The sequence below is a fragment of the Rhamphochromis longiceps genome, linkage group LG10, assembly GCF_057381845.1.
Source record: "Rhamphochromis longiceps isolate RC_006_pf linkage group LG10, R_longiceps_female_GT1.1, whole genome shotgun sequence".
In the NCBI taxonomy this organism is placed as follows: Eukaryota; Metazoa; Chordata; class Actinopteri; order Cichliformes; family Cichlidae; genus Rhamphochromis; species Rhamphochromis longiceps.
The window spans coordinates 14,644,121-14,914,811 of record NC_140566.1 but is presented as its reverse complement, the minus strand read 5'-3'; the positions used below and the strand labels follow the sequence as shown (position 1 = coordinate 14,914,811).

Sequence of the window (270,691 nt, the reverse complement as noted above, 5' to 3'; positions counted from 1 at the left end):
CTAGGTGTGGCTTTGTTTCCTGTAGACAAAATTATTTGATATAGTTCTGGTACTGAGCCATGAGCATGTTAAAGTGATTTCACCAGTATAATTATGGCAAAAGCACAATTGCTATCTGGTCTTTTGTGACCTTTTGCTTCTATGAAATATGAAAACTGACCGTCACTTTTATCACACAGCCTCCCCCCACATAACTGCTTTGAATAAATGTTAATGTTGGAGTGAAAGCAGACTGTACTCTGCTCTTCCAGCAGATCTTAAACCTCGCTGCTACACATGTCACGCCATTCACCTCCAAGGCTAATTCTTATTTCTCAGAGTTTTTGGTCCATGTTGACATATCATCACACAGCTGCTGCAGATTTGTCAGCTGAACATACATGTTGTAAATCTCCTATTCCTCCACATCCCAAAGGCTCTCTTGGATTTACATCTGGTGGGTGTGGAAGCCTTGTGAGTACAGTTTGAGATGACTTGAGCTTCATGACGTGGTGTTTTATCCTGCTGCAAGCAGCCGATAGAAGACTAGTACACATAAAGGGATGGACATGGTCAGCAACAATACTCAAATAGGTTGTGGTGTTTAGATGATGCTCAGTTTGCAGTTGACACAATCATGTTTCATGTTGTTTAGGCCAAGTTCTGACCCTATCATCTAAATGAAAACAGAAATCAAGACTCATACGACATTGACAAGTTTGTGCAAATTGTTAACCTCAGTTTCCTGTTCTTAGAAAAAAAACCTGTGTGATTTTCTGCTGCTGCAGCCAATCTGCTTCAAGATTTGACACTCGGAGATGCTCTTCTGCATAGCTAGTTTGCAGTGAGTGGTTAATTGAGTTGCTGTTGCTATCCTGTCAGTCTGGCTAGTCACCTCTGACCACTCACCAGGATCTACAAGGCATTTTTGCCTAGAGAACTGCCACTCATTGAATATTTTCTCCTTTTTGGACCACTCCCAGTAAACCTAGTTGCCTGCCACATTCAGCATCACCTAAATCACTTTTCTTGCCCATTCTGATGTTCAGATTGAACTTCTGCTGGCTGTCTTGACCATTTCTAAATGCCTTAATGCATTGAGTTGCTGCCATGTGACTAGCTGTTTAGATATTTGAATGAAGGTGTACCTAATAAAGTGCCTGATGAGTGTATAAAGAACACTGAACTACATTTTGTGCACTGGAAGCTTTGTAAGTAATTTAAAACATTACTAACATGATTTGCAGCTTGGAATAATAAAACCCCTTGCAATGGCACGGGGCCAGCAGTAGGGGGCAATGTGTTTCACCTTACTCCACCATCTGCCTACAAGTCCTGACAGAGGGCACACATTACCCGGCAGCCACTTTCCCAGTGTATCGAAGCAAGATGGCAGCTGTTGTTGAGAATGTTGTCAAACTGTAAGTGTTGGACTTTTCTACTTACCTTACATGTGTGCAGGTGACACACACAGCCATCACATTGTAACGCCTGTACTATCGTACACCCGCTGTCGTTAGTTAGCTTAGCAGCATTCCAGCTGACTTAGTAAGGTTAGCCAGAGGCGTCGGAGCGTCGTGTCTGTTCACATCCTGGAATGGAAGTGTAAGTTAGCAGACACGCAGCTGACGTTTCTGAAACATGGATCACGAGTCAATGTAGACGAACTTGTGTTCATTTAATCCTTCGTGTATTTTTAGCGGTGTGGCGGCCACTTGTGTTTTTGTGACCAAACGGACGCTGTGGTGCTAACGTCAGTTGAGTATGGCAGCTAGGTGTCACGCTAACAAGCTAAAGAGAGTGTAATTGTGCCTAACGTCGTTAGCGAAGGCTGGAGCGGCTGGAGCGACTAGTTTAAAATGAATGAAAATCCCTCGCTGAAGATTTGAACTCGAGAGCCCGGAGCCATAGCCGGTGTTTCCGATTCACATAAAAGAACTGCTTATAAAGTTTAACGTTTCAAAAACCAGAACACTGTATTGTGCTCTAACGTGCTTCCATTTCCGTCGTCTTACATCGTGTAGCCGTACAGCCCGATTCGGGGTTAAAGTCACACGCCAGCGTACACACGCGTACGTCGTACCTCTACCTGCGATAACTGTGGCAGCACAAACATATAAAACTTACCCGACACACATCAAAATATTTTAATTTGCTTCCAAACTTAATTTCCTTGTGAAATAATACTGACAAAGAATGAAAGCTGATGTAATCTTGAAACCAAGTCTGTGCTGTCAAAAACATATAAATGAACTGTTGTTTACATGCTAGATGTGCTGGTTTGAATGAGCTGGTATCCTTTATGTATGCACTATGCTATAGTTACATTGACAGAAATATATTCACCTGATTTCTTTTTTTTTTATTTCTGTCCCCTCATCCAACCCAAAGAGCCTCCTCCATCAGAAGTTTATTCCTGGTGAAGGGAGATTTAGTTCCCTTTCCATTGGCTTTCTCTTCATAATATATGAAGCTCTTTACCGTATCATGTGAAGAGCCTTTGAGATAACACTGGTGAAATGGGGCTATATGAATATATATTTTTTTGCAACTCAATCACTGTTTAATTTTTTCCCTTTGCAAGAATAATGCACATCAATCAGCATCACTCTACACATAATAAAACCAGAGCCACTCTGCCGCTCTGAGTATTGCTTCATTTCTGTGGTGTGTCTTTCATAAATCCATTTTCTTCTGCTTATTCTTATCATGGTCACAATTAGGGCTGGACCCTATCCCAGCTACCATAGGGGGAGATGCAGGGCCAACACAGAAAGACAGAAAACCGCACTCACATTCGTACCCATGTAAAATTTTGACTCTCCAATTAACCCAAACCCCCTCGGTACGTGTCTCTGGGCTGTGGGATGAAGCGTTTTTACATAAATAATCAGACAACATATACGCCACTACAAGAATATGTCAGTACTAGCCAACCCATGTGTGTATCTGGTGTGCTCTCACGCATTTGTGACGGCTTCTTTCTAGTTAATTCACCCTGCCTGAAATGATTTCTCTGGAAAGAAAAGCAAGTGTTCATTTTTGGCTGGACCCCACAGAGCACAGACAGCTTTTTGCAATGTTATTATGGCCTTACAGCAAGTTAAATAATGAAGTCTTTAACTGGAGATTGAAATCTATGAAAAGCTTCTTTAAGGTTTAACACAATTACATGGTTTATTATCTCATCAGGACTGAACTGCTGCCCTCTGGGGGTTCCTGACAGCCTCGAGAGGTGCAGTTGTTGCATCACGAGGTTCTTTGTGCCACCCCCCCCCCCCCCCCCTTTTTTTTTTTTCTTTGACACTTGATAGCTTGAGGGAATTGTAAGATGTCTTCCTGTCTCAGTTTGAGTAGCTTCAGCCCTCAGCTTCTTTAAAAGGGATTAAGCAAGCAGCACTCTAACAGTATATTTATGCTATAAATACTGAACACTTGGCTTTGCCTGTGCTTCTACCAAAGCTCGTTGTTGTTGTTGTTGATGCACCAACAAAAGAGCACCTGCTGTTGCACTAAACATTTAGTCTGAAGCACAAAGACACTGCTTAGTAGGAGGCAGCAGAGCAAAAAAACACAAGCAGTTTTAAAATAAACTGAGACCGCACTTGTTTTGGAGCGGCAACAGCTGCTGATTTCTGTCTTGGAACCATAATAGACCTAATGACCAGCATCTGCCTCTGGTTTTGTTTCATCAGGCTGGGAGAGCAGTACTACAGAGATGCCATGGAGCAGTGTCACAACTACAATGCCAGGCTGTGCGCCGAGAGGAGCGTTCGGATGCCGTTCCTCGACTCGCAGACCGGCGTGGCTCAGAGCAACTGTTATATCTGGATGGAGAAAAGACACAGGGGACCAGGTGAGACACCATACGTGAGCGTCGAACTGCTCACCTGCGCTAAAGGCGTTTAAAGTTGTAAGAGCTGGACAAAATGAGCAGCAGAGAAGTGATCCAGAGGAAGCTGCACAGATGCTGTGAAGCATTCGTTATTAAGATGAGTGATTAAGTGATTAAGATGAATCATCATTTCCGCTGTTTATCAGAATTTCTCGAAGGAGCTACAAATAACCTCAATGCCTTCAAAACAAAGGACTAAATACACCATGCATGCATGTTTAAAATCACAAACAGAGCTTGTGTACTTAATGCAACTCCCTGGCAGCCAGGTGGTGCCTGCTCGTGTTTAAATGCGAAAATAACCGATTCTGAAAAGGACAGTCTAAGAAAATTCAAACGGAGCCTGTGGATTTTTTTTTCCCCTGCCAGTGTGTCAGAACTGTTTGATAACTGTGAACGCCTTCCTGTTCTGCCTTCCCTCAGGCATGGCTCCAGGACAGCTGTACACTTACCCAGCCAGGAGGTGGAGAAAGAAACGAAGATCTCATCCTTCAGAAGACCCCCGGCTTATCTTCCCTCCGGTTAAATCAGGTAGCACAGTAGCTCTGAGCAGCTTAGCTTATTCTCCTATTTTAGTGTGTCAGCATTTAAGGTGGATATCAAAGACTTTGCGGGGATGAACATGTGGTGCTATCTTGTAACAGATATCCATCAATAATTAAATCCAACTTGAATTGTACCTGTGCTTACAGTTGTATGTATCAGTGTTGGTGTTGTTCCTGCTGACTAAGCAGGAGAAAACATGATATGTCGACTAGTTTAAAAGTCAGAAAAGACTCAAAATTGATGCTAATCACGGGGCAAACAAGTATTTGAATGTCGTTGACATGTGTGGCTCTTTGTGCCACGCATAACATAGCTTACACCTTATATCTGATTGGTTTGCTGAGTGCGGCTGACATTAGCAGTGCTAGCACCAGCAGTTTTCTGTCCTTGTGGTTTAACATCCTCATGCTTGTGCAGAATGTGGTCACACGCTGTTCAGAGGGCTGGTTTTGAGGCAGTTTACTCTGACATTGCGTACACACAACGGCTCATTTTCTAGATCAGTGCAGAAACTTGTTTCATGCTGATAGCTCACCGTATCATCTTGTTTGCCACTACACAGAGCTGCAAAATAGGCTGGTTTTACCTCACTAGAATATCCCTAATTATTTTAACCAACTAAAATGTCTGGCACCAACATTTTCAGGTATATTATATTGTGTTTTGCCTTTCCTGATTTCATAGAGCTAGATTTAGGACTGAAGAAGGATGCTCTGTTGTCATCGGATGGCAGCAGCCTGGAGGCCCTGCTGAAGGGGGACTCCTTGGACAAAAGGACATCCGCAGACCTCCGAGGATCTGAGGAGGATTCCAACATGAGTGATTACACCGGAGGCCTGAACCCTGCCGCCCGGATCAGAAAGGTTCTTGTTTTGAGATTTGAAGTAAAGCTGCTATAGATGGAAAAGTGAAATATAATACACCCCATTGTCATGCCTTCCTCATCCCTGTCAACACAGAGAATCATCGAGCCTGACGACTTCCTGGACGACCTTGACGATGAAGACTATGAAGAAGACACGCCTAAAAGAAGAGGCAAAGGGAAAGGGAAGGTAAATAACGGCTGTCGATCGATGCGGTTTCTCGATCCCAAGCATGCGTTTAAGGGCCCGTCTGAGTCTAATAATGTGCGCAGGGCCGAGGAGTGGGCAGCAGCAGGAAGAAGCTGGACACGGCAGCACTGGAGGACCGAGACAAGCCGTACGCCTGTGACAGTGAGTCCTGTTGGCTGAGAGTAGAGCATGTGAATACAGCTCCGAGTAGAAGGTCACCGCAGGTGTTCATAGCTGTAATGTTTATATTAGCTCGAGTCCTCATTAACTATCACATTTTAATTCACCCTCTTCTTTTTCTTTTCATGTGTTCCATCTTTTCTCTGTTCTTCGTTAGACTTCTTATATCTGATATTTACAAAGCTAGTCGATCTGTATTTTTGCCACTATGATGTCATACTTTAATTTACAGGTATTTCCATGTGCAGGGAGAGAAAAAAAGTCTTCCTCTTCTTTGGTGTTGTCAGACTGCTTGATGTGTTTTGTTTTTTCCTCTTTTGTGAAGCCTTTTCACTTTGAGCTGCAGTGCTCAGTAGGTCATTGCCGACTGACTTGACTGATCCTCTGTCGGTCTGAGTCTCTGTCTGTGCTTTCTCTTCTCCTTCTCTTCTCTTCTCTCTTTCAGACACTCTCAAACAAAAGCATATTTCAAAACCTTCTGAAAGAGGTATACTTCTCTTCATTCCTTTTCACTCCAGTCTGCCGTGTCTTTTGTCTTTGCTGCCTGTTTTTATTTTCTGTCTGTTACCAAGTAGATTTGCTCTTTGTGTAGTTCAGTTCATAAATTAAATGTTCTGTTACGCACATCGTCCTGAATTGTAATTAACTACATTTGGAGAGCGTAAATGCCCTGTTATTATATGCTTTACCTAAAGTGTAGTTTGTAATCATGTAATCAGCCACATATACGAGTCATCTCAGCTTACAGAAGATTAGCAGTGGCCTTTAAAAGTTACTTTTTCCACCCAATCTGGCCTTGAACCTCCTACAGATTTTGATAAGCTGGAAGCTAGATCCTGCTGCTGATGTTTTCTTCCCCTTTTGTGAGTGCGTGTGCTGTTTTTTCCCCCTGTGTTATGTTAATTTTGACTGCATTTCTCCTCTTCACCACCTCTGCACCCTGTAAAATCTCATTCCATGTTCCATGTGTTCGCTTGATTTTTGAGTCACTTTAATGTCTGCTTGACTTTATGGGGAGTATTTTGTTTTCTCCCTCCCCCACCAACCCCACCCACACAAAAAATAGTTTCTGTTTGGTTGTTAGCCTCTTGGTTAGATGCTTCCCGAAAGTCGAAGACCTAGGATTGCTGGACTTTTGAGGAAATGAAAATTAGAGAAAGTGTGGAAGTGAAAGAAGAAGTACTGTGTTTGACTGCTATGACAAACATCACACCCTCCCTGTGACAACGGCTTCACACAGTGGCATCTTTGTTCTCCTTTAAGTCAGTAAATCCTCCTTGCACAATCCCACTGGCTTTCTCAACTGTTAAAAGAATACCAGTTCAAATCAGAAACATGATGTTTTGCAAAATGGTGACATGCGTTTCTTAGTTTTGTTTCAGTGCAGTGAGGTCTCGAGTCAAAACACTGTCAATGCTTCTAAGACCCTTAAACTGAAGAAGCTAAAGCCAAGATCAGAGCAGTTCCAGCATATTAGCTGCAGCAGGAGTGGTCGAGATGCTGTCTTATTATTGTGCTTTACCGTAGATTTTGAGCAAAGAGGAAGCTTGTCTCAAGTAAACAAATAAATACATAAATAAAGCATGTTGTTCATCTTTCCTATTATTTCACCGCCAGTTTATCATGTCATTGTGCCAATTTTGATACTCAACAGAAAGCAGGAGACATCAGGAACCTGGTGGGTTCTTAACTGATTTCTCTTCTCCCTCCCCCATCATCACTTTACCACATGAGAAGTTGTTGACATGTATTGAGAGAAACCACCATACGAGAGTCGTAGCTTTCTGTCTCGCTGTGTCACTAGTCTATGTTGTGTCTAATTTTTTCCTTTATTCACATAGTCAAAGGCATTGTGTCAGTTAAAAAAAATAGAAATACTAATAGTTGTATCAATAATTGCAAAGTAACTGTTTTTCAGTTACAGCAGTTAAATATGTGCATGATATGAGGCTACATTGTAAGTAGGACACTGCTGCAAGAGTCCTTTGATCATCTTAAGATACTTTTAAAGATGCTAATTATGATAATGTGAACAGTAGGAAGGGTTTCACCATCCTCATCAGCTTTAAGATGTCCCATGATAGCACTGTAAAGAATAGTCCTTTTCTCCATGAGTCACCTTCACCTTCCTCCACTGACGTGGTAGAAACACCTGATTTGACTGGTCTGTTCTTTGTTTTCATATCATACATGTCGTATTTTGTGGTTTTGGTGGCAGTCTGTGGGAAGCGCTACAAGAACCGTCCTGGCCTGAGCTACCACTACACCCACTCCCACCTGGCCGAGGAGGAGGGTGAGGAGAAAGACGACATGGAAATGAACGAGCCCGCCCTGTCGCTGCCCGAGGAGCCAAAAAGTAAGCGACAGCGGCGCAATGTCGATTCGGAGGAGTCGTCAGTTGATTATCTGAGGTCAGCGTCGGTGTAACTGATCACTGATATTGGCCTGCATGTTTTCATCTTCCCACGCAGCTCCAAAGAAAGGTCCAGATGGGCTCGCGTTGCCTAATAATTACTGTGATTTCTGTCTGGGAGACTCCAAAACTAATCACAAGACCGGCCAATCAGAGGAGCTGGTGTCCTGCTCTGACTGTGGACGTTCAGGTAAATAAGAGTAGCGATATGAGAAAAGCCACGCAGCAAGTATTCTTGGAAAGATGTAACGTGTTTAAACCCTTTTCTCGACGCAGGCCACCCCTCCTGCCTGCAGTTCACTCCTGTAATGATGGCCGCCGTCAAGACGTACCGCTGGCAGTGCATAGAGTGCAAATGCTGCAACATGTGCGGCACATCGGAGAATGATGTGAGTCGTCTTTAGAGATTGTTTGCTTGTCTCTGGGTTAAAGTGAGATCTAGGTTGTTCGTGCAGAGAACTGGAGTGTTTTTGTTTTCCAGGATCAGCTTCTGTTCTGCGATGACTGTGATAGAGGCTATCACATGTACTGTCTCAACCCCCCCATGTCTGAACCTCCAGAGGGTAAGTCCACCCCTTTTTTTTTTTTTTTTTTTTTACTACTTCCTAGAAAAGAATGAATCTGAAGCCCTTTTCACAGATGACCTGCAGCTGCATTTTCTAGACGTCACGCAAAGGTGGTGAATGTGAGATTACAAATGTCTGAGGCATTTATTCTGGACAGGAGCTCGTCTTTAACCTGTCAGCGGCGTTGTGCAAAATGACTCCGTGATGTCGGATTGTGTGAATAGAAGAGTGCATTTACCACACAGGGTATTTCCAGTAATGCGAACGTGGATTATTTCCTGCTGTGTGCTAAATGTAGACGGGACTGCTGTGGAAAATGTCACATCCTGATTCTCTCATTATCACACATGTCCAAAGTTCATGTGTGAATCTTACTGAAATGTAGAAGCCCAATTCAATAATAGTTGACTGCTTCAGTTTCAGTTTCAGTTAAGTATACAGTTCATGTGATTTGAAAATCATTGCTTTCTATTTTTATTTACAATTTAGAACGTGTGTGTGTGTGTGTGTGTGTGTGTGTGTGTGTGTGTGTGTGTGTGTACAAGAACGAGCAGCACTCAGAGCATAAACCTCTGCCAAGGCAGCTCACTCTCTGGGCATTGTTTACTTTAGGGTAGCATGACAGATGTTTACTTTGATTACACAAACATTATGTAGGAGTAGGTAATGGATAATTGGTATTGATTTTTAAATAACTGAACATGGCAAAAATCCAACAAAGTTGATTTTTTTTTTTTAAGGTTGAGCAAAAGGACATAAAATATCTGCAATCGCAGTCACGCACATAGAGAGCCAAGTTTACACAACCTGGACAAAAGCCTTCGGACAAAGCTGTAATAAATCTGCTTTTATATCAAGTTTTTGTCTCAGCAGCTTCTGAAAAGCTAGCTGTTGTGTCTCTGTGAGCTTTTCTTCATTGTTATTAAACAAAGAAAACAGCAAGTCTTTTGTAATTAAGGTACTATTTAATTTAAAAACAATACATTTTATTATTTTATTCAGTGCCAAAACATTTTAGAGAATCAGCGGTGCATGCTCTCTCATTAATCATGTAGAACAGCGGTCCCCAACCCCCGGGCCGGTCCACAGGTCGTTTGGTACCGGGCTGCGAGAGTTGAGGCTCGGGTTTGATATTTATGATTTTCAGGGTTTTTAAGGTTTTTTTTTTTTAAAAATTTATCATTTTTATCATTAAGTTTCCCTGGGTCTTTTCACGTGTTATCAATAAATCTTCTTCTTTTTTTTCTTTTTTTTGGTATCGGTACTGGTTTTATTTTGTTGCATTTATCTGCGACACCTTAAAGGTCAGTGCGTGAAAATATTGTCTGACATAAACCGGTCCGTGGCACAAAAAAGGTTGGGGACCACTGATCTAGGGGCCTCTACTGTTCTCCTGTTTAAATGCAGTTTAACATCAGATTTTACTGCCTCTCTCTGTTATTTGGGTACTCAGGAAGCTGGAGCTGTCATCTATGTCTGGACCTTTTGAAAGACAAGGCATCTATATACCAAAACCAGAACGCCCCATCGTCGTGATGGCCGCTCTGGCCCGCACTCATCACCCAGCCGTCCTGCAGCAGCGTCGTTTACCCTTCAAGATAAGATGACAGACTTCCCCGACAAGCTGACCTCAGAGAGAGGGTGTGTTCTGGACATGGATAAAGGGAAGGATTGGGAGGTATACCTTTACCAGACTGGCTTCAGTTACCATCAGATACGACTGTTACACAGTTCCAACCTCAGATTCAGTCCCACAGATTTTTATTTTCACCACCTTGCCACATAAGCAATTTCAGCACCAATCATGTTCGCAGATAGAAGCATAAATAGCCAAATAATCCCTTCATGTTCAGCTTTTTTTTTTTTTTTTTAATTTTGTTGTTTTGTTTTTTTTACACATGCAAAGTTGCTAAAACCTTGTCAGTGTACTGATTTTATGATTAGAGCATAAATAGAGCTCATTGATATCAAATAGCATGCCAATGCTCACTCATAGTGTAAAAAAAAGACATTTTATAATATTTATATATTTCTATAGTATAAATATATATATATATATATATATATTAGTGTTGAGTGTGCACAAATTGGAGCCAGAATGGTTATGATATGTTTTAGAGCCCATTTCATCCAGCACCAGGTGTTGCTTTATTGAACTGTATTTGGCTGGTCATTCGATAGAGTCAAAGGGATTTGCTGAGACTGTAAATAATTTTTCCATGTCATCCGCTGCCTGCGGCCACATAAAGGTACGCAGAGAAACTGCTCGTCGAAGGTGGCTCCAAAGGCTGAAGGACTTTAGTTAGTTAGACTGAAGTCCAATGATGGACTCGTGTTTGTGCTGCACTCAGAGCTGCTGAAAGACCTACTAATGTGCTAGTTTCATTTGGCATTGGGGCCTTTTTGACACAACTTGTCGGCTCTTCTCCAAAGCAAACTTGATATTGAATCTCTCACCGGGCCACACATCTGGCCTGTGTTAGACAGATGTGATAAAGTCGAGTCGAATACAAATCCCGCTAGCATTATCAGCCCCATTAAAGGGATAATCGCTGTGTTCTAGCAGTTTGCTGATGATGCACCATATCCATCGTTCTGTTGTTGTGACACCACTAGATTTCTTTTTTTTTTTCCTTTTTCTTCTTTAACCTAAGGACAATGTGACCTCGATTATGGTCACTTGCTGACAATGTAAAAGCAATAGAAGAGCCCTTTTAAGGAGGCAGGGATGACAGGGACTCATGGCTGAGTCTGTTTAGGCTCTGTTGCGAGATAATGTGCGATACTGTAAATGTTCTTTATCAGAAAATGCTATTACAGATAGTGGACTGTGGCAAGAATTATGGATGGCTCCATACTGTAGAAAAGAGAATATAATATGTATATGTATAATGTGGGGAGATGGCTCTTTCTGTCACTGCTTTCATAGTTTGATTATGCAATGGTTTCCTTCTGTGTCAAGGTGAGAGGAAGTCTGGCTGAACTGCTAAAAGCAGTAACTTTACCTCACACAGAAACAGTATTTAAAGGGTTTAAACATGCTGTAGATAGATGGCACAAAGACTGAGGGATAAATAGTCATGACAGCTGCAGCATCTGCTTCAATAACTGCATAGTTAAACAAGTGCATGTTCAGTAATTGTCAGCACTCGTCTTCTCCGTAGTTGTCTCAGTTAGGCCGGCAAAGGTGTTGGGAAGTGGTGTAATATAAATTAACCATGCTGTCATGTTTCAATAGCCAACTAACAATTACTAAAGCATTACACAAGTATAACTTGGTTTATTTTCTCATCATGTTTTAAACTTACTGTTTTATCTAGAGAGATGGTGGCTACTAGGATATTTTGCTGGTCGTTTTTTTTTTTTTTTTGTTGTTGTTTTTTTGTTTTCTTTTTGTGTTTGTTTTTGTATTCATCAGTGATGTTTGCATATCTGATGCGTGGGACATTTCGGGACTCAAGCGGAAGTTGCTTTCTAGTTAATCCTGTGATCCAGGTCTGAACTGAGCTGCTCTCCTCCAAAGCTGCACAACAAGAAGCAAAGTCCATAATGTGATTAAGAGGATAATGGCGTTCAGCGGTTAAGCAGCCAACATCCAAACTAAACTGACATAAACAAGAAGCACGTGCTCGGCTTTTGTTGTCACAGTCGGCTCTTGTGTCATTTTAGTATCAGACTCGGGTTTTCTTGCTTCCAGCTTTGGGTGAGACGCGTTCAACTATAGTAATAACATATTTAACCCTTTCATGTATGCTGCCAGCGCTGGCTTTGTACCCATCTTTATTCCTGTGTTGCATGGTGTCCACATGTGTGGGCAGTGAGATTTTATTTTTTAAAAAAAGAGGAAAATATTTTAGCACAATTCCCATAATTTGTGCATGAAAGGGTTAAATCGAGGTCATAGGTTTACATAGTTGGGGAATTCTCATGGGGTGGATTTTGATTTGGATTGTGATGGAATGTTTTATTGTATGAAAATTTATCTTCAGGAAAATAAAAATACTAAGCACTATAGTCTGCTGTTATTTCTTCTCCTCTTACATCGTGACATTCACTGTGACGGATGGGGAAAAAGTAATAGAAGCTGGGAGAGTTGAAAAGGACATTAGTGTTTATTTCAGCTTAAACATTTCTCCAGAATTCACCTTCAGTTTAGTTCTCAGTTAAATAAGTGGCCAAAAAGTTTGGCCGTTGCCCAGTTTCTGGTTTCCTCCATTAGACGCTGGTCACCACACTAAACCTTTTCCCTTCTAGACGTCCAGTGGGACTGACCACGTAAAGTGGCACCTTCATCATTTTGCAAATCACTGCTTCTTAAAAGAAATGTTAAGAAAATCAGTTGTTATTGCACTTTTTTTTTTTATTGCACTCAAGATACAAGAACAGTCTTCTATGATCCAATACAATCTCTATAGCAGTAAATTTGTAGCCTAAAATATCTTCTATTTCCAACATCACAGCAGAATAACCAGAACATTGTTTTTAATTTTTTTTTTTTTTTGCTTTTTTGTGGTGAAACCACAACAAGTACTGCAGCAAGTCGAGCTGTTCTGACGCTGCTTATTATGAGGTGTGTATCAGGAGCTTACAGCGGAGTGAAAAAAGACTCTGGTGTCACACACTGCTTTAAGTAAACTGCTGGCAAAACAACAAATTTTGATGGATGAAGGATGGAGATGATAGGAAAAAGTTGAATGCAATCATTACCTGATATTCTGTGCTCATATTGGCAATCAAACTTTAAGTATAGTGATACTCAGACTGTGGGGTTGGCCACTTTATGAGGCAAATTTTCACCCAACATTTTATCTCTGTTTGCCTGTAGTGGCTCTAAGATGAAGGCTTACCTATACCTTTTTCTATCTTAATAATAATAATAATAATAATGGATTAAGATATTGAGTTTGGAAAACATTACAAACAACAAATCATTGCCCTTATAAATATCACCTGTTTCTGAGTTTTAGTTACATATTTGTCCCTCCTGTGTGAAAAGAACAAAGATCTTCATCATGGCTCTTCACACACTAACTTTAAAAGTTTGAACTGCACAAAAATTCTAACGTTAATGTCGGCCAGTGACGTATTATTTACTGATATGCCAACAAAAGTGAACAACGCCAGTGTTGGCCAATGAATATGCAATAGCAGCTTAATATGTCAGCAATTATTATGATGATTCATTTCTATTTTTAAAAAAACAACACAAAGTTTCAGCATTGAGTAAACGTTTCCCTTTCATTGTGAGTGCTGCACAAAAACAGACCTCTGAACCTCGACTGCACTCCACCATCTTTGGAACCTGCTCATTAATTTGACAAAATATCAAAGCAAATCGATCTAAAACCGGACTTTGATAACATGCAAGACTGTTGCTGTGATCTGAAATATACAGTTAAGCCCATAAACATTTGGATAATTGACACTTTTTGTAATTTCACCTCTGATGTAAAATCCACTGTGGTGCTGTGAAAACGGTCTAGATGTGATTAAAACGCAGATTTTAGGCTTTGATTCAACAGGGTTTTCAACAGTTGTGTTTATAAATATTAAAAGGATTTGGACAGCAACATTTTAAATAGAAAGTTTGTTTTTAATACTTGGATGAAAACCCTTTGCAATCAATGGCTGGCTGAAGTCTACAGACGTGGTCGCGTACAGAGGCATAATTACAAAAACAATGTCATCATCCAAAATCATGCACACCTAACTAGTTAAAAGTCAAAGTAAAAAGTCTAATAGTCAATTAAAGTTAATTAAAAATAAGCTTCATTTGCCTCCACTGCAGACAACCAACTAAACAACTTGGCAGAGATAAAAGAAATTCACTGTTTTCTGCTCACAAATTTCAAAATTCTCACTGAATTTAAACCTGTAAATAGGAGCGTCGTCTTCTTTGCTCTCTTACGTGAAGTCCAGCCGTGTCAGTGAATCAGCCACGAAACAAAAGATTACCACCTTAGAAAGGTCACTGAACGCACCGGCAGAGCGCGCATTCGTTTCCATTACAATAACTCATAATTAACTTTACATCATGTATTTAAAAAATATATTTAAAAACACCACAAAACTAGTCTCTGTAGGACATTCATTATTGTAAAACTATGTAAATTATTTAACATTTAAAAACAGTAAAAAGTATTGTCCAATAGACAAAGATAATAATTGTACAGCCATTTGAAGGAAGAAAAAAAATCACCTGGATCCCTTTGCTGGAACATTTAAGATTTGAATTCACACAACAAGCTGAAAGAGGACAGTTTGTCCATCAGAAACCAACATTTACACTGTGTATCTGAGTATATATTGTTTAACACAAAGCGATTTTTGACACAATAAATACACAGCAGACGCGTCTCTGCGTGTGCGCGCTGTTTTGTGTCTATCCTGATCGGCTGCTTTGCTGCACAATGTTCCACCAAAGTGACACGATCGCATAAAACGTACAAGAAATACAAACATCGATAGTCGTACCTAAACGTGACGTTTCACTAGTAACCGGCACATAAAGTCATTAAAATCTGTGACACTGATATTTTTATATATATTAGATTTCATAGTAATAAGACCTCAAAACGAAAAAAAAAACCCCAAAACAAAACGTAGTACTACTGCTACTCTTTTTACTTACAGTAAGCTGCAGCAACACGTGCTTAGAATCAGGCAAAATTTTCAAAATATTGTGAAACTGTGCATTTCATTTCGACTGTACTAAAAACAGTCTGACGCATGTATGGTTTCCTGTGGTGCAGGACTAAAAAGTACCCACTTTCTCGTCTGACGTGCTCTGCTGTAACTCAGTGCCAGCTGCTACATTTGAATGCATGTAAATATTTTCACACAAACGTCAGCTACATTCAGAAAATACGAGGCTATTCGAAAATCTCTATTCGTAATCTCTTCGCAGCACGGACAAAATGACTTGAAATGACCAGCTTAAATTGTGCCAATATGATGCGAAACTCCTGTGATGTGATTGAAAAGTTATTTCTTGTTGGTAAGATTCAAAACTGCAGTGGTTTCCCTCTTTTTTATTTGCCTGCTTATGTTTGGACGCCTTCTCTACTTTTAACATTAGGCCTAAAAATTGCCTTTTTTGATAAAGCATATAGGATCACATGACCCTGAAGCCTCCCTTAGTTATGATTCAATACACCTAGACTGCTGGGGGGGCTTCCCATGATGCACCGAGTCTTTAATCCCGACTCACCTTTTTTCATTCTCTATGTGCTTACACACCACTCGGCATTTAATCAGTAGTTATTAATCTCTGCATCTCTTCCAGGGTGACTTTATTGTTCTGTGTCCCTCCCCCTTACCCCCTCACTGGTCAGATGGCCGCCCCTCCCTGAACCAGGTTCTGCTGGAAGTTCCTCCCTAATAAAAGGGAGTTTTTCCTTCCCACTATCGCCATGGCCTTGCTCATATGAGGGGGGTCACCTGATTATTGAGGTTTTCTCCCTATTATTGTGGGGAAAGAAACATATCTTATTCCGTATGATAAAGACATTTTTCTGTACTGTATGCAGAGTAGGATTTTTACTGTTGATGCATTATTTTTGCCCTCCATCCAAGCTGTGTAAACCTTTCTCAGCCGCTTTGATTTTTGTAGTCAGAAATAAAATAAAAATACTGAATTCCTGCGTGAAAATATGTGGATTCAGTATCAGACACAGGTCAGTAAAACGAACCCTCCCAGAAACCATTTGTCCTTGTTGCAATGGTGAAGTCAGCTAGGTAGTGATGTTGTCATGCATTAGCTTGGCTGAATTACCACTGAAAATCTAAATAAATGAAAAGGGTAGAACATGTAAATTTGCTGTATTACTATTGCTCTAAAATGAATGGAGAACAGTGCGATCTGAAATCTATCCAGTAGAAATGGGAAAGATTTGCAGATTTTTCTGCTCTTAGGGTTGCTAACATGTATCGCCAAATAAATCTTGGTTGGTGCTGGACTGGATCAGCTGGGGGGAGGTGATTGGTTGTTGGCCCTTTCAATGTGCCTGCAGGAGTCTCATTAAGAGTAGAGTTTTTGAAGAGATGCCCTCAGAGTGCGCCAACCAAAACTCCAGATCAATGGCAGTTTGTCAGCATTTCCACATTGACAAGTTGCACTTATACACCTCTATATTTCAGAGAAAAGTATTTACATGTTTTCTGCGTTTTCTTGACCGATTTAGTTCTGAGTTTATTTTCAGACTAAATACAGACATAAAAAACTGTACTAAGAGCTTAAGAGATTAATACTTTGCTATAAGTTATATTGGAGTTTATGGTTGTTTTTTTTAAAATTTTATTTCAAATTAGAGATGAACGGATATTTCATGACTCCGAGTCCTGGACTATAATCCAGGATTAAGAGCTTGAGTTTTTAGTTTTACAACGATAACTATCTTTGTAAAAGATAGTTACAAAGTTACACTTTGTAAAGAAGTTACACTTCTTAGCAGGAGTAACTTGTACAAATCTAAACCTTTTCATTGTTCTATAATTATTAATATAGCTATAGCTAACTTTTGTACTTAGTCCTTATGTAAAATTAGCAAGTCAGCAAAGCCTACTAACTGGACTGAATTATTTTCATACACTGCTTGAGAAAATAAAATGAGTGAACACTTAATCGCCCCAGTATGACACAGAGTCATAAACATAAACCACCGTGAATCTGCATTGGTGCAAATGAAAGTGACAAGTGCAGTGGAGATGAATGGCTACCCCCCATGACGGCTTTTTTAGATTTGCTTTTTCTAGTTTTTTCTAGTTTCGCTTTTCTGCTAGACTCCTTGTTAGTAGTGTTAGCATGTGATGGTACCTGAAGCCCATTCAGGCTATACATGGGGCTGGTCTGTGAGAACAGGTCCCACTAAAGGAGACCAGGGCCACCTGTTTCAGACAGCTTGGTCAGAAACATGCAAGAGTAACCCATTGGAGGTCATTTGCAGCGCTCTAGAAGTACTCTTCTTCCTCATTGTATACAGGAGAAGACAGCAGTCTTGCAGCAGGATTGATGAGTTTTGTAGTGCTCTCTCTCTCATGTAACAGCCTACTTCCTTCCTTACAAAAGCATCAAACGATGTGTCATCCTGCTGAAGCTGGACAACCCGTAAACCTTGAATGCAACTGCAACTACTGTGACAAGGAAGTTGGCAAAAGGCGAATCCAGATAAAAAATCAGTCAGGAGAGAGTCAGGAGAGAGAGCTGCTCTTTGGGGGTCATCATCTTGTTGTCACTTTCATTTGCACCAAAGCAGGTGAAATGTATTCGCAGTGATTCCTAACTGGACAGAGCAACAGACCAGAAGTTTAAATGACTTTGTGTTACACTGAGATGAGCCAGTGTTGTTCTCAGACATGTAACAATGACTAGTTTGCAACTGAAGGACTTAAACTGTCTTAAACCCCAGAGGAACTTTCTTTTAGGCAACCAGCACCTTAAAGTAACGCAGAGTAATAGTAGACTCTTTCTACCTTCATGATCGAGCAGTGATTGAGTATCTTGCATTTAGCTATAAATGGCTTACACTCATGTAGCATTTTATGTTTTAATGAGCAAGGTTGTCTTTCTGTCACACGTACACTTCTTTAAATCTGACCTTATCTGATTTGATTGTTTTTTTTCTTTTAATATTCTTTTAATATTACAGTTTTGTAAATCATGTGGCAACAGTGTCAATACTCTTGTCCATGTTTACGACTGGTCATCTGCAAACACAGTCCCTCTCACATGAACTCAGTCATTGCTAATTTAAAAAAAAGACAAACCCTGGGTTGACTTTTCTGAGTTAACCTTGTCAGATTTATTGGGTTTTCTGATGTTAGGATAACTGAAGCCAGATAAGAAAACATCCCTTTTAAGGTGGACTTGCTTCAGAACCCAGGCCTTTGGTGCACCTCATCTCCAAACCAATTTAAAATGTTTTTTAAAGCAATTTAGCAAATTAGTCCACAGCTGACAAATTTAGCTGCCACGTGACCTAATCATGAGCTTCATCCATCACCTGAAAGCAGAACAGCCAATCATCAGTCTAGCACCGACCATAAAGCTTTTATAATTGCACGTTAGCAGGAAAGGAAAGCAGAGTGGCTGCTGTAATACTTACACAGAAAAACAAAAATTCAGCTCAGTTCTCTGTACAATTATCATCAAAATATTGGCCATTAAATAACCACACCACTGTGCAACAACAGCACTTCAACATCTTTTAAGTTACATAACTTGTTTGTGTTTTTTTAAATATCACTAAAGGCCCAACAGATCTGCTGCCTCCATCTGCCACATTCCTACATTTTCTGCTAGATCACCCAATTTAATACCGAAAGACTGCTTTTAAACACTCCACTGTACAAGAAGGACAAAAAAAAAAAGCTAAAACGTTTTGTGTAGTTGCATGTGTATCACCCTAACAAGTCCCACTGAGTTGCAGAGGAATTAATAAGAGGAATACATCAATGCCGTCACTTTTTTTCACTTTTTTTGGCTTCAGGAAGGAGGACGTGTGGTAGAAAGGTAGATACTCAGCATGGCGTCTGAGTTGGGTTGGCCTTTGACCTGTAAGCCTCACATCTGCCCAAAGAGGATAGAGCAGAGCAGGAAGATGGCATAGAGAAACATGAGACCCAGACCCAGCCGACGGTCCAGTCTCCAGTGGTTCAGATGAACACTCAGCACCTGCAAGCAGATGCGGAGCATGCAGACATGCTGATCAGGGACAGAATTGCCAAGGGTCCATTTATTTTAAATAAAATTGTCTTTAATGTATCTACCTTTTTAGTTTAGTTTTCGTTTAGTAAAAAATACATAACTGGACAGCTTTCTATTTATATACGTTTCAACCCCAAGGGGGCAGTGCAACATGTTGCAAGCTTTGCTCTCCACCACATCCCGAGGGAAACATCTGGTTCATTAGCTGCAAGCTGCTCCACATGTTTGCCAACTTTGTTAGTGTGGCAACTGGTGCCGAGCACCCAATGCACAGCTGATTTAATAGAGTTATTTTGTAGCCTAACAAACACACACTGGTGAGTGTATATTAAGTTTGCAGCAATGTTGCAAACCAAAACACTCAAAGAGCCCCAAACCTGGCTGAATGATCTAATAGCATTATTGATTCGTATGACTTTAAATCTGTTTGATATAGAAATGTACTGGGTGGGATTTTTTTAAAAACCCAAATTTAGCAGAGCTCTCTGCTGTACACTTTATACTGGTTACACCTCTCTGAACATCACCTATATATCTGTGCAACCTTTGGTATTTGCATTTACTTACTGTCAGAAACACAGACGCCAGCAGCAGGATGACAGAATATACAAGTCCTTTATTATTTATGGATATCTGTGGGAAAGAAAAACATCAGTGTTATGACCATCAAGCAGAAGTGAGAAGCTGCAAAGCTTCGCTCTGATAACTCGCACAGAAAAATTAGTAACCCGGGAAAGAAAGAAGTTTGAAGAGGTGTTACATAAAGATGAATGTAAGCATTACTATTGATCCGTGGTCCACCACAAGTGTACGCAAAGCCCAGGGGAAACCCAAACCCAGCAGGATGTCAAAGATATTGCTGCCTACAGAGTTGGACACTGCCATGTCCCCCATGCCTGAGTAAAGACAGGAAAAGTGACAGAGAAATGCTTAAGTACTTGCCTCACAAAGAGACATAAAAATGAAAGAGAGAGACATCACGCAGGACACATTTACCTTGTCGAGCTACAATCAGACTCGCCATGCAGTCAGGCACGCTAGTCCCTGCTGCCAGGAAGGTTATGCCCATGATGTAGTCTGGGATGTCTAGTGTGAAGCTGATGATGGTGACCTGATAGAAACATATAGAAAATATCAGGATAAAGTTATCTTACTGGTCTATAAAACCTTCAAACTGGCTTAGTTTTTGTTTTTGTTTTAATTTACAAACCAACATGCAGATGTACATCACATCAGTTTCAGCAGGTGTCTGAGAATACAAGAGATACTGTAGACAGAAGACCTGCTCTTACCATCCACACCATGAGGTAGGAGAAGACAGCGATCCATAAAGTGGAGGCCACAAAGGTGACCATGAACCAGCGGTGCCAGCGTGGCAGAATGCAGTTAGGCACAGTGCAGTAGAGCAATAGGCCCAGAGGCCATGTGATCACCCACTTTACCCGCGCACACCAGCCATCTGTGATGAGACAGCATTTGGACTGTATCAGCAATCAAGGGGTTAACATGATAGAGGAGTAAGATCAATTTAAGGCAACAATAAACTGACAAATTCTAGCTATATTTATTGAAGGCTGTTCAGAGGCCAGCGAAAGCACAAGTAATCCCTGTGACTACTCTTGGGGCTTCATGATATCCTTAATGTGATTATCTAAGGTGCACAGCTCTCTGTCCACCCCGCCTGGCGTTTAAACCTCCTGTTTTTAAGGGGCAGCCAATCAGAAGAAAGTTGATTTAGAGGCAGGGTGGCCTTAAACAGGCAGGAGGTAAATGGGTAAACTCGGGGGCTGCACAGAGATGAATAAGGATTACTTTTAACCTTGAATCGTGCAGCGCTTCTCTAGTAGAGCAAAAGACTATGGAGTAAGAAATGAGCATTATAGCACAATCATCAATCAGCTAATCAATCAAATCATTATATTGAACTTAGAAGCAACAAGTGTTATTACACATTAAAAAATGAACAGAAAACCAGCGAGAGCTTCATGTGGAAAACTCTTTTTTATTGCTGAGGTATATAGTTAAGGGCCTCCCTTAGTTATGCTGCAGTAGGCCTAGGCTGCTAGAGGCTTCCCATGGTGCACTGTGCATTTCTTTTTCACTCACTATGTGTTTATACACCACTCTGCATTTAATTATTAGTTATCATTAACCTCTCCTCCACAGCGTGTCCTTGTCCTGTCTTCTTTCCCTCACCCTCAACAGTCAGCTCAGATGGCCACCCCGACCTGAGCCTGGCTCTACTGGAGGTCTCTACCTGTTAAAAGGGAGTTTATCCTTCCCACTGTTGCCAAAGTGCTTGCTCATAGTGGATCGTCTGACTCTATATTATTGTTACTATGTTACTAATAATACCGAGTTATCATTGTAGCATCTTTAGCTTACAATATAAAGTGAGGCAACTGTTGTCGTGATTTGGTGTTAACGGAATTGAACATTTGCTTTTTGAAAAGGAAGCAAATGTTTATGAAGTCCTAGCCCTATTCTAGCTCATCTTATGTATCTGTTTTGATTATACAGTCTAAAATATACATTCCTCACCTGGAATGCGCACTGGACTGAAAATCCCATCTTCATCGTCATCTTCATCTTCTTGCTGGCACACCTCGGCCCCTGGCTTGTCTCCTGACTCTGTGTCGACCATGCCGGGTCTCCCGCCTCCGTTCTCCAGACTGCAGGAGGCTGTCCTCTTCAGACTGTTGCTGGTGGACCCCCCTCTTGACCCGGGTCCGGCCTCAACGTCCCGTTGATTTTTTGAAATACGGAGCAGTCTCTGTCTCTGCGGTCGAAAAAGATCATTTAGAATTTTTTTTTTCTTGTGCGCGAGTGCGTCACAGTATGTGAGCATTAAATACCTCACTGATGAGCATGCGTCCGGCCATGGAGAGCCTGGTGCGGGGTGAGAAGTGGGGGGTGATCATAATCCGCAGGCCGGCCTCTGAGAATGACAGTTTGTGAGGGTTGAGGATGAGAAGCTCATCTACCATGACGACTGGAGAAGCCTCCTGACCATGGGCTTGGCCTGTGTATGAGATGTTGCCAATGAAAAGCACAACATATAAAACTACTTCATTCACACTCGACAAATCATTTAAAAAAACAAAACAAAAACAAACCTTTGTTGAGAAGCACCATAGATGTGTTACACGCCGAGGTGTCTTCTCCCAACTTGTTGTCTCGCCGTTCTTCTGATCGGAGGCAGCACGGCCTGATGCTCCTCAACCGACGTGTCACAAACACAAAAATCTGGGAGTTGAACCTGTGACAGAGCAAACCACCATCTTACACCATCCAAGTATTCTTACAACTCACACATATGGAGCTTTACTGACTGATGAGGAGGTTTTGTCTTCAGGAAACTTACTTCATGATGATAATGTAGATTCCATACATCGTCATTAGCAGTAAGGACTCCCACCTGCACAGTGAGCAGAACGTTTATGTGAGTCTGACCTTCACAGAATCAGTGTGCATTGGGAACAACTTGGGGTTCAGTATCCTGCCCAAAGACTGGAGCAGTCAGGGATTGAACCATCAGCCTTCCAATTAGCAGAGGACCTAAGGCTAAGATTGAGCTCGTAATGCTGCACACTGCATTTTTCTGGGGGGTTATTCCATCTGTATTTCAAATGTGAACAATAACGTGACTATTTTTTTTATTCATATTGGGAAAATGATGGAGAAAACACCTTTACAAATACTTCATATAATACTTATGGAAACTTTGAAAAAGAGAGATTTCGTACCCGAGGAGGACTATCACACTATTTTCAGATGAACATGTTGTGTGTGTTTTATTCCACCTTTAATATCCCTGAAATCCTTCACTTGCTTTAACTCTTTAAAAAAAAATCTCAAGCTGTAATAAAACTCTGTGGTTTCTACAGACCTCAAAACCTGCTGCCAGAGATGCCACATACAGATTTCAAACTTTCTATGTTAACTACACTCCAGGGAGTCCATATTATCAGAGCCACAGTCTTAGTATTAAGTGATATTAAAAACCGAGGACCAAATTCAAGCAGTCGAGCCATTTTTTATGATGGAATTTAAATATCCCTGCTGAATAAAATGCTATGAAAGCATCTATAATCACTCCTACTTTCATCCCCATCCCCAAGTTCTTCTTCTTCTTCTTTTTTTTTTTTTTTTTAGAAAACTAATAACAGTATTGACCTCAAACTCTCCAGAATTCCTAATAAGAATTCCCTGAATTTTTGTTTTCCTCAGCGTGAAAAGTCTCTTGATAAATTGAGAATGACCCTGGATCGCTTTGTTTAGTTAGGATAATTTAATTAAACAGAAACAGCTTAAGTCTATCCAGCTCTCTTGACCACACTTCCTCCTCTTCACTGATTGGTTTGTGTTCTTCTTTGGTCACCTTTTATTCACAGTTTCACTCTGTCACAGTGTAGCAGTTCAGTCTTGAAATGTATTTATTTATTTAATCTTTTTTTAAAGATAGAAATGTGGGACACATTTATCTTTTATGTTTCCCCTTTTGTTTGAATATTTATAACTATAATTTATGTATTTATTTAGAATGGATGGATGGAATTTTGCAAATTTAAGCTTTTAACTGTAAATTCAGGCTTTTATTCATTTCCAACACTTTGATCAGATGCCCATAATGAAAGTCACCTTTGTATTCTGAACCTCTGAATTACCAGAAACCACCAAAAACATGGCTTTAAAAGTCCATTATCATCCAGATTTTACCTACAGACTGTCATTTGAACTCAGTAACATAGGAGCGCCCTAAACCAACTTCTTATAGTCTCTTATAGTTTGTAGTTGAGTAGTCAGTTTTGCTCAGAGAGATTCCAAACTCAGTGAGGTATCCCAGAAGCATCTGGACAGTGGCCATGACAGTAGCAGATCTTCTAAATACTAAGAAGGGGTACTTCAGTGCTTCCTGTAATGCCTCCTTTAGCAGAGGAGACACTTGGGCATCATTTATTAAATTGCAATCCAAAGTGATGGAGTGTGCAAACAAACATCCAACCTATTTTCCATTTCCATTGCCATACTCTGCTGATATGTCTCAAGCATGCTCACTCATCCAGGGAAAGATACCCTGATAAAGTTAATTCTGTTCACCTGACTGCAGCTTCTGCTTCTTCGTTGAGCGATGAAAAGTTTCTCCCACTGAAAACATTAAATCTGGATAAAGTGAATCAACTTTCTCGAAACTAATAAAAATGTTTTCAATCTGAACCTTCAACAGGTTCTTAAACCCACACATGAGCTATGAACATTACAACATGAAGGTGGAGAAGATCGTAACTTGGATAAAAAAAAAATGCATACAAAATAAAGTACAAGAACATATGAGTAGAGAAGACCAGCAACTAATCTCAATTAGTCATCCTAACACTGCATTTCTCTTTTGCTAAGTCCTTATGAATTCCCCTTCATATCTTTCCTTGACCTCATGGCTTTTCCCATAAAGGTCAAAGAGAAGTGAAGTGTTTTGTGAATGATTTTCTTATATAGGGATATAAATGTAGTTGAAATATATATAAAAACATCAACACAAAACAAGGCAGTTCAGAAACACTGTCACAGATTGAGTCATACAAAGCAATTTTTAAAATAAGCATCTAAACGTCTAGTACACACTGTCCAGTTCACTTCAGGTTATGCATGTTTTCTCTTTGTCTTTGAATATGAATTGACTGAAACTGTCCCATTGCTCCTTGGCCATCTCTATTTTTTACAGCTAAGCCTTCACAACATAACTTCTCCACATCGCTGCCACATTTTCACTGTCACAGTTTGAGATTCTTTCCAAAACCTGAGAATTAGTCAGGCACAAATCCCTAACCCGACCCTCAATAGGCCCACTGCATACTTATTCAGCTGTGGCATGACACCACTGTCTCCAAGGAGACACAGTGTTGGTGATCTAGGCAAATCACACTTCAACAATCGTAAAGATGTCTTCAAAACAGAAAAACCTTTGCACACTCGCGTGCATGCACATAAGTGCCTCTTTTTGTCTTACATTCCCAGCATATAGCATCCTTAATTAAACCCATTTTGTTTAATTGAGAAGGATAACAGTAAATTATTTTATATTGGATAAAGTTACTTCTACTTTCCCTGATTTGTGAATAAATAAAGCTATGACTGACAACAGTGAAATGGACACAGAAAGCACAATAAGTTCAGTGTGCTGCAGTCTGCTCTGTCCTTTCTGAACTACTTTGAGCACTAGGATGCCAGTGAACAAGTTCAAATACAATCCGTACCAACAAACAGGACTGACAGTAAAAGACGCAGCTGCAAACAGCGGTGAGGTGAAATACACCAAGATGGCCTCGGTTTGGGACTCAATAAACAGCCTGCTATATATCACGAAGGAATTCAGCACCACAGTGGACATTAGATCCTTGAATAAATCTACCCTTTCAATAAAATCCCAACACGGTGAACAATGGAAAGCTCTTTTACTCTAAAGGTCTCGGGAAGAGAAGTAGGCATCCAGAGCGGGAAAAAAACCAGCTGTAAAGGAAGAGTTACACAAAAGAAATCAATCTAACAACCAGTATCAAATCAATCTTACAAATAAGCTGCAAATGACTGAAATGAGTGCCACTGATGGCATAAACCTCCAAAGGAAATCAATCAAAATTAATTTACTAACATTTTCCTTTCCTGCCTCTGATTAGAAATATTTGTTCAGATGTTACTATTTTTCAAGAATAAATCAGAAACATATTGATTTACCACAGTCCGTTATCACAGCTATAACGCTGCCATTACTAATAATAAAAAGTAATACAAATCACTTGAGGAATGAGGTTGTGACATCATTTAGAGCATGAAAGAATGCGCTTTAAATTCATTTTTTGTGACATTTACAATTCTCGTCATCAGTAAACCGCAAACGAGGAATAAAATCATGTCAACAGGAACGTCAGCTCCTGTTGCAATCCAACCCATTTAATCCGATTCCTGACAGACTTTTTAAACACGCCGAGTCTCAAACTGAGCTCATTTATACAAGCAGTGAAAACAGTGTAAAGTACTGGCTCACACAAAAAAAACAGGGAGTTAAAAATTTCTTAAAACAACCTTTAAAAATGAAAAAGCTGTGTGGACTCACCAGACAACTGTGGCATCATAGATGACCTAAGGAGAAAGAAAAGACAGTTTAAAAGCAAAAAGGATGACACGGAGCTCAGAGGAACTACTCTTTATTGTTTAAATGTGTATCTCACCATGATGAGAGTCAGTACTGACAGGATGTAGTAGGAGGAATCTCTAAAGAGAGACCACCATGTCAGAACCACTGTCTGTGGAGAACAGATACTCGTGTTACAATATTTTATTATTCATTATTCAGAGCTGCGCATGAACAGGTTTCTTCTATTGCAATGTCTTCTATTACATTTTATTAATTTCAAAGCCAGATTAAATGAAGGTTCTTTACACCAGTTTGATAAGTTGCTTTGTCCTGAGATGACCGCGCTCAGACTAAACCCCTCTGTTTGGCAGTGGAGTGGAAAAAACTGTGGAAGACTGAGCCTTTAAAGCAGTCTGAGCTCATTTGAAACTTTAATAATGTTTAACAAACACATCACCACTGTAGCAATATCTAAAAGCACAACAGTTTCCCTTTAAACAAGCATTGAAAAAGAAAAGTTACACCACATGTGACAAACATCTGGCTGTAAGATGTGAGTAAGAGTCACAAGTTTAATCTACCTGGCCTGCAAAGATTCCACTCAAACCAATTATGACCAGGATGTTGAAGACAGCTGAGCCCACGATTGTGCCGACGCCAACGTCACCTTTAGTGATGAAGACACCTGAAAAAGTGCAGAGGATTTGTCTGACGTCAGATAAAATCTGTCTGTCATTCCGTGTTTTTAGGGGCTGTTTATCCTTGTAAACCCCAGATGAGAATCCACAAGCTAAAATATGAACTACTAAGAAAAATCTTTGTGTTGCTTTAAACTGGACTCTGCTGACATCTCCTGGATATGTCCGGTACCTACTTAGATCAGGACCTTTGAAACAACGAGAGCATTGAAGAGAGCCAATCCTCTCCCAAAAGCTTTGCTTTATTTTGAAAGTTAAGCCATTCTTTACCCATGCTCCACTTCACCAGGTTTTGGCACGGTCTGCTGACAAACATCACTTTTTCTCATTTAATCTGATGACAAGCAGTGAAAACAAATGTTGTCATGCTCTCTCTGAATGGAAAGAGCTGCTACTTGGTTAAGACTAGCTGGGTTACTAACCAATGAGAGAGGTGAAAAGCTCTGGAGCTGAGCTTCCAGCAGCCATAAATGTGGCCCCGGCTACATCTTCACTGAGCTGAAGGTTCTGGAAAATTAAATTAAAAAACAGTTTGAATAGTCCGATAATAATATTTTAAAACAATAAATTTATATCTGAAGGCCAGCTGGGGCTGGTTTTCCTCACCTCAGATATTTTCTCCAGGGAAGGAACAAAGTAGTCATCACAGACAATTGCCAGAGCGTAGAACATGTAGATGGCCTGGAAGAGAGGGACCCATACACACTTTGCCTTTACATAACATAAACCAGCTATATATGTCGTCCTGTTGTGTGCGTTTATTCTGTATTGATGTCAAGTGTCAGCATCATGACTCAGGGTTATAAATGGAGAGGAAAATGTGCAGATTTGAGGCAACATTGCAAGAAATACTCACACAGAGTGCATGGAGACACACGGCCCCATTCTTCCTCTGCTCCTTGGTGAAGATGTCCTCTGGAAACTCATGGATGGCTGCAAGGTACACACGTTTTATTAAATAAATGCCAACTAAAAACTGAAACCTGCAAACAAAACAAAAAACAGAAAGAAAAAAACCCAGAAGACTATTTTTATTAATCATCATTTGTAAACACGTTTTAAATGAATATATAATTTTATCATCATCATCACCAATTTCAGGTAAGATCTCTGACAGACAAGCTACAAACTGCAGCATCACAGAGACCCAGTGTTCGTTTTGCAGTGACAAATGAGACAGGAAGTGAGGTGGAAGTGAAACTGGCAGCTGCTTCCTGTCCTCCCTTGAGTTTAAAGAAAAAAAAAGGGGAAAAAAAGAACTGTTAATGACAGCTTAGCTCCCCTCTGTTCCCTCGACACTGCGAAAGAAAGCCTTGAGTGTGTGGTACAGCTCCAATTTACAACTCTGAGCCGAGCTGGATGAATGTAAACTACTGGGGAGCATGAAGCTATTAATAGCCCTTCTGCTCTGTGAGACAACAGCGGGTCGACAAGCACACAATAAGCACAGCGTAGCCGCCACGATACACGCTGCACCTCGGCTGCATGGAAACCGAACAACAGATTGCATGGATTAAAAGAGGGTCCCCTGTGATCAGGGATATGAGATTTGATCTTTGACTCTGCGGCGGCAGAGATCGAGAGGAGGAGGAGGCCATATGGTCCCGAAGAAGGGGACAGAAATTTGTTCAGTTTGAAAAGATAAATGTTTGTGCAGTGACGTTTCCGCATTTTTGCTGTTGTGCCACGAACTGCTTCTTGTGCATGGTTTTTAAGAGGCGAGATGAGTTTGTGGACGGGCTGAGGTAAAAAAGCTCCTTTGTGGTCCAGCTGTTACTGCGGGGCACAGCTCGTCCAATAAACTGTCAAGGTTTAGCACGTAAACTTTCTGTCACCCAATCTGACGAATGAAAGAGGCTGGATTTGAAGCAGTTCCTCATGCACCTTCTCAAGCGGCCTGTCAGCTGTCGGACATGTGTGCTAACACACAAACTCTCAGATTAGGATGGAAACGAAGGGGCTTCAACATGTAGCTCAGATGGACCCTTTGAGGGGTTGCTCTGGTGAAGGTAGTTACTATGGCGACCTGCTCCCCGGGGGCAGCTTTTTTCTGATGGGTGGCAGTAGGAAGCCATAGGCAAGGCAACTGAGAGAGCAGTGAGAAAAGGGGAGGTGAATATGTGTTTCCCATGGTTAGGGTTTATGAAAAAAGGAAAGAAAAAAAAGTGACAGCAGCTCTGGACTGTAATGTCTAAAAATATTTATTTTTCCTAACAAACCCTCAGGAGAGGTCTGAGAGAGCGGGGGGAGGAGGGGGCACGGCACACAGATACAAAGAGACACAAACAGTCTACTGGCTTCCTCAAGGTTGCTGAATGTGCTTTTGCCAAGAGTCTTACGCTGTGGTCTCACAGTGCAAGGCCACAAACGGAAACACCAGAGGGTCGAAGATGATCGCACATCTGCAACTTTCCCAATCAGGGGATTTGAGCCAGCTGCGCCGTCAGAGCAGTAAAGTCACAAGTTTACTAATCACTCGGGAACATGTGGACAGCAGTGCTGGTGTGCGGTTACTCTGAGAATATATATACCGGTAGTCTATATATCATTTCTCTGGGCTCAGTGTTTTTTATTGCCAGCATCACAAGAAGCTCCCACAGCTCATTCACCTCTGATCCAGTTCTGTCGGTCACAGTGTTCACAGCAGCTCACTTATCTTTGTTGCACTCCTCCACAAGCAGCACTGCTAAAGAACAGACTCTCTTCAGATCTGTTCAGTTCGCTGTATGGTTGCTGGTAAAGTGACAGACTGTCAGAAACACGAGTATGCATTGTACTGCTGACAGGAAGGACTTCTTCACAGCCTGAACTAGCACAACCAAACAGCTTTTGTAATACTTTACAGCTAAGTAGGGTATAAAATTAACTTATTCCTTTTTGCTAAACAGAAATGTAGTGGGTTGGTAGTTTGTTACATTTTGTTGGCATATTAGATTCAAAGGGTTTATTAAACACCGTAAATAAGTTAAACCTGAAAATGCTGTCAATAGCCATGTCTTTAGGGATAAAATTGCTCTATAAATCAAACTGACTGATATATAGACAAACTCTTTTAGCTAAACCTTTCAGAAGACAAACATGAATGAAACTGTAAAGTCTGGTACATAAACATAGTGTAAAAAGTAAGGAGATTTGTGTTTGGCTGATTATTTCTTTGTTGTAAAAATGCATCTTGGTAATAAATCTTTTACGGTTGGGAAGTTTATTTCCTGTTAAACAGAGCCACATTTGTGGGTTAAGCAGCAGAGTTGAGCATGTGGGTTTTGCCCATAAAAAAACCCAAATCTTCAGCTTATTCTGCTATTGACACTTCTTTTGAGCTTCTGGTACCACAGGTGCTGACAATCAGGCTCCAATCAAGGCTGATTGTCAGCACCTGTGAGCATGGACCCTGTGGTTAGTTGGTGTCTACTCCAAGCATATCATGTCTGACTGTTTTTAAAAAGGGCCCGTGCCACAGGGGAACTTCAAGCTGGTGAAGATTCTTCAATAAACATGACACCAATTAAGAGTCAATATCAGAATAAGCAGTTTGGCATTGACAGAGAAGATTTGCCAAGTTTTTAATGGGCGTAACCCTCACGCTCAACTCTGCTGCTCAACCCTGCTGCTCAACCCTTAAACGCATTTTTCTTTTTCTAAAAGGGGCTCAATTTAAAGGAAAATGAACAGGTGTTCCAATGGTATAATATTTATTGCCAAGGAGCATTGCTACAACAAAGAAATAACCCTGCAACAAGTTTCCTTACTATTTGTGCTACACCAAGATGTTTCTGAAGTAAACAAATATATAAATTTTTACCGGAAAAAAGTCATTACCATATTACTAACATTAATAAATGACTGTTTGATTAAGGATGTTTCAATAAAGTGAGGTATCTCCTTGAGTATGCATCTATTTCTATAAAATCCAAGTGATAAATTGTAAACTAAAAAAATTACATGTGTATTTTGGACATTCTTTCTCCTCTAGTCCAAAGGACAACGCATCAGAGAAACAAATCATTCCAAAATATTAACAGGGGCCAATACATTATAGAAATAATAAATATATGTTGTACTGGATACAATTTAATGACAAAAATATGTTTAATCACCAAACGTGTTTCAAGATCTGTGCCAATTGGAAATATCAGATGACGAGTATCATTTAGATTATGTGCAAATTAGAAACTGCTCATATCAACAAAACATTTCTCTACTTTCAGATGCACAAATGCAAATGATATGCTATGGGTGGACAATTCAAATTTCAGTATAAATACAAATACATAAATTGTTCACATTAACAAACAAAAAAACACAACTGAGGATTTAGATGAGCTATGTATGCTGACTAACAATAACTTGATGATATGCTGGTCATTCAAGACCTGGAACCTTTTTTTGCAAAGGATTTTTCCCCCTGTTATATACACCACATATGAGCAGCAACTTCAGACTTTGGGTTTGGGCATTTATCTGGATCTTAGTTTAACTAAAAACCAAAACACCCAAATTGTGCTCCCTGATGGCAGCAGCCTTGTCTCATAGGACAATGTACCCTATCACACTACAAACTGCTGACAGAGCAGGGCGGCACCAGCAGAGTCAGATCATTTTTTAGGGTGTCTAACCTCCTGGCCACACATGGCCGGCCACTCTACAAAACACAGAACCTAAAAGAACTGGTAGATCTGGTCCACCATCCACCCCACCCCCAGAGGTTCCCGTAGCCAATCTGTCTGAACACTATAAAACTGATGGTTTTAATCTTGTGGCTGACAGGTGTACGCTCTGATTGTGTGCCATGAATCTACTCATCACTCTTTGTGTGCTCTAGACTATCCAGTGAGATTTATGCTGACCTTAAAGCAACAGTTGCTGTTGTATTTTTTGCTTTGTTGAAGTTTGTCAGTGTGAGACTGGCATAGAAGGAAAACGCAATCATTTATAGCTGAAAATAAGTCGCTAAAGAAAAAGGTCAGCACATAAATTTTAAAGATTAACTCTAAAGCACAATAAAAACCAGGAGGTATGGTTTAGCATGTTTGTAAAGAAACAAGTGCAAGTTGACCCTAATGTGTCTGCTTCCATTCTCAACGCACTGAAAATCTACAGCATAAAACTTTATTAGCTTTTAGTTGAGTCCTCCACAAGACTTATAGCCATTATAAAATAATGTTTCCATTTCAAACTGAATGGACGAATCAACCAGTTGCTACTTTACAGCATAACGATATCAGATGACAACCTTAGTCTATTTTTAAATCTGCAGTGTGAGAGGACAGATTGTTTCTTGAATGTGTATTTTATCTCGCTCCAGATCAAAAACAGGCCATGCTGCAGATTAGATCTTGAAGCATAAGGTCAGTGCCGAGCAAATTCTGCAGGTTTTAGAAATCAAACCTCCATGGAGCTTCAGCAGATTCGATGGATGGACAGTGGGCGGTATAGGATAATGTTATCGATCTGTAAGTCTGCAGGGCGTCCTGGAGTCAAGCTACGGTATTGACAAGCATATTGAGTAAAGTCATATCATGCACCAACCAGACTGGCGCTGGCGTATAGTCTCTTGCCCTCTCTTTCACTCTCTCTCTCTCTCTCTCTCTCACACACACACAAACAAAGAGAGCGCGAGAAAGAGAACTCTGCAAAACAGCTGCATTTTTCATGAGAAATCAGAAAAATAAATATTTTATCCAGGTGTGTAGTGTAAATTCAATTATGCATTTGTTCTTTGATTCCCTTTCCTTTGAGGCAGATTGAATGCAAAACTGATGAAACAGCAGCAGGCTTCAAGCTCCAACAACCACCTTTCGCATCAATAAACACTGAACATCATTTTACGCTGTTCTGATAACAGAGAACAAAAGAAAACTGTGGGGTGTACGTTCGCTCAATAAAACTACAACACAATGCATCATTAGCAAGACAATAAACTCAAAGGAGAAACACAAAACTCATTAATCAGTCATTTTAAAAGAACACCGGTCAACCCCCACAGTAAAATGTGGTCTTAGTACATTTTATCCATTGCATAGAGATGGTGGCTTTTGCTTCTCTACAGTAAAAGTAAATGGTATTCACATTGTTGTGCTCAAACCATCAAAAAGTGTTTGAGAAACTGCAGCAGTGACTTTCCAGAAATCATGACCTAGTTACTAAACTCGAAAGAAGACCTAAAATGTAAAACCATTACGTGAGCAGTTTCATATATGAGCCATTTTCTTTCCGCACTACTATACCAGCCAACCACATCACTGTGAAGAACTCAGCATCTATCTATGGGAGGCATGTGTTTGTGACAGGATGCAAAGAGGGCTCTAGTGCACTCTAGAGCCCTCTTTGGCTGCATATGCGACCTAATTTCTCAATGATGTGACTAAAAAAGTCCTAGATTGCACCTTGTCTTCGCAACTCGGAAAGTCTCCGTGTGGTCAACAACAAACACACATTATACCCATATCGTGGTCTAAACAAATCAGAAATAAAAGGCGTGGGACCTCTCTGATTGGCCGCGGTCAATATATTCCTGTAGTTCTACATTAGTGTTCGTTTGAAAGTGCAGGTGGATAGAGAGAGGTGAGTAGCTTGAATAAAGCGATATCGAATCATAAAATCCTGAATCCACTTTTAATTATATATGTATTTTGCCAGAAACGCCAGAATCTCAGGTTAAAGCTCACAAAACTATTTCAACAACCACCAAACAGCTAAAACATCAAATGAGAGCGGGTAAACGGATTCTGCACAAAGACATAAAATCAAAGCGCGGACCCGACGCATCAGAATCAGTGAGATGGCGGCTTTCTCACCCAACGGCACGTACACGGACACACCATCGGTGCTGAAGGCCGAGAACTCACAGTTTCTGATGCCTTGGGTCCTCGTTTTGTGTTTATGTAGCCTAGGCCCGACAGAAGTGGATGTAGCTGTGGGTAATGAGAAAAGATGACTTTTTCGTTAAGTTAAGCCCTGATCCGTCTGAAATTCATAGCCAGTGCTCTGACACGGAGCCATCAACCTCTGAACGCTGAAAAAGCACAGTGTGTCCAGAAAACACATTAAATGCCATGATAAATGCAAGAGTCCCCTCTCCCCGCTGCCTTTCAGCGCTGGTGAGAAGAGGTCGTCAGAGGAGGCTGATGTGAGTTTAACATTGTCTACAATATTGCCAAAGAGTGCCAACACACTTTAAGCACAAGCACTTTTTGAGTAACTTATCTTTCTTTTAGAACTGTGCTCCAAATAAAGAACTTTGTGTTGACAAGATTGTTAGTTAATCATTTATAAATCAATCTTGTCTGTATGGACAGCGAATAGTGAACATGTAAAACAGTGGGGTTAAGCAATGCAGTTAATAAAGTTGGGCGCACCAATGCAACTGTGGCAGAAGGTTAGTCTAGAGCCCTGTGAGTTCCTCTGAGCTGAGCAGCACTGTTAGCTCACTGCACACTTCCTATGGTTGGTGATTGTAGCTCAGCACAAAGACACAAAGCTGCTAACAAGGACTGAGTGTTTGTTTTTTTTAGGTACTAGGTAGGTACTGCTTTTATGAAAGGAAATATGATAACTTTTCTTGACATTAATGAAGCAAGTAAACAAGCAAATAAGTAAGTATGTCACTATATGTAATATTCAAGTACGAAAATAACCCTTTTAAAGCCAAGTACACCATATTTGATACATGGGTTTTTGTTTCTGAGACTTCATGACACTTCTATCATCAATGTAATTTTTTTTCTCCCCCAAAAACCGACATGGTTCCTTGTTCCTTGTTCCTACAACGTGCAGTGTACGTGTACACTGCACGTTTTACAATGCGTCAGAAAATGCTTGATGTAGCAAATATACTACAAATGAAAACTCATTCATATATATTTTTTAAACTAGAATTAAAAAAATTAGAATTATTATTTCGTGTTTCAGGCTTCAAAGGGTTAAGTATGTATTTCAGCAAGTATGCAAGCATCCATGTATATATGTAAGTAGGCATCTAACTATGTATGTATCTGTGTAAGTAAGCATGTAAGTAAGCTATTAATCCATTATATATGCCAGTAAGTATGTAAGTAATTAAGCATGTATATAAGTAAGCAGTTATGGTGTACAATCGAATATACTTACACAGTATTCATGTGAGAATGTAAATATGCCTGTAAGTATCTACCAAGTTTCAAATAATGTAAGGAGACAACTTTCTTGCAGTCAACATCTCCAAAACTGAGCAACTTCAAGAGCACTCCAGATGGATAAATGGCTCTGCAGACTTGAAGGGATACATGCAAATTTGATTTGAAACATAAACAGCTCCTTTTAAAGGAGAATGTGATAAACATACTTTCAGCCCTAAAACGCTGAGTATTTAATGGACAGAATATGAACTGGAACAAGGACCCATATCTGCTGTTTTGCAAAGCTTCTTCTCCAGTTTCATTAGCGACTGTATAATGTAAGCGCCCTGATAACAGTCCAGGACCATTCGAAGACAATTTGAGTTGGATTATCAGCCAGTTTTTCTTTCTCAACACTTCCTCCCTCTTGAAAAAAAAACTCTCCAAAAATGGCTGTGGAAAAATACTATTCTAAGCCGACTGTTGCTTGCCAAAACAAACATAACAAACCTCGACAACAACGCACCCTGAGCCATTTACTTCATTTACATCGTTTGGATTCTTTGAACCCTAAACCCCCACCCGAGGCCAGCTGTCTATTTTTAGCTCTTTGCACTTTTAATGCTTGAAAGACTGAATTGTCTGGGTTTCAAAATTTAGCATTCAGTTGCCTAGCAACCACAGTCTCCTCGAGGCTTGTCAGCTGAAGCCGGATCACACCGTCTCCATCTTGCTAAGAAGCAGAGGGATGAAAAGAGAGCCGGAGGGCTGAACGTTACTGTGCAATCCCCGAGATAATATCCCCCGAAGTCCAGGGCAGGGTTTTTAATCACACTCCAGATTATGCAATCGCTGTCAAGCGGCCGGCTGAGAAGGAGGACTGCAACCTGAGGCTCGGGCCGTGCTCACTGCTGTGCCTTATACTACCTGTCCAGCCTTTTTACATCTTCATGTCTCCAGTCTATTAGCACAGCTTCCCCATGTGCACTTGTGCCTTTGTAAGAGATAATGAGGGAAATCTGTTTGCAGCCAGGAACTCAATAAAGGTCATGTGTCATCAGATTAAAAAAAACATAAAACTGGTTACAAATGGAGCACTGGGGTGGAGATACAACGAATCTCATTATTTTATCTCAGGAGTGCGAAGTATGAGCACCTCTGCTGTGGTGTGTGGCAGACTGAGGGACAGTGAGCTAGCTGTATCTCACCTGTATATCTGTTTTCATCATCACGCAACAGAAAAAAAAATCAATTAAAATCATTTTTTTCCTTATATGTAAAATGATGGGTGCGTGTCTCCTGGCGGCGTTGATTAATTCTGACAGCCTGGGATGAAGGCATGGTTAACTATCAATCTGGAGGCTATAAATACCGACGGGTTATTTAAGATGAGATTTTGCACTTATTGTGGATTTGCAGAGACATTCTAAAATAAATAGATGATGATTGGTGGTATATTGTTTTTATCTTAAATTACTGCTTCAAAATAATTTCCCGAATTGCTGCTTAGAGGTGTTTCAACATGGCTTCAGAGGAGCAGTCTTGCCCCTGGTCGGCACAGGTTTTGTGCAGATGTCATTACCCGAGGAGCGCTTGAACTCCTCGGGCAAGGAGAGAAGAAATTTCACAAACTCACTTGTTGTAACTGTGGCATCCTATTACAGCAACACGCTCAAATTCAGTGAGCTCTTTAACAACAACTCGTTCTTCTGCAAACGTTTGTGAAGGCAGACTGCATGACCAGGTGCTTGACCCTATACACCTGTGGCAATGACGCCTGAATTCAAAGATGAAGAGGTGTGGCCCAATACTCATGTCCCTGTACTGTGTTTCTGTATTTTTAAGCTGCACATCCAGATTAGGCAGAACAGGTTTTGGGTGGCATTTAGTGAGGAGTGTGGTCTTGGCAGGCCATTTGCATGGAATATTATTAGCATAACTTGCCCAAAGACCAAGCTTGAAATTTTGTCCTCAGCTTCCAACAATAACTGTTCAGTTTGCATACAATACAGAATTGTGACTGACAGCCTAATATTAGAACAGCCATAGAGGGAATGCAAATGATACAGAGATACTCAATTGTATTCTATCAGAAGGGCAACAGATTTTTCATTGAGCAGCCGTGTTATTTTATCTACTCTGTGCTATTCTCCCCGCACAACAATGAAGAGATTTCCTCTCCGATCTGAATTTTTAATAATAAAAGTGTCAGCTGTGATGAATGCAGCTCATGTCAGCCAGCCAGCTAATCAGCCTGAGAACCAGAGAAGCAGAAGTCCCATTACGGCTGCTCAGCGGCTGCATGTCTCAGTAATAATTTCATGAAGGGCAGTTAGAATCCATCCGAAGCGTTCAGGGCCGACCAAAGCTAAGGAAGCAAAGAAAGTAACTGGGCATTTGTTAGAGACAGACTACCTCAGAAAATCTAATCGGATCTTCACTCTGCCGGTCTTCTTATGGGCTTCATCCATCTCCTCTTTTCAGTGCACGAGCTTGACACGCAAACTACACACTCATGACAGCAAACACAATGCCTACTCTGTGTGACCTTTCAGTTCACCTGCAGGGGAGAAGCACATCTCTAGTAGACTTCTTTTTTTTACCTGCGTACACACACACACACACACACACACACACACACACACACACACACACACACACACACACACACACACACACACACACACACACACACATACATAAGAACTCCCATCAGGCAATAACTGCTGAACCACACTATAAATCAGATCAGAGACTGTGCCTGTAAATAACCAAACAAAATCCGTAACCCCAAATAAATTTGGCTTTTGCAGTAACACACAGCCACCACTGTGGGTTGCTTCCTTGAAGTCCTCTTCTGACCTCCTGTGACTTCAACACAGGGTTCAAACTTGCACCTGAAAGATCAGGGAGTGTCCACACCAAAAGAGGGGGTCACACTTTCAACACAGAGCACAACTGTAACATCCCAAGAAGTCTGGGAGAACATTTGTCTCAGATGACTTGAACTGTGGTGCGTAGAATCATGTGCTGGCACACAGCTCATTGAAAAGCCATGTTTTTGTTTGAACAAATTACAATAAATGCCAACAACCTGTACTTCCTACAAGTTTTGGCTCCCTGCTACTTCATCTTAGGAGATCCAGTTGCCAATACAAATATGCACCTGCAGGTGGAAAAGTGGGAATTCCAGGGAGCAGGAGAATCAGAGGTGGTGGTGGTCACTGTTCAGGTGGGGCGGGCGCCCTCATACACAATCAGACAGCATAGCTTGCTCTCTATATTCCTAACTAATGACTGCCTCAGTGTATAAAACTGTTTTATTTCAGTTTTAAGAAAATGTAAAAATTCACTGTTACAGAGCATATAGGTTTTTTTTTAAGGCATTATCTACGTGGAATAAGTGGAAGGAAGTACAGACAGTGTTGTGGAGCTTGCTGGTGTGTCCTGGAGAAACAAGCGGCATCTATTTAGGAAAAGAATGGTGACTCACCTGCTCGGGGCTGATCCAGATCCAGGCTCTGGTTGTCTGAGTTCTCCTGCATTAACCTTCGTGTCCATTGTAGCGTCTCACCATTCACGCCTGGCTGAAACCCCAAAGACTCTGTCTCTGTTGCAAAACAACACGAGCCATTTTAGTGCAAAAGCAGCCAAATGAACAGGCCTCACAGGACTCCAGATTCAGAAGGTGCTTTGATTTAGAGTCAATACCAAAAACTGTTCTCACTAATGTTTTGCACTGCATGTTGATGGATTGTTTCTTTAATTAGCCGACGACAGGACAAACTGCTTATTGATCTTTTCAAGCAAAAATGTCAAACACTTGCTGGTTTACATCTCTCACCTGTAACAATTACTGGATTTTTAAAAACCAAAATTAAAACTAAATAATCAGAGGTCATAACGAAAATAATTAGCTGAATTAAAATACCTGTCGCAATTTCTCAGAGCTGTGTGTGTGCTGCCTAAAAACTGTTCATTTTTACCAACACCATCATTTTTTTTCTGTATTGACGAATTCGAACGCTGGACAAGCAATCTTACTGTAATTTCCAATGTGAGGGTTTTTTGGGGGGGTCTAGCAAAAAACAAATAAATAAATAATCACACTGTAGCGTTGTGTTTCTGTCTGTGGGAGATAACAGCATGTTCACTATTTCTCAGCCATCAGTGCTGAAATCTTTACAGTGTCTATTTCTGTTGTGTATTTTATTCCTCAACAGTTGAAATGTGTGGGTTTCCTTTTATAGCTTTGGCAGAGCGACAGCTGAATAAGTCCCATCAGATAAATCTGCCTCTACAATCTATATATATGGAAAAAAAAAATATATAAATATATATATATACAGATCTCCTTCTCCACCACCACCCACTGAGAGCTTTCCACTACAGGCTGAGAAGATAGCGAGGGAGTTATTACGCTCTCTACTACACGCCGTCCTTTTATTATGAGGCCTCTCGGCGTCTGCCTCTGATGCATTTCGTGATTGCCGGGTGCTGTCGTGTCCCTTTGTACCTTACAGCTCAATGAGCCCATTTCACGAGGGCAGCGGTCGAGGCTGAGAAGAGACGTGAAGGCTTTCATGTTGAGGTATCAAGAGGAGCTCGCCTCGTGTGAAATTCAAATAGGTTTCTGCCACAGATGGCTCTGTACCGCGTTTCACATGTCTCACTGGGACACATCTATAAATGCCTAAACCAACATTTTAGCTCATTAAAAAAAGGAGACATAAATACGTGATGTTTATTCCTGTAATCTCAACATGCTATGATCTGCACACATCATGGCTGTTTGACTAACTGTATCATATATCTGGGTTTTGAAGAGTAGATATTTTAAAAGCCGAACTAATTAATTTGTCTGTTGATTAATCGAAACACTGTCACACCTCCTTACCAGAAAGCAAATATCAGTTTTATCTTTAACACTGAATAAGCAATAGCTTCCAGTGTGGGGAAAAATACACTCACTCGCCACTTTATTAGAAACACCTCGCTGGTATTGGGTTGGATTCCCTTTTGTCTTCATAAATAGATTCAACAAGGTGTTGGAAACATTCCTCTGAGATTTTAGCCACACAGCTGCTTATTCATTGCTTGCTCCTCCACATCCCAAAGGTGCTATATTGGATTAATATCTGGTGACTGTGGAGGCCATTTGAGTACACTGAACTCATTGTCATGTTCAGGAAACCACTTTGAGATTATCTGAGCTTAGTGACACAGCGCATTATTTTGCTGGAAGAATACAGGATGATACACAAGGTTGATTAGCCAGGTTAGATAAACCTTGAAGAAAAACCTATGAATTTTACATAGGTTTATATTATAGGAAAAAAGATGTACATGGTCAATAATTCTTTATAAAAGTATGCTTTTAAAATCATCAAATCAATAATAATTAAGCAAGCTTCAAAATCTACCCTGCTAAGTAGTTTACTAGGGCATCAAATCAAACGCACATCATAAAACAATCAGGTCTAACAAAAGTGTCACGAGTTATGGAGTGTAGGAGTGCTGAGGTACCAAATGCAAACAAATGAACTAAAAATAGACCTTTTATTAGGCTGGTGTAATGTCCAGTAACTACAGAAATCTTATATACACTGTACGTGATGGTACACAGGAGGGTACACTGTGGTCATAAAGGGATGGACGTGTGCAGCAACAGTACTCTGTGGTGTTTAAACAATAAGAAGCGGGCCCAGAGTGTGATAGGAAAATATTCCCCACTACATTACACCACAACCAGCAGCACGATCTGTTGATATACAAGGCAGGATAGATCCATGTTTTCATGTTTATCCTACCATCTGAATGTGGCAGCAGAAAATTGAGACTCATCAGACCATGCAACACTTTTCTAATCTTCTGCTGTCCAATTCTGGTGAGCCTGTGTGTGAGTTGTAGCCTTAGTGTTTTTGTTTGTAGCTGACATGAGTGGCATGTGCTGTGGTCTTCTACCGTAGCCTAGCTGCTTCAAGGTTTAATGTGTTGCGTGTTCAGAGATGCTCTTCTGCATACCTTGGTTGTAACAAGCAGTTATTTGAGTTAATCTGGTCATTCTCCTCTGACCTCTGAGATCAACAGGGTATTTTAGCCCAGAGACCTGCAGCTCGCTGGATACTTTCTCTTTTTCAAAGCATTCTAAGTACACTGAGTTGGTGTCATGTGATTGGCCGACAAGCAGTTGAATGGGTGAACCTAACAAAGCAGCCAATGAGCGCATATAACTTTAAATATAAGCATTCATATAACTAAAACCAATTTTTTTTCTAACTTTAAATCAAACAAACACTGATTAAAAAATGATTTAGCCTCTGAATTTATCACTTTAGATTTTCACATTCCAACTACATGGACAGAGTTTTCAATGCACTATATTGTAAAGTTTTCTAAGGTGCTAAACCTCAATATTCCAGTGTTTCATTTTTTTAAACGTTTTTTTAAAGACATCCTTGAAGTTACAAGTTTTGTAACAGAAATTACACATGCACACACTTTCCACGCATTAAGAACGCAGTGTGAAGGTGCTTTTTACCTTAATGATCAATGGTGTCAAATTTGGACAACTTTACTGTTACAGTATTATCTACTGTAACAGTAAAGTTGTTAGTAACATTTACATGTAAACAAAGGAATAAGGAACCAGACTGATCAGTGATGAAAGCTGATGGAACAAGAAATGAGGTGTTTGAATGGAAATACCTTAATCCTGCTGAGAAATGGCCCAGTATAAACACATAACCTTTAAATACATAATTTTGGTCATAACTCACTGTATGGCAGTGCAGACTGTGGGAAGGTCCAAGCAAGTTATGTCCGCATAATTTATGATTTCTTTTGTTTACTTTTGTTTTTAGTCTTAATGTGATGAAGAAATCAAATATTCGGAATCTTTTTGTAACTTGTGCTAAACTGGGATTAATGGTCTAACTACCATACAAACCTTTAAAGCTTCTTTTTTCCTCCCTTTGTCTGACTTGAAACAACAATGTGTTATTTAAGATACAGATGAACAAGGCCCTACGCCATCTTCTTTTCCTCTCTGAAAACCTAGTAGTATCGCCATCTTTGGCGGAAACAAGACATTTGATGCCATCAATCACACAATGACTGACAGGCTGGCTTCTTGAGATCGAACCCCAAACACCTTCACTGCCTCCACAAGGCCAGACAGACAGCAGTCTGCAGTATTAAATGTGCCTGACAGTGAAATCCTCAAAAGGTAGCAATACAGGTAAAACGTCTGTGTGTGTGTGTGTGTGTGTGTGGGGGGGAATCTGCAGTCCAATCTTCTCATGGAAACACTGTTATCTACACAGAAACACTGCCATGTTTCCACATAGATAACGCTGTAGTCCTCTGGGTCTCTTTGACATTCACACTGCACATTTAGTAAGTGTCCTGTGTCGCTAAACAAAGAGCTGATAAACATTAAATTTGACCTGAATTATACCTCAGCCACATTTTGATTAACATCTGAGTGCAGACAATACCAAATCAAACATTTAAAACAAGTGTGGAGACATTTTAGAGTCGGACAGTTAGGAACAAATCATGGATGATGAGTATTTTTTATAACAGAAGAACACGTGCCAAACCTTTCTACGTACCTCAACGACAGGCATCTGGACGTGTGCACAATGTTCCTATCCTAAAATGTCACCGTTATTTTGTGTGAGCAGCAACATTACTATCTGTGTTTACACTGTAGTACTGCTACCTTTACTTACGTAAAAGATCCAAATACTTGAGCTGTTCAATCTTTCGAGATCTACATACGTGGATGTGTCACTGTAATCTTCATGCAGATGTTTAAGGAAAAGCATGAAGATTTCATGTGGAGGGACTCGGGAGCATTTTGTCAGGTTTATGCAGCTTTAAAAAAATTGATTGGTTGATTCTCAGTGCTCTTATCAGCCGTGGGTTCATCTGCGAACGTGCGGTAGATGCCCAGCAACATGGGCAAAATGTGTGTTTCACTTTACAGAAACTTGGTACTATTAAAAGTTCACATATACGCTGAATTTTATCAGGTAGACGCAAACACAGCTCCAAATGATCCCAAAGTTGCCTCATATCTGCTGGTTATATAAATTTGCAGTATTGGTACAGCCATGTGTGTACTTTGCTTTCATATTATGTTTACTTCTGCAAAGTTGACAGAAAAATGTGAAAAAGATTAACGTTCACTAAACCTGCTAAGCTTTTTTACATCTTCCCAGAAACTGAGATGAGCTCCCATGTTGGAAGTGTCTTGCTCATGTGGTAATATTGGTGTCCGAAGGGTGTTTCTTGTGTTTTGCATTGCTTAAAAACAATGAATATTTTACCATTAATCTTTTTCTTTGGCAAAAATCACAGTAAACATGATTTTGCACAGAAATACTTGACAACAGTTTGCTTTGGATTGTAATGCATTCTCCCAATCCTTAATGTAAAGCTTCTCTTTTCCCCACCCCAGTATCAGACTGATAGTAACAGAGCTACACATCCATAAATGGTTAACGGAGCAGTGGTATTCAGGATGCTACAGTATGTGTAATATTTTCCAACTATTGTGAGAGTAACCTGCCTGTCATCATTACAAACAGCAGGACACATGCTTTGCCCAGCGCTTTGTGCTTTTATATGGTTTTAAGTTGAGCAGCCTTGGTCTCAGTTCGGAAACCCTCTTCAGAGCTGATGGGCACACTCATAATTTAAAGGTGAAGTATAAATATTAATGACACGGCTCATTCAGAAGGACACTCTTCCACCAAGGATGTCCTGTGCTACTGGGATGAAGCCCAAAGGTAAAAAAAACCAAAACACTAGTGATGGAACAAAAAGTTCACCTATTCAAATATTTATCTGAACAAAGGGTGGCAGAGGGGTGCAACGCAGTTGGTGATGCTGGTGCTGATGAGTGTGCGTGACAGCGAGGGATCACATCAGCAAAGGCGATGAGGGGATGATGATGAGCTGGAGGAGGACAAGGGTGAGGGGGTGGGGTGATGCCTTTAGGTGCAATGCTGTTAGATGAGAATAACGCATCTAACTTAGCGGCTACTGATACAACTGGAAGTGTCGCATAATCTTAGAGGGGTTGTGTTTTAAGGAGACGGAAGCACATAAAGATGGAGGTGTGTGTGTGTGTGTGTGTGTGTGTGTGTGTGTGTGTGTGTGTGTGTGTGTGTGTGTGTGTGTGTGTGTGTGTGTGTGTGTGTGTATACACAAATTATAAAGCCGGTTACTTATGTGACATTTCCTTCACTACATGTCCTTTTATAGATGTAAGTTTATTTTACCCTGGAGGCTGCAGGCATCAGTCCTAGGGGATATGAGTTATGTCACATGTTGCCAAAAGAAACGAACCGAGACAAATTTGATTAATTTAACTATTAATTAACAACACTCCACTGAAAACCATGTTCGCCGCTTTCGGGAACAGGAGGACACTAACAGGGCAGGCGGTCTATTTGGGGATAAGGCAAATATGCCCCAAAAAATTAAACATGCCCTGTTGTATACAGTAATTCTTCAGAGATGAAGATGTAATATAAATTGAACGCCCAACCCATAAGTGACCTTATCCGCAGTGATTGGATTTAAACATGCCACAGTTTGTCACTGCTTTATGTAATCATCAAACTGTCACCTTCCCTCAGGGTGACTTGACAATCAATCCAGTGCGCACCTGCCTGCTCTCCTACTTATTCATCACCGTTAAGTGTTGGAATAATGTACATGTATTTCTACACACGTGCATCTGCAGCTGTACCACAGGTATACATATCGTTAGCTTCATAGCATAATTGCCTAAGTCATTTGACTAAGTCAATGACTTAGGCACTTATGCTATGAAGCTAACGATATGTAATACATACATCTTTATTTTTTCTCGAAGACAAACACATGAATTATGCAGCGTTTCTACTAGTTTCATGTGGCTTTAGTTGAGAGAAGCACTACCTTAATACACATCTAAGTGCGTGTGTGCGCGTTTTTAAACGATTTCCTTCTGGTTTCTCCTCCTCACTGCCAGGATGCAGAGAATTAATCATCATAAATCTTTATATAAGAACGAGATAATAATAATTTAGCATCTAAGTGGGCACAGCAGCGGCATTTCTCATTCTTGAGAGCAAACACACATGCGTGGAAAGTCAGATTCATTATACTGCGAATGTGAAGAGAAAGAATGTGTTTTACATTTTATTTCAATCTTACGAGATATCCTACAGCTGATATTTGTACGGATTTATAGAGTAGACGCACGCAGGCGCGCTCAGCCTCTGTGTCTATATTAAGGTCTCACCTGGTGCCTGGATGACCTGCGCGAGCCAAATGACGGCGACCAGCCCGACTCCACAGCAGCAGAACCGCTGGAAGGGCCGCCGGTGCCTCGCTGCTGCTTTCATTCCTCAGCCGGCCGCATATCCACCAGAAACATCTGTTGCTCTCTTTTACTTGTTTCACACTTTTACACCGCAAGAAGCTCCGAACAAACCGCCAGCAGTAGCAGGAGCAGAAAACGACTTCTCTGACAAGTTGTGTCAAAAAAAGAAAATCCCCGCAAACGACAAACCCGTTTTTTTTATTTTCCCCCCTCCAGGCTCAGAGGAGACGTTTTGCTGGTAAACTCATCCAAAGGTCGCACATAGTGAGGAGAGGCGCAAAAAAGCTTTCCGCCTTCATGTGTACAGTGTGAAAGGTCGACAGCAGATCCTACAGTGAGCTGCAGCAACAGGAGGCGACATGCTCTGAGCCCTGTGTGCCTTCACTCTGCCTGTCTGCTCACGCTGTGGGCTTCCCCCGTGCGGCCACCAGGCGACGACAAACGCAGCCGATGTCGAGCAGATGACATGTGGTTGATATTTCCACTTTTCCGAGCTGCAAGCTGTGGCTTATTAAAGAAAAACACTGCAAGGTGTGACGGACACCTCTCCAGAAGAACTGTATGATTTAACTTCCCCTGGGGCAATGCTCTGTCTACACCTGATTGGCTGAGCGCACCTGGTTCACCTAATTACAGGGGTGCAAAGCGGGGAATGATGGAAACTGGAGCCGAATGCGTTACAGTATTTTAAATAATCGCTTTCACATCCAGGGAACCTTGAAGCGGCTCTAAATATTTTCTTTCTTGTACTTGTTTATAATTTGAAATGTGCAAAAAAACCAACAACCTTAAAACAGAAGATAACCTGACCTTAGTGCATCTCTTTTTAAAGAGAGACCTGGCAAAGAGAGCAGCAGAAGTTACAACAAATTTAACACATTCTAATAATAACAAGTGAAGAAACAAACACATGGCATATTCAGTACATTCAATTATTTTTCTTTAAAGGTACAGTGTGGAAGATTTCACCACTAGATGTCAGTAGATTGCAGATTGCAGTCAACTGAATTCTGTTTTCCTCTCAGTTCAGTTACATAATCTTATCTACTGTAGTCGCTCTAGAAAAAACAAATCTCGTGAATGTAGGCTTTAGGTCTGCTGTTTATTCAGCCAGTGTCCATGTCTATTTACGCTAGGAGGATGTAAATCTTTGTGAAAGGAGTCCGATACAACTCAATTAGTCAAATAAGTTCCCTTCTGATCAGTGGCAGCAATACTGAGGTCAGTTGTTGAGGACATCTTTTTCTGTTAGTAAGCGCTGCAGTTTTTGCTGCTGTTAGCTGCTGTTAGCCTTCTTTGAAGTGGATATAACATTTTCAGACTTGAATACTTAGTGAATAAACTCTCTTAAGATGTGAGAATATAATCAAACTGTTTATTAGAGGGAAAGTGTCCTTTTTTATGACACTCAAGCCTAACATTAGTTGTTAGGCTAACTTATATAAGTTAACATTTAGTGCTAACTTATAACCAGCTGTTGTCGTTGTCTAGCCAGCTCATTGTCAGCTGTCCAGATACATCAAGGTTGCAAGCAACTGCAACAATATTGGGAATGAATAAACATGTTTATGCACATTTTTGTGTACTAGAGCTCTGTCTTCAGCTCAGGAGATGAGGCTTGAAGTGAGGAGGAAAAGGATAAAGTGGAAGTGAAGGAGGAGAGAGAGGAGTGGTGGAGGAGGAGAAAAACATAATGAGAAAGAGAAAACATACAGTATGAACATATATACTTTGAAGGAGCTATTTGTGAAATTTAAATTAAACATTTAATTCAATTCAGTTTTCTTTATATTACACCAAATCACAACAACAATTGCCTTAAAAAACCCTCTACTGCATGACTTTTTAATTTTGGGGGAAAAAAAATATTTCTCCCTATTTTGGGGGAGCTTTAGGGTCCCTAATAATATATCAATCATAAAATTTGACACCCTGCCCCCCCCCCCCAAACAGATATTGGTTTGTTGCTTCAAGGCAACACTGTGCAACAAGGGTAGTAAAATGCCAAGTTATTCTATAATAAGTTGTATTAGTACAACAAGAAAGAACAAATAAATAAACAACAAATAAACAATGTAAATATTTCACAAAACAATAAAACACCAAAATACATCCAACATTTGACCCTAACCCCATGCACGTGCGCGCACGCACACACACACGTTGTGTTTCCATCACTTTTGGGGACATTACATTAACTTACATTAATTTTCTGGAGATTTATCCTGACTCTACCCATTACAAGTCCCTGCCTGAACCTTACCCTAACCCTGACTCAAGCCTTCACCCTAAAATTGAATGATTTATCTTGCAATTTGTCTCCATAAAGTAGGCGAGACCTCACAATTTGAGTGTGTAAACAAATTTGTGTCCCCACAACAATAAGTAATACATGACCACACACACTGACACCCACACAGCAATATTGGTATGGCAGGGATCAGGCCCACACAATGTGCTTACACATGGCCCACATACCGCAAAGAATGATGGCCCTTTGGTGGCCCAGACCTGGTTTGCCAGAGGTGGCCCACACATGGGCCAGCACAAGGCCAGTTTCAGACACCCTGGTCGTCCTGTGCTGGCCCATGTGTGGATTACCTCTGGCAAACCTGATCTGGGCCACCAAAGGGCCGTTATTCATTGCGGTATGTGGGCCATCTGTAGGTGGTGTGCAGCCACGGGCCAGTTGTAGACACACTGCTGGCCCTGTGCTGGCCCAGAACGGTTTCAGCTCTGGCCCCAGATGTCAGCATAATGTGTACCTTAATCAAGCCATGCAATAACAACATGTGCCAGAACATGCAAAACAGTGCAAAAGTAACATGCCGAAACTCTGTTCAGACGGTGAATGGACTGATTTTTATGTAGCGCTTTTCTACTCTCCCAGATTACTCAAAGTGCCAGCTTGATACCAGATCCTGGCCAGACCTGCTTGCTATGTGGGCACTAACACACACACAGACACAGTTACTTTACCAACTGACCCCTGACCCCTGAGCTCCTAAGTGTCCCTCAAACCTCATTCAGGGATCCACTCCTCTACTTCACTGTCACTCCCTGAAAGCTCACTGTCCTCACTTTCTGAGGACAGAAAGTGCACATTCCCTTGGTTTCCTTGCATAAAAAGCTTTTACATTCGTGTCCTGTAATTATGAGTAGATTGTAAAGTAAAAAACATTGACTATGATCATATAAATGCACACAAACACATCTCTACACACATATCCAAATGCATTATATTGCCTGAAAAAATTGGGCTAACTGCGCAGTGTTGCCTTGAGGCAACGAATGAAAATGAGCAGTTTTACAGTATAAATAAATTTTAAAAAGTAAAACAAACTATCAAATATGCTTCTTAACATATTCATGCACACACAAGTATTTTTAATATACATTTATTTCACTATAAACATGTAAAATAGTGATCTTTATCTTGCCTCCTAATGGAGATGTCTCTCATGTAGTGCAGCTTGCAGAAAGGGGCCCTGCCCCCCCCCCCCCCCTCCCCCAAATCAAAGTCACACCAACTTCAACTCATCATTTTATTGGAAAGAGATGTGCCTGGTAGCATTGTTTGAAAAAAAAAAGTTTTTTTTTTTTTAAGGGCCACCGTAAGGCATGAAAATGTGGGGGTAGATGAGGGGAGGTAGACAGAACACAGACACAAAATGCAATAAATATATAGTGTAATGGTTCTATTGTGGCCAAAAAGGACTGGAGTAATTACAGTGCGGAACACAGAGCAGTTGCAAGACTCAGACAAACAAGAACACTTATAAAATAGGTCATTTATTTTCTATAGTACCCCATTCATTATTTTCGTTGACCGCAGCCTTTTAACCCCTTACCCACAAGGATCAGCAGTCTGGCACAACTAGTGCAGAAACAGCCAGCAGGGAGCAACTCTGTCTTTGCACAAAGGAGGTCATGTTGTATTTAAGTCTATAGGAAAGTTCACCTTATATATGACCTCAGCAAATGCTTATCTTATGACCTTGTGCTCTCAATCCCTTTCATTGGCTATGGTCAAAATGCCAAACTCAAGTCCAGATGACCAGTGGTTAACATCATATCCATCATTTCTATAATCAGGTTTGAACCTCATGAGTTTTCTCTGATTACTCCAGCTTCCTCCTGGCCAGATAAATGCAATTTTAGGTTAACTCATGGCTTGAAATTGATGCTAAAGTGACGTGGTTGTTTCAAGGTACCCTCTGTCAAGTGGGATAGCCCTTCCCCCCACGGGATAAGATATTAAAAAATGGATGGATAGAAAACTTTTTAAAGACAGAAGTGGTGTTTTTTTTTCCACTGCCAAGTTTTCTTTAATTAAAACATCAGAATATTTCCTATGAGAACACAACGTGTTTATATCCAAGGCTAGCAAATGGTTTCATTTCCCTCCTTGTAAAACATTTAGGTATGCCAAAAGCCCAAACAAACAATGACAGGAGCAGACCAGAGACCATGTTGTGAGTTGACCACACTAGCCAGAACAACACCCATCATGGAAAATATTACGTTTATATCCTAGGTGAACATTGCACAAGAATAAACATTTCAAATAACAGAACAAGATGGTAACAATCCCATGAACTCTGACGGTCCTCCACACATGATCAGCTCTCCACGAGTTGCCAGCAGATGTAAAATGGTAAAGATCATTAGTTGTGTCCCTCAGCAGCATTGGGTGTTTTGTTCTTCTCTTTTTTGGCCTTTCGGTAAAATTGTAAAACGCATAAAGACATAAAACTAAAAGCAAAGATTTGAGTTTGCAAAACAAAGCAAGGTGAGAATGGTTTCATTAAGAAGTGTATTGGCGTGTGTGTGGGTGTTCTCACTGTATCATCTTATGCTGTTTTTGTATCCATATCAGTGCCATGTAGTGATGCATCTGGCCAGCTCACTAACAACAGCATCCAGATAAAGGTAGTGAGGTAGTGGAGACCTCACTGAATGAAGTATAATTAGCTGCAATCATTTATTCTATTTGCTAATCTCCCCATAAAGTTGTTCTTAATTAATTAAGCTGCATAGTGCTGTGCAGATGTTGCTTTCCTTGTGTCCACTTCCTCCCCACTGCAAGCGGCAGGAGGAGATTTCGAAGCTTCATTTCTCCAGCGAGCTCGCTCTCACAGGAAATGTCCACCCTGACAAGTCACATAATATACTTTTGTTATTATTAGCACAAGTCAGCCAAAAGAGTCACGTGGCTCGTTTGCAACACCAAAAAACTCGAGACAAGTGATAAATTTTATTTCAGGACACTCAACTTCAGATTCAGATTTTCTGCTTTGACGAAGATTAAAGAGAAAGAATGAAAAAGAAAACATATTTAACTTCTCTCTTTTCTTCCCTATTTTCTCATTCCCAGTTCTTGAAGTAATGCAAAATAAAAATGACAGAAGTGTGCATGGATCATCTGTATGCAGAAACAAAGGCTACTTGTCACATGGAGACCTTCCAGAAACAGGGTGAAGATGAAGAAACACTCCTGCAGTCCGGTCTGCTAGTAATCCACCCTGCCAGGTTTCCAGAAAGCACACAAACCCTTTTGCGTAAAATGTGGATGGACTGTACGATAGAAGCGGTCTGGCTAATGTCTTCTTTTAAAAAATTAAGACCTTAAAAAAAGACCCATTTTCACTTCAGGAGAATGGAAAAAAAGGTGAAGCAGCCTCATTCAACACCAGAGAGCCTGCAGCGCCCTGGTGTTTTTCATTTTTAATGTTTAACTCCAGAGTTTTTGGCAGGCTGGCAGGACTCGGATTAGTTTATCACTGACTTGTAGGTGTTGTTTTATGAAGTATATCACTTATTAACAGACTGCTTGCTTTACAAAACTACTGCATTTGTCCGTATGTTTGCATTAGATCAAAAGAAGAATGCAGTGCACAACCTGAGTAAATCTAGTATTTTAAATTGTTAAGATTTAGATTTTATTTGAGATATATCCGTAAAATACGTGTTTTAGCTTTTCACTTGAGTGAAATCCAACTGAGTAAGAGTATTTTTCCAAAACACAAATCTTCCGTTTAACCTTAGACTGGCCCGCATTAACCTGCCTACATAAACTGTTGGGTATATTTTTAAATACATTTTAAATACATTTTAGGAAAACCATTTATTTTTTTTGTTTTTATAGATGGGTATCAAATCAAATCAAATCTAATGAATGTGACTCATCTATTGTGAGTTTAGTTTAACTAATGGCAGGAAGTCTACACGGGCATTGCAAACTTACAGCAGGTTTCATGTACTTGTTGTGGCCCGGCCATTTAAAATCCAATATACAGCATACACACACATTCACTCTCCCTCCCTCCCTCCCTCTCTCTCTCTCTCTCTCTCTCTCTCTCACACACACACACACACGCCGCCTCTGTATTTACAGAACACAGATGAGTCAAACTGGCTCTAAGCCCTTGAGCTGTTTGTGACACGTAGCCCCTAGTGAAGACTCCTGCTCTCCAACCCCAAATAAAGACATAGACCAGCGCATTGTTGTCATCAGTTCTCCTCCTGGTGTCAGGGCAGGGAAGATTAAGTGTTTTGCTCAGGCTGGTGTTTAGGAAAGCCTTCCAGAGGACAAAGTCCTGGGAAATGTTTGTATCATGTTGTCGTGCTGTATTATGATTGTGGAGCAAGCTGTGGAAAATGTATGTCTTAGCTCACGCTGCATCAGTTCTGGGAGACGGGAATGTGCAGCAAATCAGGATTAAAGCTGCAATGTGTCACCTAAATGCATGATAGTTACATCCTGAATTAAATAAATAAAGATACAAGGTTTTATGGGGAATGTTTTTGGTGTTGTGTAAGGAACTGGTAACATGTTGAGCAGCTGATTATGAGAAGCGCTGTGAAGAGTGCAGCAGGGAGTCCAGGCATGATCATTTCAGCTCATTAATCAGCTCGGCACTTTGATCACAACAGAAGTATTAAAAATGTTCCTTGGATTGAATTGAAATGTGGAAAACACACTCGTGGTTGCCAGACGATCTCCTGTCTGTTCCTCTAATGCTGTGTGATTTCTGGTTTTTGGTGATGTGTCAGAAATTATTGAATGGACTGCCATAAAACCGATCAAAGGAATAAAAATGCAAAGATGGGGTGATCATCAGCCTCATCTGCACTTGAGTGTTCATTACGAGGTGCTGCCTTGCTAAACTAACATGGTGAACTTGGGAAACATTACATCTCCTTAGCAATAACATGCTCGTCTGCTTGGATGTGCTGTTTCTCCTTCGCAAGGAAGGAAAGTTATGGGAAAGTGCGAATGTGGTCTCGTTATTTCAAAACATGAGCCAGATTAAACTCAATGTGCGATGTAGTTTACACTGTCAGCATTTTCAGTTCCCCTGTGGGATGTTTGATGACAGAGAGCATCTCGACAAACAAAACTGCGCCCAACTTGCCAGCTGATATTGTTATGGTGGAGTTTTGAACTGTCAGGGCCAGAGCCTGTCACCGCACGGTGCTTGCTCAGCTGATCCAAATGACAACCAGGAAGTTAAGCTGTCTGTTTCTTGGATGCATTTTCAAGTTGGTCAAGTGTCACGGTCACAGATCTTCCACATGCTAAAATACTTCAATACCAACGTGTCTATGGTTTTCCACAGCTCTCAGGAGGATATAGGATAAACAATAAGTAAAAAAATGTACATATTGAGGGAAACAAATGCCTAAAAACGAGGCACGTGTTTAACTCATTGATTTCGCTAACCGACTGTTTATTCTATTTAAGATCTCAATCCTAATAAACGTTATTGGTCATGTGACCTTTCACAGGCGATTTAAGATGGTGCTGCTTGGTTTTTTATTATCTGATGAATAGCAGAAGTGCTTCAAATGTCACCAGATACAACAATTAAGGAATCTGGAGTTCTGCAATGTGCAAACCATTCGTTCATTTTCTTTGTCCTATTTTTTCAGCTCTGCACCCACAGGATGAAGAGGGTATATGAGGATTCTTTTTCGTTCTCAGTAATAAATAATAAACAATAAATAAACACTGGCATGTGTCCTTTCACTAAATATCCAACCTGTGCAGTCTATAAGCACATATGCTATATACATGTATATATCTATTTATTTATATTCTTTAGTACAATTTGATGCTATATTTATTAGAAACTGTTTTTTGTTATTGTGAATAGAATAAAAGTTTGATAAAACTGGTTATTGCCTATGGATGTGAGACATTTTATTCTGATTTAAATGGTTTTAGTGTTCAATGCAAAGCGATAGTGTTTTAAATCATGCTTTTCAAGAACAAGGATGGATTCACACCTCAACTATTACCTGTAGACAGCAGATATAGAAGAACCCAACATTATTATGGATGCAAAAGTACTGCTTCTGAATACACAGATGGCCAAAGTGCACCAATAAAATATCCCCCACACAATTACATCATCCTCATGAACCAATGATACGAGGCAGGATGGATCAATGCTTTCATGTTGTTCACACTAAATTCTGACCCGACCCTCTGAATGTCACAGCAGAACATGAGACTCATTAGACCAGCCGAGTTTTTTCCATTCTTCAATTGTCCAATTTTGGTGAGCTGTTCTTAGTTGACAGGAGTAGCACAGGGTGCAGTCTCCTGCTGCTGGAGCCATCTGCTTCAAGGTTTAATGCCTTGTGTATTCACAAATGCTCTTCTGCATACGTTCAATGTAACAAGTGGTCATTTTAACCAATGTTGCTTGTCTACCTGCTTCCTTATGTGATTTCTAGCATCCCCACAAGGCCCAGAAAACTGCAGCTTACTGGATATTTTCTCTTTTTGGATCTGGTGTCTGTAAACGTGTGGGAAAATCCCAAGAGATCAGCAGTTTCTAAAACACTCAGACCAGCTTATCTGGCATTGTAAAACTCATAGTCACTTAAATAGCTTTCTTCCTCATTCTGATTCTTAGTTTGATATTCAGCAGGTCGTGTGGACCACATCTAAACGCCCAAGCACACTGAGTTGCTGCCATGTGATTGTCTGGTTAGATATGTGTTAACAACAGGTGTACCTAATGAACTGGCTGACGAGTGTATTTCTTCCTGCCTTATCATCATACTTTTACGTGCTTTTGGTAATCTGATTTGGTCTCTTTCACCTCTGTGTGACTCATCATGCTGTTACCAAACTCTGAGCTGCTTTCACCTGTTCCTTCGTCACAGTCGTTCTGTTCTTGGACAAATTCATCCGACTGTTCTGGCAAAGATCAAACTTTCTGTAGTCGCTAAAGTATAGATCTTCACCAAAAACTGGATGAAGATAGTTCCTTTAAAAGCTCTAGAGTTTAGAAACACCAGCCAAAAATGTGAACTTTTGTGCTACAGCTCAAACGGCATTGAAGTTAAAAAGAGTAGTCTTTTCTCACAGTTTAGTTTTTAAAAGAGTGACCTGCCTGCTCCGTGATCCACAAAATCCCTCAGATTCCAGATTTGAAAAATCCAAGCCAACACAGAATATATGATTTCTCCTTGTAATCTGCTTTCAGGGTATTTGATGTCATATCAGGTTAAGCAGACGGTGACCGTTGTCTCTCCCAACATTTATCCCTTTGAAATTATTAAAGTGCATTTTTAAAAATCACACAATCATCTCTAATAGGTGATGAACTCAGACCGAGTTCATCAAATTCACTGTGTTGATTTCAACGCATCATCAGCCGTCATTTTAAGCACCTTTTTCCTTTTTATTGACTTTTAAAAATCATATATATATTTATATGTCGCTTCTCTTAACAATCTGTGGTACTTGTCGAGCTGTGTGAAGCTTCAGTGATGCTTGAGATTAACAACACACATCTATTATTATTATCCGATCTTCAGATCACGTGGTACCAAAATACCCAAATGACTTTTCCTCAACCAGCGGGATGAGACCAGATGTTGTCGTCTCTTAGAAAATCCTTCATCTGGCACAAAAAAATAAAAATAAAATAAAATGGAAATAAAACAAAAGTGCAACCAAAGTCAAAGAAATTAAAACTCTAAGCTGGGTTAGCATACATTACTTTTTTTTTAAGGTAGGCACAAAGTCAGAGAAATAAGCCTTCACATTAACACCAGTATGACCAGTTGGACCATCCTTTCTGATTTACACATTAAGGCGTACCTAATGGTGTTATTTTTAAGACCTTATCAAATATGAAAGAGCTATAGCTGAAAAAGCTCGAACAATAACAAGACCCATAGTTACATTAAAGAGTTTCAGATAGCATTTTGTCATAGTTGCTGGTCGTCTACAAAAGAAAGTCAAACTTAGAAGCAAGCCCACTTCCTTTCTGCCTTGTTTCACATTTTCATCCTCACGACTTTCCTCCAGTTAAAACAGCTACAAGAAAATCCACATTTGCACTGATTAATAAGTTACATTTTATAGATACACACATACGGAGGGGAGCTCAGAAGTTGCTTGGCACATTCTCATGCTTCACCAACCTCTCCTACAATCTAAATAACTATACAAGATACAGTAAAACGGGTCTTCTCGCGGCCCTCGAGGCTTCAGCATGAAGAGGAGATCAAACGGGAGCCGGCCGGCCATGATCAATACTCGTCTGCATTGGTTATTGGTCATCGTCCTGCAAAAAGGAAGGCATACACAACCCAATGCACTAACATGGAGCGGTTCAGTTGTACATACAGTATCTTCGCATACTGATAAAGTTTTCGATTCATAATTTAATCTGTATATACTGTATCTTAATATGCTGGTACCAGGTATTCACAGTGACTCTAAAATAAAATTACAAGAGGAAGTTTGTACAAGAAACAACGGATTCTGGGCGTCCAGCGAACGTTTGGCATTCCCATTTTTTTCCACTCGGAGTTCAGAGTTCAGAGTTTGGAGATTAGTTTGTGTGGGGTTTGGGAGAGCTGCCTGGGCTTTTCGTTGGCACTGAGGAGAAGCAGTCCAAAACTCCTCTGAACGCACTTTGTTCGTCAGCAGTGGACACAGAAAGGTGAGGTAAGGTGGTGTCAGGGGGATGAGATCTTACCACCTCCTTATGTTGAACAAGACGTTACCTGGGCAGCCTAAAGAAAGTACAGTATGTGCCCCACCGAGGGTTGATTTTTACATTAAAAAAAAAAAAAAAAAAGGGAAAAAAGTGCAAGAATGACACAGAAACACACACACACACACAAACACACACCAGGGTGGAAAGGTAAGACTTCACCTATCGTCCTTACTGCCACCACTCATGAGCAGTAGTAAACAATTACCCCAAAAATAGTCACGGTAGACATCCGCCAAACACAAAACATATTTAAATACAATATTCTGTATTTCACTATCAGTTCAAAGGTGCTGTTATTCGGACACCTAAAGCTATTTTGCCAGCTGAAATAAAAAGCTGCCTTTTGGCATTCAGTGGTTCAGGCCAGCAGGAGGAGATCTTCTACAGTATGGCTGCTACAATAGTGAGGTTAGAAGATAACAGCTACAGGCAATCATGGAAGGAAGCCGGAGCAGTTCTTTCCTGCTGTAGTCTGTGTCTTCAGGAGAGGTATAACCCTTATTCAGCGTCCCTTTAACACTCTTTTTTTCCCCACACATACTTCAGACAGACACGCATGCTCAGTTCATTTTTTTAAGCATTTCCAGTTTACGTCCCTTATTTCATGGGCTTTTTCTTTCTTTCGCTTTTTAATAGTCTCTCCCTAAAAAAGAGAATTTCTTAAATACAGTACTACTGAGAAGTGAAGAGGGCAGGGAGTGTGATGTCCTTACGTAATGGACTCTGAAGCGAGTCAGTTATAGTCATTACATCTTTTGAAGTAGAAGGCTGCCTACAGGCTTGTAATCCTCATGTCTCCCCCCTTTTTTCTCCCTCCTTCTTGTTTTTTACATCAAGGCCTTCCACACTATCAGCCAGAACCACACTCAGACATTGCAACTACATACTACATGTCTGGCAGGATAGCAGTACTACAATTCACATATATTACTGGTGATATATATATATATATATATATATATACACACACACACACATACATACATACACACACACAAACACACACACACACACACACACACACACACACACACACACACATATATACACACACACTTTGTGTGTATATATATTTACATACATAAACTATATATATATATATATATATATACACTTTTGGTCATTTTGGCTAAAACACCACCAAACATGCTATTCAGTGTCTCTCAGTCTTTTAAAGCAAGTGCTATTAAGCCCAGCTCGTCAAGTATTTGAAGCAATATATAGACGCACACACATCCACACACACCGAATCATACATACACACACACACTACTAGAAGCACTCTGGCATAGCACATCAACACAGCAGCCTGTGTCGGTCAGTCTGCAAAGGTCATCACTGGGTGATAAATGTCTTTTTTTCCCCCTAAAAATTGATTTGCATACTCCCTCACCAGCAGGCAAGTCCAGGATTCAGGACAAGAGACTGTGAGATTAAAGAGGATAGGTATGTGTGTGTGTTTTCAAAATATGTCAGAACAAAGTAAATGTGTCGAGCGTAAAAAAACCCGCACTGTACGATTTGCATCACTCTGCTGATTTCCGTGCGTGCACGCACGTGCGGCGGTGAAGCTAACAAGGCTTGTTGACGTTGCACAGCAGCTCGGTGACTTTGATGAGACGGGCCACCGTGCTCTGTGACTCCTCCTGCAGCCGCTGGTTGTTCTGCCTGAGGCTCTGCACCTCAGCCTGCAGCACCGCCTTGTCCTCCTTCTCCTGTAAGACATCGGCACACAACAGAACAAAAAAAAAGCTGTTGCTCAGATGGCTGTGGCAGGAATGGGAGGAGAGCGGCAGGTGCACCGGTGGCTTTAAGCAACTTGTGGGTACAAGTCATAGACTGTATATAACAGTCTCTGTATGCGGTCTTTATATACAGTCTATGGTACAAATAAACACACAGAGTGATGAGATAAAAACAACACAATGTGGTGTGAGCAAGAATAAAGTCGCATCCCCAAACAGCGCAGAAACAATTAGTCAATCACTTGTTTGAAAGAAAAGATTTTTTTGCTGTTGTTGTTGCTGTTTTAGACATTTATCAGGTAAACACAACCAAACATTTGCTGACTTTTCACTGTTGCATATCATTTATTAAAATCAGTGCTTTAAGGGCGTCTTACAGTGGGGTGTAGGGCTGCAACTAGGGGTTATTTTCGTGATTGAAAAGTCTGATGATTATTTTTCATTGAACACTTTCACCGATCGATCACATGCCAGAAACTATGGAAAACAATCACATCAAGCTTGCAAAAGTCCAACTTAATGTTTTTTAATATTGCTTGGTTTTAAAGTAAAACAGAGAAAAGCAGCAAATCCTCATATCTGAGAGGCTACGGCACTAAGAAGCATTCAGTTTCTCTCAATCAACTAATTGTTTCAGCACCAAATGTTCTGTTTTTAGTTTGTTTGTTTGTCTTGTTATTACAGCATTGGAAATTCGGAGGTGAATGATTAGAAAAATATCCATTAGATCTCTCAATGCTGAAAATAGGTATAGTTGCAGTCCTAAACAAGGACTTCAAATAGAAAAAAACTGCCATATGTTTGCTTTGTACATATACAGTACAGGACATATACAGTGTTTGGCAAAAATAATAATAATTAAAAATAAAAAAAATCGCAACACAATGCCCACTTGTCTGTAGTAGCCATCAGATGTGGTTAAAGGCTCCGGAAACGTTGCGTAAAGTGGCCTTTGAGTTCCTGACACTTGCCGTTTTCACACATGCTCTGCACCGCCGATCTTTTCTATAAATCACCCGACGGGGTTGCGTGCTCGAGTGGTATAAAGTGCACAAGAACGAGTGATGAGAATCGTGCAGGTAGCTCAGTTCACAGCGAGTGCGTGCCACAAGTCGGGCCTCCCGCTCGCTCTACTCAGGAAGCACCCCTTTCTGCACCGCTTCGAGCATTTCCGCTAGTAAGAACACTTCTGACGTGAGTTAAATACGACAAAAAAGGGGAGCTGCACACAAAAGTCCTGATGTGACTCATCAACATCGTCTGGAGTTCATGTGTGAAAATGGCTACACAGCATTCAGAGGTATCGACATGAAAATAAAAACAAAACAAAACAAACCAACAAACAGAGCACATCATCACATTATCAAAGCACTGAAGGAGTTGTCATAAATACATGTAAAAATGTATAATACTGGAATTTCAAAAGAAATCTGATAATAATTTCTGTACACGAAATTATAAATAAATAAATGATTTTTTATAGTGTTTTTTTTTGTTTGTTTGTTTTTCGTGTGTATTTAATGCATCTGTATAGCTGTGATTCGACATGAGTAAACAAAAGGCTGCACTGGCAAATGGAAATCATCTCTCCGCAGTGACAGAAGCTTAGCGATTTAAGTGATAGTTTCTTCTACCTGCTGATTTTTCTGCTTGAGCTGAGGATCCCTGAAAAATGTTACCCACAGAGAGAAAAACATTCATGGAAGTCAAAGCACCTTTTGCAGGTCATCCTGCAGCTTCTTCAGCATGGCCTCCAGCTGCGACACCTTCTCCTCCAGGTGGCCTGGAGAGTCACTGCAACAGAGAGCGGCAGTGACACTTTGTCAAAAGCGATCACATGACGATGACCTCATGATTTCCCCCTTTCTAATCCGAACAAATAAATAAATAATATCTTGAAAAAATAAATGCATGAATATAACACAAAGCGTCAGGGTGTTTCAGCATCCCAGCCATCAAATCAACAAAAGCCTGCAGTGGAAAAGTTTTCCTTTCCTCTCGAACCAAATGTGTGAACTTTTCAATTTGCTTGATTGCTCGAGACGCCATCTGTCACTCTGACAGCCTCGGAGCTCGACGCTTTGTCCCTCCTGCCTTTTGAAACTTGTAATGCTCACACATCAATTTACAGTAATTGCTACATCCGACGAGCAGAGCCGCTCTGAGCGAGCGCAGTCATCCCACGATGCATTTCGTCTGACTGCGGCTGTACATAATAAGTACACCCCACGGAGCGAAGCGAAAGCGGCCTCCCAGCAGTGAATTTAAAGTGCGATAGGTTTAAACGACAGAAAAGGGCAGAAATTGCAGTGTAGCGTGTTTGATCTTTAAAGAAACTTCATTTGGTTTTCATGACGATCACCAAATACGATCTGACAACTGGAAACCCTCCTCCATATATTTATAAATTTGCGTGTTTAATAACACAAAGGTGGGAAAATGCGCTCTAACTGCTGTCAGCGTCACTCCAATTGTTAACTATAATGTGTGCATAACTTGAAGATTTTATTGTTGTGTTTTTGATGTGAACTTGATTTATCAAAGAAATATTCACAACTTTGTTTTTGCTTATCTACTGTTGACATTTGTTTCTGTCTTTGTTTTGTCTCCGGCAGATCTGCAGGACTTTGTTTGTTCAGTCTCAGCATGGAGGAGGCGAACAAGGCCACTGAAGACAAGTAAAAATGGAGCTACAGTTTTAAAGAAAAAAAAGCCACAGCAGTGAGTCACACACAGAACTGCATCACCGAGTCAGCAAGGGGCTTCTCTTTATGGCGGCGAGAAGCCATCACGTTGACTCAAACAGCTGGATGTAGTCTAAATAACTGAGTGAGAATAGAGGTGCCGTTCTAACTGAATTGAGAAAAGGGAGTAATTCAGACAAAGGCGCTAACTACAAAGATGTTGAACTGCTTCGGCTTAGACGCACTTTATAGCAACCCACCTCTCCTTTGATTCTTTTGGCTTGCCGTCAGTTTGATCAGCGCCTGCTTGGGAGGGGTCTCCGGCTTTGCGGTCTGCGATAAGGAACATTATTCACATTATTATAATGATCATAAGTGATATATACAGTAAATTAAATAAAATGTGATGAGACAGAGATGTGAAAGTTGATGAAGTCAATAAAGATGTTTTGACTCTATGCACTCCTGTGACAAGCTAAGTACGCTCTCACTGCGTTTATAAGAATTAAGAGGGTAAGTAGGAGTCAGATCCTGCTAATCAGTTGCACTTGGTTAATTGTCCATCAGCAGGTGTGATCACCTCTATAAAAGCAGAAGTTTTGGTAGTTTCCTGCACCTACACCTGCACCTTCACATTCAGTTAGCAGCTTAAATGTTAAAGTTGGTGTAGGTGCTAATCATAATAATGTTAAGATTGCAACCGACCAATCACGTTGTTGTGATGTCATTTCTTTGTAATGTGGAAAAAAAAACCAAACACCTTTGTTTTTATATAAAACTCTCGTCTGGAATCATCTTCTTCTTCTTCTACCTCAAGCATTCTAAATTAATTCATACAGTTATTAATAACAATATTAATAACAACTATATAATCAATTTAGGTTTGCTGTTAGCCAAATTAAGGTTACTCATGTTGGTTTTCAGAAAAGTGTTAGCTAACTGCTTGACTAATGGTAAATAAAATCTCAGATAGGCTCACTGGTCAATTGGGATGTTGATCCTGGACCAACAGTATAATGATGATGTGGGGACGACACCAACGTGGGGATCATGTGTTAAAGGTCATGTATGGTAAGAAAAACACTAAAAAAGTACGACTTATTTGGAAGGTTTGCCAGGAGAAAACCTCTTACACAAAAACTTGTGGAACAATGTCTTTGGACTAGATGTTTGGCATTTAATGCCTGATGCCATATTTGGCCAAATCGCCTCATACCAGCTGTCCCGCACGGTGGTGGAGGGGTGATGCTTTGAGCTTGTTTTGCAGCCACAGGACTTTGCACTCATCAAGTCGACCGTGAACATTTCTAGAGTCAAATGTGAGGCCATCTGTCCACAGCTAAAGCTTGTATTTTGCAACAGGACAATGATCCTAAGCACAGCAGCACATCTGCAAAAAAATGGCTGAAAATGAAAAAACTCGGGGTGTTGCAATAAGTCCAGACCTCAACCTGACTGAAAGCTGTGGTGGGAACCTATTAATGCTGTGCATAAAGAAATGCCCGCAAACCTCAATGAACTGAAGCAACATGTAAAGAAGAGTGGGCAAAAATCCTCCACAATAATGTGTGAGACAAATAATGTCACACAGTAACCAATTACTTCAAGTTATTGCTGCTAATCGTGGATCTACAAGCTACAGAATCAGGGATGTTCTTAGTTTTTCAGACGACTGCATGCCCCCCTTTTTGCAACACTTTTATACAACATGCAACTTTTTGTGCCCAAACACACCAAAGAACACACCAACATTTCTGACATGCTACACACGAAAACTGTTGTGACTGCTCATTTGATGCATTGCTTGCTTGGCACCATGCTCGCATTAGCTAACTGTTCCCAACAAATGATGCCCGCAGGCTGAGGGCTGTTGACATGTCCGGCAGACAGGTAGCATTTGCAATACTCTTTACTTCCAGTTATTTTTTATTCTATTTGTTAAGGTGGTGCAACAACAGTGCACCTGAGCAGTCAATCTGGGAACCCTTATGCTATGTGGCCAAAGGACAAACAACTAGATCACTCATTTAAACATCTATTCCGGATCTGTTTCTTACAGGAGCCCTTGCTCTTCTAAAAAGAGTTTCCAGCATCTTAATTCTGGCCGCAGAGGTTTGTTTCTATGCAGTATTAGCGAGGCCAGATGTCGAAGTTCGGCTGGGCTTAAAGTTTAGTCTTTCTAAGTGGTCCCAAAGGTGTTTGATAGGGTGGAGGTGCAGGCCAAGTGGCATTCATCCAGGATGCTTTTAGTTATAGCGCATAATGGGTAGCTAATTAAGGCAATGTTACAGTTATTTACTTACAGTAAAGTGAGTCTATTTTCCTGTGATTGTGCAGAACATTTTAGGAGCTTGATGCATTATTTACAGTCTAATCCACATTTATCAAGTATATATAAACAGTTCCTCACCCTCTCGTGACAAAGCCTCCAGGATGTTGCGGCAGGCTGTGGCCAGGTCAGAAATCGACTGCCACTCCTCCTCAGTCGAATCTGTTGTCTCCGAGAGAACTGTAACACAGAGGAAAAAGTTCACTAAACATGCCTAAGATTATAGGTAACAGCGCAAGAGGACTGGGATGTGTGAAGCAGCTGATTCCTTCTGGTTCTGCAATAGCAAAGAGTCCCCACCTGGGGGTGCTGCTGTGTTACTGCTGGTCAGATTTTAGAGCACAGATGAGCTGATGTGCCGGCTTGGCCATGTCAGACCAACTAAGATGAAATTTATAGGAGCACGCGATCAAAATATAGTACATGAGAGTTACGGTGCAAGACAGGGAGCTTTAACATTTTAATAGTTTTGGTGAATTTTTGTGAATATAAGGGTTTTAATGACATTGAAGGTAGTGAAAAGTACTGGTTTAAGACATATTTTGAAGCTAAATTTCAATGAGAGAACCCTGCATCCCCCTGAAAAAAAAATATCAGAAGACTCTGATGATGAGAGGATGAGCAAGTGTGCTCTTACAGCAGTTAAATGATGAGTCTCATAGTCTCAGTGGAGGCAGAGCAGATGGTGTAAGAGGGGTTCCTTGAATTGGGGCTGCCTAAAACTCCACCCCTCCCACTACCCATCTGTCCCCCTTTTATCCCAGCCTTGGCAGGGGGTGGCAGCGGAGCAGGGATGATATTAGATTAGCGGAATAGGGGGCAGCGTGGATGAAAGAGGAGGAACAAAGGGGATGCAGTGGGGACTAAAGGGAGGATAATGAAGAGAGGATTTTAAGGCAGAGGAAATCTGGAAAAAGGAATTTGAGGTTAAATCAGGCAGAGATGATTCGCAAACATGTGTAATTGTTGTATTTCGGCTTCATTTAAGCTGCGGCTGTGTCTGCTGTTCTGTCTGAATGAGATTTTCCCTTTTAGATTTTGTTATGCACATACAATGAGGCTCTAAATAAGCATGCACTTACTCTTGGTGATGGAGTTATGAAGACTCAGGGCTCGTGAATTTCTTTCAGCTCGGTCCACACTTGACAGCCGCAAAGACGAGAGAGAGGAGTCACTCGCCGAGGCTTTGTCATCGCCAAACTCGGCTCCCATGAACTGAAGACAAGACAGAGTTTGAGATGAAGGAGAGACAACGGTGTCGGAAAGGAGACGGAGAGGTGCTGCGGCGCGCTGTTTTTTCACCTGCTCGTCGCCGAGGGGAACCTTCGGTTTGACTTCCAGGATCAGATCAGGTGTGGCATCCCTCAGCTCCCCGATGTTCTCATAGATGTGGTGTTCAACCTTCAACCCCACGTTGTCATACACGTGCCTGCACACCGGGGCGGAGGGAAAGAGGGTGTTGAAAAAATAACCCCAAAAAACCCAATGAAAATTGGATGTTGAGGCTTTATTTTTTTAAACCAATCTAAATGTCAAAACAGAAACCAGAGAAGTAATCTCCAGGATGGCTCAGATTTGAGCCTGATTCACATTTACTGTGGCGCACTCGCAGAATTATCTGTCAAATATATCACGTGATGCCGTCCAGTCTAATTTCTCAGTACTACTTTGTGTGACGATAAAAAGAAGTCAAATTCGATTTAGCGAGCAGCAGAATTTAATATTATCCTCATGAATATTTCCTTTATGCACAGCGTTTTCCTCAAGCTGACCAGTGTGGTTAAAGGGATTTACCCGAGACAGATGCGGAGGGGCCTTTGATACTCAAGAAAATGAGGAAAGAGTGCACAGTGCAGATCATTATGTAAGTAACCTCTGAATTGAAAGCAAGCTTGCTTCATGGCTATCATTCTTGACTTGTTTGTATGGTTCTTGAAGATGTTTTTGTTTTGCTTTTCATTAAGAAAAATCACTAGCAGGAGATCAACTGCTTGGCCAGTCAACCTGCTTCATGACAATTAGAAAAGCAAGCGGTGGAAAGAGTCTTCAATTTCAGTTCATATTAAATCAGGAAAAAGGGATTATATTATCAAAAGTTAGCTCTATGACTGTGGGGATGTTAAATGTGCTATACTATCATCAGCAGTATTTACGGCTTGTCGTTGCTTGAGTAGTTTTTAACCATGATACACGCTGATGAAACTGCTCCTTTCTGTTATCAACCCCCTTAATCGTTTATTTGCAAGAACAGAATATTGTGAAAATATTGTTCCTAGTTAGAGATCTCCGACTGATATCATCAAACTTCTGTTTATTCTGAGGAGATCAGAAATCCTTCTTCAGGTTTAACCTAAACTGTTTGTCATTAATATTTTTTAACAACGCTTCATTTGTTCAGAAAGAAACTATAGTGACTATAATGGATAAAAGAACAAGCACGAGCACCACAGTATCCATCCGCCCTAAAGAATAACAGTGGGAGTGAGCTTATCCCAGCTGACACTGGGACTGAAATACAGTGTTTTCCTCTGAAATGTAGTCAAGTAGAAGTGAAACATAAATAAAGACTAAAACATATCGCTCGAAATTGAAGGGAGCTCTTGAACAATTTGAATTTTGAAGCACAATATTGATTTCTGCTGACTGCTGTTACGTCCTTTTCATTCATCAAGATCCGATTTGCGTTCATTTTTTTGAGTATTATATCCTAGTGTCAGTTTACTACACTACACTTTCTACATGAGAGAAAATAAAGTTAAAAAAGCAATTTGAACAGGAACATCAAAGTGAGTATACAATGTCAAACATTTAAAAGTGGAGGCGCTAAATTCCCTGAAGATAAAATCAGTCCGTGCCTCAACTTCTGAACCAGAAAAGTGACATAAAAACAAAGTGACGGAGATTTTGCATCATCAGCAGATGCATTTAAATAGCCTCTATAAAATCTAGCTTCTCTTTTTTTCCTTGATTTTCATTTCTTGTGTTTCTTCATGACGCCGCCGTAACACTTCAAAGAACACCTCTATAAGTTTTAGTCGCACTCACCCCGCGTCGCAAGTGTCGCTGTAGGACAGCTGTTTTTCCAGAGAGTAGCTGCGCGGGAGCTGCGAAGCGCTGCCCTCCTGGCCCTGATTGGCCGGCTGGTCCTGCAGAGATGTGGCTCGTAACAAAGGTAAGCTGGGCATTGTGAGGAGCGAGTACGGATTGCGCTCGCTCTCCACTTTATCGCAGAGCTGCTCTTCGCCTTCGTCGGTCTCCGCCTGCGCCTCCTTTGTGTCCGGCTCCTCGACCCCGCCCGTCTTCACATCATCATCCTCTTTTTTTGCCTCCTCCTCTTCCTCCCTTTCGTCCAGCACCCAGGCCTCTCCTGACTGATTCTCACCGGGCTTGCACTCTGCATCCTTGATGGCTTTCAGATACAGCTCAGAGAAACTCCTGCAGAACATGGAGGAAAAAAACATCACACACACAAATTAATTTAAAAAAGCTAACTAAGCTGAAACTAAGATGAGATGGGAGGAAAAATATCGTTGACGTCTTTGTGAGACTTTGCGCTTTGTTGTAACGAAAGAAGAATTTTGAGCATCGGTTACATTTATCTAAACAGTCCCCTCCACAGCTGCTTCTGTCCTGCCTCTGATCTGAATGGAAAGGTGGTGGTAGCAGCAGTGCAGCATGTGACAGTGTGATTAAAGATCATTAAAGGGATTGACTTGCTTCTAGTCAGCTGGTGTGACACTGACTGCAGGCTGTAACCCACTAAAGAGTGAGAGGCGAGTAGCTCTTGTGTTGTTCCGATCTGACCTGTCCCACAAGCCCTGTTCAATACCCACGACTCCCTTCTCGTCCCCACCTGCGAGGCTTGCCGTTCTCGTCCGGTGGGATGACGGTGATGTGGATCTTGTGGGCGGTGCGGAGCAGCCTGGTCCTCTCGTCGAGGCTCAGGTGAACCAGCGAGTGCCCGCAGAGCCTCACCACGCGAGCCCACAGCTGCAGGCCTCCGCTCTCAGCGTAGCAAAACCGCTGCAGCTCCGTCACAAAGCCCTCCTCGTTCATCAGGAAGCCGGGCTGCCCCACTCCGTCGCGCAGGGGTGTGACCTCCAGCGCCTCGCAGCCCCGTGTAACCAGCTGCAGAAGAGCAGATTCGGGTGAAGGAATGAAAAAGACGTAAAATAGTCACGCAGAAATTTCGATTTGGTTCACAGTCACCCACCTCAAGCCTCTGCACCACCTCTCGTATGTCTTCTGCCTGGTTCTCCATCATGCTGATCGACACCGACTCCCCGCGCTCGTAGAAGATATCTAAGCAGGGCCCCCCGTCTTTGGGCTCTGTCACCGCCTTCCAGCCAATGACATCGCGACAGGAGCAGTTGAACACCACCTTGCGCGAGTACCTCTCGATGAGCACCACCGACTCGGTCGACACGGCGAGCAAACAGGGGAGCTTGTGCTCTCCGGCTTCCCATTCATCTATGCTGTTCACCATCACCGCCCACACAAGGGCCCCATTGCTGTGCAGCTCGGCCCCTTTGGCGCCCTTCATCTTGTCTTTGCGCTTTCCGCCCAGGGAGAGCAGGGGGAACTTAGTGGAGGAGTCTATGGGCGTGGTGGTCACGTAGTTTTCCGCCAGGTCCTTCAGGTATTCCTGACGCGTGCGGGTGGCCATGGAGCGGAACTTCTCTGACTTCTCTGCAGCATTTTCAGCGTTGACCGCCTTCGCCAGGAGGAAGTCTCTAAAGGCGGCCGAGCGAGGGAATCGGGCACCTTTGGGGAACAGAGGCCCGAATAATGGGATGTCTTTAGAGCGTGTCACAGCCACCCTGAGAGGAAGAGAAATGAGGAGTGAGGAGAGGGTGCAGCAGGAACATTCAATCTATGTCTTGTTTTGTTTTGGAGTGTTGTTGCGACAGAGCACACGCAAATACCAGGATGTGACTCTAACACCCGCAGTTTTTAAAAATTTTTTTTTAGATCGACTAAAAATCCTTATAGCTTACTTAAATCTGCCACTTCTCACACAAAGAACCCAAATCCCTGATTTCCTTTTCCTAAGTGCTTTTTTAATTTTAGCTGCTAAAAAAATGTACAAATTCTTGTTAAACCCCTGAGAATGATGGAGTCAGACCTGTAGTAGGTGTTCTCGGTGCAGGGCTCGTGAACTTGCACGATGATGAAGACGTGCTGGAAATGGGAGCGGATGGACTTCGGAGTAAAGGGCATAGCGCCCGGCTCCTGAAACACGATCGTCACAATGTCGTTACCGATGTGGCGCTTCCGCAGCAACTGATGAGACCAAACAGAAACACAGACATTAATTAAACCAGAGGCCATTGCAGCTAATTAAACCTGAGAACAGTTACCTACCAAACAAAAACATTTAAGGGAAGAGCAGACAGATAATGCTTCAAGACAGGCCTACAAATGAAATAAGCGAGTTCATCATAACAACGATCGTGTTTTACCAATCGGCCCATTTACTCATGATTTCTTCCGTTTTAATGCTCTGTACATGACGCATTAAACGTGAACAAAACAATGACAATTAATCATGTTTATTAGAATAAATAAACTAAATAAGTTGTAAATACTCCTGCGTCTTTTCATCTGAACTTCATTAATCATACTTTGGGAGATTTGTTGTGATTTAAATCGCTTTTCTTCATAGACAAACATATAAAAATAGATTACAAAAACCCAAGATATAAACGCAGGCTTGGCTGTAGATTATTGCACCGAAGCTACCGGAGCCTAAACCGCTGCTGCTGCTGCAGAGGCTGCAGATTAAAGAGGCAATGCAGTGCCCCATCACTGCCATGTAAAATCTTTAATCTATATTAACATGCAATGTCCAGTTTCTTTGCAAATGACATCAAACAGGCTTAAACCCTAGACGGCACGTTAAAACACGACAGCCGGATGAACAGAAGACGGCCTGCGAGGCAGCAGTGAATACCTTCATGGTGGGAGTGAACACTGGGGGGCAGGATTTTTATGTCATGCTTGTTGTGGAGCGCAGAGGCTTTTTCTGCAGCTTTTACTAAAGCACGACGGTACGCAGAGAGCTACGTAATGAAAATCGTGGCTCATTCGGTCTTTTGAAGAATACTGAACAAAGGCTGAAGGAAGACTGCAATTCTGTGGAATTGTGTTGTGATACACAAAGAGCAGGAAAAGGAAACCATGTGTCACGGGCCTGTTAGGTTGTGGCTGCTGTTACCTGCTGTGTGTTGTTGGCTGTGTAGGGCAGCATGGTGGACACATGAAACATAATCTCGTAGTCCTGGTAGCGCGTGTAGAGCGAATGTGTCCCAGTTGAGTCGGCTGCACAGGTACGCAGAGAAAGAGACAGACAGGTAGAGATTTAGCAGAATCAGTCAACGTCTCTGAAGGAAACACTAAACTCAGGCTGTCACAGCCGGGATGAAATGTGTCCCGTTCGCTGTTCTCCGCTGCTCACTCAAGGGAAAACAGCTCAGAGATAATCAGCAGTGACTATGCTATTTTGCAGGCATTACTCAGATTACATGTGGCTAGATAGGAGTTATCTTCGGCTTTCTGTGGTGCACTGATGCCCTTCGGATAATCGTACTGCGACAAGGTGAGATGTAGCCAATAGATGTGGGTGTAAATGAAGTGTCTGTAGCTCACTCTTGTTGTCCAGCTGAGCTCGGTATTTTTCCCAGCCCTTCAGTCGCACCCGTTCCCCGAGCAGATCCAGAAACTTCTCAAATGCCGGCCCGGAGCTCTCGTTGTTGTACATGTCTTCCTCTGAGCTCTGCCCGGCCCGGCAGTACATTATCCCAACCTTTCGCTGAAAATTCAGCTGGAAGATAGAGAGGCACAAAAGTTATTGAGCACTGAAAAATATACAGAGTTAGAGTGAGAACTCTCATTTCTAGCCTTTATTTGATATTTTACTTTACAGGAAAAGGCAAGGGAGTTGGGTATTACTGAATGTAAACATAATCAAACTCATCACAGCTCCCAAGACTTTTTTAACTGGTCATTTCTTGCAGTTTTACACTTTCCACCCAGATCACTTTGTGTCTATACGCCACTCTGCCTTTAATCATTAGTTTTTATTAAACTCGCTCTTCCACAGCACGTCTTTTGTCCTTTCTTCCTCCCATCACCTCCAACTGGTCGCAGCTAATGGCTATCCTGATGTACTGGAAGTTTTCCTTCCCACTGTCACTAAAATATTTGGTTATAGAGGTTCGTCTAAATGTGTTTTTTTTTTTTATCTCTACTGTTGTAGAGCTTTATACCCAGGGGCGTAATATTATGAATTATCTTGCATAAATAGGCTATTGATTTTCTTTATTTATTTCAGGTATTACCAGCAAAATAGTTGCATGTTTAGTCATCGTGGAATTTACACAGATTTATTTATTTATTTTAGACCCCCCACAAAGTTACGCCGATGCTTATCCCTTACAGTATAAAGCATCGTGAGGGGACAAGTGTTGTTGTGATTTGGCAACATGTAAATAAAATAACATTAAATTGAATTAAATTGAATATATAACTTCAGATGTGGGCTAGAGAGCACCTACAGGATAATGAAGGAGCTTCAGCATTTGGCAGGTTCTGCAATGTCAAAAAAGTCAATAGAAATAAAGAAATATGGGTTTTAAAAAAACGACTTCAATGTTGGGTAATCAGCAAAAAATATTTTGCATCTCACTAATTAAATGTTTGGTGCATTTTTATATTTATTAGTACCTTTTGATTTCATTATTTAAATCTCATAATTTGTTTCTTTTGAGTGTTTTTCAAACAAATTGGGACACTAAATGTTTTGGGCTCAGGATGCGTGACAAACAAATGTTAAAATTTTTAATCACGACAAAATATGAAGTGTTAATTAAAAACAAATTGAAATTTGAATGAATCTTACTCAGTCAATAATATTTGCGATAAATACAGAAGAAAAAGCAAAGGCTCCAAGTCAAACAATACAGGAGAAAAACAATAAAGTGAGAGCTTTTTGCTTTTTACTCTTTCTGCAGCACATAATCAACTTGAAAACAATTAGCTTACAGCTCCAGTTCTAATGGAATAGAAGCAAATGTAATAACTGGGTTAAATGACCTCTTGGACAGCAGTTGTAGGCTTTTAACATAAAGTGGAGAAAAATACACAAACCCTATCTGATGCCGTTTGACACAATTTACAGTTTTCTGCCCGATACATGCAGCAGTCTTCAGTATCACCGGTGTCGCGTTACTCACCCCCTGTTCATCCAGTTTGAGCAGGGTGTCCCGCACCTTGGGGGAGTTTGAGGCCAAGCGAAGGCAGTGCTGGTTCAGCTCAGGCATGATGAACTCCAACAGCCTCTTGGGAGTCAAGCCTCTGGGGGTCGTGTGTCGAGCCGCAGAGGGCACCGACTCCTCCAGAATGGAACCTCGCAGAGTCTTCATCTGCGGACGGGATTCACACTCAACACATCCGGTCGAATCAATTTTACACACAGGACAGGAGAAGCGCGCTGCTTTTACCTCTGTGGTGCGAAATATGATTCTACAGTTGTTCTGAGCGCCGCTGGATCCTTCTTTCTCCTCTCGACGGAAGCTGATGGCCACCGGCCCGAGGCGTTCGTCAATTCCAAAAAAATTCTGATGTTCTGCGACGGCAGGACAGACAAATAAATACTGAGAGGAACGAGACCGGAAGACCCACAGTGGGTCAAACAACTATCAGAGCACCTATAAGGCTTATAAGAACCTGTACAAAAATTATAACAGAGGGGAGGTGAGGGGGATTTATATGGAGGACCAAAAATGGCAACATAATGTAAAATGTAAAAGAAAGAGGTTCAAAACCATAACTCTATTTTGCGTTTTAATTTTCATCTATTTCATCTATTAAAAAAACAATCTCAAAGTGACTAATATTTACTTTAAACCACCTCTCTAAGCAGAAGACTCTACCTCTTCATATCAAGGCAATATGATGGCGAACTCAACAGTTGCTGAAAATAAAGTGACTCAGGTGCAATTACTCCTACCTACAGCACTGAAGGGAAACTGAAGGCTCTTGACCCTTTATTACTCACAACACACACAGTAAACACTCATATAAATAAACACTCACAAGGAAAGGCTAAATTAAAATAAAAAGCATAAAAAAGTGACTGAATGAATTTCACATGGCCTATAAAGAACGGGAAAATTCCTAAATCTTGGTGAGTGTTAGACTTAACAGGGAACAGCTGAAAAGTAATTGATCGTAATCCTTTGACACTGTGCCACGTACCTTTCATGTAGAAATACTTGCGATAGTAATGAGCTCCCAGATCAGCATGCTCTATGAAGTAGTTGCTCTTGCCCTGCTGCTGCACATTGCTCTCTCTGGGCTCTTCCAGGACCGAAACTGCATCGTTGGGGATGCGAAGGCTAGACCAGAGTCCCTTCCTTCCCTGGGATCGACCCAGGCCCGCCTGCTCCTCTCCTCCAGTCTCGTTGCGGAAGTGGGGGCAGCTGAGGAGGAGCTCGTTATCGTTGCCATCACCTTCATCTAGCATCATTGACTGTTCGTTGTCTTCTGCGTTCCCTGTGCTACCACCCCCGCCCTGCGCAGGGGAGGATGGGGTGGACAGGGAGAGGGGACGGGGCTGGGAGGCAGCTGAAGCCCCTGAGGTGATATTCTTTTTCCGTCCAATGCTGTCTCTGTTTGTGGCTACCTCGGTTAGGTCAAACAGGATGCTCTGCACGTCATAGTGAGCAAAGCTCCTCACCCAGGCTCCGCCCCCGATGTTGTCATATGGAACTGGTTGAGGGACCTGAGAGGTCGTGGGTTTAGACTTTTTGCTAAGACCTTCAGGCTTTGGTGGCTTAATGGGTTTTGGGCCATCCACCGTGCAAACACCTCGAAAGTATCCATCGGGTTCTGGAGGGTGTCCCTGCAGCCCTAAAAGCAGGAAAGGGTCTTTGAAGCGGAGGGCACTTGGACTCAGGGGTCCCTGGTCGTCTGCTCTTGGCTCCTGGGCTTGAGTCTGTCTCTCGAGTGATGACAGGCTGCCGTACTCCCTGTGTAACAGCACACCTGTGTCTCCCTGAACCCCAGCATCCACCTTCTCACCAACCGCTCGCGCTGTTTTCCCCCCCGCCTTCCCAGAGGAGTCCAAGTCCCCAAGTGTGACATCGCTGTTACTTCTCTGCATGATGTGCCCCCGGCCCATGGACCGCAGGGTCAACCCGGCGCGGCTCGGGGTGAGGCTGTCCGCTTCGGCCCCATCGCCGTCCCTTCTTGGCGGCCACTCCACTACACCCGTTTCCCTCTTGGGGTCAAAGTTGACTGCTGCGATAGGCGGCCGCTGATTCTGACGGCGAAACTTGCGAATGAAGAGGTCGTCTGACTGCATGGTGTCCACCTGACAAACCAACTCCAGTCCAGCGGTATTTTCTCCACTCTGCTCCAGGGCTTCCCGCTAACCCCACCCTCCCAGTTAAATTGTTGTCCCGGTCTCTATGGCGCTGGTGTGAAATGGGAACACTGAGCGAAAGCAGCAAACTCAGTCCTCATTCACACCACTTACGAAGGCTGACCTTCTTCTCCACTCTCAGGCTCTCACAGATGCTGTGTGAGACACTGCACTCTGTCAATACGTTCCCAAGTGTGGAAGATGAGGACACGCGAAAAAGTGCTCCTGTTTTCTGCAGCGGTCCATCCAGGTGTGCAGATGTGTGTTTAGGTGGTACTCCAGTTGCGGGGTGCTCCTTCCTGTAAAGGATGTGAGGATCATCACTGGAGCCTGACTCTGTGTCCTCTGATTAAGAGAGGCTCCTTATGTATCAACACAGCGTCCTTCCGTGTGCACGCTTTCAGTGCCTGCGGCCTCTCTTTCGGTCTTATCCACCGGCAACCTGTACAGAAAAGAAGAGGAAGAAAAATATAAGTTTGGACCCCATCGTCACATTTTACCCACACTGATATAATCTCAATCAACAGCTTTATATTCAGCCCGTAGCAGTTCACCAGAAAAAGATTTGATAAACAAGTACTGAATTGCAACAATAAGGCAGTAAGCAGGTCTGACGTGTGTTTTATTGTTGAGTAATGCCTTGTACCTCTGTTTTCTGTTTTCCCTCATTATTATTCTTTCCTTTAGACACTTTCCGTTCCAAAGTTTCCCTAAATAGTTCCATAGCAAACTTAATACTCACCACATCCACCCCGCACACGCTCACAATAGACAGTATTAACACAGGGGAGGGTCCTTCCTGGCTTACTGACAATGTGCCAGCATACAAGCGAAATAAGTGTACGCCGTGTCTCTTACCTCCCCTCCACCCCGACACTGTGCATTCGCACACCACCAAACAGTTTTGTAGTTCACTCCCGCGCCAGTATTCAAACAAATACGTCAGTATGGACAACAAAAAGCATTTTAAATAACTGCAAATGCCGTGTTTTGCGACAGATATTACTTTCACTATTTTGAGAGTCATTGAAAGTCAAGAGGGTTTGAGAAAACGACAATGAAGCAGAGTGCTTCCCTGTTTTTAAGCCCTAAAAGAATTCATCTTTTTTTTGTTTCAACAAAGCCGACTTACCGTCAAAGTGGATTCTGTCCTAGGTACAGATCAGCCTGTTTGTGTCATCGTTTGTTGCTCGCACCCTGTTTTGGACCAAACTGACGTCAATCAACTCAAGCTGAAACCTTTTTGTCGCTCTCAATAAGGTACGAAGCTTCTTCCTGTCTAGTTTTTTTTAAAGCACCCATCTCCTCTATCGAGCTTGCAGCCTAAAGAGCAGGTGCAGCGGTGCAGAGCGCACACACATTCACATCACACTGACTTACATTCATTTCCTTCTCCCAACTCTAACGCCAACCGCTACTTGCATTAACCCCGGCCCCCCTAGAGGTTTTTATTTTGTCCCCGAAAAAGGGGTCGAGTCCCCACAGCGTGATTGTGTAAACTATTTTAGGTCCCCACAACATGCACAATACAAGTACACACAAACACACACAACACAAAAATATGCCAAATAGTGAGGAAGTCACAAGAAATCTTGGTTTCCCCTCCTTGCTGCTGCTCACGTTCGCTTGATTTTTTTCACCCAAAGAGAAAATATCAACGTGCAGTTTAAACGTTGGCGCTAAAAATGCATTTTAAAAAAAAGCAAACGTTGAATAAGGATCAAATTTATTTGTTCATTTGCTCGCGTGTCAAGATATGCTAATGAACGTGAAGGTCAGCTTATATCATCGATATGAGCACTGTGAGCAGGAAGTTCTCTCTAAAGGAGATTGTGTCTAGATTTGAAAAAGGGGAAACAATGATTATTAGACTTCTCTATTATTGTTTATTCTAACAAAGCATTCATTGGAACACATTCAACATTGCCTTCAGTGCCTATTTTTCCATTATTCTGACAATATGCTTTTATAGACATGTTATCATTGATCTGAACTGTGTTATAAACTAATAATACACTAATAATACAAGCTGCCATAGATTTTCAGAAGCTGTTTTGTGATTTCTTACTGATAAAAATTGAATCTGCGTTGTGTGCACACCTCTCGATGACTACTTCAGACAAACATGCTGTGTTTTCAGCATTAACTTAAGTATATTTAGTTGGAATATCCTCAAGTTTCTAATCCAACCTAAAAGCAATCACCATCTGTAAACACTCTAAGTGTAAATTTCTCCTCAGGTTATTTAATCCCCAAACTTTGTAGAAACAAGCCAAGGACGTGACCTCAGCATTCTTCGTGGTACCTCGAGGCTCTGCGTGTACGTAAATGTTTATCCTTACGGCTGGCTACTATCTGTAACAGTGTTACAGATACGCTGTGTGAATGAGTAATATGTGTAACTATGTGTAAATATAATATTACTTTCATATCTGTCTGAACTCGAGTGAAGACGCTTATTTTGCATGCCTGGAATGGGAAAGAGAAAGCACGGTGAAGTACTGAATTAGGGGCAAAAGTCTTCTCATTTTTAGCACCTCTGATTAAGTCGGGGTTTCCCGTGGAAGCCCAGAGCGGACTTAATTAACGCGACGATCTTAATCTAATACTGAAAAATTAAAATGCAATTCCTGAATTTTCACAAGTGCTGTTCACTCAATATCGTTCTCTGTTGAGTGCACTGTTCCTTTGGAAAACAACAGCCACGAGCTGTCCTCGTGTTTTAATTTTGAACTTAAAAACACTGACATCAAATGCGCCTGCTGATGTTTTAGTGTAGCTGCATTACATAAGGGGTTTTTTGCTCCATTTGAATTTCATCTACCGCAGAGCTTATTCAATCTATGTAAATGAACTGTTAAATGCTATTTTACTTTCTGTTTTGAAATTGTGAAAGGTGGATATTGCTTGCACTGTATTTTAGTATTATAGTATTGTTTTAATTAGGCCCCCAGTAAGCTCCCATACTCCTCTCTTTCATGCGAGACTCCTGATCTGACAATGAGCACCAGTTAACCGCTTTGCTTGCCTCTGTGTGTGTGGAGTGCTGCAGCTTCTGACATTAAAAACCTGCTCATGTTCCCTCCTGGAAACTTTCAGATGTTCAACACCTATGTGTGCACAAATGATCTGCGTCTATGCCTATCTGCAATCATTACATGCAGCGTCATCTGCATGCTTCACAATGCTTTGAAAAAGTGTGAGCAATCAATTCTCTCCACCGTCTCAGAGTGGGGGTGTAGATTATTGGCAGCAGGTTGTTTTTGGAAAAAAAAGATTTAAAAAAAATCGCAGATTGCTTTCATGTTGTTCCAACAACAATCTGAATGCCTGAGGTCCACCAGAAGCACTCCTTCTCTCCACCAACACACAGTGCTGGTTGAACTTGGACACTTATCAGTCGGCCCTTTGTAAAAATTCACATGTTCCTGAGCTTCTCGGGACCTCAAACCATGAATCAGTCCTTGTTTCCATAGCAACCTGCCTGGTGCCACCCTCTCTATGTGGCATGTAGTCCACCGAAGCTTTAGAACAACCCTGTTTACCGAAATAGCTCCACTTTTGTCAAACAAGCCCGCGACTGGTGACGCTCATGTTCATAATGTATGGTAAACTATAAGAACAAGACAACCTCCAAGTATTCACATGTGACACCATTGCTATTTCAGCTACACTGGCTTCCTGTTGAATTGAGTACATTTTAAGATCCTGGTCTTGACATTTAGAGCCTTGCATGGATTGGCACCTCCCTACATCTACGATCTGCTACAGCCCTATGTCCCCAGCAGGTCCCTGACGTCATCTGATCAGGGCTTACTTGCTCTAAAACAGACCACGATGAGAACTAAGGGTGACAGAGCTTTTGCCACTGTGGCCCCGAGACTGTGGAACTCTCTCCCTCATACATTAAGAACTCGGTGGTGGTTGTTTTTAAAAAACAACTCAAAACTCACCTTTTTAAAACTGTTTTTGGTTCAATTTCTGCCTGTTTTATATCGTCTGTTTTACCCTTTTATTATTTGTTATCTTATGTGCAGCACTTTCTGATTCTGTCTAGAAAGCTATATAAATAAAAAATTTTTTTTATTTATTTAATTTATTTATTTACGAGGAAAACAAGGTGGACGCTGTCATGCTGCGACTTCCTTTCATAAAATCAAAACATATTTGTGACTGATGGGATTCATATTTCTCAGTTTTTAAGAATGAAAGTTAGTAACAGACATTATATACAGTAGGTGTCGCATACATAGACGTGTATCAGAGTGATGGCCGCGGGATTACAAAAGCGACAGTTTGCACCGCAACAAAACACATCTGTGCATCCGACAATTTGTCTCGATGCTCCAGCTTTGACAAAATCTAACAACATTACAAAATATTACGGTAGCACTCAATCTGCAAACACATCACAATGTGTGACTGTTTTCCACAGTGCGCCAGCTGCTTAACATCTGCCATAAATACGAACACACGCGCGCAGTGGTGACCTTGTTAAATTGCTGTTAAATGATTATTAGGATTACAATAACTTACTTTACACATATGCGGTGCACCTCTGTACCAAATACATGTCACAGCTCATTTACCACAAATTAGTTCTCATATTTTTTTTTTACATGAAACCAGAAATATTAAATGGGCGTTCCCAAAGCTCATCTTTAGGATATTTATAGGTGCTTCTCCAAATGATTACTGTAGTTCCTCATAGGTTCCCATTGTCCTGGAGTACCTGAAACTGATCATAAGCAGACATCTGTGTTCTGCTTTTGCAACGTTTTGCTATCATAATCAGACAGAACTGAACTGGAAGCAGCTTTAAAAAAAATGGCACCGAACTTGGCCGATTTGGTTGATTCGCATCTTCACACGGGTGTATTTTCTACATCTGAGGGAAATGTACAGAGTTTCTTTCATGCAAAAGAGCAATGTTTTAAACATTGCTGATATACACTTTTACAAAAAAAAAAAAAAAAGCCTGCCTTTTCCATACATTTGCCAAAACAACTGGCCATGCATGAATGCACAATCCATGTCAATACAGTGCATCTTAAATTTAAAAAAAAAAATCTTATTTATGTCAATTAAAATAATGATTAACGAGCTTCAGAGGCCATGTTGCAATGAGATAATAAAAGTTGTGTCACCTGCTAGCACTGTCCTGACCCCGGGTGTTTACTAGGCATGATGGGTGTGTTTAGCAGTTCAGAATGAGCCTTTAGGGGTGACTATGCATGGAACCATGATTAGTCCAGATACCAGAAGGGTAATGAATCTGTCTATTTGACAGACTCTCTGTATGTAGTGAAGCAAGCCTGAAACTAACTCTAATCAAAGTCTAAATCCTGAAGAAGCAGTAGATTCACTGTGGGTTTCAGCCACCACCAGGCAGTGGGGTGACTTCACATGTGTCAAAGGAATAATTAGCCACAGTAACTCTGCAACTGCAATTTATAGACACAGCACCCAAAACAGTCTCTGTTTTGGGTGCTGTGTTTTGGGTTTGACACTGAGTGAAAGGGTAGCACTGACCACGGGAGATGGAGTAGAGCCATTATTTCTGTGGCTTGGCCCTTTTAGCTGCCTCTCAAATTCTTTGCTAAGTGTTTTACTACACAGCGGATGATTCATCCATCCTGAGTCCAGGTCCTGGTCTTTCTCAAGCCGTGCCTTATATGTGTTCCACGTGAAGCCAGACGTTATATCCCAATCAGAGCAACAGCTTCAACGGAGTCTGACGTTCTGATGTTCGGACAAAAAGCATCAACATTAATTGAGCAGGTGAGTCTCCTCAGACATATCAATATAATTATTTTTCCAGCAGCTCTTAACTGATATGCACACTCGGTTACCTGGGTATTCATCAACTTGACCTGCGTTACTTTTCCAATAATTTCTAGGTTTACATTTTCCCCCCAATTTTTCCAAACCCGTAAAACACAATTTTAAAATCTCACGATTTTTCTTCTTCTTTTTCCTGTTTGAAAGCAAATCAGTCCCTTTCTTACCTTTGAACACAAAACGTCTTCAACAAGATCTTCAACAGAGCCACACTGGTGTCAAAAATACATATTCTCTCTGAAGTCACTGAAGAGAAACTGTCCTGTGTGTTACCACGACAGAGAAGTGCGTCATATACCTTGTGAAAAAGTACAAAGCAAAGAGGAACTGGTGTTTTTGTCCCAGCCCCCTCAAGTTTCTGTTTAATATATTTAGGAAGCCATTATTTGCATTTTTAATGTTTTTGGGGTTTTGTTGCTACATGCACATAAACTGCTACGGCACAAATCATTGAAAACCAGCTTAATGTTTTCCCAAGATCTACCAAGCTGAGCAATTTTATGAGCAAATATCAGTCTGGCTTAAACCAAACTCTAATATGACCATAAGTGGATCATCTCATAATAGCAGGACTGACTGAGGGTGCAATAAAAAATAACTTAGGATATTAGGCTTGAGACAATAAACAGTAACGGGAAGCTCTTTTCTCAAAAGCTTTCAGTACAGCTGATTGTACATTGATTGTAAATGTGCATGTGCATGTGATGATTCTGTATCTCGCTGGTTTAAAATCTATTAGCACTAGAGGATCCAATATCCTAACAATGCTGTTGCTACTAGAAAAAGGCTAAAGCTGATGCCATCATTATGATGTCGTTCATATTCTAACACAATAAGGTTAAACAGCAAGTCGCTGTCCGTGGAGATGCTGCTCAACTTTCTTTTCAAGATATAGCATGTAGCATGACACATCAGCTATCTACTCCAAATATGCACAAACGCGCCTACATCCACAGATTAGCCTACGTCAGATGACGCAGGAGTTGCTGGAAACTATGCTTGACCTCCCCCGATGCTCTCCAAGCCACAGTTTGACCACCACATTACCAGAAACTTGACCCGTAACTGTCTGGGCTGGCTAGCGCAAACCACTTCAACTGTTTGAATTAAATGGCATCAATAAAGAGCACAGAATGTGATTTGGTCATGATTTACACCTTCGTGATCTGGTTGCGTTGCCATTTAAATTGACTTTTCCCCACACGTGATCTCTGTCACCCCAAATTAGCGAAAACAGCAGCTTCATTCTCCTGCCTATCATCCAAAACTGCTGGTTGGAACTGGTCCTATATAAATAATATATAAAAATGATTGCAGTTTCTTTGTTTTTCTATTTAGTTATATATTCAGTTGTATAACCCAGGCATGCACCTCATGCTCTCCAATATTTTTTTTAAAGCTCCATTGCATCTGCTAAGATCACTGGGAGGCTGCTGCCTGCTTTTTCCTGCAGATACTCCCATGATGCAAGAGCCAGACTCCATCCCTGAGAAACTTAATAATACATGCAGACAGCAGTGTTTAATACTGCATCTCAGAACTCGGCCTCTGGACGGTAATGATCTCCGTGTTACGCATGCTAAAACAGTTTATTTTAATGCCAAGTAATGCTTCCCGCATCAGAAGCCATGACAATATATGGCTCTTGATTTCGTCGCAAAAATTAAAACCTGAAACTTTTAAGCGAAAGGGGAACGTGAACAGACTTCCTGTCATAAAATAAGCTTCTGAAAACGTAACTTATCTTTCACATTCGAGCTTTATTGCACATACTAGTATGGATTCTAATTTTCATGCTGCGAAACTGTTGTACTGAAGAGTGGAGCATTTAACTGTGTTCATCTCAATCTGAGTTTGAGGCCTTCACTTGCATCACAAAGAAGCGAGCCCCGGTCCATCACTCATCTTACAAGTGGGAAGTGGAAACCTGAGGCACAAACACTGAGGCTCGACCTCTTCGTCATATCTGAAGGTTAAACATTTAAAGGGAGAAACTGATTTTTTCTTTTAAGAAAAAGAAGAAACATATACTTCAGTTTGTAACTTTCATCAGACATTCATGCTTCAAAGAGAATTATTCTTTAAACATACCTGACAGGGTGAAAATCTTTAAGTATTATCTGTCTTTGCATAGTGCACCAGATGGGCTTTGAAGGACCATTACTGCTCTGGGCTTGGCTGGCTTAACTGATGACAGTAGGTGAGTACCACGTCCGTGTTAAGTCCAGGACAAGGTTAATGTGCCTCTTGTGTACAACGTTAGGACACACGCGGAAGTCAGAGGAGAGTCAAATTAAACATGCACAGTTTTGGGGAAGTCACGGCCGCTTGACTTATTTTGCACCGGCTCATGCGAGTCTACGTCCTGTGAAACAGGAAGAGACGAGTGACTTTTGAACTCCGAGAGGATGTGTGTCGTCATCGTTTGTACACCACACTTATTGGAGACTGGCTGCCACACTGCAGAGTGAATGAGCACTTTTTTTTTTTTTTACTTTGTTAAAGTGACTCAACCTTCAGCTCATGTGCTTTTATCGTAATTACCGCCGATGGCGCAGCCATTGCAAGCGTTTGACCGTGAAAAAAAAGATAGCCTCCCGATCAAGACGATAGAGATTTGATCTGGTTTCCCTTTGGGTGAAGCTGCAGCAATCAGCTTAACAGCTTAGCAGCAATTAGATCTGATCAGTGGCAAAAGTTACTGCAGGCTTATCAACTCCATCACGTCAGGTTGTGGCGGTCATTTCGACCTGCAACTTCTTTCTGTGCTTGGCATCTTTCAAAGACGAAGCTGAAGTTGTGAAACACCACACTTGTCGCCACAGATGCATGCAAGTCTTTCAAAAGACACTGTTTTGACATGTGACCATAAAGTGACACACACAGTTTGACTCAGGCAGCTATTAGAAAGTGTCCAGCTTTGCAGGACAGCTCCTCTAACACCACTGTCTATCCTTATAGTTAAAAGCTGTCTTGCTGATTCTTAACCACAAGGTCTAAATCAACTCCTAACAGTGATTGATTTGGGGAAATTTAAAGCCAGGCTCAGTCTCACTCTCATTATTGATCGTTCGCAGTCCTGCTACATTTGAGATCAGGTTGCATTCCTGCTCTGCCTCCGAATATGTGACATCGAGCCGGAGCAGCTGCAGTGCTTTCAAGAGAGTAAATGTGTATTAATGTGGCTGGACTTGATTCAAAAAATGAGTACATTCTAATGCCCAACACTTGCTCCGGCTTCCTCAATCTTCCTCATGGACCCACTACCACACTGCAAACAGTGAAGTGGGCCAAGTCCAGAGGCTTCTAAGTAGATGATGCACTCTCGTTCTTTTGTGATGTGTTTTATTCTTCTTTTTAATTCAAACAGTTTTGCAAATGCTCGTCTCAACTATTGGTCCCCAAAGACACATAAGCCTCCATTCCTGTTGGCACCTGGTGCTCAATGGGCCGATTTTAACAAAGAGGATAGCTATCAAGGTGACAAGAAAAACAGCAGGTTTTTGAAGAGTCTCAAAAGAAATACATCTGCCATTACTGTGAGCAATATTTTGCAGTGACACAGGTACTCAAGCCAACAAGTATGACCTGTCAGAGCCTGTCAGAAAATTTCTGTGCAGTTCTGCCTTTGATAGTACACATCCATCATCGCTAATGGAATGAAAGAATTGTTTTTAGTCTTGCTTTTATTATGTTTTTGCAGAACTTCAAGGTGATGCTGACAGGAGAGTGGTTAGTCAGAGTTGTTGTCGGCAGTTATTTTCTTCATGACAATCGAAGTGTCACGGCTCAACAAGAAAGCAATGACTGCATCTGGTATTTTGAAGCATGAGTGACAAAGTATGAAAAATGCAGTTCTGCAACTGGACGCTAAAGGCTGGTTTAACGAGCCAGTAAACTCCAATGGACTTTCATGTTAAAATGTTAAAAATTTCAGTAGAAATAAATTCAATTTGATTCTGTTCGCTTGTATTTATATAACGTCAAATCACATCAACTGTTGGGTATGGTGGCCCCTAGAGACAAAGCACGTACAAACTCCAAAACACGCACAAACTCCGAAGCACGAACAAACTCCGAAGCACGTACAAACTCCAAAACACGCACAAACTCCGAAGCACGAACAAACTCCGAAGCACGTGCAAACTCCGAAGCATGTGCAAACTCCAAAACACAACGGAAGTGCTCCAGGACGCTAGGGGCAGTGTTGAGCTTCTCTCTGAGCAAAGCACACTGACTGTTAGCTAACGTCAGATTTGACTCCATCATGAACCAAACGTTCATAGTAATTAAAAACAAATCAAACAAACAACAGTTTGCACATTACTTTTCTTATAAAGCGTGGTTGTTCTATCCTTGCAGGTGTTTTCCGCCGGTATCCAAGTCCATGTGTTTGCAACAAACTTGCTGTTTATTTTGCAAATCGAGCTCAACACTGCCCCTAGCGTCCTGGAGCACTTCCGTTGTGTTTTTGAGTTTGTATACGCTTTGTCTCCAGCTGGCCACCGTAGGTCGGGTATGATTAAAACCCCACAATAGAGAAAAAACAAAGAAAACAATCAAACAAGCCCCTATGAGCAAGCACGGCGACAGTGGGAGGGAAAACCTCCCTTTTAACAGGAAAAAAAACCCCTCTGGCTGAACAAGGCTCAGTGAGGGGCTGCAACCATCTGGGGGTGAGAGGAGGGAGACAAGATAAAAGTCAAACAAGTTCACTGCCTGGCACAAGAGATGACTTGGGTCTCTGGTTGCAGTGGTGGTGCCTTTTTTAAAAATGTTAATTTAGCTAACAAAACAATATTATGGCTTGCTGTGCAAGTGTCTGTGCGTTGTGCCCATAGAACCTATGCTTAACAAACCTGTTAGCGTGAGCTGATAACTCAGCTCATCACTCTTTCTTCAACATATTGCTGTAAGAAACCAACATGACCACAGCCAGAATACTGAAATTGAGGCTCATGAAATCAGTAGATGAGGTCATAGTCACTACATCCATCTTTTACCTACAGTCTATGACATCAAGACTGTCTGCTTGCTTTATTGTTCTGTCGGGTGTACTTAGTTCAGTGAGAACTTAAATGTACTACCCTGCAAAATGACCAATAAGTAAAAAGAGTGAAGTGTCGTTTGTGTTTGCATCAGCTCTGCTGTACTGCACTGTTTGTTATGACTATATATGGAGGTACAGATTTCCTCTAAACTCTATAGATAGAGAGGCCACTCAACACAATTTAACAGATTTCATACTTCAAGGAGAGCTGTTCTCCCTGAAAGACAGAAAATGAGTCTATTACATTATTAATAGGACGGGGTAAAAAGGGGCGAGGGTTTACCATGTTAATTATTCATTGTTTGGTTGCTCCCTTGTCCATCCACGCACACACACAGCAATCACTGGAGCTTATTTGTTATGATTTTTTTATTTTTTAAATCTAAGACTGCGCCCGACTTCTCTCTCTGTACACGTGCCTCGTCTCTTACAGTAAGCAAGTATGGTTAAGGTCATCTAACGTGTGACTCCAGTGGTGTCTCGTCCAGTTTCAGTTCTTTTTTGGCCTTCTTTTTGTAAGCTGAAAAACAAGCTGCTAAAATGGAAGAAGAGGCTGTCAGAGCACAAAGTACAAATCTGAAAGTTTCACAAATCACTGCATTTGGTGATCATTTTGCATTATTTTAATTGCCCGCCTAAATGCAAAGAGGAAGTATGCTCCGAAAAGCCTTTTCTATAGTATTACAACCTACAGGAACTTCCTCTTGCATTAAACAGCGCAATGCACAACTCACGCACTCTCATGCACAAATTTTCTTTCTATCACAACTGTGGTGCTGTTTGTCCACAGTTAAATAAAGATACTTAACTCATGCTATTGTTTTACATGTTATTTGCCATGACATCAACTCTGCGCGCTGGCAGAGCACTGCCACTTCCTGTAAATCTGAAAATACACCTTGTGGCACACCACGAGAGAGACGAAGGCAGAGAGGTTTAAGGCACAGATGCGAGAGGTACTTTGAGAGCATGTGTGTCTTTGTGTGCGTCTGCTGACTCTATAAAACAGTGTCCTTATAGATGTTGCACGCTGTCCACACAGAGACAGGAAGAGCAGCTGTCCCCCTGCAAATGCCCCGTTTCTGTGTGCCTGGGTTTGTGTGACAGAGAAAGGAACTGACCCTCAACTTCATGACTGTATCTATTATATTGAGGCTCAACGGTTCACTGTTACCCCTCCGTCATCTGTGCAACCAGCTCTGAGGCAGAGGAAACGAGATTGCTCAATATTGCTTTAAAGGCACGCTGAAGAGTAACTGTACACTGTCTACTTCCAGAGGAAGAGACTCCGACATCCTCTGCTTCCTCACTGTCCCTGCTGTAAAGACACATAAAATAGCTGCAATGCCGATGCCCTGAATTCATCACACGTTTTAAGCTCAACATCTTTGTTTACTGGAGCAAATCGAATCAAATGCCGTCCTCACTCACTCTAAATAAGTGTTGCTTATGACTTCGGGGTACAGGAGTCAGTAAAGGCCACGTTTAAATGGTGCCATCACGCTTACAAGCTACACTGGTTCCATCTACGCTCATTATGAGCTCAGAGGACACAAATTGCTATCATTATTTGGAGAAATAGACTAATGTCTCTCACAGATGCGCGGGCATCTGTAAAGCCTCACATCAAGCCATTCTCCCTGCTTGTGTAGCGACGTCTTCGATACGGAAATCAAGCTCGACCAAAGTACTGAAAAAAAAAAAAACACACACACAAGGAAGTTGTCGTTTCCATTTCCCCCTGGATAATACGATTTGTCTTTTGTGCTAAAACATTTCAATATTGTAAGAAATCCACAGCTATGAGCATCATTATATGTAAATGTCGCAGCTGTAGTGCAGAGCTCGATTCCCTTCAACCAGCACCTCTAGAGCAAATATTCTAAAGCAAAGTTTTGCCCTGATGCTAATGCAGCTACTTACAAAGAAGACCAACATATGTGTGAAAATATGAAGCCAAACCCTGCTGACAAACTATTATTTTGCACATGTGAACACTGCGGCTACCTTGCTGCACTTTGCAGCCAAACTACTGCCTGGTGGCACTTGTTTTATTTGCACCAGCGTCACGGCACTTTCTGACCTAGATAGAAAAAAGGGAAGCAAAGAGTAGCTCATGCACCAATATGTTAAGTACGATGACGCAAACAGCGCGTTTACTGAAGGGTTTTGATGTGATGCTATGTGCGTAGGGTACAGTCAAAACAGGGAACATGTTCCGTACATCTGTGGCTTTCCACTTGTGAATGAAAATGCACGCTGTGCATTCTGGGAAGTGTGCAGTAATGGGGATTGGTGATTCACCGGGCCACAGACTGAATCTGCTTAAATCTAAAGTATGTAGAGTGTATTTTCTCCCCTAATTCTTTCCTTTTTTTACTGCATTTTTTTTTTTACCTAGAATGAGGGGAAATGTGGCAGAAGCTAAACACAAAAAAAACCTCTCCTCTGCGCCTCTAAGGTCACATCTCTCAGTTTCCTGTGTGTGGTCGCTGCTGTGCCCCACAGAGAGACGATGTGGAGCTCTAAGGTACCTGCTCAAACTGCTCTTTACTTCTTTATTTGCCTTTAACATGCAAATGAAACGGTTGAGAATGCAACTTCCTTCTCAAATTTGTGACAGCCCAAAGAGCCTCTTCAGCCTGAAACAAACACAGAGGCAATCTCTAATACGTCAAGTATCATCCCCAAAATAGAAACCTTATGAGGGTATTTTTAAACTCCTATCAGAGCCTAAAAATGTTTTCTGCTTTTTTTGATCTCTATCGATCGAATGCGGCGATGAAAGTGACGTGGCACGAGCATGAACGGTTGCTCCTGGTCTGCTTTCAGTGGCTCTGAATACCCCAGAGTGCACTTCTCTCCTGTAATAGCAATGAGAACAATGAGAAGGAGCCACTGCACCGCTTAATGGTTTAATGTATGTATGACATAACTGAGAGAGGTACTTTGCGATTTGGTACAATGAGCTTGAATATATATTTCTGGAAGGGGGCATTTCACAACACGGAGTAAAAAGTGGGATTGTATTCATGTGGGCTGTGTTAACAGCAGATGCTTACATAAATATGTCTCATGAAGATAGCAGCTTCCACATATTTTAGGACTATTACATCAGGGGCGCGTTGTTGGACATGCCTAGCTCTGTTTCCCTCTCTCTACACAGAAGACATGATACCCATCAGAACAATTACAACATCGTTTATTTAAAAGGTCTAAAGCGTGATTCACCGCCAGCGGTTACATCTTTTTGTACACGAAGGGCCAATTTCTCAGTTCGTCCTTGATTTCACACTCAAAAAGCTGATGGGTTTTATGACGGGTTTTGAAAGTGCTCGAAATTTTCCTCGTGTAATTTATGAAAATCTAACAATATTGTCCCATGCACATGCGAGTGCGTGCAGCAGAAATCACAGGGGGGAACCGTTTTAATAGTTAAGTATTTCGATGCTTATTTTCAAAAAGACAATAGCCCGTGAGGATTGACTCCCGAGACGGTAAAACTCTCCCTGAATATTTGTCATGCTGATATATCTCAATTGTGCAGTCCTACTTTAGCTGACGCTGTGAATCATGAGTCATTCTCCAACATTTATTATGCCGCTTTCTATTTGTGCAGCTGAACAGGTGGAGAAGGGCAAAAGCCTTGACAAAAAACCCCCCCAAAGAGGCCTGATCTTGCAGGAGATCACCGGTCAGCAGTAAGCAGGTGACAGCAGAGAGCATGAGCTAAGAGGATCTACCTTGTGGCTAATGCTGCCGGCATCCTGCCATCAGATGTGAGGAAGTCTCCACCTCCGACAGCCCTTCCTAACTGAGCACCCACAGGGAGCCTGCTGGGGTGTAGCCATGCAAAATGGCTCCAAAACAAGCGGAGTGACATAATGCTGAGTAAGACCAGGACAAAATCTGCCCGGTAACCTCGCGATATGTTTATCTGATTCTCACTGAGTGCAAAACCAGATAAAAATCGCTTTGATCAAACGGGGGTGCTTTGTAGTGCAGAGCGAATTCAAAGTAACACTTTGGCAGCATTCATGCTGTCAGGTGAGGACTGTCATCTATTTGCTGTGTGGACAAGAGAGTCACTTCAGGCATCGTGGTTTAATTCTGAGCAGGAACACGGTATGAAGCAAACCTGAAACTATGGGCTATACTGTTTCTGTTATCAGAGGAGACGGTTGGTATAAACAGCAGCTGAAGGAGAGCAGGACAAATTTATGGCGTCGCCAACAAGGAACAATAGAAGCTGACAGCTCTGCATCCACATGACGCTCGCATGTACAGAGCCCAGCTCTCTTGGTTCTTGTTTGGTTCAGGAAATGAAAACGGGCCGATCGATTCAAGACTCTCCCGCGACTCTGCTCCCCTGCTACTCAACCAGATACAGAATGAGTCCCACTGAGGAAGCCTCTCATGGGAGAGGACACATAGGGTGCCGCATTAAAACACACACACATTGTCAGGGCTGCTGAAAGCTGCCTGCTCGCTGTATGCTTTTGGTTGTGGATATTTCATTTTCTATATATGAGGGCGGCCAAGAACAAAGTGTCAGGTTAAAGGTCGCTTTTAGCATTTGAGAATTTATATCAAATGTGTAAAATAACCAATGTAATACATATACAAACTTCATAAAGGCAGACTAGCAAGTGGGCCCAGGCCAAAATAGACTCCATAATGTGCTCATATTCTGGATGTCATCATATACAGAAATGGAGCTGAGTCAGATAATTAGCCAATCAACTGCAGCAGATGTGAGGGCTGATTAATCATAAAGTAATGCCATGGTGTAACATTTTTCTTTTTTTTTTAAGTGCTAGAAAATTTATGGCATGCGTGTGTGTGTGTGTGTGTGTGTGTGTGTGTGTGGGGGGGGGGGGGGGTGGTTAAAAACATCTGCACTGTTTCCTAGTATCAAAAATAAATGAATTCTCAAAAGATCTTCCACCTTCACTCACATACAAGGCTCTAACTCCAAAGTTGCAGCAGGTAGACTTATTGTTATTTGTGGTGATCTGCTTAATGAAAAGCGACTGATGCTAACTGCTCCACTGCTTTACCAACAGAGGAGTGAGTTTCACATCAGAAAACACACTTTCTGCAGAGGAGGCAGTAAACGCAGCAGGTGCTTTATTTTGCTTTATTTGGCCAAGCAGAAAGCAAACTACAGACCACGAGGAGACACAAAGGATCCCGGTTACATTAGGGCTGCCATCCTCTGAAATGGCATTTTACTTCCGCGCAACTGCTCTTCTAAAATACACACACGCATTCAGATTTCTTTTTTTTTTATAGACAGGGGCCTTTTTCACTTATCCTTTGGGCATGGCCCACACCGAGGACTGCGCTGCCTCGATACGCCGTAAGTGCGACGCAGTGGATGGCAGCAGAACAAAAAGTCATCTGCAGCTGAGTTGTATGAGCAGGCTGCACGCTGTGAGCACCATTATGCCGGTGCACTTCATGCAGACATCCTAATCGTTCGCCGCGATAAATACCTGCAAGGCTGGGGTTTCACTCTACTGAACTGTCCAGCAAGAAAGTTGAGATTGTAGAAAAATATAACGCCCTCCTGTTCGGGAACACCGACACAACGCTTTAAGGTCATCGCACATCCTTCCTTTTCATCCAGTCAGGTCAAACTGCATTTTATCATTTGAAAAAAAAAAGAAAAAGCCAATGTGAACCACAGTGAACACCACAGTGGATGAGCAGCCAGGCAGCTCAATGTAAATTAAATGGCCCGTCCTTTGAGTGCACTGGCTTATGTAAGCTGCTGCTGCTGCTCGTCTTCCCTCTCGATCGGCTCTTCATCCCTGCTTTTCTCTCCCTACAGCAGCCCATCCAGCACCTGAAACCCTGGCATCTCATAAACACACAGCCCCATCTTAAATTAGAGAGTGCGGTGGGTAGGGTGGTGCGGAGGGCAAGGAGAGGATGGGGATGGTATGTGTGTGTGGTGAAGGTGGGGGGTTGGGGGGGGGGGGGGGGGGGGGGGGGGGGACTGACTCCTGCATCCCTCATTTTTCATTTTCTCTGCCACCTTGAAAACAACACCCCAATCCCGGTTGTGCTTCTCCATTCCATCATTGTCTGTGCACAATCCTCTTTATCCACACAAATCCCAGCCCACTGCAGACCGACGGCTTTTCGGTCTTTGAAAATATGTATCTGGAGCAAATCCTGATCCTCTTTTTATTTTTTTTGTTCCTGCATCTTCTTTCTTTCTGACTCTCTTTCATTCTGCGCGAGTGTCCCTCCATCAATCCCCCCCCCCCCCGTCTCTCTGTCTCCCTCTCTTTCCTCCCTCCACCTTGCCCTCGCGGCCAGGAGCGCTTAACGGCGAAGGTTTCGCAGTGCCGCCCCGACAATGTCACAGCGCTGTTTTTTGAGACGAGCCGGCCTCGTTAACAGATCGCACAATGGAGAGACACAGGATAGATGATGAGGAGGGGGTTAGTGTTGGGAGACGGGGAGGAGGAGGAGAAGGAGGAGGGGGAGGAGGGCAGGCCCGGGATGAAATGCGACAAAGGTTGTGAGCTGGATTCAAACCTACAATGCAATGTGTAAATGGTAGATACAGCAGGCCTTAGCTGGCTGAATAAAATCCATTTATAAAAAAAAAAGGGGGGGGGGGGGGCAATGGCACAAAGGGCAGAGAGGAAGACAGAGGACAAGCTGCAAGATATCATGATGCCAACCCCATCATTTTACATCTCTGCTGCTCTCATACATTGTCGGTGGGCCGGATGGTTTGTCTATCAGAGCAATATGCATGCCGACACAGAGGTATGTGGCACACAGAGGGTGTGCAGATCCATCAATCTGAATTCATTATCTTCTTCTGGACGAGGACACAGGGTGGGTGTTAGCGACGGTGGTGGTGGTGGGGGGGGCGGCAGCAGTGTGAATGTAAAATCTTAATACGGAAAGAAAAGGCTTACCTCCACATTTCAGTTCTGCTCAACCCTGCCTTGTTTCATCCTGTTCCTCTCTGCCGACTCCCTCCCCTTCTCTCCCCGTGACAGCATTTTTCTGCTATCTATCTCCACGGTGAGGCTCCTTCTCCTCCTCCTCCCTCAGTTCCTCCTGTCTGATGTTCTCTTCCTCTCTCCAAAAATAAAATAAAACAGCAGCACACGCACGCACACTTCCCGATCTCTGTGTCTGCCGGCTCTATTCTGTTGTTAAAGTCAAGGGGCAGGTTGATTTGCGCTGTCCTCCTCCCTCTTTCTTCCTCTCGCGCTGATTCTATTCCATTCACATCACACTAAAGCCAACCCCCTCTTTCTCCTCCTCCCCTCTCTCGCTCTCTCTCGTGCACACACAGCTTCGCCCGGCCTCTCTCTCTCTCTCTCGGCCCCCCTCCTCCTCCTCTCCTTGTCAGAGAGAGGTTGAGGCAGTGGCGGACGGACAGCGGCGTCCAAGCGGAGAGCTCTGCGTTTCTTACGCTGGAATTCAAAAACCCTCCCTGGGCCATGACTGTGGTTAAAAACATTTTTTCTTGCTGATTCAAATGCCCGAAACACTCGTGTATATAACGGTGTGTGACACACACACGAGCAGCAGTGTGGCAGACCCGATGCTGATGCAATGTTGTACCAAGACTTTTGCCTCCCAGGATTTCTCCACCTCTCTTTGACTAATTTATTGATGGAAAGCGACACTCGTGACATCAAACACGTTCATTTAAAGTGTCACTCTCCCCCCCGCCAGCGCTGAAATTTCTGCACGAGAGAGATAAAGTGCACACAACCTCAGAAGCAAAGGTGAAAATGGCAGTTGTGTGTGCTCAAGTGTGTGTGTGTGACAGAGTGTTTATTTGCAGAGGACCTCTGCGTACTCCCCAAACATGCTCAGTGTGCTGGAAGACCACAACAAACAATCAACCTCCTTAAGAACAATGAGAGCACAGGATACATAACAACACAGCTTTGGCCGTCCTCTCTCATCAGCCTCTGCAGCGTCTTTAAAAGCACATACCTGTCAATTTGGGTAAACCCTTGCATGGTGCTCGCGAGAGGAGATGATGTATCACGCTGCTTAACCTGCACCGCAGCAGAGCCAAGTGTCCGGCACCATCCCCCTAATTACTGCGTGGAGTTTTGTCCCGGCCGTACCATATGTTGCAGCGTGTGTGTGTTTGTGTGCGTGTGTCGCGAGGTCAGCGGCTCTGATCTGGGGTTGGGGGCAGGGGCGGGGAGGAGTGCAGAGAGGAGAGGCCTGCGTTGTTGGTAGAGTGTGTCTTGAGGAGATAAGAAAAATTAAAACAGAGTTGAGAGGAGAGAAACCAGCTTTTGTGGCAAACATTCATACCTCTTTGTGTCCTCATAAGGGGTCAGGAGGTGTTTTTGCGGAGATGCCTGCTTCCCTTTGCTTTCTGTTTGATGCAGAGACACGAGCACAACAAGCCAGTGAAAGCATCGGCAGCAAGTGTCGGAGCGTGACACCAAATTTCACCAACGTCTAACAATGGAACAGTCAGCGCGAAAAAGAAAGGTTAAAGTCAATTCAAGCTATAAAATAGCCTTGTGTCAGACGGGTTTAACATCGTGGATTACATCCAATTCTCACCCAATCTACACTTGAATTCCAGGTAAACATACATCTTTAAATATTTAGTTTGCAGTGATGGAGCATGATTTTTTTCAAGAAACCAAACAACCCTACAACTCTCAGTGCGGCAGTGACACCATGTGGAAATCTGTTGTTATGCTTAGTGGGATATTCCATTTTATGAGGCATGCTTGGTATAATCAAGCAGTTTGAAACAATTACAAATTATGGGCTCTCCTCATCCTTCTGCATAATAATGACTCTTAAAATTCAAGCTTGTTAAAGTAAAGCCCAAACTACTCCAAACTGGCAGCTCTAATGATCCAACTGTGTATCTGAGTAAAAATAACCAGGGCCCAAAATAAACTTTTGGCCCATAAAGCACAAAAAATGTGCCAGCACTCAGACTCAGGGTGAGGAAATCTAGATGTCAGGAAGAGGATATTAGATTAGTGTGAAATTCCTGTGTCCTCCTGGGGAGTGGTGTGGCTCTGTGAGGTGGGGAGAGAAAAATTGGTGTGATGTGATGCTGATGCTGATAACTCAAACCTGACTTGCTGACATTAAAACGCCGTCAAGCCTGAGCGCACTTTTAAGCAGATCCATTGATCGGTCCGCTGAGGAAACGTGCTCAATAAACGAGGCCTCCTGCAGACACTGAGGTGTGATCCATTGTTACACATTTTACACATCCAGAGAGTAAACTGCAGTGTCGTGTTCAGCTGGGAAAGTGTGCGTTAGCAACATGCACCGTGCAGTCTAATAAAAACAAACAACATACAATTATCTAACATGCTAGAGTGCTGCTCTTCATGCAGGTTGTTACCAAATTTCTTCCAGTTGTTGTCTAACTCAGTTCCTCCGCCGCTCAAACACAATTACAGAGGTCAGGTTGTAATTACAGCTCCGCTCGACCGTCCTGTGGTTTCAACTTCAAATGTCGCACAGGTGATGGGTTCACAATACTGCCGCCTGGTGATCAAGCTTTATACTGAAACTCCGTGAAAATATTCTAAACCGTTTTTAATGTCTAATATGTTTACATTAAAAAAGAATTGATAAATTGACTGTAGTGAACATGATGTGTGCAGCTGTTATGTATAAAATCTAAAATGACCTGTTTTGCATCCGTTTTCCTCATTGCACCTACACTGTAATCAGCCGTCTTCTTTGTTTGGTCACATAAAACATGCTTATGTTATATTTGTTACCATTTCTGTTGCCCTCTTGGCCAGATCTCCATTGAAAAAGACATTTTATGAATGAGTATATAAAAGTCACTTTGTCAAAAACTGACTGCAGCTTCGATCTTGTGACAGGAATGTTCATTCTGGCCCAAAGACTGGATTCCATTCATGAGAAATATTTTTTGACATATTATAGGTCAACAAGTCCTTTATAACAGTTTCAATTCCTGCATTTTTTTTTTTTTTGGCACATACTTGAAATCACTTTTTGGCACCGGCTACAAATCGGGCTTGTATATAGCTCACGGACCACCTGCACCCCTTTTGATGACAGAGCCAACCTGTTAAAACAACTGCATAAACTTTACTGCGGAAAACTGGACTAATTAATAACAATTACGGCAATTTCTTCACCCTCTGTAAAGCATCTATTGGGCTGTATGGCACCTTTTGACAACCGGATCTCAAAGCTGGATAGCTTGTTTCACATTCCTGGTGCAGTAATAATTTCTTGCCAAACTGCACATTCTGACATGAACTGCATTCATTTTACATAAAAATGTATGTAATTTAATTTTACATACAAACTAACTCAATTTTGAACACCCTCTTTATGCACTGTGTCCACTGGGAATTTGTTACATTCATTTACATGGCTTAACCTGTCCACACAGATGAAAGTGGCTCTCAGACCAGAATAAACACAATAAAGACGCGTTGTTTTTAATCAATTCAGCCAGCTTTTCTTTTCTTTTTATATCAAACGTTCAAACGCTCTGAAGTGTTCCACATAAAGATATACTAAATCATTTCAACATCCTTTTCTGACATGTAAACATAAAACACAAAACTGAAGGTAAGATATCACTTTTAGGTCTTTTTTTTTTTAAACATTGTGCAGCTTGTTAGATAACATTGAGTAAAAAAGAAAGACGACTGTACATGAAATTTACATTCCTTAAAGTTCAACATGGCTTCTGTCATCAGTATGTACAGACACGGCAAATATACGTTTAAATCAAGAGGGGGTTGATATGCTTGAGTGATGAAAAAAAAGAAAAAGAAATATTGGCCTGAATGATCACAAACCAAGAACATATATAACTGCACAAACGTGTAACATAACTGATGCCTAGTTCTGAGTTTTATGTAATAAATAATGCAAAAGTATTGGGCTGTTCACATTTATAAATGAGCCTAGTAAAGTGACACTAAAAACACAGCCTGATGCATTATAATTATTATTAGCTAAGAAACATTAATATTCAGGCACTCGAAGAAAAACTTACCCCCCCCCCAAAAAAGTCTTAATGTACAATTTCCCTCTTTAAACTCTCAAAATAAACATCTGCCTTAGTCACAGGGAGAGTATAAAAGTATCCACAGTCTGATTTTAGTTCCTAATAACAACTATTCAATCTTTTATACCCAGGAAGAGGTTTTAGAGGTCCTGAAGCCTTGGAAAAAAAAAAAAACAACCTTTGAAAAACCTTCAAAGTAGAAAAAAGTAAATTTTGGAGTGTTGTTCAGGCATTAGTTTTGTTTCTTAATTATGACTCTAGTGAACTTTGTTGGAATACGAATGATCCTAATGACAACATTTTTACATGGCAGATGAGAGGGTGTGGCCACAGTGGTAGTCAAGGGAACAGCAACAACAACAAGAAGAGCAAATAAATGTACTTGAGTTTTACAAAATGTGGACTAACAGATGAAGCAGTTCTATAGGATCTAAAATCACGTGTATAAAAACAACCTTTCAGTGGTTTGTGCGTTTGTCATTTTACACTGATAGACAGTCACCTTTTTGTCATTTTTAATGCACTGTTTTGATCATAAACAGGATCTTTTACACAGTAGAAGGTGTGTTGTGTTTTTGGCGGTGTTACTGTTAACCAGTCTCTCCCTCTGCCCAGGTTTGACGGCCTTTTAGATTCACGATATAGAATGAACGTTTAACAAAACAATTCATGTTCACTGTTTATCGAAGAGAAGTCCTGGGTTCTTGATGAGAAAGCCGAGGGGAAACCTTGATCTGATCCACCGTTCGCGTCGGGTGTCTGCTGCCCTGGTTCTGGCGTCATTCAGCAACCAACTCTACCACTTCCCCCTTTTGCTCCAGTCCTTTGGAGTGAAGTGAAGGCATTTAGGATCTATGCGCAGGTGCCGCTTCTGCATGGCTCTCTCGTGTCCCTCCACAATGTCCTCTGACAGAGTCAGAATGTACTGACCCTGCATTCAAGAAACCAAAGTCAGTACACATCATTTTATCTGCTCATTTGAAAAGATGCTGATGCTCCACTGCTTTCAACTTCTTCAACTCACAAAACAGAGCCTTAAATATTTAAGGTGCGGCTGCAGTGTCGTAGCAACACCTCCCGCTCTGGGAGTGTTACTGCTTTTCCTCACAAAGCCATTAAATTAGGGCTTTTGCACTTTGAAAGCCACAAAAGGAGTATTAAAAAACAAAAAAACTGCTACAATGAGGCAAACCCACGAGTAATGATTACTGCTGCGAGAGACTGGCATGTGGTATACTAAAGCTGAGCTGAGACAAAGTCACCACCTGGATTTAAAATCATTGTTTACAAAACAACAGCGTTTTTTACACTGTAATGACCAATAGAAAGTCCAGGCTTTAACCCTATGGAGAATCTTTGGAATGTGCAGTCTTTTTGTGCTGTTTGTCTGTGAAGGTTCTCAGTCATCCAGGTCATCGTAGTCAAAGGAGCTTGCAAAGAAAAGCGTCTGGACTTCTTTAAGTTACTTGAAGACGTTTCGCCTCTCATCCGAGAAGCTTCTTCAGTTCTAAGGTCAAATGGTGGAGAGTCCCAGATATAAACCTAGTGGGAGTATCCCCCCACAGAGGGACAAAAGGACCCCCTGATGATCCTCTAATCGCCTGAGCCAAGGTGTGAAACTGGGTGTGGGTCCCAATCAGCCAGAGTTTCGGGTGAGTTCATTGTGAAACCTGGCCCCACCTTATCATGCGAATTCCTGAGGTCAGATGGCCCAGGATGTGAGTGGGCGTTAAGGCGTCTGGGGAGGGATCTCAAAACTGGATTATAAATGGCAGAGAGTTGGTGTCGTAAACCACCGCCTCTGTTCAAAGATGGTCGCTCACGAATGGTCTCACATTCAGGGCCTAGGTAACGCTAGAATGTTTTTATTGCCAGATCATACATGAATCGGCAGTATTGTTCAATCTCACTGGTAGTCGCTTCAGTCGCTTCATGGGAAGTTGAGAAAAATCATCTGTGGTCCCGCCCACTTCCCCATGATCAGTGTTGATTTAGCCCATATATGCGTGAAGTCACAGCTCGCCGTTTAGTTTCTACTATTTCTTTTTTCTTTTTTTTATCTTCAAAGCTCGCCGAACGAACATTCAACCTCTTTCATTTGGTTAAGGAGAAAAAAAAGACTTCTAAGTGACGAATCACCAAGCTGAACGGGTGCTAGAATTCTGCTTACAGGGCTCGCAAAATTTCAAAATCCCAGGTAGCCCTTTGGGCAGGGACTCTTCAGTTTTTAGCAGCCCAAAATAAATTTAAGTAGCCCGAATAACAAAGAGAGCAATTTTTTGATTGATGTTTTGTTTCCTTTACAATATTATACATTAATGTATAATATTGTAAAGGAAACAAAACATTAATCAAAAAATTGTTGAAACACAAATTACAACATTGTATAAAAATTACAATCATCAACTCAAATACTTGGCTCTAATTGAACAGAAATTTCTATGAACTTGTAAGAACTGTGTAGGACATGAATCAGTCTGTGTCAGATCCTGAATTTGAAATTTCCACTGAAGTCACAGGTAAGAGACAAGTGGAACCAAGATCTAGGCCATTTGCTTTTTGAAGTTTGCAAAGACTGCTAAATTTTGCCAGTGGTAGTTCACTCTTTGCAACATAGTACGCTGTTCTAAACAGATTTCTCAGGTTTATTTTTAGTATGTTATTTGCAATTGGTGTTTGTTCTGGGAAAGATATTGCAGACTGAGCAACAATGCATTTCTTGCATTTCTCATAGGTTCTAATGGGGGCCTTTCTTAAAATGACTGGTTCCAGTAACAAAGGCGCTTGTCGACTCAGAAATCGAGAGAAAACCAACAACACACCCGGCAGAACATTATGTTATTTACACGGGTGCACATAAGTGGTCCGCATGTGCGCATTCGCTGTCAAAATAAAAGACGCGCACCAGATAAGAAGTTGCAACGCGCGTTTGCGTCCATATAAAAAGCACTGTTTTTGTCCGCTAGAGTGGGATTTTCATGGCACATTCTGCACCACATCTCTGTGCGTTCATCATTTGTTTGAAGCCAGCTCACCTCCTGCAACCACTTTCCCGAGAATACGGAAAAGTGGTTGCAGGAGGTCCGAACCACAAAAGACTCCTGACATTTCTTTGGAGGTGGAGGAACACCAAAGTAATTGCTTAAAGGAGCTTGATTCTTCGACATCTTTAAGAGTTCTAAACAAATGTCTGTCCTCCTCCTGAAAATCTTATGTACGCAAACACGCGTTGCAACTTCTTATCTTGTGCGCGTTTTTTATTTTGACAGCGAATGCGCACCTGCGGACCACTTATGTGCAGCCCCGGTTATATAGCTCGTCATATTGCAGCCACAGAAATTCTTTTGTCCATGAAACCATAAAGCTGCACTTTCTTTTTGCCTTATAGTCTGATTTGTCATAACTTTTCCGTTTTGTGGTAAGCTTTTCTTTGGCTGTCACTTCTTCACCCTGACCTGTCTTATTTGGCTCAGCAGAACTAAAATATATATCCTGCTGCTTTTACACAGGCACTCACATAACGCTCAGCGTTCCCTTTCAGTCGATTCACTCGGTACAACACATAAGTATGGGATATCACGCCCTCGCGTGTCCTGGCTGAAGAAACCTTTATTCACGCCTTTACGGCAGATGACGTGTGATGACACGCGCAAGGCCCCGCCCGCACATATAGCCGCTGCCATCACCGTCATCCCTCAGTTCTTACGCTCTTCACCTCGCTGAGAACACCTCTGCTGAGTTGGGCTAGCTAGCTACTGCTAGTTAGCTCCGTTGTCTGCCAACTTGAACCTAGCTTAACTGCCCCTGTTGGTGTTAGCCTCCACCGCCCAGCTGGTGCGTAGGCTGCCCGCGGAGCGCTATTTTCAAGTTTTTCTTGTGCAGCGTTTCGCTTTGCGTTTTGGGAATGGACTCCAAACCGAAGCGAGCAAAGCAGAAATCTTCTGTTCGCCCCTGTCCTCAGGGATGTGGTTTCTCTTTGCACGACAGCGACCAGCACGATGCCTGCCCTGTCTGCCTGGGGATCGTCCACGCTAGGAGAGCGTTGACGGAGCCCGAAGCTTGTGCGTTTTGTCGCCAGCTCCGACGCTCGACCCTGGAAAGACGGGTGACGTTTGTGGAAAGAGTGCTGGGACGCTCGGCTGTCGCACGGCATGACCCTCTTCTTTCCGAGTCTGGAGCCCCGGCTTCGTCCGAGTCCGAAGACGAAAATTTTCAGGTCGATGTCCCCGCGATTAGCTGGGCTGACCACATGGAATACGTTGACGGGTTAGCCGATGACGGACCGGAACCATGCAGGAGCGCTGACGGGCTTCAGCCTGGGTTGAAGCCCGCCAGCGCTCCCCAGGAAGACGATGACGTGCTGGACATCGGCCTGGACATCCATGGTTTGTCGGAGGATGAGCAGGAGAGCTCATTGTCGACCCAATATGCCGCCGCTGCTGCGCCGGTCGGCCACGATGACACCTCTCTTTTCTCCCTGTTTCGCCGTGCCGCTGAGAAGCTGCAGGTGGACTGGCCCTCTCCTCCACCAGCTCGGAAGCCGTCGCGGTTTGCGGGTTTTTTCCTTCCACCGGAGCCCGCAACGGCCAAAAACTGCCTCCCCATGTTCCCAGACTTTCTCTGCGAGCTAACAGCGTCATGGGACAAACCTCTGTCTACCCGCGTCACTGTGCCCGGCTATGGACAGTACATGGAATTGGACGGCGCCGAGGGAGCTGGTTTAGCTAACCCACCCCCTATGGAGCCGTCTCTGGCTGCTTATCTGGCCCCGTCCCATAACCATGGTGTCGGTGGCCCCGCAACTCTGCCGTCCAAGCACTGCAGATTCTCGGCCTCGCAGCTGGAGAAGATTTATCGGGCTCAGGCCGGCACCGCTCGAGCCATGAGCTCCGTCACCATGCTCCAGACGTACCAAGCAATGTGCCTGGCGGAGCTTGGATCGCTGGTTCCGGAGGACAGCCCGCTGTCACCTCTTCTTAACGAGGTTAGAGTCACCACGGATTACATCCTCCGTGCGTCTCGCTGTGCAGCGCTCTCCCTGGGCAGAGGGATGGCTTCGACAGTGGTGGCGCAGAGGCACCTGTGGCTGACCCTCTCCGACGTCCCTGATAGAGACAGAGCTGTGTATCTGGACGCACCAGTGTCTGCGGCTGGGTTATTCGGACATTCACTTGAAGCCATTCAGGCTAGATTCGATCTGAGGAAGAAGCAGACGGAAGCTCTGCGCGACATCATCCCCAGACGCCAGCCCCAGCCCAAGCCCACTGCTAGCTCTCACAGGCCCGCCGCTCCTCTGACAGCTGGCAAGAGACCGGCGCCCACTGCTGGAGTGGGAGGGCCGCCGGCGAGAGCACGTACTCCGGCCCGAGCTCCACGCCAGTCGGCCTGGGGCAAAGGCCCTCCCCCGGGCCCCCGACGGGACCCGACGCCCAGGAGGAAGAAGCCTCAGCCCTCCTAGCTGTGATTGCGAGTGGGGAAGGGATCCGGCAGCAGGGAGACGCTGCTCTTACCCCTCTGTTGCCGCACAAGAGGTGCCGCTTAAGTTCTGTTCAGGTTGTCAGCCCCAGAAGGCGCTGCACTTCCCTATCGCGGTCTCCCAAGCACATAACCCCTGCACACGGTTCAGATGTGTTGAATGTTCAAGCGACCACATCGAGTGTTCCCGCTGTTTTTCATTGTTATGCCCCGGAAAAGGTGCACCCAACAAAATGTATAAATGTACATGTTCCCATGTTGCAATCAATAAAGAGTGTTGTTTACTCTCAAACAATCTCAAATGCTCAACCTGCAGGCGAAATGAGCCAGGTCAGGCAGGGGATGCAGTCCCCTGCAGACACACTGGGGGGCGACGGCGCCCCGCCGTCAGTGCTGCAGGCCAGCCGGCTGGCTGCTCACTTCCCTCAGTGGCGCGCTTGCGCCCCCTCTCCGTGGGTGCTGCAAACCGTTGCCATGGGTTACCGGTTGCAGTTCCGGGTCAAGCTGCCTCGTTTCCAAAGAGTCGTGAACACGATTGTCAACCCCGAGGCAGCCTTGGTACTCAGAGAGGAAATACAGGCGCTATTACAGAAGAGAGCAATACGGGTGGTCCCCGCTTCGGAGACGGACAAAGGTTGGTACAGCCGTTATTTTGTCATTCCGAAGAAAGGGGGAGGGCTTCGTCCCATCCTCGACCTGCGAGTCTTGAACACGTACCTGCGAACGTACAGGTTCAAGATGCTAACACTCAGACAGCTCCTGAGTGCAGTCGGCCCGGGAGATTGGTTTGCGACAATCGATCTAACAGATGCTTATTTTCATGTCGCTATACACCCGAAACACAGGCAGTTTCTGAGGTTTGCATTCGAGGGCGTAGCCTACGAATACCTAGTGCTGCCGTTCGGGCTGTCGCTCGCTCCCCGCACCTTTACGAAATGTGCCGAGGCAGCGCTAGCGCCCCTCAGGAAGAGGGGCATCCGCATCTTGGCCTACCTGGACGACTGGGCTCTCGTGGCTTGCTCCAGAGAACAGGCGGAGACGCAGCTGTCGCGGGTTCTGTCACACATTCAGACACTGGGGTTCTCTGTGAACTTTCAGAAGAGCTCGCTAATCCCAGGTCAACAGATCGCTTTTCTCGGTCTGGAAATATGCTCTCTTTCCAGCCGCGCACGGTTGTCAGAGCACAGAGTGGCCGCGTTTCATCGCTGCCTCGCTCAATTTCAGCTGGGACGCAGACTGCGTTTCCAGACGATATTGCGCTTGTTGGGCATGATGGCATCTATGATCGCCGTAGTGCCGCTTGGGCTGTTGAAAATGAGAGCGTTTCAACGCTGGACTCTCTCTCACCGTTTGTGTGCTTCGCGTCACCTCCGGAGGAGGCTGCCGGTAACTGCGTCTTGCATGCTAGCTCTCCGTCCTTGGAGGGAGCCCGGGCTACTGCACCAGGGCTCTCGGATTGGGAGGGTGTTGTTTCGCAAGGTGGTGTCCACAGATGCTTCCCTAAGTGGGTGGGGAGCGCTGTGCGAGGGTGCGTCAGTGAGAGGGATCTGGTCCGCGGCTTAGCGCCAGCTGCACATCAACCACTTAGAGCTGTTAGCAGTGTTCTTAGCTCTAAAGCGTTTCCGTCCAGTCCTGCAGGGCCAGCATGTCTTAGTCAGGACGGACAATTCAACAGTGGTGTCTTATATAAACAGGCAGGGAGGAACACGCTCTCTTCCCCTGTTGCAGCTGTCTCGCTCTCTGCTGTTATGGTGCAGTGTTCATTTTCTGACTCTAAGAGCCACCCATGTCCCGGGCCACCTGAACCTGGGGCCGGACCTTCTCTCCAGGGGGGGTCCTCTGGTGAGAGAATGGAGGTTACACCCTTCAATAGTGGCTCAGATTTGGGATCTATTTGGCGAGGCGCAAATAGATCTTTTTGCTTCCAGGGTGAATGCTCACTGCCCCCTGTACTTCTCCATAATCGACCACGATGCACCCTTGGGCTTGGACGCGCTAGCGCACCAATGGCCAGACGTGCTCCTGTATGCATTTCCCCCAGTGGAAATGATATCTCCAATTCTGGAGAGGGTGCGTCGGCATTCCCTCTCTCTGATCCTGGTGGCCCCTTGGTGGCCTGCGAAGTCGTGGTATGCAGAAATAATCAGCCTGCTTGCAGCAAGTCCTTGGCAGCTTCCTCTCCGCAGGGATCTCCTCTCTCAGGCGGGGGGGGAAGTGTTTCATCCGCGCCCGGATCTGTGGCACCTTCATGCTTACCTGCTGAGAGGTTAAACTTGGTTGCTAAGGGTCTGCCACCTAGTGTGGTAGCGACGATTCAGAGCGCCAGGGCCTCGTCTACTAGAGGCTTGTACGCTTACAAATGGCGAGCCTTCGAGCGATGGTGCCAGGACCGCCACACTCTCCCATTTCAGTGCTCTATTGTGGATGTTTTGACATTCCTGCAGGAGCTGTTGGATAAAGGCCTTTCGTTTTCGACGATCAAGGTTTATTTAGCGGCTATATCTGCTTGTCATATCGGTTTTGACGGGGTGACACCAGGTGCGCATCCCCTCGCCGTGCGTTTTCTGAAAGGGGTTCGCCGGCTGAGGCCCGTGCTTAAGTCCAGTGTCCCGGCTTGGGACTTGTCTTTGGTGCTGGAGGCCCTTTGTGGCCCTCCGTTTGAACCCGTTGAGTCGGTAGATATGAAACTTCTTTCGTATAAGACCGCATTACTTCTCGCTTTGGCCTCGGCGAAGCGAGTGGGGGACCTTCATGCGCTGTCTGTGCATCCTGCCTGCACGCAGTTTTCTCCTGATGGCCGCAAGGTCGTATTGCGTCCGAATGCCGCCTATCTTCCCAAGGTCATGCCTGCATCTTATAGTTCAATGGAGTTTGAGTTGCTGAGCTTTTGCTCCCCTCCTTTTGAATCTGAGGAGCAGAGGAGGGTGCATTCTCTTTGTCCGGTGCGTGCGCTACGCACCTACATTGAGCGCACTCGGGATGTGCGTTTGTGTGACCAGTTGTTTGTCTGCTTCGCTAATCCGAATAGAGGTAGAGCTCTGTCCAGACAGAGGCTGTCCCACTGGATTGTAGAAGCTATCTCGCTGGCATACAGCACCGGAGGTTTTGCGTTGCCCCACGGGGTGGGAGCTCATTCCACCAGGGGGATGGCGACCTCATGGGCTCTTTTTAGAGGGGTGCCTGTGGCTGATATTTGTGCAGCGGCTAATTGGGCGTCGCCGCACACTTTTGTGCGGTTTTATCGGTTGGACGTTACAGCCCCTTCGGTGGCTCATGCTGTCCTTTCTGCTGGGTCTACCACTCACTAAGGATGTGGTGGTCCCGTTCCGGTTCGGTGGCTGCTCTGCGGGGCGTGTATATAGGTCCCATACTTATGTGTTGTACCGAGTGAATCGACTGAAAGGGAACGGTTAGTTATGTCTATAACTTCTGTTCCCTGAAGGAGAGGAACGAGGTACAACACAGGGTGGCCCCACTGAGCAGTTGGCTCGGTGAAGAGCGGCTATCGAACTGAGGGATGACGGTGATGGCAGCGGCTATATGTGCGGGCGGGGCCTTGCGCGTGTCATCACACGTCATCTGCCGTAAAGGCGTGAATAAAGGTTTCTTCAGCCAGGACACGCGAGGGCGTGATATCCCATACTTATGTGTTGTACCTCGTTCCTCTCCTTCAGGGAACAGAAGTTATAGACATAACTAACCGATTCTCTGCGCGATCAACCTCTCACATGTTTAAGCTTGCTGCGGGAGATTTCACTTGTCATGTTTGCATAGTAAGGTAACGATTGATAAGACGATGTCAGAGGAATTGGTGCACAAATTATCATCACTCACAGATCAGTGCTGTCGCTCTCTATACACAGTTCACGCGATTGCAAAGTGAAAGCAAAAAACAAGCGCAAATTCAAACGCGATTTTAATATGTCACATATTGACAGTGGCTCACCGATGCCAATGACATAATTACCCAGCTACATTTCCGAAAGAATGCAAAAGCATTGACATATATTTTTCCTTCCTACGATAGTCCGACGGGCAGGGCAGAGATAGATTTTGGTAGCCCGACTGGAAAAAATCGCTAGCCTCGCTAGCGATTTTGCGAGCCCTGGCTTACCTCTAGAAAAAACATTTCCCATCTGTGTGTTATTCAAATTAAAAATTCAAGGCTTCAGAGTTTGGGTCTTTAGCATTTCAAATCTAATTAAACGTGTATTTTCAAGAAAAGTGTAAACAGTTAATTTACAGTTGGTGCTCATCTCTCACCTTATAATAGTTGATTAGGTTGAGGTACTGAAGTGTTGAAATAACATCTTCTTTCTTTACACTTGTGATCTCACTGATCTCACTGCAAGTACAAAGACGACACATTTCAGCTCCAAACATGCATCTATAAACATTTTTTTATAGCTCATATAAGATCCAGAATATTTGCTTACTTGATGGTAATCTGTGGTCTTTCACCATTGTCTGGTTTAAGGTCCATAAGGATTTCCAAGATGGTCTGGGACCAGTAAGAGCGATAGGACAAGAGACCGAGATCAGAAAGCGGCTTTTCGGGAGTTCCCGTCTTCCCTTCTACTTTGGACAGCTCATAACCTGGCAGACACAAACAGATGTTTACAAGAGGTGACATGAAGACAGAAATGTTCATAACTTAAAAAACTGGCTGATGATACGACACTTACTGAACTCAATGAGCAGTTTGCCGTAACCTCTTCGCTGGTAAGGAGGCAAGGTGAGGATGCAGGCAACGTTGTAATCTTCAGTTGATTCCTTTTCCTGCACAAAGGGAAGAAAAATAATGATAAGCTTTGGAAACTCCTGCTTACATAGAGGCATATTTCCTGTTATGAGTGCACTATCACAGTGTGGAAAAAATTCTCTGCCTTATCTGTGCACCTTAGAGAAGTAGCCCACTATATGGAAGCCTTTGGAGTCGTACTCTGTCATTACGTAGAAGAGGAAAGGGTCTGTGTCGTAATACAACGTCTTGTGGTCGAGGAAACACTTTGCGAGTAAACACAGGTTCTGGGAATAGTTCTGGAAAAATATAAAAACATGTATTAACCACAAATAAACAACAATAAATATCTGGTGAATAAAAAAGAAAGAAAGAAAAGAAGCATCACACCACTAACTTTGTTTTTCCTGCCGTCGATCTCAAAGAATGAGATGGTGCCTTTGCGGTAGATCTCATTGCCTGGAGGATGCCTTAGATTACATTTGGTCTGAAAAAAGAAAGAAATAAAAAATAAACCTAACAACACAAGCAATGTCAAACAATCTTAGAAGCACAGATTTCAGGTGTAAGCTGTTAACATAACCAAGGTTTAGAGAACAAAAGTCTTACCAAATGCCTCTGAAGACACTTGAGGCTTTTGAGGTACTTGAGACAGAATTCACAGAGGTAGAGGATGGGCAGCGAGGTGAGTTCCTGTGGGTATGGAGAGAAGTACCAAGGCTTCAGTCTGTGCCGTCCCAGCTCTATACACTCAATGTTCTTCATCCGGGTGACGATGTCGTCATGGCTGCGATCGGACACTAAACTGCCTGTCATGCGGGGTGCAGAGGGAATGCCATCTGAGCTGTCCTGGGAATCCTGGTGGTACAAAATGTGAAGATTACACAGATGACACACTTATGCAGCAGTTATTCTCAAGTGCTTCAAATGTGTTTGAACAAAAAGCTGATTGATCACAGATTTCTTTAACAACAACAAAAAAAAGGTAATATGATTAATCAGAGTACATGTTTAGTCCAGAAAGACTAAACTTGGGTCTGAGGTAAGCAGCACCTCTGATTTATTGGACCCACTAAGGCACAGTTGAATTTGGAAAGCAACACACAATCAACGGGCAATAATAGGAAATTAAACAGACCTCTGGTGGTGGTAGAAAGACACTGGCACTTTGAGGCTTGTTATACTGCAAAACCTTTATCATCTAGCAGAAAAAGACACAAAAACACAGGCTTTAATGTGTAAAATCCAGGTTGGCTGCATGAGGAGCCCGTCAGCTTTGACTGGTGATCATAATCACAGAGACAGACATGTTAGACAGTGAATGAAGAGTGGGGTAAAGAACAAACACAAACATTCATCTCATGTGGATTTGACAGATTTGTTAATGTTTATGAAGAACCTAATGGCCACTGTCATCACCGCTGATGTGAGAGCGCTGCAGGTTGGCATAAAACATGAGAGTACAGCAGCGTACATGTAGCTTGATGGAGAAAACAGAACATCCCGGGTTACACTAAACCCTCAAAAGCAGCAAACGCTGAAAATGTTTTGTCAAACAACGTTTTTGAGACACAAAATTACAATTACAGGCTCCTGGTAAAATGTGGTGTCAGGATTCTTGGTCAGATTCATTTAAATAGGATAGTTTTGTTTTTTTAAAGAGCCACACATCAACTCAAACATAGACCCACACAGGAGAATCAATGAAATGCTCATTGAATATTTTAAAAAGCTGCAGAATTTAGCCAGAGCTGATGCTGAAAAATAAAAATATATGAAAGCACAACATACAGTCCTCAATACTTGCCAGCATATAATATGTTATTGTGCCCATTAGCTAGAATGAAATGTATGACAAAGTAATCAAACAACCTAAATATAAATAAATAAAGAGCAAGTTCTTTTTCAGGAGGATTGTTAAGCCAACAAGCCATAACTAAATAGCTGCAAATGTAATTCCCTGTTTTAAACACCACAATAAACACGAGCTAAGAACACATCAATACATAAAAACACACTAATGAATTTTTTGTGGTGGTCAGAAGGGAAACAGTGGGTGAGAAATGAAAAGGGAAACACACACACACACACACACACACACACACACACACACACACACACACACACACACACACACACACACACACACGGTAAAGAAAGGGGGAAATTAAAGAATGACAAAGCAATCTTTAAAAAACCAAAACATTTTCATCATTATGATTGCACGTGGGGTTTATAAACAAATACATGACAGCAATAATTTATCACATTTGAATCCTGTGCAGTGATGTTGACATTTTATATGGGTACAAAGTTTTTTGGGGGGATAGTGATTACTCTTTTCCTTATTTTCTGTCATATATGCACACCTTTACAGATGTGGATGGTCAGAATAAATTTGGCCAGAGTTCAAAAGGTCAACATATGTACAAGTAATTGCTGTAAGGCAAAAGCTCACACTCTGCTTCAGCCAGTTTTTCTACTCTTAAATCCACGTGATGAGAGCGGCATTCCTAAGGATATCCATGAATTAGTCATCATGGAGACCTCGTCCACCTGCTGCTCAAACATTTTTTTTGCATGGAGCAGCCAATCAAAAGAAAGCGGACTTAAACGGAGGAGAAACGAGGCTAATAATTCTCATTCCAGACAGAGGATGAACTCAGCGGCTGCACCAGGGTCTCATACAGGATAAGTAAGCATTATTTTGAATTGTGAATCATGAAAAGCTACTTTAAAAAAGTCCAAGAATTAAAATATGGTGCTGGAAATAAGCACAATAGGTCCCCATAATAAAACAAATATGTCCTATTACAACAGTATAGACCTTGTGCAAGAACCGTGCACCAGTCTGAATGAATGTCACCAGCTGCACCGGAGAATGCTCCAGTGAGCGGACTGTGACGCTTTGCAAAATGCATTCTAATACAACTCCACAAAACCAAACACAGACAGACTCTTAACAAATTCAAAAAATGAAGCGAATAACACGACCACAAACATGCAGTAAATCAAGGTAACGCACCTCGTCAGTTCCCCCACAATTAGCTTTTCTTTTCCTCCCAGGTGGAGCGGGGATGAGTCGTCGGGCGTTGCCATTCTGTTGTGAGTAGGACATTAAAAGATATTCATTAGCAAATAGGAGAAAGGAAAAAAAACAAAAGAGAGAGAATTTAAGAGGATTTTCTTTACCGTTGTGAGCTCATGGTCTTCACGGGACTTAAAGGTGGGCGTCTCTCTCACGGCAGGAAAAACAGCTGCCTGAGTGGCTTCAGCTGAACTTGGCAGGGAGGGCACAGGGATGACCGGGGGTACCTGAGGAGCCACGGGGGCAGGCTCTACTTTCCTCTTCTGCAGCAAACAAACAGTGTTAGAGATTCAGCTTTAAGATTGAATACAAACAAACCAAACAAAGGTGAATTTGATGGGATTTGTTTTTCATGTCAACGTAATCAGAGGCTTGATTAAAAGCCGGGGACTCCATTTGTATTCAATGAAGAGTGACATCTTGATATCAAGATGCTTTTTCAGACAGAACTAAGACTGTGCATCTTTAATAGCCACAGCAAATCAATTTATTTCTCCAAATCTCAGCTAATTTGCAGGTTAACCAATGTAAATACACCCCATTAAACCTGGTATTAAATGTGATGGCAGCAGATGGGCTTCACTTCCTATTACAAATCTTCATTTGGATACACTCTATATTAAACGTTACTTTACCTTATAGCTCTACATTAACAGTGGGATCATCACACAAGAATCACATTGACACCAGGTTTAAAAAGGTCTCAGTAATTTGTGGAGTGGGTGAATTCTACTTGTACCGGCGTGGGGAGGGTTTTGCCTCTGGAAGGAGCTGTGGCAGTTTGTACGTTGAGATCTAGACTCTTCCTCTGAATTGAACGGAAAGGAAGAGAAGGAAGCGGGTTAACACTGGGATAATTCATGTTAACCCTCAGGTTAATACTGAGGAATTCAATTCACACAAAATCCGACTAAAGGTTTAATCATAAAACGAGAGTTTCACCGTTTGAGTGGCATGTGTTTGATAAAGAAGTATTAACACAGAAATGTAAGACTGAAAAAAGAGGATATTGATATTTTGTTAAAAACAGGGTCCTCTATAACATGATGCCCTTTTATTTATCTATATTTTTATTGTTATTATGGCTGCATTTCCTGTGGGTAGACTGTTACAAATCAGTGCTCAAGCAGCATAAAGCACACTGCAGCTTATTAAAGTGACCATGGAAAGCTTATACCATGCATCAATGGAAGTGAACAGCAACAAACATGAAATTTACCATCATGCAGGTTTTTCTATAAAATGAATAAAAACCACACAACACAGAAATTAAGACTGACATCATTTCTTAATACTGTGAGAATTATAATTACATTGCTTTAAATGACACGTGGACTCCTTACCACTTCTCTCTCTCTCTCTCTCTCTCTCTCTCGCTCTCTTTCTCTCTCTCTTTCTCTGTCTCTCTCCGGAGAACTAGGACGGGAACCTGAAAGACCGTTCTTGGTTGGTGTTTTAGCATCTTTCTTGGGGAACTGAAGCTTCTTCATGTCCAGCCTTTCTGTTGTGACCCACTCATCCAGACGTTTGTTGACTTAAACACACAGACAAAGAGAGACAGAGTGGTGATTTGATGTGTGAAGATCTTTAGCTCATAACATGAAAGGAAAAGAGGGGGGGGGGGAATCAAAAGCTATGTGTACAAAGCTATAATTCTGAATTGATCCAAATAAGACAAAAAAAATGAATTACTAAATAAATGCAAATCTGCTTTGCAATCTTTGATAATAACTTAATAAACAAACCTTAAAAGGTGTAATTAACCTTGGTGTATGTTTACTAAACTGGGGCTGTGAAATCTTGAGAAAAACCAAGACGACTGACACAAAATATACTCACAGTCAATGTAGTGAACATAGTAGAGCTTTCTACTAGAAACTTCCTTCACACTCAGGATTTCAGCCAGTGCTGTACAAAGCAGAGACAATCGTTGTGATGCTTTTCTATGAAACACTGTAGCTTTAACACACTTAACATTAAATACACAGGCATGTGATAAAAGTTACTGTTTACATTCCAATGCTAAAAATAAACCAAAGGTGCACAAAATCTACTTTAATGTGAGATTTTAAATGTCCTATAATGTAATTATTTATGCTGAGGTATCAGGATTATAAAGTCTAAGTGCAATGCCCAATTAAATTTGGTTTAAATACCATTTGTGCTTTAATTTTTTTGTTGTTGTTGTTGTTAAAAAGGAATGTGTTAAAAAAGATTACTATGGACCAAACTGAGTGCCAAGAGAGTAAGAGAGAAAACCTGATAAATTCGCTCTCAAATTTGTAAACATCACTGATGCCACCTGCATTTAGTACTTTTTTTCTATAAAATGTGAAACTAAGTAAAATTAAGAACTGGCAATTTAATTTCCGAGGGAGTGGCAGCAGTTTTCTTAAGTCTTCCAATTGAATTCATACACACTTTACAGCAGCATGCACCATCCGTGGCCATGGTGTTTACAGCGCTTTAACTGGAGGCCGGGGCTTCTGGTAACAACAGCTGAGCTGAGCTCCTTAGCATTAGCTTAGCATATAAAAAAAAACGGACAATACTTACGCCATTCGTCTTCGTGTTCTTGGTTTTTACGAAGAACCGGGAGGCGACAGCCCTCCACAATCTCGACCTGTAAATAACAACACATTTATTTATACTCTGAAACCGGTCAATGTGCCTATATTAACATTATATCTTTCTTAAGCCTACCGAAGATGAGTTGTCCGCCATTTTCGTCATCTGTGCGAGGAGGAGCGGGGTGTTGTGGGAAAATGCCGGTCCACAGCAAAGATGAAATATACGGCAAGATGAAACTTCCTAAAGGAGCCGCGGAAAACCAACCCGGAAGCTAAGCGAGGGGGTGTTTCTGAAACGATTCACTTGGCATAAAAGTGTGAAAACGAAAGGTAAAATACATTTTTTTTTTAAACTTTATTTTTTGTTAAGTAACTGAAACCAATGGAGGATTGTTTCCACCTCTAAAAAAACTAGTCAAAGCTAGTCAAAAGTTTATTTATCTCAAAATTTCGACTTAATAACGGGAAGTCCCCCCCTCAGTTTTGAGTTATTTTCTCAGAAGTTTGTGAGTCAAAGTTTTGAGACGATAACCTATAATTTGGACTAATGGACTGCTATTTATTTATTTATTAGTGGAAAAAGAAAGCTACTATAGGATCATAACATCTACCAAAAAGCTAACCAAAATAACATAATATTTTTTTAATAGTTAGTTTTTGTCAATTTGGTTACATTTGTCAACATAACTGGCATTAACCAGTATGTCTACTGATAAGGGGCTATCATTATGACTGAAAGCCACATGTCTGTATCAGAACATTGTACTGAGCTTAAATAATCACACAGGTACTAATTAAAAGATTAAAACAGTAGCAATGACACTGTGGAAACTAACTGAAACTAAACTGAGCTGAAAACAATAACGTGTTCAACTACCTTGAATTATTTCATTTAATTGTTATTTTTACTTAGTTTATTCAATTGCTTTTTGCACTGTTTTAAATTCATTAACCAGGTATGATTTGATTATATAGCATTACTTTGTTTGAGAAGAAGTGACCCCTTTGTTTTGATTACTAATATCTTGTCCCTTTAATTAGATGTTTTACCATCATCATAAAGTAACCTTGCGTCACATGCTTAGTTATGGGGTCAGCTCTGTTGAGGTCCACATTAGCAACCTGAGAAGCATCTGTCCAGTGAAGTTATTGCAATCTCCACCATTCTTTTCTAATGAACCTCTTGAGCCACATTTGCATTTCACTGTCATTAAATGCTACAATTGACTGCATCCTTGATCAGGGCCTACAGATCTGCAGCTGGCTGTGTAAGAGTTTATTATGAGGTGTTTTTGAACATCATCTTCACTGTGTGGTGATAGGGAATACTCAGAGAGCCCTCCAAGCATTGAAACACCAGCTGCACTTTACAGAGCTGTAACAGCAGAGAGCCGTGTTATCATTCTCTGTCTTTATCTTTCAAGGCCTTGTAGTTCATTAAATAAAGCTTCAGTGGGAGTTGAAGAATATTAATGCTGTGCCTCTACCACTTTTATGTGTTTTATTTATATTTCAATGCAGGTAAGAGTTCATGGGATATCGGGCCTGCTGGGATCACCAAGCCTACCTAATGAGTTTCATCTCTGACCAGTTTATCCAACAGTGAAACACATTAGAATTTCACACTAGCAGTTACCTTCAATGACCCCATTATTCTGAGTACAATCGTGAAGTCTAACTTGCCTTGCTTTTTCAGTTTCCTAGATTTTAGGTGAGCAAAGTGGCAGGCAGGCAGCTCCTTTACTAGCTATAATGCTGCCTTATTGGCCAGCGAGCGTGCTGATTTGTCTCAAGGTGCTAGTGCAGAGCCTTATCATCTTCAAGTTATTAAAGTCCGTTCTGAGGCTGTGCAAAACTCTCAAAGAACTTGGACAGTTAAAAACACTCTTTATGTTTTCAGTGTAACCTCCCTCTCACCCCATCAAAGCTGGGACAGAATCCAGCCCCACTACAAGTCTGAACTGGATAAGCAAAAGAAAGTGAAGGAATATCCTCTCTCTTCATGCTTTTTCATGTATTTTCTCTCTATTTTAAAAAATGAGAGTAGATTAAGTTTGAAATCTAGCTTCCTATTCAGACCCAACTAAATATTTTCCCAGTGAATGTAGAAAAAGAACGTTTACGTTGAAGCTGCTTTTCTTTTGTCACCTTCTGCTGAGATGAGGAACGTAATTTATGACTGAACTGCTTCACCACTCTGGATAAACCCATTATGTACATCCGTGGAAACACTTCAGCCCCTCTCATCCTGCTACATTGTGCCTCTCTGCAATTACTGCCCTCCAAGTCAACAGAACTGGGGAGCTTCGGAGCTATAAAATGTGCAATAAAATGTGGAAATCATTTTCTGGTTCTTCCTGATGTTTCCTGCACGCCCCTCAGCTTTATGATTTATGTTTTAAAGCACACCCGTATTTGAAAAAGCTGTTTCAAGAGGTTTTCGCATCAATACATGGCACGAAACAGCAGCCGAGCTACTACTGGGTTACCTAAATGCCTCTAATGTAAATTTAAAGCTAAACGAGTCTTGTGAAAATGCTCACGATGAGTGTACTCCTGAGCACTGGAAAGAATCACAAATAATTAAGTGTTTGCTACTCTTCAGTGTATAAATATGGTTATGGAAAAAGTATCAGCGATCAGTGTCCGATCAAATCATCTCACAAAGAAAGGGTAAAGGTTATAAATGATCTTTAATATAATCCTCGGAACAGCGTTCAGTATACAGAACTTGCATTTTTTTTAAAATCAGAAATTAAACTCTAAGCGGAAAATTAGATAAAACAACTACCTCTAATCCCATCACACATTTTTAATAAGAGTCCAAGCTTTCTGTAGGGATAGCCTGCATATTACTCTTTACCATGCGAGTGCACAATAAGCCCGGTGGCTTCTTATGAGCAAACGGATGAAGCTGTGAAATGATTTTGCAAAGTGATAAAGAGACTGCGCAAACAGTGTGACGTCACCATGCGTTCAAGTGATATTGCATCCTGCAATTTCACTTCCATAGCTACTTCATAACGCTTACACACATCTCACATCTTCCCACACCTCATTTATAATCAGCTAATCAGGGATTCTACCAGACAAACTGACTGTACTACAGACTTTGTTAATGTGTCCTCAGAGCACTTATTTTGGTCAGAAAATTAATGGTAATATTGGACACTGCATGCACATTATGGGGGAGAAGAAGGGAGACTTGTTTTCGTCTTTGGTACCACGGGCCTTAACATCTAAGCCCCAAACTCCCCCAGACTGTCCAGTTACTTGATGACTGTTTATTGGTTGGCGTTGGAGTTGCAGTTAAGTTTCTGCTTCCAATTTAGAGAAACTTAAAACACATATCATCTGTTTTTGTAGGAAAATTGAGTTTAAACACCTTTTATTTCATTCCATGCATTTTTTCTATAATTATCCTGATATTAGAATAAATGTTATGATCCCGCTTTGGTCTTTGAGGTGACAATCTTTCTGACAATCCATTTCCCTACATTAGCTTTTGTCACTGAACACAAGCAACGAACGCACTACAACGAAAAAATTTCAGCGTCACATTTCATGTAATTGGTCTCACAGAGTTGCCTTTGTGTGGTTATTGCACATAATAGAACCGGTAAGAAGAACATAAACCTTATAAACTGCAGGAGGTTTCATAAACATCACGATGTGAACTATTGCTATTAATCACAGCCATCTCTGTGCTGAACAGCGAAGCAGATTAGTGATTAGTGATCTGCTCTCCAATCCAGCTGCTTCCCAAAGAGACTGCGAACCTCTTTAGCTACATAATGACATATTTGGCTCTCTGTTCTGTATCCCTGCCTTCTTCCATCCAGGACGTCTCGTACATTCGCCTCTTTTCACTCCTGATCGTGTCATCTTTAATCCGCACTAGTGACGCACACGTGGCTCCAGATGTTCTAAAAGAAATGCTCAGTGCAGAGCGGAGGATTCGCATCTCCTCAAACGTGGCGGGACAGATATGTTTGGATGAGGAAATAAAACCACTGTCCCATACTCTAAAATTTAATATCTCATAAATTTCACTCCTAAGATGATCATGCAACATCCATGTGCCGTTTTCTTTCCCCCATTGCACTTTCAAGCAGCACTCGTCTTGTAGGTTTAAAAAAATAAAACTAAATACAAATAAATAAGAAAAAACAATAAAGATACACTGAAAAGTGCAAATGTACATTTGTTTACAGCATGACATACTCACTGTACAATCATTGGTTATATACTCACATTATTTGAAGTATTATAATAAGGATTACTAAGTAGCATAGTTGGAGTAAGAAATATTTCATAGCAAGTCTATTGGAAAATATTTGCATTGCCGTGTGACTAGGAGAGGCTCTTCTAAACATTGCCATGGTGATGTGTGTGTGTATGTCTGTAATGTACCTCTGCGTGTGTGTGTGTGTGTGTGTGTAAGAGAGAGAAATAGAGAGCCAGTATGTAGATATAAGGTGTAGTGTATGTGCAAACAAGGAAGCAGAGAAAACTCAAATCATTCTAGTTCAGAGGCACAAAAACCGCCCAGCCAGCATTTCAAGTATCTAACATTGTTTTGAACAACACGCATCTGTCAGACATCAGCAAAGCAGAGAGAAAGAGGAGGAAAGGAGGAGGGGACTTCCTTTTTCAGCTCAGGGAGGAGGCAGCTAAAGAGTCATACGAGTGGAAACAAGCATTTCAAAGAACTGTGTCAAAAGAGCGACACTGATTAGACAAACAACACTTTTTCTTCTTCTTCTTCTCCTTTTTTTTTGCTATTTTTTAGCCATAATATATTCTATTGCACTTCACCTAAAATGCTATTCTGTCTGCGATGAAGACGGCCCACTGCATCAGGCTGCAAACAGCTTACTCGCTTTCACGTGTCGCTCCCAATTCACTCAATGCTTCCCGAGTTGTGGCAGAAGCAAACACGTGCAGGAGCAAGTAAGGAGTCGTTAGGGCCGGATGCGGGGCGAATCCATGTCAGTCTTTGTATAAGACACATTGCTTAACATATTCACAAGCTCTTCATCCGAGGCAAAGTGTCCCATCACTGTGAGCGCTGGGGCAAAAGGCCTGCGAAAATGGTCTCCAGCGAGGAGAGTCATCCACTGGCAGTCGATTTCTGTTCCATAAAGACAAGTCGCCACGTCGTGCATTTTGGTAAGGACACCTGACAAGATTATCCTACAGGAGAGAGAGATGAGCCCCAAAAAAGGCTTCCACTTTTCTGTTGGCAATAACAGAGGATCTGACTTGAAATCACGTTTCAGGGTCATCTTGATGGCTGCTGTTCTTTGTGTCAATTAAGCAGATTCTGTTGTGGGCCTTGAAATACCTTTTAGGCACTGGATTAAGAAGCTCCAAGTTACAAACACTTTCCTGGAGTCACCAAAAAAAGTACATTTTCAAAATTCTCAGCTTAATGAAACATGCGATCTGCTTTTTTGGGGGGGTGTTCTGTCCACTCATGGTGCCACTGAGCAATATTTTATTGTATTTATGAAAGGTGATGGTGACCATTACCTGGCATACAGTAACAGTGTGCAGGGAACAACAATTCACAGTTGAAACTTTTCATTTTCTTATCAGTAAACCTTTTCAATCTGTACCATACTGTACAGTTTGAGTAATGGTGCAGCACATACTCGATTGATTTTGAAATGTTGAAACTGAAAAAGAGAGAGGATAGGTTTTCTTACTATCTCACACTTCTGGGATATTCATGAGCATCCATATCCATCAGCACTGTGCCTCTGGACGTCTTAACGCTCTGACTTGACTTTGTAGCGCAGAACCAGGTAAGTGGCGAGTCTGAGGATCAGGAAGAAAACCCCCAGCACCATGAAGTCCACGTAAAGCTTTGCGTCCTCCACATCCAACAGCTGCAAGACCTCCTCTGGCTTTTGAAACTTACACACAGGGTCTGGACATTCAAGCTCAGACCGGTTCATCCCATAAATAGAGAGTATCACCCCCTCAAAGCCATACCTAAAAGTGGGTGATTAAAGAGAGTCAGTGTAGACAGTCAAACCACAGAAACCAATTACTAAAATGAGTTTAGAAAAAGCTTGATTTTCTATTCAACAGCCTTAGAAATTCATTGGTAGCTGACATACCTGACATAGGAAACATAAGAACTCCACTGTAGGTATTTGGGAATGGTGTCAAAATTGACAAAGAAGCCAGAGAAAAGGAGGACAGGTATGGCTGTGACTGGGCCCACAAATGTTGCCACCTGTGGAATGAATTAGCAGCAAAAATCATATGAAAAAGTTAATTTCTTACCTTGTAAGCAGACAAAAGAAAGTATTGTAGTATAGCATTTTAGATCATTATCATTATCCGCTGTTTGCTCACACTGGTCACTTTTTCTATAAAATGCACGCTTGGTGCATCCTTGATGATGCAGCTAAGGAACCTTGATTCAGTTCATCTGGAGACAGCATTTTTCAGTTAGAAGAACATTTATAACTCATCTAAGTGATTTCTTCCATCTCAGCTGACTGCACATTCTCCATATTAACAGTACAGCTGCACAACAATCAGAACCAGCACCACTACCTAACACAAGATCAGCTTCATGATTGTTAATATGCAAATTATCATAACCCTTGCTCAGTGGCCATATGTGCTGTTTACAGAGACTTGGGGAACCGCTGGGAAGCCACATCAAAGGTGGGATGTTGCAGTTTAGTTACCGTATACCTACGGAGTAGGGGGCACTCTTTCAGTGATGAGGATGAGGATCAGCCTAGACATGGAGGAGAGCTGGTTTGAGCAAACGGCCATATGTATAAAAGGAGAGCAACCATGTCTAGATCAAGGAGGGTACCTAAGAGTATCTTCACATTGCTGATTAACTGTCATTTTAATATGCATATTATCCATCCATGTTCTTTTTCCTTTTTTCTTGAGAAGAAGGGAGCGTCTGAAGCCAAGAGGTGGGCCACACCCTGAAGAAGCTACCAGTCTGTTGCAAGGCTGACACACAGATCATTCACACTCACATTTAAACCTATAGTCAATTTAAAATTGCAAGTTAACCTAACCTCACCAACTACATGTCTTTGGACTGTGGGAGGAAGCTGGAGTACCCGGAGAGAAGCCGTGCAGACTTGGGGAGAACATACAAAGACCACACAGAAAGGAGATTCAAACCCAGGACCTTGTTGCTGCAAACCACCATGCCACAACGCTCTCTGAATGTAATGTGCATATTAATGACCACAAACTGAGCTCATGGCTCATTGTTAGGCGATGCTGCTCGTTGTGATTGTTGTGCAGCTGCCTTGTTTATAAGGCTGGGAGATCTGCAGTCAGCTGAGACTGAAGATAACACAACGTCCGGATGAACTGAATCAACTTTCTGCAATATAAAATTTGTTCTGTTACATTGTGGAACTGTCATTATAAGTGCTGCTTTTTTCCCCATTGCATTGCATTACAGATTTTTGAGGACCTTATCATTCATTGTGGCAAACTACAAGTGGTAAGAAGACACTATGCCACTGCGAAGTCTGGGATACTTGTCAGCATCCACGTCAGTGCTGGATAACAAGTTATTTAAAAAATATAATAACCAAGTAATTGCATAACTTTAAAACATCAGCTAGACACCTTATCAAACTCTGTCAAGAAACCTTTATATAAATACACACAGTATCCACCATTCTGGGATGGCTGTTCGGCAAGATACTAATCACAAGTTGCTCTCTGATGCATCCATTGGACTGTGAATGTTTGACAGAAAGCACTTATGTAGAAAAAGCATTTTTAAAAAGTGAATTAGGTGAGTTGTATAAAGCACTGAGTGTCTCAGGCAGAGTAGATAAGTGTTATATAAGATCCAGTCCTTTTACCATTCTCTTTATTTACATGTTGCATACATGTTATGTTTTTTATTGAACAAATGTCAAAATAAAAACTGAAACAGTGTGGTTTATTAACCAACTATCTGCAGAAATGTATTAACAATGCATCCAGTGTAACTTTGCCTCACCAACAACAGAAGCCTTCACAGAAGGTCACAGTAACATCAAGCGTGCCTACAGAGCAACACCCCTCCCCCACCTAGGACAATCTGACCACCTCTATCTGCTCCTCATCCCTGCCTGCATTCCCCTCAGGAAATAAACCCCTCGAAGCACCCATGTCATTAAAACATGGCCAGATGATGCTCTGTTTTGATCTGAAAGACTGGTCAATCTTTGAACAGAAGGACCTGGAAACCTCCACTCAGTCTGTCCTTTTCTACATTAAATGCTGTGTAGAGAATGTGACATCCAGGTTTTTCCTAACTGAAAACCTTAGATAACGAGTGAAGTACAGGCTCTGTTCATGACTCATAACTCAGCCTTCAGGCTGAGGGACATTTCCCTGTTCTGCACTGCCAGCGCCAACCTGAGGAATGGCATTAAATGGGCCAAGGAGGCCTGCAGGAGGTGGATAGAGGGCTTCTTCACCACCACCAACACCCAGCAGTTGTGGAGAGGTATCCAAACTTTCAGTAACTACAAAGGACAGAGCCCCACAACCCCCGACAGCAGCCTCAAACTCACAGGGGAGCACAACACCTTCTTTGCTCAGCTTGAAACCACCCCTCCCCTGGGAAATTCTGAGGAAGAATAACGTGGACCAGAAGCTGCTGCTGGCCTTTTACCGCTCCTCAGTGGAGAGCGTGCTCTCATAGTGCCTGGGTGTTTGGTCCTTAGGAGCCACAACTGAGAATAGAAAGGCTGTGCAGAGGGTAATTAACACTGCCCAAAAAATCATTGGCTGCACTTTGCCACTCCTGGAGACCATTGCCAGATCCTCCTGTCTCAGGAACCAGAGCCATCACAGGTGACCCCTTGCACCCCGCCCACCACCTGTTTGACCCGCTGCCCTCTGGTTGGCACCTCAGGTCGATTAGGTCCTACACCTCCAGACTCATTAACAGCTTCTTTACTTTGCACTACCTCTGAGCACTTTGCAACTATTTTGTTCTCCATTGTATGCCTTTTATCTTATCTTGTATATATCTATCTTGACTTTCTGTTTTCTCCTGTTTGCAGTTTATTCCTACTGTCTACTATTTAGTGAGTGGAGAGGAGCACCTACAATTTCATTGTACATGTACAATGACAATAAAGGGCTATTCTATTCTATTCTATTCTATTCTATTCTATTCTATTCTATTCTATTCTAAAAACCCAACCCTCACACCTTCCACTTTTAAACAAAGCTATCATTCCTAAATGCAGACTTGCCAGAATAAACAAAGCCAGTTTACCAAAAACACAGAAAATTTCGTTAATAAAAATTTTGGATTGCAGGGATACTTTTTTGATAAAGGGTGACCACCTCCACCTACGTTAAACAATAAATGATTACAACACCTCATCTGACACACACAATCTCTTGTTGTGTGCTACATGTGAAAAAGTGCCATTTAATGCCAAGATGTTCGCAGCATTGTTCAGAGTAAATGTATGACTAAAACCACCCACTGTAGTAACAACTCTGCTGTGTGAGCCCGTTCGATTTATTTCAAACAGTAGAGACAGTCCAGCAGCGAAAAAAGCAAAATCTGACACACAAACATCTTTTTCTTTACTGAAATTCAGTCAGTGCACTACAGGCCCATTTTTACATATTCAAGCATTTATAATATAGCCCATAACTAAGGGTATAATTCCCCTGTAATTAAATGAAATTTCATTGTATTTTATTTGAAATTTCAATGTATTATATTTACCTACAAATACTTAGGCAGGGACACTAGAATAAGGAGGTAACAACTCCGGTTTTTACAGGAAACAAAGAAATAATTACATTTTAAGTAATTTTAAGTAATGTGTAAGTAATTTTAGATTGTGTATCAGTAGGTTTAAGTACTGCATAACTTCAGGTACCATACAGGAAAGAACAAATAATTACATTTTAAGTAATTTTAAGTTGTGCATAAGTTTGGGTTATTTTACAGAAAAGAAGACACAACTTACACTGTAAGCAACTTTAAATATTGTGTAATTTCTTGGTAATTTTGCAAAAAAAAAAAAAAAAGAAGCAATATTTCCCCATCTTAAATAGTACATGTACTTGTGTACTTTTGCTTATGTACTTTTTGGGGTGCACCAAGCTACTTATTATGAAGTAGCTTAACTTTGCCTCTATCATTATAAAACCACATGGGTGCATTTATTTTTTCTTGTACGTTGTTGGGAGAGAACACTCCATTACTTACCTGCAGAGATGTTGATGCAGCTCCTATAAGCAGACCCAGCGACTGCGCCACCAGCGCTGTGGATGTAGACAAGGCCATAAAGAGCAGGTAGCGACCCACCTCTGCAGGTTGTTCTGTCATCCAGTACACTATACTACAGTACATAATTGGACAAATCACCTGTGAAGCACATTTTTAATGCAATTAGTTTAAACTGTACTCCACGCATGCACAAAATACGAAGTGTTCAAAAAGCAAAACACTACCTGGAACGGTATGTCAGCCATGGTTTTGGCCAAGTAATAGGCCTTCAGGCTGTACCAGTAGTTAAGATGTTCTCTCACAAACACAGACATCTCTAGAGGAACTGTGGAACAACAGCGGCATTTAAAGACTTTCCACTTGTAACAGACAAACAACTTCCACTCTCTGCATAGAAGACAAGTCTTACAGGTTAGCACTGTGGGCATCAGGGCAGCAAACATGAGGAAAAGCATAGAGAAGAAGAGGAAGCCAGTGTTGTTGAAAACCTTGCTGGCATCATTTCCAATTTTGAGATAGAGCAGGCCAATGAGTACTCCAATGGACAGATGGGACATCACCCTAAGGTGGGTCAGCACCTTGAGAAAAAAAAGAAATAAAACTCAAAAGTCTGTAACTCATGACAAGAATAAAAACAAAGTTTAAGTGAATTTTAATTGATAAAATCTGGAGATATTTATAGAGTAAATACTATACCGTATCTCTGCATATTGTAATGAAGGTTCTTTTGAAGAGGATGCAAAACTGTGTGAATGTACTGGTGGCGAAGCTATGCTTCTCAAGTGTTCCTGTGTCCTGTGCAAAATTAGAAATAATAGAGTACTCATATCAGTTAAAATGATAACATGTAGCATTATTTCTTGGTGTATTTTAAACAAGAGTGTTTCTGTCTAGTGGCAGAGACACTTGCAGCTTACTTACTGTCTATAACTTGTTTTGTTTTACAAAAATGAAATTGAAAACTATGACGATAAGGATATCTCTATTCAACTCCACAGGGAAACATGTTCTCTCTAATTATTATTACTAGGAGGAGCAGTATCAGGATGCAGCAGCACCCAGGGGCCAGCTCTTCATGTAGGCCACTGCTTTGGTCAAGGGCACAGTGACAGCAGAATTAACCCAGTGTGCTTTCATGAAGAAACCAAAGTAAGCTCGAAGCGTGAGGAGTGGTCGCAAACTCCACACGGACCAGGTTCAAACTCAAAACTCCACTTCCTGTGCAGATCTAAGCTAAATCCACACTAGCTGTAGTTTTATTTAAAGGACAGATACAAAAGTGGTGTTTGTCTTCTGGCTCAATCAGAATCAGAAGGGTAATAAGTGCATAACAAAGAATAACAGAGAAAATCAATGACCTCACTGCGCTTAAAGGAAGCAGCAGGGCAAAACTGCAGTATGCATTAAACAGGAGTAACCGTAAAGCAGACAGCTGTGGGTGGTTTACAGTCACGGTTCTAGCATTTTTGCTGATGCTCTTATTAAGTTATTATATTATAGGGCTGAGAAAGACATAGTGAGAAGACAGCTTATAGAGACTAATGAGACGGATCAGTGGAGTAGGGATGAAAAAATTGTACCATTTAAAAGGTATTACTGTGAATAGGAAATAGGAAAGGTCTATTTTTTATTTATTTTGTTGCCTCAATTTTTAGCTACTGATTATATTTTTTATTGGCTGTCATAGCAGCATTTTTAAGGTTCCCATTCAGCTGTGAGCAATTTGAGTATCTGTGGTGAAATACAACCCCAGTAAGTACAGCACTACTACTTTTTATAAAGGTATCGTTTATCATTTCTATTATATGGTGGCTTTGTAGTTTAGAAATATGTTGCCTGCATCTAATTGTTAATAGAAGTAGACAACAATAACGAACGTGGTTAATTCCAGGAAAACCAGAGACAACAAAAAGCAAGATTTGATCAATTTTCCTAATAAATGAACAATTCTTTAAAATGAGTAAAGTCTGGTACTTTCAGGGGTTTAATAATGTTAAATACCAGACACACAGGGTGTGTGTGATGTGTTAAAGCGCTGATATCACTTACACTGTGACACTGTGAGGGACAAGAGGAGTCAGTTTTGTCCCTCGAGTTCTTCTTGCCCTCCTCTGAGCACAGTCCGCCCTGGACTGCGTCAAACAGCACTGGGTTCAGGTCTCCGTACTCCCCCGATGCCACCTCAATGACTGGGAATAGAGAGGACAAGCTAATGAGAACGATGCATAACATATAAAAAGTTATGCATGGATATACACTTGTAATCAACTCACTGAAATCAGCTGGATTATGATATGTCGGGCAGTGGAGACCCAGGTTCTTCAGATAAGGGATGAGGTAAGGGACTGTGCCCTTGTATATGCACTGACCCTGACTGAGGATGTACAGCTGGTGAATAAGAACACATGTACAGAGTAATCAACATAGTTTTGAACACAATGGCTCCGTGAATAATGCATCGACAACTGACAAAACAACAGGGCCGGGTATCGACTGCCACACGGCTTCAGCTGCATGAAACAAACCCTGCAAGCATGTAGTGTCTAGGTCTGAGCTGCAGCTAATGGGTGGTGAGGCATGCCCAGGAGAAAGAGCACTCAAGTTACCTTATCAAACATCTCAAAGAGCTTGGCACTGGGCTGATGAATGGTACAGATGATTGTCCGTCCTCCCTGAGCCAAGGACTTCATGAGGGAAACGACCTGGAAGCAGGACGCGCTGTCCAGACCACTTGGATGGGACACGCAAAGAAAGATGCACTATTTAGACTGCATTTCAGCTGAAATCACACAGAGTTAATCCAGATGAGTGTTGTCCTACCTGGTGGGCTCATCAAAGAACATGACAGGTGGATTGTTAACCAGTTCCAGGGCAATGGCCAGTCTTTTACACTGGCCCCCAGAGAGAGAGATGGTACGTGTCTGAGCACACTCCTGAAGGCCCAGAGCGGTCAGGATCTCGTCCACCTTCAACCCAAACAAAGAGAAGTGTTGGAACGCCACGGCGCGCTTACTCAAAGCTAAAAATAGAGGTGTGCAATATGAAAGAGATTTAACTTCAAAGCCAAATATGGATGTATGCTGTGATGTGCAGCAGAAGGATTTCACTGCAGACAAGACAGTGGTCATCAACTGCAGCTGCACATCAGCATACAGTGTTTTGCTGCCTTCAGTGTTGTTTGATGTGGATCAGGCAAGTATTCTGGCTCCAATGTGATAATGTGGCTTGGGTTAGCTGTGATAATATAAGGCAGGGATGTCAAACCTATTTTGCATCACGGGCCACAGCCCACTTTAATGTTACTTTGGCCAGACCAGTTAAACCCACCTTTCTGTCACTGTACAGAAGAAGCAGAAAATTTCTTTTTAAAAATATTTTACTGAAAATAAAAATTCTATAGTAGGTAACTGTTTATCTATTACTTAATTACTTAATTATTTGTAATTTGAACAAGGGTGGGAAGTCATTATTTGTAAGAAAAGCTGTCAAACTTATGAAATACAATTAAAAGTCCAAAATTTATGCCTTCCTTAACATTTTCCAAAGCAGTCCAGGGGGCCGGACAGGAGTTTTTGTTTGGACGATTCTGGTCCCTGGACCTTACCTTTGGCACCCCTGCTATAGGTCATTGATTTCCATTATATCAGGCAACTATTAGGTTGACCTCCTCTGTCTTGTCTGTGCCCTGCTTCTCTAAATAGCATAATATAAATTCTTATTAGACAACTGTTTCAGGTTAAAGTGGTGACTTAAAAGTCCCCCAAAATTAAAATGATCAAAAAGTAAGACTCCTCATTTTTTTTGCAGTTTTACCCCAAATTACCTCAGAAACATTTGTATTAATGGCAAGCAAAACTCTCTGCAGCTAGACACATTTCTATTCATTTCCACACCCCTAACATCAGCAACCGCTTCTGCACGTAATGCAGAAATACCATCAGTAAGTTCAGACTTACAAGCTCCTTTTTGACCTGCATGCTCTCATTCAGTTTCAGATTGGCGGAAACCTGAAAGACAGACAGAACTCAGCTGTCATTGCTGAACTAGGATTCAATGAGAAGTTAAGATTTTACTTTTTTAATGACCTCACCATCATGGCCTCCCTCGCAGTGAGGTGTGGCAGCAGCATATCATCTTGCATGATGTAGCAGGACATTTTCCTGAAAGTCCTCAAATCCCTCGGTCGGCCGTTCACCAGGATTGTACCTTTCATGCCGGTCTCCCTGTTTTTAAACACAGTACCAGCTTCTGAGCATGAGAGAGACCTCTTCATGTGCATATCATTCAATCTTCCATTTCCACATCTGCAATAACTCCAAGTGCAGGGCTCACCTGTACCCCGCCAAAATATTCATCAGTGTGGACTTTCCGGCTCCAGAAGGCCCCATGATACCAATCAGCTCTCTGCTGTTAAATCTTCCTGACAGACACTTCAGGAGGGCTTTATAACCTGACAACAACAAAAAAAAAGCTGAGTTATTTATAATCATGTGATTAATTTCACCAGTTATTCTTATAAGCATTACTTCAAAGTTAACACTCATGGTTTTAGGCCAAATGTTATAAGGTCTAATGTGAGCGTTTCTTCCTTTGGATTCAAATTGAACTCTTTCACTTATTCATTTAATCTTTTATTTATTCATTTTTTTAATGTGGCCCTGAAATGATACGGAAAGACGATGAGAACGAGAAGTACAAGAACTGTGTGGAAAAAAAAGAGTAACGATGGAAAAATAAAACTGAATGCTCCTGATCTGATAAACAGCTCGTTCAAAGTGTTTAGAGCGGGAGTACTGCACTTTATTACCTTTGCCAACGAGGTTGTGTTTTTCACAGCGTTCACGTGTCAGTTTGTCTGTAAACAAAGTTTTGATTAAATTCTGATAAAACTTTGTAGGAGTGCAGAGTAGGGTGATATTAACAGCCCATTAAAAACTGGCTTACATCCACCAAGTCTTCAAGGTCAACTTAAAGATTTATTGGTTAAAAAAAAAAAAAACCTTTTAAAAGTAGCCTAAAAAGTATTAAATATGCCACATTTGACCTCTGACCTCAATAGATTGATCTGAAGGTCAAAGTGATAATAATGCTATATAGTTATATATAGCTTTATATGTTTCTTCCTGACATTATTTGTACTGACAACATATAGGCATATAAGGAATAACACATTGGGATTCTAGCTATCATGTTACTTTCGACCTCTGACCTCTTCAAAGTCAAATAAGGTCAAACTTTCATAAAATGTCTTCATCTTTAAAACTACGCTTACATTTCTGCTGCCTTTATTTGTATTGGCAATATTTAGGAAATGACACTAAATATCGCATTATAGTTTGCATCCAAATATCATGTCACATTTGACCTCTGACCTCACGTTTACGTGTCACATCTGCCTTTCTTTCAAACTGACCCCAAATACATTATATCTTTAAAGAAAGTGTTAAGAGACAGAGGATGAGCTGCTTAGTTCATTAGAAATACACTGCGATATAAAATATAATCAGCTCAAGTTATTCATGTCCAGTTATTGACAAATAACTTACTTTATTTAGTAGTAATTCACTTGGAATGCATGTTCACATTTACTGTATCGTCAAAAATAAAAATAACTATGTCAAGTAGTTTCAACAGGACACTTTCCATTTAGTTTAATGCACTACACAAAACAAAAAGAATATTTATGAAATATAACAATGTAACATTGTTCCCCTATAGCTGGCTTTGTGGAGGTCTGCGCTCCTCTTGTTGAATGTATGTGTTACCACCCTCAGGCTTTACAACAGACAAAAGCATGAAATGAACTCTTATATCCTGTGTTGGAATGTAAAGTGCTACGACCCATCTGCTTGGTCATTTTTAAACTACTTGTTAAAAAAAAACTTTTCAGCCTCCCGACAGTGTAACAGTGAAACAGGCAGTTTTGTGTCTCATGTTGGAACGGACTCAGTTCACTGATTTTAGAAGAGCTTCAACAGACGGTTATGCAGGTAGAAAGCCTATTTTCACTCCACCACTTAAAGTCCCAGACGATAAATACCACTTTTAAGCAGAACTAAGAGTCCTGTCAGTCACAGTGCAGAGGTATTGGCCATGGCATCCCCACCACCCAGCAAAGGGAGTCTTATTGTAAATTAGAGATGCACTTGCTGTTAGAAGTGACTTCTTAAGTGAAGTTGGCATACAGAATGAAGCTTGAACTGCAGTTAGAGGGGGCTAGGGTTCGGGCGCGAGACAAAGGAAACCAAGTTTATTTGTTTAGCACAAAGACAGTTTCAACTGCTCTGTGTAATGTGTTAAAATGCTTAAAAGAAAGATGAACAATAAAAGGCTAATTCAAGAAAAGAAAACCTTTAAATGCAAAAGATATGAAAACAAAATGTTCCAAAAGATTAAGCACAAAATTAAAAAATACCAAAAACTGAAAACTCATAAATATTACTCATAAGCGGGAAAGAAAAAAGAAATTTAGCTTAGTTTTAAAAAAACACTATAGTTCAGACATATCCAGGCTCTCAGAGTCTCTGAGACCTGCAGGGGGTTTGGAGTGTGCATATTAAAGCAGTAATCTAAGATGATGATGCCCTCACTAGCACCAACAGATGAACCACAGTCATTACTCCCATGCAGCGGTTTTAACAAACGGTTGCTTTGGTGTGGCTTGCAAATGAAGATGACTCCAGTTTTAATGATGAACTTCTCTAACCTTTGCAGTTCTCCAGGCACAATGGGAACAGCAAAAACAACCAGCTTAAGAGCTGACAGAAAACCTGAAATCTTTTTGAAATCGAATGTCAAAAGGAGCTTTAAGTACCCTGGCTTTTGACGCATGTCTCCCTCGCCTTACCCATTTCTCCAGTGTCCGTATGGACACATTTTCCTGTCTTGAGCTGTGTAATTAGGGTCTCAGCAGCACAGCTGCCAGCCTTCTGAGTTAAATAGCCTAAAAGTAGTGCCCCCTCCTCCTTTCAGTGCTATAACATCAGACAGCCTCCACTCAGACAGCAGAGCTGCTTGCTGCCAGAGAAGCAGTGATGCCATGGCATGTGGTGCATACTGATGATCTAACCTGATGCTACAAGCCGTGGACGATAATGGCCTTATCTGTGTGGGTCTGCAGGGACATAACCCAGTGCCATGAGAGCCATAGATTATGTGGCTCACCTCACTGTTCCCTGCTCTATTCAGTGAGTGACTAAAGCCTGATCTCATGGACAAAGTCAAAGAAGGGGAATAGCATCAGGTGTGGTCATCACATGTCTAAAGTGAAAGAAAATTATTAGATCTTTCCCAACAAACCTTCTTCTTTTTTCCCTTCACACTTGGAGTTTACTGTTTGTTCACTGGTATCTATTTCATCTAATTTCATTCTATCCTTAAAGGAAGTGTCTGCTAAAATACTACCTGGTTGGGGGGAAAAAACACAATCCATCACAACAGACTGAAAAAAGAAAGAATACTTCACCGCTTTGCACGTCTACAACATTTTTATACATTTGATGCACAAAAATGATTTCTTTAAAAAAGCAGCAAAACCAGAGACACAACCCTTTTTTTGCATGCATTCCTCTTCTCTGTCAAAACCCGATGTCTAGGCTGTCCTCCACACAGCTGACACTTCAGTCAGAGACGTGGGTGTGCTATAGGCTACTGGTGAGAGCCAATGCATCATGGAGCCACGGGCCTCAATAAGAGATGAAGAGCGAGTGATAGAAGTGTAAGTTCTTTCTCACTTCACAGCCTCATTTTCAGCCTGGCTGTTTAACGGAAGAAACAGCTCTGTTAAACTGAAGGGATCAGAATATTTAATAGATAATATCCAGCCTTCGTACGGCAAACAAACAGAGTGGCTCCCAGTTTACCTTCATTTGATCATGCAGACGTCATGTAGAGATTTTATTTTCATATTTGATCAATGCTAATGAAAATTATCCATAATCTTTCTGCAAGACAATGTCAGTGATGAAGCAGGATGCATGATTTCCATCACAGAGTCTCAGAACTGAGCATCTATGCTCCATTTTGAGCATGAACCACTCCTTTTACAGATTTGAGATTAGCCCTAAAAGGATAATGGTACGGGAAGTGCAGCATTCAATGAATAAGCTGCAAATATAACAAAAAAATAAATAAAAGCAACCCTCCTTTGTCTACTAACCAGATGATCAGTGCAGGTGCAATGAGCAACTCACAGTAAATCGCCTGGGGGCATGTAAACATTTCCCACTCTCCCTTCCTCCCTCCCTCCCCTTTTAAGTATGAGCTAGTGTTTCACCAGTTATCTCCCTCGGGAGGAAAATATCCTCAACATGAAAGCGGGTCACAGTAGCTTCATCCTAGCAGCGATAAATAACTGGCCTCACGACAAAAGGGCCCACAATAACAATAACACAGACAGAGGACGGCTCATGCATTACCTTCCTCCACTGACTTACAGTAAACAGAAACTACGTTCACTGCATTACAAGTTCTTCTGCTTCCTGCTCATCACAGAGATTTTCAGAGGTGACTCACAAGCAGTGTGTCGCTAACCAAAAGACTTAAACACATTAAATACAAATGACGTCACTTGCTCACGGCTCGTCCTCTTTGCTGTCCTACAATGTGTAATTCAGTGGGAATTATATAAAAACGTGTGTGTTTTACTTGATATAAACGCACACAGCAGATCAGCAGTTCTAAGCTCTGTGCTGTTACACTGTCTTTGCAGCTTTGATCAGAGAGGAGCAGCTCTGAGCTTAGCTGGGTAAATGAGGCACAAACACAGACAAGCCCCTCAGAATAAACTCCAGCACAGGTGAAATTAGAAAGTTAGGTGTGGCTTGCTGGTTAAAACAAATGGGCAGGATGGGCCCAGTATGAGGCGTGATCGGAGGTTCAGCGAGTTTGGACAGAGGGTAAAATGACAAGGAGAACCTCTTTATGAATGGAGCCACTTAATTTGCAAAAGCTGATGGAGAAACACTTTCTGTTCACACATCATCAGGCTGATGAGCTGAGGCAGGCACCCCGATGAGAAAACAGAAGCAAACCAGGGGCTGATTTTAATAAACTAGCCTCCAAAAAACATGGGCTTCAATGGACAAAGCAACGCTGGATTATTGATCCAAGCTAGAGGTACCCTCGCTGTTCCTCTTCGCTCCTTGTTGATACTCTCCACGAATTCAGGTTTCACAATACTCCTCTGCCAGGCTTTCATAATGCGCATCAATATTACAAAAGACTGAAAATAGCACAACCTGCAATGCATCATGTAGAGGCTTTCCTAGGGTAACATGTGCCTAGTGTAAATAAAGGATTCCTCTGAAGCACCCTTTATCCTCACATTCCCCCATCCTTTTGAGCATATAGAGCATTAAAAAAAGCAGCTAAACCGAACAGTTTGCGGAGGGTGGTTTATTTGACGAGTCGACTGAAGGCTGGAGGCTCATCAGCAACAAGGGCGTTGAGTTTAAGCGCTGTTTGTATTTCACAAGCTCAAGCTCAACAGCTCAATCATGGGCTTGACTCGCCATCGCCACAAAAGAGACGCAAGCAGCGTGCCAACCTGCAAGTGTAAATTATTTACTATGTCTAAACTGTGCTGAGCGCAGCAAAGCTTGCAGGCACACTGGCTGCTACAACATGGTGGAGGTCTGTGAGTGTGAGTGTGTGTGTGTGTAGTGGGCTGGGATATATGTGGCAGAATAATGGAGAAAGGTAACAGAAAATAACAACAACAAGAAAAAATTGTTTTTCTTAAATGTCACAAAGGCTTTTAAAGGCCTCCTCGTATTGATCGCCATTGGTAATGTTTGCTTGCTCATCCATCATGGTTACTGTGTGAATTAAGCATTGCCCGTACCTCTCCTCCTCCACCACGGACCCTCCCGGATGGTGTACGAAAGCTCATTGAACTCCAGGTCCACAGCGGAGCGGCGTGGGAGGTGGGAGAAGCGTTGGGCCTCAGTGATGTGGTTCTCCACTTTCTTCAGGTGGGTGAGCAGCGGCGCCTCCTGAGGCGCTCCGCCATGAAGTTTGGTCTCCTCCATGGGGATGCTGACCGAGCCCTGCTCGATCGTCTTCTCAGCCATGCTGAAAGGCTGCAGGGGAGGGCGAGAGGGAGACGTGTCAGTCTCTGCTTCAAAAGCAATGGCGTCTCGTATCTCTGGTTTTATACAGGTTATGAAGTGTAGCTCCCCTGATAAATGAACCAAAGCAAGCTTCGTTAATCACAAAGTATAGCTGACAGAGATAGTTTTTGTGTCACGTGCTAGATGTAGTTAGAAATAAAAGACACCATAATAAACCAGATTAATTCAAACTTTAGCCGGTAAACGGCACTATGCACGCAGCAGCTCTAATTCATTTGAAGTATTTCTACATAGTGAACAAACTGATAGACTTTTGTAGGCTCAGCAGAGGTGAGTGCGTAAGGGTGTGTTCCAGGAATGGTTTTAGTTTAACTGGAGACATCATCCTAAAACTAGGTGCCGGACATGATCTGATTACAGTTTATTCTATGGACTGGCTGTTTTAAGGGAATGAGATTCAGAGCGTGAGGAGCTGGGATCTGGTTTCAGTCCTGCAGCACACTTGCAGTTCTGCTGATTCACACAAATTCACCCCGAGTCAAAGCAGCCTGTTGGAAGTGTAAACAAAATTATAACACAGTTATTTCATTAATCATTAATGATAGTCAATAGGTTTTGACACACATAAATTACTATTAGAACTAAGTTTAATTAACTCGGGGGATAACGGGCCTAATTCAGACAGCTTAAGGAATTAATTGAGTGGCCTGGTTTTGACCAGTACGAGTTTTTTTTATTAAGAACCTTTAAATGAACTACGTGGATGTTACACATCAACATAAACATATTAAAGTACTATTGTGTGAGTGAATGATGTAGGCCCAAAGTCCTGACTCTAAGTAACTTGATCACATGTAATGTTATTACATAAGTACAAAAACTTAAATTGGAATCTGGGCAAATGAAATTTACTTGATTCATGTTACACCAAACATATTGGTGCATTGATGAAAAAATGGTATAGATGCATTTGATCAATAATGTCTGTGTTTAAGCAGCAGGCTTATATCAAATTTTGTGTGATATTGTCCAAAATTGTTGAACTTGCTTACTGGCATGTCCTTCATAGTAATGTGGAGACTACTATCTGTATGTTCACAGATTGCTCTGACTTAGTGGGTCGTATGTATATATGTATATTTAACAAGCTACTTTTTACATACTATTTATACTATTTATAATCATCTTTCTTATAATATAAAAGTCTTGTATGTGTCTAATTTTAAGAGAACAAAACTAATGCATAAAATTACAAAATTACATCCAAATAATTTTGAAAAAGAAAAACCTAGTTATGCAAGTCTGAAATGACCATAATAATAATATAATAACAGTAATAATAATAATAATAATAATATGATTATGTCTTTAGGACAGTTTTAGCCATTGTGGACAGATACAAATAAACAGGATATTGCAATGCATGCAATATACACATACACAAACCACGCCAGATCATCCACTTAGCCATGTCCAAGTGTGATCATTGCAGGTACCACTGACGATTATTACACGACACCAATCAGATCACATATACTACTGAAATTTGGGATGGATGTAAAAGTATATCAGAAAACATTTGTGGGATGCGTATTTGCAAATCCAAACTGTTTAAGCGATTACTGTAAAGGCTACAAACGTCTGCTGCTGTCATGCAAGCCTTGCAGTGCTTGCAGTAGTACTCTGAGTCAGTGTCTGCCACTGATGACCTACTGTATGTGTAATAAAATATCCTCAGATAAAGGAGGGCCAGTGATGAAGATTGACCAAGGCTTCTATTGATCATCCTCCCATTAGTGACTTTCCATTACAAGCCTGCATATAAGCGTTGTAAAACCCTGACAGACTTTAATGGCCTCTCAGTCAGAGGAAGGCCTCAGTGTTTCACCATGTGCGGCCCTAAAGACAGGACACATGAGCTCAGACAGCCATAGAAGAAGTCTCCTATACAGGGGGATGAAATATGGTTATCACTATAATGTATAGCAGTGCAATATGCACTGATTCTGCGCCCTGCAGAGACTTGCCATTGGTGGTGAGGGATGCTCACATCTCTCCAAAAAGCACCTGTTAACAGTAAAAGGGTGAAAGCCAGATACAGTATTTAGCAGAAGTGACTTTTTTAAGTAGATGAGTCATACATTAGTATGATCTGAGGACATTCTTGCAGTAAAAGTGGCTTCACTGGTCATTTCTAAATATGTAGTGTGTTTCATTGCACATGCACGCGCATACACGCAAAACATTTCACATACTTGTGTTGAAATGACCAGGTGAGCAGCTCAGCCCTGGTTTCCCTCCGGGTGAGAGCAACAGTGCTCAGTTGATCCCTTCAGGCAAATCAGCCCAGTCCTTCCACATCAGAAGGTCTCCCAAATAGTCCCAGCCCAGCAAAAAAAATCAAAAAAGAAATAATAAAAAGAAATAGATGAAGATGATCACTACGAGCCACAGTCAAGCAAAAATCAGCGGGGCAGTGAAGGACCGAGCTGTGTTCCCCTTATCAATATCACTCGGGGTGCGGCGCACATCATCCCGCATCAACTACAGCAATCCCTGAGATTAAGATCATGTCCGGCCTCAGACTATGACTGCATCCCGGAGAATCGTCAGGGGAGCGGGAAGACTGTCATGTTTTCCCTCGCTGAGATTGTTCCTTTCATGAAATCCGTCCGTCCCGAACTCGCATCCAAACGGCCTGTACTCACACACATCCCCCGCAGCGGTGTGGACGCCAATCCTCAGTCGGTGACATCTGGAATCACACACACAGACACACACACTAAACCAAGCAAACAGCGCTGCAGATGCTTCAGCAGCATCAGCTGCATCCCGACAGAGCAGCCGCCGTTATCCTCTCGCCGGTTAGTGCGTCTGTGTGGTGCGCACGCCGGTCTGGGATGCAGGGCGTTGCTGGCAAGATGCTAGTGGAGGAAACAGTGTTTTGTTTTTTTGACAGATCAAATCGTCATCCCGACCTGGTGTTTTTTAATGAATTGGAAATAAAACCTGTGAACAATAATCGACAGCAGGGCTGATCGATAATAAGCACATTTCCGAAACATTTTAAGAATACTGGGGGGATTTAAAGCTGGGACACTGAACTTAAACTGGGAACTCATAAACAGTTAATTGAATATATTCATATCGCTGTGACTGCTAGAGCCTTCTTGATTAAATTGGCCTCTGTGACCGCAATTTAAACATGTTTTTGTGCTGATTTCTGCTCTGTGGTTATTTGGGGCTGTCTCTTGCTGGGGTAACGTACAATATACAGCCTGTATATGCATAGATGTGCTAAGTGTATACATCCAATGCTGATACATATGATAAAGTCTGGCTCCATCGCTGTAAACATGAGGCCCCTCTGTCTCTTTAAAGGCCGCACCTGCGCAGCTGCCTGGTGCTGATGCTGCAGTGCCCGGGTTATTTTCGGTAAAACAGACGGGGTTACTCGCGTTCAAGCGGGCCCTACATGCCTTACATCACCCCTGAGAGGAAATCAAAACCATTTTTAGCCAATCGCACCTGCCTCTTAATCAGACTAACTTAAAACGAGCTCTCACTCTCTGGTGGCCAGACGAGCAATTTCAGCAAACCAGCCTATTACTCTCTTTCTCAGCCAGACTCATTTTGCTAAGAGGAGGGACCATATTGTTTTTTTCAGACGGTAAGGTTTAGACCTAAATCAGCAGGTTTAAACTTTGGTTCTTTTAATTGAATTCTCTGTAGATCATCCTTGGTGTGATGGGGGATAAGTCAGTTCACAAAATAAAGGTGAACCTGCCGTTTTTAGTTCTATATTGATGTTTTGTGCCCCCATAACCAGGTTCGTCTGATAAGACTTGGGTCACATTTAGTTCACTTACATTTATTATTCTACTGTCAAGATTAAAAAAAAGAAAAAAGAAAGAAAAATTTGTTTGCGTAACATAATATTTGTCTTTAGGGAAAGAGATATTCTCCCACCCATCTGAAAGAAAAACCCACAGCCACAGGACAGATCATGAATCATCTAGTGTAACCTCCGAGATAACAGTGTTTCTGTATATATAAAGCACACATTAACCATCATTGATTGTCACATAAAAGCACTTCTGTGTTAGTTTTAAGTTTCAGGATGTGAATGTGAATGTTTAACCTCAACAAAGGTATGTGAGAGTGCCTCGTGACTTTCTGGGACTGGAGTTTGCTTACAAATGTGGGTTAGGCATGCTATAAGTAGTGAGGTGATGTGGTGTTAGACACACATCTGAGATAGAAGATCGCTCGACATGGCACTAAGGACATCAGCTCTGCTCTCTGTGGGCTTTTTCCTCCTGCTGACACGTGGCGCTCTTACAGACACAGATGAAGGTAAATTTTACAGAAGCTTTGATCTTTTGTAGACGTGCATCATAAATTGTATCACATGTGAATTGCTTTGCGTGCACAATCAGGATCCCTCTCTATCAAACTGTCTGTGGAGAACGAGCAGTCTAACGAGCCTCTCAAGTCCTACTCCAGCAGTGTAGTAAAGGGAGGTGTGCTGCTGGGAGCTCTGAGGAGACTGCACGATGCACAGCACGACTTTAAGTAAGTCCACCCATGACATCCCCTTTAATATAACTGTCTAGCATGCTTTATTGCTAAAAAGGAGCCCCGGCTGATTCTCTTACATATTTAAGCTGAGGGTGACCCATTTCTGCTCTTAAAGCCCTGACTGTTTGTGTTGCCAGGTTCACAGTGAAGGAGGACCCAAACTTTGGCCTGTTCTTGGAGAGTGTGAATGGAGTGGCTGGAAATAAGGATGAGAAGACATACTGGGAGATCCTGTCTGAAAGCTCTGGAGAATTCGACAGACTGGATGTAGGTGAGTGTCATCCCCAGAGCTTCACCTCAGCATATCTGAGGACGACTTAATGAGCCATAATGAGACAGGAGATTGGGTTGTCTTTTTCAATTACTGCCTCCTACAGCTATTGAAAAATTATCTGCTCTGACAACATTTGTGCGTGTTTATCTTTTATAGAAGGAGAAGGTGGTGATACTACACATTAATAGTGATTTATCTATTAAAGCATGTTTTTTTGTCTTTTAGAGAAAGGATGCTACACCCCATTGTTATTTATATTGCTGTTGTTTCTGTTATAATGCTCTGTCAGGCTGTATGTGTGTAAATATCAGTGTTTGTCATCTAAACGTCGTACAGGGATCGGCTGCTACATGCCCAAAGCGGATGAGCACATCGTCTTGAGGTACACCACCTGGAGTCCTCAACAGTGATGCATGCTGAGCAGTAACTCCTCAGGATCACAAGTGGAAGGGAATCAGTCCTAAATCTCACACTTGTGATGCACTTTGTGACAAAACAGCGACATCTAGTGGTTTAACCTGTAATGTCGCTTATTAAAGGCAGTGAAAGGAAAAAAAACCCCCACATTTTGAGTCTGTTTTTCGGTTTCAAAATGAAATCGATTTTAGTTGAGTAAAAAAAAGACAGAGGAAAAAAAATTCTGAAGTCTTTTAATGTGATTTTAAAATATATAAAACATATAAGCCATTAAATGGGAGCAGAGGTCAAAACTTATTAAATATTTTGTCATATATCTTTTGAAAATCTTTGATTAGTGACTTGCTTTCTCCACACTACTTCTTACCATTTTTTAATTTGGAACTATATCAAGTGTCACAGGCCTGCCTGGAAGCCTAATGCTCAGTAGTTGTTTTGTGAGGAGCGATGGGATGATGGACACGGGGGATGACTGATAATATAATCCAATCAGAATAATATTAGTGCCATCTGTAAAGCTCTGCTTCAGGTCTGCATGGCTCAGAAATCATCGCTTTAAATGTTAAACCTTTGATTTCAAAGACATGAGTAGTTTTTAATTCATTTCACATTCATACAATTGGCTTGTGATATACATTTCTCAATAAATAACTTGAAAATAAAAGTACACACAGCATGACACCTAAAGTATAAATGCTGTTAACAGTTCTACACCACTCTCTCTGTTAACTCTGACCCCTGAACAAACATCTTATAACAAGATTAAGGTCTCAGCTCCTTCCACGACAGATGGGCTGAGAGGAGACGCAAGATGCCAATCTCTTTGGCTTCACTTCCCTCTTTCCTTGTTTCTTTGATTCCCATCCTTATCTGAGGAAAGTAAACATGTGCATGTGTTTGCAGACATCCAAGCTAAATATAGTATGAGATTGAGATATATATATATATATATATATATATAGAGACAGGAAATAATGTTGAAAAGCCCAAAAAATCAGCCAAAGTCGCTTTCTATTTCAAATAATTGCTGAACTTGAATCTAATCTAAACCTCTCAGGTGCCTTTCACTAAATTTGTCCTCCCTTTTGTTTTCTGACCCTCTCGCCGCTTTGCATCCTAAAGAGTGACTTAACACTGGCGTGGCAGAAGGATTTGTTCTTGCCATGTAATCCTTTACATACAGAAAGCAGGCAGGCAGGCTTGGAGTGTGTGCCGGAGAGATTAAATTATTGTCCTTAAACACCCAGATTTGTTCTTAAAATTGGATGAAGCAGCAGAAATGCAGCGTGACTCTTTGGTCTACAGCCGGTCTGTGTCTCCTCTTTGTCTGCAGCCTTGTTACACTGTAAGCATCTCTGTGTTTTAGCCTGCAGACACTTGAAAAAAACAAAACAAAAAAAACAAAGCAGATATCATTCCTGAAAGAAGGATAGCAAATTCATGTGTAGAGCAATATTCAAATGTATTTGTACACAGACAGCACCGCAACATGCTCATTCTGCTTTGCATTTGTCCTGACAATGTGGAGGTGGAAGCAACTCACCACACGAGAAAGCGCAGTCACAAATGCAAGGGACACATTGTGCAAAGAACCGTTTCCAGCCGGTCTCCTTCTTCCTGCAGTTGTCTATCTGAGAGCAGCCTCGTTTGGGTGGGCCGAAGTAGCTCTTACCCACGCAGGTGGAGTTGCATGTCCCACTCAGTTCACGCTCGCTGATTTCAATCTGCCCCTGCTTACACATTCCTAAAAGGCAGGTCAAAGAGCGTAAATGTTGATACTGGGTCAGAAAACCTATTGTTGTTGTTGTTGTTTTGTTGCGGTTTGTGTGGACTCACGTAGGCAGATAGGTTTTGGAGTCCAGAGGCCATTAGGCTGACATGATCTGGTAGAGTTTCCAATAAGCCTGAATCCTGAGCGGCAGGTGTACCTCACCACAGATCCCACCCACCAGCCATTACCATACACTGCTCCATTGTAGTCCACATCTGGCCTTCCACAGTTCACTGACACACAGAGAAAAGGAAATGCAGGAAATACAAAGCACAAGACGAAGGTATTTTTAACAAGTGACCTTTTGTTTCTTCGCTCTGATTCTGTGTCTTACCTCTGCACAAGGATTTGTAGCCGAGCCAGCAGCAGCTAGAGTCTCCACAGCGATCTCTCCTCAGCTCCCGGTGCCGCGCTTTACAACCTCCTAAACAAAGCGGGGCTGACCCAGACCAGTATGTGTCATCTATGAAATTCGGCTGGGAAATCGATTCGATCTCACCTGAAGAAGAAAAATACTAAATCATTGGCTTCTTAATACGCAAGGATTGGACAAACATTCATGTATGCCATGACTTAGTAACCAGAAAGTTAGTGAAGAATAGCATTACAGTGTCAGAAAAGGAGATCTTACCACTACCTTCCAGCTCTCCATTCCACTCAGGAAACTGAGATGTCCCTCTGTGGATGGACCCAAACAACAACAGGAGCAGCAGTATGTAAAATCTCACAGTTCCCATCTCCTGATGAAGTAGTTTTTCTAAAAAAAATGTTTTAGGTGCACCCAGGAACCAACTAGAAGCATTATACTACGCCATCACTAGACTATGAAGCCATTAGAATCAGTCCCAGGAGAACCGAGTTCACTCACTGGAGGAAGAGGAAGCAGCGAGAGAGAGTTTAAGTAACGCTTCAACTAAGCTCTGTGTGCTGCCTAATCTTCTACAAACAGCTAATGCTGTGCACTGTTTATCATCCTGGGACTCCACTTGGGCAAAGCTGTGTCACGATTTTGACACCTGATTAGAGCTGGGCGATATGAGATTTTTTCATATCACGATATGTTTTTTTCATTTCAGGCGATAACGATATCTATCACGATATAAGCCAAATAACTATATTTGTAAGATTTAAATGTGCCGTTGCTCACAAGTAAAATGTGAAATAATCAGCAGCTTGTTTTTATTTAAATATTTATTTCCCATAATAAGTTCAACAGGGTAGATGTACTTAAGGAACATGAGACTTTTTCAGATAAATAAAGGCAAATATTGCAAACTACACAAAAGGCAGCCGCTAAAGCGTTTAAGTTTCAAAATAGAACAAACAAAACAGACTAAATTGTCAATTCCACTTAGAAACAAAATATTAATTCTAAAAATAAATCTTAGTTTGTTTTACAGAAGAACAGACAAAACTGACTAACTTTTGTCAATATCAAATAAACTGAGAACTAAAAGGAAATTCTCAATCTCTCCTTGTTGTATAGCTTAGCTTTTCAAACAGTTTTAACAGTTACTTTAGTCTGACAAAAGCCGAATGACGAATTAGCGCTTCCAGTCAGAGACTCAGGCTACGTCCACACGTACACGGGTATTTTTGAAAACTGAGATTTTCCGTTTTCGTTTTAAAAAATAATCCCGTCCACACATAAAGGCAGAAATGAAGGAAAACGCTGCTATGAACATGCCAAAGCAGCAGGTGGCGCTAGATTCCTAACCGTGCCGAAATGTTGGCCAATCAGAAGTCTAGAAGCCTCGGTGGGAAAAAGTAAACAAAGCTGGGACATAGAAGCAGAACCGAGTCGTATGTGTGGAGGGACAGTAACTGTGTGTATATGTAAGCATTTAAACACTGCAGAGAGTAGAATTAACAGTAACAGTATTGTAGAAATTCATTTCACCGAAACAATAACGTGGCGCACAGTGTGACGCATGCACCAGTTTATTGTATTTCCAGACTTGCTTTCGGCACAATTTACAGTGCACGCTACTCTATTTTTTGTCAGACTTGAAATAGCCGAAATACCTTCACACTACGGAACTTCTATGGCTCTTCCGTTTGACAATCTCTCCGGCATTGAAACCATCATCTTTTTTCTCTTCGGTCACGCTCGGTTGATTTTTCTAGTCGGCACACTCATTTCCTCCATTACCCCTGGCTACTTCCCAAACAAACACACGTGCGGCTTGGCACTTGTGCTGTACGTAACAAGCCACGCGACGTGACGCTGCGGCTGTGATTGGTTCGGCTCTGCGCTACTTAATTTGGATTGGCTGACCTTTTTTTATTTTTTTCTTTGAGGACAAGAGCGGCGAGGTCTATCGCGATAGCTTAATTTCTCTATCGAGTAAAAGTTATATCGCGATACATATCGTTATCGTTCTATCGCCCAGCTCTACACCTGATCAAAGGTTTTTATAGGTTTAAAGCAGAAGAGGGATGAAAGAACGACCGTCTCCAAATTGATGAGACGAGTGATGGATAACAGAGGTACTTGTACCTTAAACACAGACGCTTTATCCAATGCACATCATTCACATTAGATGGATTAACTAAAATATATGAAATATATATAATTATATAGAATATATTGAGAGAAATATAGAACTTTGTTTTGGTCAGCATGAAAAATTGTAATGGTTTTCTGGGGTTTTTTGTCTTTCTTGTATGAGAAAAGCAGAAAACAAACCTAATGTTGGCCTTGTTGCTTGAAAACAACCTGCTGAAGTTCAAACAAAGAAAAGAAAGATGATTTAAGCGACTTTGAACATAGCATGGTTGTTGGTGCCAGACGGGCTGGTATGAGTTCAACCCTTTTTAGAGTTTACAGAAAATGGTTTGAAAGAGAAAATATCCAGAGAACAGTATTTCTCTGGCTGAAAATGTAACTTTATTATAACCAAGGTATGCAAAAGAGTATCTCTGAATGTACAACTTGACCATCCATGAAGCAGATGGGCTGCAGCAGCAGAAGACCACACTCTGAGCGCCACTCCTGTCTCCTAAGAACAAGAAAAGCAAGCTAAAATTTCACAGGCTCACCAAAATTGAATAACAAAAGATTGAAAAGGCAACGCCTGGTCTGATGAGCCTGGATTTCCATTGTAACGCATCATGTCACAAAGCTTAAGTCATCTCAAACTGGTTTCTTGAACATGCCCTTAAGTCACCAGATCTCAATCCAATAGAACTCTTTTGAGATGTTGCAGGACGGGAGATTCACATCACCGATGTGCGATGACTGTGTGATGCTATCATGTCAAACTCTCAGAGAGATGTTTCGAGCACCTTGTGGAATCTAAGCGACAAATAATTAAGGCAGCTGTGCAGGCAGAAGGGGGTCCAAACTGGTACCAACAAGGTGTAACTAATGATGTGGGTGGTGAATGTGGACGTTAACAATACTACAGAGACAACGTTTAGATTTACAGCTCAGTTGAGTTCAGTCAAGACATTTTAGACGATTGAGATGTCAATTATACAGCCGTGTATATCAGTAACAGAGCTGCAGGAGTGCAGTTAGATTTAGCAGGTGGAGCTAAAACAGATGATGAATGTATGTAATACATAAAGAAAAAAGTTCACTCTTAAAAAAATATTACAAAACATAAAAAAATAGACAAAAAGGTTTCACGTGTTTATTCAAGTTTAACTGGGAAAGGTACACACTCTGCGAGATAAGGTGAGCCCTCTTAGCTTTAATCCAGATTCTGTTGAATATTAATGACAACACGATGTCCCATGACTCATGTTCTTAACCTTTAAAGGTTTCAGCTGATGTATCTCTGAATTTGATTGATTGAGAACCCAGCAGGCAGTGCAACATTAGCCTTCAACTGTCTCGACAGATTTTACAGCACGAGACACGAACATTTAACTGAAAACAGTTTAAAATTAAGATGCTACACATTAGCAAATAAACACATAAAAAACAGTTTACTTGCCTAATATAGGCTTACATTCAACATGAATCATAACAGTACGTGTTCCTTAATTCAGATGTTATAATTTAAGTAAAGCAGTTCGCTTTCTGTTCAAATCCAAGCCAGGTTTTTGTAGAAGTTCATGAATTCCAAGAAGAGTGTGACTGTGTACTTTGTGCCTGCTCAGGATGTGCATCAAGTCAAAGCACCTCCATCTCCTGTTGCTGAGCAGCATCCTGGAGCTGCAGCATTACAGACTCCTCTCCTGCCTGTGACAGTCCTCCAGTGAGGACATACAGCATGCCCTCTTCCTGTCCGCCTTCCTCAGCGCCAACTGTCGAGCCTGGCTCGTCGATCCTCTGCTCTTCCAGCAGCACCCCTTTCAATTCCACCTGCACCTCTGCAGGAGCTGCTCCTTCCTGCAGCTCCTGACCTTCCGTCGGCTCGCTGCCGCCGTCCTCCTCCGCTTGCCTGTTTTGTCTTTCTCGCATCAACTGCTCGGTCAGCTCCACGCTCTCGTAGCGAATCAGCTGCAGACGCAAGAAACCATCCTCGTGCTCCTTGTACCTGTCAAGAGCGAATAAAGACTTCAAGCGTTGCAATAGCTATTACTGCAGCTGCTTCACTGCAACACTCACCTGAACCTGGGGTGTCCGGACGGCCACTTAAATTGGTGCTTTTTGTGCAGATGGACAGTTAGGTTGTTGCCCCTGGTGAAACACTGGCCGCACACATGGCACTTGTAGCGAGCTACAAAACTCCCCTGGTTATGGAAATAAAACACAATCATCAATGAAAACATCAAAAATCCCTACTTGAACGCAAGTTTAAACAAACACTTCAAACATCACCTCGTGCTCTCTTTTGTGGTGAATCTTCATGGTGCAAGCGGCTCGAGATGTAAAGCCACAGCCAGGGACGTCACAGTGGAAGGCTGACTCGCTGCTGTGGGTGTCCAGATGTTTGCGCAAGTCGACCAGATTCTTACAGCTGTGAGGTTTTTTGGGTTTTTTTAAAAACGGTGGGAGTAAATGTCATTGTCTGTTTAATAACTTAATCCTGACTTAAATTGGTGAAGTTTCAGGGGTTTGGGTACCTGTACTCGCAGTAGTCACAGCTGTATGGCTTCTCGTTGCTGTGGCGGAACTTGATATGGTTGCGCAGTGAAGAGGGCGACGGGCACGTCATGTCACATAATGGGCATTTGTAGTGGCTCACTGTCCCAATAAAGCAGTGGGGAAATTAAATTTGTCTATATTAAGACTACAGAGTTGTTTGTTGGCAACAGGATTTCTTCACTCACTCACAACAAAGTGCATCACATGCTCAGCAGATCAAAAATAGACACTGTGAAGGACTGTTTTTATTTTTGGTTGCGTCAAGCCAAGAAATAGTTGTGAAATGCTTCATTTTAAAACTGGATGCTCTCACTATGAAGCAGAAAAGATCCAGAAAGATGCTGATTAACTCATCTGGCTCACAGTCCATCACAATTCCCGGGTTATTGTAATGTGTGACATGCAGAAATAAAGTCTTAGTCTTAAACACAATCTGAGTGAAGACCTGGTAGATGAACAATGTGTGAAAGCTTCACCTCCAAGAGTATGGAACAGATTTGCTTCATACTCCAGGAGTATCATTTTTTGTGAATTGTGTATGGATGGACACCTCATCATGGCATAAGCTCATGTGTAAAAAAAAAAAAAAAAAAAAGCACAATGAAGCATAACTGACCGTGGGTCCTCATGTGGTCCCTCAGAAGTCTTTCTGTTGCAAAACGTTTGGAGCAGTGTGAGCACTGGAACCTCTGACCTATGTGACACGACACAGATTGTTCGATTATTAAAGGTTTTTTTTAACATTACTAAGCTTAATTTCATAAATCTGACAGAATCTACCTTCCATGGCGCTCTGTCGTATGATGTGGTCAAACAGCTTTGTATTGTTGGCATACATCCCCCCACAGCCGGGACATGCCACCACCTTTTCCTGAGTGTGGCTGCGCAGGTGCTCTCGCAGCTTAGGACGGCCTTTAGCAGTCGCTTCACAGTCTGAAAATGACAGGCACAAAACCTGGATTCAAAAGTCTGAAATCCTCAGCTCGACACTGAAAATGTACAGCTGTACAATCTTCACTTAACATTTACAGTTGAAAAAAAAACAACAAACACTGTAAGCGTACCTTTCCATCCACAGCGGATCGGGATTTCACAGTCTCCTGTAGGTATCTCTATGCACAGGCTGTGCATTTCCACATGGCGATAAAACCACTCAGGGTTTTCATACGGTGGTTGCTTTAACACATGTGCATTAAGAGAGTTACAGAGCCACATGTATTATTAGTTTAACTCTACTACACAGATCATTTAAAAACTCAGAAATACTGGGTTCAGGAACACTAACAGAGATCTGAACACAGTTCACAGTGCCATCCACAAAAGCAGGTTAAAGCTTTGTCATGCAAAGAAAAAGCCATTTATGAACATAATCCAAAACACTGCTGTCTTCTCTGGGCCAAACCTCATTTATAATAGAGTGAAGCAAAGCAGAGACCTTTTCTGATGTCAGACGAATTAACATTTGCAATTCTTTTTGGAAAACATGGATGTCATGTTCTCTGGAGTGAACAGTGGAGAGACTAGCCAGCTTGTTTTCAGGCTTCGGTTCAAAACCCTAGACCTCTCACGTTACGAAGTAGCATTAGTGTCTATAGAACTGGCAGCATAAGATTTGGGAAAGCTCCATCAATGCTCAATGTATCTGCTACTCTCGTCTTTCACCAGCAGCAGATACAGCAAACTTACTTCACATTCCTCCCAAAGGCAGGCAAAATTATCTGGGATTTCAGGGATGATGTTGCGATTGTGGTAGGCGATGGAGCAGTTGCCGATTTTTGGATGGGCACTGAGAACCTGCTGACCCAGCTGCTTTAGTTTAGTGTGATAACAGTGAAAGAACACGTGTCGCCGCAACTCTTCAGATCCCTCCACGGAGCAAAAACCACAGTCTCTCCACAGACAGCTTCTCTCCCCTTTGCACAAAAAGTAAAAGAGACTAGATTAGGAGGAATCATCACTTTGGGCAAAGGATCAGTATGACTTATCTATCTGAATGCCTTGTTTATCATCAGGACTTTGGATGCCAGCAAAGTTAAGTAAATTAATCCAATTCAATATCTAGTGGCCAAATGTTATGAATAAGTAGCTGATGGATTAAAAACTCTCGTCATTTCTAGTGGTGGTCTAGACGTGCAGTAAGTGAGGCCACACTGGTTAAGGCCTATTGAACCAAATCATTAAAACACGTTCCTGTCCAGCTCCTCACGCTACATCTCCAAAACAAACACCTCAGCTATGGAGGTGCCACACGTACACGAAGCTGCGTTTCACCTCACCCTCTGTTTCTTCTTCCTCCTCCTCCTCTTCCAAAGCACTTAGATGACCCTCCACATGCTTGCAAAAGTTTTCCATCCGATTAAATGATTCCTGGCATGAACCCCACTCACACTCCAGCTTGAGTGCTTTCTTCTGCATTCGCTTGTTAGGAGGCATCTCTCCGAGTCACAACTGGACTAAATGTCAGACGTTTCGCTCCAGGACCGAAGTCGCAAACGCTGTTTGACCATCACCTGACCGCCCAGCAACTAAGCTGCTAGCTTACATTAAACAGTCTCCACAGTGTTGCTGAAACACCAGCAGAGAACTGTTTAATAAGCTAAAAGCATAAATTGTTATAAGCTTCACGACAGCGTTAAAAGAGAGCTCGTATTCATCGGACCTGTTCTTCTTCCGTCCACAAACGCGGGCTGTGCAACAACACCGACGTTCCCCTTGAAACAAAGTTTAGTTAAATAGTTCCTACGCAAAAAAAATTCCTTTTTGTATTTACAGTTAACAATTGGAAGATATTTACAATAAATCTTCATTTTTATTGACATTTATTCAAATATTTTACTTAAGTATAAATTTAGGGCATTTATGCTCCTATAATTTTATTTTATACTAGTGGACACTGTGTACATTTTAAAGGCAAAAATATCACCTTACTACACGCTTACAATTATGGAAGACCAGAAGAATTCCACACATCAAAATCAAAGTATTTTGTGCTTTAATCATAAGTTTAGTGATGTCTAATTAAAGATTATGAAAAAGTATTTGGTAAAAGATTTTACTAGCGCACATTTCATTGCACAATTCATTAATAAAGCACAAAATGTTCTGTTTTGAGGTGAGTGACTCTTTGGGTCTTCCATGTCAAACAACCCACAACCTGTTCCCGTTAGGCGTCGCCACAGCGGATCACCTGCCTCAATCTAACCCTAACACTCTCTTCTGTCTCACCAACCCTCTGCATGTCCTCCCTTTCAGCTATTTGTATACAATGGATAAACAGGTAATGCTAAATTTTTGGTAAAATGTCTGCACTTCAATTGTATATTGATTGCTTGTGTTACAATTCAGCATGAGAGAGGTAAAACCACACAAACTGTGACTTGGTCCCATTTCTGAACTATAACGGAAACACTTTAAGCACTATAATTTAGCACACTTTCTCCCAAGTATTAATACAACACAATCTTACATCATCATTTTTCCCGTTTTTATTTGATAATCTGTGCCTTCAATCTCAGTAAACAGTTTTGCACTTGTAATTACATTCCTAAATAAAAAAGTCCAGTGCCAGTTGACTTCACGTTGATGCTCTTTCTGAAACCGTTGGGATGATGCTCAGTCCTAAACAACACGGCTATATATTTGATGAAAGAAAAGCAAAGACGATCAGTTATCTTTAATCGGGATGTGCTTTTTCCACAATCAGGACGTGGTCATGTGACTTCATGACCTCTATTTAATCATCTCCTCACACTTTATTGATGACTACACTCCTTTGATATTTCACTGCTGTTCTTCACAACAATCATTTTGTTGTTGTGACTTTTGTTGAGAGGGAAAAGAAACAACCAAGAAGCACTAAATGAGTTTAATATTCCTACCATAACTGCATTAAAGTGTAAGTAGGCACATTTTCTCTCAACAGCAGGTTAAAGCAGTATGTGAACATGTGAATATTTGACCAGTTTTTAGAGGATTTCTACATTTGCAAGTCAGCGATGTCTGCTACACCGAAGATCAAAACTTGACAGACTTTCTTTTTAAAAACCAAGTATAAAAATATACTTTCAGGTTGAACACGTGGGGTGATTAAGACCCAGTTACATTTCCCTGACTGTAATGACTGAATCCCAGGAGAGCGCTACTGTTGGCATCAAATCATTAGCCGTTCTGCTTGTACATATATATGAAAATGTTGTGGTGAAGTTAAATAAAGCTTTAATCCTTGCTCTGGGTCTTTACTGCAGAAAGAGTCTGAATATGAAAAATGTCAGTGAGGTAGTGGAAACTATTAAAAGGCAAATGAACAGTGAGCCTGTAAAATAGTTCCACAGCAGTATCATATTTTCCTCAGTCAGCACTCCGTCCTCAGTCCCGGTAATCTAGACGTCATAGAAGAGACGGACGAGATGATAACGGATCCCAAAAGCCACTGCGCTGCCCATCACCTGAGTGAGACGCAGAAGGTGATGGTGAGAGGCGAGTCAAACATTTTATGGCTGACAATATTCAGGCATATGTGGATACTGCAGGTGCTCTGTTATACCTGTATGACGAGCATGATGACTGTGAGAGTTCTCTCGTGGACGGGTCCGAGTACTTTCAGCACCAGGTTTATTAAGGTCATGTTGTTGCACTCAATAAAATCACCATCCCCCTCATGGCCTCTGCGCACCTCGAGCAGCTTTAATAACTCTGCCACCTGTTGAGGATTAAAGGTTTTATTGTTATCAGCCAGTAAACACAGCCCGACGCATGCTAGTGGTCTGCCTCAGCTGTGTGTGTGTGTGCGCGTTCATACATGATATCCAAACTTGTGAGTTATTATCAACTTCTCCAATTTTTTTAATTAAGCAAATTAATGTATTGGATTAATTCATCTGATTTTCAGGTTGATACATATGGTTCATTGTCATTTTTTTATGTTGCATGTAACCTGTCCCATGGGCATAATTATTATGTGCCAAATCTAGGTGTGCTGCGATGTGCGGTACAACCTGTATGCAGTGCTGTGAAAAACTAGATACTCCCTGTGATTCATTACATCGTAGAACTACTTTTAATTGTTTTCTGTATGGCTTTATCAGTCAGTCACATTAATGTAGAAGAATTCTGGCCCACTCTTATTGCTTGTTGCTTTATCTTTTTTTTTCTAGGTTAGATTTGCTGCTGTTCTTGAGATCATTTGGGTCATGCAACAGAACAGACAGCTAAATGTGGCCTCACATTTGGCTCTAGTACACTTTGGTATACAGAGGCATTCATGGCTGACTGAATGACTTCACCGTTACCGTGCGTGACACTTGGAGGGATATCATGCACAGCCATATTTGGCCATATTGCTGGGTTTTTTTTATTATTATTTCTCTGAAAACTGTATTATGTGATCACGGATTGAATCTGTTGGAACGCGTGAGAAGACTAACTGTAGAATGATGGACTTCAATTGTTTGGAAATGACTTTATAGCCCATCTCAGACTGATGGGCAGCAACAATTGCTTCTCTGCCATTAATGCTTATATCTTTCTCTCATTGGCGTTTTGTTAACAAGCATCTGAATGCTTCACACCAGCAAACTGCCAACACGTCTGCTTTTATAGAGGCGCTCACACTTGATGATGAACAATTAATCAAGCGCATTTGATCAGCAGCACCTGGCTGCTATTTACCCTGTTATTTTTTTTTATGGAAGCAGTCAGTGCAGTGAGTATTTTACGGGACTCTGTCATACAGTGTATGAGAAAATGTGTTCTGCGTCACAACCAAATAATGCGTCTGGGTTTTAATAACGGACGCTGACAGCGCGAGGCAATTGGAGCAGAAACAATCAGCTTCATTGCCCAAAGCAATTAGATAATTATATTCATAAAGATTTCCTCATTTCATCTTATCAAAAGTCTGGATTTGGTGCTTTCCTCTTTGAGTTGTGATGGGACAAGACCAGCAGCTGACATGATTTACAGCTTAATTGAGGAGAATTTCTATTAAAGCATGGGAATACTCAAACAGAGAAAACGCAAAAGAAAAGCTTTACCGTCAAAATGAGGTGGCCTAACTTAGAGAGGTCCTTTGTTTTGAATTTAGAGTAGCTCATCCCCAGCTTGCCATTTTCTGGGTTCAACCTTTAGTTAGAAGGAGCATTGGAAGAAAGAAAAAGTTGAGCAATACACATATCAACAGGGTATAATCGTATATAAATGATGTTCATAATCAGGCAGTCACCTCGGGAGCCGGTGCCTGGGACAGGGGATTATGTGAAACAGCTGTGGTACGGAGTAGACAAAGTTAACCACTTGAGGAATGAAGAACAGCAGCATTGTTTTGCTGAAGTGTCCCAGGATGCCGACTACAGCAAAGGTCATCCCAGCAAAGTAGCAGAAAGTATCTCCCACAAACACAGATGAAGGGTACCTGTGACAAAACAGATTACAATCACCATGCTAGAGGGGGACTTGCACATATAGCTCTTTGTTTTTGATTGCAGAAAATATATGTTAACTTTCCCGAGTTTGGTAGACTTATCTTACCAGTTGTGGTACATAAGCGCTAATGTGGTGAAGAAGAACGGTATCATGAAGTAGAGGGAGAAAACGTGGTCATCGCGGTAATCTCCTAATAATAATAAGAAAGTGCAAAGAACCACATGTTACACAAAATATGTCCAGCTTCTGCACCCGTGTGACGGGAAACGAAAATGCATACCGCTGAGCTCCAGAAGGTTAAATATGATGATGGAGCCCGAGATAAACAGAGCTTGGCCTGATTCGATCCCGTTGATGCCTGCTAGGATGTTGATGGCGTTTGTGCAGAATACAGCAAGCATTCCCATGTAGACATAGTACAGGATGCCTGCAGAAGAAATGACGAAACACCATTTAAAGGAAGACTTCAAAGCAGTGAATCCAGACAAAGAACAGCGGACAACCACACAACTCACCCAAATCCAAGTGCAGTCCGAGCAGTGCTCTGAAGGGCTTGGGCACCACTATGACAGTGTTGCCAAAGTTGGTAAAATAGACCATGAGCAGTGGCAAGGAAGCCATGGTGGGAAGCAAGAGCTTGTGTCTCCACCGGAGGTTGAGCACATCATCGGCAAAACCAAGGAAGATCATGCAACAGATGGCTAGAAGTGCACCGATGAGCTGTACAAACTGGCAAAAACAACGCACACAAAGGTCAGACGTGAGGTTCAGACTGGAAAGAAACACGGGGTCATTGCACATCAGTGTACTCACCTCATCATGTGGGAAGCCCATGCACTGATCTCCAACAAAGCAGCTGAGGAAAGGCACTGGGATGAAACAGAAAAGGATGATGAGGAAGACAGTCCCACTGATGACTCCTTGAGACTCTGGACTGTAAAGAAAGGGGAGTGAAAAGGAAAACAATTTATTATCATATTTTACTGAATATGTCATTTAAGCTGAAAGCCGTGTAGCTAAAAGGACAGACAGGGAGACGACTCACACTTCCTTTTTGGATGTTTTGTTTAGATCCACTCCGTATAATCTGGCTGATATGAAATGATCTTTGAAAGCCGGAATGAGTTTCAGTGTGGCCAAGCAGCCGAGCACAGACATGAAGCAGTTGATGACCAGCGGAAGGACGGGTATGGGTGACATTATTTCGGGCTTTTTGGCGAATTGGTTTCTGCCAGATCGAAATCACGTTTGTAGCTATTGTGACGCCGCTTCCCTGCGGGCGGGCGACGGATTGGCTCTGACTGTGATCACCGAGGTACGAGAAACATATCAAGCCATCATTTCAGAACAAAAGGCGTCTCTGTAATTCCACGGTCAAAAAAAAATCCACAAGTCTATAAGTCCTCGAGTCACAGTGGTAATCCATACCATCTGTCATTACGACTTGTAAATTTTATTAGCTCTGCATTGCCTGGCTGTCTAAACTCCACGTCTGACATTAGTTCAACCGTTAAGTCATACAACTTACAACAAGATGGGACTTCCGATTGGGGTTTTCAAAATAAAACGTTATTGGCCCATAACGTCTCTCTCTCGAACCCGTTTTTAACGCTAAAATGAGCTTTCAATAGAATAAAATACCTATTGTGTGTAAGTTTCAATGTTTGCATTATTTACAGAATATCTGAAATTTTGATAAGGTTTTGAGAGATTTCTGTATACTCTTATTGTATAAAGTATACAGAAAATACTAACTTTGACTTCCGACATCTGTATTGACGCGGAAGTGAAATCTTCTTCTTCGGTACATATTTTTTCGCACATACGTCATTTTTATGATAAAATTCTGCCACCTGTTGACAAAACAAATGCTTTCTCTCTTTTGTATAATGTATATTTTTCTTCTGTTGCTGTTTAGTAATATTGTTGTAGGCTATAGGTTATGTTGCATATATTTATTTCTTCTCTATTCATTTTGATATTATAATAGTAAAACCTTCCCAAGTGAGGGACTTATCTCATCATATCATATCTTTAATCAATACTGAAAATTGATTTCATATATATATATATATGTGTGTGTATATATATATATGTGTGTGTGTGTGTATATATATGTGTGCGTGTGTGTGTATATATACATGTGTGTGTGTGTGTGTATATATATACATGTGTGTGTGTGTGTATATATATATATATATATATATATATATATATATATATATATATATATATATATATATATATATATATATATATATATATAAAGTTATTTGAAACTTTAAATGGCTGAAATTGAGAAAAGCGAATTGGTACTGTCTCTTTCCTATCAGAAAAGAGACAAAGAAAATCTGAGAACATAGAACCAACTGCTGTATACTCCAGTAAAGTCATGCTACACACCTTCAGCAGCCACTTTTTATGTATGCATGTTCAAGTGCTTGTTAATCCAAACATCTAATTATCCAATCACATGTCAGCAGCTCAAAGCATTTAAACATGTAGATGTCTGTGAAGGTTCTCAGCCATCCAGGTCATTGTAGTCTAAGGAGCTTGAAAATAAAAGTATCTGGACTTCTTTAAGTTGCTTGAAGATGGTGAAGAGTCCCCGATGTAGACATCACGAAGACAGCCTATTGAAGTTCAAACTGAGCATTAGAATAGTGGAAGAAAGGTGACTGAAACTGGTTGTTGGTACCAGATGGGCTGGTCTTCACAGTCTGGATTTCAGTCCAGTAAAGGACATTTTAAGGGAAATATGGATGAGCGAATGACAAACCTGCAGCAACTGTGTGGTGCTATTATTTCAATATGAAGCAAAATCTCAGAGAAATGTTTCCAGCACCTTGTTAAACCTGCATCATGAAGACTTAAAGCAGTTCTGAAGGGTTAATTAGTGTTACAATTTGAAAAATGTTTTAAGTGATCTGATTACAGTAAAAAGGTGAGGTGTGAGAATGACTTTCCTGATATGAGAACTGCACCAAAGCCATTGAGATAAAGTAGCATTAAGGGAAGTGAGAGATCTGTAGCTCTGAATGACAAATGAGCTAAAAACTGTTCTGATGAACTGTGAGATTCAGATGAGATTCGACACAATACAAAATGTCTTTAGTAGTGAAGTATATATAGAAACAACACATAGTCATTACTAGTATCCACTTGGCTTGCTGCCTGTATATTGGAGCTTTACCCTGGTGGATGAGAGTGTTTGTTCACTGCACCTTCAGATCAGGGAACAGGTCCTGACTGTCATCTGCGCTTTTGTGCCAAATGACAGTTTAGAGTACCCAGCTTTCTTGGAGTACATGGGTGAGGCGCTTGAGAATGCTTCACCTGGGCACGCCATCCTCTTAGTGGGAGACAATGCTCATGTGGGCAATGACAGTGAGACCTGGCGGGGCATAATTGGATGTAACAGCCTGCCAGATCTGAAGCCCTGTTCTGTTACTGGACTTAACAAACACCATGTTTGAACGAGCTGTCCATAAGTGCACATGGCACCAGGACACCCTAAACCGCAGGTCAATGATGAATTTTGTAATTGTATCATCAGATCTGCAGTCATATGTTCTGGACACTCAGGTGAAGGGAGGTGTGAGTTGGTAACTGATCACCACCTGGTTATGAGTTGGATCAGGTGGCGGGGGAAGATGCTGGACAGACCTGGGGCGCCAAAACATATAGTGTGGGTGCGCTGCCAACACCTGGCAGAGGTCCCTGGAGAGCTTTGACAACGTTCCGAGGGAGACTGGGGACATTGAGTCTGAATGGATCATGTTCAGCACCTCCATTGGTGAAAGTTGTGCACTGAGCTCTGGCCGCAAGGTGGTTGGTGCTTGTTGTGGTGGTAACCCCTGAACCAGATGGTGGACACTGGAGGTGAAGGGAACCATCAGGCCTCTGAAGTCCCACAGGCTAACCAAGCCAGTTAGCCTGTGGGACTTCAGAGGCAGCTGATAAGTACCGACAGGCCAGGCAGAATGCGAATTGGGCAGTAGCTGAAGCAAAAACCCGGGTTTGGGGGGAGTTTAGAGAGGTCATGGAAAAAGACTTTCAGACTGCCTCGAAGAGATTCTAGCAAACTGTCAGGCGACTCTATTATTTGGTGGTGGAAGAAATACTTGAGGAGCTCCTTAATCCCACTGACACTTCTTCAGTGGAAGCAGAGTCCGGGTACGAGCGGGACGACTCGTCCATCAACGGGGCAAGGCAACTGAGGCAGTTAAACAACTTCCTGTGGCAAGGCCACTGGAGTGGACAAGGTTCACCAGAGGCCATAGGTAGGGGTAGGGACGTAGACTGACATATGGTGCATATGAGTCTTCGCCATGTGAGAACAGCATACAGTAAACACAAAGACATTTTGCCCTTCAATGACTTGGTAACTGATTATTTAGAAACACAGAACCTGATTTTATATTTAGCTGATGAAACTCACAAAAAGCAAACATGCACTATGAAAAATGCCTGAGCATTTTTTGTGTTGACTGTGACATCTATTTTATTTATTGCCTATAGCACATTTAAAGAACAAAGGCTGTCTTTTAAAGCGACAGGCACATTTATATTCCTGGTCTCCAAAAACAAACACTATATAAGAATTTGAAAGGTGTGTTTTGTTGTATTAACTAATTGTGATTTAGTGCTAATTAGAATGGGTTCAGAATTTGCAAATTAATGCTGATTCACCCCATAAGTCATGACACACTACTCTCCCTAATCTGCCTTTATAGGTTAAAAGTATTAGTATTGGTATCAGCGAGACTGGCCCTGTGTTTACTTGGTAGCAGATCGATGCCAAGTAAATAAGTATGGCACAGTTCTACATTCAATTGACAACATATTTTTAGATAATGAATGACATCTATCCTTATAAATAATTACTTAGAGTATGATTCAGTATTAATGAGAACATGTGCTCATTTTGCGCAAACAGAAATTCTTGCTTAATGTTGAGAAAAGGATGAAACCAAAGATTCCCTTCCCACTGATTTGGATATCTGAGATAAAATGTATCTCCCCTTGTTTTTTTTCTCTCTTCCCAGTGTGATATTTAATTTAATATCACATACTGTTGGTGTGCTTGCATCTGTGTAGCAGTCTTTTATTTTGCATGTTTACATTGTTATAGTAATCACTGTTCTCTCTGGCAATTGATTGCGTCTTTTGACAGTAATTGTCATATTTGTATTCGTGCTTGAAACATTAAACATTTATTTAAAAAAAAAACAACAACCCTCCACACACAAACGCCGTTTTGTGTCCTCCTTTTATTTTGAAAGGTCCGACCAGCTTCCGTTTTTTTGATGAGTCCGTCCCCTGCAGCGCCACCTGTCTGCCGATGCTGTTGTTTGTTAAATCGTCGCCGTGGAGGGGTTGCGGAGGAAGGAGCTGCTTCGGCAAGCGCGTACGCTAAATTGGATACGATACAGAGAAGATTAGCATGGCCCCTGCGCAAGGATGACACGCAAATTCGAGGAAGGAGCTGAGACCAGCGGAGATTTTAAATGCGCCGGAGCCCGTATCGCACAGGCGGAGAGCTGGAGGCTTGTGTTGGGATCGACAGATGACAACAAACACACTGAAGCATCGCTAAGCGCTCGAAGATGGGACAGACACAGTTGTTGTTGGAAGCGCTCCATATCGCCATGAACACGGCTTCATTTGTTTTCGATTACCTGCAGCCTGCAGCTCGGACCGCTTAAACTTCAGCTTGGTATGAAGCTACGTTATGTGACTTTTCTGTATATTATTATTAGATATCGTATACATGTTTTATATACATGCATGGCGCAAACGCAGTAGGTTTTTTTTTTTTTAAATATACAGCCTAATCTTTAATTTAATTTAATACAAATTTTTATTTTGACCTAAAAAAAAAAAAGAAAAGAAAATTGGTTCTTGTCGTTATAACCACGGTGTAAATTCTCCATTACCGGTAATCAACGCGACCGTCTGTTTGCTGCCACTCGCAGGCTGAAAGCAGCTGATCTGCTCACCACTCACAGTCCTGTTATTTCCATCTGGAGCTGATGATATGAGAGGCTGCTGGAGGCGGTGATGGAGCTCCAGGAGTTGAGCTGGCTGTGCCTGGTGGGTCTCTTCCTCGCCTCTTTGGTCATCGTGCTGGGATGGTTGTTCCAGTACTCGCTGACTGTGTTGCGGTTGTGGAGAGCCAGGAAGGCAGCAAAGCGACACAGCCGAGACCCAGCCTGGAGGCAGCACCCAAATAAGAGCTTGGCCGGAGCTTTGTGGGGCTTCCTGCTGAAGCTCCGCTCCGGCCGGGATGGACGACCCACATCTGAGGCCGGGGTTAAAGGCTTGTTGACCTCTCTGTTCTCCTTCAAGTCCTTCAGGGAGCTGTTTCAGAGGACCTGGGTCAAGGCTCTGAACGAGCAAGCTTGCAGGCATGGGGTGAGTTGAAATCTTTAAGCTTTTAATACATCATATTTAACAAGAGAGCTGATTAAACATGATGCCAGTGTGTGTGCACAAGAGGTTACTCCATTAAGTGGAGGCATAAATAGTTAAGCAGGAGCTGATACAGTCGGTGTGCTCATGTGCAGCTGGAAGTGTGTGTGTAGGCAGAGGAGGTGGAGGTGTGGGAGTTGGAGTGTCTAATCGGTAAGAGGATGGGGGGCAGAGCCTTGCGTAACAGCTCTGATTTAATGCACAAAAGAGTGGAGACGCAAGAGCAGTCAGCACAGCCACAGTAACACCCACACCTCATAAAAATAGTCTTATACCCTCATGGGAAGAAGTAGATGTGTGTTTGATCAAATCGGGAAAGAGGCAGAATGAAAAGAATGGCTGTGTCACCCTCCCTTCAGCTCGTAACCTTGGCCATCAGTTAGAACGCAGCGTAACGCATCAATGTTTGATTCAGTGGGTTCAGCACTGGAGACAGCCTGCCACTTTGTGTCCAGTGTCCCTAAAGGTCTTTCTCCCTTTAAGTCGTTCTTTCATCTGTGTGAATCAAAGTCAGACGGAGGTGGCTCCTCTACACCCCCCACTTTTAAAACCGTGCGTGTTTATCGAGAGATGAGTTGGCGGGGAGTTTAAAGGGGTCAGACAAGATCAATCACATGCATTGCACATCTGCAACAAACAGCACTTGTTTTCTGATTCGTGAGGGTCACCTAACCTTTGTTGTTTGAGAGCTCATCTGCAGATGTCCAGAGTAAACATCTTCCATAGGAGAGCATTTATTCAGAAATAATACCATTAAAATTATTACAATGCAAGTATTTGGTTTTCTTTAAAAGATGACCTGTTTTCATAACCGAGTATTTCAGGCACCTTTTCTTGTGACCCCAGACTGACCCCATGAGTTGGGATCAGGGCCTCACCATCTGTTTCAGGTCATTAATGGCATTATGTGACAGATAAGAATCTAAACATCTAAATGAGAGCACAGAGCTTTGAAGACTGCTTGCCTTGCGTTTCTTTGAATTGGAGGTACAATCACAGCCACTTTATTAGGTACACCTGCTCAGCTATATCTTATTATCTTGTTAGCCAATTAAATGGCAGCATTTCGGCATGCAGATATGGTGAAGACAGCCTGTTGAAGTTCAACCTGAGCAATCTGAGTGGTTGCTGAAGGTAAAAATGCCTTTTTGATGCCTGAGGTCAGAGGAAAATGGTCAGACTGCTTCAAGCTGATAGAGGAATAGCAATAATGCAAATAGCAACTTGTAACAACCAAGGTGTGCAGAAGAGCATCTCTGGGCTACAGCAGCAGAAGACCACTCCTGTCAGCTAAGAACAGGAATCTGAGGCTACAGATTATATAGGCTCTGGTCTGATGAGTCTCAATTTCAGCTACAAAATTTGGATGGTAGGGTCGCAACATGAAAATCCATCCTCCACTGTATGAATGGGATATTGTCTTAGCACACTTTGAGCCCCTTAGTACCAACTGAACATAATTTTAATGCCACAGCCCATTTAAGTATTTTTGATGATGGTTGCTTCCAGGATAATGCACTATGTCACAAAGCTCAGAACATCTCAATCGGATCTCTTGAACACGACAATAAACTCACTGTACTCGAATGACCTCCACGGTCACCAGATCTCAACCCAACAGAGCGCTTTTGAGATGCGGTGGGAGACTCACATCTTGGATGAGCAGTGGATAAATCTGCATCAACTGCTATCATGTCAACATGGACCAAAATCTCTGAGGAATGTTTCCAGCCACTTGTGGAATCCATGCTACACAGAATTTGGGCAGCTCTAAAGGCAAAAGGTGTATCTAATAAAGTGGCAGAAAAGTGTATCTTCTCTGCATTTTGTACATGTTTTGTATGCAGGAGTAAGTCTGTTGAGCTTTCGATACCTGCTTTCATATAACCCCGTTTTGTGCTGATAGTCAGAGGTCCCTGTGCTGTAGTGGATCGTTTTTCTTCACTATATTGCTGTCAGCCGAGTTATCTCACTATGACCTCGGCTGGCTGATCTGCTTTGACCTTTGACACTCTCATTTACTAAGACACTCAAACACTGAAGTGAACCCTGGGTGAGCCTTTAGTGGCAGTTTCCAGGTGCCGAGCGTGCTGTATTTACCTTCATAAAATGTTTTATGATTTTACAATAATTCAAAGATAAAAAGCACCGTCACCTGGCTGTAATTGCTCATAGCTCATTTATAGTCACATGAACTGTGTGTGTGCGGTCTGTGACCCCTGTTCCAACTTATGAAATGCTTTCAGACCACAGTGAAGGGACTTTGAGTTAGACTAGAAAGGTGCAGAAAAAGGGTGAATAAAGTGTCTGAAGTTCACTGGGAGGTGATTTTATAACACTGGGCAAGCAAGTCAATGTTGGAGGACACAGAGACGAGCTGGCTGTGTGTGTTTGTCCATGGGGTGTTTAGTTTGTGAGCCGAGTGTGTGAACCAGAGCTTCCCGAGTTCATTCATCACAATAAAATATCTGCTAGTCATACTGTCTGCAAACACAGCAAGCTGTTGTTCTAAATGTGTCTGGGCCATATGCAAATCAATGTTAGTTTCTTAATGAACCTTTGAACATTACTCTTAAGTACCAAATCACCAGTGTGCCTTGTTTCAAAGATAAACCCACAGGATGTAATCTAAGAAGCAGTCTTTGTCTTGAAGCTTAAGGGGCACATGCTTCGGTCTCCATAGCGTCCGTTTTACCATCAACAACAGGTGCATTGGATGTGACACTATTCAATTGTTCATTATTAAGTAGTATCGTGTTCTATTAGCCAGTTAAGTGTGTCTTAGCTGTATTATGTTCACCTGCCACGTAAAAACCAGACTGGAAAAACCTGCTGTAAGGAGCCGCGGCGATACGGCAAGCATTAAGTGGCAAGAAACTTGTCGCCTCGCATTCTTTGCTTCTCGCATACAGCGAGGCTCTGCCACCTGCCAGGCAGGTTTCTGTGGCCGCTCTGAAAACAGACACGTGAACATATATTACGGTCCCAAAGACTCATATTCTCCTCGGACGTGCATGATTGTGTTTCTACATCGGGCAAAACATGAGCTTCCCCGGAGGAACACAGCACCGGGGAAGTGGTGCTTCAGTGTCATCGTGGGGATTAGTACGCAAATCCTTTATAGCATTAACCTAAGTACTTTTCCGGCACTTAAGATTGATGGTGACAGAGGTCTTTAAATAATTACTATGCTGAAATTTATCCAAATAAAGGCAAGCTGACTGAGCATGCAAGGTCAAGTTAGAGCAACAGAAAGGGTTCATCAAACCTCCTGCCAGTCTGCAAGTTGTATTTTTATGATTTATTCTTTCCCAATAATTATTTTAATATATATGTACTAACAGTCCCCGAAAATTCCTGTGGAGATAAGCCCCAGTTAGCACTGATGGTCCCATTTCATCTGTTAAAAATGACCAGATTAACAATATTTCTTTCATTTATCATAAAACTTCCTTCCTGTTGTATTTTATCACGAAGTGTATAAAAGAGGTGGACCATCATACATAAACTGGCATTTGGATGTCATCCTGTTGTTTCTTTGGAGCCTGATTATAGACTTTGAAGACTCGAAGTTAACAAACAACCTCACAAAGTTAAATGAGTGAGGAATAAGGTCACTGTCTTATAGCTTCTATACAGCTGAACGTCTTTTTGAGAGTCAAAGAATCAAAGCTTAAGTCATTTCCGCAGCTTTATTTTCAGACCTGGTGGTTACATTAATTTTTTTCATACAGTGTATGAATTTTATTTACATTACCTAGCCAGGACTAAACCCCTGTTTGCCACTCACACACACAGCTATGAGCTGGTGGCTCTGTTGTTTACCTCACTTGAAGTCAGGAAACAACAAGTTTGAGAATGTGCCTCAGCTTAATACAGGAAAAACTGGTTTTATACTCAAATTATGAAGTAAAATAGTTGAAATGACAGGCAGTGTGATCTAGCCTGCTATTGTGACCTTACCACATAAAGTTTTTAAGACTTTGCTGCTCTCGATTGCGAAAGTTGATATTTTAGATGCAGGTTTTTGGTTTGATGCCACATTGAAAAGAGATCACTGAAACAAAAAGTGTCTTAGGGTCTTTTTTTTTCCTGATATCTTCCTACGTGTCAGCGACGCGACTGTGCAGTTTTGAACATCCCTCATCCCGGACGGCTGACTCTGGCGTGCTTGTCGATATATTGTTGACTACAGCGGGGAGTGATGTAAGGCCAGGAATCCTTTTGCTGTTTCGCTCATTTTCAGTGTTGTCACAGTGCTCTGTCCTTGTAGCAAAACATTCCAGAGGGCAGACCCAACCCTGACCCTGATGTCCAGCATTTGAAACAGCATGATGAGACACACACACACAAAAAGATTCAGAGGGCTGAGTACTGACACCGGGGTTTGGGCTTGTTACATAAACTGCAACAAATGCCTCATCCCTTTGTAGTGAGATTGCAGGATATTGAGGCAGCTAATGAGGACTTATTTAAATGTAATATGACTTGAAAGTACATTTGTGCTGCAGAACGGCACAGCTCAGAATGCTTATACTACCCAAATAGACTGTTGTGTGAGGAGAGAAAGAAGCTAGGCATTTTTCTTTTGCAGATACTTAAAGCCATGAGGTTTGATTTTCTGTGTCCTACACAGTATCTGATACAGATTAGAGAAGACGATTGCAAACCCAGGGTAAACAGGTGGAGCACCAGCCGTGCTTCATTCTTCTTCACGGTTTCGAAGATACACAGTCTACCTCTTGTCTCAGTAACTAATACTTGTTACCACCAGCTCCACCCCACCCCCTTCTCACGCTTCGTCTGTCCTTGTAGTCCAGCGAGGGCCCCAAGGCTTCATTACAGCTCATTGCTGCGATGTTAACAGAAGTACGTCATCTCTGATGTCAGATTCTAGTGATTTTTACATTCTGCACAATAATCTCAAATACTTACTTCTGACACCGACTATAACTACGTCTGATCTGACATGAATTGCGTAGCATGGTTTAATTTAAACATCGGCAGCAGCATGTCTGTGTTTTTGGTCTCTTCCTGTAGCTTTGGAGTGTATTCCCATTATGCAGACTCAGTTCTCAGTTGTTTACCCAGCAAAAATGTCCTGTCTGTTGAAGTATTTACAGCGTGAGCCTCTGGATATAATCTTGCCTCAGAAGAAATGACTCGATATGGAGCTACTCAGATGTCTCTGGCTGGATTAGTTTGTAGAGGAGTCTTGAAGGACTGGACTGGTCGGCCGCCCCAGACGTGCAGATCATAAGGCATCAGCAGCCTGTGTGTGCAGCTGACACATGCTGTCAAGCCATCATTACTGAGTGGTAGGGGAGGACAAAACGAGCGTACATCTGCAGGGAAGGAAGCTCCCTGTATATTCACAATCTGCAATTATAAAGAGTCTGGTGAATAGCTTGAGGACACAGTTCACTTCTTCTCCCTCTGAGAGCTGCTGGTAGATGATTAATGCCCTGTGATTATTCTCAAGTAGGTTCCTTCTTAACAACAGGGGACATTAAACACTCAGCGCTGATTTGATACCATAGTGCAGGAAACCAACCTTTTCATCCTTTAGTCAGAGCTAATGATGAGCTCCATCTTCACCAGCCAGTTTTATTTGAACAGCCAAAATCTACTATTACGCCAACTTCTTTCTGAGGCTATGACTCAGCATTTAAATAGGCTCAGCTAATATCCAACATGTAAATTTAATAGTACCTGAACAAATTCTGAAGTGAAGATGGATTACTGGATACTTAAGGCACTACTGTCTTTCCAGATTCACTGTAACTTTTTACAATTCTTAGGTATACTTTAGAAAAAAAACCTTTAATGACTCGGTGCAGTCATGTAAAAAGCTAAGAACACTCCCTGATTCAGTAGTTTCTAAAAGAGTCTATAGCAGGAATAACTTGCAGCACTCGTTTTTTTTAATCATTATCACTCTCTCACATCACTCTTGAGGAATTTTGGCCAACTTTGTACAACTGCTTCAGTCCATCAAGGTTTCCAGGCATTTGTTTATGCGCAGCTTTCTTTAGATTGAATCGATTTGAGGTCTGGACTTCGACTTGGTAATTTTCTTTTTTCCCATATCATTACCCCTCCATCACCGTGCTCGGCAGTTGGTATGAGGAGTTTGTGCTGATATGCTGCATTAGGCGTTTTCCAAACGTGGCGGTGCATTTTGAGCAAACGTCTCATCCAAAGTTCACGAAATCTTGTGGTTTGTTCAAATGCGGCTTTGCAAAGCTAAGCTGCCATGTTCTTTTTAAATAGGAGAGACATTCTCCTGGTAACCCTTCCAAACAAGTTCCAAACACACTGGTTCAGTCTTTTTCTAGCTGTACTGTCATGAACTTTTAACATTTAACATGCTACCTGATGCCTGTAGAGTCTGAGGTGTAGTTCTTGGGTTTGTACGGTCTGAGCATTGCATGCTCTGACCTTGGGGTGAAAATGCTGGTATGTCCAGCAAAGTGTATTTGATTAGCAAAGTGCGTTTGATCAGCATTTGATTAGCAAACTGCATTTGATCAGCAGCACCTGGCTGCTGGTTCCTTTCTTAATTCCTTAATTCTTTTACAGGACTACTGTGAAACCTGTGAAAGCTTTCACATCGTGGGTGTTGTGGGTTTTTTTTTTGCCAGTATTAACGGACACTTCACCAGGGCTGCCCTTTGTGACGGACTCTGTTTATAATTTTTATATGGCTCGAGGGTTGGGGACCGGTGCACTAATCCACGGAGCTGCCTGGGCTTAAATCACAATTGTGGTCCGCCATGAACTGTAAATTCAATAATGCATTTGTTCAGCGCTGCCTTTTTTTTTAGCCATATAGCACTTAGGAGAGTAACTATAGAAATACATGAATTGTACTATCATTCTTTTAGTATTAATAATAGTATTAATAGTAACCCAAGCTTTCACATGGTGGGTGTTGGACTATGGCTTTCCTAAAAGAGTAAAAAAAAGTAGTGACTGGGTGTTAAATCCTAGTGGCTAGCATGTTAATCTCACATGCTAGCCATTTGGTTTTAGGAGAAACTTCAAGAACTCCCTCTCTTTGTACTCCCACTTCCAGATTTATAGCTTGTGGGATAATGAAGCAATAAAGCTGTAGAAAAAAAATAGTAGACAATATAAAAAAATGATGGTCTTTTTAATGGCCAACAGGGAGCGACTCCTCTGGTTGCTAAGACTTCTAGGTGTGCCTGCTTGCTCTATTATGTCAGTAAAAACCTCAGCTTAGTGTCTCGTTTCAGGTATGTTAAATAGAACATGATGTCCATTTTGTAAATTCAGTTCAATTCTAACATTTAGAAAGAACAATTATCTAGGATCAGCTTCAGCTAATTAGCTAATGGGCTTACAGTTTCCTTTGTTTCTCAGTCAGATACAGCCATAACCTATCACATCCAATTTCACATCACTAAGGTGGAAATAGAAGAAACTACTCAGATCGAGGCTTCATAGCAAGCAGTGGGTAAAGTCACAGTGGCTCCATCCATCTTTTATACTGTCTATACAAAAATGCTAATTTTAGCTGCATTATTGATAGAAGAAGTAGAGACAGTAGATATAGTTCCATTTGTAGAGCTAACGGTTGTCTGTCTCTCCGTGTCCATCATGGTCCATCATAGGGCTGGACGGAGAGCTGTCCAAGGTGTAGCCCTCTGGCTGTTTTTAGTATGGCAGCATGTACGCATTCAGTTTGTTGACATTGCCCTCACACAGACCCTGTCTGTTATTTTGCCATTTTGAGTAATTACATCAATAATAATTTTCATGTATGCTTTTTCCTGTGCATGAACATTGTAATTTTCCAATCGTGCACCTTGTTATAGCAGGAAGCTCAGATAACATAAAATATAGGGAAGGAAAATGAGGGTCATCAGAAGCCATGGGGGAGTGTATTTCTGGTTGACCCACATGCTTTTCAGAGGCGTTCAGCCAGTTAGACCCAAAGGGGGGGACGCTGACAAACCTGAAGTGACACTATGGATGTCCTCAGGAACTGTCTCTACCCAGAAATACCCCTCACATACACTCTGTTGAGCAGCGGTGGATCACAAGGACAAATCAGCGGCCATGCTACTAGCACTGCTCTCTCCATGACAAAATGAGGTCTGTAGCCTCTGCCAAGGAGGATACAAAACACCACAGTGCAGCAGATGGCTCCTTATAAAGCCAATGGGTGTAAACTCCCTGGAAGGAAGAGAAACCATAAACCTACTGCTAATTAGATATTCTATTAACTTGCTAAAATACAATAAACGATAATGGCTGAATATTTTCCCATAATAATTTTTCAGGTGCATCTTACAACAAACCCAAAAAAGGATAGTGCTGGAAAAAAGATAAGAGTAGAAAATGATTTTTAACTGAAATCATGAACAAAGCTGGAGCGAGCCGGCCTTCTTTTCCCTATGAATGATGAGTGATTGACACATGCTGGCAATATTTTGCTGCCATGTTTACTGGAGTCATTTGGAAAAGAAAAAAAATTAAATTTGTCAGTTTCCTTTCAACACGGATTAGCAAGTTTGATGCACACAAACACAAATCTGTGCTGTAAGTGCAGTTTGACTCGCCAGAAATCTGACTCTGGATTCAAGGGTGTCTTTTTTGTTTTCTGGTGGCGATCAAAGTGTGATGTCCTCATTTCACTGCAGGCGGCTTTGTTGCCTGTCTTCTTATATTTACTCTATAATTACACCAGAAGCCATCTAATACAAGCAAAATGTTGTAAAAGCAGTCTACAAAAATGGACTTTGCTGTGCCTTCCTCGTAATAATTTCTGCTAGATGACTCCGTTTAGTTCCACGGCAAAGATGCTAATGTGCCCGCCTGCAGTGACACAGACAGGGTTTAAGCTGTATTTCTCAATCTGATATATCATATTTGCTCTGCACTTTAATCCAAATGAACAGTTGGGTGACTGAGCAGTTTTAGAGGCTCCAGCCAACTGAAGTAAACACAGCCGGTTGTACGCTGCGGTCATGTGACTGCAGTGTTAGTCCAGGGGAACCTACGTAAGCTTGCGGCATAGCACTTGGCTTCCTGCCCTTCTGGCTGCAATAAGTGACACACACACAGACACACACTCGCACGCACACCACAAACTTTGTTATATCATCCTCCCACCTCTGCCCCGCCTCCGCTGTTGTGTTTGATACAGATTGGACTTGGACCTAGTGGAACATATGCTGTGACAATAGGGGATTTTGTTTTCTCGCGCTTCTCAGTTAAAGCTGTCCAGTAAAACAGATCTTCTGGCCAACACACGCACACATAGTGATAGTAGGTCACCGCCGTGCCCGTGTGATTCTGCTGAATCTTTTCTTAAAACCGAGTTACTTCTTCCTCTTGTTAGGGCTGTCCTCCACACAGGAAAACGTGCCCGGCTGTAAGCTCGAGTAAGCACCGACTTGATAAATAGATGCTGCTACGAGGTCTGAGACATGGGGTTTTCTCAGCAGCCAGGAGCATTAAATCTCCCAACTTCTGAAGGATTACAAAAAAGGATTATATAAATGTATTATTAACACAATTACCACTACATGTGTTGGTTTTTTTTGTCAGTATTTTCGGACATTTTTCATCTGAGCCCACTAATCCATGCAGCTGCCTGGGCTTAAATCACAATTGTGGTCGGCCATGAACTGTAAATTCAATAATGCATTTGCATGCATTTGTTCAGCACTGCCTTTTTATAGCCGTATAGCACTTACAAGAGTGACTATAGATACATGTGAATTCTACTATCAGTCTTTTCACTTGCACTTTGGAACTTAAACACAAGAAAACGATCGCATAGTAATCGTCATGGTTACTACAGCTATAAGGAACATTTGGGCTTCTGCAAAGACAGTGCGGTTGCTTTAACAGGGAAGTGTACAAACAGGAACAAACAGTAGTTCTTACTTTTTAAAGACTGCATTGGATGAGCAACATGTGAACGACACAGTCACTGTCTTATGTGAGTGTATCTAGGAAGAGCTATGCGAGCAGATACTGTTTAAATGCATTAAATACCAGGATTAATTAGCAGTTTACTTTATGATATGATCAAAGGTCCATAAAGCAAGTTCCACATACCCAGCTGCTAGTCAGCTGTATTAAAGGCTGTATCCCTGCACTGTTACATCTTTTGTCATCTCAAAGTCTCTTTTCTCTTTCTCGTGTGTAATGTTTGGGACATTTTTCTCTTCCTCTGTCTCTGCCAGAGCTCCATTCAGATCACTTTTGACAGCAGCCTCCAGATAAGTGCTGCCTCTGCAATAGAAAGCGTGAGCTGCACTGACCAGTCAGCAAACCGAATGGTTAGTAATCTTTGCTTATACCTGTGACATCAGGAGCAGTGCATTTTGAGTGTATGTATGCATGAGTATTTGTCCTCCTCTCTTTTTCTTTTGCAGATTTTGCACTGTAATTGTTCAGTAGACAGGGTCAGGTTACCCGTGACGGTCACCCAGCAGTCGCCAGTTGCCATTTCTATGGACACCTATCAGATCACTATAGCACCTGTGGTGGCAAAGGTACCTGAAGCACTGCACCTGGATTTTAGCAATTTGTACACGGGAGACCAGACCTCTAAAAAAACAAATGTCAGAGCGTGATTTGCATTGTTATTCAAATGTGAAAATTTACACAGACAGTCGCATGGCATCTGTGCCCTCATTGCAGTGGTCATTAAATGTGAAATGTTTTTCTGTTACCTGATGCATTTTAATGTAAGACAATTATTTATTAATGACAATTTGCTGCACAGAGAATATCTATTGTTATAACTGCCTGTTACTATTTTCTTACCCCCCCCCCCCCCCCCCCCCCCCGCTCCGTCTACCTCCATCAGGTTGTGGCGTGCTTGGAGGAGGTGGAGGATGAGGGGCTCCTGATATCCTGGAGTCTTTCCAAGCAGCCGTCGTTTTCTCTGACCGTGTCTCCATGCAAGCTGCAGAGACGGGTGGGAACGCTTACCGCTAATGGCACTAATTTGATGTCACTGCTCTCAGTGACCGTCACATTTTTCAAATTAAAAGCATGCGTGTGTTATTAAAAAAGGAAACGCACATTAAAAAATTTCCCGTATCTAATTTGTCTTCTTTGTAAATCAGCATGCACTGATTTGCATGCAAGTGACTTTCCATCCCATTAAACCCAAGATTAGTCACGAAGGAAGTGCCGTCCTTTAATATTGTTATATAAATGGGCATGCCATTAAATGCCATTTGTCTGAGGAAGTAACAACGTTAATAAAATAAAAAGGAAACAAATACTTAGCACAAGACATTGTGTTGACTAATGACATCCACCATACGGGAATATAAAAAGCCTGCTTTATACGGCGTAGCAAGCCCAGCGTGGGTGAAGTATCAAGGCTGGTTCAGCCCCCCAGAGGTGAAAATGCTCTCAGATTAAAGCTGCAGTAATTTTTTTCCTTTGGGATCCTGTAAGAATTGAGATGAAATAAATAAACCCTCAATTTGTGGCTGTAGTTAGTTCGGTTCAGCGGGTGTTGGTTAACCATCACTGAGTAATAAGTGTGCTTTTTTCTTCACAGTGCACTGAAGGTGAAGCAGACATAGACACAATTAAGGGTCTGATAGAAGATACTCTGTTCAGCACTCAGCCAGCCATGGTCCTCAATCTCAGGACGTCCAGTCCTTTGGTGAGAAATTTACTGCCTTTAATGAGACAAATTAACTAAAAGATGTATAGATTATATAATAAAATAGATGATGTACTTAAAGCTGTTTCACTGTTGAGCTCTCCACCCCCCTTTCTGCACACTCCCAGGCCCCCATGGACAGTCTCTCAGTGGGATTGAACTCTGTATCCCAGAGTGTCTTGGTGAGACGACTACTCCTCCGGCAGCTCAGGGCGACCTTAAGTAAAGGTCAGATATTTTCCCCCAGCGTCAGATCATTTCCGCACAGCTTCCTGCTGATTACCGAAGTCTCACTGCGTCATTGTGTGTTTTGCAGGTCAATGGTCTAAATCAGGGGAGCTGTGCTGTGTCCTGAGCCTGGACCAACCGTCTACAGAGAGAACAACCCGCTTCCTGCCTGTGCCCAGCAGTGCCAATGCTGCACTGGAATGGAGTGAAGATATTACTCTGTAAGCTGCCGTGTTAGAAAGCAGATTCAGGGTGTAATGATTGTGATGCATTTGCAGGTCACCTATTGGCCTCATTTGCAGCCCTCATTTTATTCCTGCACTTTGCTAGAGCAGCTTTGCATGATTCACAGTTTAAAATAATCCTCCTCTCTTCTGATTGGCTGCCCCTTACAACCAGAAGGTCTGAACAGCAAGTGGTGGAGCTGCTGTGCTCACAGCCAGAGCTCTTTCTCACAAATCCAAGAGTAGAAAGAAATGTCTGAAACTGGGTGTTAAGCCTGGTCTGAAGACTAGACCACAATACTTTCTTCTAAACTCCCTAAAGTTGCAACAGTTTTGGGGATCTTTTATTTTAATGCTCCAATTCAGATTTAGCAACATCAGAATTTCTTGAGCCCATAATGTCACAGTCACAATCAAGTAGTTAAAATATTTGTATTAATATTAATGTTCCAGAGAAGTAATGGCTGTAGAAAGAAACGTATTTAATTGAAATAATAATACTTGGATAATGGAGTTTCACTGTAATGCTAACTCATTTGTTTCCTGTGTTTGAAGGGAGCTGGGCCCAGAAACCAAAGAGCTGAGAGTGAGACTTCTGGAGCGGAGTGGCAAACGGGAACGTAAGGCATAGTTCAACAGCAATTTACTACTGGCTGCTGCTCAGAAAGCTGATCAGCAGGAACATATTACAGCTTAAGCAGAGTCATCAGTGCTGAAAATGCAGTATTGGCAGACTCACTGTCTTTGTTAGCATTTTGTGATGTCTGGAGAGGCTCGTTTTTTTTGGCCTCAGAACTACAGTAAAAGGAAAGACCTTTTTGCTTTTTGTACAATTTGTTTATATTCTTTTTGTGTTTAAATATGATTAGAATTCCTGCCAGGTCACGCCTCCATTGCTTTGGACATCCAGGGTAAAGTTCCCACTGGGCAGCACGTATTGTCCATGAGGTCTGGCCAAGACTCAACGCCAAACGCTGTCATCACCGCTGAGGTGAGTGACCAGACGAGTTAGATTTCTGTAAGAGTGTAGGGAGTGTTTGAAATTCTTACTTGTGCTTTGACGCAGAACGAAGGTTGCGTTACGGTTTATTATCTAGATCTGGACTTTATCAAAGATTCCCAACAAAAGAGGCAGTGTTGTGTAACAGCTGATACAAAATCCATTGTCATTCTTATAATCGCTGTGTCAGATCTCTTGTAGACTTTCCAGCAGCCAACTTGTTGCTCTTTTTTTGGCTTTCTTCTAGTCCACATTGTCTTTAAAGAGAGAGAAAATGAGAATAAACGTGCTTTGTCTCTGTGGGGTAACATTTCATTTGGCAAATTCTGTCATTTCTTAATAACTTAATTTCCAATTTATATATAGAGCCAAAGCACAACAACAGTTGGATTAAGGTGCTTTATATAAGACCAACAATCAGGCAGTCGTTTTTGAGCAAGCACTATGTGACAGTGGGAAGGAAGAACTCCCTTTTAACAGGAAGAAACCTCCAGCTTGTACACTTTTTGTTTGTTTTTTTCCTCTTCCAGCTGTTGTACCAAGAAACACAGGAGCCTAGCAGTGCCCACAAAGCTCTGCTACTTCGCTCCTCTCTCACCCCCACCAAGAAAGTTGACGTGGACCGAACCATCATGCCAGACGGAACCATCGTCACCACCGTCACGACGGTCCAGTCCCGACTTAAACTCGATCGCAGTCCAGGTGCGTTTGACAAAGCAAAGCATGTCACCAAACCAGGCAGGGCAGGTGCCTGATGAGTTTTTTTTAGTAGTGTCAATAATAAGAAATGAAATAGCAGCGTTCCCTTTCAGGTGACTCCCCGTTGCGTTCTCCGTCTAAAGTGGAGGTGAATGAGAAGAAACCCACCGTGCTGCCTGATAGCAGAAGCAGCAGCAGCCCCAACGCGAGCAGTGAGTTCTGCCCTGAAAACCAGATTTGTTTTACATAACAGATGCAAAGTAGGATAAGCAACACGCAGCAGAGTAACACGAGTCGAGAGGAATGCACTCTGAGTACGCATCGTGCGCTCCGTGCAGGTAATCCTTTTCAAAAGCATCACATAACTCGCACACGGGCTGGAGTTACGTGCTGTTTTTGGTGCAGCGGGAAGCTAATTGCTGACACAAAACAGATAAAAGATAAGCACAAACTTATATGTAGTGCAACAGCAGTTAATTCAGCAATATATTTTAATAAAAATAGCACATGGTGGTCTGCTAGTATAGTGCTGATTTACATATTTGTGTTTTTTGTTGCTCAGAGAGCAGCCGCCTCTCTAATGGCCTGGATCCTGTTGCAGAAACCGCCATACGGCAGCTGACAGAGTCTGGGTCCAGAGCAGCACGGAAGACACCGACGAAAAGGAGCACGCTAATCATCTCGGGTGTGTCAAAGGTCAGAGAGTGAAAACGCCATCTTTCTAGACACGTGCTTTGAGTTTGATTTGAAAACTTCAGCGATTTTGTGGTTATCAGTTACCTGTATAATGATTGAAAGGAAATAGTCCAACCTTCAGTCTTTATATTAAATTAGCTGTAAGCCTTAATAACTGCTGCGACTGCTACTGGGAATCTACTGTAAAATACAACGAGGAGCCGGGCAGAATAAGTGTGATCTAAATTTAGTCCACAGCCCCCCCACTGGACCACTTTACAGAAGAATGAGAATCTTCTGACCTGATTTTTGCCCGAGAATCTTTGAAAACGTGTCAGGAGCGCTCGACAACCTCACTAAAAGAAAGTGTGCTGATAATCGTGTATATTTGAATTTAATCGTCATATACATGTAATGGCGTGTAATTTCAGTAGTGACATCTATTTCTCTGCTTCAGGTTCCACTCTCTGAAGATAACAGTGCATTATCAAGTGGCTACGCTGCAGCCATGGACGCAGCCATGCACGGCAACCATTACGGGTCAGGGCGTCACCATGATCCAGATGAAACCACGCCCTCTGACGTATCAGAGCGTCCTTCTGTGGATGATGTGGAATCAGATACTGGCTCCACTGGTGCCTTGGAAACCCGGAGTCTCAAGGATCATAAAGGTAACGCAGGCAGTCTGTGCTGTAAAGAATCCAGGTCCAGTTCTCAGTAACGTCTCGCAGAAAAGCGTAACTGTAAAAACATTATTCAGCTATTGAAATATTCTGTAAATTATTCAAATATGTTTCTTGTTTTGTCATTAAAGCAGAATTTCATGAGCAGGTTTACATTTTTTTCAGTCTCAAAGACGTTTTGCTTTTAGATTTAATTTTCATGTCTCACTTTTTTTTTTTTTTAATATATTAATAACGGCACAGTGTATCTTATATGCAAACAAATATTTCATAGCCTTAGGTAACATCAGGACTTCAGGTTCAATTCACAGATTTACCACAGTCAGTTCCTCTACTGCTGCTGCCCTCTAGAGGCCATACTTCAGCATCTACAAAGCCAAACTAACGTGTGTTTGTTTGTAATTTAATTTATTTTTTTCATGCAATATAATTAAATTTGAATGGTGAGGCAGAGGAGTGGGAGAAGCAGTAATAAGTAAACTAAGCCACCCCTCATTTCTTTATATTTTGCTTCCAAGGAGCCAGACTTTATTTTCAAAGTGCTTTTTAACAATAGTTATGCGACCTTTCTGATGGTCTTTCAAAGTTTTCTTTGGACGTTTTCTGCTTCTTCACTCATTTTCAGTCCAGTTCTTGACTGTTTTCAGAGGAATGTTTTTTTCTTTTAGCTTGGTAAGCTACGTTACCTATGAATTGCTCAAGCAAAAACAAGGCTCCAAACTCTTGTCAGTGCTGTGTCTACACATGACAGAGAACTTAGAGAGCCAGTTTTAGATGATGTCTTCAGGCACTTTGTTATCAGCAGCCTGTCGCAAAAATGCATGGATTTTTTGTCATGTATGTTGTGAAATAATTGAAATCATTTGTGAAACTAGAAGTAACTCCACGATGTGTTTCCTGCAGTGGGCTTTTTGCAGAGCGGGACGAAGCTGCTTTTCCGCAGAAGACATCGAGAGAAAGAGTCCTGCCTTAGCCAGTCCCACGAAGACATCTCCAACTTGGGCAATAACTTCACCGCCGCACCAAACATCAGCCGTAAAAAGTCTGGCAGCTTCTCCCGGCGCCTCATCAAACGTTTCTCCTTCCGCTCTTCTGGCAAATCAAAAGGCAAGGCCGCCAATGGAGGAGCTAGTGCACTGGATAACTAATTCTCGAGGCCAGCAGACATGGACACGAGTCATCCTGAGAGCGTTCTCTGTTATCACTACACGTCAGCACGGTCTTTGACAGGCTGAGCGCCCCAGGTGGGTTGTCAACTGCACAGCTTTAAAGGAGGATACCTCTGGGAGGGCTCCCCTCTGGATAGAAATTATTGCACTTTCAGGACAGAAGTCTCATTTAATCACATCGCTGACTCTGAATTGTTGTTAAATTTGAGGAGGAATCTGCTGCTCGGTGGAGGAGATGGGAATAGCTACAAAGAAATGTTCCACGCTTCTGGGATTGTTGGACTGGCACTGGTGGTGAAAACGCTCCAAAACATTTTAATGATGTAAAATGCCACTATGCTCTTGGTTGCACTTTTGACTTTTTATTTTTTTTAACAGCACATGTAAAAATGTGCTTGTTGTTAAAGTGTAATTTATTAATATGTTGGACTCATTAAACAAGTGCTATTTATTTGAACCCCCTACAACTAATCATCATAGCTACATTACACTATAATATAGAGACATTAAGGTGTGTTTTCCATACAAATGTAATTTTCAACACATAGTTTAAGTAAGTTTAAAAAAAATGTCTTGATCTAGCTATAATGTCCATCCATGATTGCTTCGACATTGGTTTTAGAATAATGTTAAATGTTGTATCTTATATAAAAACCTGAAAAGATCATATTGTACTTTTACTTTGACAAAGGTGCTTTCTCTGAAGTATCATATCTTCACTTTGCTTTTGAAAATCTAACCAGCCACCTTATTTATCAAGCCAGAAGCTGATTTTTAGACTTTTGAAAGTCTCGCAGTCTTCTGTCGGGGGAAAACAGCAACGCGATCAGGCGTGCTCGCCTCTTCTCGTGCTTCTACAGAATTCATTGTTGTAACAGCTATCATTACTGTGCAGGACATGTTGTGTTAAATGCCTCAAAAGGGTTGCGGGTGAAATCGTTTGCAGAGAATGCTGCCATGTGATTAGTTCCTAATAATGAACTAATATAGCAAAGCATTTCCTGTATGAACATTTGGGATTGTTATGATAATGTAATATTTTTTAGATATATGTACGTCACGCTAAAATATTTCTGCAGTTTATATTTAAAAAAGGAGATTGGTGTGTCTCAGTGTTCACTAATGCTGCGCTCAGGCAAAGCAAGAGGACTCGGTGTGGGTTAGAGTTGAAATACGGTACTCAGGGTTTTAATGAAATCTACTAGCAGCCACAGGTTTTAAGAAAGCATTTGCATACTTTGAAGGCAAATAGATCCAGTATGTGAAGTTGTACATAGGTTTTAGGGCCAATTGAGTCTTGTCTGAAAACATGAAAATAATCTTTTAACTGACTGCATTAACTATGAGACTTCAGAAAAACCAAACTTAATAAATGGTTGTTTTTTGAAATTATAATTTTTTTAATAAAAGGATTTTGAAATGCTGAAGAAGAGAACAAAGCCTCTTCAACGTCTAAAGGCACATAAAGCAAACGTTATGAATAAAGATTTGTGGCTGTATTGTGAAACAAAAAGTGGCTGCAAAATTGATGACTTCTGTTATATTTTAAATATTTAATTTATTGCAAATAAATTATTTTTTAAGCATCATCTTTGTACCTGACTTCGTTCATTGTATTTTCAATAACCCATAAAAGGTTCCTTTTTATGATGCACTTGCAGGTCTGTGAAGGCGCATGGGCTACAGCGTAACATTAAAAGAACATAACTTTCTGTACCTGCAATTAACTTACATGTACTAATGTCAATGGAAAATTGTATTTAGTAGTCAGTATAATCTTTTAGTGATATAAGTTTGCATATGGTAGAATACTGCATGTAGTGATTTGTATTAGGAAATATTCAACCATGTATACTTAGAGGCATATAATCAATTGTGTGTGATCTCTAGCAGGCTGCAGGCTTGGTGTGCACCTCAGGAATGCACCCCCACGTCCTGGGAGAACGAGAGAGCTTGTACCTGGTTTTATTGTTTCACGGTAGGATTAACGTAGCTATGTCTGTTTTAGTTTAAGTGCTTCTTTACATATAGATGAACTGCTGGACTTCCTCACCATGTTATTTAGGGTGAGGGGGAGACTGCCCTCTTTGTGACCAAGGATGTACCTTTTGTACCTTCATGTTATATGACCCTTTGATCAGCAGGAGACACACACACACACACACACACACACACACACACACACACACACACACACACACACACACACACACACACACACACACACACATACGTTCAATGGAGTATAAAATAAAGACCGGGGCAGTGCTCAGCGCGAGTCTCTCAGTAGGGAGCTGCCCTTCTGTGTGTTTCTCTTCTCTGAGTCTTTACTGAAGAAGTGTTTTATAACATTTTCCTTAACAACTAATAAGTTTGCTTTCGTGAGGCTCTTCCCTGCATTTCATTGTCTTCGCTGACTAGTAACACCAGAAGGGGCCCAAGAGTTTTTGGGGACTTACTTCTGTGGCTTTTAAACCCTAAAACACGCTGCGCCAAAAATTGGTCCACCCCAAGGATTGGGTTCCCCGACATAGTGTAGAGAGTAACATAGTGTACGCTGTTAAGTGCCAGGAAGATTGCCAAACAACCTCTGGCGATGTGGATGGCACAACACGGAAGAACTACCTGGTCAGGCCAGGACTCTGCAGTCTATTTACACCTACAGGCCAGTGGACCCTCTTTCATTGATGAGGACGTAACCATCCTGGACAGGAAGGAGCACTGGTTTGAGCGGGGAGTCAAGGAGGCCATTTACGTGAACAGAGAAAGACCATCTCTGAATTGAGGGGCCTAACGGTACATCTTTTACCACCGTATAATGCTATAATTGCAGCCATTCCCCAACTCTCTGTGAATGGTAACCATGGCCATTGATCAGTGGGCTTTAATCAGTGGTTGTTGATCAATGGTCATGAGAATTTGCATAATAATGATGAAGGAACTGACCTCACAGCCCATTGTTCCTTCAGTGGGCTGGTTTCAGTCATTATGCAGATGTACTGTTTATAACATAGGTGTCAAACTCTGGCCCGCAGCCTAATTACGTTTGGCCCGCGAAGCCATACCAAATTACTACTAGAGCTGGCCCACTGGTATTATACAGCTAATATATATATTGTTTAGTATTAAGCTTTGCTTGTTCCATATTCAGTTTTCCAGCAAAACTTATTTGAGTCCATAAGAAAAGATTCATTCTTATATCTGGAGGAAGATTTTTTTTTTAATAAATATTAATGTTAGCCCGTGACTTTGTTCCAGTTTTGAATTTTGGCCCACTGTGTATTTGAGTTTGACACCCCTGCCATAAGTCATTGTTGATTTTGTCTTCTAAAATGATGTTTAGAAGAGGACCTGAAAATGGCCAACGTTTGTTTGTAAGCTTAATTAAACAGATGTTGGCCTTGGATGCAAACCAGCGCATAAAACCGTCGGAGGTTCTCCGGCATCCCTTTTTCAACCCTAAGAGTTCCCCTTGCATTGACATGAGTGCTGAAAGACCACAAAACCCTGTGGTCTTTCAGCACCCTTCAAACTTGAAATGCAAGAGATCAGAGAAAATCAACTGCAGTTTTCAAAACTCGGTTGAATTTTCTCAGCAAGTATTCATCCACACGTCAGCCAGCCCATCCTTCAGCTCAGATGTGCTTGAAATAGTTGAAGGGAGCATTTTGAGAAACCACTACAAGGTAGAGGCTTTCCTTGGAGAAGGGGGCTTTGGTATTGTAGCCAAATGCCGTGATACCAAAACCAACCGAGCTGTGGCTATTAAGGTGAACAAGAACGACCCTGATATTCTGCAACAGGCAAAACTGGAAATTTTAATTCTGGAGCAGCTGAGAAGGTTGGATCCAGATGCCGCCAACATTGTTCAATGGAACGGCTTTTTCCATGACGGAGAGCGTGTTTGCCTGAAATTTGAACTCCTAGACCAATGCCTGTGGGACTACATACGGGACCCGAATAATCGGCGTCTCCCCATAAGCGAAGTCAGGCCAATTTTAGGTCAACTCACAAATGCTCTGTCCCACCTGGGTTCTGTGGGAATAGTGCACGCTGACCTCAAACCTGGAAACATCATGGTTGTAAATCGCTATGAGTCTCCAGTCAAAGTCAGACTTATAGACTTTGGCCTCGCATGTCCTGCGTCTGCAGTGATGCCTGGTGACCGTGTGGGGACAGTTGGTTATAGTGCACCTGAGGTTATGCTTGGCCTTCCTTACAATGAAGCAAGTGACATGTGGTCTCTGGGGCTGGTGGCTGTGGAGCTTGGTACAGGGGTGCCACTCTACCCTGGAAAAAATATTATGAAGTTTTGAAATTCATCATAGAAACTCAGGGTCAGCCGCCAGATCATGTTCTCGATCCTGGCGTGTACACTGAAGACTATTTCACAAAAGACAACTACAACTACAACCAACAACGCTGGACATTTAAGACTGCTCAACAATTTAAATACGAGACAGGATATGAATCTTTGGAGACAAGATACATAAAACTGACACGTCTGGATGACCTCGAACAAATAATGCTGTTTAGACGAGGACCAGAAGATGGCCAACGCTTATTTGTCAGCCTAACTAAAGAGATGTTGGCCTTGGATGCACACCAGCAGATAACACCCTCTCAGGTTCTCCGGCATCCCTTTTTCAACCCTGGCCTCTCCAACAGGTTCCCAAGTATCAACACTGAAAAACCATACAGAGTCAATCTCCAGCATGGCATCTTCCACCCTGGACAAAAGTGATAAAAACACAAACTGGGGTTGGAAAAGGATATTAACAGCAAATTACACTGGAAATATTAATTAAGCTGCTCCAATAATTATCACTTTGGCTTTTTTTTTTTTTTTTTTAAATTTTCACTCCCCCCACCCCAACCAGTCGCGGCAGATGACTGTCCCTTCCTGAGGCTGGTTCTGTCGAAGGTTTCTTCCTTTTTAAAGGGAGTTTTTCCTTCCCACTGTCGCTAAATGCTTGCTCATAGGGAATCTTCTGATTGCTGGGGTGGCCAAAACTCTAGGGGAAGTAGCAATTCTTGTGAAAATTAAAAAAAAAAAAAAAGCCTACCAATATTCAAAGCAGAGCAGCGGACACCTTACCATCACATCAGTCCTTTAATCCAACCTAAAACACCATGTTTACAGAAATAAGTTCCATACAAATTGGAAATAAATTGTTGTTTTTGATTGTTTATAAATATATAGTGCTACCCTTCAGCCTCCTAGTAGACATACCTGTGTTATCCCCAACTCTTTGTGAATGGTAACCATGGCCATTGATCAGTGGGCTTTAATCAGTGGTTGTTGATCAATGGTCATGAGAATTTGCATAATAATGATGAAGGAACTGACCTCACAGCCCATTGTTCCTTCAGTGGGCTGGTTTCAGTCATTATGCAGATGTACTGTTTATAACATAGGTGTCAAACTCTGCCAAATTTGGCCCGCAGCCTAATTACATTTGGCCCGCGAAGCCATACCAAATTACTATTAGAGCTGGCCTACCGGTATTATACAGCTAATATATATATTGTTTAGTATTAAGCTTTGCTTGTTCCATATTCAGTTTTCCAGCAAAACTTATTTGAGTCCATAAGAAAAGATTCACTCTTAAATCTGGAGGAAGATTTTTTTTTCAATAAATATTAATGTTAGCCCGCAACTTCGTTCCATTTTTGAATTTTGGCCCACTGTGTATTTGAGTTTGACACCCCTGGTTTATAAGATTGGGGAAATCTTCAGTTAGCTGAGACTGAAGAAGTCACTTGGATGAGTGATGAAATGTTTCTCCCACTGAAAACGCTACGTCCAGATGAACAGAATTTAAACTTTTGGAGACACATGTGAATACATCGAAGAACAACTTGGGTTTAGTATCTTACCCAGCTCTTACAGTGAAAATGATTAAACCAATGGCATTAAGGCACCAGTCTTCTAATATATTAGTAACAATATGTAACTTTCACTTCTACAATTACTTTTGATATTTCACACACACAAAATATACATCGATTAGCCTGTCTTGTGTGACATTTCATGCGGTCTTGGTGGGTGGGGGTTGCCTGCTAGCGTGGGGGCCCCAAGTAATTGCTTAGTCTGCTAATGCTGCTTGCTGGCTCTCAGTTATATGTTTTCATCAAAATCAAATTTACTTGAAAAAGTGCACAAAAGAAATGTGGTTCCAGGTATGATTAGCTAAAAAAGGTCTGACCAGATACGTGCATGGCATATAAACCAAACTATACACGGGACACATAGTGCAGAGTAAGGCACTCACATACTGTATGGCTATTAAACCTGTTCTTAGTTTAAATATCTGAGGATGATAAAGATGGGGACTGCTGTTGTTAAGTTTGAGAAGAGCACATTTCCTCTCAGACCTGCAGTAGAAGACACTCAGGTCAATAGGTCTTTGTTTGGATGCAGTGGGGGATGGTGTCCTGTAGTTTTCCAAAGTCTTGCAGGCCTCTCCATACCGATGGTCATAAGATGAGAGCCCCTTTACAGCATTTTATTCTTTCAAGGGTAGCTTCTTTTTGAAGCGGTTTGGTTTTCAGTTTAGTTTTTATTGTTAAAAATATTTGGATTTTGTTTAGTATTAGATGTATTTATTTATTAATAAGATTCTTGTTAGGGGAAATATTTAAGGAATTCTGAATAGGTATTACAATTGGAATACAAAAAGGTCTACTTGAAACTCACTTATGTAGACACACTAGTCGAAATAAATGTGTATGTATAACTATTACATGCATGGACGGGTGGGAACATTTGACCAATGAGTAAATCTAGAAACATTTCCTGTTGGTACACAATAATGTTGTATTTTTTTAACTTCAGTTAAATTATTAGTTAAAAACAGCTTTATATTTTGGTGTAAAGTTTAATCATTTTGGCACACAGATCTTCGATGTTATTTGCCACGTGGTCATACTTCGTCCAGGTTTTTGCACTGGTCAGCGCGTACGAAGCTTGGCTTCCAATACACACACATCAGGGGGTTAAATGTTCCATTTAACTTTTACCGCAGAGCTGGTCTGCGCGCCAAAAAATTTAAAGTTGGAGGGAAGATAATCGATTGGCTTTCTGGCTCCTCCTTTTTTACTTTTGACCCACTGACAGAAAGCAGTAACAGTAACAGCCAATCGACCGTGCGTCTTCCTTTTAGACTCCATCGTGATTGTTTACAAACCAGGAGAGATCCACCAATAGTAATTAATTTTCTCTCACGACGTTTCTGTCAGGGCCAATCAGATAACAGCACTTTTATTCCAAAACCCAATGGCAGGTTAGGGCGGGACAAAGCGCGAGGTTTATATAGAGGCTGCGATTTCTTCTTCATCACTAGCAAACCAACGACTGCTGTGGTTCGACTCCGAAGAACTATTTAAATAACCAACGATGTCTGGAAGAGGTAAAACTGGAGCAAAGGCACGTGCCAAGGCTAAGACCCGCAGCTCTCGCGCCGGTCTGCAGTTCCCCGTCGGCCGTGTCCACCGTCTTCTCCGCAAGGGAAACTACGCAGAAAGAGTTGGCGCCGGGGCCCCAGTTTACCTGGCCGCGGTCCTGGAGTACCTCACCGCTGAGATCCTGGAGTTGGCCGGCAATGCTGCCAGAGACAACAAGAAGACTCGTATCATCCCTCGCCACCTCCAGCTAGCTGTACGCAACGACGAGGAGCTGAACAAACTCCTCGGTGGCGTGACCATCGCACAGGGAGGCGTCCTGCCCAACATCCAGGCCGTCCTGCTGCCCAAGAAGACCGGCCAGTCTGCACCGAGCTCCGGCAAAGCGGGAAAGAAGGCCTCCTCTCAGTCACAGGAGTATTAGCTTGCTAGCTAATAACTCTTAACACCCAACGGTCCTTTTAAGGGCCACCCACTCCTAATTGAAAGAGCAACTTTTCCTGATTATTGCTGTCTTGCATCCCCTTTCGCATGATTTTTATTTAATAAAAAGTCTGTTTTGTAAGCACTGATGTATTCTGCTGATTTCAGGCTAATCGATGCTACTTGCTAGTTTTGGAGACCTGCTAGCCTGGCCGGTTGAGCTGAATTTCAGACTGGTGGTCTCTAACCCCACTGATTATACCGTGAGCTCGAGAGTTGTAATATAACACTATTCATTTACCACAGGGCTTTGTTTCATGACCGGCGGTTAACAACAAACAAGGAAAACAAAAATGGCCTCCACTTATCAACATTTACTGTAGGTACATGGGCCAGAGCCTGAAACACCGGTTGCATTTCACCTTATTAGTAGCATGACTGAGCAGCTTTTGTGGTGACTGATTACAAATTACTTTTGGTTTGGCAGAAAGGGCTCTTTAGTATGCATTTGTGGCTGAAATAATGATCTGTGTAGGCATATTGTATTATATGTATTGCGTATTTCCATCTAAAGCATAACATGCTACAAATAACTCACCCTAATCTGAGTTTCAGCTCTCAAAAGTGTTCATATGCACAGAGCAGTTTTAAATTTGTATCCATTTTGAAGGGTTTCCTGCACCACAATGACCAACAGACCTAACAGCCTCAATCAATGACTATATTTTTGGAGTAATAAGTAATATCACTGTAAAGTGAAACGCACCCATTAGGAAGGGAAGATTATTTGCATACATGCTCTTTTTATCCTGCATTAGTGTTCCTTGGGTATATGCCTGAGAAATTGGAGCTCTAGTAACCCATTTCTAGAATTAAGGTGGGGTGTTTTACCATTTGTTTTGTATTTGCGTATGAGCGACCTGAATAATATGTTTGTTTGTTCAAAGTGTGGTTAAAGCTTGAAAAACATGCCAACGGCTCATTCTCCTTAAAGCTCCAGGTGTTTCCTCGTTACATGTGAAGAAACCGGCAGCTGCAGTTTACCAGCACAGTGACGTCTGACCCAGTATGCACAGCTCCTGTGCAGCAGCCGTACCACTGAGGAATAATTTGAGTAATATATTTCATTATTCCGAAGCACAGAATAATTAGATGTTAGGCAGTAAATTATCTCCACATAGATCAGGGGTGACAGACATGAGGCCCGGGGCCAGAACTGACCCAGCAGACTCCAGTCCGACTCACTGGACAGCTTTGGAAAATGTGAAGAAGGGTGAAAATTTAGTACTTTTAACTGTGTTTTCATACGTTTTACACTATCTACTATAGAAATTTCAGTTTTACAATCCACAGTTTAAAAAACAAACAAAAAAAAAAGAGACATTTTCTGTGAATTAACAACACTTTTTCTTTGGAACAAAAGTTGGCTTGCAGAATGAGTTTGACATCTTTGCCATAGATCATAAGCATTTATGAGCATTGATTGAAGATGTCTCAAATAGTGCATCACAACAAGACACCTGCTAACAGACAGTTGTTCATTCTGCTTTTCAAAGTGCTCAAAATACCTTTAATTCCCCATCAAGGAAAGAAAGCATTTGGCAGAAATTACACCAAACTTTCAGTCAGTGGAAACATGACATCTTGAGTGTAATTCCCAAATGCTGCCACCAGGGGTCACCATGTGATGTTTGAAAAAGTTCACAAAATGACTTGTGGCATAAACTGATTGTTGCCCATATGTGTCTTTATTTAACAACTATTGAAGACAGATCACTGTCTGTGCTGACAGATGTGCACCATAAGCCATTTCATAACACGGAGGAAAGAAAGGATTTCAACTGTTACATAAAATAGTACGACATCTGAAAAAAGTGTCATTAGTATATGCCCAGCTATAATACATAATTAATCCTTTTGTGGGATCCATAACTGATAAAATGATTGGTTGTTTTATATCAGAGGTGGGGATGGATTACGTATTTTCTCATTAAACCTCAGTCATGTGCAGCTAAACTCACCCGTAACCTTTCCACAGGACATATTTCAGTCTGCTTTGAGTGCTTTATAGCGGCAAAAGCAGCATGACGCACCAAGTTTGAGCCGAGCCCAGGACAGGCTGAACCAATTACTCGGGCTTGACAACGTGTCCAACACCAACATCCAGGCTAAAAATTCCAGCTCAGAAGGAAAAACCCCGGTGTCCACTGGCTGTTATAACTATAATTTTCTGAGTTGACATTTTCACAGTCTCTAAATTTACTGGTGATGCTCTTTTCAGCTGTTTGTGGCAACAACAAAAAAAGATCTCTGGTAAAACAGTCATTTTGGTCGTTTCATGGAATTTGTTGGCTTTCCTTCTGCAAGTTTTGAAGTTTTGATTTTCATTATCCACAAAACACCTCGTATGTTAATTACAGTTTGGTGAAGCTGTGACTGGAACAAAAGCAAATATCTAGACTGAAAAGAAGGGTTTTTCCAAGTTCATGGGTAATCTTTGTTTATACAGCATCTGAAAAGTAATAGAGTTTAGATGTACTCAAGCTGCTGTGAAATAAACAACTATATTTGTCTGAACATGAGAAAATCTTGGTATAAGCAACAAATCTGTGAGAAACAAAGTTATACATGGACACAGAAGGACCTGCTTAATGAAGGGAAAGAGGAATGATGAGTGGGAAGAGAAAAAAAAAGAGGGCTGGAAAGAGGGGGGTTGGATCTGCTACAATGATGTTCAGACACACCGAAACATTCACTTTGAACGTTACTCAACAGCAGCGAAGATGCTCGAGAAAAGAACTGGAAGACTTTTCACATGAAAGCTTGGGAGGATGCCTTGTCTTGTGTTTTTAATCTTTGGACTGAATCATACTGCAGAAGAGGAGATGTTCCTTTCGAGCTTGGGTATGGGAAAACAAAAATATTTATTTGAGTGTTTGTATGTGTGTGTGGAAGACAGAAGGGCATCACCAGGGTTTTGCGGCAGGTTACGCATCTTTGCATTATCTTTAAAGGCAGGCTTTTGATTTAACTGGGAGGCATGAGCAGGTGAAAGTCATCTGACAGGGAGAAAAATAGGAGCCAAACCCAGGTGGCTCTGAATGGACACTTTAGTGTGTGTGTGTGTGTGTGTGTGTGAGAGAGAGAGAGAGGGAGAGAGTTCTCAGGCTGTCTTTGGTGAAATAACAGTATGGTGAGGTATTTCTCCGACATGCCAGTGAGGTGCAACTGTGCCTGAGTGAGTATAGCTTTCTTGCTATGAGGGAACTTTGCTTGTTTACATGTAAATAAGTATCTGATGAGTCCATACAGACATACTAAAAAAGCTGAAGAAGACAAGTGGACAGATGTCACGCGTGAAGACAGTCCATTGGTTTTGTGGGCAGCTCAAACTCTTTTGCGGTAATGTCTCTAATTTCCTGTTGTTCACTAGTTCGTTTGGCTTTGTGCCTTTTCTGAGCATCATTTGACTAATCACATGATTTGAGCTGGTACTGTTTTTTCTCAGTGTGACTGGATTTGTTTCAATTTAGCCAATCAGGAGGTTTGAATGGCATTCTTGTGTGTGTGCATTATTACTGTACAGCAGCAATGTTCTGATATTATTCCAAAAATGAGACCCGGTGTTTCCCATAACTCTACAAACAATTTGGGCTGCAGATGTTCTGTGATCGCTCCACGATCACCGCCTCCTTCTGGATAGTATTTCCTGTCCTGAGCTGAGCCTCGCCAACCCCTCAACATGTGGCATCAGAATAATTACAGGTTACATTTAGGTTAAGGTTTGTCTAAAAGGAAATGTTTTGTTTTGTCCTGTCAGTGTTAAGGGAAGGGGTAGGATTGATGCTTGGTCTGAGAGGAAGTAAAGAGTGAGACCCTCAATTTAAGGCAATGAAATCTGCGTTATGTGTAAGCTGCTTCTCATCAAGCTTCCTACACAGCCTGCATGAGTGTTGACTGCCTGAGCCCCCACTTGCATAATTGTTGCCATCTTCACTGTTTCCACCTGCAGCCTAATGTCATCCTGCAGAGACCTGCAGACATCTGTTTCACAGTGTGTAACTGCAGGGTTCACAAGCTGACTGATCCAAACCTCCTACCAGACAAGCAGTTCAGTATCTGTGGGAAATCACACACTCACAGCATAGCTTGTTTTGGACTTTTATTATTATCATCTCAGAGTGCTCACAGCCAGGCTGAGATATCACTGCAGACAGTTCAGAAAGACTGAAAAGTTCATCTTCAACTTGCTTTGCCTGCCTGGACTTTTGTGCATCTGCAAGCTACTTTGCAACCCACCTCCCCACCAACTCCACTTTACCTGCTTTGTCTGACTTCATTTATATACTTTCCTCTATGAGAATTACACTGTGGTACTGGGCAGCATGGTGGCACAGTGGTTAGCAATGTTTTTCCCCTGCCTTACATAGTTCAGTGACATGCTGTTAGTAAGGTTAGGTTAACTACTGATTGTCAATCGGCCATAGGTGTGAATGGTTGATTGTCTCTCTTTCTTAGCCATGTGACATACCTGTGCAGGGTCAACCCCACCTGATGCACCATGGCAGCTGGGATAGGCTCCTGCAATCCCGAATTGGATAAGTGGAAGCAAATGGATGGATGGTCTTTAGTCTATGTTTTAATAATTATTACTATCGTCATGGCAACTGCAGAACTGAAGAAGCCTCTCAGATGAGAGGTGAAAGGTTTATTCTTTCCAAGCTCCTTAGATTATCTTCATGGTAGTGCTCCTTGATTAAAGTAATATATTGATATCCACTTGGGTACCTATCTATATAAGTAAGTAAGCAGCTATCTATTCTGTTAAAGAAAGATATGTGGAAACTCCTTGGCCCATTAGATAACTGCATTCACCATTTATCTTTCAGATGTTCCATTTCGTTAAATAATAAAGACTGCATTGTATTTAAAAATCACTTCCATCTGCTTGTTCACATGGATGAACAGCTATATGGGGATTTCCATTGTAATCACCATTTAAAGGTCATTTAGTAAACTTTACCCCCTCAGCTGTAGCCTCCACATGATCGCTGAGGACTCAAAACACAAACCTTATCTGCAGACCTCTGCAGTCTTCAGTCCATCGGGTTACTAAGCTGCCTCTGTTTGTTTGTTTTCATTCTCCTCAGTGAGTCATCATCCGTCTCACTTCCTCCCTCTACTCTCTGGCCGCCGACCATGGGAAAAGCCTTGAGAGATCAATAGTGGAGGCTTTCTCCCACTCTCTTCTACTCTCTCTGTGTTTGTCTGTAAGCCAAATAGTTCCTGTGGGATGTCTGAAAAGATGCTCACATGTGTTCGCTCACTTCCTGTGGACCTTTCATATCGCTCTGCTCCATCATTACACAGTGGAAGCATTGTAATCCACCGTCGTCCATTTAGTTAGCGTTATCATAAAGTGTTGTTCGACAGTTTTCCAGAGTGGAAACACTTCTTTTGGAGTTCGTTGCATCAGCGGTCCAGAGCTCAGAGCAGGAAGTCAGAGGACACAAGGTCTTTTCCATCACCGCCTCCTACACTTTATGTTATTTCCTGCATGGGTTAGACTGTTAACACCTGCTTAACCCATAGACACTTTTAAGGAGACAGCCCCGCCTTGTGTGATTGGGCGGTGCGGTCCATTTGAACTTTCATTTAATGGAAAGCTTGTTGAGAGCCTGAACATTTCAACCATTCTCTCAGCAGGATGTGAACTCTGTGCAGAGCTAATTCTGGAGTGTTCTGAAACTGCATGTTCGGGTGAAGTTATTTACTCATAATTGCCAAAAAAAAGGAGAAGCAATCAATATGGAAGAATTGGGAGTATGTTTTGGAGGGCAGTGCCTGGTTCCCCTCTACTGTTTGTAACTGTAATCTGATGTAATTCTGCACCGGGATGGGCAGGAGAAGGGGTTGGGAGGAGGGAAATAGCAGAGGAACTCAGTGAGTGAATGAAAAAAGCAAGGAGCTAGACATACACAATAATGTGGACACTGCTCTATGTGCTAGCAACTGTCAGGCAAACCCATGGACCCAGCTTTTGTCTGGACTTAGCAAGAGTAAAGAGATGGTAAAAGCTGCCTGTCTGTCAGTGAAGTAAGTAAACACTTGGCTGTTTTCACCAGCACTGTTGGGCTAATATCTTCTCTTTGTAATATAACTCTATTTTATTTCATGTTTTTTATTGATCATTCCAGCTGTTAGATTTTCTGTGTATTCCTCTGATTTTTCATTGTTCACTCTAAACCAAAGTCATTTCTCTTTAAAAGTGGCAGCCCAGTCTGTGTGGCAGGCAAGTATCTATTTTCAGAAGCTTGTGGCAGCTCTGAAGGGCATAACTGCCTCCATAATGACAGGTTACTATGCGAGGGCCTGCATTCGCAAGCATTAAAACTGTTCCTCTGCCTGGGTGTGTACGTTAAATTACTGAGGCTTTTTGGAGCAGGAGCATATGTGTTTGTGTGTGTGAGTGTGTGAGTGAGGCAGACAGAGGCACATTAGCCTGCCCACTCTCCTGTCCTGTGTCTGACTGCGTGGCTCAAAGAGGCCCAGTGTTGACAGGCAGTGGGGCTGACAGCAGAGGCGCGAGGGGTCCTGTGTCAGTGACGAATAGAGGGGATGGTCTGTTCTTCGTGTCACTGGGTCCTCTGAGATTCGCACACTGGACGCGATTGTCAGACGTATGCGGTTTCACCCAGCAGCCTTGCCTGGAGTGACATCAGACGCAGACTGAACGCCCTGTTGTGTAAAAACGCCGTGAGCTAAACTTGGAGCACGCTGGATATTTAAATCTTTTTTAATTAATCAGTGATGACAACATAGGCCGACAAAGAGCTCAGGCCCTTAAAAAAGTGTCTGTGGGAATGACGTGTCTTCTGTGCACTATAACAAACACCGCAAGACATGTCACAGAGTTTAAACCGAATCATTCAAGCACAGTGGCACTGGCGGCGTTGAGCTCTACTTTGAAATGTAAAACCAAGAGTCAAGCACGACACACAGCAGCTTTTCATCCTCGGGTAGACACAACAGACATTAGATAGTAAGGTAGTTGCGTCTACTCTAGTTTTGCTTAGATGCCCAGATGGCAAAACAAGTGATAGTGAAAGATGCGGATGGGAGCTTTTAGTGGAAATATGAATGAGTCATCCGGGCTGCCTATGTGTTTGTGCGTGTTTGTTTGAGCCATGTCTAGTCCTCATGGCTTGTTGTAGCTCTCCTGTCTGACTGGAGGAAGACGAGCAGACAGCCGGCTCTAATCTGCAACATGTTTCTGCAGACAGTTTGGACTGTTTGTTTGTAAGATCACGGTGACTCACCACAGCCAGACGAAGCAGTCATCTGACCCCTGATGAGTAAAGCACCTGCAGAGCCAGCTCAAACCTTCTGCTATATATCCAAAGCGCATTTCACATAAAATCTGTGGTTGCTATTGTTGTGTTTGTTGCTCTCATTCTCGAACGTTTTTTTTTTTTTTTTAAAGGCTGAGGCATAAATCAATAGCAGCTTTCTTGATGGATTGCTCTGTGTTTAGTTCTGAAGAAACAATTACTCTGTACAACGGTTTGGTCACATGGGCTTATAACTGGGACAGAAGAGCTTCTATGGAAAGCACTGTTCTCATTGTAGTACAACTGTAGTAGCAGTATTCCCAGTGCTCCCATTCATGCCCTGCCACTCTGTCTCTGCGCTTCAGGACCTTCATGAGTCGGATAACTCTGCCAGTCCAGCCGACATGGACCGCATGAGCAGGAATAAAGTGGAGCATGGGCGACAAACGCACCAGGTCTTACAGGTGAGGCATTTCTTCCTGCGGTGCCACTGACTATTTATAGCAGACACAAGTTAAGATAAATTGTAACTTGTTTTACTAGCAGCATCTGTTGTAAGTCAGCTTTATTCAGCATTACTGAGAGGTTTACGCGTTTAAAAGCAGGAGCATAGCAGTAATATCAGCTTCACATCCATTAGTGCAAGCTTTCAGAGCAAGCATATCTGGTTTTATAGCACAAGACTATAAGTGTAGTAATGTAAGTGTGCTTTTGCTCTAACTTTTCTGACTTTCTTTCTACAACTCTTTATTTTTAACTCTTTATTTTTTAACAAATACGTCTGACTTTGCCAAATAAAATCAGTCATTATCCTATTAAAATGATCCCAGTGTTTCCCAGCTGCAGACAGACATCTGGGTTGTGCACGGATTTATTTCCAGCATCACAAAATGTAGCTGACTATTGAACTAATGCCATGTACAACACATAAGAATTTGTCCATCTGTAAATCTTATTCATGGGAGACAAAAAAAGCCACATTACTGGGTGAGGCCTGTAGTGCAATCCAACTCAGGCTTAATTACATGCTATATGTTATGTTGTGACACGCTGTTTACTTCATGCATACAGATCCAAATATTACACACTACTATTGTCTTAAACAGATCCTTATGCTGTGTAAAAATAACTCTGATGATGTTTTATTATTTTAACAGAGCACTCCGCTCGACTTGATTGAAACAGGCAAATCCCTCAAAGTCCAGGCAGAGCGCCCCCACCTGGTCAGCCTGGGAAGTGGACGCCTGAGCACAGCCATCACTTTACTACCACTGCTGGAAGGTCACAACCCTTATGTGTGTGTGTGTGGTTTTGAGAATATATCTGTGTGTTTGGTTGACAGTTAGGGTCTCAACTCGAGAATTATAATCATAAGTGGAGTCTACTGTATTTTACTGACACTTCCTTAAGTGGAATTGCCAAACGTGAGGCAATTGTTCTTTAATAAGTAAGCAGCACAGAATGTCAAGAGTAATGAAGTGACAGTGACTGATGACACACTAACTTCTGAGCGTGTTGTTGTTACTTGTACTGAGGCACACTTACAAATGCTGCCTGTGATTTCCTTGCACCATTTGTCTCTGTCTTCCCCCGAGCCTTAACATTTCACAGGAGAGAGAGGAGAGGCTGTGGCACCCCAGAGAAAAGAGGGGATTTGTGTGTGTGTGTGTGTGCTCCATTTCCTCTGTGCTAAAATATAAATATAGTATGTGTTTGTGTCAGGCTATATTTACTGTACCTACAGACAAAATGTAACTGATAACCTAAGAACAACACACCAGGGTCAGCAGATGGGTGTATTAATTTCCACTGATGAGATCCCTGTTATCTGTCAGGCTAAACACACCTCCTGAGACCTACACCTGTTATTTAACATGAGTTCATAAGCTGGTTCCATTTGTGACTCAACTCACATCATCACTGGCTTTGAACTGCAGGTCTAAGAATGTTTTACTAATGTATTTCGAACCACATGACTCTCCAAAATTATTGACAGATGTTTTTCTTTCTTGTTGCAGGGAAAACCACGCTGGGCAGTGAGGGGACAGATATCCCCCTGCAGGGCCCCGGCATCGCAGCTAAGCATTGCTACATTGAAAACCAGGGAGGCAACATCACCTTGTACCCATGTGGAAACCAGTGCTCAGCAGATGGCGTTCGCCTCACCAAACCTTATCGGCTTACTCAAGGTAGCACCGTCACAGGCTTAAGTAACTAAAATAACTGCTCTTTACCCTGTTTACCAGTTTTACCAAAATACAAAATATAAACCTGATGGTGACAGACTGAGTAGGGCAAACAGTTGCTTTTGCAGAGCCGCAATAGAAAATAAAATGTTGAGTATCCGAATGTCTAAATTAAGGCTACGTTGATAAAAACACTGCCAGGCGTCATGATGACAAAACAATTCCAAGCCCTTCCGGTAACATGCATAGTTGCTATAAAAAAAAAAAAGACATTACAGTCCCACCCCCCTCAGTCCCCTCTCTATAAGATCCAAGCCAGCAGCTATACCAAAATGTCATTTGAAGCCGGTATGTGTGGAGGCAGCAGCTGCTGAACAAGAATACTTCAGGCTTTGCTTCATTCAAAGGACAACTGAAAAAGACCAGTACTCGTAAATGGAGGAAATGGCTTTGTTTATACATCATAAGGAACAACGATGCGGGTCTATGGACTCTAAAGGATCAGCTACATGTTAAACTTCGTGTGGAATATCAGTACAAAACTTCAGGAGTATCAGGGATTCTTGAAAGACTCCAGAAATGCAAGCTACTGATGAGGAGCTGATTTCACTTACCGGTTAATTACATGTAAGTTGAACTAGTCAGCTCATGTTAGTTAACAAGTCAAAACTTTGTTTAGGAGGTTCAAACTCGGCATTTCATCATCAAAAAAGAAAGAAATCTTTATTTTACCACCTCATCTGGTGGTTTGCAATCACACCTCACTCACCTTCCAGTGCACCGATTACTGACAAAGGAAAGCATGAATTGGTCTGCATACTGTAGGACACATGCAGTGGTCTGTAAAAAGTATAAAGTTGTAAGATCTAAATTAAATTATAATGTTTGGAAAAAATACATAGATTAACAACAGTCCAGTTTTATTGCTGTAGATTTATTGTGATATGAATGATGTTGACAGCAAATAAAGTTTTGTATGTCCATGGCCGCCTCCCCTGGCAGGGTGCATGCTGTGCTTCGGTCAGTCGGCCTTTTTCCGTTTCAACCATCCCGAAGAGGCTCAGAGGATGAAGAGCATGCTACCAGAGGGGACCCGCGGGCTGAGCGCCACAAAAACTCCATCTGGTAAAGATCCCATTTTAATGATTATTAAATGCAAACACCATTCCAACATTTCCTGTGTTCCTAATATAATCTTGTTGCAACAACTGTGTGTACGAGGGTTGCACAGTTTGCTCAGCAGCTATTCTGGGCAGAGCAAATGCTTTGGGCACACAAACCACTTTGGAGTCATAGTTTCCTGCTGTAAAAGTCAATCAGTTCCTGTTAAAGTTGAATAGGTGCCTTACAATTTGACACTGTTTAGTTTAAAGTGATTAAGAGGCCGGATGTCTGGGTAGAATGACATTCAGACATCAAACTTTAGGTGGTTGCCTTTTTAAAATACCCACAGATCAAGGCTTAGATCCTTGTTAGTGAGATTTTAAGCAGTAAACAAAATCTGACTGAGATACTTGTTGCAAAAGCGAAAAAGTCAAACATTTTCAGCCCTGCTAGTCTTGACGTTTGACTGAAATATTATTATCTTTGACAGGATGCAGAAATAGCTTGTTCAGAGCTAATTATCTGTGGCCTACATTGTGATCTACTCCACTTAAATCTGTGATTCTCGCTCAGTGTGTGACCTCGTTGCACAAAAAGATTGCTGTAATCTTTTCTTGCTTTTAATATGTCAGCTGTTACACTTACATTTGTGTTATGTTATACTACTCTGGCCCACCGCCTACTGTAACTGCTGCCCTGTGCTCTAGGTGATATTTAGAATCTATTCTCCTCTGACCTTACTGCTCTGGCTGTCAGTGCCTGAACAGTAAGAGCCGCCACACCCTGCCCACTGTGTTCACTCTTTCCTGACCAAACCCTGATTTCATCTGCTCTGAATGAGGTACATGGCTGTCGATGTATATTTAGCTGCTTTGGATCCCTTTAGGATTGCAGCACAGCTAAGGAGCATCCCGACCACTGGTTCATACAGGAACCTATGGGCTCCAAGACATTTATCACTATTAAGCCACTATGTATGAATGTGCGTGTGCAACAACATGCGCAGGCGGGGTGTGTTTTTCCTTGTGTGGACTGACCCTCTGTGTCCTGGAGCCGTCCTGAGGCATGGTGGAGGTCAAAAGGACAAAGATGTCACACTGAGTGTTTATGTGTTTGCTCAACTGTCTTCTCCCTTTATTCAGCAGGAATGCTCATGCACAAGTGTTTCTGTCTTCCTCCTGCAGACCCCCATAAGGCTCTGAATGGGAACCATGACTCCAAAATTAACAGTATGGCAAAAACCTTGCAGGACTCTTTGGTGCTCAAGACTTCATCATCACCGGGGATTGGTAAACATCCCGTTCCCCCAGACATGCTCAATGGAACTAGCAACTCCAAAATAGATGTCTCAATTTATGAGAACAGCAGCAGCTTCCTGGGCCATAACCTTGACAGCAAAACACCTGCCCGGTTACCTCATACCAATCACACCCCTGTCCCGCATCCACGGCCCTCACTCTCTGTGGCTGCAAGTGGTACCAGTGGAAGTCAAAAGGCCCAGGAGAGTCCAAAGCCTCTGAGGAACGCAAGGGCAGAGGCAACATCATGCCCCACACAACATATCAGGGGTTCAGGACAGAGCGCAGAAAACTTAAGCCAAAGCCACAAACCATCATCCATCAAGTTTTACCCAAAGACTCCGTCAAGCCCTCAATTAAGGGGTTCCACCCTACAGAAGAGATCCCAGAGCCCCTTGCGAGAGCAGGTTCAGTCTCTTTCCCATGTAGACATATCTCAAAGGGTCATTACTCCAGACTCGTCTGGGTCCACCGCCCTGAGGGTGCCCGGCAGAGGGACCTCAGGATCGCAGGGTTCGGCTCTGCCCCTTCCCTCACAGGGCTTCAATGCTAACCCCATCCTAGAGAGCCCCCAGGGCAACCGCAAACTCACGACTCCTTCAAAAGCAGAAGTCATGCGGGCACTGTATGCCCAGAGTCCATCACCACTCCCTGGGCTGGAGAAGGAGCAGGGAAGCAGGCAGTCAAGGCCTGCGCCAGGAAATGCCATGGTCTCAAGCTTAGGCTCTGCATCTGGCTTGTCTCCTGTCGCTAGCCCTCATAGCGTAAGAAAGACTTCTTTTCCGACTGCCAAGGGATCATCCGGCAAGGACCCAAATCTTCCAAAACCATACACTCGGGAACGTAAAAACAGCATCTCTGAGATCAGCGACAATGAGGACGAGCTGCTTGAATACCATCGCTGGCAGAGAGAGGAGAGGCTGCGTGAGCAGGAAATGGAGAAACTGGTAAGTGAACATCAATACTGGTTTGCAGTTGTGGAAACAAGTATAAGTGCAGTGTTCAATCTCTTTTTAGCAGTGTTTGAATCTTGTTTGATTGTAGAAAGGAAATAAACGTATTTGGTTTATTTTCCACGCTATGAACAGAGATCTTTAGCTTCATACACAGCAATAAAAACAACACAGGACTATGAATGAAGACTAAGACTACAGGGATAACAAAGTGTATGACTATAAAGGGCATAAACACAGTTAAGTAGAAGAGGCACTGCTGGCATAGCAGACTCCATGTCTGCTTTCATGTCTTCTCTAAATCCTGTTGCATACTTCCAGCAGCTCATCTCCTCTGAGCATTACTGGAATGGTCAGCCCATGTGGCCCGAATGACACGGAGTGAACATTCTTCCAGAAGTGTTGGGGTCCAGAGCGGAGGGTCGGGCTGGTTATTTACCAAGAGAATGAGCTGCTTTTACTTTCAAAGCTATCTGCGCTCGACTCAAGGCTCTTTCCTATTTGTACCCACACTCGATCACAGATCGTATACTTGTAATCCATCTTCAGTCTACTCCTCACACACCCCTACCCAACCCCCATACATCAGCCCCACCTCATCCTGCCGGCTTAGTGACAGCTGAAGCGCCCACCTCAGCGGCTGGTCGCTGCCTGGCCTTCATGTCCGCACTCTATTTAAGGACCCAAAGGGTTTCTGGTAACAAATAAAATAGTTACTACTTGAGCGACTCTAGAATTGTGTTGAGTCACCTGCAGTGTCATGTGTAGACAACGTTGCCTACTACCCAAGGAGTTAAAGAACAGATATTTCTTGAACTAAGCGTGTGCTGGTTAGTTTTTTTCCCTTGTGATCTATATTTGAATTTATTTCTTTATAAGCCTGTCTTGTCTGGCAGCTCTTGGAATCAAAATTGGGATCTGAATTCACTATTGTGTCAAATATATTTGCTTTTCCAAAATGAGCACTATATACTCTCTTTAGGCTCCTCTTGTTCATTTTTGTTATTGTTCTTAAGTGCAAGTGTAATATGGCAATGCCGGGCTTGACAGGCATGAAGAAAGAGTAAGAAAAGGGCCAAGAAAGCAGGTGAAAAGACAGAAATAAGAGGACTTTACATAAGTGGAAAATCTATATCTATGTGTATATATATTTTAATTTAATTCCAGTATTTGACTTTAGTTTTTCACAAGCTAAAAGCAGTATCATTTGCTGTTTTGTCAAACACCTTCCTATGCAGAAGCTTTATGAAACTTTACTGAGTAATAGCACACATATAGAAATCATATGTTCTGACTCGACCAACCACTTTGTGACCATTTTAATAGGCAACTGTAATATTAACTAATTATTGTAAAGTCAGATAATAATTATGTAGAGGTTTGGCTCATTAGCTTATTTGCATGAAGGCCAGTGTGGGATAGCCGGACTCTGATCAGAGGTTAAAAAGATTTTTTTGGCTTAATTTGGCAGAAAGGTTGGAAAAGTGCCTTAAGTGTAAACCTGGCTCCTACTAAGAATGAAAAGTTAAATTATGAGCTTTAGCAGTTTCTAGAAGTTTTTTTATTTTTATTTTTACATTAATTTTCCGGGGGCTTTGATCTGTGTTGCCATGTGGTGTTTAGCAATCTCGCTTCAAAGCCAGTCCTGGGCTCAGACCTGCCTGTTATTTTTCTCTCGTTTCCCTCAGTATCTGTAACTGCATGGGTTTTGTCCACGTGCCCTGGTTTATTGTCTGTTAGGTAGATTTATAACTTGTTTAAGCAAGAATGGTTGTCTGTCTTTGTGTGTCAGCCCTGTGATAATCCAGCTCTCTCCCAGTGTCAGCTGGAGCAGTGATTCTCTCCTGCCCTCTCGTTTTTACCACACAGTCTTGGTTCTTTAGTAGAATGGCGCTAACAAACCCCACTGGCATGTAGAGAAACATTTTCAGGGCCTTTAATACGTTCTTGTTTTTTAGTATCATAATCTTGTATTAAACCCTAAAACACACAAATTGCAGACCTGCTGGGACAGACAAAAGGAGGATATCCTCTCAGTAAAATACATTCCTATATTTGGCAAGCCACACTCTTGGCACAGTTGGCACAGATGCAGAACCCACCTATAGTTATAATATTGCCTGCACTTTAAAACCCTATTCTGCAGGTTATCTCTCAGGAAAAGCAAAGGGCATTGTCAGAGAGGAAGTAATGCAATAGAGAATTTAATTTTAGCACCACTTCCACTGAGAAGTGGCCACAGGGTATTTTTGAGAGAGAGCTGGAGTTAATTGAGAAAGTTTCCTTTATAAGACATGAAATTCATGCATTTGCTTCGTTGGTTATAGTAACAACTCATACAGTCACGTGGAACAGAAAAGTACACACTCATTCAATATGAAATCCATCGTTCTACAGTGAGGAAGATTATTCACTAGTGTAAACGTTCAAGACACTTGCCAATCCTCCCAGGAGTGGAGATCATTGCAAAAATTACCTCATGGACAATTATTGGACAAAATATTATAAAATATTACAATTATAAAAAACAACCAACAAGCATGGCTTCTGACAGTGGCCCTCATTTACTAATATGTGTGTGGAAATGTTGTTATAAAGTGCATATGCTAAATTTTCTTCGGGTTTATGAAATGTGGGCACTCCCCATTTTTTCTTTATAATGAAACGCATTTACCTTTAGGTGAAGCAGACACTGTGGTGAAGTGGAGAAACTGGTCGCTTGTTAATGAAGTTAATGAAAATCTAGATTCTCCAGCATCTGGAGATCTGAAAATCTAAGATATTTATGTAAATACATATTTTTCAGAATAACTGTGCTCCATGAGACAACATCTCAGAGGTATTAAAATAATTTGTATTGTGCCTACTGATGCAAACTAAGGGTGAAACTAAGTAAGAATTAATGTTGAATCATCAACTTAAAACCTGCTTTACTATGCTCACTTGTATTAAAAATGTAATAACATATAGCTTAAAATAATTAGCGTTACAATCTATAAAACCATTTTATGGTTTACGTTGACTTTATATCTATATATTTAGCCCCTTTTCCTAATCTAGAATGTCATTTCATAGTTTTCACAGTACTGCTTTTTTCCCTCAGACAGTCTGAGGGGTAAATCTTGCAACAACAGAGCTGGTGGTTTTAACTGGCTGATTTTTTTATGTAGCAGACAAAAGCAGAGTACAGGAAGAAGCACATTGGGTACAATTGTACCTCGTATTGCCAGACTCCTCGCTGGAATGATGATTACATACTCCACATCATTTTAGTATTAAAGCAAACATGCTATTGTCTGCTGTAATGAGAGACAACACTGGGCCACAAGTTCAAACCATGTGAGATGATGCAGTAGGCAAAAAATAAGTTTGTAAAAAAGTGCAACATCTACCGCAATACATTCATCCAGCACACACAGATCTTGCATTTTTGGGATTTCTTAGTTACAGCAGACTGTGTTTTCATAAACAACTCAAGCAGCTCAGACAGGTTTGACCAAGAAGCCCCCTCCCGAGAGACAGTCTGCATCAGCTTCAGCCCCGCTGCTATCGGGTTACTGTTGTTCCATGCCAGCGGCAGAGGGACAGCTGCCTAAATGGGACAATGTCACTCAAGGACACGAATCTATACAGTGATCTCTAATATCAGCCGTGCTTACATTTTGCATGTCTTCTAAAGGAGCGACAGAGACTGGAGACCATCCTGAATTTGTGCGCAGAGTATAATCATGAGGACGGCTCTGTGGAGCTGGTGAAGAGTGGTCTGCTGGGTGCTGGTAGAGGACTTTGTTCAGACTCGGGAGGGGGGATGGCTCTCCCGGGAGACGGCCGAAACCAGAGGGTGAGAGAGAACGACGAGGAAATCCAGAGAGAGGAGTCTAGCAGCACAGAGAGCACGCACCAAGAGGTAAAATACACATCCTAGTGTTAAATGATGTGGCTGATCTGAATTGTGTTATTTTTATTAATATGTAAATCTGCACTCAGTGTGAAGAGCTGTTAGCTGGACAGGAGGAGATTTACCTGGAGGAGGAGAGGAACAGGATCCTGGCCAGGGTTGATGATTTGAAACACAGAGTCAGTGAGCTGGAGCAGCAGCTGCAAGAGACCAAACATGAGGTCAGCAGGCACACATGTACACTGCCGTTTATAACCATTAATGAAATATTTCACCTTTTAGCTTGCGTGCTCTTAGATCAACTCACCAATGCAGCAAGAGGAGCAGAAGCTCTTTATAGTATTTGTTTAACTTGCAGACTCTGACTCCATATTTGTCTGTAGGTGGAGATGGAGCAAGCCCTGCTGCAGGCAGAGTGGCGGACAGAACAGGAGCAGGTGGAGGCTGAAAATGAAATAATCTCTCAGCTACAGCTCAAACTCAACCAGCTGGACAAGGCCACCCAGAAAGAGAAGGACAAGGTGGGCGTAAATCCAGTAGGCGTTGATTTTACATGTACAAACTGCACGTGAATAACATGTTCTTGAATCTGAACACGTGAATCTCACTCATTCATCATGAATATGCAAATATTCTAGATACACTAAAATCTACATATAGACAATCTTGTCAGCTGACTTGCACTGCTTATGTCGAAAACACAAGAGACACATGCACACATCTGTTTAAAAAACACAGAGTAAAAGAACAACTTCAAGTCTTGCCGAATGTGATCAAAAGTGCTTATGAGATATGCAGAAGCTCTTTTAATTATATTTAATAATTACATTTTACCAAATGCTCTAAACATCTTAAATGCATAACACCTCTGCTTGGCCTAACCTCTAGTTCCTCTAAATCTTCTCTAACTTGCCTTGATTACCAGTTAGCCTCCAAGCCTGACTGCATGAATTTGAGTTACCCGTGATTTTATTTTTCTCCTTGGTGTTGTACGTGTGTCTGAATGTGGGCATAACTGTGTGCACGTATGTGTGTGTGTGTGTGTGTATTTCTGTGTGTTTTTAGGGGAGGGCTAATGTGTCGGCTGAGCGGAAGGCCCTGGAAAAGCAGAGGAATGAGTACAATGAGCTGAAGAGGCAGTTTGATAAGTGCCCCTTGTCTCTAAGGGAACAGTTACAGGAGCAGCTCAGCAGGGTCAGTGTTCTCACGCAGCCCACAGGCTGGCAATAGTGAGTTATAATATACAGAATACTGCAATACTGCACAGAAGCGACACTGACTCTGTCTTGAAGCACTCAGAACTACTCATAAGTCTGTGCATTTCCTCATTTTCTCTTGTGCTTCATCAAATACACCAGGTTTATCATGTTAATGTTACCTGTAATCGTCAGTGCACAAAAGGAATCTCATTCAGCAGGTTTTAGTCTGCTGCTTATTCGCTGCCATTCCCTCATTCTGGATGCTTGACAATGTCAGTCTCAATTAGTAATAAATATTAATATTATTAACAGCTTTGCTCTAAAATGTGCTTGCCTTCTAGTAGAAAATGAGTTCGAAAACCTTGAGTAATTTTCACTCAAACCCAATTTCAACTCCAGTGTGTCGCCTTGCCTGTACCACTTTTGTCAATGAATTCAAAGAAAAGACTAAAAAAAACCAGGTTGTTATACTCAAAGAAAACTCCCCAACCTTGCTACACATGCTAGTCAGCTAACGAGTTGTAAGTTGTTTAAACTGTTCACTTACGTCTGAGACGTTATGCTGGGAGCCCTCAGTAGCCCAGGCAACGTTTAGTGAGCCAGCAGCCCCTTCTATTGGACAGCAACAATGTTTAGTTGCTATTAGGGTTGCCAACTCCCTGAAAAACAAATAAGGGACACCTCGTGGCCAGGGCCGGGCGACCCAGTTGTCTTCACCCTTCCCAGTGTGGTGAATTTTCTAGCTCTTTTTTTGTGTGTGAAATTATTTTTTTAACCATTTGACTTGAAGTTGATTTAAGTAGATGCATATTCTATTCTTTGTGATATGAACACATGTGAAACAAATGATCATTTAGCCATTTATTTTTAGCTCAAAATGACAACATTAACACATAAAACAGGTCTCTTTCTTAAACAGAAGCCTGTCATGCTTAACTTTTGAGAATATAAGTAAATCTTTCTTTAAAAGAACTCTGTCCTGCTTAACTTAAAATAATAGAAAACAATAGAAAGAAAAATATTCTTGTAACAGTGCACATTTAGTGCATTTAGTACAATTGGCTTCAGTTGAGGTATTATTTCAGCTTTTCTAATCAGCTGCGCCTGTTTGTAAACCCGCTTGTTCCCATGATTACGCATCATAACTCATCATCATTATTCATCTATGTATTACTTTTATGTATTAGTCATCTATTTGTTGTAATCATCTATCCTTGCAGTTGTTTATTACACAAAATAAATTATATTATCACACTTCTGGCCACATAGCGCTGATATTCACTGCACATGCCCATATTAACGTTTTCCAGCCAGGTGTTTTCCTTTTCCCATTCTTCCCTTTCTCTGAGGGGAACAAACATTGCTGCTCTAATACTGGGCTCACACTGTGCGATTTTTGGCCCATTTTGAGCCGATTTTTGAGTGATCGGCCCGATTTTGGCCTTCATCGTGCGTCGTGTAGTATACGTGGGGTAAAGAGAAGTGATTAACACCTCACGACCAGCTCCCGATCATCAATCGCTCGTGAGGTTCTCACCACAGGCGCTCACACTGCTCACGCGCAAACGTAAACGTTGGTGAAAAAGACGGCGCAGCACGGCTGTGCAGCGTGTGATCTGGACACAAGCGATGGAGGCACAACTTGTAGAACTTTGGAAAGCTCATCCGAGCCTTTTCGATGTGGCATCACACAATTATCACGACCACAACAACCGTGAAAATAGTTGGATTTACATTGCTGCTCAATCACAGCTGCCTGATCAATGTTTTTCATTAGCAATTTAGCAAAGTTGATGGTGGTGGTGTGTCTGTGTGAGTGAAAGACAGAGAGAGCGAGCGACAGATTATCTGTTATAACCTTCATTTTATGGAGGCACAGTGTGAGCACTCAGGTCGCATCAGAGCATCGGGCGGTATAGTGTGAGAGTACATCGTGACCTATGAACTTCTAACCCCTGCGAGTCAATCGTGCAGTTTGAGCAGGAGCTGAATAACGTGACTGAAAAAAATCGCACAGTGTTTGCCCAGCTTTAGGTGTACTGTCGTCCGAGACTTGCACCGCAGAGTCGGCGTTTGTTCCCCTGTTGGCCATGCTTCTTGTTGTGGTCATCTGTTGTCTTCCGGTATTTTCTCCGCAAGCGACCTTTCCTCGACCAATGAGATGAGCGGTAATCTGAATTGTCATATTCGAATTGTCATAAGTGTGCTGTCAGCTCATTGGTCACAAAGCAGGAGAGGGGCTGGGAATTATGTTTTCAAACAAAGTGTTAATTCCATAAACATTTATAGACTACTTTTGATTCTCACTGTATTACGGGACAAAGTGCGTCCCTTATTAGCTCAATACGGGACGTGTACTTTTGTTTCGAAATACGGGACGATTCCGTTTTTTAAGGGACGGTTGGCAACCCTAGTTGCTATCCTGCAAGAAAAGAAGGCTGCTAGTGCAAACATTGCTAACTTTAGCCTTAATTTAGCTAACCAATATGGCATTGTGTGTGGGTATGTGCAAAGTTATGTGTGGAAGTATCAGCAGGATTTAAAATACAGTCAGGTTTTTGAAGAATGTGGTTTAATAGTCCATGTCCATAAAAACTATGCTACATGTTTTCTCCTGTATGGTCAGCTAGAAAATGACTTTCCAGGAACATCGACAGAAAGAACCATTGCTTACACAAAAGTAGGCCTTATTAAGTACAGTATTAAATAAGCAAATAGAAAAGGTTAAAGGGGCAAAGACAGTTTCTGTGCTATGTTTCTTTAGCAAGTGGTGGTCAGTGAATATTTTCAGCTGCTGATTGATTTGCGGCAGTTTATTCCTTAAACTGTATTTAACAGATGCACCTAACCTACAGGTAACACTGATTCCTTTATAAATTCCTGTTTCTGAAGCCTCTGCTTAGGAGTTTTAGGTGGTCCTATCTTAGATTTTTGAAAGCAGGCGTAAAGGAGGTAGCTCGCTGTGAAACAAAAACACACTGCATGCTGATACATTAGAGAATTGTTTACCACAAAGTAGCTCACCTAAAGCATACATTGTCCTTTCTGAATCTAATTGGGGCTGTGTTGTTGTATTTTGTATTTACCTAGTGATTGAGACCATAAATACTTAAGTGAAGTGTTTACTGAGGTTATGGATCATGTGAGCAGAAGGGTAGTTTCCGATAGATATACTTTACATGAAGTTTGTTTGTTTTTGCAGTTAGAGAAGTCACCTCCTGCTGGTTTTTGGAAATATTGCAGGTTTAGACCAGAAGCTACATTCATCTTTTACATGCACTGGATTTCTGCCAGATAATGCATTGGCAAATAAACAAACATGTTGAAAATAAAAAGAAATGTGTCACTCAAGGGAGTAACATGTGCCAAGTTGTGAATACATAGTTGTTGTTTTTTTGGTCTTTTCATTGTCATTTTATTAACAAAAAAACTACATAGGATATGACCAGCCTCACCCTTTAATAGCATTTCACAGATTTCAATAAGTTCTCTGTTTGTGCACAGAAAGCTGAAGCTCTGGAGTCTGGGACCAAGCAGTTTGAGGAGCTGGAGTTCTGCCAGCTGGAAGAGGAGAGCCGTCTAGAGGAGAAGAAGGAAGCTCAGAGCTCACAACTGCTCCAAGAGCGAGCCGAGTATCACTGCAGTGTGGCCAAGAGGAAGGTGGGGATACATGGCAGAAAACATGCACAGTTTTTGTGTAGAAGCTGACCTCCAGAAGAAGAAACTAGTTGTGTTGATTTGCAGGAAAAGATGGCTGCTCTGGAAGCTCAGGTAAAGCAGCTGGGGTTACAGGCATCTCAAGACTGTGAAAGGCTGGCAAAGGACAGGACAGTGACTTTGCATCTGTTACAAAAGGTTAGCCTGTCACTGTTCAATAACCTACTCTAAAGTGCATTGCGTACACATCATATGGTGATTCAAACATGCAATTATAACTTGCTACGCAACACCTGAATATCCATGTTGGTTCTGGCTTTCAGGAACAAGACATGCTGTGCGCCCTGGAGAAGAAATACCACACGCTGACAGGAGGGAGAAACTTTCCAAAGCCCGGTGGCAGCATGAAAGAGGTGAGCAGGTACATGCGAAGCATCACGTCACAACCACCAGTGGTGTCTGAGCTGGAGGAAAATTACTGCAAAGTGGAACTTCTTTTTACTCAGGTCAACTTTTTAAACAGGAATTGCTTCACATCAGCGAGCCCGACCTTATTTATGTGGACGGTTCTCCTCATAGTCCCTGTCCCTCCTCTGCCTCCTTCTCCTCCTCATCCTCTCACATCCCCTCCCCCGAGCTATATCCTGTCAGGCTACAAGAGGTAAATCTCGAGAGAGCCTAACAGATCCTAACTCTTGTGTTTCTGCAATTTAAAAAAATGGGCATGACGGTGTGTGGTAGCGTTTACTGACAAACAGCAGCGAGCTTGCAGTGTGTTTGTCAGTAGGTCAACTTTCTGCCTTTCTCTACATCTGCCCTGTGATTGTTTGAGGCTTGCAAGACGAGCTTTGGTGGTTAAACTGTATGAATGTTAGACATTCATTTCACAGACAGTGGGGTAGTGGAGTGTGTTGAAACATCGTCGGGTTTGCTTTGTGAGTCTTTTGAATTAAGCGAGTGCCGCTCCTTCAGCCTTCTTCTGCTGTGGCTGTCGATGCAGGAGTACCTCAGGATGTCTGATGTCTATAGGATGTATGGAAATGCTTCTCTGCAGCCTCACTCTTCCTCTCCTGCTGCTCTCCACTGCCTCTCCCTCACTGTAACTCCAGCTTTGCCAACTGAGGTAGATCTCTTTTCTGCTCTTTGCAACACTCTGATATGTTTCTCTGATATGTCATAGTACTAAAACCAAGAAAAGTATACTAACATTACCTCCAGATGTCATTCCTCACCTTCTGCTCTCTGCTCATGTTCCGATTTGTTTTGTGTCTATGTCATGCTTCTATGTCTGTGTAAAGGAGTACATCACAGTCAGTCAGTTAAGTCAGATCTTTGGGATGCAGCGAGTCAATCCCTCCTCTTCCTCCTCCTCTATGCCAGCATTCCAACTCGCCTCCTCTGAATCCACCTTCTCATGCCACACAACTGCACGTGGTCCTTCCTCCTTTCTCTCTGCACAGGTTTGTTCATTTGCAGCCATCCACCGAATTGCTGTGATCTTCGTTTCTGTCCTAGCTTGATATTATCACAAGGACTAGCCGGTAGTCTTTTCTACCTGCCTGATGCTTCTGTTAATGATGCTGTTGCTCTGCTGCTCCCTTTTTCCTTTGCCTGAACGCTTTACATCACCGCAGAGCCAACCTGAGCTGAGCAGGAATGCATTGCCTCCTCTTAATCTTGAGCGCTGGTACCAGGAAATCATGGCAGCTGGAGAGCCTCAGCCATGCCCTCCACCACTGCCTGCAAAGTCTTTTGCCACACGCAGACACGGGCAGGTAAATTCACTTAAGCTCTCCGGGCACCTTTTAGAGTCTTGCTAAAGGGCACTAAAGCAATATAGATGTCATTAGTTATGCCACTGTTCATATATTTAAGACTAGAAAGCCCTCTAGTGGGGAAAAGGGTTAAGGTAACAATCAATGCTTTCAGACAACATATGAGCTAAATTAGGATGGGACAGAACAAAACATTTATATATTTAATTTAATGCGTCACAACACAAAACACAAAGTACACCATGAAAATCAACATCTTGTTCAACTGCAGGTCACAAAATGCTAAACTGAAATCAAAGCATTCTACATTTATGAACTTATTGAGTAAGCGGTTTTTCCTTTCTCAGCTGTCAAAGTCCAAATCAGAAGGTGAAGTTGGACAGGTTTCATCAAACAGAAGCACCACGTTGTTGCCACACTCCAGTGGTGCTACACAGGAGAAAAATGCTTCCACAAAGGTCAGTTTCACACAGCTGAACTGTAATCAGTAAACTGTAAAGTCTACTCCACCTGATCCTTTTTATGTGTTTCTTAGGGGTTGCACTTAGCGCTGAGAGAGATGTCAAACCCACTGGAGATGGACTCCAGGAGGCAGTTGGCTTTGCCGAGCAGAGGTAACAGAGTCCATCAGTCCATGCATAGTCTCAGCTTGTGTGTCCACTGTCATGATAAAGACTACAAGGTGTGCACTGCAATTCTGAGCTACAAAACGTCCCGTAGCCACGTTTGCTGTATTCCGGGATGCAGCAAGGTACATCCAAAGGTTGCAAAGCAATTAACCATGAAGGTGTAAAAACTCCCTTATTGTTTTGCGGGCGCTCATAAATTGTTTGTACGCGCCTTAATGTGCTAACTGATAACCTAGAATTACACCTTCTCATACAGGCATTTAAATTTTTCTCTAAATAAAACAAACAATTAGAGAAAACTGATGAAGGCCATAGCGTTTAAATTGCTTCAGAACAGCTCTTCACAAACCAGTAGGTGATGTCACAGTTGCTATGTCCATCTTTGACTACAGTTTATGGTGGGGCTGTGTTTTTCTGTGTCCTTGCTGTCTGGATGCGATTTTCATCTAAAAGTAGCAATGACCTGTCACCAGCAGTAGAGGGTGGTGTAAGTCTGTCACACTTTACTCTGTGTCCTCTCTGCCTGCACAGATACATCTCCCACAGTCCATCACGCCATCTTGCATCACCAGCTGCCACCCAGTGGCAACCAGGCGTATGACACCCTGAGTCTGGAAAGCTCAGACAGCATGGAGACCAGCGTCTCCACCGGCAACTCCGCCTGTACCCCAGAAAGGTGAGAGGCTGGCTCTGTTTCCATGGGAACACTCAAGTCTGCCCTGTCTCTCAGGAGAAGGGTCACTGCTGCTTTGTTCCCGTGACAACATGTTTTCTTACACGCCTGCTCACGTGTCTCCTAGGTACACTGACTGTTGCTATACCAGCCAGCTCTAGTTTCCAGTTATTTTGTGAAGTTTACTGATGTTAATGACTGTGTCTGGCTCTCCTGCTGTTTCCAGTGTTTGTTTCCACGCATGTCTGTTTGCTTTTTGCTTTTTGTCATCAAATGCTCCTTTATTCTGTGTCTTGTAGCGCCTGTGGCTTAGAGGCCCAGAGGATAGAAGAGATGGAAAAGATGCTGAAGGAAGCGCAGCAGGAGAAAGCCAGACTGATTGAGAACAGAGTGAGTTCCCAACTTTTAGTTCTGACATAAAAAAAAGGCTCCATTTTTAACATGGCTGAACATCGGAATCCTCTTTATTTCAAAAGCTGGAACAAACAGTCACATCCATTAATCGTAGGTAATATTGGTTTAAATAATCAGCTGTTTTTGCCATTTTTTAAAACTAAAAATCCTTAATTCACATATGCGGGAGTTATTATAGTTTTTACATTTTTATATTGTTTATATATTTTTTGTTTCCAGATAATTTTTTTTCAATTCAGTTATACTGTTTTTACTGTCTAACGGTCTAGTTCGTTTTTTTTTTTTATTAAACAAGATTGTTAGTTTTCCCATACACCCAGTTTTTTTTTAGTTTAGTTGTCTTTATAGCTCCAATAATCTTGCTTACACTGTTGCTCAAAAACAAAAACAAAAAAATCTGTGTCTGTGTCTGTCTTCTTAGCTGCTGGAAATTACATCAGTTTAAAAAAAATGATTAATTGATAAGAAAATAATTGGCAGCTGATGAAATTAATGACAACAGTATCAGTATTTGCAGCCCTTGTTTCAGCTGACAGACCTGAAGCAATCACCTCCTCTCTGGCATAATAAACACTGCACAAGTGAAGTGTATTTATGCTATTTTTAGCTATGAGCATGTAATCTATCTGCAGTATGAAAGTAACAGTAATTAGTGTTTGTGACAACTATTGAAACATGACTTTACAGCCAGGGAAACATAATAATTCCTGGTTATAGCTGGAGTCAGTCCAGTGCTGTATGGATAAAATGACTACATTTATATGAAGATTTTTCTAGTCCTGTTTACACTACAAGCCATGTTCCTTTTGCCTATTACACACAAACACAATATATCAGGAGAAATTTTTCTCTGGAGTCACTTCCTACCAGCTGCAGGCTGGAGGACGCGGATAGTAAACTGCAGCCTTTGTGATCAGTCATTAAAGCCATACCAAAATTCTGAATATCACAATAGAATCCTGAATAATCAAAACAACGTTGATGCAAAATAATTACACAGTCAGCTCTGACATATTGTATCAAAAAAGAATCGCATCTTACACTAAATTAAAATAGTTTAAAAAAAAAGTACAGTTCTTATGATATCACCGATCACAGATTTTGTAAAATAAATAAATGACTGCAATCGCCAAATATTCCAGTTCCACTGAGAGTCGACACATTCCAACTTTGAGCTATTGCAAAACCTCTCGTGTGGCTCTCGCTCAGCAGATAAAAACCTGATCAAAGTGATCGGTGAACTTCAGATGTGGTGAAATGAAGTTGTAATTATTGTGTTTACCTTTGTATTATTTCCTCATGTGGAAATAAAGTAGACCCATATGTAAGTTTCTGAAAGCTGCAAAGGATCATTTTACATCAGCAAAGCTTACTTTTCCATACACAGACTTAAGGGATATATTTTACAAAACCCTGGATTGGGACTTGAATTCTCACGAGCATCTTCTGACAGTCATTTTCTTTGTATTGCAATATTTGCCTACCATTAACATATTCTCCCCGTCTCCCTTTTCCCCATTATTTTTTCTTCTCTTCTCTCCATCTGCGTCTCTTTCTCCTGCCCCGACGCTCCCAGGAGAGGGAGGTGCAGGCTCGGCGGCAGATGTTAGAGGAGGAGCGGAGGAGGCGAGAGGAGGCCGAGAGGAGGCTTCAGGACGAGACGGCCCACAGGCAGAGGCTGGTGGAGGAGGAGGTGAAGATGAGAGAGAAGCAGTTCTCCCAGGTCAGTGGAACAGAAGGAGGAGACGGGCGGCGGGAAGAAAAGAGAGGAGAGGAGACGAGAGGGGAGGAGAGGAGGGGTTAGGAGACTTGGGGGAAAGGATGAGAGACGAGACACTAAAGAGAGGCTGGGTATATATGAAGATCAAAGATTGTCAAGGAAGGGAGAGACAGGGGAAACAATGGAGGGGAGGGTGGAGAGAGAGAGAGTGGAAGAACAGAGGGAAAGTTATTATTGGAGGTGGTGTGAGAATGATATACACATAATTCAAGCTTTAATCCCGGCTGATTATCAGTGTTTATCGGCGTCCGTCACAGCAGACTCGATGAGAAACACATCAAGATCAGGCTGTTGTGAGTTGCAGGCTTTGATCTAGCTCCTGTAATGACTATTTTTAAAAGAAAAACCGATTAAAAGCCAAACTACAAACAGTTATCACCCGGCCTGCCTATCAGCATCAAATTTGCATGCATGAAACAGCTGTTTCAGACTGTACACTACTTCCTCAGTGCAAAATGTTACTGTCAGACAATGGTAGCATCCATCCAGTGGGCGATTTAGCAGCTAAGCAGCCAGATATTTCTTTAGGAGTTGGTAGACAGCTAAAAAAAAAAAGGTAAGTAGTGGATTTGCCAGGCGGACGATCATGGTGCCAAATGAATGCTAATGTTGCCTTGAGTCTTCTGGATGTGCAAAGAGCCAACTATGTGTCTGAACACATTTAAGTTTGATTTATTTATAAAACCCAATATCACAAATTTCCACACACAAATCTTCACTTGGAATTAAACAAGTTCCCTTCCAAAAGACCTTTAATGATAACAGTATTTAATATCACACTGTATTGTTTTAGGATTGTGGTTATAAAAATCAGATAAGCTGCAGGTTTAATTCACAATGACGTTTAGTTTGATCTGAATTCAGGAACAACAAAAATGTAGTATGGCCTCACTCTTAATATTACTAGTTTATTTATTTATTTAGGACAGTGCATGTTAATGAACATAAATGTAAAAAAAAAAATTACATGAATGTAAACATACCAGATTATAGCCAAGGGCTAATTTCCATCTGTTGCCCTTAAGCATAAAAAATAGACATAATAATTCATAAAAATTCATCATTCATTCATAATAAAAACTCCATCACCAAACTTACACATACACACCATTCTGTTCCCAAATAAAACATTAAAACTATACAACTCATACATGATCACACACTTGATTTGTCCATAACCAGTTTTTAACCTTTGCCTTAAACAAATTGAGTGTAGAGCATTCTCTAATGGGTTGAGGAAGACTGTTCCACAGATGGCCTCCCTTGACAGAGAGGACGTTCTGCCCAAATGCTGTCCGTCTGTGGGGTATAAACAAGTCTCCTCGGATTGAAGCTCGAGTGGTCCTGTCTGAGCTTTCTTTATGCCTAATGAACTGCTTTAGTGGTGGTGGAGCAAGGGAGTGTAAGACTTTATATATTAAACACACTCTTTTAAGTTTCACTAAGTTATTGAAGTTCAGTAATTTATGTTTTTTTAACACATGACAGTGGTGGTGGGAAGTCGGTTTTTTGTCAAGTAGTTTTAAACTTCTTTTATAAATGTTTTCAATAGTTTTAAGTGTTGTTGGACAAGCAAGTGACCAGGACGTCAAACAATAGTCCATATGAGAGATGATCATTGAGTAAAAATAAGTTACTAAAATATTGATTAGTAAGCAAATTACCAGTAAGCACGTGTATTCAAAAAGTAGGATCTTGTTTCCTCACAGCTTCGAAAGAAAATCTTCCAGTTATCTCATGAAGTCTTGAGTCACAGAAAGCAATTCTGCTGATTATTTCCAGAATTTTAAAAAGCAGCACTGACGCAGTGTCTATGTTTTCTTTACAGGCCCGTCCAATGACGCGCTACCTGCCGAACCGCAAGGAGGAGTTTGACCTGCGTGCCCATGTGGAGTCATGCGGCCACAACATAGACACCTGCCCCTTTGTCATCCTCACTGAAAAAATGTGCAAGGGCCACTTGGTGAAGATGGGCGGCAAAATCAAATCCTGGAAGAAACGCTGGTTCGTTTTTGACCGTCTCAAGAGGAACTTCTGTTATTACGTGGGTGAGGACTGAACGAGGAGAGGTTTTCCCTCAAACAATGGTTAATTTTATTTTATTTAATTATTGAATAACATCGCAAGAAAGCCGAGCCTCAGTTATTTAAGTCTTTTGGAAGAGAGGTCTGCGAACAGAGCACATGTATTCAAGATAAAGAGTCAGACGAAACCATCATCACTCTCTAGATATGATTTTAAAAATCACAGAAATGTTTGAAAACTAACATCTCTTTGTGTTGCAGTATATTATAGCATTAAAGTACACCGGTATTTCCAGCTCAGAGTTGGCAAAGTGGACTTTTGAAGCTCCTCTGTCCTGTGATCTAGTGCCCCATTAAGTGTGAATTCAGCTATCCAATTTATAATGAAGCTTTTCTTCAAGTGCGCTCGTTCAGTTTCACACACGCAGTGAATGCAGGCGCCCTCGAGGTACTTTTAAAGATAAAAAACTGCTCAGAGAAAGGAAAACACTGAAAAAAGTGCACAAAGGGGAGGTATAGTTAAAGACTATTTTAAAACTTACAAGCTCTTTGTTAGAGCAGAAATAAAAAGAGACACACCAAGACATTGCATCACATAAAAAAGTGACTGACAGAGATAGAAAACACAGCTTTCAGTATGCCATCAAACTCATGAAACCATTAAAAAATATATAATGGCTGTACTGGCATGATAATGGTACAATGATACAGTCCAGTCACTGCGTACCCTCTTAAGCTTTATACTTTCTGATTAAATCCCTGCCCTTAAAGATGATTTCTGGTCATGCAATGGTAGATTTCTTGTTCACTCATACTGTCTTCCAGTTGTCTTGCTGTCCATATAAGATGGAAAACAGAAACAGAGACACGTGAGGCAGTCCTCACTGATACGCACTGTTACAATTAACATGTTTAATCATGACTTTTTTAAGCTTCTTTTTACAACTGGCAGGATGTTTTAAAAGATGTTTTAGAGGTTTGAAAACGGCATGGAGTCACTCCTGAGTGGATCACAGCACCATTATTCATCACTTTGTTTTTTATAAAACATTTTTGTTGACTCCAGTTTTTCAGTTTCTTTTAAAATTGCAGACACAGCGTGCTTGTAGGATCTGTCCAATCAAATTACACTTTGTCTTTCAAAGTCCACTTCAGTATCTTCACATGGCACTTCAAGAGCAACTAAAGTGAAAAACTTTCATCCACCCTTTCTTCTTGCTCCTGCTGAGCTCCGTTAAACACTACTCAGTGCTTTCATCACCAACAAAACTTCACAGCATGAAGGACTAACAGGATGACTCTATGTCTCTGCAGAAGGATCACATTGTGTCAAGTTAGCCTCTAGCCTCATTCACGGAAAAAACTTTCAGCATGAAGTGATCAAACTACCCCTCTGTTCCTTATTTGGTAGAAAGGTTCCTTACTGTACACCAGACCCTGACCTGATTTATCCAATTCACCCCACAGCAGTGCAGAGGCTCCTCTGAGAAGCACACATGAGTGTAAAAGTGTCCCAAACACTTCTGTGTTGATTCACCTGCAAGCGACTGCTAATTAAAGCCGCTCCTTTGTGGAGTTCTTCGCCTCGTTCCTGTGCGTTGAAACTGAAGCCAGTTTGTAATTGGCGTCTATCACACTGCCCTCTGAATTCGAATTGAGAACAGTTCGTTTTCTGAATAATTCACAAGCGTTTTTGAGCCATTATTTTACAGTCAAGTTCAAAATAGAACCCGAGTGTGTTTTCATTACCCCGTTCTCTTTGCTCCTCTCGCTCTCCCCACTCACTTGCCTAGCCTTTTCACCCCCTCACTCCTGACGAAGATGATGGTGATGACGGTGATGAAATAAGATGCAATACTTTCTCTGGATGTGTTTTTCTTGGGGAGGAGGCTAGCTCCTGGCTTGTTCGTGACTAATAAAACGAAACTCACATTTCAAAAACATTTATCTCATTACTAAGCAGATTTGACTTTATGGAAAAGGAAAAGCAAGAAGAAGTGCCGGACGCATTTCAAAAGACCGCTTTTAATTGTTGGTGGATGTTTGGTTCTCAGTTGGGCACTCCAGTTTGCATGAAAGAGACTGAATGAAATAGACCACTGTTTATTTGAACAAGACTGGAATCCAGAAACTCTTTTAGCAGATTTTATTTGAAGAACTCCTTCACACTCAACGGCGAATAGTTTAGCCCCAAACTAGAAAAAACCATCAACTGTATCTGATGAGCTTCATATGCAGGTTTCACTTAGTGATTTTAAAACGCTTAAAGCCATCCTGTGGGTACAGAACACAAATCCAAAGGACTGGACAGAAGGTCTGACCTGCTTCAAGGGAAATGTTGAACAGAAGGATCAAATGTAGTATTCAAAAGAGACTTTCCTTTTAAGATTTATAAAAATTCTTAACCTCGCCAGGAGGGGGAAAAAAAAGGAAAACACAGAGACAATCCAGAAAGTACAACTGAAGAAAACAAGTCAAATTAATAGGATGGTAAAGACTTCAGGCATAGCTTGAAATAGACTCCCACTTTTAATTAACTTTTACTCTGATACGGCGCTGCTCATACCTATTCATGGATTATGTGTTGCTGGGAAAAAAACATTAAACACCTTTTTCCTCATTTTTGCCTGATTTCTCCATCTAGATTTAAGTTATAGGACTAAGATAAGAGAAAAGGGCATTTCTGTGTAAGGTGATCCAATGCAACAAACAAACCCCACACTTTAAAAAATATCTGGCTTTTACTAATAAATTGCTTTGAGCCTTTGAATTAAGTTCTATTAAGTCAAGTGAGATGGAAAAATGTACCAAAAACGTCATAATAACAAAAAGGAGAAACATGAACATAAAACCCAAGGACTCAAGGAATCAACATGTACATCTACACTGTGAATTTCCCATACCTTTGTATTTATGGTGTATTATGGTTTTATGTAATTTTATAAAATCAGCAACAGCTACAAACTCTCAGTTTCGGGCTCCATTCTGAAACTATGTTAAACTTAAATATAAATTACCAACAGATTAATTTCTGCGTTTTAGAGTGAAGACAGTCTTAAAGCCACACTAGTGTAGTTTTTTTTTTTTTTTTTACAGTTCAGTCTTAGCTTGAATGAGTTGCTATATCATTTAGCTTTTATGCTCCTTGATCCTTCAGCCATCCGCGTTTCTGCTGGGACTCACACTCACCCCAGTTATTTATTTTATTTATATTTAGTCTTTCCTATATTAGGATTGAATGGCTAAAACATGAAAAATAGACCACATATTAAAATGTGAAATGTATTTTGTCACTGAATGTCTGCCCTCGTCTTCAGGTGAGAATAAACGCAATCGGTCCATTCATATTATCACCGATGTATCCTTGGCTGATTCTGCCGTAAGGCGCTTGGGCTGGCAGAGGTCTTGCATCAGTACAAGATGTAATGTAATGTCTTTTAATATATTTATTTTCCTTTTCTCTCTCTCAGACAAGCATGAGACCAAGCTGAAAGGGCTCATTTACTTTCAGGCGATTGAAGAGGTTTATTACGATCACCTACGCAGCGCCACTAAGGTAAACACTCCTTTGTCCATTACTTACAATTCAGAATTTCATTGATTACTCTATAATATTTTGCATGCATGATAATCAAGTATAAATTCATGAAAGGTGGATTTGTGTGTGATGCGTTAAACTCCAGAACAACGCTTTATACGGCGTGTTTTTTAAAATCGCAGCCATCTTTTTTAAGTACAGATTTTAAATTAGATACATTACTTTACATTATGTTACATTATTTTAACAAGCAATACTGCCTTTAAAAAAGAGACTGCAACTTTAGTATAAAGCAACATTTCTGTGTAACTTACTTTTCAAAAGGCAGATTTAACAAATATCTGCCTTTTAAAAATTTCAGGGGATCTAAAGGTTCAGATAAGACTGGAATATTTTTGTCATTCTGTCATTATTTCAACTTCTCCCACAAAAGGTTCACCATGCTCAAGTCATTTTTCTTTTAGTTTACTTTTTGTTTGAAACAGACTACAGCCAGAGTTTGTTTTAACTGTTTTAACTCATTTTTATATTTTTTGTTGTTCTGAAAAACGTCTGGAAAAAGCAACAGGTGCAGCTTTCAGTTTTTGCTCGATAAAATCCCCCTCCTCTTTGATTTCACAGAGCCCCACTCCATCTTTGACCTTCTGCGTGAAAACTCATGACCGGCTTTACTATATGGTGGCCCCGTCCCCTGAGGCCATGAGGATCTGGATGGATGTCATAGTAACGGGTGCAGAGGGCTATACGCAGTTCATGAGCTGAGGGACCACTGGGTGAGCGATCTGGTTGATGTCGGAAACCAAGCGAGCACCCAGACACCTGCGAGCCAACCTGAGCTGCTCCCTGCCGCAGCCGGGACTGGAATCAAACAGCTTGACAGCGTGTAACGGATGGACTTTTAAAGGGATGAATAACCTTGGGCCAGATGCCTTTGAGCAGATGAGGGCTCACTCATGACAAGGGTGCATTTCAGTGATTATGAGAGTTGTATTTATCTTTCACCTAGCTGTGTGAGTAGAAGAAAAAAAAACACTTTGAGTAGCCTGCCAGTAGATTCACGAGGGACTTCTCAGCAACATCAATCACATTCGAGTACCAAATGTACTGTTAATATTTACAATACGATACTTTATTCTTACTTTATATAAGCTCAACCTGTTTACACCTTTGAAGCCGATCTATGCATGCAGTTTTATCACTCTAACCTTTTTGATACATTTGTACTTTTTCCCTTTGTTAACTTTTCTCATATTACAAAATAGCCTCTCAGTATTACAAAACAACAACTATACAGTAAAAACAACTTACAAGCAGCTACTCTGAAATATATTATTGAGACGCATATTATTTGGTGCCAAATACTTGTAATGCTGTGCAAGATTTGTTCTTTTTTTGTTACACAAGTGTTAATACCACTTTATGTATTGTTCCAGGAGCTTCTCATTTAGGCTAATAACACAGCTTTAATATGTCTGTACTATGTCAAGTTAAATTCTAATAATATGATTTTAATAAGAATCATAAATTATATAACAGGATTGTAAAACTACGTGTAATAAACAAAACTATATGATGTATCTTTTGTTGCTTTTTGCCTCATAAAGCACTACGCTGCTGACAAATTGCCTAAACTGGATGCATTCAGTTAGCACTTCTTCCTTAATTAGCGTGTCTCCCACACAAGTTAATTACCAGCTTTCTATAAATAAAACCCGCACGCCCCAATTTGTTGCTTACATTCACAAAGGTGTTCATTTTTAAAACGTTACAACGGGTCTATTTACATGAGAACAATCAGGTGGTTTAATGAGTTAAATTGGCTCGTTAACTCTGATCAAGTACAAAAGAAACACTGAAGCCGTATTTTTTGTGTTTGTATTTTTGGGGCAGCGTAATTAATTATATCGCTCACTTTGCACTAGGTGGGAGACATGGAAATGAAAAAAGGAAAAAAAAACATGAAGGGAAATTACATGCGACTTTACATGCATGATTCAATATTAAGAAATTTCAAATCACGTACTGTAAAACCATGTTCATGAAGTTCCCACAAAGTGGGCGCTTAAGAGTAAAAATTCCTCACATCTACACAGCGGATCTTCTCGTGTTCAAATTTTCTAAAGGTGCAAGTGCAGATTACTATTAACCTGTGACAGGGCGGTATGATTAATTGACTCCAGGGACCAGGGGGATATTCAGCAAATGTGCAGGTAATCAGGGAAGCACACCTTGCTGCTGACAGGTACTGATTCGATTCAGCACTTGAAATGTTAATTCTTAATTTCTTGGTCTAAAGTGAAAAACATGTTGTGTGCAGCGATGTCGACTGAAATGAGCACCCTCAGTTTAATGCAGCCAATGATTCCTACTAATAACTTCTGCCGCTTCACTAATATCATTCACACCATTTGCATTTGGCTGACCTTGGGAGAGATTTTCACACATCGTGCCATTCAGTACTTCTGAGTCTTTGCTGTGCCCAGCTGAATAATAAACAGATCTTTAAGAGGGCAGCGCTCGCTCATTACCGTGGTGACGAGCAAGAGTGACACCCAGCCTTATTGTTGGTGAAATATTAATGAAACAGGGGGTGATTTCCCCACACTCTCCCGCTCACAGTGGTCTTTTTCCCAAGGCCTTTATCACACAAATGAGAGCGTCGACGCTGTGAATTAGCAAAGGTCTTACACGATTTTGTCAATATTAATAGGAGATATTAGCCTCGTCTCAAGACAACCGAAAATATCTGACGAAATGAAAACATCTGTCAGCTCAGGGGGAAGGTTTTTTAGCATCTCCTGTCAAAGATCTCCGCTCTCACATCCTTCACAACACTTCAGCGCAGGCATTTGTAATTTATAAGTTTTCATATCCACATGTGAGTTCGGATTAATTTAGGAGATTAAAGCGAAAAATCTCCTGCCCAACCCCTAACACACTCCCCCCTCTGCACACACGCAGGCTCAGACATCACACATGAAAGCATCCTTCACTAAATGCATCTGATACACTGGCGAAAGTTGCACTCACAGTGTTTACTGCTTTGAACAAATCATCTTCGCTTTCTTTGAAGGGGATGTAAACCGACAGTTATTAATTCAAAAACAGGCTACACAATAGATACAAAGCATTCGATTACATTGTTGTTGTTTTTTTCTCTCTCTCCAGATTTCACAGTACGCACAGCACAATGTGTAAAAAATATCCAGAGGGGAAACGCGCCAATGTTGACCTAATGAGGACAACAAAAACAGAGACACATCACAACGGCACCCCCACTGTGGGGTAATAATTCTTTGTGTTCTGATAACTAAATAAAATCACACTTTACATGTGCATTGATTTTTTGATAATCTGAGATATAAAAGGAACTGTATATTCACCCATAGGTAACCCTTTTCAATTGCTTGCTAACCCACATATCTGATGAACCAATCACATGGCAACATCTAAATCCATTAAAACTTTTAGACATGGTCATGAGAGCTTTAAGTTTAAAGTGAGCATCAGAATGAGGAAGAAAGGTGATGTCAGAGGAAAATAGCCAGGTTGCTTCAATCTGAAAGGAAGGCAACGGTAGGGCTGTGCGATATGACCAAAATCTCATATCCCGATATAAGAATTCCATCGTCCCGATAACGATATAAATCACACAAATGTAACATTTTCTGTAAATTCTGTGAATCTCGGGCAGCTCGACTTGCGTGAAGTGTTTCCAGGTGCGCGTCATGTAGCTGGAGTCGAGTGTTTTAACAGATGCATGAAACTACACATTTTGAGTATTGAGTGAGTATTTATTACACGGCGTGCTGCGGGGAAAAGCCTGTTCTAACGTTTAAGTCTAAGGTTTATTTTTTAGCACCTGGCGGCTCTTTTTTTTACTTCTCATCCGTAAATAATCTGCTCTTTCACGTGATTCAAGTTATTTTGAAAAGTCTCAACAGGATCTTGAGCTTTATTGTGAAAGGTTTGTGTGGAACATAAACAAGCGGACACGCTATGGTGTTACCGTCTTGTTGCTAACGACAACGCATAAAAACAGGCGCTTGTCCGTCTGTAGTGTGGTTATATAAAATATAAGAGAAAGAGAAAACTTTAAGAAATTAATATAGCCACTACAGTGACCATCAAAACGATGAAAAAATATTGCCGTAAACAGTTTATTTTGCGACACCACGAAACAAACGATAGCGTAAAATGAAACGATAGACGTCTTTATGTCGTCATCCGATATATATCGTTATATCGAACAGCCCTAGGCAACGGTATCTTAAATAACCACTAATTAGGCAGATGGGTTTTAGCAGCACAAGACCACGCTATGTGCCACTTCTGTCAGCTAAGAACTGGAAAGTGAAGCTTTAGTTCACACAGGCTCATCAAAATTGGACAACAGAAGTTAAAAAAAATAAAAATAAAAAACTTGCCTAGTCTGATGAGTCATGTGTCTGCACTTCGGAGACACCACAGAGGCCCTAAAGGAAATATTTGCTGAAGGTCATCTAGTCCCATCCACATTCCCTCCTTTAAAACAGTGGCCACAACTTTCAATCAGAATTTCCCTATTTAACAGACATTACACGTCTCCCACCATAACGGACACAGATTTTGGTTCCGTTTATCATAACTGTCATAACTGGTAAGGTTTTTGGACCCATAAGCAAGCATTGAGAGAGGTACCAGCCTCACTAGTTTTATTACATAAGAGGTTTGAGTGGGCAGGTAGGCGAGTGTCCACAAGTGAGTTTTCTTGCAGACAGGTTTTCTTTTCACAGAGACTGTTTGTTCCCCTGAACAAGGGAATGCAGACGAGAATACCAGAGGGGATCCAAAGCAGATGGAGAAAATAGTCAACAAGACTTCCTAGAGCTAGACTAGCTATTGTACTGCATGCTGTAACAAGCTGGTGATGAGTTGATGAAGAGCTGGTTCTTTTATGCACAGGTAACTCCTGATTGAAAACAGGTGTGCCAGCCAAGCTCAACGGGAAAAGTGAATCGACACACTCAGACAGTAAAAAGGGAGCGGGTGAGAGAGGGAGCTTGAAAAAATGCACTGCAAAGAATACAGAAATGCACAAAGAGAAGGAACAACAGGAGGAAATACACTGAATACTGCAGTGTAAGCTCCAAGACATGGGGAAAAAAAGAAGAAGGGTTGCAAGTAATGTTTGATGAAGCACTACAAAGTAACACTGAAATGCAGAAAAAAGAAAGAGAGGGAACAACAGGAAGAAACACAGAGAGAAATGCAGAGTATTCTCCAAGACTCCGAGAGGAAAAATACAGAACTGTGAGTATTTTATAACAAAGCAAAAGACAAAAACACTGAAACAGAGGAGGAGAAGGAACACCTGGAGAAAATATGGACCGATATACAGTTTAGGTTCTGAGAAATGGTGACATGCATAAAGAGAAGTGATGATGGAAACACATAAAAAGCGTGCACTTCATGAAATGCTGAGGAAAAATCAGGAGTTACAAGCCAAATGTGACAAAGTACAATAAAGGAATAAAGACATGCATAAGGTGAAAAAAAAAAAGAGAAGGAAGTGATATATAATGATGTGAAAGAATCGTATGAAGAAAAGCAGAAAAAAATAGAAAAAACTGAAGAAACTGTAGAAACAGAATGAAGAAACCATAAAAACTGGTCATGTTGTAACAGTTACGGTTAAATTATGCCAAAAAATATCAGCATCATAACCACTTTTAACAATGTTTAGAAATATTACTGATGAAAATGACCATTAAGCAGTGAGTAAGAAAAACTGAATAAGTTAAACTTTGCGTGACATGACTTCCCGTATTAAGGTCAGCTGACAGGTTTAAGTTGGATACAATGTAGCGGTGTTTCAAGAATAATTCAATTTAATTTGAAATGTTCTGCACCTCTAGTAGTATTTTCACTACCTTAAAACAGGCTCTTTAGTGCTATTGCAGGTATGAAAAAAATTCTTTTTAGAAAGTCAAGCTATTACATCACTCTTCATCAACAGGAAAATATCAGCACATACCTGGAACATGACATAAATTAAATATGCTGCTGCTCCGATTTTTAGATGCAGAATTAAACTCGCTGGTCACTTGTTTTTCTTTAAAGGTTCATTTGCTCAACTAAATGTTAACCCACATATTTAACCAGCCAATTACATGCAAATCAATGCATTTAGGCATGTCGAGATGACCGAGACGACCTGCTGAAGTTCCAGCTGACTATCACAATGAGGAAAAAATGTGATTTAGGTGACTTTGACCATGGTATGATTATTGATGCCTGATGGGCTGGTATCAGCATTTCAGAAACTGCTGATTTACTGGAATTTTCCAACATCTCTCTAACCATCTCTAGGGTTTACAGAGAATCATCTGAAAAAGAGAAAACATGCAGTGAGCCTCAGTTCTCTGGGTAAAAATGGCTGGTTGAAGCAAGAAGGCAGAGGAGCACAATCTGACTGCTTCAAGCTAATAGAAAGACAAGAATCACTCAAATAACCACTTATTACAACTGAGATATGCAGAGGAATATCTCTGAATGAACGTGCCAAACCTTGAAGCAAATGGGACCGCAAAAGATGTCAGTCAGAAAACTGAAGCTACAATTTGGATTTTGACAAAATCAGACAACAGCAGATTGGAAATGTGTTGCCTGTTCTGAGGAGTCGTAATTTCTGCTGCCACATTTAGAGGGTAGGGTCATAATTTGGTGTAGACAATGTGTTAGCATGGATCCATTATGTCCTGTTTCAACAGTTTAGGCTGCCTGTAGTGTTGTAATGAGGTAAAAGCACACTTTGGACAACTTAGTACCAAGTAAGCATGAGTTAAACTCGACAGCTTACTAGAGTATTGCTGCTGACCATAGCCATTCTTTTGGGACCACAGCATACGCATCTTCTGATGGATGCTTTGAATGGGGAAAAAATATCATGAAAAATGTCAAATAACCTCAAACTGGTTTCTTGGACATGAAAATGAGTTCACTGTATGCAAATGGCCTTCACAGCCACCAGATCTCAGTTCAGTAGAGCGTCTTTGGGACGTGAAGAATAACATCGTGGTTGTGCAGCCTTAAAACTGCTAAACTGTGTGATGCTGTCATGTCAATATGTTTGCAGCACCTTGTTGAATCGAAACAAAGAATTTTAAAAAATGGGGGTTCCAACTAGTAAAGTGCATCTAATAAAGTGGTCAGTGAGTGGATGCATTTCTTTTGTCTTTATGTTGCTTAACACTTAACACTTTGTCTTATGCTCCACATCAAAGTAAAGGACTGTTTGCTTGCAAATATACTGTTAAATAAAGTGACTTTGCAGAAAGCAGAGACCCCATGACAAACAGTCAAACAATGGAAGATAACATTGTAAACTAGTGTTAACATGCCTTACCAAACTAACAATTAGAATTCAAAGTTCAGCACGAGTTAACTTAAGCTCTGATGAGTGAACAGTTTAAGTTTTTTCATGAGCACGAAGCATATGGCCTGGATGGTTATCGGCTGTGTAAAACTCATAGGTGACAGACGCTGAGCCTCAGGGGTTTTAAATGTTTCTGCAGCGCAGCATCACACAGCCTGAGTGCTGTAAATGACACAGAGGAACCACTTGGGACCCATTTGCTTAAAGAGCTGAAATTCTGGAGAACACAAGTGATGCACGGACAATAAGTATGAATAAAAAGCTGTGATATGCAACAATTCGTTTACTTTCTTTGTTGTCCTGCTGTTATTGTAGCACTGTTTTCTTTTACAGACCTTACACTGTATGCCACGCACGGCTTCATTCAACATGCTTTCAGAAGTTGGAGTTAGGTATGAGTGATCTACTAAAAGCTGTGAGATCCCACAGGAAGACAAAGCAGATGCTGTAGTGAGTTCTTTACATCAAACACCTCTAATATACCACGAAGTCCTTGAGGAATAGCAAATAAACAGAACCCTATGACTGACTGGTTCCTATCTGTCACAGCTGAATGCAAATGAAGTTGCTTTAAACATCCGTGAATGAAAAATTATACTATGCTTGTCACTTTCCTGAGACTTGATTACATGTTTTCACGGCAAACCGAAAAACAAATTCAAGTGATCAGCAGGCTGAACACACACAGAAACGTCCACAAATCCCCTCTGAGAGGCTTCCATTCACAAGTCGTAACTGAATTCCATGTTTTCTTCGTATGTTCAAAGAGGGGCAAAAGTTGAGGACAATAAATTCTGAGAGAGATGATGATGAAATGATGGTGTAACCCTTACTAACGTGCCATACATGCACTTGGCATGCAGCATTGACTTTTCTGACTTCTCTGCTCATCCACAATATTCAGACAATGAATTTGGGTATCGAGTGATGGACTTCCAACTCCCGCTATAGAAAAACCGACAATAAATATTTCAAGAGTATCTGAAGTCTAGTTTGATCCAGAGTTGTTTACTTTGGCTCGTTTTCCTGTGTTGTTTTAACAAGTCGGAAAGTTTATCTATTCCAGTTTTTGCAAATGGATACTGAGGTTGTTAAGATTTTCCAGAGGAAGGAGGGGGAGACATGAAGGTGTTTTGCTGCGCAAATAACACATTTTACATGTCTTCCTAAATAATGACAGAGGAAACTGTACTTAATAGTGGAGACTGCAGGGAAATCCAGCCATGCTGTCATAAGGAGCACCTTAGATTTCTCTCATGATGCGCAAACAGGAATCCCTCAGTGGACCAATTAATACAGACAGAGAGAGCAGTCAGCGATTTTCCCGGGAGACCTGCCAACTTCACCAGCTACTAGTATCTCAATCTGGTCTCCATTACGACCACATTTATCTCGATTGCATCAGGCTGCCTTTCTACAAATCTCTCAGAGCTCCACTCCTATGGTAACAACCACATGGTGGGCGTTTTGCTGAATAGCGCCGCTGTAACAGGGCCATCCTTTTAAAGGCATCAGATCGACACAGACGGACAGCGTATATTAGACTTGGGACATTTCACTCAAATTCAATTTCATCTGGTCTTTTTCAAAGAACATGTTTCACTTGGTGTGAAAACAACTTCCCCTGGAGCCATCCTGGATAATGTGATTCTGTGCGATCGATTCGACTTTCAGATGTTCACTCAATGCACAGACATGCTTCTCTGTGGACAAATCTATTAGAGGCTAAATCATAGTGCCAAATCAATTTATTAATTCAGCAAAGCTGGAAATAAACCTGTTGGTTTTGGTAAAATGATAGAGTAACAGAAATGCAACTCAGCAAATAGGATGGAGAATGGCTGGGTTGTTAGGAGTGCCAAAACAAATGTGAGGTAAAAGGAAAACAGTAGGGGGAGAGAGAGAGAGAGAGAAAGGGAAAAAGAGAGAGATGCAAATCCCATGGCAACAGCAACCAGACAACAAGTCTAAAATAGGGGGCAGTGTCCGCTATTACTATAGCAACAGGAGAACAGCACACTTGCTCAGCTTCAGGATTTGCTGAAAGGAGGAAAACAAAGCTTTATTCCTAACATAACTGTAATTGACAGTCATTACCAGTAACTTCATTTAGTTCCACCAGCTGTGTCTCACCAAATTAGTCACAAAAATAAGGATTCGCAAAGTGTATTAGGCTGACAGCCAACCACAAGGGATGAATAATTTATCTTCCATTATTCACTGACTTAGTGTAATTTTGCACCTGGGAAGCTTTGGGTAGACAAATGAACAAGTCAACAAAATAAAAGTGAAATGAGACATAATCACAATAGAGTAGTTGCAAGCTAAATTAAAATAAACGAATAAAACAGAGACATTACATCCACAACGGTGACTAGCAATTATGTAATTCTAAGTACTTTCTAATTTAAATTATGTAATAAATGATATATGCTTCATGTTCATTAGTTATCGCGACATAATCGGCCAGATTAAGTCATTACAAGCTGAATGCTGTATCAGTGTCTGAGTTTGTTTAAACTGTATCACAAAGTGTCAACGATATTCTCTGCTTTCAAAAACTGCAGCACCGACCTCCACGCCCGGTTTGTTGACATGAAACATGTGCACAGTCTGCACTGCAGACAGAGGGAGAGAGAAAGATGACAACACGGTGGTGCTTTGCCTTGCCTACCACCGACCAATCATATTTCAGAAGTAGCCGTTTTGAGCCAATCACAGAACGACAGTCTGAGCCCGTGCAGCCAATGGTACTGTTCGTGGACCACTGATGCAACGGAGATGCAACAGACTTCTTCTAAACAACAAAGTGTGTTATGAGCCATATAGCGCTTTAAACAAAACAGCGGCACGCCTTATTGTAAAGTACAGTGTCTGAGCTGTAGTTTTCTCGACAGATCGCGTTCGCGTAAACCAAATCCTCTCACTTCGTTATTTAATTTAAAGACGAGGTTATACCCTTTAGAGCTTAAAAACTAGCACAATGTCTAGCTAAAAGGCTACTTTTCAGATTCCCTTTTTAAACCAGTTGTTACTTGTATCTTGAATTGCACAGTTTGAATTTAGTATTTTCTTTTTTATTAGTATATTTATTATCTATATATTTATTACTATAAATAATAGCATTACTCACCTGAATGAGCAGCTGTGTTACTTTTACAGAAACAACAACAAAAAAGTAGCTCAATACTTTTATAAAAGTGTGGGCAGCGAGAGTGTGGGACGTCCTTGGGTGAGCCGCGGAGGGAGGGGGCGGAGGGATCTGCACGCGCGGAGGAGCCTGGTTTACCCCGGTGACGCAGTCGGTTGCTAGGTGTGAATGAAGTGATGCTTTGTCACAATTAAGCGGCTCCTCAGTTTACAGGTCGACCACAACAAAGCAGCACCTCTCTCTGTTTGCCTTGTCTAGGATATTCCGAGCTGAAATATGGCTCTTTAATCTTTTGTTAAGTTGTTGGACCCGAAAAGTCGTCGTGCTTTGCTTTAGCAACGCACCCCCAAGTGCTCTACAATTTTTTCTGCAAGAATGGAGTAAGTGAAAGTCTCTCTACTGGCTGTACATAGAGCTGTTTTGTTGTTGCTGTTGTTGTTGTTATCATTTTGGTGTAAAGTGGCTACATCTTGTTTGGTTTCGTCGCTTTAAATGAACCTTTTTGACAAATTCAAACATCTTTTTTCTTCTTTTTTATTTTTAAACTACGATCACTCATGGAGTTTGACTGATTGTGGTTGCTTTGTGGTCAGTTTTAGTTTGATTTTTATTGATTTTTCCTCTACTCTAAATGTATTGCCTTCAGTCTGTGCACTAACTGGAGATACATCACGTCTGTCACTTCCAGCGTTTAATCTTTCAATGTTTAATTTAGCTCTCATTGCTGTAATCGAGTCCAATCTGTTTAAGTGATTAAAAAAAAAGAATTGGTAATTAATTTTAAAAGGAACATGCGATTGGAAGCAGCTCATCAGCATTCATCCTCTTTGACCAGCAGGGCAGCTCACCTACAGAGTAGAGGTAGCTCTTGTGGTGCTTCTTGTCAACAGTTGGGCCCTTGACAGCGTCACTGGGTCCCACGTGTTTTGAGGACGTCAGGTTAATTTTGCTTTGAGCCAGATTAAAGCCCACAGGACACTGCTCCCACTTTTCTATCACCCACTGTGTCACATCTGAGGCTTGGTTTTGGGAATAATGTACTTTTCTGCTTTTCAGTATTTGGTATTTACTGTAAAGCCTTTTTGTTTAAAAGATGAAAAAGTGTATTTGTGTGAAAATGAATTAAGTGAGGACCAGAAAGTGATTTTTTCTTTGTTGCCTCTCATTAAAACCATGCAGAGAAACTTGCAGAGGGCAGCACAGACAGAATCCCATCTGATGATCCCCATTAGTCGACTGAGTACGCCGTATCTTTCTCAGATATATCTGATCCCCCTTTTTTTCTTTCTGCTTACCCTCTAGGTTTCATTATGCTCACCCAGACCTGCTCACTGTGGCCCATCTCTCAGACCCTGCTTGCTCTCAGCATATGCTTGGACTTGGACTGAATCAAAGCACCAACAGACAAAATGATGGCAACATCAGCGCCTGTTTGGAAGACTCTTCGTGTCTGCCCGGCAGACCCCCTCGCTCTCTCTCACCCACAGGCTAACCACAGCCAATCACAGGGGTGCAGGGGGGAGGTGTCAGAGGAGAGTCAGCACTTAATTGGTGAGTTGCAGCGTGTACGCTTTTTTATATTTTTCCTCATTTCAGGTGGGCTCGGCACTGCAGCACATTCGTCCTTCTTGAGCAGTAAGTAATAAACTAGCTACGTCTGTTATATTAAAACGCTGCAACTTTATCGGCAAAACCCCCCAATCTGATTTGCCTTTATTATTATTATTATAAATCTGATTGTTATTTTGGGAAACTGCTTCGTGCACTGATGGATTTTTTTTTTTTTTTTGCATGAACGTTATTTTTTTATTTTATTTTTTTTAGCAGCATTATTTCCTTCCGACAAACATCTTGTAACCGATGCAATTTTTCCCCCCTCCTCAATAGGTGATGGTAACACTGACTGGATGACGGAAGAAGTGGATTTCTCCTCGTACCTCCCAAACCCTCCTTCCCCTCCCTCCTCTACTAATGCCTCCCTTCCCCCTTCACCCCTTCAGAATGATATCCAGGTGCCCTCTGACTTGGAGGTCATGACCTCTCTGCTGCAAGAGGAACTCGCCCAACTAGAGGACTACTTCCTGTCTGAGCCACTGCCCGAGAAAGGGCCGAGGCTGGGAAAATGCGACAGGGGTCCACTGCCTGCGGGTCCTCCGCCATTCACTCAGCTGCCATACGCATCATACGCTACATCCAACCAATCGGAATCCAGCCCACTTCTTGTTACCTTGGCAACCGGAGAACTGGACTTGCTCAGCATCTGTGGCGGGCCCATTGGGCGCTCCAAAATTCCAAGACACGCCCCATATAGCTGCAGTCGACCCAGTGGGTGTGGTAGGAAAAGAGTTCCTGATGGTTCGAGGTTCAGCGAAGGCTATGACAGCAGTTTGTTGAGTTCCAAAGGAAGTAACTCAGGTAACTCAGCTGTGACCCTTACAGGTAATTATGGCTGTGTAGAGGACGACCAGTTGGTAGGGAAAAGCTACTGCTTGGGTAGTGCGGTTGAGCTCAGACGATGTGCTGTTATACCAAAAGAAGAGAAAAATTGCTGTTTCACTCAAGATGTGATAGGTGGTGGGAAGATTGTTGGTGGTGGATTTGGCTTTGGTGGATCACTGGAGGTCCCCCATAAGAAAGAGGATCTGTTGATGTATAGCATGAGGGAAGTCAGTGGAGGTGCTGGTAACAGTGATGTGCTGAACAGTATCAAAACTAGTGTGGAGGTGACAAAAGCCACCGTTTCTTGGAAAGCCGAGAGCAGCGAAGGTTGTTATCTTCCAACAACATCACAGTCTGAGGCCTACCATAGCTTCTTGGGCAACATCAACGAGCAGGTGAAAACAGAGAGTCTACAGATAGCTCAGCATGATCTACACTGTAATTTCCTTGAGGATCAGGGCCCAGAGTGTCTTTTAATGGCTAGGGATAGTTTGAACCTGGAATCTTCGGGGCACAGACAAGCATGTCGGCTGAAGGAAGACCACTGTGCAATGAAATACGAAGTGGACATCATTCCAGGTGAAGGCGGGGAGCGCAAACAAAAGAAAAGAGATCAGAACAAAACTGCCGCTCACAGGTGAGATTCTTCTCGATGAAATGTCAATGTTATCAAAGTTTCACGAGTTTACATTTTCACAGAGTCTTCGTTTTTGGTCGATGCAGGTATCGCCAGCGAAAAAGGGCGGAGCTCGATTCTTTGGAGGAACAACTGCACTGCCTTGAAGGGAGGAACCGGGAGCTCCGGGACAAAGCAGAGTCCGTAGAACGTGAAATCCAGTACGTTAAAGACCTGCTGATTGAAGTTTACAAGGCCCGTAGCCAAAGGCTTAAGCAGGACACAACAGCGTAACACCAAGCTTCTGCGAGTACACTTAGAGAGAGCGTAACAGGGAGAATCAGCAGCTCTTTCTGTCTTTAAGTTTGTCCTGAATCAAATGTTAATTTTTTTTCTTTTTTTTTCTGTAGCGAGGGGTTAAAAGCATGCTTTGCTAATATGAAATCTTTTTTACATTTTAAATCAACACTATCCAATTCTTCCATCGCTTTCGTACTCGAATCACTTGAGCCGGCACTGTGGCATAGCAATGCTTTAAGATGACAATCATTTTCGATAGCTCTCGCACTTCGTGAATCTACTATTGAAATAAGGTAATTTCAGAAGTAATGTAACTCATTATGCAGGTTTTATATTTGTAATAGCCTTACGTTAAAATTGATGTCAGCAATAGAAACTCATGTTTGTTTGAGGGTTTTTTTTTCTTTCTTTTTTAATTATTTTCATGCTCAGTCGCTGGATCACGTTATTGGGTGTTGATATTTCAGTGTGGACAGATATTTCAAATCAACTGCGTTTATGCAACAGCAAAAACTAATTGGCATTAATACTAAAATTATTAGAACTGACCTTGAATATCCTTTGACTTTTACAATTGCAGAAAGAGCGGCTAACGTACAAAAGAGTCGTGAAACTTTATTGTGTATTTTGTTGTTTGTTTTTCTGTAAAACATTTAATTTGCTTCCAGTTTATTTCAGTCAATAACAGAATTATTTTATTTGTATGTTTAGAGTATTTTAGCCAGCTTTGTTGGAAACATTACTTTGTCTTCTGTATTTACATTTGTTTAATTTTCATCCCTTTAAATGTAACAAATATAATCTTTGCTATCTTTCTTTTAGCAATGGCTTCAAATAATGTCGGCATTATGCATTCTGTGACCAAAACTGTTTTTTTTTCATATTATTTTTAAATGTGTAACATTTTATCATGTGGTGGCAGTAAGATATTCTTCCCTCGCATTTTGCAAAATGTACAATCTGTTTTGCAGCTCAGGATACATGTTAATCCGCCAGTTCTACAAACATCAGTAGATAATCATGGGAGGAGATTACAGACTTGAAGCTTGCAGGGTTTCCTCATATAAAACTGTTGTTTTTTTCTTTATTTCCAAATGTGTACAAATATTGTAACTAGTATCATTCTAACAGCCTTCCTCTGCATGCCTTTGCATAAATGTACTCTCTGGAATAGAAAATTTAGGGTTTCAGAAATAATTCTCTCTCTAAACTGCTTGTTAAAGCAATAAGTTTTATAGGCCTCTGGCTGATCTGCACTAATTTGTAACAACTTTTGTATGTTCAGGGAGTGGAGTGTGTTAACCTTTTCTTTCTATAAAATTATTGGGAAAAAAAATCCTAATTTTGTTGTTTCTTAAAGCTTTTGCAGCTTTAGCTTTGGTGTAAGAGGTCTCAATTCTTTTTTTCATATAAGCAAATAATCATTGTTACTGTCATTTGCTCCATGCTTATACCAAGGATAGTTGTTTTTCTATGCATATTTATTTTAAGACAATCTTGAATATAACAGCGAAACTATCGTAATTATTTATGGGGTTTAATTGGTGCTTCTTTTTTTTTTTTTAGCCCCCTGCGGTGCACTATCAATCCCGATGGTTAAACCAAAAGTGTGTACTAACAGCACATTTAGCGCGTTGTGTTTTTAACGCAATTTTATCATAGATACAAATTAACTTCGTCTGATGTCAATCTTTTTGCTTTTAAAAAAAAATAAAGTGTATCATCAACTTGGCCCGCTGTGCTTTTTCTTTTTGGTGCTTTTACTGGGATTTATTTTTATTTTTTGTCTGCGTTATCCGAAGTACAATCTGCGGCCTGAGCGTGAAAATAAGTGCTTGGTTTTTGGATTTAATAAATCCGCGGGGTTTTCATTTTATTTTTATTTTTTTTTTAAGGGAAATCAAAGTAAAGCCCGGTCAGGGCCCGACAGACACTGACAAGCGCTTCTTTTCTCACCCTGCCCCGCTGAGCAGACAGCTGACAGACGGTTATACAGAGAGGACTGAAAACTTTCATGGGTATCGATCTCTTCTAGTTTAGTCGATACAACATTTAACATAAAACCACATAAAAACGCTTTCGACGTCCAGTCCTCGGAAATTCGGCTTCGTTGTTTTCTACTTTATTTAGCCCAAATTCACAGACTTCTAGAAGACCTCGAAGGGCTTTGAAATGCCAATGCCTCTAAATTCACATGTTGATCTGCATATGGAACATTTTTAAAATCCATCAATAATGTTCGCTACACCTAAACAAAAGCTTTCCAAAAATCGACAGCACGCTGCGGTGCCAGCAGAAATACTCATAACTCAGAAATGAATGAAACTCCTCATTCGCCACTTTTATACAGACTGAATTATTGTTATGACAATTTTATCGATGAAAAAGAAAACCTACCGTGATTTTTACGAAGTTACATCGTTTCCTTTTTCTCGTGAAATTAGAACAGCTTGCTGTCACAAACCGAGACGTTAAACAGTAAAACAGTTTTATTTTGATTCATAAACGGGGACTCGGTCGTTCACTAACACATGGCTTCAGACAAATATGTTGCTGTAAAGTTAAACAGGGAGCAGGTTTTTAAGCTGCTGACTTTTCTGGTGCAGTCAGCTGTCCAATGAGCCGCTGATAGTCACACTGTGGAGGAGCATGTTGTGAAGCCTGAACAAGCTTCTTACTGGCATCAAGAGACATCAGGACCTTTGAATGAATGCAAAAGAAGAGCAATAATCTAAATAAATCAATAAATGTGTGTTTCAAAGTGTGTTACTGACTTGTGAAAGATTAAACAGTGAACAAAATTTATCTAAAGGACAGAACAAGCTCTGGGCGTAAGAGCACAGCTTTAAATTCAATACCAGGAGGTGTGAACTGTTTTCTGCTTTTCTAATTAAAAAGTAAAAATGAACTATTTCAAAAGCACCAAATTCTCCAAACAGAGATTGTTTTATTGTAATGTGAGCATGTGCGATGCTGTGACTTGCTCGTTACCTGACGCATGGCATCCTGCTGGCTGTACAGGTATAAAGATCCTATGGCAGCTTCTCTCACTGCACTGTGGTAATCTGTGCATGCAGTTCTTAGAAGTAAGCTGGGCACATTTTCCTCCAGCAACAAGGATATGGCTCCATCAACATTTAGCAGGTTTCCCAGGGCAGCGCAGCAGTGACGACGTGTGAGGGCATCAGGATCATAGATTAGAGTTACCAGCATGGCCACTGTCCTCCTGGCTTCATGTGTCCACCTTCTTTCTTCCTCCTCCATTCTCTGCTCTCTTAATGTTTCCAAATCACTTGCTGCCTCAATATCTGAGTACGTCTGTTTATTTTGTTGCTTTTCTATGCACCATCTCCCTCTATGTATCCCCTTTTCACTGGGTCTGTCCATATGCAGCCCAGCTGCAATATAGCCCAACCAGTTTCCAACTGACCGGCAAGCAACCTGCCGGACAGGCATGCAGGAATCATTAAGGCAGTTTATCATGGCTTTGAAAATGTCAGGTTTTAGGGTGTGTTGTGTGAGAGGCCTCAATGGATCCAAATTTCCTAAAAATCTACACGTGGCAGCCCTGATCTGCTCATACGAGTGAGCCAGTGCATGCTGCAGCACTGAGGTTTCTACATAAAGTTGCAGTGGGCAGGAGGGACAACGGGCTATCCCAGACAATAGAGTGAGGAGCTCCACAGCAGCTTCCCACAGAATTTCCAGCTGCAGGAGTTCGGGGAGCAGAGAGCAGGCAGTTCTGGTTGGAGGACTCTGACGGCTGGAGGCAGGGAGCTGATCGTCCCAGGATGGCAAGAAAAAGCAAGAAGTTGCTTTTGTGAGGTGGTCAATTGAGCGGGGGGGATCACACAGGAGCAAGCGGCTCAGAAGGGAGAGAGGCAGCTCCAGTAGATGAAGAGGAAGGGTTTGAATTACCTGCCAAAGCACAAAAAAAATAATAATAAAAAATAAAATCACACAGACAACTCGTCATACATCAAACAGGCAACAACAAACAACAACACAGTGCTCTTAAAAAAGTACAGACACATCCAGGTGTACAGTACTGCATGCCAGACACAAAACTAGTGCAAGAGTTATCCTGTGTTGCATCAGAGAATTATGTTTGTCGGCGAGGTCTTTATTGGAGCAAAATAAGGCCCTAACCTGCAGGAGGCTTGTAACAATACCACAGCTGTCGTACAACTGGAGAACTGTGGACATGGTGCGTGGAGGCAGGTCCAGGGCGAATGGAAAACATAACAAGTGGCAGCTCAGTGTGGATAAAGTGTTGTGACTCAGATCCACCCTGGGCCTCCCAGGATTGCCCTTGGCAAACAAATGAAGACTGTAGGGTATAAAAGATGCTATTGTTAGCTCCAGGCATTGTAGCTGGCTTGTAATACAAATTATTTCGTTTAATTAAGACATCTCAACACTAACCACTCGGTGCCCAGCAGGCGGCCAAGAGCGTACACACATTCTGATCCAACATCACAAAACACAGGAATGCACGAATATGCATCCTTGCAGAAGGCAAACAGTAAAGCAGAGAGAAAGAAATACAGTCCTGTAACAGACACACATAAAGAAGCAAGGTTTGCTTTTTCATTAGAAGTGTTTTCAGACATCATGGGTTTCACAGGATGAGTACAATTACCATTTGCTGAACAGAAGTCAGAGTCTGATGTTGCACTTCTTAGGGAAGCACCGATCTTTTTCCACAGATTCAGAAAGAAAACTTCATTTAAACCCGAGGGCAAAGGGCCATTCTCATGCTGTTTAAACAAGAAAGCACAGACATTTAGTACAGATACGTTGCTAATATCTGTACTAATACATGTTTAACCAAACTTCATCTGCAGTCTGACCTCATTAAGTGCATCTAGGAACAAAGACAGCAGGCCATCACAGAGTCCCCAACCGGAGGGTGGAGAAATGTGGGGCTGATAATGTAGAAAAATAAATGGATCATACATTTTCAGGTCCCTTCAAGCTTTCATATTACTGCCAGGTTTACATGAGCTCAGTACCTCACATGGGTTCAAGACCAGAGTTTTCAGCAAGGATGCTAGATGCTCCACATCAACTTTGACATCAACATTGTGTTGTGTGAAGAGAGACAAAACACAAGCAGCCAGAGGCTAAAAGACAGATAATTAAGCGTTTCACACAACAGACCAGCTGAATGCATATCAAAAAGGTACAGACACAGGATATTATATGTAAACCATGCTGAACATGGTTGATGCTGTTGAAATATGTCAGTGGGTACTCACGACCAGACGACTGAGATTTGGTTGACTAAGAATTGTTTTGAAGGACTCTGTGAACTCTTCCAGGCTAAAGCGTGAGAAGCAGATGGTGAGCTGCTGTAGTTGGAATCTCGTGTGTATGCACTGAGTATTTCACAAATGAACAAAGTCAGTTTCAGCGAGGGAAAAAAAGACTCATCAAACCTTTGTTCCTGTTCCACCCAGGCACAGTTCTTCTCCCAGTAGACCAGGACCACTGTGATCATTTCTTGAAGGACGGGGATACTCTGCTGATGCTGACAAAGTACCAAAGTAGAAGTGAGAAACATTGTTGCAGGATCAGTTCATTGTGAAACACTGTTTCAATCCAGGGTAGCAACCTTAATGAAATCTGAGCTTTCTACAGTATCCTGGATCAGGCCAAAGAGGACACGGGGTAGCCCAAGTTCACGGCCGACGTCGTTCAACTTCTCAACCTCGGCCATCACTAGCAGATTATGTAGAACCCTCATTGGTTGCTGAATCTGCTGAACTTCTTTTACCACGCCCCCTTTTAGCTGCCCAAACAAAGAAAAAAAAGGAGTAGATGCAAAACTCTTTTGAAGAAGAAAAAATTCACGCCGAATGAAATGCTGAAACATTACCTGAGCTTTAAATTCCTGGATCTTTGATTTAATTTGAGATATAATTATGCTGTAATCTAATATCTCTCTCGTTTGTCTGCTTGGATCGGACAGTTGGGCCAGATTCTCCCAGTATTCTTTGTTGTTTACATTCTGAAAGAACAAGAAATGACTCAGTGTCAGGTATATATTAATATATTAATTTAAGAAAGCAAGTTTTTTTTGTGCGTGTTATCAAAGCAGATCCTCTACTGACAGATAATATGTAAATTTCTAATGAGTGGAAAAGGCAGCTGTCTCTGACCTGCAATCGCTGTGAGGTGTGGCTTTCCTCCCTGCATCTCCGCACAAGTCGCGGCCCGATATCTATACAGGGAAATTCCCGTTCGTAGTCTATGCTTATCTGACCCCTGTAGAGAAAGGAACTATAAACACATTTGTTTATGATAGCATAACTCATCGTTACTTTGAACCTTCATTAACACCTGTGCTTTGATGTTGAGCTAGCTTGAATCTTCGGTCCGAGGCTTTGATTAGCAGCCATCATATCCAGCTGACCCGAGGTAACAGAAACATCGCCACAAGAGGGCATGGGGTTGCACACTCTAGGGGACATTGCTGCTGCCATCGCACCATTTTCCCTTTCATCCTTATTTTTCTGTCAGTGCACACAAAACAGGTTTAGGGCCCTCCGCTGATCTCACCATACAAACGTTTACAAATAATAAAATAATCATAATTACTGATTACTTACTTTGGCACTGTCCTTTCCTGGTGGTTTCCTCTTACTACAGTTTTCTGTTTGTTCCCTGACCTTTCGCAACAATCTGCTTTCTGCAGAAGCTGGTACAGTCTTCTCTGCCACTTGTTGGAGTTTCAACGCCAGCATGTCAGGGCTGGGTGTGACCGTCAAGGGCCTGGACACATTTGTGGCTGGCAAAACTGCAAACACATCACATGGGAATAAAATCATGAATGTCAGACATGAGAATGTGTCATTAACATTTGAAAGCTTTCTACTAAAATCAGGAGTTTTAAGAATCACCTAGAACACCATCAGCAACAAAGGGATGGTACAAGAGGTCTGGCCATGACAACCGTTTCTGGGGGTCTTTGGTCAACAAGCCTTTCAGGAAGTTCTGCAAAGAAATCATTGGATAGTAATAATATAGAAGACTTTGCATTAGGAAACAATTTGTGTAAGGTTTGTCTCCAATAAACCCTTCAAGGGACTTATAATTGCAACATAATCTTTTACAGGCTTAAAATTTTCAAGCTAGCAACATATTGAAGATGTTGGCTTCAACCTAAATGTAACACAAGGTGAGTAAAGTGTAGCTTTACTGTACCGTGCAAGTGCTGCTCATGGTGTCTGGCCATTTCACTTGGTCTTTCACAATGAGCTGCACTAGCTTGAAGATGGAGTTGGTGTAGAACGGAGGCGCCCCCGTGTGGAGTTCATAAAGGATGCATCCCAAAGACCACAGATCAGCAGTGTGGTCATATGGTTTCTCCTCCACCAGCTCAGGGGACATGTACAGGGGCGTTCCCTTGATAGAAGTAAGCACTAAGGTGGAGACGCTCATCGCTCTGGCAAACCTACAGCAAGATTGCATCATGTCATTTATTCTTTTAGAAACGATTGAAACTTTTTTCTTTGCAACTATCAACATACCCAAAGTCGCAGAGCTTCACCACACCGCTTTTTTCTAGCAGGATGTTTTGGGGTTTCATGTCACGGTGAAGAATGCGATGGGAATGTAAATAGTACAGAGCAGAGACCAACTGGCAGGCAATCGCACGGACCTTGAAAGAAGGGAAGACTAGTTTAATAACGTAACATTAAATAAAGCTTCACATCTGGTTCAATTGTGTAAAAACAGTGAAAACCTGGCTCTCTGGTAAGTTTCCATCATCCTCAAGGATCTGGAACAGCTGGCCCTCTGCGTACTCAGTGACAATCACAACCTGTCATTAACATATATAGGGGGTTATAATGATCATGGGATTATGTAAAGATAATTAGTTGACAGCAACTTATTTGAAAGTTTTGAGAAAATGGGAGAATACCTCAGTTTCAGTCTCAAAACTGTCAAAGAGCTGGACAATATTGGGATGCCGAAGGTCCCTCATAATTTCAATTTCCCTTTTGAGACTTTGTAGCTGGTTTTCCGAGCGACCCAGCTTTGGCATGAACTTAAGAGCCACCACCTCATGGGACAAAGATGAAGAGACGATGTGAAGCAGTGTCGTTAAACAAACAGGAAACTAAACTGTGCTCCTGTAGATGCTTACCATGCCACTACCTTTTCTCCTTCCCTTGTAAACCCGTCCAAATGAGCCCTCTCCCACCAGCGACAAAACGTGATACGAGTTCATTTCGGCGGCAGCTGGTTCCGTTAGAGCCCAAAAATCCCCGTAACTTTCAAACTGTGACCATTGGTAAATTATTGCTCTTGTTACAATAGACGCTTGGATGTAAAATGTTTTACTTTTTAACTTTAAAACTCACAACTTATGACGGGTAGCAGAGGTTACTCTTCAGTAGTGTTATTTTTTTCGGTGTGCAGGGTGTCAACGAATAGCACAGACGCTTGCCAGTTTAGCTGCCAATTCAAAAAAGTGACGCAGAACATATAACAAAGTGTGATAAGTCGTTTGCATACACTCAGTATTCAAATATGCGACTTTTTTCCGCTTATTTTGACATCAAACGTGGTTTTCAACTGTTTTTAACGATAGAATGCCAAAATCAAGACCGGCTTCTGTGTGGACAACTTAAAAGCAGGGGTCCTCAGTCTAGCAACGGCAGCTGCGTTCATAGCAACCACGTCGCAAACAAAGCTAAACGTTAAATAAAATGATATAACTCCCAGAGTCAACATTACTATTTTTCACCCCGTTGGGGCCATATTAGAAATTTTATACCACAAATTATTATAAATATATTTTAAAAAATCCTTATGGTTGAGGGAAGTGGCCCAAGTCTGTCTGTGGATGCAAAGCTAGTAGTAGACCACATAAAGTCACAATCATCATATTTACTACTACAGACGGATGAGATGAAGATTTCCACAGACTTTTACACGACAACACACAAAACAAAAAGGAGTTGATAGTGGACTTCCGGAGGTGCAGAGAAGTACACACCCCCATCACCATCAGCGGCGCTGCTGTGGAGAGAGTGAGCAGCTTCCGGTTCCTTGGTGTACATCTGGCTGAGGATCTTACGTGGTCAGTACACACAAACAAAACAGTGAAGAAGGCGCAGCAGCGCCTCTTCTTTCTCAGGAGACTGAAAAGATTCGGCATGAGCCCCCGCATCCTCAGGACCTTCTATCACTGTGCCATTGAGAGCATCCTCACTGGATGCATCACCACCTGGTATGGCAACAGCACCGCCTACAACTGCAAAGCTCTCCAGCGAGTAGTGCGGTGCTCTGAACGGATAATTGGAGGTGAGCTTCCCTCCCTCCAAGACATCTACAGGAAGCGGTGCCTGAGGAAAGCGGGGAGGATCATCAAGGACTCCAGTCACCCCAGCCATAAACTGTTCAGACTACTTCCATCAGGAAGGAGGTTCTGCAGCATCCGGTCCCGTACCAGCAGACTGAGAGACAGCTTTTTCCATCAGGCCATCAGACTGCTGAACACGTCATAGACACCTCAGCTTCACTACTGGAACTTTAACATTATGCACTCCATACTGTACAGTAATGCCACTGTTTTGCACATGTCTCACTCTGTATATTTGATTTTATTTATTTTATACATTTTATTTATTGTTTACTCTATTTAATTTGTAAAATATGTGTACACACACACACACACACACACACACACGTAGAAAAATATTTAGTATACACATCCAGAAATGCATATACTATTACATATTGTACATATATTTATTAGTTTCAGATGTAGCTTGTATTTTGCTTGTTTACATTATTGTATTTTGCACAACTCTGTTGCTTGTGAAGCTCGCACACAAGAATTTCACTCACATGTGCTGTACCAATGTACCTGCACATGTGATGTGACAATAAAAGTGATTTGATTTGATTTGATTTGTGTTTTAATTTCAGCTTTATTTCTTTTATCTATGTTTGACTAACAAAACCGAAGTACATTAACTTTAGCTGCACTGTTAATATTAGATCTCCGTAAGGTATGTATAATGCATTTAAAATGTATAATAGTACAAAATATGTCTCACATAACAACTTTAATTCAAATGCTGATACTTTTTGCAAATAAGATTTTAATCCGTAAAGAAATAATAAAGAAGTATCATTTAGCAACAGCCCCATCCACCTGTATAGAAGTAAAATTAAATCAAATTAGGCTGTAGCTGAGTAAAAATAATTAGAGTAGTTACTTTCTAACATTTTCTGGCAGTCTTAAAAGAATACCCTCGGACCCCTGCTATAGAATTATTATTATTCTGTCCACAAGATGTCGTATGTGATTCTCTCAGAAACGGACCTAATCACAACATGGAGAAAAAGTGATGCTGAATCCTTACAACTTATAATCTTCCTCCGAGGAACTTCAGCTGCAGTATGATAGTGGCCTGTGTCACCCCTTATTTAATCATGCCTGTTATTTTCCTGCTGCCCGTTGTCCGGTGTTCCGTTAAACATGCAGTACTTGTAGCTCTTATTCGCCTTATGAACTACAAATGAAGTGCAGGGATTTCTGTTGAATATGCATGTGGCATTAAAGATTTTTATTCACTCCATGTGACCAAAAGCTAAAGATTTAATGGAGTAGTGGATGTGCAGTAGTCTGAGTGTAAAGTGCAAGATCTGCTAATTCACCATATTTTGTACGTTGTGACTTATTGATTGGCCTGTTTGATGAGTTTTAAGAGGCGGCAAGAAAAAAAAGAAAAAAAAAGAAGAAGAAGAAGAAGAAGAAAAGGCTGAAGCTCATCCAATGAGCGCCTCGAAAGACTTCCCCCCAGCAAAGAAAGGTTGTGTTTCCATATTTTTACACATGACCAAATGCATAAGCTCCACACAAGGCAGCAGTCGACTGAGTACACACGTGGAGAATGACCAGGAGGAGTTTTCTCTGAGTGGACTTGTACGACCTGCACTGTTTTAGCGCTTTGGATTATGCTCTTCATCCCGATCCTCTCGCCGCCGCCACTGAGCTTGTAGATTCTTCATCATTCTGATTTTCTTTCTTCCCCCCCGTTGGTCATTGCAATCTTTGATTAATGCAAACATCGTCATGTTTATCAGATCAACTTTTCTCCTTTACTTTGTGGTCTCACTCTTAAAGCTCGCTCGTTGCATGGAGAGTGAACTTTGCTTCCCGATTAGAATGAATAGTGATGAAAGGACGGATTCTGATAACGACGTGGATTTCCTTAATAGAAAATATGTCCTAAAGATTAAAGCTTTCAAGCAGGAATTAGTGATCGATTTACAGCGAGACTCTAATTTCATTGCCCCTTCCATCTCTAACCAAGGCGCACTGTGGCTCTCCGATACCGATGTCACCACTGACCTGACCCGGTGTTTTTATTCTGGATATGTGAACGCTGATCAGTACTCTTATGCCGCTCTCAGTCTCTGCAAAGGTGTGCAAGGTGCATTTGGCTTCCACGGCTGGGAATATTTTATCAGCCCGGTACAAAATGACACCAGAAGCGCAGAGAGCGCGCACATCGTCCGGCGCAGAGCCAGCAACAACCTGAAGCCCAGCTCTACCTCCAGGTGCGCAGTGGACAGCGACATAAGCCTCCAGGCTGCGCAGTCCTTGGAGAAATACAAGCGACTGGCGGACCACAGCAATGTGACAGAAACGATGCTGAATAGGATGGGGAGAGCCAAAAGGTTCGCCTCAGTCCCCAGATACGTGGAGACGCTTGTTGTGGCGGACGAGTCCATGGCGAAATTCCACGGAGATGACTTAAAGCACTACCTCTTGACACTGATGGCAGTGGCAGCGAAGCTGTACAAGCATCCCAGCATCCTCAACTCCATCAGCATTACAGTTGTGAAGATCATGATTATATCCGAGGAGGACAAAGGACCCAAGGTGTCCGGGAACGCAGCCATGACGCTGCGGAACTTTTGCACTTGGCAAAAAAAGATGAACAAAAACAACGACAAGCATCCCGAGTACTGGGACACAGCTATTCTTTTCACCAGACAGGTAAAGAGAACTTTTAGTATCGTTCATGTTACACATGTTTGGGGTAAAACCAGAGCGGGATATGTTCTGTAAGCGCAATTACGCACAGAAAACGTAAATGTTTGTTTTTCGCACATGCATTGTGTCACCTTAATGAGTGACATACTGTAAAGCAACCTCTGATCTTGAGAAGGAAAATGTGCAATGTACTCTTATAACTTTGTGATAAGTAAAACTCCAGTTGACGCGTTTTTGATTTGCTCTGAAAACACTCTCCGCCTCTCGTGAACTCAGGGAGCATGCAGGCAGTCCACCAATAGCATCACAGCTTTGACACCAAGGCTGGGTCACACAGAGCTGAACAGAGCACCAGACTTGATTGCTCGTCATAGATCCTTAGAGGGCAGTTTTATAGACTTGCAAACCACCTCTGACTTCTCCCTGCACTCCCAAATATTTGCAAGATGACACAAGGTCAGAGATGAAGTCATTGCTCACATTCATTGGTCAGTGTGATGTATGCGCTTCCATTACCACTGTGAAAACTTGCAATAAAGCTGACAAGTCAGCCCAACTGATTTAGTTACAGTGAAAGTTTTTAGCTTGCAGTCACAAGGTCGTCTTAAAACCTGTGCTATCAGAGTTAAAAGAGCCAATGGTAACATAGTACTATTCTGTCAGCCTTAGTAGTACATAATGATAAGTGAACTATTGCTTGTTATACCTGCAAATTTACTGAATATAATGAGCGTCAGTGCCCTTGGGGATGTACTGTGTGGATGTGTTATTTTTCTCAGCTGTTCCCATTCTGCTGCAGCTGCCTGCTCCTCATTAAACAGGCCCCTGAAGGGATGGGATGGAGGGACTGAGGGTGGTGGCGGTGGGGTCCTTTGTGGATGTCAGAGTTACAGGCCTGCATGTTTTGGACTCACCTGTTCGCTTTATGTTGAAACAAACTCCTCCACATCAGCAGCTGGACTGCATCTTTCCCTGGCAATTCTTCAGTCTGTCACATGCTTCCTCCATTTCTTTTGCCACGGTGGTTCTGCACAAGTTTTTACAGTATGTCCTAGCTGAATAGATATCGACAGCTTAAGATGGTCAGCATTTTCCATAAAAGTGTTCCAAAAACAAGAATGTTACAAGAATGTAACATTCAGCTTTAAACATCAGCTTTAAACATCAGTTTAAAGCTGATGTTATAAACTCTGCAGCCACTTGACACGACCCAAGTCAGCTTGGAGAGTCACAAGGATGTAATTTACTATATAAAGCAAAAAGACAGGCATCAAGCAATCAAAGGTTTAGTGAGGTGTAACAAGTGCAGGGATTCAGAAAAAAGCCTCCTTTTAACACAGCAGGTTGAACAAAGGAATCTCACCTCTAACCATTGTGTGTTGAACAACAGATTCCTGGTGTAATATCACATATAAAGTGTATACAAAACAAAACATGGAGTTTATGAGCGAATGCTAACATAGTGTACAAATGAAAAGTCTAAACAGTGGCTTGTGGTGCATAAAACTTTCTTTACAGTACCACCCAATCAAACTCATGCTCAACACCAGGAATCTAGAGGATACAGGCCTTCACTGACCTTTTACAGTCAGTTTCATATTGAATCTATTAGCACAATCACTGTTTCCTGAAGCAATAAATAAAATAGTGGGGTTTGCAAACATGTACCTAACAAGCTCTAAATATTTCAAGGTCCGGTGTACTGCATGAGAGGCCTTTACTGATCATGAGATTGTAGTTAAACCTGTCAGGCTTTGTTCACTGCAATTAGATTGACATATATTTTTTCCTTTTTTATTTTCTTCTCAGTTTAGGCCTAAACGGTCTCCCCTCTTAAACTCAAGGATTCTGCTGACATGTCTGCTAACAATTCTGCTACATCATGACACAATGACTTTAAGTCTGTCCAATTAGTGAGTAGTATTTTCCTTTGTTTACTACAGTTTTTAACAGATATTTCAAAGCCCATTCATTCTCCACTTAACACCAGCCCATTGTGTAATTTTGTAGGTTTTATAAAGACCAACTCTGTGTTGTCCGGAGGCAACTGTGGTTGTCCCGAAACAGTATAGTCAGCGTGATTTTTGTGCAAAGAATGCCGCAAAGTGCGCTAAGTTGCACAGAATGTTTATTGTAGGAGAGCAGCCAAAAGATAAAATCTGACCATAAATCTGCTAGAATGCAAGTTCCCCCGGGGAGAGAGGAGGTGACTGTACTTTAGCTCACAGCCTTTTCTTACATGATAGATAATGGGCTGAGAAAGAAAAGAGCTCACCAAAGAATGTCCAGATGTCATAAACTCGGTCCAGGATACTGCATCAGACCTATAAAACTCTGAGATGCACCTTTTTCAAAGCTTTTTGAATATTGTTTCCAAAGCACAAACAGGTAACAGGCTGGACGGGATTTAAAAGCAATAAAATCTGTACACAAAACAAAATGGGAATTTTAGTCCGCTGAGGTAAGTATTGTTTTTCTATTCTTTTTGTTAATTCGCAGGAACACCAAAATTGCAAAGACAGATGACAGATGTGGGAAGTAGGTCATAGCAAACAACAAACTCATTGACTTGGGTGTTTCTTCTCCCCTGTTCATCTTGCAGTTCTTCTATTTTTTTTTACTGAAATGGCCCAAACTTTCAGATGTCCTCCAAGCACATGAGGACATCTGGATTAGATTTGCACTGGTGTACAATTGTGGTTTTGTGGTTTATTCTAGGAATGATTTGTCATAGCACTCGAGGTCTTCACTTGGCCCCGTGTTTAATGGTTACATTAAGCACGGCTGAGGATTGCAGGGGCTGCAGGAGACTCAGCTGGTGTTTTATCTGTAACAGCTGACCACCACTGGTTTTCTGTGTTTTGGGGTATGTAGGGACAGTGCTGTTTAGGGAACAGGCAGATGGGTGGTTCTTTGCAGCGGTTACTGCCGAAGTTGTCCTGTGATTAGGAGGTTCAGCTCCAAATGCATACTCGCTAAGACTGGATTTTAAAACCTGTGGTAGAGAAATAGGTCATCTGGAAACTCTGCTCTGGCATGGAAATGTTATGGTTGGGGTTATTTAAATTACCTCATAGGAGAAGGTGTGCTCTAAACACTGTTTCCCACTAAAAAGATTTAAAGACTGGGTGGTGGAAAGCAGTGCTTGACACGACTGAATAATTTCCCAATTTCTTAAACGAAGATCTTGCTGCGATGACATCAAGACAACATAAAGGATAATTTAATAATTGTACTTTCATAAACTGGACATGATTTCAACCGGCCTAATAGCATCGCACTCAGACAAGTTAATTGTCGACGTCTGGGAACAAGGTGACATCACCACAAAAAAGCCAGACAGGGCAAGAATGAGGATAAGCTGCAGTCCAGTTTCAAACAAACTCCAATCTCTGAGAAAGAAAAATGCAGACCAATAACAGATTCATAACCCAAACTGTCTGGGGTCACGCTGATCACTTGAAAATAAATGTCTTGGTAAATGGCCTGTATTTGTATAGCGCTTTACTTAGTCCCTATGGACCCCAAAGCGCTTTACACTACTTTCAGTCATCCACCCATTCACACACTGGTGATGGCAAGCTACACTGTAGCCACGGCTGCCCTGGGGCGCACTGACAGAGGCGAGGCTACCAGACACTGGCACCACCAGACCCTCTCCTCTGACCACCACCAGTAGGCAACAGGTGAAGTGTCTTGCCCAAGGACACAACGACCAAGGCTATCGGAGCCGGGACTCGAACCGGCAACCTTCCGATTACAAGACAAACTGCCAACTCTTGAGCCATCTTGTGTGAATAACCTTTATTTAGCTTTGTCACACTTTCCCATAACACTGCAAATAACTCAGTGGGAGCCATTCTGTGATCATCGACAGAAATCATTGTCTAATTTAGCTACAACTGGATTTTATGTTATCTTAAAAATACATCAAATGCCATTATCAAAACAAAGTGGAGTGTCTTAGGCCGCTGTGCTGTTTAAATGTTTGGCACACAGTTGTTACCACTTTGATTTACCGTTAATCCACTGCAGCCCATTTTGTTTCTCAGTATCACACATCAAAGACCAATAACAAGTGACACAATTACAATCATGAAGCAATAATCTTGAATAAAATGAAACTGAAATATATAAAATAAAAAGTTTACCTATTGAAATAATTAATCATTATGAAAAATGTGCTTCCATTTGATCAGAGTCCATTAAATTAAATGTTTTACATTTTACTTATGTAGCAAAATCACATGGAAAAATTACATGTAATTCAATTAGTTAAGGTCAGCATTTTGGGCATCATTTTTTTTCTAGTGTACCGAACAAAGTTGCCAAAAAAGCAGCTAAAAACACAAATATGTTGACCTTAAACAACACTTACTCCTTGTTGTGTAAAATAGGCAGCTAAAGTATGTTAATGAGTTTTTAACTCAATGAAAAGGGTGTTAATATGTCAGCGGTAAATTTATAAATAGTACCCACTACCCAGAAGTGACTAAAACGATAAATGAAGACAAATATTGTAACTCTCTTTGTGTCTCTGTGTCATAGAGAGACAAACTTAGCTTGGCTAGCCTTGAGCACCATTGTGATTCAGACTTTGGTTAAGAGGAAGGATGGATGCAAGCCCATGTTTGACTTTGCCTTTAGCTGTCATTGTTTCAGATGTAATCATGCTAATGTCTTTTTTCATCCAGGACCTCTGCGGCGCCTCCACCTGTGACACACTTGGCATGGCAGATGTTGGCACCATGTGCGACCCCAAGAGGAGCTGCTCTGTAATCGAAGACGACGGCCTTCCTTCAGCTTTCACCACTGCTCATGAGCTCGGTATGCTCCGTCGACGTCATCCTTCATTCAGTCCACATTAATATCTCAGTGTCCCTGAAAGTGTATATGCATAATCACAGTCTGTGCACTCATGAAAGACATCTGAGATCTCACTCCCTCTCCACAGGGCATGTGTTCAACATGCCACATGACAATGTGAGATCCTGTGAGGACCTGTTCGGAAAAATGCAGGAGAACCACATGATGTCACCCACACTTATTCAGATCAACCGTACCAGCCCCTGGTCCCCCTGCAGTGCCGCAATCATCACTGAATTTCTGGACGGCGGGCATGGTGAGTACTCTTGACCTCTGACCTCAGTGTTTCCAGCCTGAAAGCAGCCTCATAGCATGCTTGAAAAGGTCGAAAGCCAGAGTTGGATAGATAGTTGTAAACAATCTTGAAGCAGTAATGACTTACAAACATATAGCAAGGCATTGTCCTCACTGTGTTGGTCACACAGCTGTGTTTTGTTCAAATGACAACCGTGCTTTTGTTTTTGAAGAGCAAGCCCTGATTCCAAACATTACTGAAATCATTTTTTGGATAAATGCAAGCGAGAGAATGGATTCATTTCAATATCCACCTATGCTTGATTTCTCACATCTGCCAAACCTCTCTTAAAAAAACAGGCTTGCAATAGCCAAGAAGAAATTCATTCATTTGGATGCAGATTGTTTGCCAAACAGGACAGACCACAGCACTTGGCCTTGGAGCAATTCTAAACTTTTATTTTAAAACTGCCCCCACATCTGTCCCAAATTACAGGCCTTTTTGTCTGGGGAGAGTCACCACAGCGGTTTGGACCACTAAGTGTATCTGCACAATGTTTCCCATGCAGGTTTACTCCAAATAGACATTTTTTGTTTGTTGCTTCTCTCTATTCATTTTGGAAATAATCTGTGGACAAAAGTACTAGTTTAGAGGAATATCAGGGAGTGATTTCTGTGACAGCATCGTAACCTGGTTTCTCCTGGCCATCTGTCATAAATCTAAACTTCAAAAAGCAGTGGGGTGGAAAAAGCATGTTGCCACATGCTTGTGGTAATTTTCATTCAGCGCTGTGTCCAGACCTATTTGTAACCTGTTTAAACACACACACACCACCAGCTATTGTTTCTATGATTGCTCTATGGAGAGAGACTAGGAAGGAAGAGATGAGGTTGAGCTTATTTGGTGTAGAGTGATTTGTTTGTACAGCATTGCCTTATCTGATAATCAGTGTGTTTTTCTGCTACATCTGTGGGACTGTTACCACCGCACCGCAGTTCGCTTATAATGTGCTGCGAATTCACCACAACATGAATGGCATACTCAACAGTTCAAGTGGGGGAACCCAGTTTTTCCAAGCGCAGATTAATGTGTTTGTATGTGAAAATTCCCCATAAGAGTGCGAAGTTCTGCATGTTTCTGGGGGATAAAAAAACTTCTCCTGGAAACCTTTTTCATCCACTCATGTTGGCCTTTCGTGATTCCATTTTGCACCTACTTGCCAAACTCTTCCTAATATTAGTCTGTTCCCAGAAAGGTATGTATTTGTAGCTTTTGATGCCTTTGACTTTTGCAGCACTATCTAGCTTCATATCCTTTTTATCAATATTCTAGTCTAACTGCAAGTTATGCAACAAGGCTGGGATGGAAAATAAGAGGAGAGGCTTGTGGGTTTTTAGGGGGAGTTTGAGGAAGGGACTGGGGTGGGGATGACTGTGTGTGGTGTGCTCATGCATGTTTCTGTGTGTGTGGCATACATTGCATATACTGCATCAAAGGCCAAATCACAAGGGCAATGACTGCTTCCTGTGCCCACCCACAATCCCACCCACCACAACACAACATGCAGAAAAAGCACACATTTAATGAAGAGGACCATATAAATATTTGAGAATAAGCATAAACACATTGTTTTTCATTGTGTTTTTCGTGCATTTGTGTATTTTGGTTGCATCTTTTATACCTGTGTGTCATAAAGTCTCCACAGAAGAAGAAGGTCATACTGCGTCGTTGTGTGGCTTATTGAATCTCCCTCTTCTTAGGTGATTGTTTGCTCGACCAGCCTCAGAAACCGCTAGTCCTACCTGACACGCTGCCAGGATCATCCTACAAGCTCGAACGCCAGTGTGAGCTCGCCTTTGGTGAAGGCTCTAAGCCTTGTCCCTTCATGCAGCCGCCATGCAGTCGTTTGTGGTGCACTGGAAAGTCCAGCGGACATTTAGTGTGTATGACTCGGCACTTTCCCTGGGCAGATGGCACTCAGTGTGGGGACGGACAGGTCTGCGACCGAGGGGTCTGCACTGACAAGCAGCTTCACAACTTGAAGGTAAGATTCAAGCAGTTCTTTCTGTCAGGACATACCTTTATGAGGATATGAATAATAATAGTATTTATTTGCATTTTTATTTATGCATTCTTATTTTCAGGTGGACGGCCGCTGGGGCAAGTGGGGACTGTTCAGTACCTGTTCACGCACATGTGGTGGTGGTGTCCAGCTGTCAAAAAGAGAGTGTAACAACCCAGTTCCATCAAATGGGGGTAAATACTGCCAAGGAGTTCGGGTCAAATACCGCTCTTGCAACCTGAACAGCTGCCCTGACACAGGTACAAATCTCTCAACACAGACAAGTATATCCAGTTACGTATTTATGCTAGAGCAATCCCACCTCTCACCTTGTATGTCGTCCCTCCTTCTCTGTGTAGGTAAGACATACCGTGAAGAGCAGTGTGAGAGTAGCGGCCAGAGATTCAGCAGTAACCGTATCAGCCACTCAGTGGTGTGGATACCAAAGTACTCTGGAGTGTCCCTCAGTGACAGGTGCAAACTAATCTGCAGGGCTAATGGTACGGGCTACTTCAACGTCCTGGAATCAAAGGTAAGAATAAGGTGCACTCGAGAGACAGAAAATCTGATTGACGATCAGTCAAAAGTCAAAATACATTAGCACTTAAAATCCTTTTATTTTTAGAGGCAGCGATAGCAAAGAGAATATATGTCATCCAGCTGCCTCTGGTCTCTGAACAGAGCAGGGGAAAGAATGAAGAAGAGGAGGAGGAGGACAGTTTATCTTTTTCAGATAGCAGGGCGTAGAGTGAGCTTTTGCAGCAGAGAGACAGAGTTCGCACTTCAGTCCATCAAATCAGCTGAGAAGGAGCAGATAGGGAGAACTCAGGGGACACGTAGATCAGCTCAGCACAGGTCAGCTGGATGTTTTAACCACTGACTCACAGCTTTAAAAGTTAGCCGGCAGCAGGCTTTATGTAGAATTTAGTTTAAAAAATGCGCTGAAGTTAATAGTTAAGGATGAAAAAACCTTGCACACTTTTTCTATATCACATTTGCATACACACTGGAAATAGGGCTGATCTCAAAACATGCACTATACTATGACATTCTGTGTACGCTTACGAAGTCATGTAGGTAGTTTACCTGATATAACAAATACAGGGAGTGCAGAATTATTAAGCAAGTTGTATTTTTGAGGAATAATTTTATTATTGAACAACAACCATGTTCTCAATGAACCCAAAAAACTCATTAATATCAAAGCTGAATGTTTTTGGAAGTAGTTTTTAGTTTGTTTTTAGTTTTAGCTATTTTAGGGGGATATCTGTGTGTGCAGGTGACTATTACTGTGCATAATTATTAGGCAACTTAACAAAAAACAAATATATACCCATTTCAATTATTTATTTTTACCAGTGAAACCAATATAACATCTCCACATTCACAAATATACATTTCTGACATTCAAAAACAAAACAAAAACAAATCAGCGACCAATATAGCCACCTTTCTTTGCAAGGACACTCAAAAGCCTGCCATCCATGGATTCTGTCAGTGTTTTGATCTGTTCACCATCAACATTGCGTGCAGCAGCAACCACAGCCTCCCAGACACTGTTCAGAGAGGTGTACTGTTTTCCCTCCTTGTAAATCTCACATTTGATGATGGACCACAGGTTCTCAATGGGGATCAGATCAGGTGAACAAGGAGGCCATGTCATTAGTTTTTCTTCTTTTATACCCTTTCTTGCCAGCCACGCTGTGGAGTACTTGGACGCGTGTGATGGAGCATTGTCCTGCATGAAAATCATGTTTTTCTTGAACGATGCAGACTTCTTCCTGTACCACTGCTTGAAGAAGGTGTCTTCCAGAAACTGGCAGTAGGACTGGGAGTTGAGCTTGACTCCATCCTCAACCTGAAAAGGCCCCACAAGCTCATCTTTGATGATACCAGCCCAAACCAGTACTCCACCTCCACCTTGCTGGCGTCTGAGTCGGACTGGAGCTCTCTGCCCTTTACCAATCCAGCCACGGGCCCATCCATCTGGCCCATCAAGACTCACTCTCATTTCATCAGTCCATAAAACCTTAGAAAAACCAGTCTTGAGATATTTCTTGGCCCAGTCTTGACGTTTCAGCTTGTGTGTCTTGTTCAGTGGTGGTCGTCTTTCAGCCTTTCTTACCTTGGCCATGTCTCTGAGTATTGCACACCTTGTGCTTTTGGGCGCTCCAGTGATGTTGCAGCTCTGAAATATGGCCGAACTGGTGGCAAGTGGCATCTTGGCAGCTGCACGCTTGACTTTTCTCAGTTCATGGGCAGTTATTTTGCACCTTGGTTTTTCCACACGCTTCTTGCGACCCTGTTGACTACTTTGAATGAAACGCTTGATTGTTCGATGATCACGCTTCAGAAGCTTTGCAATTTTGAGACTGCTGCATCCCTCTGCAAGATATCTCACTATTTTTGACTTTTCCGAGCCTGTCAAGTCCTTCTTTTGACCCATTTTGCCAAAGGAAAGGACGTTGCCTAATAATTATGCACACCTGATATAGGGTGTTGATGTCATTAGACCACACCCCTTCTCATTACAGAGATGCACATCACCTAATATGCTTAATTGGTAGTAGGCTTTCGAGCCTATACAGCTTGGAGTAAGACAACATGCATGAAGAGGATGATGTGGACAAAATACTCATTTGCCTAATAATTCTGCACTCCCTGTAGTTTATTGTCCCAGTATAAAAGGAACAAGTGAACTCATTTGTAACAGTTTTTTGATGTGAATGCAGAAGCTAACGCTTCGTGTGTTTTTACATCCAAGGTTGTTGATGGGACTCCATGTTCACCAGATTCCACGGGAGTGTGTGTCCAGGGGAAGTGCATTAAGACCGGCTGTGACAGCAAAATTGGCTCCACTAAAAAGTTTGATAATTGTGGAATCTGTGGAGGTGACAACAAGGGCTGCAAGAAAGTGTCTGGACTCTTCACAAAGCCTGTGTGAGTATCACTATGTCATCATGGGACGGGCTCTACAAAGCGTTGCTTAGGTCATTCTTTTTCCCCCACTCACTTCAACATAACTTTATCATTTTCGCTCCATTATTACAAGCCCCCACTGACTCTAAAATGTTTTGGCTTGCAGGCATGGCTACAACTTCGTTGTCATGTTGCCAGTGGGTGCAGCCAATATAGACATCCGCCAGCGAGGCTACAAGGGAATGGTCAGTGATGATAACTACTTGGCCGTGAAGAACAGTGACAGCCATTACCTGCTCAATGGGAACTACATAGTGTCAACTGGCGAGAAGGACATCTTTGTAAAGGGAAGCTTGCTGCGCTACAGTGGCACAGTCGGCCTCTCCGAGACCATACAGGCCATGAAGCCCTTGGGAGAAGCCCTGACGGTGGAGGTCCTGTGTGCAGGCAAGTTGACACCTCCTCGCATCCGCTACTCCTTCTACCTCGCCCGTCAGGTCAAGGAAGACAAGACTCTGAAGAAGAATGAGAGGGTAAACTCTCAAAACAGTGTCCTGGGTGACGATAGTGTCAAGGAGAAAGACACAGATACCCTAAAGATGTCTTACAAAAAGGAGGAGCCCATTCTGGACAAGTGGGTTACCACAGGCTGGGATGATTGCTCCGTTTCCTGCGGCCGTGGGATCCAGAGGAGGATGGTGCAGTGTTTGAAACCAGACGGGAAGCCAGGGTGGAACTGTGACTCTTCGCACAGACCTCCAGCCACCAGGGTTTGTGAAGGGCCATGTCCTGAGTGGTATATTGGCCAGTGGTCACCGTGCTCCATAACCTGCGGGAAGGGCTTCAAGAGACGACCACTGCACTGCCAAAGCCAAACTGGGCATCTTCTCACAAGAGATCACTGCACTGGCGTTCGTAAACCACAGGAGCTGGATTTCTGTAACATGACGCCTTGCTAGTAACTTAAACCTATAAGCGACACAAGTGTTTTTTTTCTGTTTTAAAAGGGTGAATTGATTCCATCTGCAAGTATCTTTTCTATCTGTCAGACATGGATTTTTCCACTTGGGCTGTTAGAGGATGATGGACACCTGCTTGGAAGAATATCAACACTCAAACCTGGAAGATGAATGCTGAAAGTTATCTTTCACTGCCACTTTGTTTAAGCATTATTCAGGAGTACGTTTTATGGCAATACAAGATAATCAAGGTCAAATAAAATTTAGTTGAATTCCTTGTACTGTCAGCAGATACAGAATGTCCATTTGCAAGCAATCAATCTAGTTTACCTTTTGAGTCTGGAACCCATTTCATGTCATAATACTTTAACTGTGCAGGCTGCAGATTAGTGAAAGCTGTGGGTAGTTTACAAAACGACTCCAGTCATTTTTCAAATAGCAACTATACCAAGAGTGACATGTATGAATAACAGTTTGACTAAAACATAGTTTCAAAATATCTCACGCATGTTTATGTTTTATCGGCCATCTTTTTTTTTTTTTGAATCACAAGGAATTTTAAAATCTTCCAACTGATTCTGAAATGAAACTGATATCATTTTCATTGCTGTGTGAATACTTATGTGGCACTGTTTATTCCTACCACCACCCGTTTACAGTTTGGTAGTTAACTCCTGCAGTCAATCAAGACTGCTATTACTGCGACGTTTTAGGAGTTAAAGATGCAAAACATACGATTATCATGTAGCCAGGATTTCTTCAAAACATGAACAGAGATCACCTTCGTTGTACACATCATGTTTCAATTTAAGGTTGAATATGAAGTCACACTGACTAAACAACACAGGCCAGGAAACACTGACCTAAGATAGCGGCCTAGCCAGATACTATAAACACGCAAATACACACAGACTGCATTGAGATCCTCTCTCTCGTGATCACTTCCTTCATTTGACCTCAGCAACATTATTCGTAGTTCATAGTGTTCAGCCAGTCGTGAAGCCTGTTAAGTCATGCTCGTCCGGCACAGTTAGCACAGCTAATTTATTATCAATATAACAATAACACAATCACAGACAGAATGTGTTTTCCTGGATCCCCATCTTCTTATGGCCTCACAGCCTGAGCCAAGCTGTTCTGTCGACAGACTCGGAATCCTGTAATCCATTATGTTCTGTTTTATTTGAAGGGGTCACATTCACCAGTCCAACATCCGACTACAGGGTAAGTCTCATGTTAGTTGGCTGTTTTTTTGTTTGTTTGTTTTTAAATCCGCTTTTGCACTTTGTACAGCAAAAGAAACCAATGACTTACACAGGCTGTACTGTATACTATGTATACATTTATTCAGCTCTGAGCAAAAAATAATGTAAATACTCTTTTTTTAAAAAATCTTTTTTTTTTTTACACAGGCATTTGTAATGGTCTTTGAGACTAGTGTATTTATTCCAAAAATAAAGTCATTACCGTTGTAACTGATGCTTTGTTTTTCTTTTCTCAACTCTGTAGATATATAATGTCAATATCAGTCTTCATTCGGTTGGTGAAAGACGTCCGCTTTTCACAATAGACTGTAAAAAGGTGGACATAGCCAAAGTCATCTTGCTTTAATTTTTAGGGAAGGTGAATATTAGTCAACTGCCTCTGGCTTCTAAGCAAGCTAGTAAGCTTATTCACAAAGGTGCTTCCACGGACTCTGTGGGTGCATTGCCCAGGATACCTGTTAACTAGTGCTGCAAGGGGCCTCTCTGAGTGGAGTTCTGTTCTCCCTGCGCCGGCTTCTGGCTTCCTCCCACAGTCCAAAGACATAAACGAGATGAGATCATGTGACAATAAACTGGCTGTAGGTGTGAATGTTTGTCTGTCTCTGTGTTAGCCTAGCTTGTCCAGGATGTACCGTGCCTCTTGCTGTATAACAGCTGAGATATGCTCCTGTGACCTTGAATTGGACACACAGAAGATGGATGGTAATATACAAAAAAAGTACATATATATATATATATATATATATATATATATATTAGGGGTGCAACGATACTCGTATCGATATTGAACCATTCGATACAGTGATTTCGGTTAGGTATGCATATGTATCGAACAATACAAAATTTGTAATTTATTTTATCAACTTTCCTTCTGACGATGCTGTCTGTGTTGAGCGCTCAGTGGATCTCCGTTCGACTACTCCGCCTAGGTTGCACTGTCAAGCGCAGATCCACTGAGCGTTCAACACAGACAGCATTGCCAGAAGGAAGAGCGCAGGGCAAGCTAGCGAGACAGAAGTTAAGCTCTCCTTGCAACATGGCAAATTGAACCTCCCCCACCCTCATTCAGATCTGGCGTTTGGAATTATTTTGGTTTTCATGTGACGTATGACCCTGAAGGTAAGCGCGTCATGGACTAAAGTAAAACAGTATGTTGGATGTGCCACGCAATGGTCAATTACATGGGTGGGAACTAGTGTGTTAGCGCAGTTAGCTCGTTAATGTGTTGGCCGTCTAGCCCCACGCACGGGGGGATCAGGGGTAGCTCGTTAACGGAGATTTGCCGTGTTGTGGCGTTAACGTCATTTCAACGAGATTAACGCTGACAGCACTAGTGGGAACACAACGAATATGACTGCACATTTACGCCGACATCATCCTAGTGCAAAGACAAGTGGAAGCAGACAAAAATAACAAGAATGCATGCTACAAACTTTACCCGAGTCATTTAGACAGCCGTTAGCACATGATTCTCCTTATGGGGACCTGATATGTTTAATATTGTGGCGAGCTCAGACAAGGAGGAGACGGAGGTGTCGTTTGGTCTTGCTTCCCGTGAGCTAGCCAGGGAGCACAGCCGTTTATTGACATCTGCAGAAGAACACTGCCGCTAGCTAACTGCTCACAGCGCGGAAACCGCACAGCAACAACAACAACACACAGGGCGCCCATGTGGAAATGTACATACAATCAATCAGACTCCACCAACAAAAAGGCTCTCAAAACAATATATGTATGTGAATTTTTGCGTGTATTCCTATAATTGTTACCTTTTTCTTTTACCCTTGGCTTTTTGTGTTCATGTTCTGTTGTTTTGTATACTTCATCTGTATGTTGTATACTCATTGTTTGTTAAATAAAGTAAAAAAAAACAAAAAAACACAGGGCGCCCTCTGACCCCGGAAGGACACACCGTCGCAGCGAGAGGGCGTCACCCGTCACTATGGCAACATAAACAAAACATAACTGTACAAACAGAACCCCGAACAGCCCTGACCCGCTACAATATGCTGCTGAGAATATAGCCCAGAAGAAGTGTATAGTATTGCTTTTATTTTGGAAAGAGACATTTCTCTGTAATAAACTCTCTTTTCCAAAGATGAGTGATTCCTCAATCAGATACAGGGCTTGCAAAATCGCTAGCCCGACGTCCCGGGGCTAGCGATTTTTCCAGTCGGGCTACCAAAATCTATCTCTTCCCTGCCCGTCGGGCTGTTGTAGGAAGGAAAAATATATGTCAATGCTTTTGCATTCTTTCGGAAATGTAGCTGGGTAATTATGTCATTGGCATCGGTGAGCCCCTGTCAATATGTGACATATTAAAATCGCGTTTGAATTTGCGCTTGTTTTTTGCTTTCACTTTGCAATCGCGCAAACTGTGTATAGAGAGCAACAGCACTGATTGGTGAGTGATGATAATTTGTGCACCAATTCCTCTGACATCGTCTTATCAATCGTTAGCTTACTATGCAAACATGACAAGTGAAATCTCCCGCAGCAAGCTTAAACATATGAGAGGTTGATCGCGCAGAGAATCGCTGACCGTTATGTGTGTGTGTGTGTGCGTGTGTGTGTGTATGTAAAAGCAGCAGGATATATATTTTAGTTCTGCTGAGCCAAATAAGACAGGTCAGGGTGAAGAAGTGACAGCCAAAGAAAAGCTTACCACAAAACGGAAAAGTTATGACAAATCAGACTATAAGGCAAAAAGAAAGTGCAGCTTTATGGTTTCATGGACAAAAGAATTTCTGTGGATGCAATATGACGAGCTATATAACCGGGGCTGCACATAAGTGGTCCGCAGGTGCGCATTCGCTGTCAAAATTTTAAAAAAAAAACGCGCACAAGATATGAAGTTGCAACGCGTTTGCATACATACGATTTTCTGGAGGAGGACAGACATTTGTTTAGAACTCTTAAAGATGTCGAAGAAGCTCCTTAAGCAATTACTTTGGTGTTCCTCCACCTGCAAACAAATGTCAGAAGGAGTCCGAACCACAAAAGAAGCACGTATTCTCGGAAAAGTGGTTGCAGGAGGTGAGCTGGCTTCAAACAAATGATGAACGCACAGAGATGTGGTGCGGAATGTGCCGTGAAAATCCCACTCTAGCGGACAAAAACGCGCATTGCAACTTCTTATCTGGTGCGTGTCTTTTATTTTGACAGCGAATGAGCACATGCAGACCACTTATGTGCACCGGTGTAAATAACATAATGTTCTGCCGGGTGTGTTGTTGGTTTTCCCTCGATTTCTGAGTCGACAAGCGCCTTTGTTACTGGGACCAGTCATTTTAAGAAAGGCCCCCATTAGAACCCATGAGAAATGCAAGAAATGCATTATTGCTCAGTCTGCAATATCTTTCCCAGAACAAACACCAATTGCAAATAACATACTAAAAATAAACCTGAGAAATCAGTTTAGAACAGCGTACTATGTTGCAAAGAGTGAACCACCACTGGCAAAATTTAGCAGTCTTTGCAAACTTCAAAAAGCAAATGGCCTAGATCTTGGTTCCACTTGCCTCTTACCTGTGACTTCAGTGGAAATTTCAAATTCAGGATCTGACACAGACTGATTCATGTCCTACACAGTTCTTACAAGTTCATAGAAATTTCTGTTCAATTAGAACCAAGTATTTGAGTTGATGATTGTAATTTTTATACAATGTTGTAATTTGTTTTTCAACAACTTTTTGATTAATGTTTTGTTTCCTTTACAATATTATACTTTAATGTATAATATTGTAAAGGAAACAAAACATCAATCAAAAAATTGCTCTCTTTTTTTATTCGGGCTACTTACATTTATTTTGGGCTACAAAAAACTGAAGAGTCCCTGCCCGAAGGGCTACCAGGGATTTTGAAATTTTGAGAGCCCTGAGATATATTAATTTTTTTAATTACTTTTGTTTCAGCAACAAATAAATTTAAAAACTGTACTTTTGAGTTAAAATATATATTTATAAGTTTAATAAATGACAAATTAAAAAGGCATGAACATTTTTTTTGTATCGAAAAAATATCGAACCGTGACACCAAAGTATCGAACCGAACCGTGAATTTTGTGTATCGTTGCACCCCTAATATATATATATATACACAAAAGGCTAGGCTAGGCTAGGCTGATAGCCTAATAGCAGGCTATCAGCCTAGCCTAGCCCTTAAAGCTTGCCCTGAATGTTACCTGAATGATAACTTTATTCCATAACAGAATCTAAATAAGTGACTTATAAAGCAACCTGAATACAGTTGTTAGCTAGAAAAGACTAAAACTATTATTTGTACCAAAGTGTAAATGTTTTTATATCTGTGGTAAATCTGAGCACAAAATGTGAGTCTATGAGCACTGACTCTCTTTTGGTTTCATTCCCTTTTTTTTTTTATACCCTTGAGGTTTTCACTTGCTGTTCAAAGTATTTTTATAGATGACTTTTCTTAAACCTGCCATGATATTTACAATGCACACATTGTAAAAAATCTATCAATGCTTTAATCACTGGCACTTAGATTGTCAAATGAAAATTACTGGCTGTAATTAGTTCCTCACAGCAATGTCAGTGTGAATGAATGGAGACAAAACTTAGAGTGGTAAACATATTTTGAGGTCAGCATTCAAAGAGACTGAGGAGAAGAAGCAGCTGGAGTGTGGCCTAGAAAAAATGAACAATAGCCTACATTTATTCTCATCTTCCTTTTTGCTCAAATCTCTCATTAAAGCCATTCACTTATGTGTGCAGCTGCAGTAATTGTAAAGATGAGGTATTTGCGGCCATGTAGCATTTCAGTGTAGTCTATAAACCACTTTGTCATGCATTTGTTTTGCTTTTACCATTTCAGACATGCAACTATGAATACTTTCCACTGATCGTGCACTGATGTGAACCTGTTCACATTCTCTGTGACTGGTCCAAGAATGCAGCTGTGTTGCGAGGTGGAAATTTTGAATTGTGTGATTTTGGCAAGATGACTTATGCATGGCTAGCTGTCTGACTAGTCTAGAAAAAGGTCTGTGGGCGGTGTTGATTCAGATGTTTTTTCCCCCCTCTTTCCTTTTTTTTGACTTACTGAGAAAGAAGTGATAAGTCAAAGAAAAAAAGTAGAGAAGTCTGACCTACATATGAACAGATAGAGGAATGGCTGCCGGAGAGCCAATGGAAATATTTATTTCTCTCCCCAGCTGCCTCTTGCCTGGGTTTATAGTAATATCTAGTTGGAGTTTTCATGACTTTAATTGATTCAGACTCCTTATCAAACGGCTGTTTGGTTGGAAAAGTTTCTATCAAATTAAGCTTTTTATTTGGAAAAATCTATCTTAGAATTTGTGAGGCCTGTGTTATATTACAATTTAACACCGTGGATTAATGGACTCAGTCTTTAAAGCAGTTTATATGGTACAAACTCCGTGATGTTCACTTTTATGGAAGAACAGAAACTTCCACAACAGGAATTCTGAGGTGATTAGATGAAGGGCATATTGTCACATGACTTACATTCACAAGTTGCGTCCAAACCACTGCTCCTTACACGACCACTTGCTTTTGTTTTGGCTCTCATCCCTAGTTAACATAGTGCAACTTAGTTGTGGGTTAGTTGCCGTTATATGTTATAGTATAAGGTCAGATCTAAAAGAGAAAACAAAAGTAACAGTGTATACATACAGTTTTCTTGTATTTGAGTAAGCTGATAGATAGACCTCTACAAGAGATAAATCAGGAAATTTGGAAAGAACAACATTTTTGGAAAGACGTGGAAAGACATGGGCTACACTTCAAAATAAGGCAGTTAAGTTACTTTACCTTTATTGTGTTAATTGCTTTACATTAAAGTAAATGTTACCATAGACTTTCAAAACTATAAATTTTTTTAAACACCTATTCGATTTGGGATTGTGGGAGGGCAAGGACCTCCCACTTCTTTGCAAGAAGCCGAGTACACCTGAACAGGTGCCAGACCATCACATTGAGACAACCATACACTGAGGCCAGTTTAGAATCAAGAGTTTAGAATAACAATTATGTCTTTGGATAGATGGAGTATAGATAAAAGCCACACAGGCACAGGGAAAACATACAAATTGGACATGCAGGGGCACCAGCAAACCTGGGGGATTAGACCAGGAACCATGTTGCTATCTATCTATCTATCTATCTATTAGGGGTGCAACGATACACAAAATTCACGGTTCGGTTCGGTTCGATACTTTGGTGTCACGGTGTTTTTCGATACAAAAAAAATGTTCATGCCTTTTTAATTTGTTATTTATTAAAATTATAAATATCAGGGCTCGCAAAATTTCAAAATCCCTGGTAGCCCTTTGGGCAGGGACTCTTCAGTTTTTTGTAGCCCAAAATAAGTTTAAGTAGCCCGAATAAAAAAGAGAGCAATTTTTTGATTGATGTTTTGTTTCCCGTTTTGTTTCCTTTACAATATTATACATTAATGTATAATATTGTAACGGAAACAAAACATTAATCAAAAAATTGTTGAAACACAAATTACAACATTGTATAAAAATTACAATCATCAACTCAAATACTTGGTTCTAATTGAACAGAAATTTCTATGAACTTGTAAGAACTGTGTAGGACATGAATCAGTCTGTGTCAGATCCTGAATTTGAAATTTCCACTGAAGTCACGAGTAATTTGCATTTGCTTTTTGAAGTTTGCAAAGACTGCTAAATTTTGCCAGTGGTGGTTCACTCTTTGCAACGTAGTACGCTGTTCTAAACAGATTTCTCAGGTTTATTTTTAGTATGTTATTTGCAATTGGTGTTTGTTCTGGGAAAGATATTGCAGACTGAGCAATAATGCATTTCTTGCATTTCTCATGGGTTCTAATGGTGGCGCCAGTGTTCGGCAGCCTCGCCTCTGTCAGTGCGCCCCAGGGTGGCTGTGGCTACAATGTAGCTTGCCATCACCAGTGTGTGAATGTGTGCGTGAATGGGTGGATGACTGGATATGTAAAGCGCTTTGGGGTCCTTAGGGACTAGTAAAGCGCTAATGGGGGCCTTTCTTAAAATGACTGGTCCCAGTAACAAAGGCGCTTGTCGACTCAGAAATCGAGGGAAAACCAACAACACACCCGGCAGAACATTATGTTATTTACACCGGTGCACATAAGTGGTCTGCATGTGCGCATTTGCTGTCAAAATAAAAGAGCGCACCAGATAAGAAGTTGCAATGCGCGTTTGCGTCCATATAAAAAGCACTGTTTTTGTCCGCTAGAGTGGGATTTTCACGGCACATTCCGCACCACATCTCTGTGCGTTCATCATTTGTTTGAAGCCAGCTCACCTCCTGCAACCACTTTTCTGAGAATACGCGCTTCTTTTGTGGTTCGGACTCCTGACATTTCTTTGGAGGTGGAGGAACATCACAGTATTGCTTAAAGGAGCTTCTTCGACATCTTTAAGAGTTCTAAACAAATGTCTGTCCTCCTCCAGAAAATCTTATGTATGCAAACACGCGTTGCAACTTCTTATCTTGTGCACGTTTTTTATTTTGACAGCAAATGCGCACCTGCGGACCACTTACGTGCAGTCCTGGTTATCTAGCTTGTCGTATTGCAGCCACAGAAATTCTTTTGTCCATAAAACCATAAAGCTGCACTTTGTTTTTGCTTTATAGTCTGATTTGTCATAACTTTTCCGTTTTGTGGTAAGCTTTTCTTTGGCTGTCACTTCTTCACCCTGACCTGTCTTATTTGGCTCAGCAGAACTAAAATATATATCCTGCTGCTTTTACACAGGCACTCACATAACACTCAGCGATTCTCTGCTCGATCAACCTCTCACATGTTTAAGCTTGCTGCAGGAGATTTCACTTGTCATGTTTGCATAGTAAGCTAACGATTGATAAGATGATGTCAGATGAATTGGTGCGCAAATTATCATCACTCACCAATCAGTGCTGTCGCTCTCTATATACAGTTCACAGTTGCAAAGTGAAAGCAAAAAACAAGCACAAATTCAAACGCGATTTCAATATGTCACATATTGACAGGGGCTCACCGATGCCAATGACATAATTACCCAGCTACATTTCCGAAAGAATGCAAAAGCATTGACATATATTTTTCCTTCCTACGATAGGCTGGCGGGCAGGGCAGAGATAGATTTTGGTAGCCCGACTGGAGCCCTGCGAGCCCTGTATCTGATTGAGGAATCACCCATCTTTGGAAAAGAGAGTTTATTACAGAGAAATGGCTCTTTCCAAACTAAAAGCTTTAGGGAGTGCAGAATTATTAGGCAAATGAGTATTTTGTCCACATCATCCTCTTCATGCATGTTGTCTTACTCCAAGCTGTATAGGCTCGAAAGCCTACTACCAATTAAGCATATTAGGTGATGTGCATCTCTGTAATGAGAAGGGGTGTGGTCTAATGACATCAACACCCTATATCAGGTGTGCATAATTATTAGGCAACGTCCTTTCCTTTGGCAAAATGGGTCAAAAGAAGGACTTGACAGGCTCAGAAAAGTCAAAAATAGTGAGATATCTTGCAGAGGGATGCAGCAGTCTCAAAATTGCAAAGCTTCTGAAGCGTGATCATCGAACAATCAAGCGTTTCATTCAAAATAGTCAACAGGGTCGCAAGAAGCGTGTGGAAAAACCAAGGTGCAAAATAACTGCCCATGAACTGAGAAAAGTCAAGCGTGCAGCTGCCAAGATGCCCCTTGCCACCAGTTTGGCCATATTTCAGAGCTGCAACATCACTGGAGTGCCCAAAAGCACAAGGTGTGCAATACTCAGAGACATGGCCAAGGTAAGAAAGGCTGAAAGACGACCACCACTGAACAAGACACACAAGCTGAAACGTCAAGACTGGGCCAAGAAATATCTCAAGACTGGTTTTTCTAAGGTTTTATGGACTGATGAAATGAGAGTGAGTCTTGATGGGCCAGATGGATGGGCCCGTGGCTGGATTGGTAAAGGGCAGAGAGCTCCAGTCCGACTCAGACGCCAGCAAGGTGGAGGTGGAGTACTGGTTTGGGCTGGTATCATCAAAGATGAGCTTGTGGGGCCTTTTCGGGTTGAGGATGGAGTCAAGCTCAACTCCCAGTCCTACTGCCAGTTTCTGGAAGACACCTTCTTCAAGCAGCGGTACAGGAAGAAGTCTGCATCGTTCAAGAAAAACATGATTTTCATGCAGGACAATGCTCCATCACACGCGTCCAAGTACTCCACAGCGTGGCTGGCAAGAAAGGGTATAAAAGAAGAAAAACTAATGACATGGCCTCCTTGTTCACCTGATCTGAACCCCATTGAGAACCTGTGGTCCATCATCAAATGTGAGATTTACAAGGAGGGAAAACAGTACACCTCTCTGAACAGTGTCTGGGAGGCTGTGGTTGCTGCTGCACGCAATGTTGATGGTGAACAGATCAAAACACTGACAGAATCCATGGATGGCAGGCTTTTGAGTGTCCTTGCAGAGAAAGGTGGCTATATTGGTCGCTGATTTGTTTTTGTTTTGTTTTTGAATGTCAGAAATGTATATTTGTGAATGTGGAGATGTTATATTGGTTTCACTGGTAAAAATAAATAATTGAAATGGGTATATATTTGTTTTTTGTTAAGTTGCCTAATAATTATGTACAGTAATAGTCACCTGCACACACAGATATCCCCCTAAAATAGCTAAAACTAAAAACAAACTAAAAACTACGTCCAAAAACATTCAGCTTTGATATTAATTAGTTTTTTGGGTTCATTGAGAACATGGTTGTTGTTCAATAATAACATTATTCCTCAAAAATACAACTTGCCTAATGATTCCGCACTCCCTGTATACTATACGCTTCTTCTGGGCTATATTCTCAGCAGCATATTATTAAACATATCAGGTCCCCATAAGGAGAATCATGTGCTAACGGCTGTCTAAATGACTCGGGTAAAGTTTGTAGCATGCATGCTTGTTGTTTTTGTCTTTGCACTAGGATGATGTCGGAGTAAATGTGCAGTCATATTCGTTGTGTTCCCACTAGTGCTGTCAGCGTTAATCTCGTTGAAATGACGTTAACGAGCTACCGCGGATCGCCCGTGCGTGGGGCTGGACGGCCAACACGTTAACGAGCTAACTGCGCTAACACACTAGTTCCCACCCATGTAATTGAGCATTGCGTGGCACATCCAACATACTGTTTTACTTTAGTCCATGACGTGCTTACCTTCAGGGTCATACCTCACATGAAAACCAAAATAGTTCCAAACGCCAGATCTGAATGAGGGTGGGGGAGGTTCAATTTGCCATGTTGCAAGGAGAGCTTAACTTCTGTCTGCTAGCTTGCCCTGCACTCAGTGAGTCTGCGTTCGACTACTCTGCCTAGGCTGCACTATCGAGCGCAGATCCACTGAGCGCTCAACACAGACAGCATCGTCAGAAGGAAAGTTGATAAAATAAATCAAAAATTTTGTATTGTTCGATACATATGCGTACCGAACCGAAAGCACTGTATCGAACAGTTCAATATCGATACGAGTATTGTTGCACCCCTACTATCTATCTATCTATCTATCCATCCATCCATCCATCTATCTATCTCTAAATTCCCACTCACCCATGTGTGCCGTCTTCACCCTTCAAGTTCAGGTCCTCTACAGAGATCTTCTTCCTGGAATCTGCTGGAGTCACGTGCCCAGTTTAGGGATCACTGTTTCAAGTTCTCAAAAAGTATCGGGACCACTGTTGCCTTCACCCTCCACATGTCGAGCTCCTCTCTCTGCCCTTAGTATTTCTCAAGCTTTTTGTGTTCCTTTTCTCTGATGTTGCTATTACTTGGTATACAAATATTATATTTGCCAAGTTTACCAGTTCCTGCTAATATACTTTGTTTTATTTCTGCAAACAATTATTTCTGCTTCAGTGGCCACTGCTGCAAGACCTTGATGCTGAGCCACTAACTTTACTAGCTGTTACTTTATGTTCCTTTGTTTTCTTTTTGTAATTCACCAAAGAAGGGTTAACCCACGATCTGTGAAAAAAATGTAAACTGGTAAAGGGCTCAGTGTCTCTGTAAGTAATTAGGGTGAAGAGCCCATTGGCTTTTTTTATGTGGCGTCTTTTGTCTGATCAGCAGCATATTTTTTTTGTTTTTGCGGCAAGTGCTGAGTCAGATGGATAGCACACCACAAGCATTTTTAAAGAAGCCTCAGAGAAGTGCTTTGTACACAATCTGAATGTACACATTGAATGTGAATGGGTACAAGGAAAGGCCCAACGAGCCTCATTAATGCTCATCTCTGAGGAGGTCTGCTGACTGCAGCAGAAAGCGGATCAGTGTGCAAACAATAGTGATGACAGAGCCACAGCTGACCTCTGCTCATGGAAAACTATTCGAATGATTCAGCTAAGTGTGGCTGAGGTAAACTGCATGCCACGTTTGTGACAGTCATGTTGATGATGTGGGTGCAGCATCATTAGCCAAAACTCACTGTCAAAGTAGTTATGTGAAAATATCATTCAATCTTTGCTGCCCCGCTGAACTAAATCTGAACTACACACCCACCAAAAAGTTAAAGCTAGCTTTCTGAAATGCAGTTATTGAACCACATTTTACTTCCTTGTCTGTGGTACAATGGACCACGCTAGCAAAACTGCCAGAAATATCCCCTCTGCATGTGCTTTGTAGAAAAGGGTTCTTGTCCATGAGTGATGGCAGACAGGATCAGTGGGCTCACAGGTGGATCGAGGACGTGTTTGCAGTGATTTGGATACCCTAAAACTCTGCCGTGGTGAAGATTTAGGTGAGTGTAGAGAACCCACACAGGTACAGGAAATGCAATGTTCACACAGGAAAAACCCCAACTGGGCTGCAGGTTCAAACCTTGTTGCTGTGAAGTGACAGCACTAACCAATGAGCCACCGTGCCTCATTTAAAAAGAATACCATCGGGTTACCTCTATAGGGTCCCAGTGGTTGGAAACCAGTACTTGCAGTGAAGATATGTCATATTCTTTGAGAGCCTTCAGGAAAGAGCTGGAGGAAGTGTCTGTGAATCAGCACACCTAGGCTACTTTGCATAAAAGTTCCAGATAATAGACAAAAGCTGTGTCCCAAAACGTAGGCTGCATCCTTCGAAGGACCCGGCCTTCACGGTCTACGTGGGCCGGGTCCTTCGAAGACTGGGAAGGCCAGAAGTGCGAGGATGTGAAATGGGACAGTCTAGCCTTCAGATTTGCGTCACCGCTGTCTCGGTGGAGTTTAATAAACTCAGCCGTCTGCTCCTTGCTATCTAAAATATAACAGGACAGTGGCGTAAATTCTCGACCGTCTCACACTTCTGTTTAATCAGTTTTCTGTTTGATGTTTATTCAGCTGTGTGAAAATCCCCGAGGAACCCACCCGATGGATTAATAAAGTTTTATTTAATCTAATATAATCTAATAACTTCAATCTCAGCCAAACCGATTTACTCCGGAACAAATAAAACAGACTTACTTAGACTTAGTTCCTCCTACGCCGGGCGGCGCATCGGGCAGCTAGTGATCTCCATCGATGTCGGTCAGCAGCGACTGCTTCAGCTTCGTCCCAGGCAATGTCGACAGTTCTCAGATCGTCCATAAATGTTCGACGCCATGTGGTCTTTGGTCGGCCTTGCTTTCGCTTGCCAGTGCGTGGACGCCATGTCATGGCAATCTTAGCTGGGCGATGAGGGGGTAGGCGTAAAATATGGCCCGCAAAGCGGAAGCGCCTTTCTGCAACAACATCGGCTAATGGGCGGGTGCCTGCTCTTCGTAGGACCTCCTCATTTGTTATTCGGTCCCGGTAGGAAATTCTCAGGATTCGCCGCAGGCCACGTTGTTGAAGCACGTTCAGGTGTTGAATAATTGCACTTGTTGAGCGCCAGGTTTCACTACCGTAAAGTGCAGTAGGGAAGACGATAGAGTTCAGTAGTCTGATCTTGACCCTTACATTCAGGGAGGTCGAGTTCCAAATAGGTTGGAGACGTCGCAGGACACCAACTGCCTTCCCTACTCTGGCGTTGACATCCCGATCAGAGACCCCGTCATTCGAGATGATGCTGCCAAGGTATGTAAAATTCTCCACCTCTTCAGCACGTTGTTGGTTGATCATGACAGGAATGCGGGCACGTGCATAGCCAACTCGGAGTACCTTGGTTTTTTTGGCGCTGATTCTTAATCCAACTTTGGTCGCCTCCCTCTGCAGGGCCGCGGTCAACTTTTGGAGGTCTTCCTGAGTCGAGCCCAGCAGGGCAATGTCATCTGCGAAGTCCAAGTCAGTGAGATTACGCACTTCGTGCCAGGGCACACCGATGCCAGCTTGGTCAACTGATCGTCGCATGATGAAGTCAATTACCAACAGGAAGAGGAAAGGGGATAGCACACATCCTTGTCGGACGCCAGTATTGATCTTGAAGAAATCTGTGCAGCCGTCATCCATCCGGATGCAGCAACGGGAGTTGGAGTAGAGACAACGAAAGGCATCTACAAACTGCTGAGGGACTCCATAGTGGCGTAGGATAGCCCATAGAGTCGGCCGGTGGACGCTGTCAAAAGCCTTCTCAAAGTCAATGAAATTAATAGAAATCTTCCTTTGGTATTCCAATGTTTGTTCAATGATCATGCGGAGGGTGAAGATTTGCTCGACGCATGACCGGCCACTCCGAAACCCAGCCTGCTCTTCTCGCAATCGTTCGTTCACAGCGTGTCGTAGCCGATTCAAAAGAGCGAGGCAAAACACTTTCCCGGGTACCGACAGCAACGTGATGCCCCGCCAGTTGTTACAGTCACCCAAATCACCTTTTTTTGGAAGTTTGATGATGGTGCCTTTTGTCCAATCATCGGGTACATGTGATGTTGACCAGCAGGCGTTTAGGAGTCTTGTAAGGGCGGCTTCAAGATGGGGTCCGCCATGCTTCAGCATTTCGGCGAGGATTTCGTCCAGGCCTGCGGCCTTTCCACTCTATTGGAGTCGGATCGCTGTCTTGACTTCAGTGATGCTGATTTGTCCGATATCGACAGGAAGAAGATCCATGGAAGGTGCCGGGTCTTCGGCCTCGAACCGTTGGGGTGGCTCAGGTTGGTTCAGAGTATCGCGGAAGTGTTCGACCCATCGTTGGTCTTGTTCAGTTGCAGTAAGGAGGACACGTCCATTTTTGTCTCGGATTGGAACACCGCGGCCACCACGAGCCCCAGTTAGATCTCGTACAATGCAATATAACTCCCCGCGTCATGATTTGCTGATCGTGGGCGGAGATTTCAACGCGCAAATAAGCAGTAACCGGGACGGCCTGGAATCGACTATCGGCCCGTTTGGAATCGCAGCAATGACAAATAAAACAGAAAAAAGCCAAAAATTACATTTTAAGTTATTTAAGTGACTTATATATCATGTTTACCCTGAGTAGCGAAAGACAGTGGGTGTCTGAAAACGATGAAGCCGGGAGTCTGCTGCTCTCGACGGTTCGAGTGCCCATTGAACCCCCCCGAGCGGGTGGGTAACAGACATCTCCAAAAACGTCGGAGCACTTTGGCAAATATGCAATGTCTTGATAAACCAAGCAGATATTTGAAGTTTACACGGCTACTTTCTCGCCTGAAAATATGTTAAAAGTTTATTTTGTGACCCAGAAAGATTAATAAGAGTAATATTAAAACTTAGCAGCAGTCGCCATTGTTGGAAACTGGAATTGGCTGGGCCACGCTATGAATTCTGGGATATGGTGGGCCACGAAGACCACACCCGACCCATCCTTCAAATTCGGGGAAATGCATTTGGCGGCCGCATTTGAAGGAGTCGACAAATTGGGACAGCCTTCGTCGCCTGGCTGTGACGTAATCGGCCTTCAAATGCGGCCTCCGGAGGATGTAGCCTAGGTTTTGGGACACAGCTAAATAGTCAAATATTGACCCAGATGTGAAAGCATATTTTCCTTCCATGTTTTTTTCAATTCTTTAACCATACCATAGGATAAATGCTCTAGCTGGAGATCAGTTAGTTGGATGCCTTGTAGCTAACGGTATAATTTGTGTTCTCAAACTTGTAGAGACATTTCCGGAAGGTTTTGTGCACAACACGAGCTTACTCTGATAATCCACTGTTATTGCAACACTGCTGTTGAGCTCCTTGCCTTACAAGGATGTTTTGGTCACCTGCTGCTATATGTTCACCTTTGACCTTGCTTGAGGGGAAACACGCACGCTGATAAATAGGAAAGGTAAGAAGGTAACATACACGGGAGTATTCTGGAGATCTGTAAGGAGTAAAACCCGTGACCTCAGTGTGACCTTGTTAGCTCGACACGCCTATGTGTGAACGGCTCTTTGAGGACATTTCTTTGGCCAGAACCTAATGTTTACTAAAATCTCAACACACTGAAGAAGAATAATGATCACTTTATGATCTCGACATTTAGGGTCAGTTTACACAATTCACACATTTTATACCAAATGTGATAAATGTTCACAGGATTTGTCCAGTAAAAATATAGAAATCATACACCAAAATATGTTTGAGATAAAAATAAATGGAAGCTTCTTCTTTAATATTATTAATAAGACAGTAAGCAGTTTTTTTGTTTGCCACAAGTTATGGAATCTACCAGGAAAATTTGTCTAAAGCACACAATAAAAAACAGGAAGAGTATAATTATTAGGAGTGTTATTATCATATTTTATTAGTATTTCACAATTAAAATCATTCCAGAGGGAACAATTTAGTCCATGCACGCAAAGACTTTTATTATGAAAGAGCTGAAAGCCTGTTTGGAGACCTGATAATGGTGGGATATAATGCCAAGGCAAAACTACCACACTTGTTTATACTGCATTAAAATTTAGCCAGCGGCTCTCAGAATGAGCTCCTTATTGGAACTTAAGCTATTCAAAAATATACTGTGAGCCAGTAACATTTTGCATTTTAGCTTCGCTGGGAAGCATTGCTCTGAATGGATTCAGTTTATTTTTATCTGATCAAGCAGTGGATGGAATCGAGTTATTTGTGTGATTAAAAATGTTGGATTTTCAATGAGCGAAAAATGTTTTGAAGCCAGTTCGAATACAACTGTGTGATAAATTATTTAACATTTCATTCGGATTGCTCTTCAAAAGGCACACCATCAAACATATTCCATTTACTCTAATCAAGAGGCTTTTCAGGTCCCAGAATGAAGAGAGAGATTAAGTAGAACCATGTGTGTGTTTATGAGAGGGGGTATGGTAAAGCACCCCAGAGTTGGAGGCTTGTTTTAGAGTTCTGGCATTTATCCCTCACACTGTAATTTTGATTACAAAGACAAACCCAGGTAAATTAAAAATGTGGCATCAATCAAGAGTCTCTACACAACAGCGAAGGCGCAGAACATAAACTGGCTGCTTTGGCCAACTATACTGTTACTCATGACTGTTTTGGGTGGTCTGGCTGTGTTGGGTCCTTTGTTTAACTCAAGCTCAAAGCAAGCTTGACTTTGTTATAAAGTGGCCAGGAATTGTCCAGTGGGTAGCTGGCCAGATAATGACAATGACTCACGTTTTTGCAAATTCGTTCAATATGGGGCTCAGTATACGTCAGGTGAATGTTTCACTTCCAGCAACGTGGAGAAAACCATTTCTGCTTCTCTACAGCACCCCTGTATGTTTCTAGTTGGTTCTGCCTTCTGGTTTCAATAGGGAATTCTAATCACGTTAGAAAGCCATTTTAGGGAAACAAAACGGCAACCTTCCCCTCTAATGTGACAAGTTCCTGGCAGAGACGAATAATCTGCTGAATTTGAAAACATCAAGTATGCCTTTAACCTTGGCTCGTAGGAGAATTAAAGTCTTGCCGCCTGTGGTTAGTATGCATTTGGATTTTGGCCACATCTGTCTGGCGCTGTCAGTCCCTAAAGACTGAGCTCAGTGCACATTGGTTGAGCCTCTTGAGTGGAGAAGCAAGGGCATGAAGTCATACGGTGATGCTGTAAACCTGTAAAACTGACTATTTAACGCGAGTAAGGCCACTTTAGTCCACTGGATCTTCAGTCAATTAAAATATTAGACAACAGTGTGAAAAAGCCTACGTGGCATTGTAAAAAATTATTTGCCCAACCTCAAGTTTCTAATTCCCCAAAAAGCAGTCGAGGGCTCTAATTAGAAAATCTGATTTATGAACAAGAGGAATTAGGGCCAAGAGTGCACTAATTCAGGCCTGCTGTTGGCAAACACCCTAAAATGTGCCTGGATAATGCATCGGCTCTGCTCAGGAGACACACAGTAAAGTCAAATGTAGAAAGAATAATACTCATGTAAGTGGATGCATACGCAAAGTCATGTTCTGGTTAGTGAGACCATATGCTGGAAGGGATTCATGTTTGCTTAAAACTGATACACCTCAAATATTTCATTTAGGCTAACGCCAAACTACAAAAACATGAGGTTCAGGTCAAGATGGCACGCAGATGCGTGAGTGGATGTTTTATCGTCAAACATATCTTAAAGCCTGTGAATACAGAAAAAAAAGACATGAAGAAGCACAGAGAAAAAAAAACTGGGAGACTTTCCAGAAGTTATCTTTTTCATGTCAGCATGGGGGTCACCTGGAATGCGTATCAGAAAAGCTGTGCAAATGACTCATTAATCATGGCAAAGGGAAATGTCACTGCCGGTCTATCGTTTTGCCAAGATGTGTGGCAAATTTTATGGTGTTTCTAATCGTATTCCTTCATTTCTGTCTTAAATTAGCTCCAGATATTCAGGAAAGAATTAAAGCTTTCAAGGACTCCTAGTGTGAGTTGAAGAAGGGGGGGTTATGAAGGAATGAAAAGTATATTTGAAAAGATTTTCCAGCTGAAATGTGCAAAGACTTTTCAAAGAGTGCAAAGCAGGTCCCGAGTTTGATGAATTATTCTCAGGTGCACCTTTTTTCATGCCTCAGTCTGTGCTTCTGCTTCAGATATAATGACCAGCCACACATCATCATCCTGCAGCTGTGAAACTCAGAGATCGACATGAGCAATGACGGAGATTATCATAATGAATGTCTTCTTTTCTTTCTAAGAATCCCCCTGAACTCATGAAGACCAGCAACTGTGCTGTGACTGTGTGCCAGAATGCTCAGAGGCAGGTTGAAAATGACCTGTAAATGTTCATTTCCAGTGGGACCGAGAGTAAATTAGGAGAAATTAAGACAATTATTTTCAGTGCCTGTAGGATACTTTTGAAGAAAATGGGGTTTTCCAGGGTCAGCAAAATGCAAATTCGTATAGGCTATTTGCCCGTGAATGAAAGTTTTTCAACATACGTCTTAGGAAAGCCTTGTAATATGACTTAAAAATAGCATAACAGTGCCAATTATCCCAGAGAAACACCGAGTAATGTGGTCAAGTGCCAAAATTATGTAGATCGCTGATCTTTTCTTTTTGAAATGGATAGGTTTGAACCAATCATTTTTATATAAACATTTCTACCATGATGCTAGATCGTGAAAGGCTTTACTTTGGGACGGGACTCTTCATCTAGTCATCTACTCAAACTTGAAATGATTTTAGATTTTGCATTGCTGTTTGATCTTGCGTTTGTATTTTTCAGTAAGTTCCATGTAATTCTCCCCAAGTATTTACATACCCTTATATACTTAGTTTGTATTTTGTCTCGTCTCCCCACGCTCTCGTGCTTTCCTCTTTCCCTTCCCACCCAAGCAGATGGCTGCCCCTCCCTGGGCCTGGTTCTGCTGGAGATTTCTTCCTATAAATTTTGATTAAGGGACTTTTTCCTCTCCGTGGGCTTGCTCATATGGGGCCGCTTGACTGTTGGGGTTTTCTCCTGAATCCTTAAGGGTCTTTAACTTACAGCAAGTGCATTGAGATGGCTGCTGTTGTGATTTTGAGC

General features: G+C 41.8%; 16 protein-coding genes and 1 non-coding gene across 38 annotated transcripts; 9 read left to right on the top strand and 8 right to left on the bottom strand.

The window, feature by feature from the left end:
- The first annotated feature begins 1,312 nt into the window (after positions 1 to 1,312).
- dpf2 (double PHD fingers 2) lies at positions 1,313 to 12,043 on the top strand. Of its 2 annotated transcripts, XM_085420402.1 has the most exons (12): positions 1,313 to 1,400; positions 3,675 to 3,835; positions 4,298 to 4,405; positions 5,105 to 5,283; positions 5,380 to 5,472; positions 5,556 to 5,634; positions 6,098 to 6,139; positions 7,871 to 8,008; positions 8,124 to 8,255; positions 8,342 to 8,454; positions 8,547 to 8,628; positions 10,085 to 12,043. In XM_085420402.1, the coding sequence occupies exons 1-12, from the start codon at positions 1,369 to 1,371 to the stop codon at positions 10,165 to 10,167; spliced, it is 1,242 nt and encodes a 413-aa protein (XP_085276528.1). In that variant the 5' UTR covers positions 1,313 to 1,368; the 3' UTR covers positions 10,168 to 12,043. The 2 variants fall into 2 exon arrangements, with proteins under 2 accessions (XP_085276528.1, XP_085276529.1); XM_085420403.1 differs by lacking the exon at positions 6,098 to 6,139.
- A 957-nt stretch (positions 12,044 to 13,000) lies between these two features.
- On the bottom strand, positions 13,001 to 46,014 carry LOC146660505 (sodium/potassium/calcium exchanger 3). The gene is made up of 17 exons (XM_085420401.1): positions 45,566 to 46,014; positions 38,756 to 38,872; positions 28,023 to 28,099; positions 27,773 to 27,847; positions 27,589 to 27,673; positions 27,050 to 27,153; positions 26,563 to 26,637; positions 26,448 to 26,473; positions 22,701 to 22,754; positions 22,453 to 22,595; positions 22,192 to 22,358; positions 21,878 to 22,115; positions 20,629 to 20,795; positions 20,333 to 20,447; positions 20,120 to 20,232; positions 19,904 to 19,969; positions 13,001 to 19,303 (listed from the first exon to the last, which is right to left on the bottom strand). Exons 1-17 carry the CDS (start codon positions 45,666 to 45,668, stop codon positions 19,193 to 19,195), a joined length of 1,836 nt encoding a protein of 611 aa, XP_085276527.1. The 5' UTR covers positions 45,669 to 46,014; the 3' UTR covers positions 13,001 to 19,192.
- Positions 46,015 to 55,660: 9,646 nt separating this feature from the next.
- Positions 55,661 to 92,884, bottom strand: sipa1 (signal-induced proliferation-associated 1). Of its 3 annotated transcripts, none has more exons than XM_085420400.1 (16): positions 92,735 to 92,884; positions 72,693 to 74,302; positions 71,936 to 72,060; positions 71,669 to 71,857; positions 70,083 to 70,257; positions 69,652 to 69,755; positions 68,560 to 68,717; positions 67,648 to 68,254; positions 67,288 to 67,562; positions 66,480 to 66,869; positions 64,737 to 64,863; positions 64,517 to 64,649; positions 63,516 to 63,614; positions 61,366 to 61,438; positions 60,137 to 60,215; positions 55,661 to 58,391 (listed from the first exon to the last, which is right to left on the bottom strand). In XM_085420400.1, exons 2-16 carry the CDS (start codon positions 73,798 to 73,800, stop codon positions 58,248 to 58,250), a joined length of 3,786 nt encoding a protein of 1,261 aa, XP_085276526.1. In that variant the 5' UTR covers positions 73,801 to 74,302; positions 92,735 to 92,884; the 3' UTR covers positions 55,661 to 58,247. The 3 variants fall into 3 exon arrangements, with proteins under 3 accessions (XP_085276526.1, XP_085276523.1, XP_085276524.1); XM_085420397.1 differs by lacking the exon at positions 92,735 to 92,884 and adding an exon at positions 91,696 to 92,004; XM_085420398.1 differs by lacking the exon at positions 92,735 to 92,884 and adding an exon at positions 74,993 to 75,393.
- A 2,327-nt stretch (positions 92,885 to 95,211) lies between these two features.
- On the bottom strand, positions 95,212 to 111,890 carry LOC146660503 (histone acetyltransferase KAT5-like). Of its 4 annotated transcripts, none has more exons than XM_085420393.1 (15): positions 111,803 to 111,890; positions 111,656 to 111,722; positions 110,939 to 111,007; positions 110,443 to 110,633; positions 109,833 to 109,907; positions 109,204 to 109,362; positions 109,037 to 109,111; positions 107,150 to 107,212; positions 106,621 to 106,869; positions 106,409 to 106,498; positions 106,170 to 106,310; positions 105,956 to 106,049; positions 105,707 to 105,866; positions 105,534 to 105,615; positions 95,212 to 96,726 (listed from the first exon to the last, which is right to left on the bottom strand). In XM_085420393.1, exons 1-15 carry the CDS (start codon positions 111,830 to 111,832, stop codon positions 96,592 to 96,594), a joined length of 1,680 nt encoding a protein of 559 aa, XP_085276519.1. In that variant the 5' UTR covers positions 111,833 to 111,890; the 3' UTR covers positions 95,212 to 96,591. The 4 variants fall into 4 exon arrangements, with proteins under 4 accessions (XP_085276519.1, XP_085276520.1, XP_085276521.1 ...); XM_085420394.1 differs by having other exon boundaries at positions 109,839 to 109,907; positions 111,803 to 111,889; XM_085420395.1 differs by lacking the exons at positions 111,656 to 111,722; positions 111,803 to 111,890 and having other exon boundaries at positions 109,833 to 109,899.
- A 2,520-nt stretch (positions 111,891 to 114,410) lies between these two features.
- abcg4a (ATP-binding cassette, sub-family G (WHITE), member 4a) lies at positions 114,411 to 134,820 on the bottom strand. Of its 2 annotated transcripts, XM_085419579.1 has the most exons (15): positions 134,256 to 134,820; positions 131,772 to 132,009; positions 126,260 to 126,377; positions 126,018 to 126,150; positions 125,884 to 125,934; positions 124,748 to 124,893; positions 124,534 to 124,657; positions 124,201 to 124,315; positions 123,977 to 124,116; positions 122,624 to 122,722; positions 122,337 to 122,505; positions 122,152 to 122,252; positions 121,907 to 122,065; positions 117,798 to 117,916; positions 114,411 to 117,669 (listed from the first exon to the last, which is right to left on the bottom strand). In XM_085419579.1, the coding sequence occupies exons 2-15, from the start codon at positions 131,998 to 132,000 to the stop codon at positions 117,444 to 117,446; spliced, it is 1,929 nt and encodes a 642-aa protein (XP_085275705.1). In that variant the 5' UTR covers positions 132,001 to 132,009; positions 134,256 to 134,820; the 3' UTR covers positions 114,411 to 117,443. The 2 variants fall into 2 exon arrangements, with proteins under 2 accessions (XP_085275705.1, XP_085275706.1); XM_085419580.1 differs by lacking the exon at positions 134,256 to 134,820 and having other exon boundaries at positions 131,772 to 132,029.
- A 1,420-nt stretch (positions 134,821 to 136,240) lies between these two features.
- Positions 136,241 to 137,434, top strand: LOC146660501 (cobalamin binding intrinsic factor-like). 2 transcript variants are annotated; one of them, XM_085419576.1, is made up of 4 exons: positions 136,241 to 136,356; positions 136,440 to 136,575; positions 136,719 to 136,852; positions 137,192 to 137,434. In XM_085419576.1, exons 1-4 carry the CDS (start codon positions 136,275 to 136,277, stop codon positions 137,263 to 137,265), a joined length of 426 nt encoding a protein of 141 aa, XP_085275702.1. In that variant the 5' UTR covers positions 136,241 to 136,274; the 3' UTR covers positions 137,266 to 137,434. The 2 variants fall into 2 exon arrangements, with proteins under 2 accessions (XP_085275702.1, XP_085275703.1); XM_085419577.1 differs by having other exon boundaries at positions 136,719 to 136,848; positions 137,192 to 137,249.
- Positions 137,435 to 138,259: 825 nt separating this feature from the next.
- Positions 138,260 to 139,780, bottom strand: LOC146660500 (C4b-binding protein). Its single transcript, XM_085420392.1, has 5 exons — positions 139,675 to 139,780; positions 139,378 to 139,542; positions 139,109 to 139,276; positions 138,816 to 139,016; positions 138,260 to 138,648 (listed from the first exon to the last, which is right to left on the bottom strand). Exons 1-5 carry the CDS (start codon positions 139,778 to 139,780, stop codon positions 138,635 to 138,637), a joined length of 654 nt encoding a protein of 217 aa, XP_085276518.1. The 3' UTR covers positions 138,260 to 138,634.
- A 2,879-nt stretch (positions 139,781 to 142,659) lies between these two features.
- On the bottom strand, positions 142,660 to 146,776 carry hinfp (histone H4 transcription factor). The gene is made up of 9 exons (XM_085420391.1): positions 146,361 to 146,776; positions 145,771 to 145,997; positions 145,149 to 145,260; positions 144,865 to 145,017; positions 144,701 to 144,778; positions 144,063 to 144,183; positions 143,818 to 143,956; positions 143,605 to 143,729; positions 142,660 to 143,533 (listed from the first exon to the last, which is right to left on the bottom strand). The coding sequence occupies exons 1-9, from the start codon at positions 146,515 to 146,517 to the stop codon at positions 143,167 to 143,169; spliced, it is 1,479 nt and encodes a 492-aa protein (XP_085276517.1). The 5' UTR covers positions 146,518 to 146,776; the 3' UTR covers positions 142,660 to 143,166.
- A 1,158-nt stretch (positions 146,777 to 147,934) lies between these two features.
- On the bottom strand, positions 147,935 to 152,019 carry dpagt1 (dolichyl-phosphate (UDP-N-acetylglucosamine) N-acetylglucosaminephosphotransferase 1 (GlcNAc-1-P transferase)). Its single transcript, XM_085420390.1, has 9 exons — positions 151,550 to 152,019; positions 151,318 to 151,438; positions 151,020 to 151,233; positions 150,785 to 150,931; positions 150,610 to 150,694; positions 150,305 to 150,493; positions 150,117 to 150,204; positions 148,628 to 148,783; positions 147,935 to 148,529 (listed from the first exon to the last, which is right to left on the bottom strand). The coding sequence occupies exons 1-9, from the start codon at positions 151,702 to 151,704 to the stop codon at positions 148,464 to 148,466; spliced, it is 1,221 nt and encodes a 406-aa protein (XP_085276516.1). The 5' UTR covers positions 151,705 to 152,019; the 3' UTR covers positions 147,935 to 148,463.
- Positions 152,020 to 155,784: 3,765 nt separating this feature from the next.
- Positions 155,785 to 174,907, top strand: c2cd2l (c2cd2 like). Of its 2 annotated transcripts, none has more exons than XM_085420389.1 (15): positions 155,785 to 156,223; positions 156,483 to 156,921; positions 167,202 to 167,297; positions 167,394 to 167,513; positions 167,831 to 167,941; positions 168,539 to 168,646; positions 168,775 to 168,874; positions 168,963 to 169,095; positions 169,654 to 169,718; positions 169,968 to 170,089; positions 170,629 to 170,800; positions 170,911 to 171,009; positions 171,399 to 171,493; positions 171,930 to 172,143; positions 173,059 to 174,907. In XM_085420389.1, exons 2-15 carry the CDS (start codon positions 156,568 to 156,570, stop codon positions 173,301 to 173,303), a joined length of 2,034 nt encoding a protein of 677 aa, XP_085276515.1. In that variant the 5' UTR covers positions 155,785 to 156,223; positions 156,483 to 156,567; the 3' UTR covers positions 173,304 to 174,907. The 2 variants fall into 2 exon arrangements, with proteins under 2 accessions (XP_085276515.1, XP_085276514.1); XM_085420388.1 differs by having other exon boundaries at positions 171,360 to 171,493.
- Positions 155,896 to 156,002, top strand: LOC146660497 (U6 spliceosomal RNA). Its single transcript, XR_014913633.1, has one exon. It is a non-coding gene; the product is annotated as a U6 spliceosomal RNA (small nuclear RNA).
- A 1,899-nt stretch (positions 174,908 to 176,806) lies between the features above and the next one.
- Positions 176,807 to 177,640, top strand: LOC146660495 (homeodomain-interacting protein kinase 1-like). The gene has a single exon (XM_085421642.1). It carries the CDS (start codon positions 176,807 to 176,809, stop codon positions 177,638 to 177,640), a length of 834 nt encoding a protein of 277 aa, XP_085277768.1.
- A 3,013-nt stretch (positions 177,641 to 180,653) lies between these two features.
- On the top strand, positions 180,654 to 181,293 carry h2ax (H2A.X variant histone). Its single transcript, XM_085420387.1, has one exon. It carries the CDS (start codon positions 180,724 to 180,726, stop codon positions 181,150 to 181,152), a length of 429 nt encoding a protein of 142 aa, XP_085276513.1. The 5' UTR covers positions 180,654 to 180,723; the 3' UTR covers positions 181,153 to 181,293.
- A 2,616-nt stretch (positions 181,294 to 183,909) lies between these two features.
- phldb1a (pleckstrin homology-like domain, family B, member 1a) lies at positions 183,910 to 215,187 on the top strand. Of its 10 annotated transcripts, none has more exons than XM_085420377.1 (25): positions 183,910 to 184,055; positions 188,848 to 188,946; positions 189,640 to 189,763; positions 190,501 to 190,671; positions 191,671 to 191,793; positions 192,957 to 194,017; positions 197,703 to 197,930; positions 198,011 to 198,142; positions 198,305 to 198,442; positions 198,987 to 199,115; positions 202,625 to 202,780; positions 202,865 to 202,975; positions 203,101 to 203,190; positions 203,301 to 203,438; positions 203,778 to 203,900; positions 204,076 to 204,237; positions 204,412 to 204,552; positions 204,900 to 205,010; positions 205,088 to 205,166; positions 205,713 to 205,857; positions 206,154 to 206,244; positions 207,845 to 207,991; positions 209,877 to 210,096; positions 213,543 to 213,628; positions 214,232 to 215,187. In XM_085420377.1, the coding sequence occupies exons 2-25, from the start codon at positions 188,887 to 188,889 to the stop codon at positions 214,370 to 214,372; spliced, it is 4,107 nt and encodes a 1,368-aa protein (XP_085276503.1). In that variant the 5' UTR covers positions 183,910 to 184,055; positions 188,848 to 188,886; the 3' UTR covers positions 214,373 to 215,187. The 10 variants fall into 10 exon arrangements, with proteins under 10 accessions (XP_085276503.1, XP_085276509.1, XP_085276511.1 ...); XM_085420378.1 differs by lacking the exon at positions 183,910 to 184,055 and adding an exon at positions 184,373 to 184,389; XM_085420380.1 differs by lacking the exon at positions 183,910 to 184,055 and adding an exon at positions 184,435 to 184,553.
- Positions 215,188 to 224,086: 8,899 nt separating this feature from the next.
- Positions 224,087 to 229,186, top strand: atf5a (activating transcription factor 5a). 2 transcript variants are annotated; one of them, XM_085419574.1, is made up of 4 exons: positions 224,087 to 224,558; positions 225,481 to 225,813; positions 226,066 to 227,254; positions 227,341 to 229,186. In XM_085419574.1, exons 2-4 carry the CDS (start codon positions 225,588 to 225,590, stop codon positions 227,525 to 227,527), a joined length of 1,602 nt encoding a protein of 533 aa, XP_085275700.1. In that variant the 5' UTR covers positions 224,087 to 224,558; positions 225,481 to 225,587; the 3' UTR covers positions 227,528 to 229,186. The 2 variants fall into 2 exon arrangements, with proteins under 2 accessions (XP_085275700.1, XP_085275701.1); XM_085419575.1 differs by having other exon boundaries at positions 224,093 to 224,558; positions 225,481 to 225,729; positions 227,341 to 229,185.
- Positions 229,187 to 229,533: 347 nt separating this feature from the next.
- Positions 229,534 to 237,411, bottom strand: stk36 (serine/threonine kinase 36 (fused homolog, Drosophila)). Of its 3 annotated transcripts, XM_085420374.1 has the most exons (20): positions 235,689 to 237,411; positions 235,464 to 235,604; positions 235,284 to 235,361; positions 235,069 to 235,199; positions 234,743 to 234,992; positions 234,439 to 234,532; positions 234,148 to 234,335; positions 233,879 to 234,051; positions 233,698 to 233,803; positions 233,415 to 233,546; positions 233,151 to 233,327; positions 232,975 to 233,066; positions 232,795 to 232,858; positions 232,549 to 232,659; positions 232,387 to 232,461; positions 232,176 to 232,293; positions 231,959 to 232,085; positions 231,683 to 231,863; positions 230,525 to 231,451; positions 229,536 to 230,233 (listed from the first exon to the last, which is right to left on the bottom strand). In XM_085420374.1, exons 1-20 carry the CDS (start codon positions 235,770 to 235,772, stop codon positions 230,114 to 230,116), a joined length of 3,369 nt encoding a protein of 1,122 aa, XP_085276500.1. In that variant the 5' UTR covers positions 235,773 to 237,411; the 3' UTR covers positions 229,536 to 230,113. The 3 variants fall into 3 exon arrangements, with proteins under 3 accessions (XP_085276501.1, XP_085276499.1, XP_085276500.1); XM_085420375.1 differs by having other exon boundaries at positions 229,534 to 230,233; positions 231,959 to 232,293; positions 235,700 to 237,411; XM_085420373.1 differs by having other exon boundaries at positions 229,535 to 230,233; positions 231,959 to 232,293.
- Positions 237,412 to 238,426: 1,015 nt separating this feature from the next.
- Positions 238,427 to 252,076, top strand: adamts15a (ADAM metallopeptidase with thrombospondin type 1 motif, 15a). The gene is made up of 8 exons (XM_085420372.1): positions 238,427 to 239,561; positions 244,253 to 244,385; positions 244,513 to 244,680; positions 246,420 to 246,703; positions 246,804 to 246,981; positions 247,081 to 247,253; positions 249,486 to 249,661; positions 249,807 to 252,076. Exons 1-8 carry the CDS (start codon positions 238,632 to 238,634, stop codon positions 250,597 to 250,599), a joined length of 2,835 nt encoding a protein of 944 aa, XP_085276498.1. The 5' UTR covers positions 238,427 to 238,631; the 3' UTR covers positions 250,600 to 252,076.
- The last annotated feature ends 18,615 nt before the right edge of the window (positions 252,077 to 270,691 follow it).

Excerpts from the sequence above, each read along its gene's own strand:
- dpf2 (XM_085420402.1), top strand. The coding sequence starts at position 1,369 with ATGGCAGCTGTTGTTGAGAATGTTGTCAAACT. Across the intron at positions 5,473-5,555 it reads GAGGCAAAGGGAAAGGGAAG|GGCCGAGGAGTGGGCAGCAG; the intron begins GTAAATAACGGC and ends TAATGTGCGCAG. Across the intron at positions 8,256-8,341 it reads CTCTGACTGTGGACGTTCAG|GCCACCCCTCCTGCCTGCAG; the intron begins GTAAATAAGAGT and ends TTCTCGACGCAG.
- LOC146660505 (XM_085420401.1), bottom strand. The coding sequence starts at position 45,668 with ATGAAAGCAGCAGCGAGGCACCGGCGGCCCTTCCAGCGGTTCTGCTGC. Across the intron at positions 26,474-26,562 it reads CAGTACTGACTCTCATCATG|GTCATCTATGATGCCACAGT; the intron begins GTGAGATACACA and ends CTTTCTCCTTAG. Across the intron at positions 19,970-20,119 it reads TGGTGGACCACGGATCAATA|ATATCCATAAATAATAAAGG; the intron begins GTAATGCTTACA and ends TCTTTCCCACAG.
- sipa1 (XM_085420400.1), bottom strand. The coding sequence starts at position 73,800 with ATGCAGTCAGACGACCTCTTCATTCGCAAGTTTCGCCGTCAGAATCAG. Across the intron at positions 70,258-71,668 it reads TCAAACTGGATGAACAGGGG|CTGAATTTTCAGCGAAAGGT; the intron begins GTGAGTAACGCG and ends TCTATCTTCCAG. Across the intron at positions 60,216-61,365 it reads CCAAAAGAATCAAAGGAGAG|TGACTCTCCAGGCCACCTGG; the intron begins GTGGGTTGCTAT and ends TCTCTGTTGCAG.
- LOC146660503 (XM_085420393.1), bottom strand. The coding sequence starts at position 111,832 with ATGACGAAAATGGCGGACAACTCATCTTCG. Across the intron at positions 110,634-110,938 it reads CTATGTTCACTACATTGACT|TCAACAAACGTCTGGATGAG; the intron begins GTGAGTATATTT and ends TGTGTGTTTAAG. Across the intron at positions 106,870-107,149 it reads TCTTTCTACCACCACCAGAG|GATTCCCAGGACAGCTCAGA; the intron begins GTCTGTTTAATT and ends TTGTACCACCAG.
- abcg4a (XM_085419579.1), bottom strand. The coding sequence starts at position 132,000 with ATGGCTGAGAAGACGATCGAGCAGGGCTCGGTCAGCATCCCCATGGAG. Across the intron at positions 122,723-123,976 it reads GTCCCTCACAGTGTCACAGT|GACACAGGAACACTTGAGAA; the intron begins GTAAGTGATATC and ends AATTTTGCACAG. Across the intron at positions 122,066-122,151 it reads TGGCTGACATACCGTTCCAG|GTGATTTGTCCAATTATGTA; the intron begins GTAGTGTTTTGC and ends TGTGCTTCACAG.
- LOC146660501 (XM_085419576.1), top strand. The coding sequence starts at position 136,275 with ATGGCACTAAGGACATCAGCTCTGCTCTCTGTGGGCTTTTTCCTCCTG. Across the intron at positions 136,357-136,439 it reads TCTTACAGACACAGATGAAG|GATCCCTCTCTATCAAACTG; the intron begins GTAAATTTTACA and ends GTGCACAATCAG. Across the intron at positions 136,576-136,718 it reads GATGCACAGCACGACTTTAA|GTTCACAGTGAAGGAGGACC; the intron begins GTAAGTCCACCC and ends TTGTGTTGCCAG.
- LOC146660500 (XM_085420392.1), bottom strand. The coding sequence starts at position 139,780 with ATGGGAACTGTGAGATTTTACATACTGCTGCTCCTGTTGTTGTTTGGG. Across the intron at positions 139,543-139,674 it reads TGGAGAGCTGGAAGGTAGTG|GTGAGATCGAATCGATTTCC; the intron begins GTAAGATCTCCT and ends TTTCTTCTTCAG. Across the intron at positions 139,277-139,377 it reads CTACAAATCCTTGTGCAGAG|TGAACTGTGGAAGGCCAGAT; the intron begins GTAAGACACAGA and ends TCTGTGTGTCAG.
- hinfp (XM_085420391.1), bottom strand. The coding sequence starts at position 146,517 with ATGCCTCCTAACAAGCGAATGCAGAAGAAAGCACTCAAGCTGGAGTGT. Across the intron at positions 145,261-145,770 it reads GCCTTTGGGAGGAATGTGAA|CAACCACCGTATGAAAACCC; the intron begins GTAAGTTTGCTG and ends CATGTGTTAAAG. Across the intron at positions 143,534-143,604 it reads TCCGGACACCCCAGGTTCAG|GTACAAGGAGCACGAGGATG; the intron begins GTGAGTGTTGCA and ends CGCTCTTGACAG.
- dpagt1 (XM_085420390.1), bottom strand. The coding sequence starts at position 151,704 with ATGTCACCCATACCCGTCCTTCCGCTGGTCATCAACTGCTTCATGTCT. Across the intron at positions 151,234-151,317 it reads TGGGCTTCCCACATGATGAG|TTTGTACAGCTCATCGGTGC; the intron begins GTGAGTACACTG and ends TGTTTTTGCCAG. Across the intron at positions 150,695-150,784 it reads TAACCTTCTGGAGCTCAGCG|GAGATTACCGCGATGACCAC; the intron begins GTATGCATTTTC and ends TATTATTATTAG.
- c2cd2l (XM_085420388.1), top strand. The coding sequence starts at position 156,568 with ATGGAGCTCCAGGAGTTGAGCTGGCTGTGCCTGGTGGGTCTCTTCCTC. Across the intron at positions 170,090-170,628 it reads ACGCTGTCATCACCGCTGAG|CTGTTGTACCAAGAAACACA; the intron begins GTGAGTGACCAG and ends TTCCTCTTCCAG. Across the intron at positions 170,801-170,910 it reads TAAACTCGATCGCAGTCCAG|GTGACTCCCCGTTGCGTTCT; the intron begins GTGCGTTTGACA and ends GTTCCCTTTCAG.
- LOC146660495 (XM_085421642.1), top strand. The coding sequence starts at position 176,807 with ATGAGTGCTGAAAGACCACAAAACCCTGTGGTCTTTCAGCACCCTTCA.
- h2ax (XM_085420387.1), top strand. The coding sequence starts at position 180,724 with ATGTCTGGAAGAGGTAAAACTGGAGCAAAGGCACGTGCCAAGGCTAAG.
- phldb1a (XM_085420376.1), top strand. The coding sequence starts at position 188,818 with ATGCCCTGCCACTCTGTCTCTGCGCTTCAGGACCTTCATGAGTCGGAT. Across the intron at positions 203,439-203,777 it reads ATCCTGTCAGGCTACAAGAG|GAGTACCTCAGGATGTCTGA; the intron begins GTAAATCTCGAG and ends CTGTCGATGCAG. Across the intron at positions 207,992-209,876 it reads GAGAGAAGCAGTTCTCCCAG|GCCCGTCCAATGACGCGCTA; the intron begins GTCAGTGGAACA and ends TTTTCTTTACAG.
- atf5a (XM_085419574.1), top strand. The coding sequence starts at position 225,588 with ATGATGGCAACATCAGCGCCTGTTTGGAAGACTCTTCGTGTCTGCCCG. Across the intron at positions 225,814-226,065 it reads ACATTCGTCCTTCTTGAGCA|GTGATGGTAACACTGACTGG; the intron begins GTAAGTAATAAA and ends CCTCCTCAATAG. Across the intron at positions 227,255-227,340 it reads AACAAAACTGCCGCTCACAG|GTATCGCCAGCGAAAAAGGG; the intron begins GTGAGATTCTTC and ends TGGTCGATGCAG.
- stk36 (XM_085420373.1), bottom strand. The coding sequence starts at position 235,772 with ATGAACTCGTATCACGTTTTGTCGCTGGTGGGAGAGGGCTCATTTGGA. Across the intron at positions 234,052-234,147 it reads CAGGAAAGGACAGTGCCAAA|AAAAATAAGGATGAAAGGGA; the intron begins GTAAGTAATCAG and ends GTGCACTGACAG. Across the intron at positions 232,294-232,386 it reads TCCTAGATGCACTTAATGAG|CATGAGAATGGCCCTTTGCC; the intron begins GTCAGACTGCAG and ends TTGTTTAAACAG.
- adamts15a (XM_085420372.1), top strand. The coding sequence starts at position 238,632 with ATGTTTATCAGATCAACTTTTCTCCTTTACTTTGTGGTCTCACTCTTA. Across the intron at positions 239,562-244,252 it reads CTATTCTTTTCACCAGACAG|GACCTCTGCGGCGCCTCCAC; the intron begins GTAAAGAGAACT and ends TTTTTCATCCAG. Across the intron at positions 246,704-246,803 it reads AGCAGCTTCACAACTTGAAG|GTGGACGGCCGCTGGGGCAA; the intron begins GTAAGATTCAAG and ends TCTTATTTTCAG.